We start from the raw sequence: 228,174 nt of genomic DNA, 5'->3' as shown, positions 1-228,174 counted from the left end.
AGCTATAGGTCTTTTTAGGATCTCAACTGTCATATTTTCACTTCGTAGCGCCACTTAAAAGTTTCTGTGTCCAGGCCAAAAGCGGGGGACCGAGGGAAAGGAAAGCTCTGCTGGGGCCTGAGTTCAAACACCAGGTTTGGAGAACCAACACAAGGGTTATTTTGAGATAAACAGTAAAATAAAATTCAGCTCAGTATCCAGTTTTTAAGAACCAGATAAATTCTGTGGCCAGCTGTTCAGAATTAGCATTTGATGACACTGGTGCTTTGAAACAGATCATTTCAAGTACTAGATGTGTAAGATCCAGAAGAATCTGGGAGCCTGAAACTACAGAGGGTTTCCGATCCACTCTCAGAGAGAGCTGGAATGCTAAGAACAATGTCTGCCCTTCCTGGGACCTAGCCTGTCACAGGGGCGCTCGTCTTATTTAATGACAAAACTGAGCTTGGAGGAGACTTAGAAGTGGAACGAAGGAAGCAGTTTGTGTTTTAAATACACTTTGTACTGTATCTTGACAGCCAGAGATTTTTTTAAGTTTACAATCAGTAGCTAAAACAAAAGTATTCCTTGCCTACCAGAATAAAGAGCTCCTATAAACTTGTTTCCCTTAGCATGGTTTTCATTCTGAATATTAACTAAAGAAGGATAGAGACAATCTTTTTTAAAAAATTCATTTATTTATTTTTTAAATTAAAAAAATTTTTTTTTTTTAGCGTTGGGTCTTCGTTGCTGTGCGCCGGCTTTCTCTAGTTGCAGCGAGTGGGGGCTACTCTTCGTTGTGGTGCGCGGGCTTCTCATTGTGGTGGCTTCTCTTTGTTGCGGCTTCTCTTTGTTGTGGAGCATGGGCTCTAGGCGCGTGGGCTTCAGTAGTTGTGGCACGCGGGCTCTAGAGCGCAGGCTCAGTAGTTGTGGCACACGTGCTCAGTAGTTGTGGCTTGCGGGCTCTAGAGCGCAGGCTCAGTAGCTGTGGCGCACGGGCTTAGTTGCTCTGCCGCATGTGGGATCTTCCCAGACCAGGGCTCGAACCCGTGTCCCCTGCATTGGCAGGCAGATTCTTAACCACTGAGCCACTAGGGAAGCCCCGAGACAATAATTTTAAAATACAGCACCTCTGTTGATCATTAAATGGATATCTACCCTACAGGAGTAAACTTTGACCAAAACAAATTGTGGTGCTCTAGACTCAGGACAACACCAAAAAATCAAATTGTAAGTGAAGTTCTAACCTTACACTTGATTTCCATTTAGTGTAAGGTATTTTGCTCACCTGAAAAGATATTCCCTAGAGTCTATCAAGGCCCGTCTCTGCTTTATAAAGATCTGTAGAGAGTCAAACAGAGAATCATGAAAGGCCATGATTTGACGGTTTAAATGAATAGTCCATGTGGAGTTCTTCCCTGAAACTCCTCTGATCTTAGTTTGGTGATGAGTAAGTTTTATAGGATCATAATTTTTATGGTGATCAACTAATAGGTAAACTAGTCAAAAGTAACTTCAAGATGAGTCACTTCTACGTTGGTGGTGGGTGAGGGAAACACGTAACACGCGCTGTAGCGCAGTGCTGTCCAATAGAACCTTCTATCAGGATGGAAATGCTCTATATCTGTGTCCAGTAAGGGAGGCACTAGTCAGCCGTGGCTGGTGAGCACCTGAACCGTGGCTTCTGTGAATGAAGAACTGAACGTTTTCTTTGCTGGCGCCCTGTGGTTACTGGTTACCATACTATCAGCCCAACTCAACCATCGTATTCAAGTTATTATTATTTTTTTTTTTGCAGTACGCGGGGCTCTCACTGTCGCGGCCTCTCCCATTGCGGAGCACAGGCTCCGGCCACGCAGGCTCAGCGGCCATGGCTCACAGGCCCAGCCGCTCCGCGGCATGTGGGATCTTCCCGGACCAGGGCACAAACCCGTGTCCCCTGCATCGGCAGGCGGACTCTCAACCACTGCGCCACCAGGGAAGCCCTCATTTTTTTTTTTTTTTTTTTTTTTTTTGCGGTACGCGGGCCTCTCACTGTTGTGGCCTCTCCCATCGCAGAGCACAGGCTCCGGACGCACAGGCTCAGCGGCCATGGCTCACGGGCCCAGCCGCTCCGCGGCATGTGGGATCCTCCTGGACTGGGGCACAAACCCGTGTTCCCTGCATCGGCAGGCGGGCTCTCAACCACTGCGCCACCAGTGAAGCCCCCCTCAAGTTATTTTTATAGGAATAAAGAATATCAAATTATTTCTCAATTGTATATATTTGGTTTTTTCTACAGAGGAAGAGGACAATAAAGTATTATGAACTGTTATTTGTATAAGTTTGTAAATTTTTTTAAGAAAGGACTTCAGAAAACAAGGCAGAGAATATGCAGAACAATGACTACTTCCAAATAATTGAAATAGAATCAAGCTTTGATTATAGATAGGCTTGGTCAAATCAATGCTAAACAGCTTCTCTAAGAAAAGTATTCAATGGATTTATCTACTTTGTTTTTCACTAACTTGCCAAATAAACTTTTTAATCTTTATTTTTAATTATAAAAGACAGTGCACAAACTCAGATAATCCCGAGGTGTATAATGTAAAAAGGAGACGTCCACCACACCATAACTACCAAAATTCCCATCCCCTAAGATAACTGCTGCTAAAAATTTAGAGAATCTCTCCTGACATTTTTTGAGCACACTTAGAAATCAAAAGCCTTTTCAGGTTCAAATGATGGCTTTGAATTTTCGTTAGGTATCAACAGTGTGGGAATTCACATTATTGCAGCAAATATCAGGTGTGAATTTACTGGAAATTGTTTTGAGATGTTACTTGGGGATAATAATAGCCAAAAACGTTGGAAAATGAAAAAGGGTTATTTTTGAGGGAGTATGATTAGAAGAAAAATCATGGAATGATGCTGAAAGAGATATAAAGGACCATGGAAATTAAAAGGTAGAACACTTTACAGAACAAAATCTGAGATATGGAAAGATCATTTTTAAAAATATTTAAGACTTTGTAACAAAATCCAAACTGTTCCCATGACTTCATCCTTTGACATCATGTCTATTTCTCAGGCTTTTCTCAAGCTCTAAAGCACTGGCTAAGTGAATACTTACAGCAAGAGGTCACACATGGATGGCTTGGCCTTTGTGTCTTGCTGTGTTTGCAAATTTTTTATTTACGCTGTAGCTGCCAACTAACAACCCATATGTCTGTGGACTGAACGTAATTCATGTACATGTGGATTACATATACATACACTTATGGTCCCTAAATACAAAAGTGTATTAATTTCTTTCCTTGAAAATCAGAAAACTGGCAATGCCTTGCCAAATTCCCACATGGCAACAATCCAGACAGGGCCCAGGAGTAGTTCTCCCTGTCGCCCTAATCCTTGCCAGTCTGGTCTTAGACCGATCCCTGCCTGACCCTGCAGACCCTTGCCTCAACCTCCTTGTGTGTCACTCTCTCAACATGTTAAGGACATGTTATGATGCAACTCCTACAGCATAACATGAAACCTGTTTAGTTTTAATCTGGACTAGGGATCAGGAAACCTGGGTTTCATTTGTGTCTTATTCACTTTGGATAGGTAAGGGCAGTTAAGCTGTCCCATGTCCCTTATCAAATGGGAAAAATACTGTTTTCGGTCAGAGCAATTTGAGGAAATGTAGGTTCTATGGAAAATGAAAATACTGTTTGTAAGGTAGTTTGAACATTGAAACGTGTGTGTGTTTTGGACCTTAATTTGATCTGGTTTGCATGCCCGCTGTTCATCTGATAATGGATGATTGTCATCTGTTCATAACCTGATCGTTGCCTGACTCCCATGTCCTTACGCACAACAGCAGGAACGACCCTGGCTATCCTGGCACTTCCAGCATGGACTTGACCACACTAACCAATTCATGAAACTCTGTGTTCTGGAAATGGCCACGGTCAGTGAATCTGTACAATTTGGCTTCCAACCTGTTGGCCACTTCTTGTTGTTCCTTCCAAGGAAGGAAAGGATCGTCGGTGGAGCCAAACTGCACAATGTGAGGGCAGTTGGCTTTGATCTTCTCCCACTGCCAGGGGCGGCTGAAGTATCCTATGAGAAGAACACACAACCTCTCAGTGTCATGGATACTTTCCATTCTCACCACTCTAGTGAGGACCATGGCAGAGACTCAGAGAATCAGAGCCCAAGTGTTGAGTTAGAAGCCCTTCTTCAGTTTTCAGATCCGCAGGGCTTGATACCATAGCTACTGGTGAAGGGGGAGGCTAGGGCTCAGGGGTTCAGTTCTAGACTACGGGTTAGATAGTGGCTCACTGCCCTCTCTAAGTGCCTAACTTATACCTAAAGATGGGTGGTAAGTATTCCTCATGTGCTGTTAGATTTTGTGTTAACCTGTTGGAAGACAGTGCTGTTTTACTACCTGAGCGTGCAGCCCCGTGGCTACAGGAAGGGCTCTTCCGGTTTCTGCCTTCAGACTTACCGCTTGCCCGTTCGTTGTCATCCCCCAGGTCAGACGTGTACGCAGACACTAACACGATAGCACACACCCGGTGGGTCTCTGCGTACCTGGAGCGAGAGGAATGGTGTAGCTGATGTTTAATGTTAAATCTGGTCCCAGAAAGTCAGTAAGCCATCCAAAACTCATTTGGTTTAGCTTACAGAAAGCACATGCTATAGGCTGCTGAGGTTAGTAGGAAAAAGAGCAAGGAAAATGCAGAAATATGAGCCCGGTGGTTAATCACCTCACCTGGGCTACCTGAGTTTCTACTCTGTTTCCAAGGTAGTGCAAACCTCTTCCATAATTCTTTCTGAATAAACATAAAAAGTGTAATCATTCCCTTTGATGTGTGCATTTGTCGGCATTACTTGGTTGGTTAACATGTGGATTCCCAGGCTCAGCCCAGAGCATCTGATTCAGAGGATTGTGAGTGAGGCAAAGGAATCTGCATTCTAAGGCGTGACACCTCCCCAGCCCAGGTGACAGATGCAAGTGGTCTGTGACTGTACCATCCCAGAACTGTGCCTCTCTCACACACGCTTGTTTGCGTTGTCTTACCTCTGTCCCCCAAGGGCATCCCTCAAGGGCAGGTCTGAGCCTTCTCGATTTTTGTGACCCTGTTCCCTAGAACAGTGCCCGGCAAACAGACACTCAGCTAACTGTAGACAGTTCCCTCACTGAGCAAAGGCCAGGGCTAAGGAAGGACCTAGAAAGGTAAGAGCTCTAGGAGGCCTTGGTGCCAGCCAAGGTTTAGGGTTGGTATTTTGTTCTCATGCCTAAACTTTTTCCCCAATCTTTTGCTTTGAAAAATGTCAAACTTACCGAAAAGTCAGAACAAGCACCCAGATTCGTTAATTTTGCTACAGTTCACCCCTAAATACTTTAGCACGTATCCCCTAAGAACACGGCTGTGCTCTTATGTAACGACAGTATCATTCTTACACCTAATAAATTTAGCACCAAGACAGTAACATTACCTGTATTCATTTTTCCCTAGTTGTACCAAACTGTTCTTTAAAACATCTTTTCAATCCTAGATCTGGTCAAAGATCACGCGTTTGGTTTCATGACTCTTCAATCACTTTTAAATTTGTTTTAAATGAGATTGACCACTTTTAAGAATTTTAGGCCCATTTTCTTGTACGTTATCCCCTAAACTGAACTTGTTTCCTCATGATTAGGCTGAGGTGAAACACTTGGCAAGACCATTACGTAGGCAATGTTGTGTCCTTCCCACTCCTCCACAACGATGGGCACACGATGCCAGTTTGTCCCATTACTGCTGAGACTGTCAGATTCCCTAGGGTGATACCCCTCAGATCCCTCCACTGTAAAGACACAATTCCCCCTTGTGATTAATAAGTAACTGTGGGGTAGTCCTCTGTATCCTGTTCCCCTATGATCTTAGGCCCCATGGCTTTAGCATCTGGTTTTCTCCTTGCCTACCTTAACTTTAGAAGTTAATTTTTAGAAGGTTCCTGACAATCCTACAATAAATTTCAGGAGTCTTTAAAAGAAGCCACATCGTTATTAGCCAGCGGCCTGAGAAAAATTTAGTTGGCCTTGGGTTAGCACAGATTTCAGCATAAAGGGCTTTCTTCATTTTCCGGACAACCCCTGGCAGCTTATAAACACTATGTACCACAATTCTGTAGGTCCACATAGGAAAGCATTATTCTTGTAGCTTCCACAGGTGTGGCTGAAAGGTTATGGAACTTGGCAAGATTTCTCTGACAATCGATTCACGTGACATCCTGAGGGGCTGCTGGGGACAAGAAGCCACACAAAAACCATAATCCTGGGACTTCCCTGGTGGCACAGTGGTTAAGAATCCGCTTGCCAATGCAGGGGACACAGGTTCGAGCCCTGGTCCGGGAAGATCCCACATGCCCCAGAGCAACTAAGCCTGTGTGCCACAACTACTGAGCCCAAGTGCCACAACTACTGAAGACCACGCACCACAACTACTGAAGCCCGCGCGCCCAGAGCCCGTGCTCTGCAACAAGAGAAGCCACTGCAATGAGAAGCCCGCGCACCGCTACGAAGACCCAACGCAGCAAAAAATTAATTAATTAATTAAAACAAAAAACCCCCCATAATCCTTTGTCATCTAGCCTCGCAAATACAGAGGAAACCCAACCCTAACAGGCTATTCAGCCAGCTCCATCCTTACATTCCAGGCCTTATAAGCCTGCAGGGTGACGTTCTAATGGGGAGCAGCAGGGAGGCACCCATGACCCCTGGGGGCGGGGGCTGGGGCTGGCGGGGGTGGGGAGGGGAGTGGAGGGCAGTGCGGGTAGCAGCCTCCACCCTCCAACGGGGAGTTATCAGCACCTACCATATGCCAGACACTCTGCCAGGCACCGGGGTTTCGTGTCAGAATGAACAAAGCCCCACCCTCATGGAGCTTACATTTGACTGGCAGGAGAGAGACAAGAAATGAATAGGATGTCAGGTGGTGCAAAGTGCTACAGATAATAAGGGGGGTCATAAGATATAAAGGGGGTAGGATTCGGTGGGGTGAGGCTGCTGTTTCACGTGGAGTGATTACATAAGGCCTCGCTGAAAGGGGACGTGGAGCAGAGACCTAGAGAGGAGAAGGCCATGCAGGTGTCTGGGGACAGAGAGTCCAAGTAGAACAGCGGCAAGCACAGGCCTAAGAAAGGCACAAGCTCGGCGTGTTCAAGGAACTGCACTGAGGTCTGTAAACCAGGCTGGGGACAGCGAAGGGGAGACGGCAGAGACGACATGGGAGGCGGGGGGCTTGAATGCTGAGAAGTTCTTCTGAGGGTGATGGGAGCTGCTGGGGTTCAGAGGCACTTGTGTTTTAAAAGGGTCACTGTATCCCAGTAAGAGCAAAGTATCTTTTTAATCCACTAATCAAACCAGGAAGGAATTAGGACAGATCATGTTACTACTCACTGTCTCCTCTGCAGTGTAAACTTAAGATGTGCACGAAGTATTTCCCAAGCAAGCTTGACTGGAGCTCACAGGGGTAGGGGGGATGGTGATAATTCAATAAGGACCACACCTCATGGCTGCAATGGCCCCAGAACTGTGGCCTATGATGATGGTCTCCTCGTCACAGTGCAGCTCCGTCTCCATGAAGGGCAGCCAGATGCTCTCTCGAGCTGTGACTAAGGTTCAGGGGAAAGAAAGAGTCCGTCACTCAACAGGGACAGTCTCAGTCCAGCGCTGCCCACCTTTCTAACAGAGGACCATTCAGCAAACCGCAGGACCGCAATGGGGGATGGGGCTGTTTTAATAGGGCCAAAGTTTTTTTTGTTTGTTTTCTTTTTTTGTTTTTTTTTGTGGTAAGCGGGCCTCTCACTGTTGTGGCCTCTCCCGTTGCGGAGCATAGGCTCTGGACGCGCAGTCTCAGCGGCCATGGCTCACGGGCCCAGCCGCTCTGCGGCATGTGGGATCCTCCCGGACCGGGGCACGAACCCCATGTCCCCTGCATCGGCAGGCGGACTCTCAACCACTGCGCCACCAGGGAAGCCCAGGGCCAAAGTTTTATGTGTTGCTGTCTGAAAGACTCAAATCTGTAGTTTTGGTAAATAGTTTTGTTTTTATTTTTTAGCATTTTCTTGAAAGGAAATACTAAGAAAATAAAATATAACTCTGAAGTTTAATGTAAACTTTCCAACTTAAAAACAAAAATCCTCTTGACAATATTGTTTCTCAAGTTGATGTCCACATATTTTCTTTCTTCCCAAAAAGGAAATTCCTGAGACAACTCATAGGCACTCAGAACAGAAGGGGCCACGTTACATTTTGTAATATTAGGATCTCATAGAGGTGCTGTAAGTTTTGTCATACCTCTGCCTCAAATGAAACACCCATAAATTTTGCCTGAAAAGATTTGACTTATAGAAGGGAAAATCCGTTGCTTACAAAGTTGAAAATTAAATTCTTCCGAGCCCAGGTACTCTTCTTGATCCTTACCATAATTTTCTATCATGTTTTTTGGTTTGCATCCTCCTCCCCCAAATACTTGCCATCATTCACTCTGAGGTATGTATTCCCTTAGGCTTCTCTGCTAGGATATTCCTCTTCTCTACCGGAAAATGACAAGATCAAAACCCAACAAGAGGAGGCTTTTTAAAGACACATTTAAAAAACTTACTTGGGTCAGGCATGTTTTTAGCCAAACACTGGAAACCAGGTATCTACGATATGAGACAGAGAAAAAAAGTATAATAAAGAGCTTAATTACAACTAATACTTTGCTAATAAGAAATGAGACACCTGATATGAGCTTTAACAATTCAATAAGTAGTTGTTTATATCATGAAATGAAGTGGGGTAAGTGCTACAGGATTACATATGAATATACAATCCCTCCTCATAAACTCCATCTGTCTGTAGTTCTCTATCTAGCCAGCTCCGCAGATCTCTTCATATGTGCAACTGCACATGTACATTTATCACCGCTGGCATATACATATAGAGAGGGCATAGCAGATTCTAGACAAACTGACCTGGAGCCAATCAGACTATGCTCCAGGGAGTAGGTAAAATGTGGTACATAAATGTGGTACAGGAAGTTGGAGATCCAATCCTCTTGGACAGCTGCAGCCCTGACCTTTTGGTTTGTAGCTCTAGCCATGGCTCTCAGCCACAAGCCTGGAATTTTATTCTAGAGACCCAGTCTAGAGCTCTAGAGATTGGCAACTCAGGAAACAGTCTTATTGCCTAGTTATGGAAGAACGTTTAAAAAAAAAAATCAAGATGCACAAGACAGCCCGCAGTTAGATGCCATTTTTATAAAGCTCACAAAGAGGCCAAATTTAACAATATATTGCTTAAAGGATACATACATAGGTTGAAAAGCACATTAATTAATTTTTTAAATTAAGTTTTAAAAGCGAAACAAACTTTTAAAATTTCATACGGCAGGGAAACGGGATGAAGGGACATACAGGTGGCTCTGAAGGTATTGATAATGTTCCTAGATTTCAGTTTGGTGAGGGACCCTCAAGTATTGGTTACATTATACTTCATAATGTATGTACGTGTTACATACATCCTTTGTAAATATCAATATTACATATTAAAATGTTTAAAAATGCGAGACAGGTGCTTCCCTGGTGGCTCAGTGGTTGAGAGTCCGCCTGCCGATGCAGGGGACACAGGTTCGTGCCCCGGTCTGGGAAGATCCCACACGCCGCGGAGCGTCTGGGCCCGTGAGCCATGGCCGCTGAGCCTGCGCGTCCGGGGCCTGTGCTCCGCAGCGGGAGGGGCCCCAACAGTGAGAGGCCCGCGTACTGCAAAAAAAAAAAAAAAATCCGAGACAGAGAGCAGAGAAGATTGGTGTAGAATTATCTGGGAGTCCCATATCTGAACCCGCAGCAGATACGGGGAGCAGGCTCGGTCTCCAGTTTCTAGAGGTGGAGCTTGTACTCTGAGCCCTGAGAGGAGCCCTCCTGGCTGTTTCACCAGCCGAACTTCCTCCACTACTTGTAGAGTCTAAGACGGGGTTCCCAGCAGGGCTTGAAATGTCCACGGTCGCGAGACCCCTCCACAAGACCACCAGAGTCGAGAGTCAAAGCCAAACGGCAAGGGTCATTTATTGCAGGTTCGAACCTGGACCTCTGCGCACTCGTTGCCGGTGGCGCTAAGAGGTCCCGATGGAGTTTAGTTCAGCTCTTTCATAGACAGGTACAATCAAGTTCGGGACTTTCCAGGGGTGGGGAGTACTGATTGGTTAACCTTTAAACAAAGACACTAGTCGCCGTCTGATTGGTTGGATGATTACAAGGGGGGGTCAGCAAGCGTAGTTACAGAAGCGAGAGCGGCTGGTTAAGTTTCGGTTTCCTGAGGTTTCGTTTCTCAATTGGAAATACTTAAGACGGGGCCATGGTTACAAAAAGAAATAGTGCAAACAGGAAAACGGATGCAACCCTAACAGCGCTGCGGCCTCCACCAGCCCAACGGCAGGGCGGCGGGAGGCTGTGCGCCCAACTCCAGGCGGCGCTCCCAAATGTGGCAACCCAGCGCCGCGCCCTGGAAGGGCCCTTTCTCGGCCCTTCTCCTCAGAAAAGAAACTCCAGGAAAAGCACAGACTGAATGCAGGGCGTCAATTCAGTCTTATTCCCACCAAAGTAGAACGCAGTCCCCTCATTCCCCCTTTTTTCATGAACCAGAGGAGCCAATCTTGGGTCCTTAAGGCTCAGTTTCTTCAATTTCTAAGGCCTCGTTGGGCTGATATTGTGTTCTTAATACCATTAGCTGAACTGCATTTATTTTTTCTCGGACAAAACCTATGACTCTACTGAGTATACAGGGGCCTATAGTGAAGAGGAGAAGGAGGCATAGTAGAGGGCCCAGGATGGGGAGGAGGAAGGGAAGCATTCCATGAAATCCTGACGAAAGGGGATTATCCGCTAATTCCTGCCGGCGGCGAGCTAGGTCTTCCTGGAGCTGGTGGATCTTGGTTCTTACAATGCCTGATTTATTTGCATAGAAACAACATTTTTCTTTTAGGGCGAGGCATATCCCACCCTGTTCAGCTGTCAGCAAGTCTGAGCCCCTCCTATTCTGTAGGACTACCTCGGCCAATGAATCTAATTGGTCCTGTGAGTCCTGAATGGTACCAGAGAGGGCTTCTACATCTTCTATTAATTGCCTAGACAGCTGATTATAGGAGTGAAGGGAGACCCCAAGACCTGTACTTCCTGTGGCCACAGCTCCTGTAATTCCTAATCCTACCAGGAGGGGTATGGCTGTAATGGCTCGTTTGGTTCTCCCTGCCCAAAGGTCAAAGCTGGGAATGGGCAATGGGGTGTCTCCCGAGATTAGGTCTACATTGGGGAGGAGGGTGGCTAGCTTGCAGACCCCTGTCCAATTCGGGGGTAAATAGGTGTATGCTAGGTTATTTCCACAGACAAAAACAGTGGTGTTAGGACTACAGAGGGAGGAGTTCACGGGGATATACTGACTACATCCAGTGGATGAAAGGATTCCCAAGTCAATACTGGCGTTAGAGAGGGAATCGTTCTTGACAAAGCATGAGGTATTAAAGGTGGTTGAAAATTTTGAAAATTGTATGGGGAACGGCTCGGGGAGTAAAGTAGGGTTACATCGTTCGCTGATGTTTAAATTGGCGAAGGTGGGGATGGCTATAGGGCGGGGCGGTCCTTGAGGAAGGCAGAGCCAGCAATCCTGTGCTAATTTGGGGTTGGTGGCATTCAAAAGTGTAAAAGTAGCTTCTAGTATAGTCATGATCTGGGGGTCCAATTCAGAGGGATTGACCTTAGGGAGAATTAGGGGGTGGTAGTTGAGCTGTGGGTACAGATGCCGATAGACCTCTTCTATTTGCCTTCGGGTTTCTATCTGGCGCACTGCGTCCTGGGGCCCCCCACCGTCTGACATATGTGTGGGGGCCCTGGTATTCCAGCATACCGGGGTCCCGGGGGTACCAGTGCATCCAGCCTGAAGGTATTTATTACCCTTACTAATGGTGGGGCTTTTATTATTCTGTAGTATGGCTGTGAAATAAGTCTTGTTATTGGCCCCTATACATTGTTGGTAAGAGGTATAGCACATGCTATGCATTGATTCCTGGAAGGTAGAACAGGGGCAAGTGGCTCGAGGGGGGAGTGGCTTAGGCTTATGGTAGCATTGCCAGCTTTGAGAGACCCCGGTGCCCTTATATTCCTGAACAAGGTATGCAGTTATTCCCCCGCAGTCCTGCATATGAGTATACCCTCGGGGAACAACAGGAGTCTCCATAGTACCTCCCCTGCACTCGCACGGTGCACCATATAGTTGTTGTATTAAAGTATTCTTATCGGGGGAAGGGCCGAGTCCTCCCCTCGTGGCCCGAGGGTTGAGGGTTAGGACTATTATTAGGGCTATCAGCAGTACCTTGGTCATCATGGGGGAGGGTACGGCACAAGGTCAGTTTGAAGGGATTATCCTTATTCCGGTCCACCGTCCAGGTGACGTCAGCTTTAGTGGACTTGATGAGGTCAGAAAATGGGTCCACCAGCTTGACGTGGGTGTAATGGATCCAGGCAGCTATGCTGTCCACCTTGATGGCCGTTGGCGTTGTCAGGATGATCTGGTAAGGTCCTTTCCACCTGGGTTCTATGGTCTCTTGTCGATGGCGTTTGACAAGGACCCAGTCACCTGGCCGGAGCTGGTGTGGAGTAGGCGGGGGTCCTGTTGCATATAGCTCTTTTAGTTTGGGCCAGATTGTCTCGTGTGTCCGCTGTAAGGCTTGGAGGGAAGACAGGAGATTATTTTCTGGGTCCAATTGGATAAGGTTAGTCTTTAGGTTAGGGATGATAGGAGGAGGCCTACCATGCATTATTTCGTAGGGAGTAAATCCTAGCTTATAGGGGGAATTTCGCACCCTAAACAGAGCATAGGGGAGTAGGACTACCCAGTTAGCACCAGTCTCCATGGTCAATTTAGTCAAGGTCTCTTTTAGAGTTCTATTCATTCTTTCTACCTGTCCTGAACTCTGGGGGCGGTATGCACAATGTAATTTCCAATTAGCCCCAAGTATGGAAGCCAGATCTTGACTTACCTAAGAAACGAAGGCTGGCCCGTTGTCGGACCCTATCATAACTGGAAAGCCATATCTGGGCAGGATCTCTTCTAGTAGTTTCTTAGCTACTATTTGTGCAGTCTCATTCTTGGTTGGGAATGCCTCAGTCCAACCTGAAAAGGTATCTATAAACACCAGTAAATATTTATACCCATATTTGCCAGGCTTTACCTCCGTGAAGTCCACTTCCCAGTAGGCTCCGGGCTGGTTTCCTCTTTCCCGGATGCCAGTGGTTGACGGGTGGGTACTGGCATTATGGAGTTGGCAGACTGCACAGTCAGCAACCAGTCGTTCAGTCTTCTCGGAGACATTTTTAATTTTAAGTCCAGTCTGCCTGATGAGATCCTGTAGCCGTCGGGTGCCCAAGTGGGTGCTACGGTGGATCCGTTCAAGGACCAGGGTTCCTAGTTTCTCAGGAAGGAGGATATTGTTCTTAGCGTCCTGCCACCATCCGTCTCTAACCTGGGTTAGAGGGAGCTTGCTCATCCATCTGATGTCATCCTCCGAGTAGTCGGGTTGGGGCGGTAGTTCCCGGGGCCCTGGATCCGGCAGTTGCAGGGGAAGTAATGGTATTGGAGTGTGTGCTGCCTTTCGAGCCGTCTGGTCTGCCAAATTGTTGCCTCGGGCGACTGGATTCGTGGGTTTTTGATGCCCCGGGCAGTGTACAATGGCTAGCTTTTTGGGTTCCCATATGGCCGCTAGCAAGGCCAGGATTTCCTCTTTGTTCTTGATGTCTTTGCCCTCTGCTGTGAGTAGTCCCCGCTCTCGGTATATTGCCCCATGTATATGTGCGGTAGCGAAAGCATACCGGCTGTCTGTATATATGGTGGCTTTTTGGCCTTTGCTCATCTTGAGAGCTTGGGTCAGGGCAATTAATTCAGCTTTTTGGGCTGAGGTCCCCGGGGGGAGAGTCTCTGCCCATATCACCTCAGTTTCTGATGTTACTGCTGCCCCCGCATACCTCTGACCTTGCTGGACAAAGCTGCTGCCGTCAGTGAACCACGTGACTTGTGCATCTGGTAGGGGCTGGTCACGTAGGTCTTCCCGAACCCCGTGGATCTGGGCCAGTACCTCTGCACAGTCATGGAGTGGGGAGTCCAAATCTGGGTCAGGTAATAGGGAGGCAGGGTTTAATGCCCGCGGCGGAGTGTAGCTGATTCTGAGGGGATTTAACAGTAGACCCTGGTAGTGGACCAGTCGAGCATTGCTCATCCATCGGTCGGGAGGCTGTTTTGAGAACCCTGTCGATGGCGTGGGGGGTGGTGACATGCAATTCCTGTCCCATAGTTAGTTTGTCAGCATCCTTTACCATTAGGGCCGTGGTGGCGATCATCCGGAGGCAAGGAGGCCAGCCGGCAGCCACTGGGTCCAATTTCTTTGATAGGTAAGCGACAGGCCTGGGCCAAGGACCGAGGGGCTGGGTCAACACGGCCTTAGCTATGCCTTTGCCTTCATCCACAAAGAGGTGGAAGGGTTTGGAGACATCAGGGAGACCCAGGGCGGGTGCGGATAGCAAGGCAGTTTTGATCTGCTGAAATGATTGCTCAGCCTCCTCTGTCCATTTAAAGGGCGTCTGCTCTTTGGTGGCTAAGTATAGCGGTTTGGCCATTTCAGCAAATTTGGGTATCCATAAACGGCAGAACCCCGCTGACCCCAAAAATTCCCTCACCTGTCGAGGCGTGGTGGGTCTGGGGATGCGGAGGACGGTTTCCTTCCGTGCATCTGTGAGCCATCGTTGCTCCCCTTTCAATAGGTACCCCAGGTAAGTTACCTCAGGCCTGCAGATCTGCGCTTTCTTGGCAGAGGGCCGGTATCCCAGGGTGCCGAGAGTCTGTAGGAGGTTTCTGGTTCCCTGCAGGCAGGCTTCAGCGGTCTCAGCAGCTATTAAGAGATCAACATACTGCAGGAGGGTTACATTGGGGTTTTGTCTCCGGTACTCACTGAGATCCTCGTGTAGGGCCTCATCAAACAAGGTGGGCGAAGTTTTGAATCCTTGGGGAAGTCTGGTCCAGGTGAGTTGTCCGTTTATGCCTCTCTCGGGATCCGACCATTCGAAGGCAAAGAGTTCTTGACTTTTGGGCGCCAAGGGTAAACTAAAAAAGGCATCTTTGAGGTCCAGCACAGTATACCATTGTTTTCCTGGACTAAGGGCGCTCAAAAGAGTATATGGATTGGGCACAGTAGGATGGATGTCTATGACCCGTCTGTTAACTTCTCTCAGGTCCTGCACTGGGCGGTAGTCTTTACTGTTAGGTTTGCGGACTGGCAGCAGGGGTGTATTCCAGGCCGACTGGCAGGGACGCAGTATCCCCAGGTCAAGAAGCCGGCGAATATGAGGAGTGATACCAGCCTTGGCCTCTAGGGGCATGGGATACTGTCGGACACGTGCAGGATCTGCTCCTGGTTTGATCTCTATGAATAGGGCTGGGCGATGTTTGGCTAGTCCCATCCCACCTGTTTCTGCCCACGCTTCGGGGAACTGCTGAAGCCATGACTCTATATCTTGATTTTGGGAGGGTGGTTCCTGGTGAAGTCGGTACTCATCTTCCAAGTTCAGGGTGAGCACAGATATGGGTTGGTCGTGAGGGTCTGTTACGATTGGCCCCTCTGGCCGAAAATGAATTTGTGCTCCCATTTTAGTGAGCAAGTCTCTCCCCAGTAAGGGGCAAGGGCTATCGGGAATGACCAGAAAGGAATGGGTTACCCTTCCCGTGCCCAAGTCCACAGTTCTCTGAGTGGTCCAGGGGTAATGTTTGACTCCCGTAGCTCCCTGGACCCAGGAGGATTTGTTAGAAACTTTCCCGTGGGGCTTAACCAAGACCGAATGCTGTGCCCCCGTATCCACCAGGAATTGGACTGGTTTCCCCTCCACTTGTAGGGTTACCCTGGGTTCGGGGAGGGGGTCCGAACCCCGTCCCCCCTACTCTGCATCATGTGTAAATAGGACTGGGGTGGCCTTCGGTTGCCATTGCCTCTGGTTGGGGCGCGGCTGCCTTTTCTTGGGGCATTCCCGAGCCCAGTGGCCCTTTTCCTTGCAATAGGCACATTGATCTCTGTCCAATGGTCACCTGGGAGGTCGAGTGGCTGGGGGGCCCTCTTGGTCTTTCTGAACAATGGCGGCCAGGACCTTAGTCATTTTCTCAGTGGCTTTAAGTTGTTTATCCTCTGGGGCGTCTCGGTTATTAAAGACGCGCTGGGCAATACGGAGTAGATCCTGTATCTGTTTGCCCTCCAGATCTTCTAATTTCTGGATTTCTTTTTAATATCAGGGGCTGCCTGGTTAACGAAGGACATTACAATGGCAGCCTGATTTTCGGGGGCCTCTGGATCCATAGGGGTATACTGCCTAAAGGCTTCCATTAATCTTTCTAAGTAAGAGGAGGGACTTTCTGTTTTACCTTGTATAATTGAATATACCTTGGCCAAATTAGTGGGCTTGCGCGCGGCAGCCCGGAGACCCGCCATTAGAGTCTGGCGATAAATGAGCAGTCGTCCCCTACCTTCTCCGGTGTTATAGTCCCATTCATCCTGCGGGGGGCGAGTTAAGGGAAAGGCTGCATTGATGAGGTCAGGGTTAGCGGTGGGTTGACCATCATCTCCAGGAACCAGTTTTCTCGCCTCCAGCTGGATTCGCTCTCGTTCTTCGGTAGTGAATAGGATCCGGAGGAGCTGTTGGCAGTCATCCCAGGTGGGCTGATGAGTGAACATAACGCTATCTAGAAGAGCTATCAAGTCTTTAGGATTATCAGAGAAGCGGGCATTCTGGGTTTTCCAATTATATAAGTCACTAGTAGAGAATGGCCAATACTGGAGTCGGGGGTTCCCTGTCTCATCGGGAGGGCCTATTTCTCGCAGGGGTAGGGCTATGGTGGAATCCGGATGGCGGAACCCTGGGTCGCGCTGAGTGCGTCCACGGGTGCGTCCAGCCGGCCCATGGGAGTTATTTTCATTGGGCAGGAGGACCGGTAGTGCTTCTGCCTCTCGGTTCTCCGGTTCTGACCTGGGTGGCCCCTCGGGAGGGGCCGCAGGAGGTTCTACCAAGGGGAGAGGAGCAGGGCCAGGAGCAGGAAGGGGGACCGGTTGTGGGGCCAAAAGAGGAGGTTGATATGGGGGGGGTCTAGGAGAAGGAGGTCTTGGCTATCAGAGAGTATGGGTGCAGTTGGGGTCTGAGGCTTGGGAGGTTTAGTTGGTCGGGCCGCAAGGATCTTACATGACCCTGATGACAAAAAGGGGGTCATCCAGGGAGATGGGTTTTCTGTCAGGTCCTGCCATACCAGGATGTAGGGGATCTGGTCTGGATGGCCTTCTTTTCCTGGCAAGAAAACTCTAGATTTAACTTTTAGGATTATAGGAAGACAAAAGGTACCCTCGGTGGGCCAGCCAACCCCGAAAGTTGGCCATTCAGAGCGGCAGAAGGTAATTAGTTTTCTTGTCCGGATGTCCAGACTGAGGTTGTGTCCTCGGGACTTTACATCCCCGAAATTAGCGAGAAGGAGGGAGAGGGGGGTACTCTGTGCTTGGCCCATGTCTAGGTCCTGGAAGAGATTGGTTAGAGAAGGTTACTCTGAAAACAAAAGTGATTAAGCGCAGTCCCAATAGTGGAGCCTGTAAAAGGAGGAAGGGGAGGTTATCGCGTGCGCGCTTCAGATGGGCTATCAGCCCCAGATGGGTCATGGTGGACGTCTCCAACCACACCCGACTAGGTGTCCTATAGCGCGTCCGCCAGGACTGTCCTAGTCTCCAAAACAGAAGGTACCCTGAGCCGGCTTACTTACCGATCGGTTGTCAGCGATGACCCGTTGACCTGATGTCTGGTGGGCTCGGGGGCATCCCGGACGAGCCCCCAAATGAAATGCCCACGGTCGCGAGACCCCTCCACAAGACCACCAGAGTCGAGAGTCAAAGCCAAACGGCAAGGGTCATTTATTGCAGGTTCGAACCTGGACCTCTGCGCACTCGTTGCCGGTGGCGCTAAGAGGTCCCGATAGAGTTTAGTTCAGCTCTTTCATAGACAGGTACAATCAAGTTCGGGACTTTCCAGGGGTGGGAAGTACTGATTGGTTAACCTTTAAACAAAGACACTAGTCGCCGTCTGATTGGTTGGATGATTACAAGGGGGGGTCAGCAAGCGTAGTTACAGAAGCGAGAGCGGCTGGTTAAGTTTCCTGAGGTTTCGTTTCTCGATTGGAAATACTTAAGACGGGGCCATGGTTACAAAAAGAAATAGTGCAAACAGGAAAACGGATGCAACCCTAACAGCGCTGCGGCCTCCACCTCCCAACGGCAGGGCGGCGGGAGGCTGTGCGCCCAACTCCAGGCGACGCTCCCAAATGTGGCAGCCCAGCGCCGCGCCCTGGAAGGGCCCTTTCTCGGCCCTTCTCCTCAGAAAAGAAACTCCAGGAAAAGCACAGACCGAATGCAGGGCGTCAATTCAGTCTTATTCCCACCAAAGTAGAACGCAGTCCCCTCAGGCTCTGCACAAGGGGGTGGGAGCGGGGAGCCCTCCGGCCTCTCCCGCGCCAGCCCGACCTCCCAGTGCAGCGAGGTGCGTCTCCTACCTGCGCCAGCTCCCTCTTCACCCAGCTGTACCAGCCGTGGGTGGCCACATCCTCGCCCCCGTTCCCGGGGACGATCACCGCCTTGCAGGGCGCCGCCATGAATGCAGCCGACCTGAGCCGCTCAGACCGCGTGCGCGACCGGGGAGCCTGCCCGTGGCATTCCGGGAATTGTAGTTCCGGGGCGCCAAGAGCGCACCCACTGAGCTTCTGGTTCCCTACTGCACAGGGCAGCCGCAGACAAACCTTGCGGGTTTCCAGCAGCTGTGTAAGTCACCTTTTACTTGCCTCTTGCTGGCGCTTCCATTCCCCGCCCCCCTTATTTGGGACAGACTGTGACATACCCAGAATGTGTTATCTCTTACCTAGACTAAGTGATATTTGTATAGAAAAGTATGTTTTAGTTTCAAAGAAGCAGAACACAACCCGTTTTCTTTGTTGAGGACTCCTGATTTCAAAATAGTTCTTAATAAAATAGTCAATATCAGCCAATAACAGTCAATACCAGCGCGGCATGGCAAAAAACAAAACAAAAAACCAAAAGAAAATTAGGACTCAAACACTAGTTCTTTAAAAAAAAAAAAAAAAAGCTTTGCTGAATCCCTTCGGGGCATTTCCGGGTTTTAGGGCGGCATGAGCCACCCATTACCTTGCACAGCCCTTCAATAAACCTTTCTCTGCCCTAAACTCTGACGTTTCAATATTGTTTGGCCTTGCTGTGCGTCAGGCACATGAACTTGTGTTCACTAGCATATCTAGGGGTCCGTATATCCAAAACACTGAATGGTTCATCCTGGTTTTTGTACTGAATTCCTTTCAGCGTGTGTTGTAGGTCAGCGGCTGCAGTGGCTCATGGCTTGATCCTTATAGAATTGGATGGCAAATAACATTCTTTGTTTTACACTCTATGTGTTTGTGCATCTGTATGCCTTCATGGCTGTAATCGCAAAGGTCTTCACCTGTTGTAAGAGTATGAAATGGTTTACTAACTTTAGAGTTCTAACAAATTGGAGTATTACATCTTTTAAAGAAGCTTTGTTCTCATTGCCTCTTGCCATATCAATTATTTTAAGCTGGTTATTTTCTAAGAAACAGCAGATGTGGAAAAAACTCTTAGCCAAGTAGGAATTATCCTTTTGTAAGACACATTTACATTTGTAAGGGAAATCTCCATTTGTAGGTTTTCTCCCTCTCTGTACTAGAAAGAGGATGGCCACATCTCTATAAAGTTACCAGTGGAGAAGGCAGTGACTTAAATCTGCTCAACAACCTTACCCTTGTTTACTGCGCTTTTCCTGGTGACTTCCCATAACTGACTCCCCAACCTCAATATCCTCTTTTGTCTTTAGCTGAGGATGGTTTTTAAGGTGAGGACTTGAAACATTTTAGCAAGTTACTCATTTTCCCTAGGTCTCTCCCATGTATACATGTTACTAAATTTCTATTTCATTTTCTCCTGTTAATCTGCCTCATGTCGATCTAATTCTTAGGCCAGCCAGAAGAACCTAGAAGGAGGAAATTTTCTTCCTTCTCAATGCCTATCAGGATAACTACACACATAAATAAACTATTCCTAAAATAAGGAAATTAAACTTCTAATACATTAATGTGGTAGATTTTTAAAAATCCTTCTTACAGTAATTTCTAGTACTAGGAATCCAGGTTCAAATAAGTCAAGCAAATTTTTGGCAAATGATATTTTCTTAATGTTTGGTTAAAAAAAACCCCAGCTATGTCTATCTGTGAAAGAGAAGAATAAATCTGACTCCACATTGGATCTGTTTCTTTTACTTTAACCTTTGTATTCTATTGCTTTTGCTTCAAGTTAATCACTAAAGGGATGTTGCCTACAGCTTAAAGTATACATAATGGCCAAACTGGAGGAATTCTGCCTCCCACGCCTGAGTGTTAAGCTAAAATACCTTTGTTTAGCTCACAGGAAACATCCTGACCAGGCCCCCCTGTGAATGGCTGCAGGAAAAAGAAATTAACACATCCCCTCCTGAGTCTGGCTGGAACTGAGGCAGGAGGTAGATGGGCCCCAGGCTGAACAGTTTCTCCCCTGCGGACAGAAACTCCATAGTAGCAGAAACTCCATAAAAGCAGGATGATCAAGGAGGCTGGGCCCTGCCCAGATAAGAGATAAAAGACCACGTATTCCTCATTCTCAAAGTCAAGGAGACCTCCCCGACTGCACATGTGCAGAAAGGCTCCTTGGCGGTCAAAAAGGGAGGGGGTGCCACCTCCTAGTATGTGACGTCAACTACCCATAGGCCTCTTCACTACTATCCATCTTGGCTAAGAGATGTGCACACAGGAGAGAACCCTGAGATATACCAAATCCGGACTCAGAACCAGGCGAAACAAGATGATTGGTTAGAGGAAACCATGAAGAAATGCCCCATAAAAGTGATTCAGACTGCCACGAGGGCGTGACTCTCTCTCTGAGCCCGCCCGTGTGGCTGTCCACACGTACTGCACCCTTTTCCTTCTTAATAAACACTCTACTTGCTTCACTACTTTCCCTCTCTATGTAGAAGTTCATTTCTACACAGCTGACGGGCCGTGGCCTTGTCACTGGCCACTGGTCCCTGGTGGTCTGGTGGCTGGGATTCAGCGCTCTCATTGCTGCGGCCATACCTCAATCTCTGGCTGGGAACCGAAAAAATCCTGCTTCAAGCCGCTGCAGGCCGAGGCCACCCGAGGTCAGAACCAGACTCCTGGGTCTGCGACCTTCCGAATAAAGTCGCTAGTCCTTGCCCCAACTCATCTCTCAATTGGCCTTTTGTGCGGCAAGCAGCACCAGCTTGGACTTGGTAACATTTTCTCACTGTGAAGTATGATACAAATGTGTATTGTATCTTAATTGAGTGTGTATCTTTACTGAGAGAATAATTGATTTGAACTTCCTGAACTTATACCAGTTTAAGTATTAAAAAACCCACTATTACTCTTACATAATGCTTTAGATACACGAAAAGTGTAAACTTGTTCAATAAAACTGAACGATTATTCGACAAATTTTTCTATAAACAGCAATTAATTTCGTAGCACATCGACCTAAAACTAACTTCTATGATTTGTTAGTCACTTAAAACTTTGTACTAATATTAAATTGAGCTAGTTAATTCTTGGACGCCTTGATATGCTTTAAGCATACTTTTAAGTTTATATAATTTTGCTTATTTTTATATGCTACAGACGGGCCATATCGCTGGGTCAGATTAATAAACGTGCTCGGTTTTGCCACTTATAAGAAGTGGTAAAACGGCCATGGTGGCTGTATAAAGCCGTGCTCTATGCAGTTTGGTGTTTTGTTAGTCTCTTAAAACGTTTGACTACGACAGTTCCCAATTATTCACTTTCTCGTGGAAGGATGACAGGGAACGAGAGGGATTAGCCTGTGCGCTAACGCCAGGCTCCGCAGAGAGCCGGAAGGCACCTGTGCGCGAACGAGGGGCGAACGAGGGAAGGAAACCCTGCAAGGTGAGGAAGAATAACTACACCTGTTTAACTGACAGGACTCCTGCGCGCATGCGTCCCCACGCTCAAGGCTCACGCTCCCTTAGCCTCGCCCCTTTCTGCGCGCCGACACCTCCTTCCGGCCAGCTTCGGTTTCCTCCGCGAGGAGCCTCGCCCTCTTCCGGGGCCACACGTCAACGTTCTCGCTTCCCGGTAACTAAGGCGATGAGAGGGACTTCCCACTGAAGCGAGTGGACGTCTTATTGGAGTAGGGCGAGCTCCTGAGGCGCGCTGGCTGAGCCTAGGAAACAGTTCCCTAGGCGCCGGTATTTCGTGAAGCAGAAAGGTTTAGAGGTGAACGTGGAGAAACTTGTATTCTGAGTAATTGTGATTTTTAAGAGCCAACCACGTCTGTCTTGCCCTGTTCCAAGATGGCGGCGCAGCCTTTCTAAGTGTCTTGCTTCCGCTCGCCCGCCGGGGAGGCGCTCTTTGATTGGCCAGCGGACGGCGCCGTGGCGTGACGCACAGGACGCTAACCAATCGGCTTAGGGCTGAGTTGGACTTGGCGGTGGGAACTGGAGCCCGGCTCTTGCAGCGGTGGGTGCGTACGGCTGCGGCCAGGTGAGCGGTTCCGGCCAGGTGAGTGGGGAGCACAGGTTATGAGAGGCCGAGGGCAGGGACCGGAGTCTCTGCTAGGGGCAGGTGGGTTGCTCCTGGAGCGAGGCCTTTTCCCGGCGGTCAGAGGAGCTGAAGGGCCCGAAGACCCAGGGGTCTGCTGAGAGTGACGTGGTCCCAGCCAGGTGGGGCGGCCGGCTGGCCGGATTCTGGCGCAGGATTCCCTCGGAGTCGCGGGAGACAGAAGGACCCAACGTCCAGTTTACAGTTGAGGAACTCGAGATTCTGGTTAAATGACTTATGCTTCGTGACAGAGCCGGAGCTAGAACCCAGGTCTTCGGACTCCCTTTAAAGATTAAACCTTGCTTTACCTTAGTTGTGTCCTGAAAAATCATACCTTAAGGTGGAATGAATGGTACAGATTTTTTTTTTGACAGATACGTCTACAGGATCTTTACAATTTTACTTATTCATTCATTCAGCTGTTAACCTATTCTGAAAGCCTTCCCTTTTGAAAAGATGGTTTTAATGGTAGACCTGTCTCTCTAGAAAAGTGCACCTTGGCTCATGCACACAATTTTGCATACAGTTTCAGAGGACTTATTGACCCTGTGAAGTCCCCTGTTGGCTATGTGCCCAGAGTTAAGAATCCATGCTCTTGAGGGAGTGAGCGGAAGAGGCAGTGGGAAATGGAGAGCGCAGGTTTTAATATGTGGATGCCTGGGGACATGGGATGGAGATAGTGCCTTTTAATAATGATCTGTTTTGAGAAGGAAAACAGCCACTTAATGAAGTCTGCCGAGGTGCTTGCTGAGGATTGGGATGTTAGAACTTGCTTTCATTCCCACCTGAATGACCCTTTACTAGCCAGGAAGCTGCAGAAGTGTTTTCTGTGTACACAGAACTACAGTTTCCTGCTTTGGCCAGAGATAACAAATAGATGCCTTAGAGTTTCAGTTGGAACAAACATTTGGAATTTTTGTGCTCCGCGTTGTGTGTAATAGGGTAATTCATTTGCATTTATAGCCCTATGTTGTTCCCTTAGTCCAAATTAACAGTATGGCACTTCTCAAAACAGGTTGGAGACAGTCATTATTCAGCATTGCATAAGTGAGCACTAGAGACCACTTATATAATAGAGTCTTTTTTTAAAAAAATTATTTCTTCTTGGCTGCGTTGGGTCTTTGTTGCTGCGCACTGGCTTTCTCTAGTTGCGGTGAGCGTGGGCTACTCTTCGTCGCTGTGCGTGAGCTTCTTGTTGCTTTGGCTTCTCTTATTGTGGTGGCTTCTCTTGTTGCGGAGCACGGGCTCTAGGTTCGTGAGCTTCAGCAGTTGTGGCACGCGGGCTCAGTAGTTGTGGCTCACGGGCTTAGTTGCTCTGTGGCATGTGGGATCTTCCCGGACCAGGGCTCGAACCCGTGTCCCCTGCATTGGCAGGCAGATTCTTAACCACTGAGCCACCAGGGAAGCCCTATAAGATTCTTTAATTTGTCATTTTTCCCATTGTTCTCGAGAGTTTTGTTCCGTTGAACCCTAATAGCTGAAGTGTGTGTTAGCCTAGAATTTAGTATGTAAACAGGATGAAGTTGGCATTATTTGGGTTTGAAAAACGTACTTAGTCTGAATGGCTGTTTCATTAACTGGAATCTTCCAAGGCATGAGCATAAGTGACTGTGGTGAGGGGACAGGAGCTGGTGAGGAACTCACTTAGCATAATAGCAAGTGTGCCTTTGTAATTTTGGTGATCCCAAGTAGAAGTACCTTGGCTAAGAACTGGTAGCTGTTCTTGTTGTGAATAGGATTCGCACTTCAGTATCCAGTTCTTTTCTCCATAATAACGGAAGGAGGGAAAGGGCACAAAACCAAGATCGCTTGGAATGTAAATTATAATACAGTATTTACTCGAATAGAGCAAGGAGGAAAGGGAGTCAGGGAGGAAGGTAGCTGGATGCTGAAACAGGGTTTGAGACTTAACCCTTGAGCACGGGGCTGAAATTGGCTTGGCTGAGATGATCTGTGATCTAAGAGGAGATTTAAATTACTATTATTCACCTACATGCAGCTTAGGGATGACCAAATGATGGTAAACCTTCCGCCCCTTTTATTTTTTTAAGGGCTAGAAAGGAGGGTTGAGAAAGGAATGGGAGAGGTAGCTGTGAAGTTAATTGGCTCTTGGGGGGTCAGAGAGAAGTGAGATGTTGTCATCCTCCAGTGACAGGTTCTTCCAGACTAAGTGTTTAAGAAACGTGGCGTTAGGTGGTCATCTTTTTTTGAAGTTCAGTTGAGAATTTCACATACGATTAAACTTTATCTTTAGTGTTTTTTTTTTTTTTTTAGACAATGGCAACATACCTGGAATTCATTCAGCAGAATGAAGAACGCGATGGCGTGCGTTTTAGTTGGAATGTGTGGCCTTCCAGCCGTCTCGAGGCTACAAGAATGGTTGTTCCCCTGGCTTGTATCCTTACTCCTTTGAAAGAACGTCCAGACCTGCCCCCTGTACAGTATGAACCAGTGCTTTGCAGCAGGCCAACTTGCAAAGCCATTCTCAATCCACTTTGGTATGAATTCTTTTAACAACTAGCAAAAATGATGAATACAGTAAATTATGACTTTCCCGTGATTCTCCTAAAAGTGACTCAGTTGGGCAAGATGTCATATTTGAGATGAGTAGTAAATGGTGAGAGTCTTAGGTGATGAATGCTTGTGGAAGTCTCTCTGGCCTGATATTCCACATAGAATTAGAATTTATGGGAACGAGGTGGAAGTAGAGGGAAAGGATTTGTAATTTTTTGTTTTTCTGATTTTCAGTTTGCTTTTGCCTTAACTATTGATTTTATTGGTGCCTTTCAAAGCATTTCCCAAAAAATATCCAAAAGCTTTAGAGAGTTTTGTTGTACCTACCTGGTATGGTGATGCTGTATGGCAGGAAGAGGTAATAGGCAGAAGAAATGTGAACTCTTGATGATTTTATTGTTAAGTGGAATTTTTAAATTTTTTGCGGTATGCAGGCCTCTCACTGTTGTGGCCTCTCCTGTGGCGGAGCACAGGCTCCGGACGCGCAGGCTCAGCGGCCATGGCTCACGGGCCCAGCTGCTCCGCGGCATGTGGGATTCTCCCGGACCGGGGTATGAACCCATGTCCCCTGCATCGGCAGGCGGACTCTGAACCACTGCGCCACCAGGGAAGCCCTAAGTGTAACTTTTTTGTGCCTGAAATGGTGACCTTTGATAGCTCTCTTAAATGTGGGCACTCTTTGAAAGAATTTTTAAGCAAGTGAAGAGTGTCATAAATACTCTTTAAAAGATAAAATTTTTATATGAGGGAACATTTTTTACTTCATTCTCCTTGCTCTTACTTGGTGTACCCATGTATAAGATGCTGCTGCTCTTTTAAAATAATAGCTGATCGTTAATTTTCTAAATGTAGAAAGGGGGGGAAAGGAACTATAAAGCATTATCTTGAACCAGTTCTAGGAAGTGTATCAACCCAGAAGCATTCTGCTCAACTTCTTCAAGTGAACTAAGTGTGGTTAAAGTCTGAGTTGTTTTTCCTGTGTGTTAAATGTCCTTTTAGTATTAAAATTTCATAGTTTCATATATTTGAACAATAAAGACATTAGAAAAATCATAGAGTATGTTTAGATAACAGGGCAAAAGGAAATAACCTATAATTTTTATAACTCATGAATTTCTAAATATTATCTAGGAAATCGGAAAAGAGCAAAAAGGATTTAGTAGTTGTTCATTGTTGCTGCTTGAAGGAGCCTTTCGGTGCTCTCAGCAGCCAGAACTCTAGCTGCAGAGAATGTGTTGCATACCTTCCTCCATTGAGGCACCCACACCTGAACACACATCCGTGCGATTTACTGAACAAGAAGTTTACACTTAAATGCTTTCTACCTTAAAAATGAAAACGGTATCTGGTTGTAATATTTATTTTTCTCACAGTCAGGTTGATTATCGAGCAAAGCTTTGGGCTTGTAATTTCTGTTTCCAAAGAAATCAGGTATGTGAACTGTAATTATTTTACAAGTATTTCCTGTGTTTCACTTTAGTTGTCCTACTCTGAAAAAAATTAAGTGAGGTTGAATTTGTGTCTGCTCTGGCACAGGGCACCTGTCAAGGTGATACTTCTTAAGCCTAATATTGAATGTTGAACATATGTGATTTTTGTTTTGAATGGTCATTCAGTTTCATTATATGAGTCTTTGTCTTTGCTGTGGATGGGACATAGATTTCCTTTTTTTTTTTTTTAAATAGGTTTTCTGTAAGTACTGAGTATGTTACCCTAGAAAACAGATAAGGTGTTTATATTACATTTGATTTCAGTTTATTCTAATTGGATAGTGTACATTACTGGATTTTCATTTTCGATCTTCCTGACTTTTAGGATCAAGTTGATCTTGTTTTGATTTAAACATTTTTAACTACTAAACTAGGAGCTCACAAATGATGAGAGAGACTTTTCTTTGAAATGAACTGTGCCTATGGAGGAAATGTTCAAGAAGTGGATTATGGTGATTATTGCACAATTCTGTGCATTTACTAAAAATCATTGAATTGTACATTTAAAATGGGTGAATTTTATGGTATATAAACTATACCTCAATAAAGCTGTTAGAAAATAATTATGCCCAACATAATATATAGTACTCTAGCATATCTTAAGATATTAATAACATCCACTTGTTTATTCTTATATTTGATCATAATTAACAGTCTCATTCTCAGATAGCACACACCGAGTCCAGTGGTGAAGAGACCAGTGTGCAGTTGATGACTTTTAAGTGTAGTCTTGGGAATTAGAAGCAGATACCGTACAAGATTTGTCTCCCTGGGCGATTCAGAGTAATTGCAGATCTTAAAAACATTCCTACACCCTATTATATTCAGAATTGATGTCTGTTTAATGTAATTTATTGTTGAAATTATAAGGCATCTAAAGACAATGTCAACAGAGTAAAAGTCCAACCCATAGGATGGGTGAAAATATTTGTGAATCATGGGTCTAATAAGGGATTAATATTCAGAATATATAGAGAACTCCTAATACTCAACAGCAACAGGAAAGACCAACTCAGAAATGGACAAAGGACTTGAATAGATATTTCTCCAAAGACGATAGATAGATGGCCACTAAGCACATAAAAAGATACTCATCGTCACTAATTATTAGTGATGTTTACCAAATGGTCCAGCATTCCCATTTCTGGATATATACCCAAAAGAACTGAAAGTGGGGTCTTGAAGAGATACTTAAACACTCATGTTCCTAGCAGTATTATTCATTAGTGATGTTAACCAAATAGTCCAGCATTCCCCTTCTGGATATATACCCAAAGGAACTGAAAGCAGGGTCTTGAAGAGATACTTACACACTCATGTTCATAGCAGTATTATTCACAATAGCTAAAACATAGCAACTGATCTGAGTGTCTGCTGACGGGTGAATGGATAAGCAAATGTGGTCTGTATGTTCAATGCAATATTAATAGCCTTAAAATGCAAGGTGTTCTGACTTATGCTACGTGATCGAACCTTAATGATATTACTGAGTGAAATAAGCCAGTCACAAAAGACAAATACTGTATGATCCCCCTTGTATGAGGTACTTGGAGCGGTCAAATTCATAGAAAGAGAAGGTAGAGAGGTGGTTGCCAGGGGCTGGGTGGGGGTGATGGGGAGTTACTGTTTAACAGGTTCAGAGTTTCAGTTTTGCAAGATGAAAAAAGTTCTGGAGATGGATGGTGGAAATGGGTGCACAACATTATGAGTGTATTTAAGACCACTGAACTGTACACTGAAAAAAGATGAAGATGGTAAAATTTACCACGATTTTTAAAGTTTGGGGGGAAAAGATCAATGTACAAGCTACAAATTTAAAATGTTTGTAGAGAAAAAACAACACCTATGACATTATGTTAAGCACCAAAAAGCGGGTTGCAAAATTGTGTGTATAAGGTGACCTCAGCTGTGCTTAAGGTAGAAAAAGTGTGGAAGGAAATACACCGAGATGTTGACAGTAGCTGCCTCCGGGTGATAGGAGCACGGGGGGTTTGTATCTTTTATCTTATATTTTTCTTGTACTTACCAGTTTTTCTACAATTAACATGTATTACTTTATTGATAACAACTAGAGTAGTAAACCCAAATAGAAGCTTTAGTCTTCCATGTAGATTATTGATGAGAGAGCTAAAATTTCAGCCCTTAATTTACAGGGCAACAATTTGGAAATTGTTTTTAATAGTGTGTGTTTTAATGATTTAGAAGTTACACGATAACCTAAAACTGCATTAAGAAAATGTTCCAGTGTGATATAGATATAGAACAGGGTTATGGATTTTAAATTCTGATTAAAAAATGATTGATTGATTGATTGATGCCCCAGGTCTTAGTTGCAGAATGCAGGATCTTTAGTTGCGGCATGAGAACTTTTAGTTGCGGCATGCATGCAGGATCTTGTTCCCCGATCAGGGATTGAACCTGGGCCCCCTGCATTGGGAGCACACAGTCTTACCCACTGGACCACCAGGGAAGTCTCTTAAATTCTGATTTTTGTATTGTAGTAACATGTTCTACATTTTGTGCTTTTAGAATTACTATGTGGTCATTAACTATTTTTATAAATGGAAAATAAAAGGCATAATGTATCTTTCAGCCCTCATGAAGCATTGCTTTGTTTTCTTCTCTTCAGTTTCCTCCGGCTTATGCAGGCATATCTGAGGTGAATCAGCCTGCTGAATTGATGCCCCAGTTTTCTACAGTTGAGTACGTGATACAGGTAATTGTTTGCTGCGCATTTAAGGAGCAGTGTTAAATTGAGCTTCTTTTGAAATACTTTGTCTTCTGTGTCTCTTGCTTGTCTGGACGATTTAAAGCTGTGAGGCCCACAGGATCCTGAACATTATGTCATGGTACGTGTGCATGTGATGGCATCGTTTTCCCGTCTCCATAGAAGGCTACCAAAAAGGTAGCACTGATTCAGTTCAAAACCCGCCCTCCACAGCCTTGTCCGTCTCAGTTGATGGTACCCCATCTTCTAGTTGTTCAGCTTAGAAATCTTAGATTCATCCTTGACGTCTCTCTTTTTCTCACATCCCATATCTAATCTGTTAGGAAATCCCTTGCAGTCGATATTTACAGTTGATCCAGAATCCAGCCACTTCTTTCTCCCCACAGCTCCTGTCCTGGGCCAGCCCCCGCCTCTCACTTGAATTATTGGGGCAGTCTCTTAGCTCTTCGCCCTGACTTTACCCTTGCCCACTTATATTTTATTCTTCACCCAGCAGCCAGGGTAACCCTTTAAAAACATCACATTAGGTCTGTGTTCAGAAACCTCCAGTGGCGAAAATGGCTCCCTTTCACCTGGAGTAATAGTCTTCAGAGTTTTGTGTGAGCTGGCCGTCTTACCCCTCTGACCTCAGCTTCTTTTAGGGTCCTCGTTCAGCCAAATGGGCCTCCTTGACTTTGCTCAAGCGTGCTGGGAACAGACGTGCCCCTGGGCCTTTGCTCTGGCTTTTCCTCGGGTTAGAGCTTTCTCCCCGTATCTGTATTGCTCCCTCCTTCTCCTCCAGGTTTTTGCTCAAATGTTACTTTCTTAATAAGGCTGCCCTGACCTCCCATTTAATGGTGGAGCCTCCCTGCCCCCCACCCCCCACCCCCCCATGCCCGGCCTTCACAATCCCTCCCCCTTTCTCTGTTCCGGAAAGTTAGCTCCTGAGGCAGGCAGGGATCTCTGGCCTTTTGGTTCGCTGATGTATCGCAGGACCTGGAACAATGCCTGGCGTTCAAAAATGTGGAATAAATTGTTGGATATAAAGTAGTCTTTACGTCTAGTTTGTTTTGATAAAACTTGTCGTTTAATGAAGTAAGTAGAGGTTTGTTTCGATGTTCTTATCCCTGACAGTCAGTATAAATAAAGACTTGTTACTTACATAACTTGTTTTGCTTTTTTTTTGGCTGAGCCATGTGGCTTGGAGGATCTTAGATCTCCGACCAGGGATTGAACCTGGGCCCCGATAGTGAAAGCGTGGAGTCCGAACCAGTGGATCGCCAGGGAACTCCCTTGTTTTGCTTTAAAAAGAGCTGGTTATGTCTATTTGTATACTGATCATTGTGCTGTTTTTCTTTGCATAAAGCGAGGTGCTCAGTCCCCTCTGATCTTTCTCTACGTGGTGGACACATGCCTGGAAGAAGACGACCTCCAGGCACTCAAGGAATCCCTGCAGATGTCCCTGAGTCTCCTTCCTCCAGATGCGCTGGTGGGCTTGATCACGTTTGGGAGGATGGTGCAGGTCCATGAACTCAGCTGTGAGGGGATTTCCAAGAGTTATGTCTTCCGGGGGACGAAGGATTTAACTGCAAAGCAGATACAGGTTAGTGCCTTGCCTGTCCCCAAGCAGGACCAGGGATGTTTCTTAAAAATTCCTTAGGAAAAAGGGAAAAAAATGTCATTCACTTGTAGTGTTAAGGGAAATGAGTCTTTCTGGTTTGTGTAGGACATGCTGGGCCTGACCAAGCCTGCCGTGCCCGTGCACCCAGCGCGCCCAGCACAGCCACAGGAGCACCCTTCCATTTCCAGCAGGTGAGCTTGGATGTGCACATGCACAGCGGCGGCTGTGGGCGGGAGGGAGGGACAGCGGGAGAGCTTTTGTTTTTTATTTTTAGAGGGGAAAAAAAGACTCAGGCTAACCAATATTTAATGTTTAATAACAAACATGATAAGTCAGTGTATGTTTAAAATTTATAACTAAGTTAATATATAAATATATATATACACACACATATGCATGTGGGGCAGATTTGCCTAAAATATTTTTCCTGGTTAGAGTTGTATCATCACAGAGATTTTGAGACCACTGTACGCAGTCATTCCCCTCTTATTAGATACATGGCTCTTGTCCTTTCTGATTCTTAAGTAAAGCTGGGGAAACTGAAAAGGCTTCTGTTGGGTGTCCTCTAACAAGCCTGAGATTGGCCCGCTGTGCTCCTAGGGCTGCCCAAGTCTGGGTTAACAGTTGGCAAACATGATAAGATGCTTTGCTGACATGCCTGGCACAGCCTCTTCTCTAAGAAACTGGTGTTCCTCCCTGTATGACTCCCAAGGTTCAAGAGAAACGCAAATGGAGTCTTCAGAACGATGAAGATTGTCCACGTCCATGAACCTTACATGGACTGAGTTCATGTTAGCATGTCTTTAGGGTTTTTTGCTGCTTAAAATTTAATTAAACTGATTTGCTCCTATTTGAAATTGATTTTTTTCCCATGCTACCTATGCAGATTGCTATATACTAGGCTTTCAATGACATTCTTGAATAAAATTGCTTTGAGTTTTTTGTGTTTGTAGTTAGAGACTTTTTTTTTTTTTTTTTTTTTTTTTTGCTGTACGTGGGCCTCTTAGTGTCGTGGCCTCTCCCGTTGTGGAGCACAGGTTCCGGACGCACAGGCTTAGCAGCCATGGCTCACGGGCCCAGCTGCTCCGCGGCATGTGGGATCCTCCCGGACCGGGGCATGAACCCGTGTCCCCTGCATCGGCAGGCGGACTCTTAACCACTGCGCCACCAGGGAAGCCCTGTAGTTAGAGACAACGTTGAAGGAAAAAAAAAAAAACTGCACGTTTTTTGTACTCTGATACTTATTTTGAAGAGCAGTAACTATGTGTCATGCAGGCTGAAGACCAGAGTACTTTATTAAATCAGGCTTGACATGTCCATTCAATATCATGCAGATTTCTGCAGCCCATTCACAAGATCGACATGAACCTCACTGATCTTCTTGGGGAGCTGCAGAGGGACCCATGGCCCGTACCTCAGGGGAAGAGACCGTTGCGATCCACTGGTGTTGCTTTGTCCATTGCTGTTGGCTTGTTGGAGGTAACTCAGAATTTACTGGGACCTATCGGACCACACAAGCTTTCTCACAGAAGGTGTGTTTGTTGGCCTCGTCTGAAAAATCAGCTGTGACCGCAGTCAGCTGGCAGTGTTAATTTATCAGAACGTGGTTCAGTGATTATTTTTATCCACACTGAAGGAGCCCTTGGTGTTTTGAAAATACAGAAAGTTTTCATGAGAAGCACAAGGCCATTAGGGCACCAGGATCACAGGAAATAAAAGTGTGCCAGACCCTCGGGTCGGAAGAGAGAAGCTGCTTCTCGGCAGCGTCATCTGTGTTTTGCTGCAGTATCATCAGTAGTCACGACAGCTGAGGACAACTCACATTTGGAGCATTTCTGTGAGAAACATGCTTGGGGTGGGCTGTATGTTCCTAAAATGCTGCCACTTACTGCTCTAGGGCACTTTTCCAAACACGGGAGCCAGGATTATGCTGTTTATTGGGGGTCCCCCTACCCAAGGACCTGGCATGGTGGTTGGAGATGAGCTAAAGGTTCCTATTCGTTCCTGGCACGATATTGAGAAAGATAACGCCCGCTTCATGAAAAAGGCAACCAAGGTGGGTGCTCCTGGCTCAAGGCTGTAAGTGTGGTCACCCAGGTGGGGTTTGGGTTGCCCTGGAGTGACAGCTGCTCTGCTGAGGCCATGCTTTGTGGTCAGTGAGTACCTCTTGCTGAGATGACCTTCCAGATCTCGGCTGATGTTAAGTATCTGTCCCAGTTCTGAGACCTTGATTAGAGTGGGTGGCCCTAAAACTGCTAAAAGTGTTTTGAGACTGAAAACTGCAGTTTTATTTTATTTGGATGTTATGAGAGAAACTGTCTCCACATTCCTCTCTTTGATCACATCCCTTTGGTGCGGTAAGGCACGCCTAGTGAGTGATGTTGCTGTTCCATAAAGGTAATTTTTCTCTCTTTGCAGCACTATGAGATGCTTGCTAACCGAGCTGCTGCAAACGGTCACTGCGTTGATATTTACGCTTGTGCCCTTGATCAGACTGGACTTCTGGAGATGAAGTGCTGCACAAACCTTACTGGGTATGTGGACAGTGAACCCTTGGGAAAAGTGAGAGTACTTATTCTATGGAATGAGACTTGAGTGATGGAACCGTGGGAATGGCCAAGGCTGGCTCAGATGAGCGTTCAGGTGGCTCTGGGCTGCAGTTTCGGTGCCTGGGGAGGGTTTGTGGGCCTCTTGGAGGAAGCAGCTGTGATCAGAAGGAGGTCAGGGTTCACTGTGAACTTGTCATGTCAGAGTAACTTAATTTCTTAGAGTTGTTGCAGACACCAAGGCAGGAAAGCAAGCATGGAGTATGTGGCCTTCAGCACTTCCTTGTGAGAAGGGGGGAAATAGGCTGAATGCTAGAGCAATTAGGAGCCCCCTCACCTGGCTTAGTAACTGCACCTCATGACAGCCGGTACTCGCTCAGCCTGGAGGGTGCGGTGCAGGGCGGGCTGGGAGCCCAAGTCTTCAAAGCGGGATGGTGCCCAGCCAACTGCCTTTGGGGCCCATGGGCACGCTCGAGCCTCACCCCAGACCTCCTGAATCAGAGGCTGAGGATGCAGCCTGGTGGTGGGTTTTAACAAGCTCTCCGGGGATTCTGGTGAGAACCACCTATGGCACCACTAGGCTGAAGGTGCTGCAACATCAGAATCACCCGGGAACATTCAAAACTACTTTTGGTCTGGGTCTTGTTCCTAAAGTCGGATTTAATTAGCATGGTGCCTGACCTGGGCATCAGCATATTTAAAGTTCCCGAGCATTTCTGACGTGGAACAGAGTTTGAGAAGCACTGGTGCGGCCCGTGTGTGCTCCAGGCATGCCTGAACACAGACAGCGTCTGGAGAACCTGCATTTGTGTGCAAGTCCCCTGGGGTCTTGTTCACATGCAGCTGGAAAAGCAGTGGCAGAGAGCTGTGGGTGGGCCTGGTGTTCTGCATTTATAAGGAGCTCCCAGGTGGTGCTGCGGGTCCTCACTGAGTAAAGGGGACGGGGTAGAACCCTCGTCATCTGCAGCTGTCCTGGGGACCAGCAGGCGCATGAGGTGATAGAGGACCAGTGATGCTGGCCTGGCTGTGCCGCTGAGTTCACTTAATACGCTGGACTCCCCCCAGTGCCCTGCGGGAGTTCTTGTCGTGAAACATCACAGGAAAACTTCCATGTGTTTGTGAACACCCCCGAGCTTCTTATACACCAGAGTTCACATGTATGTGTCTCTCTTCTGGAGAGGGACCAGCACTTCCCTCACACTTTCAGTGAGGCCTTTGACCCCTGAGTGACAGTATTTAGGGCACATCACCTGTTGCAGAACTATAGTATCGGGGAAATGTGTGAACAGTGACACTGAAAAAAAAGAAGACTTAGAGGTTTCAGTTGATGGCTTGAAGTGAGCCAACCATTTGTGATGACTTCCAGCAAAGGCGAGGTGACCCTGGGCTGTGTTATGGGGTCCATTATCTTCAAGGAAGATCACAGTCTTTGTTTCCTTGGGACTAGTTACACCTTATCCAGATTATACCATCCATCATTTATTTTTTTAAATTTTTAATTTTTGAAACAGTTAACAGATTCACAAGAAATTGCAAAAATAGTACAGTGAAGTCTGTCCATACTTTTCATCTAGCATCTCCCAGTGGTAGCATCTTACATAAATATAGCACCATGTCAGAACCAGGAAACTGACTTGGTATAGCACAGTTAACTATTGATACATCACGGACCGTACTTGGCTCTCACCAGTCTGTACATGCACTCATTTTTAAAAATCTGTGTGCACGTCTAGTTCTTTGAAATTGTTATCCTCTCTTATAGGTTTGTATCACCACCACAGTGATCAAGATACAGCACTGTTCTAAAGAATTCTATGTTTAATGTTTTAAAAATAGTGTCTTTCTTGAGTACAAATTGAACTGGCTGTTTTCCATTATTAGTAAGTGATCAGTAGCACCTCTGTGGACATGCTTGCTTTTTTCTTCTTCTCTAAAATAATTGTTCATAAATACCCAGGAAGCATCTGAATGGCTTTGAGTCATCCTAAAGGTTCACTTTCTTTTTCCTTTTTTTTTTCCTAGAGGCCACATGGTGATGGGAGATTCTTTCAACACTTCTCTCTTCAAGCAGACATTCCAAAGAATTTTTAGTAAAGATTTTAATGGCAATTTCCGAATGGCATTTGGTGCTACATTGGAAGTAAAGGTAGAATAGATTTCTAAAACCTTAATGAAAGAATAGTGTTCTTACTTACTTAGTAGTCATAGTTGGGGGAGCCTCACCCTCAGGACATGGGCATCTAAAGATAAGTTAAAAAGTTCCTAGCAAAATAATCCCAACAAAGTATATTCATTCTGTCCCTTTCCTTCTCAAGAATGACCTGCATATTTATCAGTGTTTTAAACCATGAGATGTCTGCTCTCCCTGCAGGGAGAGCAGGCCTTACAAACGTGGTGGGCTAAGTGCCCACCCAACCACCGGTTTGTGTTTAGCGTCTGCCTGCAGACTAGCCAGGGCGCTCTAAAATGGGGCAGCATTGTGAGTTTGGCTTTTGTTTTTCCACATAGGGACTGATCGCTCTATACGCTTGATTCTGAGTCATTGAGAAAACATTCAAAGGGGCCGTTAGAAAATATGATGGCAAATATTACTTTGCAAATTGGCAATAATCATTAAATCATCTAGGTTAAACTTTAAACAACATTGTCAAATGTTGGAGGTTTTTTAAAAAGATGAAGGATGGACTTTGCTGAAATGAACTCAGATTTAAAAGTCTGAGTATGTTGGCCTCGTCATTGTGTTGGAGTTCATAAATTAAGTATTTTTAAAGCAACACAAAACAGCATATTCCCTGATTGACATTTGTAACTAGTTACAACAGGTTTGTGGCACAGGAGGAGAATGTCGTATTGGTAGAATTGCTGTCTTCCATGTGCACGATAATTTCAGAGTTGAGAAGGCAGAACATGCTGCTGCATCTTTGGAACAAAGATAGCTCTATTTCTAAAGGAGGGTTTTATTAAAGTTTTAGTCAGTTCACAGCAGCCCTGGAGAAGCATATACAAGCTTTTGCATGCTAGAATCCCTGTAGGATTTTCCCTTGGTGGAATAATAACCCTGCCGTTTTAGTTGTGTCCTTTGTGAGGGGGTGGTTCTTGGTGATTGTTAACTGTCTGCTCTTATCTAATTCTGCCTCAGACCTCGCGGGAACTGAAGGTTGCCGGAGCCATAGGCCCTTGTGTGTCTCTGAACGTGAAAGGACCGTGTGTGTCAGAAAACGTAAGGAAAACTCCTCCATCACCCTCACCTCCTTTGCCTGGGAATTGACCCCTTAGACGTGTCGGGGCTGGATGACCTTGCATTGTGTCACCTGTTGGCTTGTGTCTGTGGTGAGGAGAGAGGGGTAACTCACTGACGCCCATAGCCCTGAGGGGTAGTGTCATTTCTGTCTTTCTATCCATTGGTCTGAATGGTCAGAGAGGAGAAAGCTGAGGCTCAGAGAGGTTAAGTGTCTTGCTTAGGGTCAGAGATGACAGCGGGGGAGCTAGGTAGGGACCATGTTCCCCACCCAACTACCCTTTCTTGGGTGGCCGCGCCAGAGAGCTACCAGGCGTTGCATTCTGTGCAGCACAGTCCTGCAGGGACAGACCCGTGTGCTTATTGCCCTTGTAAGGGCTCCCTCTGTCTCGCTTCGCAGAGACCGTTTTGAGCTGGTTGGGCAGTGGGTGACACTGTGGCGCATGTAGACAGCGGTGTTCCTTGAGTGACAGATTTGAGTACATGGAACGCAGTTCAGCTCTCACTAGGTGGGGAGATGGGCTTGCTGGTGGCCCACTTCCTCTGATGACACTTGAGCTGCCAAGTGTACACTTTTGGTCCAGTGAGGCCTGTCCAGGGTGGGTCTGGGCTGGGTTGTCACAGTCACGTCCTTCCCTCACCGTCCTCTTCAACGTGAGGCTGGATGGGAGAGTCGGTCGTGGGCTCAGGGTGCAGGTGTGGCCCTGACGAGGTGCTTCATGGCTCCGGGATCCAGCATCTCTGTCCGGGAAATGAAGGCAGTAATGGGACCTACTGTACAGCACTGTTGGGAGGACTCCACGAGCAGCCCAGGTGAGGCACTTAGAACAGTACCCAGGACGCCCACACTGGGTTTCACCTTTCCCATTGAAGTTTTCTCCTCATCAGCAATGAACACTCGTTAGTGACTACTTAGAGTAAGTTTTTATTGAAGTTAGCAGAGGCAGGCGGTTTGAGAGGATATTCCTGTAACCCTCCGGGTGAGGCAGGTTGTTGCCCAGGCCCCTGTGGCGAGTCCCTCGTTACCCCCATGTACCCAGGGACATGTACTCTTGTTTCTCGGCAGGGCTTTGGGAGGCTGCCCTGTTCCAGCATATTCTCCACAGACTTAATGTCTGCCTAAGAAGGTATTATAACTTAGTACAGCTGTTCCAGGATCCAGTAGGTTTCAGCTGTGAAATTTTTGGATGGGGGGTGGAGGAGGCAAAGGGGAGGAAAGTACAGTTTTCAGACACACAGGGAAGTTTTGAGAAGAGCGTAATGAGTCTGTATCCCCACCACATAGAGTCGGTAATCGTTGACATTTTGTCATAATTCCTCTGTCCTCGTTTTGGCCACATTTGTATTATCTACCTGATTTCATCTGTTTGCCATATTCTTTTATCATATCAATATTTTGCCTTTGAAAGCAAGTTGCAGACGTCTTGACACTTAGTCTGTCACTGTTGCGGTGTGCATCTTCTGAAGACAAGGGTCTTCTACGTTATTCTCAAACCTTAGAAAACAATGATTTCCTAATATCATCTAACATATAGTCATATTCTTTCCCTAATTTCTCTCCAGATGTCGTTTGCAGCTGTTTTTCCTCTCTAACCACTGTTGTATTTGATAATACATATCCTTAGTCTTTTAAAATGTAGGATGGTCTTCCTGTCATTTTATTTAGGCTTTTTTGCTTGTTTTGTTTTGTTTGATGATGTTGGTCTGTTGAAGAGACAGTGCCAAGTGCCAGGAGTCTTCTGTAATTCAGTGTCTCCGTATGTTCGTTTCCTCGTCTGACTTGTTTTCTGTCCTCGCTGTATTTGCTGTGAAGTGGAGGTTAGATGAATGATTAGATTCGGGTTAAACCTTTCTGTCCCCCATGCTTCCTGAGTGATCTGTGTACCTCATGCTGAGTTGTGGTGAGGTGATGACTGTCCTTCAATTACAGGGGCCCGTTTCCTTTTTGCCATTAGCAGGAGATCTGTTGAACAAGATTGTAGCACAACATGAGTATCTTGTTTGCCCGTAGCCTTTCACCTTATGGTTTTAGGTTATCCATTGATTATCCTGAATCAGTGTATTTGAATCACAATAAACTGGTGATTTCCTAATTCCATATTTACAGTTCTTCTGATCAAGGCAGGGTAGATGCTTACATAAGGAATTTGTGTATTAGTGAGAGAATACAATGCTTGTGGGACTCTGGAGGGTTTGTGGCCACGCTTGAGGGTTGGTGCTATAGGGGAGGGAAATTTTTCTTTTTCCTCTACCCATCTTAGTTTCATTGGCTGGGACCTTGCAAATTAGACTGACGAAACACAGCTTAACAGGAGAAAAACAAACAAGTTTATTAATGTGTGCATCACACACATAACACAGCACGTATATACTCAGTGATGAGTCACTCAGAGGGAGTTAGACCTTGGGATTAGTTGCATCTTAACAATAAATGTTCTTTTACAATAAATGTGTAGATAAGTGACAAGACAAAGGAAAGGGACCTTGATCTTCTAGGGGTGGCAAATTGTGGAAGAGTAGACAGATGGGGGAGACAGATGGGAAAGGAAGGTTGTTTTACCAAGAGTTGTTACATATATTCTTCTGGTGCTGCCTCTGGACTGATAAGCATCTAGCGTTGTCTTTGATGGTTAAGAAGCTCCTGACTTCCTGGTAGGAGGAGGATAGAGAGTTTTCTTATGTCTGCCTTTTTCTTTTTTTTTTTTTTTTTTTTTTTTACGGTACGCAGGCCTCTCACTGTTGTGGCCTCTCCCGTTGCGGAGCACAGGCTCCGGACGCGCAGGCTCAGCGGCCATGGCTCACGGGCCCAGCCGCTCCGTGGCATGTGGGATCTTCCCGGACCGGGGCACGAACCCGTGTCCCCTGCATCGGCAGACGGACTCCCAACCACTGCGCCACCAGGGAAGCCCCTTATGTCTTCTTTTTAATAATTACCTACAGCTTAAAATAATCTTTATGCCAGCCTGGCATATTTTGGGTGACATGCTCTGAATCCCCTTGATTTGAAATTTTAACAGGTTTCATATTAAAAATGGAGTCAAAAGGTGTGGAGAGAGATTTGAGAGAAGGGATTAGCAAGGCAAGAAAGGGGGACAGACAGGCTCCTTTTACTTCCTTGCCATTGTCTGTGGGTGCAGCCTTCGACTGTCCAGCAGATGTTCTGTGCCTCTTTTAGAAAAGGCCCTGAAAGGGAAGGTGAACACCTAGGAATCCATTCGTCTCACGATCTTGCTTGGGAAAGACTTGTGAAACGCAGGGTGTCCTCCCCAGCCTGCACTGTAGAGCTGTGACTCTTCCCTTTCCCCTCTGACCATCACCTTCCTGAGATTGCTGGTTCTGTGGCCAGGGACATGGGCTCCTGGCATGGCTTTGTAGAGAGACCGGACTGGTGTCAGCTGTACTCAGCTGACAGTGTACAGTTTGGGTGGATTCAGAGTAACAGAAGACGTATGTATCATGACTCTCTGATGCATAATTGTGTTACTTTCTAAGGATGGTATCCCATATTATAATGAGGTGTTAAAATGTATAGTATTTGCTGTCTCTAGAATGATCAAATGTATGTTTGAGAGTCTAGTGATCTTCTTGGTTAATGGTTCTAGGTATTTGACACCTGCAGACTTTTCTTCTAGATGTCATGCTTAAAAGAGTGATACCCTTCATGTTTTAGTGAACTTTTTTTTTTTTGGCGGTACGCGGGCCTCTCACTGTTGTGGCCTCTCCCGTTGGCGGAGCACAGGCTCCAGATGCGCAGGCTCAGTGGCCATGGCTCACGGGCTCAGCCGCTCCACGGCATGTGGGATCTTCCAGGACCGGGGCACGAACCCCTGTCCCCTGCATCAGCAGGCGGACTCTCAACCACTGCACCACCAGGGAAGCCCAAGTGAACTTATTTATTGCTGGGAGTCATTCAACTAGTCAACACAAAGCAGCCTTCACATGATTAAAATCTCAGTTGTCTTACCAAGAATTTATATGTAGCTTTTGCATAAAGGAATTGGGTTAAAAATTAATATTTAACAGCTAAAGTTCTGTAATTATTTCTTTTTTATTTTTTTTTTTTTTACTGGTGATCACGGTTTTATTATAAAGGATACACATCAGAATCAAGCAAATGAAGACACATAGGGCACAACTTGGGAGGGTTCTCAACAAGTTGCTTCTGTACCCTCTCTCCATGTAATCAGGATACATTCCAAAACTGAGAACTTGAGGGCAAACTGGAATTGTGGATACCCTTTTGTTTTTTTTAACTTTTTTAAAGTTTTTCTTTCATTTTTTGGCCGCACATGGCATGTGGGATCTTAATTCCCAGACCAGGGATCAAACCCATGCTCCCTGCAGTGGAAGCGCAGAGTCCTAACCACTGGACCACCAGGCAATTCCGTGGATACCCTTTCATTTTTTTTTTTTAACATCTTTATTGGGGTATAATTGCTTTACAATGGTGTGTTAGTTTCTGCTTTATAACAAAGTGAATCAGTTATACATATACATATGTTCCCATATCTCTTCCCTCTTGCGTCTCCCTCCCTCCCACCCTCCCTATCCCACCCCTCCAGGCTGTCACAAAGCACCAAGCCAATCTCCCTGTGTAATTATTTCTTGTTCTAATAATGGTGGAAGAAGTACATAAATCTTTCAAGCTAAGCAGGTAATTCTTTTTCTTTTCAAGCATTTACTTCATCCCCATCCCTGACCTGACTCTCAGTTGACATCAGTGTTATGTATTGTGTGTGTGTGTGTGTGTGTGTGTGTGTGTGTGTGTGTGTGTGTGTGTGTGTGTGTGTGTGTGTGTGTGTGTGTGTGTAAAGCTCAACGACGTAATGAAAACTGACCAGAGTGCCAGTATAAAAAGCCTAATTGTAAAGTACTGTAATAAATGTTAAACTTTATTCTGGTCTGTAATTGTACTTTTTTCAGTGAAATTAAAAAAAAAATTTTTTTTTTCTTTTTTTGGCCGCACTGCCTGACATGCGGGATCTTAGTTCCCTGACCAGGGATGGGACCCGCGCCCCCTGCAGTGAAAGTGCAGAGTCCTACCCACAGGAACACCAGGGAAGTCCCGAAATTTAAATTTTCATTTGGAATGAGATATTCTAAGGGACCTGCCCTTCTCAGAGTCAGTGCTTTTCATCAGCAGGTAATCACAGGAGCATCTTTTTTGTTTCATTTCTTCTCTCCCCTAGGAGCTTGGTGTTGGTGGCACGAGTCAGTGGAAAATCTGTGGCCTGGATCCCACGTCTACGCTCGGCATCTACTTTGAAGTAGTCAATCAGGTGGGCTGCATTTTTTCATGAATAGTTGCGTCTCAATGTTGTGTTTTCTGATTTGTTACAGACTGGTGGCCTCCGGTTTCTTTCTCCACAAAGTGATGCTACTTTGGGCTTGTGTTTAGCCTGATCTTAGTCTGACATCATCTTTTTTATTCCTTCCAGGGTATGGTCAGAGTCAGACAGCAAACTGCTTTTGTCAATTTGTTGTTGAACTGATAAGGTCATCAGAAGAGGAATGGCTTTTGCCAGCCATCATAATGTTGGTGAATTTTTGAGTGTGTCAGTTTTTCCCCAGTATTTTATTTTTTAAAATTCAAATGTATAGAATGATAAGTAGGATTTGTACAGTGAATACCCAAGTATCAACCACTCAGGTTCTCTGACTAACATTTTGCTCTGTTTGATTTGTTACACATCTAGCCATTCCCCAATTCATTGTGTTTGGATGCATTTCGAAGCAAATTGCAGTCACCAGTGTCTTTCATCCCTAAACCCTTCAACGTGTATATCAACTCACGTTCAGTATTTATTTCCATATGGTTCTCTTTTTTGAGGTAAAAGTTGCAAACAGTGAAATGCCCCGAATTTAAGTGGACCATTCAGAACGCATCAAGAATCTTGCGGTCACCGCCATGTCAGTTGTCTTAGGACGAGTGCGCAGGCTCTGTGACTGCTTGTGTCGGGTCATGTGGTGACAGTAATGGGTGCTGGCCTCTCATCCTGCAGCACAACGCCCCGATCCCGCAGGGGGGCCGCGGCGCCATCCAGTTCGTCACGCACTATCAGCACTCCAGCACCCAGCGGCGCATCCGCGTGACTACCATCGCCCGCAAGTGAGTGGCCCCGGCTTCCTCTCCGCTGAACCTCTGGCTTTTTGCTATGGAGAGAGAGTCTAACATCTAGTAGTTTATCTCTGTGATTCCGCTGAGTGAATGGTTCTCACCAGCCCTCACTGGTTCATTTGATCAGAGCAGGACGAGGAGGAGGCACTGCCGGCTTAGAAGACTCTCCTTTCAGTAGGAATAAGTTCATTAAAAGTCATTTTTCATTATTTATGAAATAAGTGACCCATAAATATACCCTCCTTATAAAAGATTCAGGCAGCACATAAGTATGTAAAGAATGGGTTTCTCCCACTCTCCCCAGAGGTAAAATGCTATCACTGTACTGACATGTGACATGTAACTTCACAATCCCATTTCTATGCAGTTATAGACCACGTGTGTATATTATATACATGATGGCTTATGTGAAGATATTCATAAGATTTTCGCAAGAATGTGTCAAGGACACCTTCCATGTCAGTGCATAAAAGCCTCTACCTCATTTTATTTTATTTTATTTTATTTTGAAAAAAAAGTTTTTTGGAAGTATAGTTGATTTACAATATTATATTAGTTTTAGGTGTATCATATAGTGGTTTGAAACTTTTATAGTTTATACTCCATTTAAAGTTATTACAAAATGTTGGCTATATTCTCTATGCTGTACAGTATATTCTTTTAACTTATTTATTTTATACGTAGTAGTTTTTACTTCTTATGCCCCTCTCCCCTTCCCTCTCCCCACTGGTAACCACTAATTTGTTCTCTATATTTGTGAGTCTGTTTCTGTTTTGTTATATTCGTTTGTTTCATTTTTTAGATTCCACATATAAGTGGTAACACAGAGTATTTAGTACTTGTCTTTCTCTGTCTGACTTATTTCACTAAGCATAATATTCTCCATGTCCATTCATGTTGTTGCAAACGGCAGAATTGCATTCTTTTTCATGGCTGAGTAATATTCCATTGTGTGTGTGTGTGTGTGTGTGTGTGTGTGTGTGTGTGTGTGTGTGTGTGTAAAAATACAGGAACAGATTATGTGCACACACACACACACACACACACACACACCTTTGTCATGTATCCATGTCTGTGTCTTATTGGAGAGCTGGCTCTCAGGCCTCTCCCGCATGCAAGCACAGCACTCACTCTGGAATGGTCAGTTGGGCAGATGCACAGAGTCAGCTCAAACACATCGAAGCAGCATTTGACCAGGAGGCTGCAGCAGTCCTGATGGCGCGGCTGGGAGTGTTCCGAGCGGAGTCGGAGGAGGGGCCGGATGTGCTCCGGTGGCTGGACCGACAGCTCATCCGACTGGTAAGCTGGGGACAGTGGCACTACATTCAATCTTGGTCTCTGGTCTACTTTTGAGAAAACTGTTGTTTAAACCTATTATTTTATACAGCCAGTAAATAAGAATTTTATCAGTGGCTTACCTCATGCCAAACACCAGGTGTTCTGAGAATGATGTAAAAGAAGTGTTAAATATGCATCTCCCCCAAGGGCTCATGTTACAGTTGGGAAGAAACACCACACACAGGCCGTTTAGGTAATGGTACAAATCTGAGTGTGTTGTGGGTTGACTTAGATGAGTCCCTGTGTATCCTGTGGTTCTCTGTTTTCCCTCTAGATCTTGGAGGGTTTGGGGGGAAGTAGGGGTCCATGGCCCAGTGAGTGTGAGGAGATGCCTGATGTGTCATTCTGGGTCTAATCAGGAGAGAGAAGCCACGCGGTAGTTTAAACGGGGGGAGTGTTATATAAAGAATTAGTGTCACAACAGGGGATTAGAATAATGAGGGATTGGCTAGGAAGAGGTAAAGAGAAGTCTGAAGGATACAGGATAGTATATCCGAGGGGTGCTACTTCCAGGCTGAGGTAGAGCACCCCAGCAAGACCCGCATCCTCCCAGGGCTGATGGAGCCCCACGTGGGGCAGGGCCATGGCTCGTTGGGTCTCTTAGAGCAGAGACGTTGCCGTGGTGCCTGCTGGAGGAACTTAGTAGAAATTCACCCTCTGTGGCACCGAGAAAACCGTTCACCAGGAGGCGTCTCAGCAGGGGCGCACGGGGCTGGGGGGCTGCAGGCGCCAGTGCTGCGTGAAGACGCTGCAACCATCCACTGACCAAGCCTAACGTAGTGCCCTGTCAGGGGAAAAATATTTAAGGGCCCCAGATCCATCTCACAGCCGGCGAAAAGGGTAAGTTTGGAGACACGAAGCAATAAATCAATAATTGAGATACCTTATGATCTTACCGTTTGTAAATTCACAGCACGTGTTAGTGATCAAAGGTCCTGAAAAGCACAGTAACAAAACTTATTTAACTTTGTTTAGCCCTATATGTGCCCTTGCTGTCCCACAGAATCATTTTTTCAGGGAATGTCAGCATTGCAAACGTAATTTGAAATTGAGCAGAGTCCAAGTGGTTGGCGAAGGCTTCTGGTGGAAGTGAGCCTTGAGTCAAGTCTTTTTAAAGGGAGTAGAAGGCAAGGCTTGCCAGGTGGAGGACCCAGCACGCACAAGCCTGTGACGTGTAGCTGGGCATTCAGTTCATGCTGGGGACCCTGGAGAGGCCGCTGTCACGGGTGACCAGCGACTACGGTGGGGGAGCAGCAGTGCAGGTGCAGGTCGCTTGAGCAGTGCCTTGACTGTAAAGTGAAGTCTCTGCCTGGTTGTTAGAGGGGAAGGGTTAAGTGTGGTTCTTAGGCGGGGACTTGAGAGCAGCATGACGCTGTGTTCACACTGCATTCACCGTCCCTGTATAAGGTAAATCGGAGGGCGAAAGGGCTGCTGTTACGGAGGCCAGCGGAGGATTTCGCCGGCTCCAGGGAGCTGAGACCAAGGTGGCGGTGGTACAGTTGGAGGGGAGAGAAGCTTTGGAATCAGGCTGTATGCTGAGAGAAGAATTGACCAAACTTGGTCGAACTATACGTGGAATCAAAAATGAAAAACATTGGGCTTCCCTGGTGGCGCAGTGGTTGAGAGTCCACCTGCCGATGCAGGGGACACGGGTTCGTGACCCGGTCTGGGAAGATCCCACATGCCGCGGAGCGGCTGGGCCCGTGAGCCATGGCCGCTGAGCCTGCGCGTCCGGAGCCTGTGTTCTGCAACGGGAGAGGCCACAACAGTGAGAGAGACCCGCGTACCGGAAAAAAAAAAAAAAGAAAAAAAGAAAAACATCAACGCTAACTCAAGTTTTAAGTGTGGGCAACTGCAAGAATGATGGAGCAGTGGGAAACAGGAAAGGAGAGCAGCTGTGAGGGGGGAGGGAGGGGAATCCCCTTTTCTAATGTACTAGTTTAATTTATTTTGAATGTGAACTTGCATGTCCAAGGAAAGCCACCCTGTAGTTAGGATAGGTCCTGACAGGAGCTCGGGTTGGAGGTCAGCACTGCACGTGGGGGAGGGATTTGGGTGACTGTGGCCTGGCCATCATGTCGTGTGTAGCCAAGGCAAGGAGGATGGGAGCAGAGGGCCAGGAACTGACCTCAGAGGAACCCACTGTCGTCAGGAGGAGGTAGGGAGATGGGCTGTCAGATGAGGCAAAGAAAATCAGTCGGAGAGGTGACAGGATGTAGGAAGGCACTGCTGCAGCGGCTGAAGGAGGGGTCAGGAGGTTCGGGGAGTCACATGGCTCATGGTGGCAGGGAGTTGAGGAAGGTGAGGTCTGTGCAAGGATGCGGTTGGAAGAGGGTCACTGCCAGAGATGAGCTCTCTTTAGATGGTGGGCATCTGCCTCCCTGGTGAAATGAAGTATGGCATGAAGAGGAAATAAAGGCAGGAAGAGAAAATGTTCAGAGATTTGCCTGTGAGAGGAGGAAGAAAATGGAGTTGTAGAATAATAGAACATTAGGCCTGTCTGTAACTGCTAGGATGTCAGAGTCCTGGAGGATTTTCTTATGGAAGAGGCGCCTGAGAAGGCTTCTCTAGCCCCTCGCTGTTGGAGCAGCCTCGGCCGGCATCGCCTGGAAGCTGCTTAGAACGTGGGGCCTTCAGCACCCCTGCCCCCAGATCTGCATTTAACATCCCCTGGGTGTTGGGGGGGGCTGGGCTGGAACTCGGGCAGGCAGGGGCGGAGCTGAGAGTGGGGCATGGCCCTCCTACTCCAGGGAGTTCTCAGGTGACACTCACTTAGGTTTTTTGTGTGTGTGTTTTTTTTTTTCTATTTTCTCTCAATAGTGTCAGAAGTTTGGACAATATACCAAAGAAGACCCCGCATCTTTTAGGTTATCAGATTCCTTCTCTCTATATCCTCAGGTAAGTAATACATGTTTTTTAAAATAACTAAAGAAGAAAGTGATAGAAATAAAACTCGCTGCTCTCAGGGTCAAGTCAGGACTCTGTGTGTTTTGAGACTCCATTTGGAGGTGATGAGGTCGTTCAGTTCAAGGCCAGACAGTGCCTGAGCCCCATGGAAGATGCAGGTGACACGCAGAGAGCAGGTGCACAGACTTTGGGGAGAAGGCAAAACAGGATTGTTGCTTTGAGGCCACAACACGACCTCTGATTTGTAGAAGTTCTGGGTGGACGGTCACCCGTGAACATGAACGCAGCAAAATGAGACCGCAGGTACCATGGTAGACGTTGTTGACGTGTCTGTAGTGGCTGTGCTGCGTCGTGACTGTGAAGACCCGTGCATGACGGGGACCAGGTGTGTGGAACCGTTCAGAGCCGGGAGGGGGTGGTGGAGCGAGGCACCACAGCCGGGGGTCTGGGTGCTGCCTTTTCTGAGCCTCTACCCTCGTCTGTAAGTGTGGCAGCTGGGGCTCAGCTCCGCTTCAGGGGTGAGGCTGGCTGACCCCGGGTCCGCCGCGGGCCAGGCACCCGTTTGGCTTGGCGGCCAGGAGCCAGCTCCGCAGCTGGGCCCGGGGTGTGCGGGTCGGGGCCCTCACAGATGCAGCTTCCCCAGAACTGGAGGCAGACTCAACCTTTTTCCCCTCCTCCCTCAAGGATGCCTTAATGAGGAATAAGTAGGAAGAAGCAAACTCTCAATCTTAAGTGAACTTGTTAGGACTTTGGTCCTCCATCAGGTATTACCTTTTTGAATACTCGATTTGGCAAGTGGTCGCAGGCCTCAGTCATGAACTTGTACAGCTTGGACTCAGGGCTAAGGGAGGGGGGCTTCAGAGGTCTCCTCACTGGACGCTCAGCCCAGAGTAGGGCTCTGCAGTCCCCGCCGTGTGCCTGTCTGTCCTGTGCCCGAGCAGTTGAGGCTGGACAGTGCTGTGGAAAGAGGCCGGGCCCGGCCAGGGTCAGGGCTGAACCGGGTTCCAGTGCTGGCTGTGTTGCTACCGGTCTTGGATGAGGTCCCGAACCTCTTCAGAAGGCTGGAGTTGGTCTGGGAAGTGGCATGCAGTCTTTCTAAAGCCGGGGAATCTTTTCTTCAAGAGGAGCCTCTCAACAGCCAGCACAGAGAGCAGACAGACGTGGTGACCCGCACCCCTGGGCCGCGAGGATCCGCTAAGGCTCGGAGGGCAGTTTGAAAACCACCAAATTTAGATGATTTCTTAGATTCTTTCTGTTGAAGCGTCTAGCATAGAGGTCCAGAGCCAGGCAGCCTGGAGCAGAGGCCGGCCCTACTGCTCAGTGGCGAGGGGTGTTGGGCAAGTTGCCAGCCCCTCGGTCTCCTTGCCTGTGAACTAGGGGTGGTAAGAGAGCTTTCCTCATGGCTTGTCAGGGGGACTCGATCATTCTTGTCCAGCGCTCTGTGCCCTGTACGTAGGATGTGCCGAGTATCAGCCTGGGTCATAATTTAGGAACCTACAATTCATTATATTTAAAAGCTTCTCAGGAAGCTTTGTTTGTTTTATTTTTGTCTGCGTTGGGTCTTCAGAGCTGTACACGGGCTTTCTCTAGTTGCGGCGAGCGGGGGTTACTCTTCGTTGCGGTGCGCGGGCTTCTCATTACAGTGGCTTCTCTTGTTGTGGAGCACAGGCTCTAGGCGCGCGGGCTCAGTAGTTGTGGAGCACGGGCTAAGTTGCTCTGCAGCATGTGGGATCTTCCTGGACCAGGGATCAACCTGTGTCCCCTGCATTGGCAGGCGGATTCTTAACCACTGTGCCACCAGGGAAGTCCCTCTCAGGAAGCTTTGTACTTCTCAAGGCAGGTCATTTTCATCTTCTGGCAGCTTTTTAGCGTGAGCTAACAGCTGCTCTCCCCCCCTGCTCCTTGGGGGCTGGAAGGAATGCATCTCTGTCTGCAGTGGTGACTCCTGGCCTTTTCTCCCTTGAGCTCCTCACTCCCAGCGCTCTGCCTCTGTCTCAGCACTCTGCCCTCTCCTGTGCCTGGCGTCCCTCCGCTGCCTCTGACTTCTTCTCGCACGTCTTTTAGGCCCCAGTGGCTTTGGGGACGCTCCTGCTGCACCTCCACCCCCACCCCATCATGCCAGGACTTTCCTGCGCTGGGGCCCTGAATGCGCCTTTTCCACACTGGACTGTGACCTCTTCAGAGCAGAAACTCTGCTCTGCGACCTGGCCCGGTGACTCCAGAAAGCAGTGCTTTGCCTTGCCTCTTTCATGCAGAAGCTTTGACATGCCCAGAGGGCCTCCTCTTTTTCTAAAAATTATGTTTATTTCTAATTGTAGTGAAAACCCGATAACATAAAATTGACCACCTTAACCGTTTAAGTGTGCAGTGTGGTGTAGTGTTACGTATGTCTGATTGTTGAGCAGGGAATCTCGAGAACTTTCTCATCTCATGAAACTGAACTCTGTACCATTAAACAGCAGCTCTCCCCTCCCTCCTCCCTGGCCCCCGGGGCTGCCATTCCACTCTGGTTCATTGAACCCAGAGGCCTTGTTCCTAAGGGCTGGGTTCTCCTGTTTCCAGGGCGGGGGCAGGTCTGCTCTCTGGGTGTCTAGGAAGGTGACAGCTGTGTGCATTTGTCTTTTTCTCTGTAAATGCAGTTCATGTTCCATCTGCGGAGGTCTCCGTTTCTTCAAGTCTTCAACAACAGCCCTGATGAGTCGTCGTATTATCGACACCACTTTGCCCGACAGGACCTAACCCAGTCCCTCATCATGATCCAGCCCATCCTCTACTCCTATTCCTTCCACGGGCCGCCTGAGGTAAGGGCCGCTGTGAGTGCTTCTCCCACAGTTGGAATCACCTAATACAGACTTTTTTCTAGCACGTTTACTCTTAGAGCCAAACTGTAAAAAAGAAAACTTTGAGTCTTTATAGTAATTTAACATTATTTCTGAGTATTAAAAAAATGTGCATAGGAAAAAGTTATAGGACATGTATAATTAGAAAACAATTTAAATGTTCGATAGCAGGAAAATTAAGTAATCTAAGAAATATTCACAAAGTTTATGTAACATAATAAAATAAATCCTTATGTTGAATAAAAAAGTAGAAACTTTTCTAAATTATGACTTTTTTAAAGCCTGTAAGAATTAAAAACTATAAGGAAATAAACCAAAATTTCAATATTTGTTGTTCTTGAGTAGAAATTTTCAAATTTTGCTTAATGAATGTAAGTTTAAGTTACTTTTCTTATTGAAATAAAAGTCATAGTCAAATGTATTTTGTAGGAAACTTTAAAATTTGTATTAAAGGATGTTCTTTTTCATGTAGGCATTGGAGTTCTCTGTCATCTACAGCAGTAGATTTGAGAGAAATGTGTCTCTGATAGAATATATTTCTAGCACAAAACTGAGAAAATTTGGAATTATTGCTGGTTCCTAGAGCGAAAGATAATAACATTCATCTCACTTCCTAGTTGATGAGGGATTATTTGGAGCCTGTGTTTTCTACAAAGTTGGAATCTAGAACTGCCTAGTCAGGGAGCAGAATGTGGGAATTTGGCAGGAAGATGAGACCCTCCTGGTTGGGTGTGGGGTTGGCGGGTGGCCGTGTGGACACCGAGGGAAGACCCATGCCATCTCTCCCTTTTGCTTCAGCCTGTGCTCTTGGACAGTAGCAGCATTCTAGCTGACAGAATTTTGCTGATGGACACATTCTTCCAAATTGTCATTTATCTTGGTGAGGTAAGATGAAGTTAATTTCTTTCTTACTATCATTTTTTACTAATTTACTAATTTTATGACATTTGAAAAAAGAATTTGGGCTTAGAAAACCCAGAGTTTATTATAATGAGTATAGTGGCTTTTATGCTAGTGAATAAAATTTCTTTTCAGGACCCGGGAAAAAGGTGGTATTTGTATATTTATTTATTTATTTATTTATTTTTGTGGTATGTGGGCCTCTCACTGCTGTGGCCTCTCCCGTTGCGGAGCACAGGCTCCGGGCACGCAGGCTCAGCGGCCATGGCTCACGGGCCCAGCCACTCCACGGCATGCGGGATCTTCCCGGACCGGGGCACGAACCCGCGTCCCCTGCATTGGCAGGCGGACTCTCAACCACTGCACCACCAGGGAAGCCCTGGTATTTGTATATTTAGTAATTTTAATATTACTTGCTATATGTAAACGTCAGGTTGTCCTTTTATTTTTTTTAATTTTTATGCAGCTTTTTTTTTTTTTTTTTTTTTTTTTTTGGCCATGCTGCAAGGCTTGCGAGATCTTAATTCCCCGATCAGGGATTGAACCTGTGCCCTCGGCAGTGAAAGCGTGGAGTCCTAACCACCAGGGAATTCCCTAATTTTTTTATACACTTTTTTTTTTTTTTTTTTTTTTTTTTTTTTTTTTTGCGGTACGTGGGCCTCTCTCTGTTGTGGCCTCTCCCGTTATGGAGCACAGGCTCTGGACGCGCAGGCTCAGCGGCCATGGATCATGGGCCCAGCCGCTCCACGGCATGTGGGATCTTCCTGGACTGGGGCACAAGCCCGTGTCCCCTGCATCAGCAGGCTGACTCTCAACCACTGCGCCACCAGGGAAGTCCTATACACTTTTTAAAGGTTACTTTTCTCATGTTGTACAACACATCCTTGAGCCAGTAGTTTGTACCTCCCACTCCCCCACCTGTATATACACTGCCCCCCACTCCACAGACCACTCGTTTGTTCTCTATACCTGTGAGTCTGCTTGTTTTTTGTTACATCACTAGTTATATTTTTCAGATTCCACATGTAAGTGATATCATACAGTATTTGTCTTTGTCTGACTTATTTCACTTAGCAGAATACCCTCTAGGTCCATCCATGTTGTTGCAGATGGCAAATTTTCATTCTTTTTTATGGCCGAGTAGTATTCCATTTATATATCTACCATATTTTCTTTATCCATTCATCTGTTGATGGACACTTAGGTTGCTTCCATATCTTGGCAATTATAAATAATGCCGCTATGAAAATTGGGGTGCATGTGTCTTTTCGATTTAGTGTTTTTGTTTTTTACGGATATATACCCAGGAGAGTAGAATTGCTGGGTCATATGGTAGTTCTGTTTTTAGTTTTTTGAGAAACCTCCATACTGTTTTTCAGGTGGTCCTTTTAAATCACTATGATTTATTGCTTTCTGAGTTGTCAGGCAAGATCAGTTTACTTTTCGTCAGTAAGCTTTTTATATTCACACTGTCCTTTCAGAGTTATGTTAGAATCACTAGTAAATACTGCTAAGTTTGCGACTAGAGTTTTTTCTCTGAGATAATGTGGCCCAGTGAACCTTACGCCAGGTCTATGGATCCCTAGGATGGCTGTGGATGGTGTTCAGGGCAGCATGCATTTCTTTCTCAAAGAGGTTCATGCCCTAAGGAAAGGAATGGCTCCTCAGGAGAAAATCCTTTAACTGAGTGTTATATTCATGGATATATTCTCTTTGTTGTCTATTGTACATTTTTTACCTTTAGTACATTGCTTTAACAACTGACTTGACTTCCTGATGTCTGTATATTAGAAGTGATTTCAAATGTCCTGAAAAGATGTAAATTGTGTTTCAGCATTCTTTAATGCCCTAGAAAGAAATGGTTTTTCTAATACCAACAGGCATTTTATAACTTTAAACTGTTTTCAGCGTATTAACAGCCACTCTGCTAGCCACTTGGCCACAGGTGCCAGGTCGTCAGTAGTGGTCCTGGACTTAAGGCTGGGTGACCGACCAGCTGCTGTTCCCACTGATGCCTTCAGGAGCTTCCTGTGTCTTCAGCTCATCCCTTATAGACATCTCTGACTACAGCCGCTATCCTGTTCCTTTACACGTTGATTGAGCACCTTCTGTGTGCAAGGGATAGGTTCTAAAGATGAAGGCAGATGACCTCGCTCTCACCCTTTAAAAGTCCTAAGCCTTCTGATTGCAGGGGTTCTTATGAACTCTTGGTCCCAAGCAAGCCGATGGGCATTCCCTCCACGCCGCCAGCCAGTCAGAAATTAAGACCTGGGAAACGGCGCTGGCGCCGCGGCGGAGGTGAGAGCAGGCTGGTCTCCTGACAGCAGTTCTGTTTCCAGAACACATTCCTCACTTCTTATGTCTTCTTACTCCATTTTCTTTCTCCATTGCTTTCTTTCTTAGTATCCCCCAAGTAACATGTGAAAGCACTTCCGTTTAGTTATAAAGATATATTAATCAGTCAGTGAGTATTTCTTCATTTCCGGCGTGATTAAGGTGTGTTTCCTAACACAGTTGCTGACGGGAATGAAAGAAGGATTGAGACACCATGTTTAGTTGGGGAGACAGTCTTTCCTTTCCACACTTTGGTGTATTGCCTTCTGCTTGTTGCCTAATTAACACACATGCTTTGATTCTTATAGTTTATCTCCACCACCAAGAGGCTTGGGGCCCAGGGGAGCAGGGGTTGGGGTGGAGTCGGTCCCACCCGCCCGTGGAACTGCCGAGCACCGGAGGAGGGCGTGAGAATTGTACCACCAGGAAAAAGAAAGGACAGTGGAGTCTGTATAGGAAACCGGCAAACCCCGTTCCCTACCAGGGGTGGTGAGGACGTGAGGGCTAGACCGAGTGATAGCGGGGGAGGTGGAAAGCAGGGGAGCCCAGGGCTCCTTGGGGCACCCGATCCGGGATGTTTGTCAGTACAGTTAGAAAGGGGAGGGGAGGTGGGGTGGGCACTGACATTTCTGGCGGGACTGTGTAGGTGGCAGTGTCGTGGACGCAGTGCTCGGCTTACTCATGCTCCTGGACAGCTCCACATGGCTCCCCTCGGACACTCATCTCTCTCGACAGAAGACTTCGTCACTGGAAACAAGTTCTGGGCGGGACGTTAGAATGTCAGGGGCGTCAGAGAAGGTTGTCATCACAGCACCTCCACAGTAGTTTTGATTTCTTTGTTTTGGTGTAGACCATAGCCCAGTGGCAGAAAGCGGGCTACCAGGACATGCCTGAGTACGAAAACTTCAAGCACCTTCTGCAGGCACCCCTGGACGATGCTCAGGAGATCCTGCACACGCGCTTCCCCATGCCGCGGTACATCAACACGGAGCACGGAGGCAGCCAGGTGAGCGAGCCGAGCCCGGCCCTGATGCTCTGTTGGCTTTATTATGCATTCTCATGGCTATAAATCCAAACTGCCTGGTTCGTATCTTATATGGTGACATAAACTGACATACAGGTCAGCTTCCAAATATGACTTCTTTTTAAATGAGTGGTCAGAATATGTTAGTGTAAGGTAGAGGATTGCCAGAATGAAATACACTTCATGTTTCAGGAACCCTAATAAATGGAGAAGCTTTGGGCTTAAACTAAAGAAATGGGTTCCTATGTGGTAAAAAGTTTCTAACTTAACAAAAAAAATGTAAAAACTTTTTTTCTATTACACTAATATTAATGCCACTTTTAATCTTTAAATCTAAATCTCTCTCTCGTTTTTTTTTTTTTAAAGGCTCGCTTCCTTTTGTCCAAAGTGAATCCATCTCAGACACACAATAACCTGTATGCTTGGGGACAGGTGAGTAATTGTCAGGTATTTGAGGAGGAGGCCAGGCTGCTTTTTTAAAAACTTGTTTTTAAATTCTACAAATTGGGGAATTCCTTGGTGGTCCAGTTGTTAGGACTCGGCGCTTTCACTGCCGGGGCCTGGGTTCGATCCCTGGTTGGGGAACTAAGATCCTGCAAGCTGCAAGGTGCGGCCAAAAGAAAAAGAAAAGATAAATAAATAAATCTACACATTTATTGAATTGAATCCCTTTTGGCCCAGAGACAGAGTAACTTGGGTATTTTGCTGGGAAGAAAACTTTGAATAATACAGTAGTCCTCATTATCCATGTTTTTGCTTTACAAGGTTTCAGTTATCTGAGGTCGGCTGTGGTCAGAAAATTCCAGAAATAATGCGTTAGTTTTGAATTACACACCATTCTGAGTAGCCTGGTGAAATCTCACACCTTCCCGCTCCCTCCTACCTGGGGAGTGCGTTATCTTTGTCCAGTGTTTCCACACTGTATATGCCAATATTAATTAGCACCTGTACAGGAAAACCTTAGTACGTGCAGGGTTCTGTTCTACCTGTGGTTTGAGGCAGCCACTGGGGTCTTGGAAGCTGCCCAACCTGGATAAGGGGGGACTAGGGACTTCTGTGTAGGCTGGGGGTGGGGACATGCCCTGTGTGGATCCCCTTCTGCAGTACACAGCAGAGTCTGACAGGTTCAGGCCAGAGGACAGAACACTGAACTGTGGCCTCCACGTGCTTCCCTCGGAGACACAGTGGCATTGCCCAGAGTCCCCACACTTCTGTCTCCCCCGGGAGTGCAAGGCAAACACATGGACTCACGCTCACCGTTCCTTCTGCCTCCTCTTCACTTTTTAGGCTCCAATTTCCTTCCTTTTTTTTTTTTTTTTTTTGCGGTACGTGTGCCTCTCACTGTTGTGGCCTCTCCCGTTGTGGAGCACAGGCTCCGGACGCGCAGGCTCAGCGGCCATGGCTCACGGGCCCAGCCCCTCCGCGGCATGTGGGATCTTCCCGGACCGGGGCACGAACCTGTGTCCCCTGCATCGGCAGGCAGACTCTCAACCACTGCGCCACCAGGGAAGCCCCCAATTTCCTTCTTTATCTAATTATTCCTAGCATTTATGTCTCCTTCAAATGAGTCTTTTCTTTCATTCTGTTTTCTTATAACATTTTCTGGGAGGTAATTGTAAATTTATATGCAGTTGTATGAAACAATACAGAGAGATCCCCTTTGCTCTTTGCCCAGTCCCCCCGCCCCCCCGTGGTAACATCTTGCAAAACTGTAATACAGTATCATAACCAGGACATTAAGATATGCATTTCCACCAGCACAAGGATCTCTCATGTTGCCCTTTTATAGTTATGCTCACTTCTCTCCTGATCTCCTGTTTTCTATTTCTATAATTTTGTCATTAAAAAGTTAACATGTGTTATATACACAGGGAACTGTATTCAATATCTTGTAATAATCCATAATGGAAAAGAATATGAAAAAGAATATATGTATGTATGTATAGCTGAATCACTTTGCTGTACACCAGAAGTTAACACAACATTGTAAATCAGCTATACTTCAATTTTTAAAAAACGGTTACATAGGGCTTCCCTGGTGGCGCAGTGGTTGGGAATCTGCCTGCCAATGCAGGGGACGCGGGTTTGAGCCCTGGTCTGGGGAGAATCCCACATGCCGCGGAGCAACTAAGCCCGTGAGCCACAACTACTGAGCCTGCGCGTCTGGAGCCTGTGCTCCGCAATGGGAGAGGCCACGACAGTGAGAGGCCTGCGCACCGCAATGAAGAGCGGCCCCTGCTCACCGCAACTGGAGAAAGCCCTCGCACAGAAATGAAGACCCAACACAGCCAAAAATAAATAAATAAATTTACTTAAAAAAAAACGGTTACATATATGAAACCACATGGTACGTAAACTTTTGGGATTGGCTTTTTTCCCTCAGCATACTTATCTAGAGATTCATTTAAGTGTCAAATTTATAGGTAATTTGTTCCTTTTTATTTGCCGAGTAGTATTCTGTGGTATAGACATACTGCATTTTATTTAATCATTCACCCATTGAAGGACAGCTGGGTTGTTTACAGTTTCTTTTTTTTTTTTGGCTGTGTTGGGTCTTTGTTGCTGTGTGCGGGCTTTCTCTAGTTGTGGCGAGCGGGGGCTACTTTTCGTTGCGGTGCGCGGGCTTCTCATTGTGGTGGCTTCTCTTGTTGCGGAGCATGGGCTCTAGACGCGCGGACCCAGTAGTTGTGGCTCACAGGCTCTAGAGCACAGGCTCAGTAGTTGTGGCGCATGGGCTTAGTTGCTCTGCAGCATGTGGGCTCTTCCCGGACCAGGGCTTGAACCCGTGTCCCCTGCATTGGCAGGCGGATTCTGAACCACTGTGCTACCAGGGAAGCCCTTGTACAGGTTTCTTATAAACTTTTTTTTTTTTTTGGCCATGCCGCACAGCTTGTGGGATCTTAGTTCCCCGACAAGGGATTGAACCTGGGCGCTTGGCAGTGAGAGCGCCAAGTCCTAACCACGGGACCACCAGGGAATTCCCTGAACATTTATTAAATCTATTTTTATTTCTTTCATCGGTGTTGTGTATTTTCACTTTCTTTTTTTTTTTGAGTGATTGTGAATGGTACTGTACTTTTAATTTCAGTGTCCAGTTGTTCATTGCTAGTACAGATCTTCTTCAGCTTGTGATGCGATTGCATCCCAATAAATCCATCATAACTTGAAAATGCATTTAATACACCTAACCGTATTTTATAATGAAGTGTTGAATATCTCATGTAACTTATTGAATGCTGTACTGAAAGTGAAAAACAGAATGGTTGTGAGTGTCTTGGTTGTTGACCCATATGATCAGTGTGGCTGGGAGCCACCCAGTATCACGGGGGAGGATCATACTGCATGTTGGTAGCCTAGGAAAAGACCACAATTCAAAATGTGTATGGTTTCTACTGAATGAGTACTGCTTTTATACCATCATAAAGTCAAAAAGTCATAAGTCAGCAACCATCTATATATAGAAATAAAGTTATTTTTGTATACTTGTCTAATATCCTGTGACCTTCCTGAGTCACTTATTACTTTTGGGAGTTTTTTGGTAGATTCCTTGGGATTTTTTACAAAAAAATAGACAGTCATGTCTTCTGCAAGTAGGGACAGTTCATTTCTTCCTTTCCAATCTGAATACTTGTTTCCTTTTGTTGTTCTGTTGTCTATTTTCAATGTCATTTATATCTGCTCTAATCCTTATTTTCTTCCTTCTGCTTGCTTTAGGTTTATTTCCTTCATTTTCTAGGTTCTTGAGATAGGAGTTTAGATTATTGACGTGAGACTTCTCTTCAGTGTATGCATTTAGTGCTCTTAATTCCCTTTGCAGTACTGCTTTTGCTGTGTCCCACAGGTTTTGATTATGTTGTATTTTCATTTTCATTCAATTTGATATATTCTTTTAAAATTTCTCTTGAGGGTTCTTCTTTGACTCTTGGATTATTTAGAAATTTTGCTTAGTTTCCACAGATTTTCTTGTTGTCTTCAGTTAATTGATTTCTGTTTTGATTACATTGTGGTTAGAGGATATACTTTGTATTATTTCAATTTTTAAAAATTTGTTGAAGTTTGTTTTATGGCCCAGGATATGGTCTGTCTTGGCATATGTTCCATGGTCACTTGAATAGGCGTTCTGCTATTGTTGGATAAATTGTCCTATAAATGTCAATTAAGTCCTGTTAGTCGATGGTGGTGTTGAGTTCTTACATATCCCTGCTGATTATCTGTATAGTTCTATCCGTTTTTGAGAGAGGATGTTGAAGTTTCCAACTCTTAATGGTGAGTTTGTTTCTCTTTTGCGTTCTGTCAGGTTTTTGTTCACATATTTTTCAGCTCTGTTGTTTGTTGCATACACACTTAGGATTGCCCTTTCTTTTTGGTGGATTGACCCTTTTATCATTATATGATGTCCCCACTATCTCTGGTAATTTTGTTTGCACTACTATCTACTTTATCTGGCCTTTATAAAGCCCACACTTATCTTTCTTTTATTCTTTTTATTTATGCAAAAAAATTAATGTTTGCATGATATACCTCTTTCCATCCTTTAACTTTCTACCTGCTTCTATCATTATATATTTTTTTAATCTACTCTGCTAAACTCATAATAAATTTGCTTATTTGGACCATTTATATTTAATGTAGTTACTGATATGTTAGGGCTTATTAAGTCTGCCATTTTATTTTTTTGTCTTCTGTGCTTTTCATTTCTCTGTTTTCTTTTTCCTTCCTTCCTGTGGGTTACTTGAACATTCCTTATAATTCCATTTTAACTTGTTCACAGTGGTTTTTTTAGTATATCTCTTTTTGTAGCATTTTTTAGTGGTTATTCTTGGTTGCTCTAGATATTAGAGCATTACATTACATTATGTGTACCTAGCTTATCATGGTCTACTGGTGTTATCTTTTTTACCAGTTCAAATGCAGTATAGAAAACCTACCCCAGTCTCACTTCATGTCCCTTTACCGTCTCCCATTTATGATATAATTGTGTTAAATGTTTCCTCTGTGTGCACCAGACAGTGTTACAGTTTTTCTTCAGCCATAATCTATAAATCTAAGAGAAGATGGAAAACCTCTTATTTTTATCTGTAGTTTTGCTTACTGTGTTCTTTATTGCTTCTTAATACTCCAGAGTTTCTTCTTTTATCTTTTCCTTTCTGTTTAGAAATCTTCCTTTAGCAGTTCTTTTCAGGGTAAGTCTTCTGGTGATAGACTCTTAGTTTTCCTTCATTTGAGAATCTCTTGATTTCCTCTTCAATCCTGAACAATATTTTCTCTGGATATAAGATTCTGTTGACAGTCCTTTTTTTAAGGCAGTTGAAAAATATTGATAAAATGTAATCTTTCTCTGGACCCTTTCAAAATGTTTTCTTTATTAGTTTCAAATGTTGAAATACCATACGTTTTTGTGTGAATTTCTCTGAATTTATCCTATTTGGAATTTGCCCAACTTCTTGATTCTGTATATTGATGCCTTTTGCCTAACTTGGATAGTTTTCAGTCATTACTTTCTACAATACTTTTTCAGCCTGCCTTGCCTGCCTTTCTCTTTGGGACCTCAGTGACGCAAATGTTAGTTCATTTGTAGTTCCACAGCTCAGTTGGGTACTTTCTATTATTTTTATCTTCCAGTTTATTGACTCTTTTCTCTGTTCCCTTTCTGCTGTTGCATTCAAACTTTTTATATGTTACTGTATTTTTTAGTTATAAAATGTTCATTTGGATTTTCTTTGTCTTATATTTCTTTTCTGATGCTTTATGTTTTCATTTGTTTCAAGTGTGTTCCTAATTGCTTCTTGAAGCATTTTTGTCATGGCTGCTTTAGTCTTTGTCAGGTAATTCTAACAGCGTCGTCAACTCATAGTGTTAACACCTGTTGACTGTCTTTTTTCTCATTCATTTTGAGATCTTGACTCTTGGTATAACAAGTGATTTTTTTAAAATATAAATGTATTTTATTTATTTATTTTTGGCTGCGTTGGGTCTTCGTTGCTGTACGCGGGCTTTCTCTAGTTGCGGCGAGCGGGCGCTACTCTTCGTTGCGGTGCGTTGGCTTCTCCTCGCGGAGGCTTCTCTTGTTGCGGAGCACGGGCTCTAGGTGCACGGGCTTCAGTAGTTGTGGCACGCGGGCTCAGTAGTTGTGGCTCGCAGGCTCTAGAGCGCAGGCTCAGTAGTTGTGGCTCATGGGCTCTAGAGCACAGGCTCAGTAGTTGTGGCGCACGGGCTTAGCTGCTCCGCGGCATGTGGGCTCTTCCTGGACCAGGGATCGAACCTATGTCCCCTGCATTGGCAGGCGGATTCTTAACCACTGAGTCACCAGGGAAGCCCCATAACAAGTGATTTTTGATTGAGACGTGGACATTTTCATATTTGTTATGAGACTCTGGATTGATTTCAACCTGTTTTGGCTGTCTTTTTGTCACACTGCTCTGGCAGGGAAGGGGGTGGTACATTGTTTCATTTCTGCCAGGTGAGACAGGGGTTCAGGTTTTCCATTGGCCTCTGTTGACACGTGAGGTGGAGGGCGACTTCTTGTTACTGTGTGTGGGGACGGGAGTTCCAGCTCCCCACCTGGTTCCCATTGATTCTCCTGTGGAGGTGGCCTTGTCACTGGTGGGTGATGGTGAAAGTGCTTTCTCTGCACTAAGCCTTCTCTGATACCACCCCAGAGGTTGGGGCGTGGACATCTTATTACTACCAGGTGTGGGGTGGAAGTCCAGGCTCCCTGTGTGGTCTCTGCGGACACCATGGGTGCAGGGAGACTTCTTACTGGCCAGCAGGGATGAAATCCCTGGCTCCATACTTGGCCTTTTCTGATACCACCCTGGTGGGATTGTTGGGTCCCTCAGTACTGCCATGTGAGGGGTGCAAGTCTACACGATCCGCTCAGCCTTTTCTGTCTTGCTAGGCTGCCCTGGTCTTTTGCTAGAGAAAGTGGGCTCTTTTTGTTGTAGTTTTTGTCCATGCTCAATAACTGTTGCCAGCTTTTTCAGCTCCAAGTCTGGCGCGCATGCGTGAGGCAAAAAGGAAGCCCTGGGAACTGGCCACTGTGTGGTTCCCTGCATCCCAGGGTCTCTAGTTAATATGCTGTCTTTTCACCACCTTTCAAGGTCTTCTTATGTTTGTTTTATATAAAACATCCAGGGGTTTTAGTTGCACTTAGTTGAAGGAATGAGGAAAAGTACATCTACTCTTTCTTCCCAGAGAAATCCTTTTATAAAACTTTAATCATGCTTATGCTTTTTTGATTATACAGTAGTACCGTTTCATTTTTAGAAGACTAGTATATGTAAAAAAAAATTTTAGAAAGAAAGTTTAAATTACATAGAATGCTACTAGCTAGAGTTAAGTACTTCTGGCTTCTTTCTAGTTAATATAAAAGGTATATATCATGTATATCTGTGTGTGTGCATATGTATATATTTTTTTAACAAATTGGAATCTTGTTAGAAATCAAGGTTTCTATTCAATACTTTTTCCCTTAACGTCAATTGAATCATAAGCATTTCTTGATAGTGCAGAGATCCATCTGTTTAGTGGATACTGATTCACACATTGTGAATACGCTGTTACCAAGCTTCTGTTGTAAGCAGATCATTTAAGAGCATCAAGCTGGTTGCAGCAGGGTGGTGGGGAAGATGAGAGATGGGGCGTGTGGGCCCCCAGGAGTTCATGCCTGCTGGGAGCCAGACCCTGGATGAGTCATCAGAACTACACAGTGGGGTAAAGTAGAAGGGCATATGCTCAAAACTGTCTGTAGTGGCAGGAATGACCTGATATGAGTGGATCAGGGAAGGGTTTTGTGAGGAAATTATGCTTTAGTTGAAAAGATTAGCTAGGCAGAGGACGGGGCTGGGTGGCAGGAGTGCTCTTGGCAGACAGACAGCACTTGCTAATTTTGTGAGGGGAAGGGTCCTTAATAACGCATGAATTCCAACCAGCTTCTAAGAAACCTGCCAGTAAACCTTTTTCATTAAACTTCAGGAAACAGGAGCGCCCATCCTGACTGATGACGTTAGCCTGCAGGTGTTCATGGACCATTTGAAGAAACTGGCTGTCTCCAGTGCCTGCTGAGCTGAGGACATGAGAAGGAAATGGAAGAAAACACGGTCACACTGTGCTCACAGTTGTTTGTAAAGGCTTAACGTTCCTTTTACTTTTCTGCTGCATTTTAATAAATAATCAAAAGAAGTGTTATGTAACTCTTTAGATTTTAATTTGCTTGTATTCCTTATCTGTGCCCTTTTCTTTACACCATAAAATTATAAGGTCATAAACGTTTTGGTACCGGTAGATGTTTATATGCTTTTTGTATTCTAACTTTTAGAGTCTGTATAAAATCAGAACTAATGTATTTTGGCAGCTTGCTTACATGAAAATCATAATGATCAGAAAGGAAATAAATCTGGATGAAGAAGCACTGGTTAAAATAATGCTAATACAAATTTGATTTCTGAGGTCTCTGTGTGTTTTAAGTAAATTCCCCAAGAGGTAATTCCTGAACTTAATCTTCATTTACTGTCAAGGATATTGTTAACATTAACAGACAAGGAAAAGTAAGAAATATGTGAAACTTTATTGAGGCAGAGTGGTCTGGAGTGGCACTGTTCCTACCTCACCTGAGATACAGAGAACAGATTGCTGGTCACCAGAGGGGAAGGGGTGGGGGAGGGTGAAATGGGTGAAGGGGGTCAACTGGATGGTGCTGGATGGTGGTGAGCACACTGTAGTGCATACAGAAGTTGAATTATAATGTACACATGAAACATATAATGTTATAAACCAATGTTACCTCAATTTTAAAAAAATTACAGCTTATTTTACTCAGTGGAGTTCATCCTTGTTTAGAGGTTATATCCCCTTTTAACATGGGCCAATTGCTAGGACAGCTGTCATCCAGGAATTTCTTTTGTTTGGACTCCTAGGTTAGTTGCAGTTTTCCTTTTATCTCATAAGTCATTTTGCTGCCTTAAGTGACTGTTCCTAAAAAGAGCATACAAGAGATAATTCACAGAACCTGTTCTGCCTTCGTACCTGACAGCTTTACTGAGTATAAAATCTAGGCCCAAAATAATTTTATCTCAAAACTTTGGAGGCATTTTTTCAATCATTCAGCAAATAATTATTCAGTATTTGCTATGTTTGGAGTAGTCTTCTAGGGCCTGGGAATGTAACCAATAAAACAATTCCTATTCTCACAGAGCTTATATTCTGGGTAGGGAAGACCAACATTAAAAAATTAGAAGTAAATTATATAATTTTTTAAGAAGCTAATGAGTGCTATGTAGAAAAGTAAAACTGGGAACTCCTATTAATTGGCTGTTGGACCATCTGGATTGATTCCAATGCTCTATCTTTTGAATTTGTACTTACTGCCATCTTAACCTCTGCTCAAAATTCTGGGTGGATTTCCTATCTTAAAATGTTTAACAATTACATTTTAAATGCCTAAGGCTTTTATTTACTGTACCTTTTCCATAGAATATTTTTCTTATATTTGGGATATAATTTTGAATTGAGGTAGATCATATAGAAGAGTACATAAGCCTGTGTATCCAGTTTAGGGTTGAAACTGTTCCTCCTTGGGCCTGTTTCCAATTGACAGGAGGAATGTGATAGACCCAGCTGGCTCTGGTGTCTCTCCAGTGACAGTGAGTGAAGATGCCGAGGGGCACCCTGAGCCATGCAGGTCCCACCTGTGGGTGCTGGTGGCTGTTTCCAAAGAACGTGGAGGTGGGTGTTAGTGTTCTTTGGAGAGCAGCCATCTCGAGAGGGAGACACTGAGCCAGTGTGCCTAGTAACTATAAACTCCATCTTGAAAGCAAGGAAACTCCTGAAATGATCAATTAGGAGAGTGGCAGCCCAGATGGAAGGAGGCTGGAATCCAGCCGAGGCCTCAACAGAGGCAGCTTTTAGACACAGGTGACAGATGAGGTGTTAGGTGAGAGGGTGAGTCAGGAAAGGTTTCTTTCCTTTTGGGGGCTGGGGCGCAGTAGGGGTAGGGATAAATTCAATCCTGGCCACTCTTTGAGTTTCAGGAGCTTGTGGGGTAGAACTGAAAATGCCCTGTAGGTTGGCAGTAATTAGTATGTATTTATCTTTCAGGAGAATGTGGCGTATATTTGAGAGTCATAAACGTATAAAGTAAATAACATGAGTAAAGTTGCTCAGTATGAGAAGAGAAGCAAGCTTGGAACAGAATACTGATTTTCCTGTTTTGTTTTTAACGACCTTATTGGGGTATAATTTATATACGATAAACTGCACCCATTTGAAGTGTACGGTTCAATGAGTTTCAGTAGATGTGCACACCCACGAAAGCACCACCATCACATCACCATCAAGACACAACATTTCCACTGTCCCCAAAGTTTCTTCAGGCCCCTTTTAGTCCTTCTGTTTCTGCACACCCTGGTCGGAGGCAACTACTTGTTGGCCTTCTCCCACTATAGATGAATTTGCTTCCAGAATTTTATGTCTGGTTTCTTTTGTGCCTGGTTTCTTTCACTTAGCATTACCCATCTGAGATTTATCCATGCAATTGCATGGATCAGTACAGTAGTTCCTTTTATTATGGAGTGATAGACTCACATTTCCTTTATTCATCCACTAGTTGATAGACATTTGGGTTGTTTCCATTTGGGGGCTCTTATGAATAAAGCTCTGTGAACACCCACATACATATGTTTGTGTGGACATAATGTTTTCATTTCTTTTGGGTGAATAGGAACCGAACGTCTGATTCATACAGTAGGGGTACTTCAATTTTTAAGAAACGGCCAGTATCGCAAAGAGGTTGTGATATTTTATGTTCCCACCAGTAAGAGGTCTGATTGCTCCAAGTCCGTACAACCCTTGGTATTCTCAACATAATTTTTAGTCATTCTAATAGGTGTGTAAGGTTGTCTCGTGGTTTTAATTTGCATTGCTGTGATGACTGACAATGCCCCTGTACTTATTGGCCATTTGTATATCTTCTTTAGTTAAGCGATTGTTGCCTGTTTTTCAGTTCGGTTGTCTTTTTATAATTGAATTGTAAGATATCCTTATAAATTCTGATACAAGTCCTTTGTCAGATCTACCTACTTTGAATATTTTATCTTGTGGCTTGTTTCATTTTCTTAACTGCCTTTCGAAGAGCAAAAGATTTAATTTTGAAAAAGTCCAATTTACCAATATTTCTTTGTGGTTTATGCTTTTTGTATTCTAAGAAATCTTTGCCTATCCCAAGATGGCAAAGATCGCCTTTTTAAAAAATTTTTATTTTATATTGGATGTAGTTGATTTCCAATCGTTGTGTTAGATCTTTTCTTCTCGGTTTGTAGTTTTAGCTTTTATATTTAAGCCTATGATCCATTTAGCGTTAATTTTTGTGTGTGGCAAAACACCAATTTTTAGAGGGTGGGAGAAATGGGAAGAGCCCTGAAGGATAAATAGATTCTGAAGAAAATTATGTTTTCGAAGCTATGAAAGGAGCAGGTGGAGTCGTATGCGCTGGAAATCGTCTGATTATGGCTGCAAAGTAGTTACTGGCTATGGAAGTTTACTGAGTATCCACTCTGTGCCCAACACATCCCTTTTGCTCTCAAGTTGTTTGGTTGCTTTGAGTGGGGGTAGATTATGCTTCGAGGAAATGTACGGATAAGAGAAAAGCTGATGGTGGATCGAGTGGAGACTTTTTGTTTTTGAGGCACGGGCTCGTTTGTATGATGGAGTAAAGAACAACAGAATGAAAAGGGCGTGAGATGGAGGTGGACAGAGTGTAGTTGCTGGGCCAGGGCCCTGAAAGGCAGAGAAGAATGGGACCCACAGCCTAGCGGAGGGGCTAATTCAGACGTGGAGGGACCCACGCGCACCAGACAGGGCTCCAGGCAGGAAGATGGGGAAGATGAGTTGCGGGTCGTAGACGGGGTATCCTCGCAAACCTGAGAGCTGGAGGAGGGAAGGAATTAAGTTTTACAAGGGCCACCTAAAGCCTATGTAAGGCAGGACTTTGCAAGTGGGAGGTTTGCCTGAGAGAAAGTGTCATTGGGGCCCGTCACGTGGGAGGCAAGATCGTCTCCGGACCCCAGGCGCCAGACCCGAGTGCGTTGCCCAGCGCGACGTCCGGACTACACGCTCCAGGATGCATCGGGGCCGGCGCAGGAAGCGGCCAACCCAGAGCGGCTCCCCATTGGAGGCGGCGGCGGCGGTGACGCGCCCACCGGAAGGCCCGCCTCCGCCCTGGGACTCCGAGGAGTGAGGTATTCCCGGCGGCGTCATGCGTCCGGAAAAGGCCCTGTCTTGGTACCGGCGCATGTCTATGCTGTACGGACTGGGCGCCTGGACCCTGCTGGGCTCCTTGTTTTTGTATAATCAGAGAAAGAGCAAGCCTCCAGGTACGGCTCTCGGGCGGGACCTCCGGGGAACGCGCGGCCTTGCGTGGGGCGTGTCCGGGGGGGTTGCAGAAGTGGCTTCGCTGTGCCGCGCGAAGAGACCGGGAGCGGTGCTTAGAGCCGCGCGTTATCGTGGAATCTGCCAGCAACGACCTTTTAGAGCCTCTTCCCCGAACCTTGCTGGTTTATTGAGCGAGGCCGCCCGTATCCTCAGAATTTGAAGAATCCGTGAGATTCCAGGTGGAATTTCAAAGACCCTGGATGGTGGTTTAAAGAGGCGATGCTTCTGTAACTTCAGCCCTGCTTTGGTCGCATGGTCGCCTTTGGCGACCAAACGATTTTGCTGACTTACACCAGCGAAGGAGTATTGAAATCTTCCCAGTTGCTGGGAGGAAAAGGAAATCCCGCAGCTTTCAAAAATGTTCTGGAAATCTGTGGCTTCGTCTAGAGTAGGGACTGCCTGGGGCTGAAGGGGAGGAGCTGGTGGGGGAGCGACTGCTACAAAATAAGGGGTTTCCTTTTGTGGATGAAAATATTCTACACTTTATTTTGGTGCTGGTTGCACAGATCTGAAGATACTAAAAACTGAATTTACATTTTAAATGAGTTAATTGTATAATAAGTATTATCTCAGTAAAGCTTTTTATGTAAAAACAGTGCTGAAGATTACATTTGGTGATGAAGATCACCAATGGCCTGAAAGTGCACATGTCAGTATTAAGCATTTTAAAACATTTATCTCTGTAGTGGTCATTTAAAAAAATTATTTACATTTTCTTTTTTACAGAAAGAAAACAGTGTCAGGAACCTGATGGGGGTGGGGGTAATTCTTACCTTAGTTTATTTTATTTCAAAGACTTTACTAATAATTCTAATGACTGCTGCCTAAGTTAAAAGTTAGTGATCAACTATACTTCAATTAAAAAATAAAGTAAGATAAAATGAAAGTTAGTGATGCAGCTGTTACTTTTTTTTTTTTAAGGTGGTGAAGTAGAACAAAAGGATGTCTCAACAAATGAACTGTCTGAACCCCCGAAAGGGTTTTATGTGGAAACGGTTGTCACATATAGAGACAATTTTGTTCCAATTACTACCAGGATCGTCAACTATTTGAAATCATGGACTGGTGGTCCTGGACCAAAATGATGGACGGCTGAATTCTGAAAACAGGACTTTGGTTCAGCATATAAATTTGAGAGATACTGTGGTTTCCACTTTCTCTTTGTGAAAAGTGTATACATTTAATTTTGCTGTAAAATAGAATCACTAATAATATGCAATAAATATTTCCTTGAAGAAAAGTAAATTTGCATATTCAGGAGGTGTCCTTCTATACTCACAGGAGTAAAAGATTGAAGTGAAATGTCGTGTTGAGCTTCCATAAGCTTGGTTTTCTGAAATTAGTTCATGTAACTTTATATTCTTTTCATGTTGCTGTCAGACATAGCTTTTGTGGTCCCTTTAAGCAAATCTCCGTGTTCAGTTTGGGACTTAGAGCAGCCCTTTGGGCACTAGTGGGTGCTTGGTAAGTGTGTTGTGAATTATAACTCCTGGATTAAATAGACTCGATCTGTTCTTTAGGAGCTGTACAGATACCCTCATTCTTTCAGCAGGAGTGGATTAAACCCCAATGGTGGCTACCAGTATTCTAGAGATAGGGGATACAAAGTGAGGACAGCGGGGTTCCTGCCCTTGAGTGCTGCAGTGTTCTCTCCACTGGTCTCCTTTGGTTGCAAGTAACAAACCTACATAAGTGCGATTAAATCAGAAAGAGATGTTTATTAAAAATGTGTGTGGACAGGGAATTACCTGGTGGTCCAATGGTTAGGACTCGGTGCTTTTGCTGCTGTGGGTGTGGGTGCAATCCCAGGTCGGGGGACTAAGATCCCACAAGCTGTGCAGCGTGGCCAAAAAAAAAAAAACCAGTATAGACAGCTCAGAATTCAAACAGAGTATGTTGAGGTCTTCGGAGGGCCTGGCAGCAGGAACTGGAATGTAGCCACTCACTGAGCCTGCCTGGGGACTGTCTGCCTTGTTGCCTTTCTCACTGCACACGTTTTGTCCCCGTTATTTCTGTAGTAACATCACTTTGCAGCTACAGTGTCAAAGTCTGATCAGCTTCTTCCCAAGCCAGAGTTTGTCTTCCACTCCTGTGAGAGTCACTTCCCTGTGTATTGGCTCCTTTCCTGTGGATCACTGAGTCCTGCCTCAGTTAGTAAGAAACTAGCATTTGTTGCCCATTTGGGTAGTGTTTCTTGTGCGCAGCTATTTGGGACCCTGTGAGGACTAGGGATTCCTGGTAGGACAGGGATGGGACATTTCTGGGTTCCTGCTATAGTACTGTCACCTTCAAACCTTTGCCTTGATTTCTCCTTGGTGTCAGTTCTACCTTGTGGGTGGCCTGAGCAGTGCTTTGGGGGCAGTCAACCTAAGTGACAGAGGCTCCAAGATGGCAAGTAGCAGCTTCAGATGTCAGCAGCAGAGGCTCCTCACTGGACATCAGAGGTCAAGAATGGCTCAGTGCCAGTGGGGTGGGCACCCTGGTGGACACCTGTGATGGGCATCAGACGTGCAAGAAGTAGCATACGATGGTGGAAGGGAATTTTTGAATGGCTTCCCAGAGCAGCCTGCTTCTCATCACTCTCCTTGGAATCTCAGTTTCATGCCTGGCCCCCGGCTGCCAGGGAGACTGGGGAAGGTGCGTTTCTGGCTTCTGTATCAGGGATGTGTTGACCCTCAAAGTGGGGCATCTCCTAGATGCCCGGGGTTGGATGCCTGGCTGTAGGAATTCTGGGAGCTGAGTGTGTGTGTGTGTGTGTGTGTGTGTGTGTGTGTGTGTGTGTGTGTGTGTGTGTGTGTGTGTGTGTGTGTGTGTGTGTGTGTGTGTGTGTGTGTGTGTATTCCTTCTTGTTTAAAACACTTCAACCCCAACTGCTTGTGCTAAGACCATGTTCTCTCTCCATAACACTTATTACTGACCGACCAGTAAAACAACTGTGGCTCCAAACAGCCTGGAGCTTCAACAATTCCCGTAGTTCTGCTGAATCTTGGCTTAAATAGGCCTTTGTGGACTAATCTAACAACCAAAATATAATTTAAAGTGTTCTTCTGGGAGAAGGTTTTCAGAATTCCAAACGTCTATCTTTCAGGTGCAGTTGGAACACGGTCTGTTCAGAAGTTGGGAATCACCCATTGAAGGAGAGTTTGTAGGATTGGAAATAAGTTTCCCGAAATTCTGAGGTCTGGTAGTATTTAGAGGGAGTGGGTTTTCTTTTTCTTTTTTTTAAGATGTATGTATCTCCGGGGCGTGCGCCCCCTTCCTGACATCCGTCCAGCTGGAGGAGCCATTGGGGACCATTCAGATGAAAAGGACTCCTGAGAGATAGTGGAGCAACAAGAGAAGAGGAATTGGGTTTTCCGGCCCTGTGGAGTACCACACAGCCCAGGGCTTTAGAGAGAAAGAATCAACTTCTACGTAGTTGAAGCCATTGTGACTTTGGGTCTCTGCTACAGTTGATGTAACTCTAACCAAATCACATCTCCCTATTCATTTCTTTTTAAAAATGGTACCTAACTTTTCATGATAGAAAAGTCCCCTGTGTTTTCTGAGCTTTGGTTTCTTTTGAAGAAGAGGTATAATATCTAGCCTGTCTACTAATAGGGTTGTGACTGTCAAATGAGAAAGTGTTTGTGCACGCATGATTATTCTTAGGAATACAATGTCTTAGCTACTCCCGGAAATGAGGCGTGAAAGGCCTTCTTTCTGGTGATAAATGCAGTCTGCTTCTGTCGTCCTCCAGCCGCTTTGCTTTCTTCCCTGTGGCTCCCCAGGGAGTTACCTCGTCACAACTGGCCTGTCTGAAAACAGGGCTTCCATGGGTAGTAACTTGCTTCTTCAGCACAGCAGGTTAGCAGCGTGTATCAACATGGAAAATGGCACATCCTTTGGTCCGGCAATCTCACTTTCAAGAATTTGGGAGATTCCTGAAAAGATTTAGGAAGATGCCTCTTCAACATCACTCGTTCAGCATGGCCTCGAGCTGAAACAACCTCTTGGTCGACCGTGCCGATTGCCTTCCCAGCACCCACTGATCCCACTCCTCTTTTATAACAGACCCTGAGCTCACCCCGTCAGGTGCTTCAGGGGGACTGGCCCAGGTCCTGATTGGTCCAAGTCAGTGTTTCTCCAGGGGGCGCTGCAGCCTCCATTGATGTGACAGTCCATTTTGTGGGCTGCCCCAGGTGTTGCAAGAGCTTTAGCATTTCAAGTTCCTTGGGCACTAAATGCCTGTAACAATCTTCACAGCTTGTGACACCTTCAGACACCCCTCCCCACACACATTTCCAGTAACCCCTGGGGGGCTCTATGCCCCAGGTGAGAACCTCTTATCTGAACCAGTCAGGAGGAGTAGGTCCCATCTTCCTTGCTAGTGACTGGGTTAAGCATGGTCATGTGATCTCACTCTGGCTAGTGAAACTCGAGGGGCTTCTGGGCAGGGTGTCCCAGCCTCAGAGGAAGCACTAGGAGGCGATAGTCTCCTGTACTTCTGAACATTGTGTCTGGATAGGATGCCCAGTACAGCCACAGCCATACTGTAAATCTATGACCCCCTGTTAGTCAAAAAATCAAGTTCACACCTGTATTCATTCAGCAATGTTATCTGAGCTTCAGGCAGTGTGCTAGAGGCTTAGGATAGAATGGTAAGCACGAGACACTAATAGAGCAAATTATCTATCGGGCACTGGAGTGATTGGAAGTTGCCAGGAAAAAAAAAAAAGCCGCCAGAAGATTATGAGGGAAAAACCATAGGATAGCGATGGAGAATAATGGGGAACCAGGACTCTTAACTTTGTGTGGTCAGAGAAGTTCTCTCCGATGAGGAGGCGTTTAAGCTGAAAATGAAAGGAAGGAGGGGAGCGAGATGGACAAAGAATGGGGGAAGAGCATTCGAGGTGGAGGACCAGCAGATGCTGAGGTCCCGAGGTAGCAACAAGTGGATTACCTGAGCAATTAAAGAAGATCAGAGTCTGGAACGTGAAGACTTTATATTCTAGAAACCACTTTTACGTCTTATGGAGAATGGATTGGGTGAAGACAGAAGTGGCAGTAAGGAGACCACTGAACAGCTGTAGTAGATGCAGGTGAGAGATGACGGGCCATGGAGCAGGATGGCACTGGGGCTGGAGAGAAGAGGGTGCGTGGGGTTCGTTTGGGGGAGTCAGGAGGTTTGTTGATGGACTAGTTACTCAGGGAGAGGGAAAGAGCAATCATGAGTCACTTATGGCTGGAGGAAACAGTGGAGCCATTGATTTGAATCAGGGTGGCCCAGCTGGTGGAGTGTGGGGGGCTTGGGGGGATTGCAATTCAGTCCTGGCACTAACCACCCAGACTTAGCACAGACCCTGCAAGTCTAAGGGCACGTCCCCAAAAGGGCAGCTCTCAGTTCAGTTGCCAGGCGCACCTTGGGGGTCGCCAAGCCACCTTTACTTCCGACCAACTGGCTACAAATTTGGGAGTTTTTTTATGAGTCCTACAGGTTAGATAACTTACTGCAATGACTCACTGAACTCAAGAAAGCCTTATACTTACAGTTTTATTATAAAGGATACAAATCAGGACTAGCCAAACGAAGGAACACATCAGGCAAGGTCTGTGAAGGTCCCCAACAGAGAGCTTCACTGCTCTCTCGGTGGAACCAGGGTGCAGGTTCCTCATCCACGTGTTCACCAGCCAGGACGCTCTGCTAAGGTTCAGTGTCCACAGCTTTTATTGGGGTTCCATCTCATATGCACAACTGATGGGCTCATCTGCTGTGTGACTGAACTCAATCTCCAGCCGCATCCCACCGCCCCTCCTCAAGGTCCCACCCTCTAGCCACATGATTGGTCTTTCTGGTGACCGGCTCCCACCCTGAAATGTTTCATTAGGAACTCCTATCCCTTGGGAAATTCCAAGGATCTTAGAAGCTCCATGCCAGAAACACAGAACAAAGACCAAACTCTTTTTCATACGGCAGGGGTGAAAAGCCTGAATCCCATTTTCAGTCTGTTAATTTGGTTCATGGAAGTGGAGAGGTCAAGAAGGCATTTGGAAGCACAAGCACAGAGGATGTGTTGGGAATGGAAATGAAAATGTGCGAGTCAATGGCACAAGGTGGAATTCAAAAACATGAGGAGAGTGGCGATTTAGAGGGCAAAGGAGAGCGTGCAGAGGGAAGGAGGCACCGCAAGAGGGGCTGCTGGGTGCTTCTGCCTCCTGATACTGACCTTTTCGAGCTCAACAAATATGTAAAAAGAATCCTGGTGTTTTGGTATATTTTTAAAACTTTTATTTTTGAAATAAGTTACCTTCACTTATAGCCCAAGTGGTCAACATTTTACTTTGCTTTATCACTCTCTTTATTTTCTCTGTATATATCATTCTTCACCAGATCTGAAAGTTGCAGATATGTTGTCCCTTTACCCCTAAGTACATGTGTGTATTTCCTAAAAACAAGGATGTTCTCTTACATAAAAATCAGGAAATTAATATTGGTTCAATGCCATTATCAAATCCAGCAGTTCTCAAAGCGTTCTCTGAGATCCTCCTTAGAGGATCTTAGATCCTTAGAGCTGAGATTTCCACCTATTTTTATAATAATATATAGACAATATTTGACTTTTTCATTCCTATTCTTTCAAGAGTGTACAATGGGGTTTTCAGAGGCTTCATGGTAAGTCATGATCTCATTGCTCTAATGTCAGTATATAATGGATTTATTATTGTCATTTAAAAAATTATCATAAGTCAATATTTAACAATTTTTCTAGGTTGTAATTTCTAGTACAAGTAAAAATCTTAAGATATAAGCTATTTGGGGTGTTCAATAATTTTTAAGAATGTAAAGGGGTCTTGAGATCAAAATGTTTTGAGATATGTTGATTTGATGCAAAATTAAACAAAAATATTTACCAATTGTCCCAATATGCACTTCTTTCTTTTTATTTTTTTCTGGCTAGGATAAAACTCAGTTCATGCATCACATTTAGTTTTCCTGTCTCTTTAAAAGTCCCCTTTAATTTGGAACAGTTCTTCAGACTTTCTTTTTCTTGACATTTTTGAAGGATCCTTCTAGTTATTTTGTAGAGTGTTCCTTAATTTAGGCTTGTCTGATGTTTCTTCATGATTGGATTCAGATTCTACATTTTTGGCAGAAATACCACAAAAGTGACATGGTGTCTTTCTTGGTGCAATATCAGAAGTATATGATGTTTGTTTATCTCATTACTGGTGATGCTATCTTTGGCAATTTAGTGTGCAGTATTTAACACTCAAGTATATTAGTATAGTCTTTTCTGGCCAAATGACTCTTCCTTGTTCTCCATTTGAAGCTTTTTCTTGTAGGAGAGGAAAAAGGTTTTCTCACTCTCTTGAGGTCCCTGGCTGGGTCTGAAAATTAAAGTGACAAAGACAGATGAACAAGAGAAAAGCATACAAATTTATTTAAGTTTTACGTGACGTGAGAGCCTTCATAAGGAGATGAAGACCCAAAGAAACAGACCTGTGTAATTTTTGTTGTTAGGTTTGACGAAGCATGAGTAGTCATGGAGGAACACGATAGGTTAAGGAATATGAGGTAGGCAGAGTAAACTGGGGGAAATTTAGCAAGGCCTGTTGGTTCAGATTCTTCTTGGTGTGCTTTTGTCTTTGGAGATAAGGCTGCTCCCTCCCTTCCAGTACAGATAGGGCACCTCTCACATTTATGACCTGTTTCAGGACAAAAGGGTGGGAACCTGGGACCCTCTACCTGAACGCTTGCACCTGGACAAACATTTCCTACAGCAACCAATACAAAGAAACTATAAGAGACTGCAGATAACTGCACCCATGCACAGTCACAGGGGCAGTTATGAACAATAAGACACAAAAAGGCCACAAACCAACTGCCATTTCTGAGTTGCCAGGAGGAAAAGCAGGGTAGAGCAGACCCAAGTTTGGTTCGGGAACATCCTCAACTCCCTCCCTCTACACCCACCAGCACTATTAGGCTGTAAGAAGAAGACACACTGAGAAGGGCTTGTTTTTATCAGTGATAATAATTTGTTAGGGTAATACTTGTACAGTCCTTTGCAGATTTCTAACACTTTTGCACAGTATATATTATTCAAATCTTCTAACAAGTCTGGGAGAGGGGCCAAGTATCAGTATTAGAGGAGGAATTACAATTACAGAATCACGTATCTGCACACTGCCAGGACGCGGCTAGGTCAAATGAATACCTAAACAGTTAAATGGCTATTTTAGGCAGCAGATACTCTCCTGTCTGGTTTCTGAGGAGTTACAGAGGCAGGAAAACAAGGGAAAAAGAATTTGGGAGAATCTGGGGGCAGAAGGGTGGAAACATGGAAGGAGGCACACGATTAGGATTAGTATTCAGGACAAAGCTGGGATTCAGGGATGACTGTCTCTCAGGCCGGGGTTTGTGAAAAGAAACTGGGGCAGAAACTACTGTCTGGGCACTAGTGAGTCGGGCTGGGGTGTGGGGACGGGGAAGGGGGTTGCGGGACTCCAGCGTCCGGGCGGGGCTCATCTAGCTGTACGGGGGACATGACCAAGAGTGGGCGGGGCCGGACCTAGAGCGGGCGGGGCCTCTCGCGGGGGCGGGGCCACACGGAGGGCTCAGATGGGCGGGACCAACCTGTGGTGGGCGTGGCCGACGTGGGCGGGCCGTCGACTCGTGGGTTCAGGGGGTCGGAGCGCGCTTCCAGGTGTCCCCGGCAGAGGGCGCGGGCAGCTGCGCAGCCCGCGGAGTCCCGAGGCCGGAAGCCGCGCGGCGCCGCCCCGCTCGCCCCAGCCGTCGCCATGAAGGCCGTGGTGCAGCGCGTCACCCGGGCCAGCGTCACAGGTCAGTCGGGCGGGGCCGGGACGGGCTGGTCGCCCCCGGGCCGCCGCCGGCCACGCGCGAGCCCGGCCCCCGCCGCCCCGAGTCCCCGCCGTCCCGGGGCGCCGTCCACGGGCTGCAGGGTCTACGCTTAGTGTCGCGGTGACCGCGCCTCGTCGTCTTCTGCAGCGTTTCCTTTAGTCCGGAGCGCAGGTGGCCTCCCGCATCCCCCGAGCGTCCCCCGAGCATCCCCCGGCCCGCCCTTACACGCGGTGTTAAACAGACGACGCGTGGGAGCGTTTCCGGGGCACACACCCCTTCCCCAGCCTTCTGCCCCGCGTCTCCCTTTCTTGCCGGTTTTCTCCGTGTCCCGGTTCACCTGGAGCTTGACTCCCCTAAGGTGCCCGCTCGTGACAGGTGCTCGTAGGGGTGGGTTCTGACCGTGTCTGCCCACGTGACCCGGGTGGGAACCCAGGGGATCCAGGATGAGATGTTTCTCTTTTCCACCAGTTTCATGTGAACCGAGCCACGCAACCATCAGTCATGGCTTGAACACTGCGGTCTAGTTTGAACATCAGGGGTCCAGATGATTAATAGGTAGAAGGAAGTCCTTTTAAAAGCTCAAGCCAAGATAAGCAGAAATAGAGACACAGAGGTAGAGAACAAACGAATGGACACCAAGGGGGAAGGGGTGGGTGGGATGGATTGGGAGATGGGGATTGACATATATACACCTACACTATTGATACTATGTAGAAAATAGATAACTAATGAGAGCCTACTGTACAGCACAGGGAACTCTACTCAGTGCTCTGTGGTGACCTAAATGGGAAGGAAATCTAAAAAAGTGGGGATATATATACACATATAGCTGATTCACTTTGCTGTACAGCAGAAACTAACACAACATTGTAAAGCAACTATACTCCAATTTAAAAAAAACCTCGAATGAATATAGTATAGATGTTAAAATTTTTTTGAATGATTAACTTTACATTGTCTTCTAGTCTTTCCTATTTTTATTGGCAGAATTCTAATATTGTTTCAGTTCAAGTAGTTCTAGATATCCTTTCCTTCAAGCCTATACCAAATGTGTGTTTCTATGTCCAGGAGAGTATAAATCTAAGAACGAAACAGCAAAATCCCCTAAAGAAACAATCAAACTCAGTAAAACCATATATTTAGATCCGAGATTCTACTTTTCAGTCCTGGCTAATGATTTCTAAGCTGTTCTGATAAGTGATTTTGGATATCGTCCTGGAGTAATAGGGAATAGTATAGCTCTGGGATTTATGAAATTTTAAAACAAAGTGGGCTTTTTTTTTTTTTAGTATTTTAGTTAATATGTAACTTCACTAAAACTGGGAAAATTCATAGATGAAAAGATTTTCTTGCTTTTTTTGAGAAGAATCTTGCAGCCTGCCCTATGTGGTCATGACGGCCAGTGAACAGACTTTGGAGAATGTAAGTTTTGATCAGAATGGAGAACTCTCCATTGTGCTGATCTGGAATATCAAAAACACATTTCTGTGAGATTAGCTGAATAGTTTGAATGATCTTACTTTACTATTTAAGTTGTATGCTTTTAGTTAAAAACAACAAATTAACTGTCTGAAGGTGTTAATAAGATGGAATTCTCCCGCGGTGCTGGAGGAAACTTTGAGTTAGCCTTGCCTTCTACTTGCATTGTAATGGGGAGAGGTTTTCTGATTCCTTTAGAATGTGACTGACAGGCTTCACTTCCATGTGGCCTTTCTCGAATGGCATTTCATTTCAAAGGTTCTAAAATGTCACTTCCAGTTTTATAGGTGGGACAGTGTTAAGAGTCACATATTACGTGGCAGCTCACTTGATGAGCTTGGTCAGGCACATTTGATGCCTTAGCGTGGCTATTGTGATAATCTGATTTTAAAAGCTTTATGACAGAACACTTCAAACATGTTCATGTGGTTACACACATGGAATAGTACAATAACCCCCATGTCCATCACTCAGCTTTATAAGCCGAAATCTGAATAGAATCATAGAATGTTGGGAAGCGATTGGTTGGGTTTGAATGCGTTAATTTGTGAGCTGGTGAATTCTTCTCAAAGAGGAAGTCTTGGGTGATGCCACTATACGTGGCGTCAAATAAACATTGACCAAATAGCTCAGGTCTCTTCTAGCCCTGTGACCTTTTGTCTAAAATGGTGATTCTCAAGTTTTTCCCCTTGGAAATCCATTTGTCTATAATAAAACATCCCTTTAACCTCCTAATTCTTCTGCCTGAAGGAGGGACAAAACTTCTCCAAAATAAGAGAGCGAATTGTGTCATCTCAAGGCTTTGGTGCATAATTCATTTCTTATTAGGATAATACCACATTATAAAAATATTGAAACTGTTCAAATAGTGATTTGAATCACTTCAAATAGTGATTCTATTTTTGAGAATCTATTCTAAGAAGATAATCCTAATTATAGAAGAAGCTTTAGAGGGGTGAACAGGTGGAGCACAGAGGATCCTTAGGGCAGTGAAACTACTCTGTACGATACTGTCATGGTGGATACGTGTCATTACATTTGTCCAAACCGATAGAATGTCCAACACCAAGAGTGAGCCCTCATGTAAACTGTGGACTTGGAGTGATAATGAGGTGTCAGTGTAAGTTCATCATTTGGAACAAATGTACCATCTGGAGGGGGACGTTGATAGTGGGGAGACTGCATGTGGGGCTGAGGGCATATGGGAAATCTCTGTGCCCTCTGTTCAGTTTTGCTGTGAACCTAAAACTACTCTATACATGAAAGTATATTTAAAAAACCCCAAAACTTTAGTGTATAAAGATTTTCACCACAGTGTTACTTATTGAAGTGAAAAATTTTAAAACAAGCCATTTATCCAGCCAAACAGGATGGTTAGTCCATCCATGGATGGAATGCAAATGTTCCACTGGATGGGCTGCAACTATTAAAAGATGCTTAGGAAAAGCTCATAATGTGGAAGAATCCTTGTGAGATGTTAAAAAAGATGAGACACAAAAATTTATACACAGTATTACTATGGTAGTTGAGAACAAATATGAAGTAAAATCTGTGAATAGAGGAAATATCAGAAGGAAATCAGTAACATATTGAAGTGCTTGTCTTCGGTTGTTCTTTTTGCTTTCCTGTTTCTTTTATTTTTGAAAGTTTTTCTATACTGCATGTGCATTACTTTTAATGGTGGACATAGTTCAACCATCATTCTTTTTTAAGTTTTTAAAATATACCCTGGGGAAAATTTTAAAAATATCTTGATATTGTAAGAAAATAATATTGACTTACTTAACAAAGCCACAGTTTTCTAGAGCACTGCAAACAGGCAAGCAACCCCAGTTGTTTACTGCTTATGTCAGGATAGCTGATTTCTGTTTCAGATTTTGAGTCAGTGGCTCAAAGGATAGTAAATCACTCATAGTCCATTATAAAAAAAGCAGCACAGAAGAAAATATTAAAATATTTGTGTTTTCTTAATCATAAAACTAAGAGAAGTTAAGCTTTAATAAGAATTATTTCAGGGACTTCCCTGGTGGTCTAGCGATAAGACTCCGTGGTCCCAATGCAGGGGGCTTGGGTTCGACCCATGGTCAGGGAACTAGATACCGCATGGCGCAACTAAGATCCTGCGTGCCGCAGCTAAGACCGGCTCAGCCAAAATAAATAAATCAGTAAATGTTCTTTAAAAAAGAGTTATTTCAGGAACAAACTGATGCTCTTGCTCGCCTCGTGTCTGTCAGATGGTCCCTTGTCAGACACCTGCAGGGAGAGGGTTTCTCACTCTTCCCTTAGCTTGCAGGATGTGGCAACATGGAACAGTCTGTGATGCCTTGTTGGGTATATTTGTAAATATTATTATCTAGCAGAAGCAAATAACAAGAAAATGGCAGAGTTGACCTTTCTCCTGATTGGAACAGTAGGTCAGTATACGATAAAATAACCACACATCAATAATCAATGAGCTTTGGCAAAAAGTTGGCCAAAAAAATTGAAAATTATGAAGATCAACATTTGAAATATGGATTTAGTTTCACCACCATAATGATGTGTCTTGACCTAAGTACTGTGCCAGCACTGAGATACCGTCTAGTGGTAGAGTTTACATTTGACGCCAAATACCTATGCAAATGTTTGGAACAGGGATCTATGTTCAAAGAATTTTTTTTATGCATGGGGTGCATCGCTCAAAATGATTTGGAGGTCATTGGCTTAGAATGCAATCTTAGTAATAAACTGGGAAATAATAGAAGTTTGCTGACTTGAAGTTTAACTTTTATTTCTTTAAAAGTTTATTCATTTATTTTTAATTAATTAATATTTTATTTTTGGCCGTGCTGGGTCTTCGTTGCTGTGTGCGGGCTTTCTCTAGTTGCCGCAAGCGGGAGCTAGTCTTCGTTGTGGTGCGCAGGCTTCTCACTGCGGTGGCTTCTCTTGTTGCCGAGCACGGGCTCTAGGCGTGCAGGCTCAGTAGCTGTGGTTCACGGGCTCTAGAGCACAGGTTCAGTAGTCGTGGCGCACAGGCTTAGTTGCTCCGTGGCATGTGGGATCTTCCCAGACTAGGGCTCAAACCCGTGTACCCTGCGTTGGCAGGCGGATTCTTAACCACTGTGCCACCAGGGAAGCCCCTGGAAGCTTAACTTTTAAACTGTGTTTTTTATGTATGATATATTTATCTTTTCTGCAGTAAGTAGAGAAATCATTTCTTTATTTTTATGACATAAATGTTTTCCATTGTGCATTGTGTATTATGTTATCAGGTTTGCTGATTTCCAAGAAAAGCAGGCATCTCCTTTTTGAGAATTACCATAGCTGAGCTGGATTCTCTGGGGAGAAAAACTTTTGTTGTTACAGACGGGCAAACTCATAGAAAGTTTCAGGGGTCTCAACCAAGGTAGCACAGATGAAAACGTGGCCTGAAAATCCCGCGTAATGGTTGTTCACTTCACAACTCATTCATTCCAAATGTAAAGTCAGAATGGACAAAGTATGATTATCATACTGCATCGACGTAACCCCTTTCATGTTTCAGTACCTACTGACTTTGGCAAAGAAGTTACGAGAAGTATGTGTGATGTTCAGACTTTCCTATGGATGCTCAGATGTGCTTCACGGCACCTGTTTGCTTTTCCCTTTTGTTTCATTTCCCTTTTGTCTCTTTTCCCTTTTGTTTCCTTTCCAGTTGGTGGAGAACAGATAAGTGCCATTGGACGGGGCATCTGTGTGTTGCTGGGTATTTCCCTGGAAGATACGCAGAAGGAACTGGAGCACATGTAAGAGGCGGATTTCCACGTCACTGCCTTTCTAGTGGGACATGTGCTGGTCATCTGGCTGGCTGGCTAGCTATTTAAATAAATTATACATATATATATATATATATATATATATATATATATATATGGAACTTCCATAGTATTTTGCTCCTATAAAGTGAGACTCTGTCAGTTTTACCCATGTCCCTTTTGATGCAGTGTGGTTATTTCTGTGTCACAGATGGGGAGAGCGAGGAAGAGCCGTCACCCAGTAAGTCAGCGACAGGGCAGGACCACAACTTAGCCTCTGTCCCTATTTGCTGCTGCAGCCTTGAACCATTCCCTTGGTGTGAAAACCAAGCCTCTTTTCATAGGAATGTGTTATGTTTTCAGTTTGAGCAGTATGATCTGGGCACTGTTTACACGTGTTAAGAATGCCCAGTTGTTCACCGTTCACAATAGGATCTGGAGCTCAGAGAGGTTACATTACCTGCCGAAGGTCATGCACACGTCCTTAGCAAAAAGCCTGACTCCAGGTTAGAACCTAGGCCACCTGGCCTGGAAGCCAGTGCTCTTTTTACTAAGGTGGGAGGTTTGTCATTGCTCTTGGCCCTTAGTACAGGCAGCCTCCCCTCCTCATGTTCACTCTCCCCCGCACCACTTCGCACACGTACTTCAGATGCTTGGATCCATTTTCTCTGCCCCTGGTGCCCAGAGCCTACATGTGACGGTTGCCCAGTTGTCCCTTTTGTATTAGGTTGAAAACCAGACTTGGAACCAAGCTCCTGCTGAGGTGTTGATGACTAGTTCAATAACACTCACGGATGTTGGTATTTTAAAAGCTGTCCCCTGGATTCGCAAAGAGGGAGCGAAGTGGTGTAGTGGTTAAAAGCCGGGGGACTGGTCTGAATCTCTCCGTGGCTCTGACAGAATGGAGAGCTAGTACCTAACTCGGTTAAGAGCAATGACTCAGCATTAGGCAGACCTGCTGTGGAGAAGGGGTGATGAATAGCGCCCACCGCAGAGGGTTCCCATGTAAGGTGTCGGCGAATGAGTATTTGTTCAGGCTTTGAACATGTCTTCAACATCATCCAGAAAGGTGGCTTCAAATGGTGGAATTGCACCTTTCACGGAGGTAGTTCTTTGTCATTCGTCTCAAGTCTGATCTTATAAATGCTACCTGGTCCTCCTCCTTGCCAGGGTGGCTGTCCTTTGTCATCCACGTGTATAGGGAAAGCCCCGCTGGGGCATAAGGAGCATGTGACATAGTTGTCAAGGTGTCTTTCCCCAGATCGTTTTGCATATCTGCAATGACCATGAGTTTTCTCCAGGGTATTTGCTGAATTGTTCATTTTGAGAAGTTCCAAGAAAGGGTATAAAAGCGGGGCATCATTTATTCCAGTGTAAAGATGGAATTCTGTAAAAAATCAGAATTGAGCCCATGTTTTGACACATCCGGTTCCCACCGGAAGCTGCTGCGAGTTGGAGGGGCTGACAAAAAAAAAAAAAGCAAATCGCCCATCAACGCTAAGAGGTAGGACTATTATTACCCCTATTACAGATGCAGAAACTGAGGCACAGAGTAGAAAGTAACTTGCCTGTGGTCACCCCTGCTGTAAGTGATGGAGCCAGCACAGTGTCCCTAGTCAGCAGGGTGCTTGTGACATTTGGGGGTGTGGGTGTGTCTGGGGGGCTTATGATTCTTCAGGTAGCGCTCACCCCTGTTTTCCCCCAGGGTCCGGAAGATCTTAAACCTGCGTGTGTTTGAGGATGAAGGTGGGAAACACTGGTCGAAGAGCGTGATGGACAAACAGTACGAGGTGCTGTGCATCAGCCAGTTCACCCTGCAGTGCGTCCTCAAGGGGAACAAGCCCGATTTCCACCTGGCGATGCCCTCAGAGCAGGCGGAGGGCTTCTACAACGGCTTCCTGGAGCAGCTACGCAAGGCATACCGGCCGGAGCTTGTCAAAGGTAGGCGGGAGCCCAGCGCCCAGGAGGGCGTCCCCTGGACACTTCCTGGCAGGGGAAAGGCAATCTGCAGATGCAACATTTCCTTTTCCAGAAAGTTCACTGTTTACGCTTATTGCTTTCTTAAAACAGCATAAGGGCCGCTGCCGCCGCCGCTCTTGTGCGTGTCCTCTGAATGCCCCTGTACCGTTTACCCTTCTTTATTCTTCTGTCCACATTTGGAATGTTTAGCAACCCAGCAGTGCGCTTGATATAGTGGTGGTTCATTTCGGTTGCTTATCCTGCCCAACAGAGAAATACACCTGCCAGACGCCAGTGGGAGCCATGTGTCATTTTAAATTTCTAGGAGCCGTATTAGAAAAAAGAAAAAGAAACAAGTGAAATTAATTTTAAAACTGTAATTCATTCAGCCCAGGATATCCACAATATTCTGACTTCACCCTGTCGTCAATGTAAAGAGTTATTAATGAGGTAACTCACGTTCCTTCTTCTTACTGAGGTCTTTCATTCTCACAGTGCATCTCGATTCAGACCAGCCACATGTCCAGCGCCTGGTGGCCGTGTGTGGCCCTCGGCTGTCATTTGGACAGTGTAGGCTTAACGGCTTGTTGTGGGGGCTGCCAGCCTAGCCTGACTGATCAAGATTAAGCCTAGAAAACGCCTGAGAAGCGTGGGCCTGGTTTGTGGGAGGATTATGAATCGGAACTTATGAATCTTCTCAAGAGGGGGTGTTTCTAGTCTGTTTTCATGTTCGTAGTGTGCTTTTCCTTCAGAGTTACTGGGAAGCGTATTGAGCCTCCTTTGGTGACGCACCTCAGGGTGTGAACTTGCTCAGCAGGATGTCTGCTTCCGAGTCTGACTGCAGCTGCTCCTGCTGCTGTCGGACTCTCGTAGCTGTTGAGTAGTTGTTAATAGTTGACTCTGTAGTGTTTCCTACACTTTAACTTTCTCTCAGTGGGTTTGACAAGCCCAGGTCCCTTTGTCATCGGGCCTGTTTTCAACCGTAAGTAATAAAAGTCACGACATGACTTTGGAACTCTGTAGCAGAGCCCCACATCTCGGAGGGTCGTCAGCTCCTCAGGTGGCTCTGTGTTCTGAGGAGTGATGTTCCAGCCCCCACTGGTATTTCCTTTCGTTTTAATTCTCCTCTTACTTGTGTCAGGTGTCCGTTTACCAGCAGGACAAATGGATTCTATGTGATCAGGACCCTCCCGCCTTAAATCAAATCCTGCTCTTTACTTGGGTCCTGGTAGAGCAGAATATATTCGCTTCTTCTGGGAGCATCGAAGTTTAGAACTCCATTGACACGTCCGATCGTGGATGTCCACTGGGGTCCTCTGTCCGTCGTGGCTTTGCTGCAAACAAGGTTCTTCCCAGAATTAGCCATTAAGTCAAGTGCTTTGAATAATAATTTTTCTTGGTTGAGACAAGGATTAATGCTGCCAGCATTGCCTTCTCTGCTTGATGTTTATAGAATCATCCCATTTCTGAGTAATCTCAGACATATTTGGGGATGCACTGAAGTCCTTTGAAGGATGAGCAGAAGGAATATCATGAAAGGCTTCCCTGGTGGTGCAGTGGTTAAGAATCCACCTGCCAGTGCAGGGGACACGGATTCGAGCCCAGGTCCGGGAAGATCCCACATGCCGCAGAGCAGCTAAGCCCATGTGCCACAACTACTGAGCCTGTGCTCTAGAGCCCACGTGCCGCAACTACTGAAGCCTGCATGCCTAGAGCCCGTGCTCTGCAACAAGAGAAGCCACCGCAATGAGAAGCCCGCACACCGCAACGGAGAGTAGCCCCCGCTCGCCGCAACTAGAGAAAGCCTGCGCGCAGCAACGAAGACCCAACACAGCCAAAAATAAATCAATTTATGTATAAAAAAAGGAATATCATGAAAGCACAGGTGAGGGCCCTTTCCATGGGAGAACAGTGATGGTCGTGAAGGAATGCTTGAGTGAAAACAAAACCACTTTCGTCTAAAGCCTTAAAGAGGAGCGTTTTATTATTCAGTGCTTTGTGTTCCTAAAAACACCTTTTACGTTTTGAAAAAAATCTGTATTCCATCCAGGTAATTATATGAAGTGCCTGAAGCAATGTACTGTAAACAGTATAATTTTATAATGGATCAGAATTTAAGCTCATGGGGTATGATACCTCTGGTCATTTTGATGAAAAATCAACATGAATTATGCCACGGGTTTTCATCAGAATTTATTTTCTGCTCCTTTGGGCTTTCAGAGGCACTGCAGTGATTTCCCAGGGCCTCACTCACTCTTCGCCTTTTATCTCCTTTATGGTCTCTAGTGGAACCAAGTGCAGGGAGCGTGTTTTATGTGCTTGCTGTCTTTTGGTAAATTTTGAGATTCTGGCTTCCAGCTCTGGTACGGAAAGGCCTCTGTGACCTGGAGGGAAGATGGAACACAAACTGCTAAATACGTTTTCTTTCTTTTAGGATTTTCAGGACCTCTTTAGTGACTTTAAGACTTAAAGGAGTTTAATTCGAAAATTAAAACATTTAACCCTAACCCTAAAAAATTTTAAAAACTTTCCAGTTTTATTGAGGTATAATTGACCTCTAACACTCCATTAGTTTTAGTTGTACAACATGGTGATTTGATATACACATATATTGTGAAATGATCACCACGACAAGTTAACAGCCATCACCTCACATGGGTTGACAGTTAAGGTAAGGATGCTGTACCTCACATCCCCAGAATTTAGTTATCTTCTAACTGGAAGTTTGTACCTTTTGTACCTGCACCCTCCAACTTTGGCAACCACGAGTCTCTTCTCTGTATTTATGGGTTTGTTTTTTTTTAGGTTTTGTAATATAAGTAAGATCAGACAGTGTCTTTCTTTGTCTAACTTTTTTCACTCAGTGTAAAGCCCTCACGGTCCATCCGTGTCGTCACGAATGGCAGGATCTCCTCCTTTTGTGGCTGACTGGTATCCCACTGTGTGGCTAGACCACATCTTCTTTATTCCTTCATCACCAGTGGACATTTAGGTTGCTTCCATGTCTTGGCTGTTAGTTTAATTAGACATTAATTTTCACTCCCTTCCTCTTTAATGACTGAAACTTTATTTCAAATGTGTATTTAATTTGCTTCTCTTACTTGTTGTTAAGGGCTGGATGGAGGGTGTAAACTCTTCCTATTTCCCCTGCTGAAAGATTCAGACTTTTCTTTTTATCCTGAGTTATTTCAAGTCTTTGGACAGTGACAACAGTGAAAGGATTTTCTTTCTGCCTATACCTGTATCTTCTTTATTATTATTATTATTTTTGTGGTACGCGGGCCTCTCACTGTTGTGGCCTCTCCCGTTGCGGAGCACAGGCTCCGGATGCGCAGGCTTAGCGGCATGGCTCACAGGCCCAGCCGCTCCACGGCATGTGGGATCTTCCCGGACCAGGGCACGAACCTGCGTCCCCTGCATCGGCAGGTGGACTCTCAACCACTGTGCCACCAGGGAAGCCCACCCCTAGCTATTCTTAATTGTTATTTTTCTATATGCATTTTAAAATCCGCTTGTCTACTTCCAGAAAATAATCTGTTATTTTTATTTGATTTGCATTAAATTTATAAATTCATAATTCCTTTGTTTCATGATAATAATTACTCTTAGCATATTTCCTTACCTCCCTTAACTGTTTTTTGGGACAAACTGCAGCCCTGGCAGGACGCCAGCCCTCAGCCTACCCTGGGCCCATGCAGCTGAATGTGGCTGGAGACAAGGTCCACATCAGCTGGCCTCACGGTCATGACCTTGACCTGCAAGGTGGCTCAGCAATTGTGATACATCGGCCTGTTCATTCACTCGACTGTTCTCTCTCCTGAAAGCTCCATCCTCACCTTAGCTATTGACCTTACTTCCCATTTTCCTGAGAAAACGGAAGCACTCAGAAGAGAACTTCCAGAATTCCGTCTGCTCCACCTGCTGGCATCTGCACCAGGAACCAGCCTGCCTTCCTTCGAGGTGGCTGACCCCATGCCCTCACCTGTGCAGGGACTGAGCAGGGACGTTCTTCTGCCCCCTCCTCTGTCTCTGAGTCAGTTTTGCTCCCCCATGCCCAGACCATCCCCACCAGCTTGCAGATCTGCTGTTGGTCCTCCCATCATGGAGACAGCCTGTCAGCCCCACCTCCAGCTCCTGCCCCAGTTCTCTGCTTCACTTGACTGCGTGGTCTGTGGAGGGCTGTCTGCCCCCATCCCACTCCAGTCCGCCTTTGCCCCTCTCACTGCTGTAGCTGCTCTTGGCAAGGCACCATGCCCTCCACTTGGCCAGGTTAGTTCTCATCCTCAGCTCAGCGGCCCATCAGCAGGTTTAGTCCTGTTGCTTCCTCCCTCCTCTGTGGGACAGTAGTCCTTCACTGGGCGTTTAGGACTCCGCACTCTCCTGCTTTTCCTCCTGCTTCACCAATTGCCCCTTCTCAGTTCTTGGTTACTTCTTCCTACTTCCTCCGCTTTGTAACATTAGAGGGCTCTGGCCTTTGAACTTTTCTCATTTACACTGGGCCCTTGGGCATCTTGTCCAATGGCTTTTAAAAGCCATCTAGGGAATTCTCTGGTGTTCCAGGACTCCACACTGCCATTGCAGGGGGCACAGGTTCGATCTCTGGTCAGGGAACTAGGATCCTTCAAGCCGCATAAAAAATAAAATAAAAAAAAAAATAAAATAAAATAAAAAAATAAAATAAAAATTAAATTCTTAAAAGCCATCCATGTGCTGGTGACTCCTGAATTTCTCTTCCAGCCTGGACCTCCCCAGCCTTTTTGTTGCTTTTCTTTTTGCCACGCTGCACGGCTTGAGGGGGTCTTGGTTCCTAGGCTGGGGATTGGGCCTGAGCTCCTATACTGGGAGCACTGAGTCCAAACCTCTGGACTAACAGAGAACCTCAGACCCCAGAGAATCTTAATCGGTGTGAGCTCTCTCAGAGGTCCTCATCTCGGCACCAAGACCTGGCTCTGCCCAACTGACTGCAAACACCACTGCTGGGTGCCTCAGGCCAAACAACCAACAACACAGGAACACAGCCCCACCCATCAAAAAAAGTGAGATGACAAAAAATATGTTACAGATGAAGGAGCAAGGTAAAAACCTACAAGATCAAATAAATGAAGAGGAAATAGGCAATCTACCTGAAAAATCAGAGTAAGGATAGTAAACAAGATCCAAAATCTCAGAAATAGAATGGGGGCATGGATCGAGAAAATACAAGAAATGTTTAACAGGGACCTAGAAGAACTAAAGAACAAACAAATAGTGATGAACAACACAATAACTGAAATGAAAAATACACTAGAAGGAATCAATAGCAGAATAACTGAGGCAGAAGGACGAATAAGTGAGCTGGAAGATAGAATGGTGGAAATAACTACTGAGGAGCAGAATAAAGAAGAAGAATGAAAAGAAATGAGGACAGTCTCAGAGACCTCTGGGACAACATTAAACGCACCAACATTCAGATTATAGGGGTCCCAGAAGGAGAAGAGAAGAGAAAGAGAAAGGGTCTGAGAAAATATTTGAAGAGATTACATTCAGAAACCTAACATGGGACAGGAAATAGTCACCCACAAGTCCAGGAAACTCAGAGAGGCCCATATTGGATAACCCCAAGGAGAAACATGCCGAGACACATATTAATCAAACTAACAAAAATTAAATTCAAAGAAAAAATATTAAAAGCAACAAAGGAGACAAGCCTCTTAGATAGCCTCATCCACCAAAGGGCAGACAGCAGAAGCAAGAAGAACTACAGTCCTGCAGCCTGTGGAAAAAAAACCACATTCACAGAAAGATAGACAAAACGAAAAGGCAGAGGACTATGTAGTAGATGAAGGAACAAGATAAAACCCCAGAAAAACAACTAAATGAAGTGGAGATAGGCAACCTTCCAGAAAAAGAATTCAGAATAATGAGAGTGAAGATGATCCAGGACCTTGGGAAAAGAATGGAGGCAAAGATCGAGAAGATACAAGAAATGTTTAACAAAGACCTAGAAGAATTAAAGAACAAACAGATGAACAATACAATAACTGAAATGAAAACTACACTAGAAGGAATCCATAGCAGAATAACTGAGGCAGAAGAACGGATAAGTGACCTGGAAGACAGAATGGTGGAACTCACTGCTGGGGAACAGAATAAAGAAAAAAGAATGAAAAGGAATGAAGACAGCCTAAGAGACCTCTGGGACAACATTAAATGCAACAACATTCGCATTATAGGGGTCCCAGAAGGAGAAGAGAGAGAGAAAGGACCCGAGAAAATATTTGAAGTGATTATAGTCGAAAACTTCCCTAACACGGGAAAGGAAATAGCCACCCAAGTCCAGGAAGTGCAGCGAGTCCCATACAGGATAAACCCAAAGAGAAACACGCCGAGACACATAGTAATCAAACTGGAAAAAATTAAAGACAAAGAAAAATTATTGAAAGCAGCAAGGGAAAAATGAAAACTTACATACAAGGGAACTCCAATAAGGTTAACAGCTGATTTCTCAGCAGAAACTCTACAAGCCAGAAGGGAGTGGCATGATATACTTAAAGTGATGAAAGGGAAGAACTTACAACCGAGATTACTCTACCTGGCAAGGATCTCATTCAGATTCTATGGAGAAATCAAAAGCTTTACAGACAAGCAAAAGCTAAGAGAATTCAGCACCACCAAACCAGCTCTACAACAAATGCTAAAGGAACTTCTCTAAGTGGGAAACACAAGAGAAGAAAAGGACCTACAAAAACAAACCCAAAACAATTAAGAAAATGGTCATAGGAACATACATATCGATAATTAACTTAAACATGAATAGATTAAATGCTCCAACCAAAAGACACAGGCTTGCTGAGTGGATACAAAAACAAGACCCATATATATGCTGTCTACAAGAGACCCACTTCAGACCTAGGGACACATACAGACTGAAAGTGAGGGAATGGAAAAAGATATTTGATTTCCATGCAAATGGAAGTCAAAAGAAAGCTGGAGTAGCATACTCATATCAGACAAAATAGACTTTGAAATAAAGAATGTTACAAGAGACAAGGAGGGACACTACATAATGATCAAGGGATCAATCCAAGAGGAAGATAAAACAATTATAAATATATATGCATCCAACACAGGAGCACCTCAATACATAAGGCAAGTGCTAACAGCTATAAAAGAGGAAATCGACAGTAACACAATAATAGTGGGGGACATTAACACCTCACTTACACCAATGGACAGATCATCCAAAATGAAAATAAATAAGGAAACAGAAGCTTTAAATGACACAATAGACCAGGTGGATTTAATTGATATTTATAGGACATTCCATCCAAAAACAGCAGATTACACTTTCTTGTCAAGTGCTCAAGGAACATTCTCCAGGATAGATCACATCCTGGGTCACAAATCAAGCCTCAGTAAATTTAAGAAAATTGAAATCATATCAAGCATCTTTTCTGACCACAACGCTATGAGATTAGAAATGAATTACAGGGAAAAAACCGTAAAAAACACGAACACATGGAGGCGAAACAATACATTACTGAATAACCAAGAGATCACTGAAGAAATCAAAGAGGAAATCAAAAAATACCTAGAGACAAATGACAATGAAAACACAATGATCCAAAACCTATGGGATGTAGCAAAAGCAGTTCTAAGAAGGAAGTTCATAGATATACAAGCCTACCTCAAGAAACAAGAAAAATCTCAAACAATCTAACCTTACTCCTAAAGGAACTAGAGAAAGAAGAACAAACAAAACCCAAGGTTAGCAGAAGGAAAAATCATAAAGATCAGAGAAGAAATAAATGAAATAGAGACAAAGAAAACAATAGCAAAGATCAATAAAACTAAAAGCTGGTTCTTTGAGAAGATAAACAAAATTGATAAACCATTAGCTAGACTCATCAAGAAAAAGAGAGAGAGGACTCAAATCAATAAAATTAGAAATGAAAAAGGAGAAGTTACAACAGACACCGTAGAAATACAAAGCATCCTAAGAGACTACTACAAGCAACTCTATGCCACTAAAATGGACAACCTGGAAGAAATGGACAAATTCTTGGAAAGGTATAACCTTCCAAGACTGAACCAGGAATAAATAGAAAATATGAACAGACCACAAGTAATGAAATTGAAACTGATTAAAAATCTTCCAACAAACAAAAGTCCAGGACCAGATGGCTTCACAGATGAATTCTATCAAACATTTAGAAAAGAGGTAACACCCATCCTTCTCAAACTCTTCCAAGAAATTGCAGAGGAAGGAACACTCCCAAACTCATTCTATGAGGCCACCAGCACCCTGATACCAAAACCAGACAAAGATACTACAAAAAAAGAAAGCTACAGACCAATATCACTGATGAATATAGACGCAAAAATCCACAACAAAAAACTAGCAAACAGAATCCAACAACACATTAAAAGGATCATACACCATGATGAAGTGGAATTTAACCCAGGGATGCAAGGATTCTTCAATATACGCAAATCAATCAATGTGATACACCACATTAACAATTTAAGGAATAAAAACAATATGATCATCTCAGTAGATGCAGAAAAAGCTGTTGACAAAATTCAACACCCATCTATGATAAAAACTCTCCAGAAAGTGGGCATAGAGGGAACCTACCTCAACATAATAAAGGCCATATATGACAAACCCACAGCAGACATCATTCTCAATGGTGAAAAACTGAAAGCATTTCCTCTAAGATTAGGAACAGGACAAGGATGTCCACTCCTACCACTGTTATTCAACATAGTTTTGGAGGTCCTAGCCACGGCAATCAGAGAAGAAAAAGAAATAAAAGGAATACAAATTGGAAAAGAAGAAATAAAACTGTCACTGTTTGCAGATGACATGATACTATACATAGAGAGAAAATGCCACCAGAAAACTACTAGACCTAATCAGTGAATTTGGTAAAGTTTCAGGGTACAAAATTAATGCACAGAAATCTCTTGCATTCCTATACACTAATGATGAAAAATCTGAAAGAGAAATTAAGGAAACACTCCCATTTACCATTGCAACAAAAAGAATAAAATACCTAGGATAAACCTACCTAGGGAGACAAAAGACCTGTATGCAGAAAACTATAAGACACTGATGAAAGAAATTAAAGATGATACCAACAGATGGAGAGATATACCATGTTCTTGGATTGGAAGAATCAATATTGTGAAAATGACTATACTACCCAAAGCAATCTAACAAATTCAATGCAATCCCTATCAAATTACCAGTGGCAGTTTTTACGGAACTAGAACAAAAAATCTTAAAATTTGTGAGACAGAAAAGATCCTGAATAGCCAAAGCAGTCTTGAGGGGAAAAAACGGAGCTGGAGGAATCAGACTCCCTGACTTCAGACTATACTACAAAGCTACAGTAATCAAGACAATATGGTACTGGCACAAAAACAGAAAGATAGATCAATGGAACAAGAGAGAAAGCCCAGAGATAAACCCATGCACCTGTGGTCAACTAATCTATGACAAAGGAGGCAAGGATATAGAATGGAGAAAAGACAGTCTCTTCAATAAGTGGTGCTGGGAAAACTGGACAGCTACACGTAAAAGAATGAAATTAGAACACTCTGTAACACCATACACAAAAATAAACTCAAAATGTATTCGAGACCTAAATGTTAAGACTGGACACTATAAAACTCTTAGAGGAAAACATAGGAAGAACACTCTTTGACATAAATCACAGCAAGATCTTTTTTGATCCACCTCCTAGAGTAATGGAAATAAAAACAAAAATAAATAAATGGGACCTAATGAAACTTAAAAGCTTTTGCACAGCAAAGGAAACCGTAAACGACGAAAAGACAACCCTCAGAATGGGAGAAAATATTTGCAAATGAAGCAACTGACAAAGGATTCATCTTCAAAATATACAAACAGCTTGGGCAGCTCAATATCAAAAAAAACCAAATTGAAAAATGGGCGGAAGACCTAAATAAACATTTCTTCAAAGAAGACATACCAATGGCCAAGAGGCACATGAAAAGATGCTCATCATCACTAATTATTAGAGAAATGCAGATCAAAACTATAATGAGGTATCACCTCACACCAGTCAGAATGGATGTCATCAGAAAATCTACAAACAATAATTTCTGGAGAGGGTGTGGAGAAAAGGGAACCCTCCTACACTTTTTGTGGGAATGTAAATTGATACAGCTGCTATGGAGAACAGTATGGAGGTTCATTACAAAACTAAAAATAGAACTACCATATGACCCAGCAGTCCCACTACTGGGCATATACCCTGAGAAAACCATAATTCAAAAAGACACATGTACCCCAGTGTTCTTTGCAGCACTATTTACAATAGCCAGGACATGGAAGCAACCTAAATGTCCATCAGCAGAGGAATGGATAAAGAAGATGTGGTGGTACATGTAATTGAGTTGGCCAAAAAGTTCATTCAGGTTTTTCCGTAAGATGTTATCAAGGCTGAACGAACTTTTTGGCCAACCCAGTACAATGGAGTATTAGCCATAAAAAGGAACGAAATTGGGTCATTTGTAGAGATGTGGATAGACCTAGAGACTCATACAGAGTGAAGTTAGTCAGAAAGAGAAAAACAAATATATTAACACATATGTGGACTCTAGAAAAATGGTACAGATGAAGCTATTTGTAGGGCAGGAATAGAGACGCAGACATAGAGAATGGAGATGTGGACACAGAGGGGGAAGGGGAGGGTGGGACAAATTGGGAGATTAGGTTTGACGTAAACACACTACCATGTGTAAAATAGCTAGTGGGAGCCTGCTGCATAGCACAGGGAACTCAGCACGGTGCTCTGTGATGACCTAGATGGGTGGGATTGGGGGTGGGGGGTGGGAGGGAGGTCCAAGAGGGAGGGGATATATGTATACATATAGCTGATTCACTTCATTGTACAGCAGAAACTAACACAACATTGTAAAGCAATTATACTCCAATTTAAAACAATAGTGTATTTCCTCCAGCTTCTGTTGATAATATTTGACATGGCCACAGTGCACTTAATAAGACCAGGAAATTAACTTTGCTGAAGCACTGTCGAATGAACTACAGACCTTGTTTGAATTCTGCCAGTGTTCCCACTGGCGTCGTTTTTCTGGTCCCAGGATCCAGTCCAGAACCCACGTTGCACTTGGTTGTTGCGTCTCTTCCTTAGTCTCTTCCGGGGGTGACGGTTGTCTTTTGTGGCCACTTCTGAAGGGTGACTTGTTTGGTCAGTTTGTCTGTCCGTGTCCCGCAGCATGTGTTTGCCTGAAGTCTTCTCGACGTTAGGTTCAGGTTGTGCGTTTTGGCAGGAACACCACGGAGGTGGTCTTGTACATTAGATCCTGGGTACCTGCTGTCGATCAGTCTGCTTATTTGGCAGATTTCTCTCTGGTCAAGTTATTCTTTTCCTCTTTGTGTAAATCTCCTGTGTGGAGATACTGTGAGACTGTGCCAATATCCTGATATCCAACACACCCCGCCCACTGATTTTATCTTCATCCCTGGTCTTTGCTGCAGTAGTTATCACTGAGGTGTTTGCCCAGTCGGTCCATCTTTTTAAGTGTCAGCTGTGCTGCCTGGGAGGCGGGGAAGGTCATCAGGGTGCCTTCGTTACCCGACTGTGAAAAAAGCAGGTCACCATATAGTCTTTCTCCAGTTCAAAGGAGCGAGCTTCCCTTGCTAACCAAGTGTTTCATTTTTAAAGGAAGGGGAGTTGATTTTTTTCCAGTGTCTTTTTCTCTAAGTTTTAACCTGGTGAATGCCCTTCCTAATCAGGAGCTGTGCCGACTCACCCTTCACTGGTTACTGCACCGTGTTCCTCTGGTGTGTGTGCCTGTGAGAAACTGCCCACACGTCCCTGTACAGTTTTTTGCCTCTGTATTCAAAGGCGAAAGTGGGCTATGCTTTTTTTTTTTTGTATATCCAGTTTTTATATTAGGGTAATACTAGCCTTGCAGGATAAATTGGAAGGCTTTTCATCGTTTTCTGTTGGTCTGGACCAATTTAATCAACAGGAAGTATCTGTTTTTTTGTTTGTTTTTTACCGGTACGTGGGCCTCTCACTCTTGTGGCCTCTCCTGTTGCGGAGCACAGGCTCCGGACGTGCAGGCTCAGTGGCCATGGCTTATGGGCCCAGCCGCTCCGCGGCATGTGGGATCTTCCCGGACCAGGGCACGAACCCGTGTCCCCCGCATCGGCAGGCGGAGTCTCAACCACTGCGCCACCAGGGAAGCCCCGGAAGTATCTATTTTAATAGATCTTGTCGGACCAGCCCTTTGGGTGGCCTTCCTTGGTCACGGCCCTGGTCAGGATTCCCAGGACCCTTGAGCCCCTGTAGGCAGTTTGCCTGTGTCTCCTATCCGTCTGGAGTTTCAAATGCATCAGGAGGCAGCGTACAGATTTTTTTGCGGGCTGATTTAGAATGATCTCTGCATCTAGAATCATACCCTTTTCTCATTGTGGTTTGTTAGATGTATTTTCCCCCTTTGCTCTCTATCAGAGTTTTTAATATTTTTTCAGAAAACTAGCTCTTAATTTATCAAGTCTGGTTATATTTTTTTGTTTGATATTTTATTATTTTCCCTTAATCTTCACTTTCGAAAATCTGTGTATCTTTTGTGTGTGTCATTTATTTGGCTTCTTTTCCTGGTTCCGTATTTCACGTACTTTCAGTCTTCTTTCCTAACAGGCGCATTTAAGGCCCCAAACTTCACTTTTGCTTGGCTCCTCTTTCCCCCATCAGCAGCTCCCGCGGGCCTGACCTTTGACATGCACACAGAATCCGGCAGCTACACATGGCGTCTGCGGCCCCTGGCCCAGCCACCGCCTCTCCTCCCACCCAAATTGTCGCGACAGCTCCCTAGTGGGTCTTCCGCCTCCACAGCAGCCCGAGTGAGTCACTTCCCCACGGATGCTGATCCTCAGGTTAGAACAAGCTTTCAGGCTTGGGAAACGTTTTGGGATTCCCTCTGTCTTCTCAACAACAGATACAAAACCATTACATATATAGGTGTCCATGGGGGTGGGGGGCTTGCCGGCCACTTGAGCCCTGGGGCTCTAGCCCAGGAGGTGGCGGGAGCTGATGGCAGGTGGTCCGGAGCAGAGGCTCCCTCTGGACGAGGGTCAGAGTTTACAGGCTCAGTCCTTTGAATCCATCTTTAAACACTGAGGCTGCTCCTGCTGTGTGTCTTTTGTCCCCAGAACCCCTGAATTGGGTCAGAACCTTGCTGTGAAGCCCCTCCAGGGCCACTCTGCTCCCAAGGTGAAAGACTTCTTCCCTAGTCTGTGTCCTAAACCGTGTCCAGCCTTGGCCCGGCCCAGCACACGAGAGGTTCTGCAGTGAGGTGAAGTGACGGTATTAATATATTCCAATAATAAATACATGAGAAACTCATAATAAAAAGCCAACGACATGGAGAGGACCTGAGCTTAACTATAAACCCTCGCCCATTATCACAGTCCCAGGGAAAAGTTACAGATCAAGTTTAAGTTCTGTGTCATATTCAAGTCTAAAGGAGTTAAAGTCTGAAATCAGACCCCGTGGCCGGACGAGCTCAGAAGCTGCCCTCCCTGGTTTCTCACTCAGCTGCTCTCGGTGGAGGGGAGTCTGCCCGGTGGAATAGGTTCTTTCAGAGCCCTGGCCTGGCTCTGTCACACACAGGTCCACTTGGGCCCTTCAGGGCCTCAGACACTGCATCGTTCTCTCGCGCCTCAGTGAGGAGACCGGGCAGCCTTGGACACGGGCATCCCAGGCAGCAGGACGCCGAGGACACCGGCAGAGCCCGGGGAAGTCTGAGCAAAGCTGGTGGTCAGGGATGACCTTGCCTTGAGCCTCCCTGTCGTGCAGGATGGGCGACTTCAGAGCTTCAGCTAGGACGAGAATTTAGCCTCCCAGCAAGGGGTTAATTTTGGTCCTAGGCATTTACCGTCTTAATGTCCGTTTGCACAGAAGCTGCCCCTGTTCTTAGGTCTGCGGTTTGGAATTGGGGACGCCCCTTTGGGGACAGGTGCCCTCACTTTCCTGTGAGGGGGCACTTTCCATCCTGGGCCACAGGGTCTGTCGCCCAGTGTCTCTTACTATGGAGTCCTGGTCCCCGGATGCCTGCTGCCTAGAGTGGGTGTCTCCCTCCAAGGCCTGAACCACCGTAGAGCCAAGCAGAGACCGGCAGTTGGGAGGGACTTGGGCCCAGGGAGAAGCCTCAAGATTCCGCTCAGGGTTGCTGTTCTGCGGCCTCTGTGACCCTGAATGTGGCATGGAGTCAGGTGGTGGTTCTGACGTGCCCACCTGGGCCTGGCCCTCAGGCTCTGAGAAATCCAAAGGGCCTGGAATGCACCCTGTTTCTGACAACTGAGTATTTCCCCAGCCAAGGTACTTAGGAGATGCCGTTCCTTGAGCCCTGGTCTCTGCTCTCCAGGCCCCCTCGAGCTAGATCCTTACCCCAGTGGTGGTGCCCCCCTGGGCTGGGCTGAGCTCTCTGGGGAGCTGGGGGCCAGGAAGCAATCGGACTCTGTAGAACGGACAGAGCTGCCCTAGCGCCATGCGTCCCCCAGGGCCACACTCCCATGGGGACCAAACTCCTCCAGCCCCATGGCCCTAGCCTCACCACCTGCTTATTTTGAGCGCCCGATTCCACACGTTTGCTTGATTTCTTGGTCCCCAGCCTGTCACTCGATGTTGGGGTCCCCATCAGTAACCCCTCTCCCCTGCGTGCCCAGGCTCAGAACAGGTTGAAAGGAGAACAGAGAGGAAGCCTGGGCGGTGAGGATGCATCCTGACGGCAGAGGGAGCCGCCTTTGGTGGAGAGCTTAGATGGGCGGGCCTGAGGCTCAGTGTCTGGTGCGGGTGTCCAGGACCATCTGCGGAGGTGGGCCGAGCCCCAGCTGGGTCCCAGCTGCGCAGGGCCGGCCCTGGAGAACAGAGAACACTTGTGTGCAGGGTCTTCTGCTCTCCCCAGTTTTCTTCAAAAGCATCTTCTTCAGTTTCGTTTTCTGCTATTCCCCCCCGCCCCCCACCTTTTGTTCATATACTCCCCCCCAGCCCCGCCCCTTGGCCCATATACCACATGGACAGTGGTAGGAGTGATAGCAGTGATAGGGACCAGGTTTCCTGCATGCTGACCGCTGGGCTCTGGGCCTGGTGCCCTGCCTGTACTAACTCACGTGCACCCTCCTTGTGGTGACCGGCCTGCTGTCATCCTGCAACAGACTGGGGCACAGAGAGGCAGCGCAGGGCTTCTCGTTGGGTGGTGGCAGGCAGTCAGCCTTTGCAGGTAAATGGGGCGCTCTGGTTTGGGGCTGGTAGAGCCCTTGGACCCTGCAGGGTTGGCCCCAGTGGGGAGTCTTCCTGCTGGAAACATGTGGGACTTATATTTAAGAGTGACTTGGTTATGTCATCACTGGAGCCTAGATGTAGTTTTGTAGATATGTTTCTGTCTTTTAAGATTATTTAAAACAATGTTTTTATTTTCCCTGGCCAATGTAATTTTTCTTGGGGGCTTTCCTCTTTGATGTGGACTGGAAAAGAATGTTACCATTTTAAGATCTCTCAAAACATGTCTTTGGATTTGTTGTCCGTACAAATGGAAATTCAGATAATAGTTCTGTTCTTAACTGAAGAAAAACAGGAAAAGAAAATAAATTTCTTGCTACTTGGAATGATAAACACGGTGAAGCATATGCCGTATATCCTGACAACAGAAATTCAAGGTCGGAAATAATTCCTTTCCTCCTGAGTCTGCCTTCAGCTTCCCTGAGGAGTGCAGGAGCTGAAATTTGCTCCTAATTGTAGCCTGCAATTAAACACATGATTTCATCCCAGCTGATGTCTTTTTAGCTCTTCTGACATGCATAACACGAAAGCCCTGTAGATTTGAGCGGCCACTTTAATCTGATGGGAGGTCACAGGAAGTCACCGTTATCTGAGCACGACTGGCTGCCCAGTGGGAACTGGATTCATCTTGCCTCTAAAAAGGGCACACAGCTCGTCTTCTCTCGGTTTCCAGGGCTACTGTCTGTGCCTGTTCTGTTGAGACCCTCTGTGAGGTCAAGGGTCATCGGAGCGAGTGCCAGCAGGTGGGGTGGAGTCGAGCTGGTGGGAGTCCCTTGCTGCTGCAGCGGGTCTGGTATCCAGAGCCCCGGAGCCGAGCTGCTCTGAGGAGGGAGCTGGAGGGGCTCCTGGTTCAGGCCCGTCCTGGGCTGCTCTTCTCCTCGGCCTGTCCGCCAGAGATTGGCCTGTCCTCCGGAGGTCGGCCTGTCTCCTTGGAGGTCGGCCTGTCTCCCCAGGGGTCAGCCTGTCTCCCAGGGGTCGGCCTGTCTCCCCAGGGGTCGGCCTGTCCCCCAGGGGTTGGCCTGTCTCCCCAGAGGTCGGCTCTCTCCCCGGAGGTGAGCCTGTCCCCCAGAGGTCGTCCACCCCATGAAGCGAGGGCTCCCTGCCCAGGGGAGCGTGGGGAGCACCAGAATGAAACAGGTTTCCCTCCTCCAGGTCCTGAGAGCCCATCCTTGCTGCGGTGCATGGTGACCCCCAGGGCCGGCATGCAGGCGTGGTCCCCGAGTGTGATGCTGAGAGCAGACCCTGATCCTGCCCAGGCACGTGCCGGCCGCGGCCCTGAGCGCTTCTGTGCTCGGCCTCCTTGAACTTTCACCATGACCCAGGGCTTCTCATTGGCCTCCCTGTGGTGCAGGTGGGATGCCGAGGCCTTGGAGCTGGTTGGGGGCTGGCTCCAAGTCTTGTTGCCCTTCACATCCTGAAGCCGGTGGAGCCTCCTCCAGGGAGCCCCTCTGATTCCCTCCTCATCCCCTAAGGGGGGGGACTCTGACCTCCAGGGTCGGGATTCCTCAGGGTTGAATGGTGCCGCATCATCACCACCCTGCACCCACCTGTCGCCTGTGAGACCCTGGGCATGAGTGCCGGGCTGTCCGCGCCCCTGAGCTGAGCAGGGTCTTCTGGTCTCCAGCAGTGAGCCTGGCGCTTCATTGCTGTGAGTTAATCGTCAGCGGGGCATGGATCTCGCCCTCTGTCTACTCCTTCATGGTGGGAGGTAGCAGAAGGGCTCACACTGTCTTTACGCTGTGGACCCGGCACCTTCTCCCTGCTGGGTTGATCAGGAACGGCGTGCAGTCACTCGAGCAGGTGTCCGCATGTGTCATCGGCTGCGTTTGGACCCAGTGCACATCAGAAGTTCTCGGGTGGATGGAGGCAGCGTTCGGATGATTGCGCGGCACCAGCTCTCAGGGCGTGTGCTGGGCTTTCTTTACAAACGTCGTTTGTGAAGAACGTCGTTCAGCATTCGGGGGTTGATTAGATACAGTTTGATTGATTGGACACAGTTGGCGTGGGTTTGGGTTAGAAGGTTCGGAATAGGACATGGAGAGGCGCTCATTTCTGGGGCGGTCCGTGGCCACTTTGAGGATGCACCCCGGGAAGCAGGATGGCTCTGCAGCCTCGCTGGGGTGTCCCCTCTGTTCTCTGGCCTGTGGGACCTTCTGTAGGTTGACCTGCCTTTTGGCCTCACGGTGAGGGACCCCCCTCCACGTCTTACACAGAGGGGCCCGCCGGCCGCTCACAGGGCCGTGTATGAGGTTGTTCTGGGGGAACCTCCTAAGCTCTTTGCCTACTGTGTTTGATTTGTTTAAAAACGTTCGTTAGGAAACATGCAGAGAGCAGACACCGGGGGCTCACTGGCCAGGCAGTCTCGTGCTTCACGTGTCTCTCAACTGCCCTGCCCCCTCGCCCGTATGGAGGTCGCTACCGCCCTGCCTTTGCTGTTCATCTTCCTGCCGTGTTTCTTCATGCATCTCTCTCCACAAGTGATAGAATTTGTTTTGGTGTTTGAACATACCATCTAAATGGTGTTGCACTGATGTGTCCTCGCCACTGTTTAAAGATCACATTGTGGGTTTGAGATTTGCTGCGTTGACAGGTGTGGCCGCCAAATGGTATTCTGTGGGAGAATTCAGGCAGAGATTCTGCATCGATTCCCCTCCAGGACAGTCACACTGGGTCCACTTTCTCTCTTATAAACATGGCCAGAGTGAACACCCTTGGCTGTCTCCTTTTGGATAAGAGATTCTAGAGCAGACGCCCCGAAGTGGAATTCCAGGCTTGTAGGGTTTGTTCAGCTTGAACTTGACCTCCACAGTGGTTGTACACTTTACCTTCTCAGTGTCTCACAGGCCTGTTAACCCACGTGTTCCCTGACCCTGCCCTCTTGCCAGGTCTGCAGAGCCTGCGGGGGCCCTCTGCCGTGTGGTTTTGTGTTTTCCTTACTCGGGGGCGCAGAGGGGGGAGTTGGGCGGTCCTGCTCCCGGGTTTCTGATTACACTGATCGAGGTTAGCTTTAATCTGAGGTCTCCAACTCTTGTGACGGTTGGAATTGCTCTTACAGACGGCAAGTTTGGTGCCTACATGCAAGTTCACATTCAGAACGATGGGCCTGTGACCATTGAACTGGAATCTCCGGCTCCTGGTGCTGCTACCTCCGACCCAAAGCAGGTAAGCCCAGAGTTAAGGGTCGGGTCTGTCTCCTGGGAGCCGGTAACATCTTTTGACCTTGATTTATTTCCCGGAGCACTTCTGAGTCTGAGGTGGAGAAAGCGCCTCATCGTAGTAACCTAGAGTTTATTCGCTACATCCCTTCCCGAGAACGCACCTGTCACCCCGCGTCTCAGTGCTGCGTCCTTGCCTCCACCTGACTCCATTCCAGAGCCCAGTCCTCCTCCAGGCTGGTCCTGGGCGAGGTGCCTGGGCGTCCACAGGCCGCTGGGTGGCAGCAGAGGAGCGGCACGGCTCCCCTCGGCCGGACCCGGTTCCCGAGTGTGGAATGGTTGCGTGGAGTGGGTTTATCCCAGGTGTGGGTAGATGTGCCACCTGAGGGTCTTTGTAAATCTTTATTTTTCTAAAGCAACGTCTGACCTGGATTTGCTGCCAACTCTGTAAGCTTTCAGAAAAAATTTAATTAAACTAGAGAAAGGAAATCTGTGCTAGTCCTTGTGAGCTGTGTGCTTCTCATAGGTGCTTAGCACTTCTGAAGGCTTTAATTAATGCAGCTGCTCTGTGGCCTTTGAGAGGCAGGAGGGCAGGAGGAGTGAGAGCTGGGGGCGGGCAGCCCTGTTCTCCCCCTGCCCCCGCCTTCTGGGACACCGAAGTGGAAGGATGCAGGGGTGGTGGGGAGTATTATGTATACGTAAAGCTCTGTGACCTGTTCAAAGTCATCATTTCCAAGGGGAACAGACCTTTTCTTTTATGTTACTGATTCTTTGGATTGATAGAGAAGCAGGAACACATCTGGCGCAGTAGTGCTGGGCTTGAAAGGTGATAATTGAGGTTCCTGGAATTACTGATAACATGAAAGAAAATCACAAGTGAAAAGTCCACATGAAAAATTAAACTTTTTATTTTGATGTAACTTGAGACTTACAGGCAAGTTGAAAAGAGTCAGAGTTTCCATACGCCCTTTACCCGGTATCCCCTAAATATCCCGTTTTATGTAATCAGTCTGCTCATCAAAATGTTGACATTAATATTGATACAATACTGTTGGCGACGCTACAACCTTACTTAAGTTTCACTAGTTTTCTCTAGCGTCCTTCATCTGTTTCAGGATAATCTGGGATCCCATGTGGTATTTATGGCCTTTCCCGGTCCTCGTGGCTTTGGTCTGCTGCTTCTGTAGAATGTTCCTCGGTTTCCTTCCCTGTGGTTACACTGAGGTTGTGCATTTGACAGGTTCATCTTTACCTTGTTTCGCAGGATACCGGCCTCTCCCGGTTTCCTCTTGCCCCCTGGCTGTTCTCCCTCTGCTTTTATTTGATCACTGTTTCGTTGTTTTGATTTATTATTCTGCATCAACTGTATTTGGAGAGAAAATTTAGTCAAGTTTTTTTCATTCTAAATATTTTTCTAGAAGTGATAGAATAATACATGAAATCTTTAGGCTCTTCAACCTTCTTGAGCAAGCACCCCCTCTTCTTTACCATAAAGAAAAAGACAACTTTTTTTTTTTTTTTTTTTTTTTTTGTGGTACGCGGGCCTCTCACTGTTGTGGCCTCTCCCGTTGCGGAGCACAGGCTCCGGATGTGCAGGCTCAGCGGCCATGGCTCACGGGCCACCTCCGCGGCATGTGGGATCCTCCCAGACCGGGGCACGAACCCGTGTCCCCTGCATCGGCAGGAGGACTCTCAAACAATGTGCCACCAGGGAAGCCCCTAGAGACAACATTTTTTAAATTTATTAACAGGCCATGCTAACTTGTTACAGTAAGAAAGTTAGTTTCGTTAGTTCTGAATCTTTTAGGAGCTTTCCCTTCAAATGCAGGAGTTGTCCTGAGTCAGTTTCAATTACTTGTTCTAGTTAATGGACTCCAGAAGCCTCAGACCCTATAAACTGCCCAGATCTCTGTCCCCGAGCTGTCAGGAGGTACTGGTAGGCAGGCACAGGGGGCTCTGGGGTGGCCTGTCTGCCTTCCCCCTTTCAGTAAGAACAGGCTTCCTCTTCGGGCTTATAGCTGAGTTGTTCACTTTTGTGTTTTAAAAATACAGGTTCTTTAAACCTGAACAAATGAACAATGCGTGTGTGAGCTTTTTTTTTTCCTAATTGAAGTATAGTTGATTAGCAGTGTTGTGTTAGTTTCTGCCATACAGAAGAGTGATTCAGTTATACATATATATATATCTATTCTTTGTCATATTCTTTTCCATTATGGTTCATTATAGGATATTGAATATAGCTCCCTGCTCTACAGTAGGTCCTTTTGTGTGTGTGTGTGGGTGTGTGTGTGTGTGTGTGTGTGTGTGTGTGTATTTAGGCATCAGGTGTCTTTTTAGTGTGTGACAGTGTGTTGGGCGGGGAGGAAGTGACGTGACCCGGTCCCTGCTCTGGGGACAGATTCAGGGCAGCATAAACCGGGAAGGTTCTTGACAGTGACGGGGGTAAAGGACAGTGTCCGACAACTTGGGACGCATCACAAGGACACCACTTCATGCTCCGCCTTAAACCCCTCAGTGCCTTCCAGAGACATCTGGGTTCCAACCTGAGCCACGTGCCTGGCTGCTGTGGCTCGTGGCCTGCTCTGCACTAGCCTCCTCAAGACCCCCACTTCCCCTGCCTCTGGACTCTGGTCTCAGCGTTTGTCTCCTCCTCGGAGGGTATCCTCTGACCCCTCAACCCCAGTGAGCCCCCGTCAGCCACTCCTCCCGTTGCTCTGAGTCTTTTTCACCGCCTGGGGCTGAGCCTGGGGTGCACTTTGTTCTGGAGTCGTGTGTCCTGGGCCGGTGAGCTGTGTGTCTGTGAATGTCCTCTGGCACTGCCGTGGGCACAGAGCTGGCCTGGACTCCCAGGGGACTGGTGGTTTTGCTGACCTTTAAGGATGTGAGGTGGGGGGAGGAGGCATTCTCAGTTGTTGTTTCCAAACTTGCACTTGAAATAGGGCTAAATTCCTGTTTTTAAGAGTCCCAGAGCTCTATTTATGGGTCATGCAGCTACTGCTGGTGAAGACTGGGCTTGTAAAGGCAGCTTGTTGTGTGCCTGCCTTAACCAGGTCTCTGCTCGGGTCTGGAAGTGGCAGCCCCTGCACATTTCCCATGGCTGCATGGGCACCACACCCAGCGCAGTAGGGGCTGCAGTGTGGGTCCCCTGATGTTCCCGACGGAGAGAAAGTGGAAGAAGATGGGTAGTGCTCGCTCTGAGGGACATCCCTCAAAGAACAGGGGGTGGAAGCAGTAGCAGAGCCACCAGACAGAAGACAGAGGCTGTCTTCCCCATTGCACTTTTGTGGAAGAACATGGTTCTGGTAGGAACATCCTGATTATAACCTAGAGAAGATCGCTAGTTCGTGAGTTCTTCTGTGGGTGGCTAGATACAGGGAAATTGCAACACCCTTGCCAGCCCCGGCCTGTGGGGAGAAACTTACTGTTGCTATTGTTTTCATCTTAATTGCTTTCCCTTGGTGGGGGGTGTTTTCCGGAGTCTCACATGGTTGGGATTGCACGTGGTGAGAGCAGGTGGGGGCTCCCACCTCCCCCGCCCAGGAGGGCATTTCAGTAGTTGGAGGGCTCTTTCCTGGGGCCCAGGGCTCACCTAGTTCACAGTTTTGCCATTAAGTATTTATATTTTCACAGATTTAGTGGGCTTGTAAACCTCACTAAATGGAAGGCTGGAATGAGCTGAAAAAAATGAACTTTCAAATACACATCCTTGAATTGGCTCATGAGTTTATTGACAGATCTCTGGGATAAGTTGACCAGTGAAGAATGGCGCCAGAGCTTTTCATTTCATGCTTCTCTGATTATCACCCTCACTTCGCCTGTAACTTTCTCTGCACTCGTCTTATCAGCAAGCACCCATCCCTTTGCCCTGAAACCTTGGGACGTCGAGATTGAGACACTGGTGGCTTCTGTAGGGTCAGGAGGAAATGTGTGGGCTAGAGAGGGGGTGCGTTGGGAGCGCCGGTCAGCCTCATTTACCCGTACTTTTCAGTAACACGTGCTGCAGAATCCAGAAGGTGAAGCAGAGGACAGGCCAGGACACAGGTGGCAGCCCCCCTGCAGGTGCACAAAGGTGGGTCTAAGTTACCGCACAGTTCAGTATGAGCAACAGTCTAACGAGAAGTGTTCTGAATATAAGAAAGAGTTATACTGATGCCCATACGTTTGCATTTCTTCATGGAAGAACGTTTATTTAAATGTACGTATTCCCTTTTTCGTCCTGTTTTAGGCTTGAACTCTGGTGCGAACTCCCCGGTCTCTGTTGGTGTCAGTGTGAGGTTTTGCGTGGCCTGAGCCAGGCCACAGAGCAAGCTTCTGGGTCTGGTTGCCACAGTGGCACTGGATCCTGTCCTTCACTCCAGTCGCTGGTTCATTGTGTCACATTGATTTATTGGACAAATGTTGACCGAGGGTCCTGCCTTGTTTATACTGAAGTGTTGCTAAGACAAAAGCGGGAACTTAGCAAGAGCTTCATCACAGAGTTTTTGTTGTTGCTCATGTTCGTGTCTGTCACCGTTTCACCGTGGGTGTGCTGGTGACCTTGGGTCCCGGGACCTCACCTAGTGCGGGAGCCTTCCCCACGAGGCAGTGCTAGCACCTGCCAGACCGCTGGGGCTGCGGGCATCACTGCTGGTTTTCTCATCCTTTCAGCGCAAACATCCACTTTCCTGCATAACCATCTGGCCAAGGGTCGGGTTTGGAGGCTGGGGGGCTTCTCTGCTCGAGCAGCCAGGGCCCCAGCTGAGTGCCATCAGTGCACGGGCGCCCATGCCCGGGGCATGTGTGTCTGGCTGGTCGGAAGGGTTGGGAGCCTCATAGAAGTTTCCACCCAGGCTGGCTTCTTCTGAGTTAGGGAGCTGCAAGGGCTTGCTTTTGTTTTAGCATTTTAATTTGTTTTTATATAGATGGTTGTCCTAACTCAGTATACACCATAGAGTTAAAAAGAAGCCTTTCCAAGAGATACATGACTGGCTCTGCCTGGAGACCCATTGATGAATTGATCAGTCGACAGAACTTCATCTTTGCTTCTTCAGTCCATAATGGGTCACCGAAATTGTGAAAACTGAAAAGAGTTTGTTTCCTGCTATTGGAATATGGCTGGTAAATTAAAAACTGCAATCTTCTCCTCTTCCACCTTTGATACATGCAACATTTCTTAATCTCCAACTAGAGAAAAACATCTGTTTTGCTTTAAATAACTCTCTCAGGGTACTAATGGGTTAGTACATTTAAGGCTTACGGCTTTTGTTTGTTCCTGTGTATGTGTTTTGGGCAGATTCTTAGTTATTTTAATCTTCTAATCTCATTTGGGGATGTGCTAGAAAGACAAAACTCCTTACGTTACTGAGTTGGCCTACTGAAGATTAACTAGCATCTTTCTTTATTCCCAAGGGAGGGAGGTAAAGTTTATCCTGCCAGGGATTATACATTGAGCACAGCAGTAATGTAATCATCCAGACTCAGAATTATCGTTGGGAATTCTTAGCTTTTTAGCTAAGTTATTAGGAGCTTCATAGTCTCGGGTAACTGTAGAAAAATGTTCGGCCAGTCAGCGGTATTTTGTAGAAAGCCTTGTTCAAACATCTGCGTTTCTAACAGAGAGAGAAGAATGATCTGGAAATGAAGGAAATAAAAAGTGAAGCTCTTCCTATAATTTTTTAAAAAGGACTGCTCAATAAATAAAACCCTTAACCACCCAGAGGTGTTTTGCCAACATCTGTCAGCCTGACTGACCAAGGGTTTATCTTTTTTTTAACCTGATTTCTCTTTAAGATAAGGTCAGGATGGGAGGGTGGGGTGTGAATTGGGTCACGTGGGCTTTTAGGGGTTCATGAACCACCCTGGGCTCACCCAGGTTTTCTTAGTGCCTGTGCACGCCAGTGCTTTTGCTGGGAGGTTCCAGGGCTTTCATCAGACCCTCCGAAGGCCCCAAGGAAGTGAAGATGCTTGGGGGGTGCTGGGAGCAGTTGGGTTCAGGGATTACTGTTCTCTGTCCACCAGAGTCACTCAGGACCACCCACTGTAAGCGCCGAGGGTTTGTATTAAAGGGAGGAGTCTTGGACACCACCCCACCCCACCCCCCGCCCCCAGGTTTTCTGAATCCGAGTTCCTGGCGTGTCTGGACGTGGAAGGCAGAAGAGTAGCAGGTTTGTGTGTTTAACCAGTTCTTCCTGTGCCCTCCAAGGACACTGATGTAGAAGAACTGCTGGGCCGGAGGCAACTGGACAGTCGGACGTTGCCATTTTAATCTGCTCCAGGCGTTGGTCTCTTCGGGACCACGCTTCATCCCCAGCTGAAATGTCTAAAAATACTTTACAACCTGTGTTACTGCAGCTGCCAGGAAGCAGGCTGGCTGGGCTTGATTATTGAGGTCACATATGAGGCCGTTGGCATTCATCACCGCCCCTCAGTACCCATCCCCCACCCGCCCAGCGGCGATGGAAATATTCCCAGGGCACGGGGCCTTCTCGACGCAATTACAGATGTGTCAGGAAAAGTCGATAGAGCGACAGCAGCTCAGCACGTTAGTGACGTATGACAGGCCCTCTGCTGAGCGGCACTGAGGCCTGAGCTAGTGGAATAACTTGTTTCTTAAGAGAGATGAACCCGAAGGGTGGGCGAGATTGTAGTGCTGTAGCCTCTTAGAGTTTTTAGTTGAAAAGCAATTTATAGTTCTCTTGGTTTTTTGGGTACCAGACATGGAATGCCTTACTTACTGGTCGGCTTATTGATTGGACTAGAATAAAAACCGGGGATGACCAGCACCTCAGTCTTTGCTTGGAGAATTGCAGTTTAGTGAAATGCATGATGTCGAGGCTTCATGGGCAGTTGACTAATCACTTTTGTTTAAACACACGTGGGACATTGTTAAACGTTCATCTTTTATGGTGCATTACTTGTTGGGTTTATGGTAAAGGCTTTTCGCATTGAGCTGTAGGACTCGTTTCCTGCAGGTTATTCACTGTTTCTTGAATATTGTGTTTCTGTTCATGCCCCTGAAATGAATTCCCTCTCTCTTTACCTGTTGCTGTCTTCCCCATCTTTAAGGTCTGTTTCAGACAGTGCTTCATCCAAGGTGCTCACCTCAGTGCCATCCAGGCAAGGCCTTCCTGCCTTTAAGCTCTCACTGCGTGGTGTGGTCCACGGACTGAATACCCGGCATGTTTCTCCTTTGTTAGTTTGTTTGTTCATTTCTCCATCTATCCTTCCACCCTTGTGTCCATCCATCTGTCCAGTCCCCTACCTACCACCCACTCATCTGTCCACCCAGCAGGTATTCACAGGGTGCGCGCTGCTGCTGGCCTTGCATCGCGAACAGCGCTGGGCAAAGTTGTGCCCTCATGGTGCTTGCATTCTAATTCTAGTGCGAAACATACACAAGCAAGTATAATTTAAAACTGTAATATTATAAAGAAATCAAAGCTGGGAGAAGTGTAGAGAGGGCTGCTGGGAGGGGCCACCTCAGGCACAGGAGCTGGGGGTGGGGATGCTGAGCTGGGGGGCTGCTACGTGGAGTTGGGGAGGAGTGTGCTGGACGGAGGGGCTGGCGGGTGCAGAGCCCCGGGGAGTGGTAGGGGGAGGTCGGGGGTGCAGGGAGAGAGTGGACACGAAGGCAGAGCCATGACCCCAGCCTCATGGCCAGGGTGAGTAGTGTGGGTTTTAGTGGCAGCGAGCTGGAGGGTTACTAGAGGGTTACGTGTGTGTGTGTGTGTGTGTGTTCACAGAGCTGGCTGACACTGGATTGTAGAGCTGGCCGGGGCAAAGGTGGCGGGGGGCACTTAGGAGGTCCTACAGCAGGTGGCCAAGAGCTGTGGACAGGATCTGGATGCCCCTGGAGGGTCTCGGCTGCCCTGGTGCTCTGCTACCCCCAGCGGAGCTTCCCTAGAAAAGACTCGTGTTGGAAATCTTTTATCCCGTGGTGTGAGCGTCAGGACACTCTGCAAAGTCCAGCCCCCACTGGTCACTACAGGAAGGACCCTATTCCTGCCTTCTGTGCAGGACGGTGAGGGGATTCCGAGCTTCTTTGAGTTTCTAGGTTAAGATCAGACATTTCGACATCAAGGGGTGTGACACTTGCCCTGGTCCTGAGTGACCCTGGGCACAGGCTGGATGCTAAACCAGAACCTCTTTTTGATGCGGTTCAAAAAGAGCAGATTTTAGGGATTCAGCTCCCTGTCTTCAGGTCAGCGTGATGCTTCTCTATGGCCCAGCTCTCCCCTTAATGCAAAAAACTTTAATTATAAGAAGAAATTGTGAAAATCCCAAGAATCAACATTTATATTGAATTTGATTTATATGTACCATTTTAGCTTATATTGTCAGGGCAGTTTCTAAGCGTTCAGAGCTTGTCAGGGAAAAGAAAGGGTTTATTTTTGGAAGAGTGTGTCCCCTGGTGTTCACCGCTCTTAGGAATTATGGGGAGTAATTGTCAGGAGGGCGCAGCAGCTCCAGGGCTGGAGGAGGCTGGCGGCAGATCCAGAACCTCACAGCGGCTGCTTTTGCCTGCCTCGTTCCCCAGCCTTCATTACTTTTGTCAGTATGAAACACAGAAGAATAGCTCTTCCATGAAGATTCTTCACACAAAATGTATTCCTTTGACGACTTTCCATAGAATGTGAAGTCAGTTTCTTTTTCCATTTTTAACTGTGAAAGTGCAGTCTGCAGCTTCAGTTTCTGTGGGACAGGAAGAGCTAATTTGTGACCTTGTTTGCATTTCCACCCTTCGTGCCCCGTGGGGTCGCGGTGCCCATGGCGGGCCGAGCCAGAGTCTGTCAGGGAGCCAAGGCGCTTTGACGGCTTGGAGGGCAGAGGCTGCTGTTAACTGTCGGTTTCGTTGCTGGCTCATGAGACCTTGGGGGATAAGGACAGTTTCTACAAGATTTCATTTCAAAGTCCAGACTTCATCTGGCCTTATGCCCTGTGGATTCCTTTTTTTTTTTTTCATTTCATGTTGTCCGTTTGCCCCCTTCATTTTTCTACAGGGAAGAGTCTCTTATTGTCATTTAAAAAATTTCATGCCAGCAGTGTATTGACTGGAAAGTACCAGGTTAGAAATGTTATCATTATTATTTTTAAAAATTTTTATTTATTTTTTATTTTTGGCTGCATTGGGTCTTCATTGCTGTGCGCAGGCTTTCTCTAGTTGTGGCGAGCGGGGGCTACTCTTCATTGTGGTGCGCGGGCTTCTCATTGCAGTGGCTTCTCTTGTTTAGTAGCTGTGGCACGCGGGCTTCAGTAGTTATGGCTCGTGGGCTCTTGAGCGCAGGCTCAGAAGTTGTGGCGCATGGGCTTAGTTGCTTCGTGGCATGTGGGATCTTCCCGAACCAGGGCTCGAACCCGTGTCCCCTGCATTAGCAGGCAGATTCTTAACCACTGAGCCACCAGGGAAGCCCAGAAATGTTATTTTTTTTATTAGTAAGTTTTTATAGTATTCCTGGGTAGAAAGATATTTTTTTGGAAACAGTTCTTTTCCTGTCTTCTGTTTTTCTCATGAGCCCATAGAATAACATCTTTATTCATTTTTTGTTATATATAATATATAAAATCAATATTTTTAAAAAAATTAGAAGTTTAACCAGAAGTTTAAGATACATTAACGTTGCTTTTGACTATAATCTTTCATTCCCAGAGGTAACACCATTAATAAGCTCCATATGTTTTCTTCTAGACTTAATAAAAATATGTTTATGCACATTTTACACATAGTCATAGAAAATACATGGTATCTGTTGGTGTGTGTATGTCATATGGTTTTTTAAAAAACTGTAGTAAAATATACATAAAACTTACCATTTTAATCATTTTACCATTTTTGGTTGTACAGTTCATTGCCATTAAGAACGTTAACATTGTTTTGCAGTCATCACCACCATCCATCTCCAGGACTTTTTCATCTTCCTGAACTATCCTCTACCGATTAAACGCTAACTCCCCGTTCTCCCCTGCCCCCGGCCCCTGGTAACCAGTATTCAACTTTCTGTCTCTGAATTTGACTACTAGAGACCCAACATAAGTAGAATTGTACAGTATTTGTCTTTGTGCCTGGCTTATTTCACTTAGCATATAATGTATTCAGAGTTCATCTATGTTGTTGCACGTATCATAATTTCATTCCTTTTTAAGGCTGAACAATACTGCATTGTATGTATAGACCACATTTTGTTTATTCATTTGTCTGTTGATGGACATTTGGGTTATTTCCACTCTTGGCTATTGTGAATAGTGCTGCTATGAACATGGGTGTACAAATACCTGTTTGAGACCCTGCTTTCAATTTTTTTTTGGTATATACTTAGAAATGGGATTGCTGAATCATATTCATAATTATTTGTTTAATTTTTTGAGGATTTGCCCTATAATTTTCCACAGTGGCTGCACCATTTAATATTCCCACCAACAGTGCCCAAGGGTTCCAGTTCCTCCACATCCTCCCTAACACTTGTTATTTCCTGTTTGTTTTTTTTTAATAATAGTCACCCTAATGGGTATGAGGTGATATCTCATTGTGGTTTTGATTTGCATTTTCCTAATGCCCAGGGATGTTGAGCATCTTATCATGTGCTTAATAACTATTTGTGTGTGTTGTTTGGGGAAATATCTACTCAAGTGCTTTGCCTGTTTTTGAATTGGGCTGTTTTTTTGTTGAGTTGTAGGAGGTTTTTTTTTAATCTATTCTAGATATTAACCCTTTATCAGATATATGATTTGAAAATATTTTCTCCCATTCTGTGAGTTGCCTTTTCACTCTTAATAGTATCCTTTGATGCACAAAAGTTTTACATTTTGATGAAGTCCAATTTATCTATTTTTTCTTTTGTGGACAGTGCTGTTGGTGTCATATCCAAGGAATTGTTGCCAAATCTAGTGTCATGAAGGTTTCCTCCTATATTTTCTTTTAAGAGATTTATAATTTAGCCTTTCATGTTTATTTTCACTTAATTTTTATATATGGTGTAAAGTGAATGTCATAAGGTTTTATTTGCAGGCAAGTTGGAAAAACAGTACCAGTGACTTTCCCTGAGCCACATGAGAGTAAGTTGCTGACCTGATACCCCATCACCCCTGAACATGTTAGTCTATATTTCTTGCAAGCAAAGACATTCTCTTATAGAACCCCCAAACATCCATTAAAACCAGAAAAACTAGGGAATTTCCTGGCAGTCCAGTGGTTAAGACTCCACACTTCCATTGCAGGGGGCACAGGTTTGATCCCTGGTTGGGGAACTGAGACCCCATGAGCTGCATGGTGTGGCCGAAAAAAAAAAATCAGAAAAACTATCATTGGCATTTTAACACCATCCAGTCCTCAAACCCCATTCATGTTTTAGCGGTTATCCCAATAGCTGGTCTTTTGCAGTTGTTCAGAATCATGTTGCATTCAATAGTCATATGTCTTTAGTTTCCTTCATTCTACGTTGGTCTCTCCTTGACTTTCATAACCTTTCATATGTCTTTAGCTTCCTTCATTCTACGTTGGTCTCTCCTTGACTTTCATAACCTTGACTCTTTGGATGAGTACAGGTCAGTTATTTTGAAAATGTCTCTCAATTTGGGTTTCCTTAGGATTACATTCTGGATGGATGTGTGTACATACATGCACATGTGTGTGTGCACGCATGTGTGTGCACATGCCCTTGACCTCCATGGTATTGTTGGTATTGTTCTACATTTACTGTCCTGAAACAGGCTGCTTTTCCCACCAGCAATGTTGTTTGTGTTGTTACATCTACAGCTAGTTCATTCATTTTAACTGCGAGACAGGATTCTGCCATGTGAATACACTGCCTTTGATTAGCTGTTCTCCTTTTGATGGACTTAGGGGTTGTTGGCAGTTTTTTGCTGTTACTAACAATGATGCAAAAATCATCCTTGTTTGCATCTCTTTTGTGGATGTAGATTTTCGAGGCAACAGACTTTTATTATCATTTTTTAAATTTGAAATATTTCAAACATGCTGAACGTATGGAGAGTAATATAACAGCACTCAACTTTAGCCATTGTGAATGTTGGGTCTAGAATCTTTAAGTTGGTAAAGTTGTCATCCCAGTCAGTAAATGGGAGTTTTACTGACACTTGCTCAACGTTACTGTCTCACTGAGTGAGAATTATTGTTAATGATGAAATTGTCTCAAAAGTGCGTAGCTTTAGGGACTTCCCTGGCGGTCCAGTGGTTAAGACTCCGAGCTTCCAATGCAGGGGGTGCGGGTTCCATCCCTGGTTGGGGAACTAAGATCCCACATGCCGTGCAGTGCGGCCGAAAAAAAAAAAAGTGTGGCTTTATTAAGAGAGAGGTATTTTGGGAAAACCAGTCAGACTTAAAAAGCAGAAAATGTGGGCCTACCACCCAGAAGTGAACTGGGAATAAACTACCACACAGGTGCAGCCAACTTTCCATTTAGTCTTTCTTCATGTGTCTCTTAGTAGAATTTATTGAAACAAGACAGGAGGAGGAATCACCGGAGGTTAAGGATAATGGACCTGAAAGACGTGCTTGGCCCCTGGGGAGACGCACCTCTCAGCTGGGCCCGTTCCTTGGCTGTGGCGTCAGGTGATGTGAAAAGTGCCTTCAGGAGTTCGTTTCGAGCCTGCTTCAGGCCCCAGCATAGACCTGTGATAAATCAGCTCTGTGCTCACGCGTGACGTTTGGCAAATCAAGGGAAGGAGAGGGAGGGAATCAGGTCAGAGCCCAGCTGGCTTCACAAGCCACGGGAAACCGAATTCTCCGAAGATAAATAAGCCCATAAATTCAGGGCTTAGAGGGACGCGGCGGTGACAGGCAGCCTCTTGAGTTTTGTTGAAGCGTCTCCTTTCACCTGTGGAAATGGAAATGGGCTGTCTCCTGATCCCCACCCACACCCCCAGGGAGAGCTCTGCGGGCCACCCTGGACTGCAGAGTCCTCGACTGCTTACAGCCTCAGCCAGAAGCAAGCGTGTGGCCGGCTGTGTCTTCCCACCAGGAGTGGAGAAGCGCGATCCACTCAAACACCAGCTCCTACAAGCTTAGGAGAGAGACATGGTCTCAGTACCTTAGAAGTGAAGTCTCTGTGTTCTGTCGGTGCGTGTTTCCTGGGTTTTGCTTTTAATGCTAAATAACATTCCTCCTGGCCTGTCTATTCATAGTGGAGTAAAGGGAACCACGGAGGTTTCCTAACATTTAAACTGCTTTGGACCCCTGTTCCTGGCTGAAGTTGTGTTTGGTGGGAATGTGGCTTTCACTTTTTAAGTTCTGATACCTGGATTGTGGGTAGAAAAAGGAGAAAAAGGCTCACATCTGAAAGACAGTGGCAGCAACGGTAACCACAGCCAGGAAGCTCATTTGGGACTCTCGGGGATTCATTTTCCGTGCTGTTTGAAGTTCTGTGTCAGCTTTGCTAAAATGCTGTCCACAGCAGAGTGGACATCACTTGTTTCAGTCATCACATGAGGATTCCGGTGTGGATAGTAATCCCGAGGGTTTTTCCTGCATCCTTTCTAGGGATGCAGAGTGTTCGGCCTTTGAAGTGATGCCGTCTGGGACCTCAGGCTGCTGCTGCGGGTCTGTAGGCCGGGAAGTGCCAGTGTAATGGGTACCTACTCACATGTGTCCCCAAGGCCCTGAAAGAGACCAGGGCGGAAGTGAGCCCTCTCTGGACAAGGGTGAGAGCAGAGTGGCCATGTCAGACCTTCACCCTAAACACCATCACCTGCTTTCTGCATTCAAAGCAAGTTCTGGTTCAGTAGGAATCGTGGCCTCTCTGGGCTGTCAGCACCCCGCTTCCTCAGTCCTGGACCTGACATGCTCACCTGACACCGTGTGCTCCAGGATGCTGTGTGTGGATGGGGCGGCAGACACACGTCGTGTGCACATCTGCCCTGCTCACGCGCATGCTCCCTTGTCCCACTGGACTCTGCTGCAAAACACAAGAGTCGAAGATAAAATTATTAAGAATTTCACGATGGCAGTGGCAGAGCAGTGGGCCAAGCGCAGGTCCTCTGAGCACGAGGCCCCGTGTGCCTGCTGTGATCACACGCCGGTGAAGTCAGCCCCACACCCTCTGTCATACTGCAGTCTGCTCTTCTTCCTCCCCGCAGCGCCCACACTCCTGGCCCCGACCCTGATCACCCAGCATCGTACTGCAGCCTGCCCCTGACCCCAGCCTGCTCTGTACTTCCAGGGCCTCCTACCTGCCCCACTTCTTTTTTTTTTTCTTTCCCGGTACGCGGGCCTCTCACTGTTGTGGCCTCTCCCATTGCGGAGCACAGGCTCCGGACGCGCAGGCTCAGCGGCCATGGCTCACGGGCCTAGCCGCTCCGCGGCATGTGGGATCTTCCCGAACCGGGGCACGAACCCGTGTCCCCTGCATCGGCAGGCGGACTCTCAACCACTGCGCCACCAGGGAAGCCCTGCCCCACTTGCTCTTTTTTTAAAGATTTATCACCTTCTAAAATATTATAACTGTAACTTTTGGTTACCTAAAAAAATTATCATTTATTTCCCCTGCTAGAATATAAGTTCCCAAAGGGCAGGGATCTTCCACCAAATAAGGGAAGGCAGTTCAGAATTGAATATTTGATATTTACTGTGCAAGAATATGACATGTTATAAAGTAGGCATTACACATTAATGGCAGAGGAAGGATTTCACAATAAGCAGTAATTGGGCAACTGGTTGGCAATTATGGAAAAATTAATCATTTTACAGCCTTACTTTTTACTATACCTTAAAAAAATTCCAGTGGAATTAAAGAGATAAATGTAATTTAAAAAAATCTCACTGAGTGTACTGGCCTTCCTAGGTATAAAATGTATTACAGCGTTATAGTTAATAAAAACAGATGGTGCTGGCTGAGCAAGAAACCTATCACCAAGGAGATGAGAGGCCTGAAAGGGAGACCGATTGTCTATGAGAAGTTTGGTTTGTGATAAAGATAGCGTTTCAGATCAGGGCAAGAGGTGGGTTTTCATCAAAGGTGTTATGACAACTGACTGGTTCGTTTTAAAAATTGAACACAGTAGCGATCTATGAACTTGTGTGAAAAACATAGCGGCTCTGTTATTGTATGAAGCTAGCACATCTCCAAAGAATACATGTAGTGTGATTCCAGTTATATAAAAGCAAAGACTATCTGTTGGTATGTAGTTCATTTATCTGCCTCCCACTCTCAGGGACCTGCCATCTCTCATACATTCTGGTAAAGAGAGGATTTATCTTTTTAAAAAAATTGAGATATAATTGTCACATAACATTATATTAGTTTCAGATGTACAACATAATGATTCAGTATTTGTATATATTGTGAAACGATCACAAGTCCAGTTAACATCCATTCCATATACAGTTACAAATTTCTTTTTTCTTGTGATAAGAACTCTTAAGATGTGTGCTCTTAGCAACTTTCAAATATGCAGTACAGTATTATTAACTATAGTCACCATGCTGTACGTTACATCCCAGGACTTACTTATTTTATTACTGAAAATGTGTACCTTTTTTTTTTTTCTTTTTGGCGGTACGCGGGCCTCTCACTGTTGTGGCCTCTCCCATTGCGGAGCACAAGCTCCGGATGCGCAGGCTCAGCGGCCATGGCTCACGGGCCCAGCCGCTCCGCGGCATGTGGGATCCTCCCGGACCGGGGCACGAACCCGCGTCCCCTGCATCAGCAGGCGGACTCCCAACCACTGTGCCACCAGGGAAGCCCCGAAAATGTGTACCTTTTGACCCCTTTTACCCACTCTGCCCATCCCCCACCCCACGTTTCTGGCAGCCGCTAGTCTGTTAAGAGAGGATTTATCTTAAACCTCTCAAGACTGGTCCCCTTGAGAGTCTCTGCATCTTCTGGCCCTCCCTGCGGGGCTCCGCTGACTGTATTCCTGGTTAGGTTGGAACTCCTGGGTCCTGGTATAGGGTGAGCCCTAGGCAGCCTGCCCCACCTGAGACAGGTCAGTGTGATGTTTCTCGGGGGTGATCTGAGCATCAGAGCTTCTCAAAGCTCCCCAGGAGATGCCAACATGCAGCTAATGCTGAAAACCACTGTTCTTGTTGGATCTGGTAAGAATTCCTCCTTTTGAGGCATAGCAAGATCGAGGCCAAGAGCCGCTCCAAAGGGTTAGGGCATGGGGCTCAGCAAATTCTTACAGTTATACAGAGACAGAGGTGCATCTGCGGTACTTCTGACCAGCCCACTTACTAAAGGGTGCAGAATGCCCTCCGGGGTTGTCTGTCCAGAGGATGGAGATGGGGCCTTTAGCTGCTGGTTCCCACCCCTGTTGGCTTTCCAGGCAGGCCAGCAGGCTCCCGTGACTTCTGAGAAGGCCCTGGGGCAAAAAGACCCTCAGTGCTTGCTTGAGGGAGGGAGTCCCGGCTGTCAGCTGAGCTGGAACTTGCATGGTACCATCAGCAGCTGTGGCCAAGGGGACGGCGTGCAGGCACTCAGATAGAGTGATTCTGTGTTTAAGTCGTTGCATATCCTTATGCACCCCATCCTTAACATTAAGTGCACTTCCAGGCATTTTGGGGGATTCTCATTAAATGTTACCTGGAAAATTATAGTTGTAAGAGTGAAATATTCTTTAAAGCGGTGAGGGAAAAGTCTCATTTCTGTTTATGTTTTCAGTCTGGTAGAGGAGCTCCTAGGAAGAATAAGTCAATCAGATCCTTAGGCAACGCTTTTTCTTTCGTTCCTGCTTGGCTCCTGTTTGGGAACCAACGGGCTGAGCCTGGAGGGGCCCATCCAGCCTTTGGACCAAGCCAGGTGCAGCCTGGAGGCCTCTGCAGGTGGTGACGGGTGAGGGGACCCTTCTGGGGATGCATGCAGTGACTTCCTGGGCCCAGCTTTGTGTCTCTGTGTGGGTACCTCATCTTAGGTGTAGTCTTGAAGGACATGGGGTCAGGGATGCCACGTACAGGGCCCCTCACAGAGTCAGCCTTCCCGGCCCCCTCGGGCACCTGGGTCTCTTTGGGGAGTGCACTGGCCCCTTCAGCTGTGGGCACCCCCAGACGGGAGGGACAGTGGCACCGGGGTTGGAGGACAGGTGCTTGGAGCAGGTGTTGGCTGACTTGCTTTAGAAACGTAATTTTTTTTAACTTTTTATTTTATATTGGAGTATAGTTGATTAACAATGGTGTGTTAGTTTCAGGTGTACAGCAAAGTGAATCAGTTATACATATACATGTATCTATTCTTTTTCAAATCCTTTTCGCATTTAGGTTGTTACAGAGTATTGAGCAGAAATGTAATTTTTGCGGATGTGGCATTTAACAGATACATTGTGCCTGAGTACCATGTCACCTAATTTTAATTGAAGAATAGTGACCAGATTCATGAATTATCTTTGCTTGAACTTAAATACTGATCTAATGTCTACAAATATTTGAAGGTAGTAGTTGAGTTTGGTGCTTTGAGTATGGAATAAAAATATGCTAAAAAATGAAAGCAGCTTATGAAATACAAGTAATTTTACTTACCAGGGCCGTATAATAATATGAGAGGTAAATCAGCTCAACAGACAGCCAGTCTGCTTGTTTACGAGTTAGTCAGACACAGATTCATCAACTTCTAAACTCTCTTCTCTCTTTGCATAGTAGCTCTGCTGTTCTTTCCAGAAGTTTCTTTTTTTAAAAAAGAAGTGTTGACCAAATGTAAAACTGATAGCCAGTGGGAAGCAGCCGCATAGCACAGGGAGATCAGCTTGGTGCTTTGTGACCACCTAGAGGGGTGGGATAGGGAGGGTAGGAGGGAGGGAGACGCAAGAAGGAAGAGATATGGGGATATATGTATATGTATAGCTGATTCACTTTGTTATAAAGCAGAAACTACCACGCCATTGTAAAGCAATTATACTCCAATAAAAATGTTAAAAAAATAAATAAAATTTAAAAAATAAAATGCTTAAAAAAAAGAAGTGTTGAACTATATCTAAAATAGATAACTAATAAGAACCTGCTGTATAGCACAGGGAACTCTACTCAATTCTCTGTAATAGCCCAATGGGAAAAGAATGTAAAAAAAAAAAAGAGTGGATATATGTATAAATGATTCACTTTGCTGTACACATGAAACTAACACAACATTGTAAATCAACTCTACTCCAATAAAAATTTTTTTAAAAAGTGTTGAGAATGTTTTTTGGGGGGAGGGGTGGAGAAATGTATAACTCTAAAAGTAAACCTTGCTTTTGAAAAATGAAGTTGTTATACATGAAGAAGGATTATAATAAATAGCAGACTGTCATTGTTAATAAAAACAAAGTTGAGAACTAACAGTTTCTAAGCTTTGCATCCATGCGTGTGATCCTCACAACCACCGTGAGAGGGGAGAAGCGCAATTCTCTCCTTGATTAACTTGTTCAAGGTCTTGGGACGCGGCCACTAAGTGAGTGAGCTGCGTTCCAACAGAAGACAGTCTTTTAGGTCATCCTGCCTCAGGCTTCTTCTGACTGAACTTCCTTAACTACCGTCTTTCTGATTTATAACATGGTCTGTTCAAACAAAGACCAGTGGGTGACGTTTGGTCCTTCAGGAGTCAGCTGTTCTAGAAGTGGATTCATGTCCTTGCCAGTGACCTTCAGTTCACTTGTAGTTGCACTGAGGTTTACAGGTCTGTGTGTTCCTTTTCTCCCCCAAAGTTGGATGGTATTGACCAGAATCCTCAGTAGCTGCTTGCAAAGCCGTCTTTCAGGGCTTACTTATTCTGTTGTATTTCTCCAGGTTCTGGGAATCACTGGCCCATCTCCAGAGCCTCTGTATCTCACAGTTAGAAGTATTGTCTCTGTTTGATAGGCTGGAAACAATTTTGTTGAGTAAAAGTTTAGGTTAATAAGGGAATCATATGCAAATAAAAGTGCCTTACAAAGTTAAAAGAACCTCCTTTTTGGAGCATTAATTGGTATTAACAGTGTTCTTTTTGGTAAGATCACCTTTATCTATCTATCTGTTTTACGGGGGATAGTTAACATGTAATGCTATGTTAGTTTCAGGTATACAACATATACCTGATTCGACGTTTAAATACATTACTAAATGATCATTGTGATAGGTCTAGTAACCATCTGTCACCATACAAAATTACTGTGGTATTATTGGCTGTATTCCTTCTGCTGTGTATTATGTTCGTGTAACTTATTTATTTTGTAAATGGAAGTTTGTACCTCAGTCTTATTCATCTTTTCCCAGCTCCCTCCCTCCTCAACTACCAGTTTGTTCTCTGTATCTGTGAGTCTGTTTCTGTTTTGCTTTGTTTGTTTGTTTTCCACATGTAAGTTAAATCATATGGTATTTGTCTTTCTCTGCCTGACTTACTTCACTTAGCATGATACCATCTAGATCCATCCATGTTGTTGCAAATGGCAAGATTTCATTCTTTTTTATGGTGGTTTAATATTCCATTGTGTGTGTGTGTGTATGTATATATATATATATATATGTATGTATACATACTGTATCTTCTTTATCCATTCATATATTGATGGGCACTTGGGTTGCTTCCATATGTTGGCTATTATAAATAGTGCTGCAATGAGTATAGGGGTGCATATATCTCTTTCAATTAGTGTTTTTGTTTTCTTTGGGTAAACACCCCGAAGTGGAATTGCTGCATCTTATGATAATTCTAGTTTTAATTTTTTGAGGACTCTCCATACTGTTTTCCATAGTGGCTGCATCAGTTTACATTCCCACCAACAGTGCAGGAGGGTTCCCTTTTCTTCACACCCTGGCCACACTTGTAAGGTCAGTTCATCTGTGACAAAGGAGGCAAGAATATACAATGGGGAAAAGACAGCCTCTTCAATAAATGGTATTAGGGAAACTGGACAGCTACATGTAAAAGAATGAAACTAGACCATTTTCTTACGCTATATACAAAAACAAGCTCAAAATGGATTAAAGACTTAATCATAAACCATAAAACTAGAAGAAAATAGGCAGAACATGCTTTGACATTGATCTTAGCAGTATATTTTTGGATATGTCTCCTCAGGCAAGGGAACAAAAGCAAAAATAAACAAATTGGACTACATCAAACTAAAAAGCTTTTGCAGGGCTTCCCTGGTGGCTCAGTGGTTGAGACTCCGCCTGCCGATGCAGGGGACACGGGTTCGTGCCCCGGTCCGGGAAGATCCCACATGCCGCGGAGCGGCTGGGCCCGTGAGCCGTAGCCATTGAGCCTGTGCGTCCGGAGCCTGTGCTCTACAACGGGAGAGGCCACAACAGTGAGAAAAACAAAAAATCTTTTGCGTAGTGAAGGAAACTATCAGCAAAATGAAAAGACCACCTACTGAATGGGAGAAGATATTTGCAAAGGATACATCTGATAATGAGTTAATATCCAGATTATATACAGAAACCATACAGCTCAGTATCAACAAAACAAACAATCCGATTAAAAAACAGGCAGAGACCCTGAATTGACATTTCTCCAAAGAAGACATATAAACGGCCAATAGACACATGAAAAGATGCTCAACATCACTAATCATCAGGGAAATGCAAATCAAAACCCCAATGAGACACCACCTCACACCTGTCAGAATGGCTGTCATCAAGAAGACAACAAATAACTAATTTTGGCACATTATTATTTTAAAAGGTAATCATGAGTTGGAAAATGAATAAATATTTATGGATCATGCTTCTGTATTTTATCTGTAAAATATAAAGTTATTTCAAAGAGTGTTTTTGGTTATTAATTTGTTTCACTATGTTTTGATATTCCATTTAAATTTAATTTCAGTAAGAACAAAACAAGAACTGAATCTTAGGGTCTACAATATAGTCTAGAAATGTGGGTCCATTGGGAATGCTTCCTATTCAATATATTTGTTTTTCAAACAAGGTCATGAACTCTCTTAAGTTAATCTAGATCTAAATAGCTTCGATTACCACTGAATTTATGTGAGTGATTTTCGTAGACTAATGAGTTAATCGGCAGCCCATTCTAACCACTGAGGTACTAGAGCAATTGCTTTATCTGCCTGGGTTAGTTTTCTTGCCTCTTTTAGTGAACATAATCATTTCTGATTACTGCAAGGGTTAGTCAGCTTTACCTATGGCAGTTTTCCTAAAATTTACATTTTTAAAACTTTGTATTATAGAAAACTTTGAACTCACATAAATAGAGAGGATGGATAGTGTAACAAATCCCCATGTACTCAGCATCCTGTATCAGTGACTATCATCCATCCCAGAAAATTCACATCTTATGGGTATCCCTGTGCGGGGCCCAGCTGGGCACTGCTGATTGGGTTTAGCAGAGCACACATCAGGGGGGTGTGTGGGGACCACAGAGAATAGGTTGTTGAATGGCTGTATTCTTTCCCTGTTTGATGGGCATTTAGTTTAATTTTTTTTTTTTTTTTGCTAACACAAATAGGCAGTGTGGCAGTAAACATGCTTGTATGTAATTTTTTTCGTACTCATGTGAGTATTTCTGTAGGATAATGGAGGAAACATCTACATATGAAGGAGGCTTGGATATTTTCATTCTTCCCTATGAAGATATTGTAACCTGCTAAATTTTAGCACTTTTGTTCTTTTCTTAGAAGTTCTAGGTTAATTATTCTCTGCATGGAATTATCTTTATTGGGACTATCTTAAGAAATGCTAGCTGCCACAGCAGACACTCAGAAATCTCCATGGCTTAACACAACAAAAGTTGGTATCACCAAAGTATCGCCTGGGTTGGTAGGAGTCTGCTCCTGACTCAGGGATCCAGGCTCCCTCCACCTCGTAACACTGGCCTCCCCAGCGGAAGGAGAGAGGGGTGGAGGTACCTTACCAGCTCTGACGCGTCATCTCTGTTCACGTTTCTGTCAGCGTCACTCACTTAATGGAGGGCTTGGGGGTGTGCTTGAATGTTGGGTAAGCACTGTGGCTGTGCCCGTCCTCAGCTGGCAAGGAAGGGGATGTTGTATACTTGACCGCCCTTGACCTCCAGCCCCATGTTTGCCTGTCCAAACACTTAAAAGTCTTTGCCCCCCAAGGGAAAGGAGGTTTGAAATCAAGCTTAGACTCCTTGTGTCTCAGTCCCCTCCTTAACTATGGCTGTGTTGGAATAGGCTTTCCAAGTGTGTTCTGGAAAACTGGCATCTGAGCCCGAGGAATGGATTTAGTGTCATTTACATTCTAATGGCAATATTCTTTTTTTTGTTGCCTTAAATGTATTTTATTTTTTAAACTTTATCATCTTGAAAAGTTGCAAAAATAGTACCCAGGGGACCTGTATACCTTCACCCAGCTTCCCCTGGATAAATTCCAATCCACAGATCTTATTTGTATTTTGTCAAAGGAGATACTTTGACAAATAAAGCCAGAGTTGCTCTCAGGTTCCTGTTTGTACATCCCCATCACCGACGGGTGGTCTCTCTTTGCTCACAGGTACTCCTTTTTTTTTAAATTTCAATTTTATTCTATTTTTTGGCCGTACTGCATGGCTTGTGGCATCTTAGTTCCCCAACCAGGGATCAAACCCATACCCCCTGCAGTGGAAGCCAGGGAGCACAGGCTCCAGACGCGCAGGCTCAGCGGCCATGGCTCACGAGTCCAGCCGCTCCGCGGCATGTGGGATCTTCCCGGACCGGGGCATGAACCCGTGTCCCCTGCGTCGGCAGGCGGACTCTGAACCACTGCGCCACCAGGGAAGCCCTTCTCAACATTTTTGATTGAGATTTTTATTGAGGTAATTATAGGTTCACATGCAGTTGTAAGAAATAATAGTGAGATACTGTGAACCTTCACCCAGTTTCCCCTAATGGCAGAGCCTTGCAAAGTATGGTACAATCAGGACATTGGGACTGATGTAATCCATCCATCTTTAGGTAGTTCTTTTTTTGCCGATGGCTGTCTAGTAGATCCAGCATCTGTTGAAAAGACTGTCCTTCCCCCATTTTTATGCTTTCGTCAAAAATCGGTTGCACTTATTTGTGTGGGTCTGTTTTTGGGGTCTCCATGTGTCTGCTGCTCCCCCATCACCACACTGTCTTCTTTGCTCTGGTGTTTATATAGTAAGCCTTGATGTTGAGCACAGCGACTCCTCCTGCTTTATTCTCCTTTGTCAGACTTGTTTTAGCTCTTCTAGACCCTGAGCTGTTCCACATTAATTTTAGAATAAACTTATTATGTCTATGAAAACCATGCTGGCATTTGGATAGGAATTGCATTAACGCTCTGAATCAATTTGCAGAGACTTCTCTTTTTTACTGTGTTGTGGCATCTAATCCATAAACATGGTATGTCTCTCCGTTTATGAAATACTTTCTTTTTTAAAAATAAAGAACTAATTCTTAGAATCTATAAAGAGCACCTACAAATTAATAACAAACAAGAGGCCAAAACACATAGGAAACTGGGAAAAGGCTATTATTAGGCAGTTCCCAGAAAAAAGACAAATGGTAACCAAGGTTTGAATAGAGGCTTAATCTCACCCATGATGCAGGAAGTGCAGATTAGAAGATCCCTTTGTTTTGTCTGGTAAAAAGTAAAAGTTGATGGCATCATTTGATGAGAGTACAAGGAAGTGGGGCTGTGATACACTGCTGGTGGCAGCAAGCGGGTGAAGCATTTTAGAAGAACTTAGCAATGTTAATCAAAACTAGTAGCAGATAGAACTTGACTGAGCAGTTCCACTGCTTTGAGCATCTCCTTCAGAAGTCTGTGCACCTGTGCACGAAGATATTGGTACAAGGATGCCCCATACAGTGTTACGGGAACAACCAAAATGCTAGTCAATAGAGGAAAGGCTGGACAAATTACCTCATTCATAGTGTAGGATACTGCGCACTAGTTAAAAGACTGAGGCCCACCTGTATGCACTGACATCTCAAATTAGATAAGAATAGAGGTCAAATTATACCCCTCCCCCTTTTTTGGTTCTGCTTTCCTTTTAAACAGATATAAAACAGCCATCTCGTCACTACTGACTTTCTTGTCACATTGTTGAACAGATACAGCTGCTTCAGATAATTCCATTGTGGCTCAGGGAGGCTAAATTACTGATAAATTAACTTCTTTTTATGGCTCTTATTTCGAAATCATTTTATTGCCTTCATTATGTACCAGGAATGGGGAATAAAGGTCCAGGGCTGGGGGGAGAGCTCGGGCCTCGGCAGGAACGATGTGTCTCTGGCTTTGCCCAGTGGTCTGGCCCTCCCAGTTCCCTGGCCCCTTGTCATCCTACTTGGGTCAGAAGGGCATTGCTAACCCCTCTGAGAAATGGCTTTTCCTTTGACAAGGTCTTAATAGGGCTGGTATCCTGAAGAACTCTTGTTTTCATGATCCAGTTTGGGAGAAAAGTTTCATGAAAAGTATTTGACAATAGTTGACTAAGTACCTTGATTTATGCTCCTTTCAAAATGGATTGTGCATTTAATTTAGTAAATCAAAATATTTATTTTTTTCAAAGAAATTTCAGAACAGAATTGCTTCTCTGAGCCGAGCTCAGTTTCTGTACATTGTTTTCCAAGTAAAAATACTTTGCTGTGAATTATTTAAGACAAATAAAAAGGAGTAAGACAGTAGACACTGGTATATCCACTCCCCAGCATAACAAAGTGTTCTTCTTACTTGTAGACTCTTTTTTTTTTTTGGCCACACCTCGTGGCATGTGGGATCTTAGTTCCCGGACCAGGGATTGAACCCGTGCCCCCTGCAGTGGAAGCATGGAGTCTTGACCACCAGGGAAGTCCTTACTTGTAGATTCTTGAAGACATTCCAGTGAATGGGGTGGTGGGGGGGCTGGCCATTTTAATGCCCCTTGTGCTAATGCCTTCTGATTGAATATTGGTGTCTGGGGCCCAGCTCCTTGCTGCTTCTTGTACTGTCCCCTGTGATGGGAAATCCTCCAGCACAGCTCAGATTCTGCAGCAATGCAACACTGGGGGAGCAGACTCAGGAAATGGCTTCTTGTGATTTCTCTGTAGATGGATTTTAGTATTTAATACAGGCTTTATAGGAAGCTGTTCCCCTGCTCTTGCCAAGGCTATTGCAATACTCGCACTCTTGGGTGAGCTGGTGAGGCAGTGCAGGAGTCCAAATCTGGTCCCTTTCCCCCTCCTGCTTCACCACCTCCCCATCTGTCCATCTATCCATCCCTCCATCCCTCCACTCCTTCATCCATCTATCCATCCATCCATCCATCCATCCATCCATCCACCCATCCTTCTTGGCAGTCCTTCATTGCTTCAGTGTTCTTTGAGCATTTCCTGTCGTAGGGCTCTGTCCAGGGCATGGCCAGGCTGTTGAAGTCCTGCTTAGAGCAATAAGGGCAGCTTAGACCACCTTTGACCAGTCCTACCCATCATTCTACATCTTCTTCTGGCCCTGCAGTGGCTTCAAGGTGGAGCCACCCTCCAAGCTGGTCCTGTACCTGGGGGTGGCTGTGACTGGGGGAGTCGATTTGATTGAGGATCTTGGGTCAAGCTCTGGACACCATTTTAAGCATTTTGTATTTTATCTTCAAAGTCTTGGGGGGTCCTGGAAGGATTTTAAGCAGGGAGGTGACATGCTCAGCTGCTTTCTGTCTTTTTTTTTTTTTTTTTTTTTTTTTTTTTTGCGGTATGCAGGCCTCTCACTGTTGTGGCCTCTCCTGTTGAGGAGCACAGGCTCCGGACGCGCAGGCTCAGCGGCCATGGCTCACGGGCCCAGCCGCTCCGCGGCATGTGGGATCTTCCCGGACCGGGGCACGAACCAGCGTCCCCTGCATCGGCAGGCGGACTCTCAACCACTGTGCCACCAGGGAAGCCCTCAGCTGCTTTCTCATTCTATCTCTGGTAGTAGTGCAGAGTGCCTTGGGTGGGAGGCAGGTGTGTGATCCAAGGCCAGCAGCTGGTCTGTTTAGAGGCCTGTGGGCCTCCCCCCGACAGGGCATCTGGAGCTGGGCTAGAGCCCCCACCAGCCTCACATCCCACCTCCTCCTTCCCCCTCCTCCAGGAGGCGGACTCGGACACACAGGCTGCAGGGACTACAGACTTAATACCCCAGTGGTCTCCAGAGTGGGCTGTGGGGAAGAAAAGCCATTTGGAGAATGGGAAGTAAATATCACCATTCCTATTTGTATGCATCTGATTTTTAGAACATTCTATTTTTAGGGCATTTATAACGTTCTTAGTGTGCGAGTTCCACAGAAGATGTATGTACGTTATACGTGAGTGAATGTGCATCACTGGGGGCACACGCCCTGTGCCTTTTACCAGTGGGGTGGATGCTTCCCAAGGGTGGAGACCATTGCTGGGGGGGTGCCAGTCCTTGGGGGGCTGGGGTAGGGGTGTTGGCAGTTGTGCCCAGAGTCCCTTCCCATGACTGGTTGCTCTACTAGGGCACTGGCGTTGTCTGCAGCACTGTCCTCAGAAGGCCTGTGCTGGCAAGGTGTCCACTCAGCCCTCTGGTGGCGGCTGGCCTGCCCACATGCCACCAGTGACTGCCCCTGGTGACCCGGGTCACGGTTGGGAAGCCATCCTCAGGCATCCTCTGTTGTGAGCTGGACACTGGCTGCAGAGTCAGACCTGCATTCCCATCAGGCCCTGGAAGTGGTGGTAGTTCTGCCTGGGGTAGGTCATTCAGATTTTCTGGGGACCTCTCCTGGTTTGTAAAACAAGACAGGCCTCCTGTGCAGGGCGTTCCAGTGGAAGGTGTCCCCACACCCTGTCACACACATGGGCCAGCACAGACCGCAGACTCCGTCCTGACGGTGTCCAAAGCCAGGACCCCAGGAGGCTACCACTGTCCCCTCATTAAGGCCCAGGGTTCCCCTAACACACTGAGTTCCAGGAAGATCCTGGCTCACCCAGCCTGGATATCCACAGTCCATTTGGATGGTGCCCCTGAGTTCAGAATGTGACAAGTGGCTTTGATAACAAAGTGAAATGTCCTTAGCATTTGACGAACTACAAACACTAAGGCTCAAACATCCTTTGCTGCCTTTGTTTGCAAGGGTTACTTTGTAGTCTGAAGTCTAAAAACGAAATGAAAGTCAATTTTCATAGTCTTTGCAGTACCCTTGGAATATCTTTACAAAAGAATGCATCTGATCTGCAGGGTTTATTTTTATAATCTCTTGCATGTTCCTTGCATAATGTATCTTTTCGAACTTTTTATTTTGAAATGATCTTAGACTTAGAGAAAAGTTGCCAAAATAGTAATAAGTTTCTTCGTCAGGCTCCTTCTGTGTTGACATCTTACATGAGCACAACACGGTTATTAAAGTAAGGAATTAACATTGGTACAATACGATTGCTAATCCTCAACCCTTACGTGAATTTCTCCAGTTCCCCACTTTTTGTTCCAGGACCCATGTTGCATTTGTCATGTCTCTTTGGTTTCCTCCAATCTGGACACTGCCCCAGTCATGTTTATATTTATATCTTCATGTTATATTTTTGAAAATGTGTAAATCTGAGTTGGTAGAAATCCTTTGACCCTAATTTTGTTTTCTTCTCGAAGCCCCTGTGCCCCCAGCTACGACCTGGCGTTTTCTGCTGGGTCCCAGCGGTGCGTGCTGGCATGTAATGACGGCTCAGTAAATGGCAGCCATGGTCGGCATGTAAACGAGGCGTGGTCACTGCTGTGCTGCATTCCTCACTCCCTCATGGAGAAGCTGGTCATCAGTCTCCTTACCTGGCCCCTGTGGGCAAATGCTTTCAGTTTTCTCCAGTTCAGGTTTCCACGTGCAGGTGTGAGGTGGGCAAGCGCCCCAGACTGTGTGCCAAGAGCGTCTGTTTCCAGTCAGGAGGGCAGAGGCCATGGCGGGGCCGGCCCGCTTCTCTGTTACAGACATCCGTGCTCAGGCCAATGCAGGCCAAGCCCGAGAAAGCCCAGATCTCACTGTTCAGGTTTGTGCTCAGTAAACCACACTTCCTCTGGGTAGCAGACTGCTTATAGGGTGGCCTTTCCCAGGACTTTGGGGTGCTCTGGAAACTTCCCCAGGGCTGTGGAAGGATGTATACAAAGGTGGCTCTGTGTTTACAGACCAGGCGTGATATTGGGCCCAAATCTGTTGTGGTGGTAGGTGGATGGCAGAGTGGAGGGAGGGCTGTTTTATTCTAGAGTTTTCTGTAAAAGTGAGTTACCTGGACTCTGGAGGTGTGCCCAGCTTTTTGTGTATTCAGTTCAAGAGTCCCTGTGTGTGTGTGTGTGTGTGTGTGTGCATGTGCACACGTGCGCACGTGTGTGCAAGTGCGTACGGGCACATGTGCGCGCACGTGTTGCATCGCATGTGCGCATGCGTGCACATGTATTCGTGCACGCTGTGTGCGTGTACGCGTGTACGATTGCGTGTGGGTACATGTATGCGTGTGTGCGTGTATGCATGTGTGTGCGTGTGTACATGTGTGCACCTGTGTGTCTGTGTGTGCCTGTGCTTACGAGACAGACACATAGTCACACACACGCAGAGAGTCAGAGATCAAGAGGCCCGGGTTTGCCCAGCACCTAGGGCTTCTTTGGGCCACGGGACTTGCAGCGTTGACTCTGGGACGGTCCCCGCAAACTGCAAAGGACCTACTTGGGGCAGAAAGTGATAGGGATGCTGAGACCTGAGAGATCTCCTGTGTGAAGTTTCTAGTCATCATCTTCTGCCATTGGCTCATGTCCCTTTTTTTTTTTTTTTTTTTTTGCGGTACGCGGGCCTCTCACTGTTGTGGCCTCTCCCGTTGCGGAGCACAGGCTCCAGAAGCGCAGGCTCAGCGGCCATGGCTCACGGACCCAGCCGCTCCGCGGCATGCGGGATCTTCCCAGACTGGGGCACGAACCCGTGTCCCCTGCATCGGCAGGCGGACTCTCAACCACTGCGCCACCAGGGAAGCCCCTCATGTCCCTTTTTAAAGAAATTCTTATTTAAAAAACTTTTTTTAAAAATTAAGATTATCAGCACTTAATTAGTCTTGTTTTATCAACTTCCTCCCTATGTTTTGCTGGAGAATTTTGAAGCAGTTCCCTGATACCCTTTCATTCCATTACATCTGATTTTTTTAAAGTAAAATTTTATTTTGGAGTAATTTTAGATTTACAGAAGTGTTGCCAGGAGCACAGAGTTCCCAGATACTTCCCACCCATGTGTATCATTGTCACCCTCTTGCATTTCCACGGCACGTCTGTAAAAATTAGAAACTGACGTTAGTGCATGACTGCTGATCAAACTCCAGGCTTTGCTTGGATCTCACTCATCTTCCATTCACGCCCTCTCTCCGTTCTAGGGTCCAGTCCAGGGCACCCCATTACCTTTCCTTGTCTGGGACAGTTTCTCCGTCTTTCTCAGTTAACAAAAGGAAAAAGCAGCATTTTTCATGACCCTGCAGAATGCCCCCACGTCTGGGTTTGTCCCACGTGTCTTGTGATTAGACTGGGGTTATGGGCTTTTAGAAGGAGCACCACTGACATGAAGTGCCCTTTTGTGTCTCATCGTATCAGGAGTGTGTGACATGAGCCTTGGTCACCTGGCTGGTGTTGTCTTGGCCGGTCTCTCGGCTGCAGGGTTGCTGTTTTTCCATTTCCCTACTCTGTTTTTGGAAGTGAATCCCTAAGCACAGCCCGCCTTGAAGGGGTTCAGGGAAGAGTGAGCTCCACCTCCTGGGGGCGGAAATATCTCCATGTATTATTTGTAGGGTTGCAGGACACCCAGATGACTTTGATTGTTAGATAAACAGTGAATAATTTTTTGGTGTTAGTATGTCCCTTGTGATATCTGAACTTCAGATTTAACTGAGCGTCTTGTATTTTGTTAAATCTGGCAACCCTAATTATTTGGAATTCTTCTGTAAGAAAAATTGGTCTCTTCCTCCCTACATTTGATTTTTAGTTTCATTGCACCATCTTCCTATTATAGTTTTCTTCCCACTTTCTGTCATTCTTTAGCAGAGTTTGATGTATTTTAGTGATTACACTTTGTCTACTTAATTTTCTTTTAAAACAACATGGAAAATAGTTTTCTTTTGTTTGCCTCACAAGATGAATTAGCGTGAGTGTGTGTGTGTGTTTAATCAAAGGATTTTTCTCATTACATGAGCCAAAAAGCACATTAGTTTCCAGCCCCTATAAATGAAACCCAGAATTGAAGGAAACAAGATTTGTGCTGAATTTGCGAGTGTGGATCGTGGGCGGGGCAGGGGAGCAGGACGTCCATGCTCCTTAAGCAGCAGCGAGCATGTGGATTCCACTGGACTTGACCGTGCGTGGCAGGTGTGGTTGCCTCAGCTCCCTGACCTCGGGCAGGTGTGGGAGAGTGCTCACTGAGAGGATGCGCAAGTGCGGAGGGCTGGGTGGGCGGGGACTTCCTGTTTCCTGGCAGTCACTTCACCCCTCAGCTGGTGCTGCGTTGCACTGAAGCTGCAGTTCTGCAGCGCCGTGGCCTTGGTGTTCTGTTCCCCGCAGCTGGTACCCATCAGATCAGGGCTGTCTTCTCCTCAGTAGCAGGTGTTCCAGGACGCAGCAGGGACTGCCTGTTCAAAGGTGCCCCAGCTCCCCCTGGACAGGAGGCTGCTGCGGTCCCAGGGCCCCAGGGGGGCCTCCCCAGAGCTGAAGTCACCGAGGGGCAGGCAGAGGGGGAGGGGGTTCAGGGCTCGGTGAACGGGACGTGGCTCCTCCCTGCCGACAGTTGCCTTCCTAGTTCATTGGAAAGGATGCACTGGACTGGTTGAATGTCCCTTGGAGGTGAGAGCTGCCTGGCACATAGGAGGAGCTTTAGTAAATATTGTCCATGGAATGAGGGCATCATTCTTTGCCTGGCCATGTTTTAGGGTCATCCTCAGTAATTGTGACAAGGATCTACCTGCCCTACCTAAACCGACTCCCTTTTCTGTGTTAACAATGCCGGTCACTTGTCTTTGCTTAACATCAGTTTTCTTGAACTATGGGGGCTGATTCCTGCCAGGTCTGCACAGAAAGCCTTCAGCGGTCCCGGGGCTCTGGTGCCCTTCAATCCGAGCACCCTCCCCTTTTCCTTGCGAGGATGTGGCTGCCTGTACCTCTGCTTCTGGAGGGTCCCTTTGCTGCCTCGTCTCTGGCACCGGCCCAGTCCTTGACCCGCCCTCATCAGGCTGGGATTGCTTGCATGGCCCGAATGAGAAACGCTTACAGGTGCAAAGATGCACAGGGCAACTTATTAAAATACCTGCACATGCGTACAGGTAATAAATTTAGTCTGAGGCTGCCAATGCTTTTTTCATAAGGAAACAAGGAGCATCGTTTTTCATATAGCTTCCCGAAGGTGTTACACGTGTCTGTGTTTGGCTCTTGTAATTCTGTTGAACAGAACAACATATGTTTGTCAATGTGTTTACGTTTTTTCAGATACCAGCTGTCTGTAGTACAAGTTTTTATTATCTATTTTTGAATTATGTTTTGAAACTAAAAAACACATTTTGGGATATTGCTGTGGAAAGGAGTGCTCCATGCTACCTGACTGTACGATTTGTTTTGGCAAGCTGTTTTGAGTTCTGAATTTTCTTGGATTTCTGTTTATGGGATGCCAGTGTGTTAAATACACAAATTGTAAAACAGTGAGGTCAGTTCCTAACCAGCTCTAAGAAAGAGCAGGCAGCTATGTTTTCGGTGAGGACTCTGGAGTGAATGCGTAAGCCCTGGAGAGTGACAGCCACATTCTGCATTATTTGGAGGTGAGGAAGCCCCGGGCTGGGCCCTGGGACAGCGGCCCCTTTGTCGGGTCAAGTCAGCTTGACCCACACCTGTCGCAGGGACCCGTCCTGAGTGTGGCCCGGCAGGGAGCGTGTGGTATGAACGTGGTCACTGTCACAGAAACGAGGCCTCTCATGATTGTTATGAGGTGTGACTCCGGGTTGCTGTCCTTCTGGGTCTGGTACCATGGTGGAATTGACGAGTGAAGTGAGCGACACAGCTCTCATTTTCACACAGACCACGACCTCTTCTGAACCGCTCACTGTCCTTTTATGAGGAAACTTAAATAGCTTTACTTGCCCTTTTCCAGATTTTTCTGCTTCTTTTTATAGCTGGAATATGAGGTCACCAGAAGGTTTTCTCTTCAGCTTTAATGTTACTGAATTGAACATTTTTGCAGCTGTGGTGCCTTGTTTTCAGATATTTGTTTCCCTTGGTTCTGGCTAACGAGCGTCTCGGACATGGGGAGAGTCTCCCTAGAAGAGGGTTCTCTGTGGGGCACAGCCCCTCAGTGTCTGGGCTCCATCCTCTTTAGCGGTTAGGGAAGGGGACACCATGGACCACTTGTTTGCAGACTGCCTTAGCGGGGACCCCTTTGTATACATATGATTGCATCCTCAAGACTGTGGGGACCGGGCGAGAGCGAGCCCGCGGGGGCTTAGCGCTGCACCTGCAGGAGGCGGTGGGGAGCGCTGTCCCTGAGGCCACCTCCCAGGAGCCTCCCAGGCTACCTGGCACAGAAGCCGCCCCTCTGGACTCGGGCGTCCGTGGGCAGGGACGCCGCACTCCTCGGGGTCTGTCCTTGGTGCTGCTACCTCCCGCGGGCCAGCGGCTCCCTCTGACCTTTGGGCCAGATGGTCCTGCTCAGAAGCACGTCAGCCCCAGTGTTTCCTTGGCTGTGTTCCTTTTCCAGGTCACATTCAGCCTCTGTTGTCGGCCGGGTCCTTGGGACCTGCCCATCTTCCTCGGCGTCCTGCTTCTCATGGATAACCAGGGCCTGTTCGTCAGCATCTCAGGTGTAACTGTAACAGCACTAGTGGTGGTGATGGGGCCCTCGCTGTGTCCTCACCCTCACCAGGGTGACCCGTCCTTCCCGTGTCCTTGCTGAACGTGCGGGCTGCTCACTGCAGGCTGGAGTGATTGTAATTGCCCCCCGAGGGTCTGCACGAACGGTTTCTGTGCCACGCCTCGCATCCCCGGCTTGCTTGGTCTTTCTCAGATCTTTGATCACAGCCATCCCGCCACATGTCTGCTGGCTCCCCTGCCCTCGGGGAAGATGGGACCTCGGCCCGTCCCCGCCTGGGTCACCGGGGCCCGTCTCCCACGGCCTCCCTGTCGGGGCCAACAGCGTCAGTGGAAGCTCACTGGTTTCCTCACCCCCAGGATGGGGCTCGAGCCCCTTCCCCCCACACGGCCGTGTGTCCGCTCTCGTTGCCCTGAGATGTACGTTATTTCCATCTGACTTCTCTAGAGCTCGTGCCCTGTTCTGCGTTAAATTACAAACTCTCTTTCACAAGAGAACCAGAGCGCCCATCACCAATCACAGAGCGGGCAGTCGACAAGCACTCACGGTCTGTTAGATCTGAAGACAGTCACTGCTCTGTGTCCCTGCATGCGGATGCGGGGTTCCTGGGCCCCCGCCTCGTTCTCCATCCGTCCACGGGAGCTTCACGCCGAGCAGAACAAAGAAGACGGTGGGGTGAAACTCGCTCAGGTTTCTGTGCGTTGGGACCTCATCTCAGTGTTGTCCGTTCACAGGCTGCTGTGGGTGTGGTGCCCTGGGGGGGCATCCACGTGCTCCTGGAGCTCAGGACTCGGCCTGGCTCCACGAGGCTCTGCTGCCCACGGTGACAACCTCTCGGAAGTGGGGACGAGAGTTGCTTTGTCCCTCCTTGGTCAGCCTTCTTCAGAACGTCTCCAAGGTGTAGATGGGCTTGAACCCGCGGAGCGTGGAGGGCCTGTGTCGTTGGCGGGAGGGACGGGCCGCCCTGCACGGCTATCCTCAGGCCGGCGGGTGGGGTTGGTTAGCGGGGCTCCTCTCTCCTGCAGTATTTATGTCATTCTGGGACTTCGGTCTGATTACAGTGTAAATTTTGTTCTCTTACTTTCGTGGCTTATTTAATTGAGAACATCTGATGAAAAAACGTTTAAAACATAGCAGTTGTAAAGGATCTGGGGTCCCACAGAGCTTTTAATTGATCCTTATGATGAATGAAAGAGTATCCTGTAAATGGCTTCCCTTCCATTATTTCCCAAGGCCTTCATCCCATCGCGATCAGCGCGGAGCAGCGTCGTGTTTTTGGCCCGTTGCACTGTGGGTTATACTCCTTTCAAAGCCTTGACTTCATAACCGAGAGGCTGCACCAGAGTAGCTGGACCCCTCGCTCCAGTGCTGTGCATTGCACCAGGCATTAAAAACGGCATCAGTGTGGTCATCTGTTCTATTTTTTATAGACTCTGTCATCACTTTAATTGGTTGTTGTTAGAACAGATGTTTTAAAAGGAAGATTTTGGCATGACTGTATTTGCTTATTTAATTTCTGATGATTTGCAGGACATTTATTTCTACATTAAAAAAAAAAAGAGCTGTGGGCCATGGGAGCAGAGCAACCCGTTGGCCCTTTCCAGAACTGGTCCTGGAGAATAATGAGGTTGCTGGGGAGGAGGTTTGCGGGGAGAAAATGTAAACTTGAAGAGCTCGGCCAGCAGGCAGAAACCTCTCCATTTACAGTCAGTAGGACTTTCCAGAGCTATCCCAGTGCCAAACCACCTTGCAGGATGGCTTTTAAGAATGCAGAAGCCAAGTTACCACTGTTTTAACATCAGCAAACTTAAAAAAGAAAATCGTCATCCTGTTTAGAGAGACCTTATTAGCCAGTTAAGGCTTTTGCAACTTTGATCCCTTTGTAAAGTACCAAGCTGACTTCAGACTTGGACCTGAGTTTGGTTTACATGCCACAGCTAAGTAATCCAGTGATTATTTTTGGTTCTTTGAATCTGGGCGCTCACAGAAAAGCTTATCAATACTAACTTGCGAAAAAAAGATTTGCTTCCGTGTTTGTGCCAAAATATACTTCCTAAATTAGTATTTCATAGCAATGTTTGTAAAATAATATTGTAACTCTGTATTTTAAAGAATTTTACATTCAGAAAAAGCCTCTAAGGATAAAAGAATTCTTTTCAAGGTTCTTTATTCTTTTATATTATTTGAATCATCTTCCCTGCCTATAAAATTTTTTGGGTAGCTGGGGGAACTTGTTGCTTAAACCTAGTAAGTCAGCATCGCGTCACCAGTGGAAGTGGTCATGGTGAGTCCTGTGGTCTGGCAGTTTCCATCTGGCTAATCGATACATTGGCTGATTTGGGGCTGTGTGGTTACGATTGTACAGAAAATGTCTCTTATAGGAAGACAGGCAGATGCTGCTCAACCCATCATCAGGCTTCCTCGGTGTAGACGGACGTCTCCTGCTTCTGAGCCACGGGGTGAGCATCTGCTGTCATCCAGCTTGGTCCTGTCTTACTCACTCAGTAACTGCTTGTCTGATGAATGAATTGCCACAGAGTGTACAAGTGACCAGATGTCATTTGTCCCTAGGGAGTAGCTTGTTGATGGAGTGCCACCTGGTCTCCATGGTGTTGTCATTATCTGTGAGTGTTAATTGATAACCACGCTGATTAATCTGCCCAGTATATTAAAGTCTTAAATTGAAATTCTGAGGTTTTCTTGGATGTTAGTCTGATTTTTGTTTTTATGTGATGTTTTAAACCATTTGAGATCAATTGATCAACTTTTTTTTTTTTGAACTCACCTAAGCACCTTATGGTTAATAAAACGTCAAACCTTTTCTGGTGTGAAAAGTGCTACAAATCAAAGCGAACATGGTAGAACATGTCTATGAGTCATATTTTATTTTGGGGTTGTTATTCATTTATTGGGGAAGGGAGTGGGAGGGACTTAACTCTTTGCATGTTCCTACTCTTATGTAATAAAAAGGGAAAGGTCTAGAGTGATGAAAATTATTCTTGTCAAGTTTATGATTCTTGCCCTTTACAGAATAATGTCCATGCCAGTTGATGAGGGAGGTGGGAGTGCAGTTTCTTTGAAATACCGTCACTCATCGTCCTCAGAAGAACTTCAACTCTTTAAAACCTGGGTCACGTCTAAATTGACACTAAAAGCCTCACTTTTACGGGGTAGGAGAAGTGGCATTTCTAGCTTATGCCTGGGGAAGCAAGCACAGGAGTCTTTGATGGCTGAGTGGGCTTGAGTGTTTTTCAGCCAAGTGTCCTGCTAGCCTGTTCTGGCAACATTTATCAGATCCTTATTCTCCAAAAAAAACAAAGTATCCAAAACGAAATAAAACCCTACATTGAGATAGTTTTCTGTTTAGAATTCACAGTTAAAACATTTTGTTACATTCTATTCTGATACCAACCATTTCAGAATCACTTTTTCAAAAATATTGGTAATAAAGGGGGGAAGATGCCTCTTTTCTTAAGTTACCAAATTAAATTTCTCAAGTTTACATTTCCCCCTGTATTTTGCATTGCTCAATTTATTTTTCCACATAGATTTATATCAGAGGTACTTCTCTCCTACTTTTTTTTTTTTTCCAATTTACTGATTTGATGATATAAATATACATGGAAACTGTTGCAATTGAACTATTCTGAGCAATAATAATTTTATTCACTTGGAAACCTGAGTTGTCTTGATTTCCAGTGTTCGTTTGCATTGCAGTGTTTAAAGTAACTGACAACCCTGAGAACCTTACCAAAAATTTGTGACAAAAAAAAAGAAAAAAAAAAAAGGAAGGGGTAGGGTGGGGAATGGAAAAAATGCTGTTTAAATTACAAACTGCTTGTAGCAGTTACATAGGGAGGGCAGTTAACCCCTGTCACTTAAAATATGTTCATAACATTGAGAATTAAAAATAATTTTGATTGTAGAAGAACTAGGAGCAGAAATCAACAAGTCCAGATGAGTTAAAGGTTCATCAGAGACACTTTTGGGCAGCGGGCACCATTTCGAGTGTTTCTTTGTAGAAGGTCATCTGTGCTGTGGGCTGGCCTGCAGTTTGGGGCCACACGTGTGATCTTATGACCCCAGGTTGATTCAGAGCGCTGTCTGTTGATAAGCTCAGGTGCTGTCTCCTCTGGGGGGGTTGGTGCCCCTCCGCTGCTGTCCCATTGAGAGTGTTCACCAAGCACTGCTGGAAGCTAGCTGGCCTCCCAGCTGTCACCGGAGGAGCCCTGGACCACAGTGACAGAAACGCATCCCCGCCCCTGTTCCCTGGGGAGCTCCCTGCAGAGCCGCCGTCTGTGCAGAGACCTCCCTGCAGCCACGTGGGTGAGGACCCCCTGCCCCTGAGAAGTGAAGCCTGCCTGGGGCATGTGGGTCGTGCTTTAAGTCAGACCATCTGTGTTAGTTAGCGAGCACTGCGTAGCCAACTACCCCAAACTGAGCGGCTCAACACAATAGTAAACGTTTTTCACACAGTTTCTGTGGGTCAGGAATTTGGACCGTGTAGCTGGGTGGTTCTAGCAGGGAGTGATCTCCTGTTAAGTTACAGTCAGCATGTTGGCAGGGCCTGTTTCCCGCATGGCCCTCGGGGCTGGCGAGCTGGTGCTGGCTGTTGGCAGGAGGCCTCAGTTTCTTGCCACAGGGACTTTGCCACAGGGCTGCTCCGGTGTCCTCCCAACATGACAGCTGGTCTTCCCTAGAGCCCTCCCTCTGAATCACACGCTGTTATCTGTGCAGTGTCCTGTGGGCACACTGGCCAGCCCTGTGCAGTGTGGCTACAGAGGGTCACAAGGTCCTGAAGAATCTTGAAGACTGGCCGCCACACCATCCCAAAGGTACCTTCCAGTCAGTAAAATCCATCCTGTCTCCCCATCATGAACTTAAAGGTGAACAGAATGCTTACTGAGTGCAGGTACCATATAGTGAATCATAACCTGGAAGCTTGCAGGGTGGCTGCCCAGACATAAGAGAGGCGAGCTTCATCCTTGCTGAGTGCGTGGCAGAAGCATTTTATTCAAACACTGTTCTTTTAAAATCAGTGATAATAGTTATTCTTGTCCTTACAAAGAAGAAAATAAAATCACCTTTTAATTCTACCCTCCGCAGCACCAAAATATACTTTTAGTCTGTTTTCTGTGTAGTGCTTTCCCACACGCCCTCTATTTTAATCCCAAATTTGCAAAATGGGATCACTCTGTACTGTTTTTTTGTTTGTTTGTTTGTTTGTTTGCGGTACGCAGGCCTCTCACTGTTGTGGCCTCTCCCGTTGCGGAGCACAGGCTCCGGACACGCAGGCTCAGCGGCCATGGCTCACGGGCCCAGCCACTCCGCGGCATGTGGGATCTTCCCAGACCAGGACACGAACCCGTGTCCCCTGCATCGGCAGGCGGACTCTCAACCACTGCGCCACCCCTGTACTGTTTTATAACCTAGTTTTTCCACTGATGATATTGTGGACATTTTTGCACATCTTCAAATAATCTTTTTAACCTCAGTTTTAATGGGTGCCTACTATCCTGCCATGAGATGAATCCTAGTCTCTTTAACTAACTCACACTTGTTGGACATTTAAGTTATGTGCTAGCCTCTCCTCTCAGGGGCGGTGCTGCGGTGAGGTGCATCATGTCCTGAGTCTTGCCCCGAACCCCGGGTTGATTCTTGGCATAGTTCCCAGACCTGCAACCACTGGCCACACACTCAGGGTGTGATGCTTCTATCAAGAGCCTCCTCCATCATGTCTTTAGCAGGCGCCCCTTCCTGAGCATTGGGCTCTTCACGTCAATGTGAATTTTTGCCAATTTGATAGGTTAAAAAGTGGAAAGAGACAGAAATTTTGTTTATTCAGAGAATGCCTCACTTAAAAAAATGTCAGTTAATTCCTAATTGCCCAAAGAAGTTGTGCTGAGGCAGCAGAGGGAGGGGAGGAGCCTGGCCGCGTGGAAGGAACAGCCACGCCGTTCAAGCAGAAACCCACGCAGCCTCCCCTGTGAGAAGCCAACTCCTCCACCAACGATGGAGCCAAGAAATTGGAAAACTGACTGTTACGTTTCATCCCTCATTTCTCTCTGCCCACCCCAACCTGCAGGTTCTGTCCAGCTGAAGAGCAGAGAGCACAGCACAGGGGGTGCCCATCCCCAGGGTGATGGGTGTAGCTTCAGAGCATGGGGGGCAGCGACATCCTGTACCCCTTTGCTGGCTCCTCGGAGGGCATTTTGGTCACACCTGCTCTCGGCTTCTGTGCTGTGTGACTTAGGGCTCAGGGATGGGCAGACCTTTGGATCCCAGCCTGGTGCCCAATGCTCGTGTGTCCTGGACAGAGACCTGCTGGTCCTTTGAAGAATTCCGGCCCAGGCCCCGAAAGAGCAGGACTCGGAAGGCGCCGGGAACTGCCATTTATTCAACTCCAGCTCCTCTTTCCCAGCGTATTTGTCTTGTTCTTATTCCTACTAACTGCCCCTCCCCTCTCCAAGAAAGGAGCAGAAACAGGCATTTCGTATACATTCTTTTATTCAAGCGACCAAGTAGTTAATCCCAGTCATAAATAATGTACAACTTAAAAATGTCTCTTGCACGTGAACTTTATGGGGGAGGAAATATTTTCTTCTTCGGGACTTTTGTTTTCTCTGCCTGGATTCAAGAACTTTACGACCCTTTCCAGCCTGTGTGCGTTTAAATGTTTGCAGCTTCAGTGTGCTGTTTCTGTCACCCGACAGAAAACACACACAGCTCTTTCCACTGAGGAGGTGAGAAGGGGCTGCATTTTTTGTGACCCGGAGCCCTGACTTTTGAACCTGATGCTGAAGAACCTGTGTTGTCTCTGCAGCACTGATGACTCAGGGAACATTTCAGTGAAGAGTCACTCCTGGTTTATTTCCCTGTTTTGTTTTGTTTTTCTCTGAGGAGCTGTTTTCTATCATCCAGGATACTGGACACAGGGGGTTGGGGCGGGAGGCTGAGACTGACTCCGTGGCCCCCAGTGTCCGCCCTGTGCTCCAGGTGTTCAGCCAGCACCGCTTAATGAAGACGTCTTACTTCCCCAAATGTCAGAACCTTCCGCAGAAACACATCCCCACAGCTCAAAGGAGACCTGCTTCAGCTTTCCTGTGGGGAGGGCAGAGAACTGTGGGGCTGAGTCTGGTGAGAACTAGACCCCAGATGCCCTATTTTCCTCCCTTTCCTTGACTTTTGCTAAACTCTTATCCAAATACATCCACAAACAAAGGCACAATTCAGGCACATCTGCTCTACCAAAGTCTTAAGCAGTGATCTGAGAAATAGAGTTGCTTCTTTTTAAAAATTAAGCCTCTACTCTCCGTACTGGACACACAAGTGTGATCTTCCTAAAACATGGGTGGTGAGAGGGCAGAGAGGGGCTTGATTCTGCAACATTGTATCCTTGATGCTCTGGTCTCTTGGGTAGTAAGTGCTAAATGCAGGTTTTCCCGAGGTTTTTGAGATGATAGGAGAGCCTTATGGGTGGAAATATAAAAGAAAGGCATAGAAAAGAATTTGAAACCAAGAGGCCGTCAAGACCCAAATGTCCGTGGCGCCGAGATAGGGCAGCAAAGGAGGCAGTAGAGAGAGATTGCTTGTGCACGGGAGGAATCTGGCGCTGACGGCCTCGGGTCGGAGGGGGTCATGGGAGGGCCAGGAGCCCCACCTCGGTCAGCATCTGCAGGTGCCCCAAGCCCAGTCACCTGATGGGAGGAACTAGAGCTGACTGTAAGAGGTTCCCAGGTGTGGGGTGGACTGTTAACACTCCCACTGGTAATTCAGCTTTACTGCCTGGAAATTGTTCTTTCTTTGGAACTGAGTCTTCCTAGTTTAACCCGCTGCCTGCCTCTCACCAACTCTCTCTGGAGATGTGGTGTCTCTGCAGTTCTGATAACTTGCTGGCCGTTTTCTGCACAATCATGGTAATACACTTCAAGGAATTTGTATTTTGAAACTTGATTACAGGTGAAGCCATATTGTAACTGTGATCTGTTGTGAAAGAAGAGATCTGAAACGTGTGTGAAACTTTCAGGATTTAAAATGAGTATTGTCTAAGTGCTTGATGTTGAGATGAACCATTTACCATCCAGGAAGATAACATTTTACCTTTTTGGTGTCATGCTCATTTTCTGTCTCGACCTCCCTCTGTCCTGCCCCTTGTCACCTCCCCAGCCTCCCCACTTGCGTCATCCCGTGCCTCCCCTGCTCACCCCGGGTCCCCATAGAGAATTGATTTCATTTCTTTTCAGTGTACTTTGGACTTAGAATCAGTAAACTCTTCCAGACACAGGTCTTCTTGCTATCCTGTCCCTTGACTTTCTAGGAGAGTGCTTTTCTCCATGTTTGGCTTTACCATCCGTAGGATGGCTCATGAGGAATGGAAGGAAATGCTGGCGAGACCCCAGGCTTTAAGTCATTTGAATATTAAATGTCAAATTTGCTGTCAGAGTTAAACTCGTAATGAGCCCCGTCCTCCTGAAGTCAATCCAAGAGTGAGCCTGGTTTTCCTGAGGCCACACTTCTGAGTTTTGAAAGCTTTCCTGATTTACATTTTCTTTGATTGCAACTGAAAAGGCCTGTTGGCCTGACAACAGTTGCTATGGCGATGATACTTGTGGTTAGTGCTGTCGGGCAGGTGCCTCTTTGTTCATGGTGTGGAACGAGGTCCTGTTACACAGTGCCTGACAGTGACTCATCCCCGCCTTGCTCTGCTCTCTGATGATACTCTGGGAGCCGTGTGACGCACATCCCATCTGTGGTAGTGATTGCCATTGGCCTCTGCTGTCTGTAATTTTCTAGGGAGTCTGAAACTTGAGGTCTGTTTTTTGAAGAACAGATATTAAAGATGAGATTTTAAAATAATTACCCTCTGATTTATATGTGACACTGACCTCTGTGATGGACAGGAGGGAAGATGGATAAACCACTGCTGGGAACTGACCTAATCATGGCAATGCTCATATTCTCTTCGGTGGGTAATAATCATTACCAGAATGTTTGAGGTGGGTGAGGGTTAGTTATTTCCCCCATAACCTCTCTGCAAGATGAGATGGAAACAGTCATCAAACCAAATTCTCCACAGGATTGATTAGAGACATGTGTTAAGCAGGTACGAAGCAGCTTCTCCCCCTGTCCTGTCAGCTTGCTGAAGCCCCCATGCACCCCACTTGCAGCTCAAGTAGGTGCTGCATCTTCTAGACTTAGAGGCAGGAAGTGTTACCTGTAGGGTCTGCGCTGGGTCCCTGGGTCTGCATTAGGATCCTGGTGCAGGACCAGAGTACGTAGCATTGCTCACGGGCGAAGGAACCTGGGCACCTTTCCCAGGCATGGAGAACTACACACCTAGGCGGATTCTTACACTCTATTTATGCAGGGTCGGGGAGTTTGCCTCAAATATTGTAGCCACTCCACATTTCATGAACACCATTTATGTCACTGGTGAGAACCTGTTATGCAGACTAACAAATCACTAATTTGCTACTGAGCACCCACTTTTTAAAATTTTTTTAATTTATATTTTATTTTTGGCTGTGTTGGGTCTTCGTTGCTGTGCACGGGCTTTCTCTAGTTGTGGCGAGGGGGGGGCTACTCTTCGTTGCAGTGCGCGGGCTTCTCATTGTAGTGGCTTCTCTCGTTGCGGAGCACGGGCTCTAGGCGGGCAGGCTTCAGTAGTTGTGACTCACGGGCTCAGTAGTTGTGGCTTGCAGGCTCTAGAGCTCAGGCTCAGCAGTTGTGATGCACAGGCTTCGTTGCTCAGCGGCATGTGGGATCTTCCCAGACCAGGGCTTGAACCTGTGCCCCCTGCATTGGCAGGCGGATTCTTAACCACTGCACCACCAGGGAGTGGTTAAGTCCCCTGAGCACCTACTTCTGACATACATTTGTGGAGCACGGCCCGTTGCCAAGGGGTGGATAACAAAGTCCCTGGCACTGCTGCCTCTGGAACTGGGTCCTGATTAGAACACAGGCCGCCCCTCCTGCTGTGTCGGTTCCTGACAGGCCATGTGGCCCAGGCCTCAGGCTTGGGGAGACAGCAGAGCAACCACGCAGCTACTTTCTGCAGCGGAGACAGTGGCCTTTCACAAGGCAGCCTGGAGCAAGTGGGAGCCCGTCCTGCAGGGGCTCAAAGTATAGAGTGAATCCCGTTCAGAGTGGATGATGGGTTAAACTTTGGCAACATCATCTTTTTTTTTTTTTGGCTGTGTGGTACAAAAGCGTGGAGTCCTAACCACTGGACGGCCAGGGAATTCCTGGCAACATCATCTTAAAATGGTTCCCCGAATTAGTGAGTTGATCACAAGGACAGTTTTCTACACTATAAAATTCTCCCAGTTGGTTCCTTATCCCTAAAACCACCATGGATAGGCTTCTGTTTTGAATGTGTATCAATAATTTATTGGGCTCATATAGTTTTATTGTTTGTTTGTTTTTTGTTTTGTGTTTTTTTTGCGGTACGCGGGCCTCTTACTGTTGTGGCCTCTCCCGTTGCGGAGCACAGGCTCTGGACGCACAGGCTCAGTGGCCATGGCTCACGGGCCCAGCCGCTCCGTGGCATGTGGGATCTTCCTGGACCGGGGCACGAACCCGTGTCCCCTGCATCGGCAGGCGGACCCTCAACCACTGCGCCACCAGGGAAGCCCCTCATATAGTTTTTAACCATTGTTTCCGTGAAGTTGACAAATAGCCTGCTGCAAGAAGTAAGCATTCTCTGCTCTTTATCCCAGTGATTTTTTTTTTTCGGTCTGGCAAGTACTTGGTGGTTAAGTGATCCTGAGTCCCGAGCCACACACCATCCCACAGGAGCCTCCTGAGGGGGATGGGAGTTTGTTATCTCTGGGTCAGGTACCAGCTGGACATACTGAGCTATGTGTCAGTTTGGGGCATCTTATCAGCAATCAGATTCATTTACAGCCTGGTTTGCTTGCAAGGCGTGGAGTTCTTTTAAGCATTACAGTGCAACAGTCAGGTGAGGCCTTTCACAGATGCTTTTATGACGGAGGTCATCTACTTGAGCCCCATTAGTTTGCCTGGATTGCACATACTGTTCAAGGTTTACCTCGCTGGGAATTTTATGGGCTCCATCAGAGGGTGTCTGTTTTTGGAGGAAGGTGTTTTACTGGAAGGTTTTCAATATGGAAACAAAACATCACTACCTAGAGAGGAATAAGAATAGGAATTAGAGGGGCTTCTTGTCAGAAACCATGCACGCAAGAAGAGAGTAGAGAAAAATATTTCAAGTGGTGAAAGAGAATCCCACCAATCTAGAATTCTACATTCAGTGAAGTTACCCTTCAAAAGTAAAGGCAGGGCTTCCCTGGTGGCACAGTGGTTGGGAGTCCGCCTGTCGATGCAGGGGACACGGGTTCGTGCCCCGGTCCGGGAAGGTCCCACATGCTGCGCGGAGCGGCTGGGCCCGGGAGCTATGGCCACTGGGCCTGCGCATCTGGAGCCTGTGCTCCGCAATGGGAGAGGCCACAACAGTGAGAGGCCCGCGTACCGCAAAAAAAAAAAGTAAAGGCAAAATAAGAACTTTCTCAGACAAACAAAAAGTGAGACTGTTCATCACCAGCAGACCTGTGTTGCAGAAAACGTTGAAAGAAGTTGTTGAGGGCAGAAGGAAAATGATACAGGTCAGAAACTTGGATCTCCATAAAGAAGAGTATCAGAGAAGGAATACAGTAAGGCGAGATAAATTTTTTTATTCTTAATTGATCCAAAAGTTAGCTGTGTATTTAAATCTGTAATAGTAATGATGCCCTGTGTGATGCTAGCATGTGGGTGGGTGAGCTGCAGGGAAGCCGTGTCCCCAGGGATGGGAAGGAGGAATTGGCATGGCCTTACATGGGACCTGCACTCCAGGCGTTAACACTGCAGTTTCATTTGAAGGTGGACTTAGATTAACTACAAAATGCATATTGTAAGCTCTAGGGTGGTCACAAAAAGTTTTAAAAAGAAGTGTAGTTGGCCCGCTGAGAGATTGAGCACACGTTCGTAGAGACGTGTTTATCTCCTCTTATGTTAGATAAGATGTTTCAGTTGCCCATTTCAATCCTTGATCAGACTCCTCCTCTGAGGGTGGTGTGTGATATGTGTGTCTGTTAGATGTGGTGTGTCTTTGCCCATTGTTGGACACTACATGCTGTAGCGTGACCATCTTTGGGGTAGTTTTACGGTTTGGAGCTAGCAGTGTCCCCAGATGTGGGATATATGTCCCCCAAACCTGAGCAACCTGACCAGGTGCTGTGCCTCCCGCTTGGTTCCCGGGGTTGGCAAGGGCGGCCGTTTACTTTAGTTGCCTGAGGAATAGCATGGGCGGCTCCTGCCCAAGTTCCTCCTAAGAACTTGACTGTTCCTTTGGGCCCTTGAGCACTTGCTGGGTTTATCAGCCAGACTCTGTGAGTCATGTGTGTCACCACTGCCTTATTCAGGCCTAGCTTGTGCTTCAATTTCTGATAATATATCATCAACGTGGAGTGTTATCACACTCAGGACCTGCATTCGGTACAGACCCTTCCTAACCAGATTACAGCAGTAGCTGGTGAATTCAAATAACTGTGGCAACACAATAAATGTGAATTGGGATTCTTTCCGTGTGAAGGCAAAGCACAGTTGACTCTTTTGGGGTAGGTATTGAGGAAAATGCAATTTACAAGATCAATGACTGAATGTCTCCTGTAGTTTGCACTTTTTCTTTGTCAGAATCCTGTCAGACTGCTGATGCTGTAAGCGTTACTACTTTATTCAAGCCTTGATCCCCTGCAGTTCATCTCCATGAGCCACCCGCGTCTTTCTCAGGCCACACAGGGCTGTCACACAGAGAACATGCTGGTACTTCTAACGTGTCGTTAATTAAGGCGGTGATTTCTTTTTGTCCACCAGGTATTCTGTGTTGTTTCACATTAATGGTACAAGGTAGGCAACGTGTCCCCGGTCAGATAGTATCCACCTCCACAGTACGTTCAGGTAAGGGGGGTGCGGCCAGTTCACATGAAGTCTGTCCAGACATTCTACTTCTCACCCAGACTGCATCCCCATATCCTCCCGGTCAGGGCCTCACCAGTGGGTCCTGGAGTCACAGGGCACTGGGCTCCATATCAGGGGGCCTCAGAAAAGCTTCTTCACTCGCGGGCCCTTTACCCACCCACGTGCGTGTGGCCTTGGGTCCTCAGCCGGGGTCAGGCTGAGAGACTGGCTCCTTCGTCAACTCTCCTCCTGACTAATCGGTCATAATATCACCCAGTGATCGGGGGTCAGCCTTCTCATCGCCATCCTTGCCTTCTGGCTTTTACAATTCCTCCAGGCTGTAGGAAGCAGAGTAGATTTGTTTGGGTCCTGTCAGTGTCAGAGGCCCAGGGGGGGCATCCGTCCGTTGAGCTGCCATCGGTAACGTCACATTGAGACCTTTGCATCGATGCCGTCAATGTCCAGCTTACTCACCTATTTCTTAATAACCATTTAGAGACTCTATGCTGTTGGGAGGGGTCTCTTGGCCACCCCCTTAGTCTTTCCCTGTTATCTTGTGAATTGCTCTAATACTTTTTAGCATCTTAACCACCCTTAAGAGGAAGCTGAGGCAGCAAATCTGATACAGTGTCTCAAACTGTTCTCGACTTTGTAGCAGTGAGGTTACACGGGCCCCAGGTTAAGGGGCCTTTTCATCACAGCAGTTTTCACAACCTCAGGAAAGGGCACGCATGTGGATGTACATCCCAGTTATCATACAGCCAGTCCAGAACGGCTTCACATGCAGTGTATCAGCCACTTCATCTGGGGTGTTCTATTTTGCGTTTAAAGGAGGGGCAGGGTAATTCTTCTTCTTGTCAGCAAACTTTACAGTGGCCCTAGTCCAGTCTGTCAGGCTGGCTGTCCCCTTGGGAGCAGGCCACTGTGTGTTTACGTCATGTCAGAGCACCACTAATTGTTCAGTCGTGAGCTGTGGGCCCAGCAGTGACCCAGACGTGCACCTCTGCTCTGCAGTATTCAGAACCAAGGGGCAACTGATTTTAGCTAAATTCTTCAGGAATCTGGCAATATTGAGCTGTAAGATGAGATAGCTCCTTCGCTGTACACCCCTTGGTTTCAGTTGCAGTAGTTTTCTTGGTTTTGCCCTGACCCCTGGCCACTTGGACTACCTTCTTGGTGACTGACCGCAAGTCACAGAGGTGCTATCTGTTATTCCGGCACAATTTTTCTATTTGGTAGTGACCATGAGGCTAGTGGCCATAGCTCAGACTGCCCGAAATCCAAGCTTGATGCAGGGCTGGGATCTGAGCCAGCACTGTCCGTTACTTTCATTTTAGTTATCCCAGCTAACAGTAATCAAAGGATTGTTCATGTAGGCTGTTTCTCATTATCTTACATTGTTTATGCGTCCAGTGAGCCAATTCCTTGGGAGTTAGATCCATCATTTCTAAATTCCAGTGGTAACTCACCCCCAGCAGTGATCACAGCACAGCTGCCGTCTGTACCGTGATGACTCATTAGCCACCAGACATCAAAGGTTCAGTGAGTCAGTTGTTCTAGGGAATCCCACTTCTGACACGTCTCACTTCTGTCTTGGGGTCTCCAGGACCACCCTCAGGCTCAGTGATTTGCTAGGTGGACCCTGAGGGCTCAGAAGTTGTTATACTTGTGGTTACGGTTTATTACAGTGAAATGATACAGAGTAAAATCAGGAAACCAGGTGCAAGCCTCCAGGTGTCCCCCACGTGCTTCGTTCCCCAGGGACGATGTGTGACCATACGTGTAAAATGCTGCCAACCGGGGAACTCTGCTCCGTCCTGAGTGGCCCGGCTTTGTCCTGCAGGTGGGTCACGTGGGCACAGGTACCTGCATGGCTGACCTCAGTTACTGAAGCTGCAGCTGTTCCCCACAATCACCTTGTTAAGTAAACTGTCTGGACAGAGTGACACAGGGCCTCAAGCTGGCAGAACTCTTCATGGTTCAGAAGGTTCCAAGGGCTCAGTTCCCCGGAGCCTCCCCAGGCTGGTCATGAAAATGGGCCTTTCTCAGATGTGTGCCGGGTTTCAGCAGCCCAGGCCTGCACACCTTGTAATTTTTTGTTGAAGACCAGGCATGTTGATGAAGGCATAGATGCTGAGGTCGAGAGACCCTGGACGTGAGGATTAATGTTCATGAGCCGGAAGTAGTCTCTGCGAAACAGTTGCTGTAGCTGGAGGCGCCATGAGGCTCCGGTCCCGAGGTGTCTTCATCTTTGTCTCCCTTCTCCTCCTTGGAGAAGGTCTGTCTCCAGCCCTTGGCTCTGTGAGCCGTCGTGGTTGCTGGAGCCCCTGCCGGGTGGTGAGGGGTGAGTGCAAGGGAGCGTCCTGCCGTCTCCCCGTGAGTGTCATCCCCTCAGCGAGCCAGTGTCTTGGGCTGTGGCACCGCTTCCCCCTCCACACACACCCCCCCCACGGCTCCCTCCCCTGCCGCCTCCTTCCTGCTCTGTTTCCCTGAAGCCCTGACCCCTGCGGCACTGTTTTTCGGCCTCACTTAGACGGGGAGCCTGGAGAGGCTGGAGTGGGAGCAGTTCCCTTTCCAGAGCTGCGGTCAGGCTCTGCAGGGCCGGCTCCCCTGGGAGGAGGAGGCTTTGCTGTGGGCGGGGTCTTCCCCGTGGAGGCCGGCGCAGCGCCTGGTGGTCGGTCACATGGAAGTGTGAGGACCCCAGCGCGCGCCGGGCTCCACGCTCCGTGCCCAGAAGCCCGTCGGCGCCCCCGGTCCCGCGTCTCCTGCTTCCGCAGGCAGGCCTCGTTGTGTCTGTCGCCGGGCGCCTGTCTCTCATGTCGCGGGTGGTGATTCACTCTGCGACCTTGGTTCAGCCAGAGTGGTTGGTTTTCAGTGCTTTCTCTCTTTTGATGGGAGTGATTCCCAGGGCCTGCACGCGTCGGAGCTGAAGCCGGAGTCTCTCAAACCCCTAAGTGATGGGTCCTGAGAACGGGTCCCCACAGAGGCTTCTGGAAGGAGGGAGGGGGTCTAGATGGAGGGCAGCTGAGGGCCAGAGCCAGTCCCCGCCTCGGGGCACGGAAGGAGCGGAAGGGGGCGGGGCGAAGGCGCTGGAAGCTGGGGGCGCTGGGGGCGGTAGGGGTCCGCGGGAGGAGCGTGGGAGAGAGACAGCGGTTCCTGCTGTGAGTCCGTGGCCTCGGGTGACAGGGGACGGTGCAGGGGCAGAGGGGCCGTCGGGGACAGGCGGCTGCCTCCTCCGGCCTCGGTGACCATGGCTCGAGGGCGCATGGCGCCTGTGGTGGCCGCACTCACCCCCGTTCACTTTAGCAAATTTAGAGGACGGAGAAACAGGGTAGTTCATACCTAGTGCTTTGCTTTGGTTTTTCTCAAAGCTACATAAGAGCTTGTGCTTTGATGCCACGTCACTGACTGATGGGGGCGCCGGGTGATGCCGCTGGGAGTGTGGGGCAGGGACACTGACACTGGGGGCAGGCGATGCAGCAGAGCCCGGCAGAGGAGCCGCCGCTTCCCCTGCTCAGATCGCCCTGGGCCCCATCCTCCCAGCAAAGCCCCGCGGCCTCTGGGGGCTCCTGGTAAGCAGGAGCCTGCTGGGCTCTTCTGGGTCTCACCTCCTCTCTCTGGGGCTGCACTTCTGCCACCTGGGCATGTACCTCCCGAGCACAGGGTCAGCATCGTGCAGGGCGCGGGGACCAAGTCTGAGACACGTAGTTACATGTATAAATTACATGTTATTTATCTGTATCAAGATAACAGAGTAGCCATAGTTTGTGTTCCGTGCACGCTCAGTTATTATATAAACATTTCCCCATTTTAACTATTCCTCTTTATCATGATTGTAAATGGCCACAGAGTAGTCCATGATGTGACTATAACAACTTAAAAAAAATCTATTGTTGGGTATTAAGTTGTTTCCTTTTTTGGGGGACAGGGGGGTGCAATGCTGTAGTGTGTGTCTGTACGTATATTTCTGCATACACCTCTGGTACTTTCTGTAGGGTAAAGTTCTAGAAGTGGAATTTCTATTATATTTCCTTATATATTTTTGTTAGATGTTACCAGTTGGCCCTCAGAAGGCTTATAATTTACATTCCTAACAGCAGGGTGTTCTTGCCAATATTAGTGTATGCTTTTAAAATCTTTGTCAATTTTGTAGGTGATAAGTGATCTAGGTATAATTTAACATATCTTTTTTATACGTGAGATTGACTCTTTTAAAATATTTACCAGGGATTTCCCTGGTGGTCCAGTGGTTAAGAATCCATCTTCCAGTGCAGGGGACGCGGGTTCAATCCCCGGCGGGGGAACTAAGATCTCACATGCCGCGGGGCAGCTAAGCCTGCGTGCCACATCTAGAGAAAAGCCTGCGTGCTGCAACGAAGAGCCCGCATGCCTCAACTAAGACCCGATGCAGCCAAATAAATAAATGGATAAACAAATATTAAAAAAATACATTTACTAGCTATCTGTATTTTGTGTGTGTGTGTGAATTGCCTGTTTCTTATTTCTTCTTTTTTTAAAATCAAGGTGTTCTTTTTCCTAGTGATTTTGTCTTGCCTTTTCTCCAGCCTGTCCTTCCTTGCAGGGGGCGGTGGCTTGGACTACTCATAGACCAGGTTGCAGCAGAGGTTCTTGTGAAAGAGATTTCATGAGAAGCTGACTCTCTCAGTTTTTCTACAGATATTTATCCAGCACCTGCTTTGTGCCAGGTGCCTCTAGCCACTGCAATATGACAGTGAGCAAAACAGGATATGCACAGAGTGTGTATCATGCATGGTGTGTTGGGGGGTGTGTGTGTAGCTCTGGGAAACTGTACACACATAGACAGGTGTGTCAGGTGGTGACGAACGTGATGGAGGAGAGTAAGGCCGGGAAGGACGGGGTAGGGGTGGGGGTCTGGTAGGCCATGTTTTGAGGGAACCGTTTGCATCAAGGCCTGAGGAAGGAGGAGCAGTGTCTTGGGAAAGGCGTTCCAGGTGGAGGGAACAGGCAGTGTGGGTCCCAGAGAGGGGCAGTGCTGGGTGGGTTTGAGAAACAGCCAAAGAAAAGTGTGTCTAGCAGGGCACGTGGGATGTGAGGGTGGTGGTGCTGGTGGGAAGGAGGTGAGGGGTGCCAGGCCGGGGACGTGAGGCCTCAAATCTGAGCTGCTTTAGAATTTAGGACTGTGGATTATTACAGAAGGAGCTTCTGATGAGGAAGCAAGCACTTCCCAATGCTGGCAACCCAGGCCGGACTCAGTGAAATAGAGAAGAAAAAGGAGGTTCATTATGTTTGTAGTAAATAAATATAGTGTTTTGAATGATGGGTTCACAGTCTTTTGACAGCAACGAAGAAGGCAGTTTTCTAGAATTTGAGAAAACTTGTTTGCAGAAGGCTGTTTAATCTTAACTCCTCCTTAATCTTTATGCAAGTCTTCCTGACCTCCTCTTCTCCTACTCCTGAGGTCGTTCAGTTAGTCGTTTCTACTTTTAGGCAGGGGCCATTTCCCAAAAGAGCAGTCTCGTGCCAGGGGCTGGTTATCTCTCTGAGTTAGTAAAACCCATACCCCCGCCATCTGTGTTTGAAGCTGAAGTTGCATCTCAGGACAAGAACACATTTCCTTGACTCTCAAAAGATATTTGTTCATTCAGTAGTTGATTTGTTCGTCTTTCAAATATTTATTGATTGATTACCTGCTGTCCCATGCATGGTACTGGGACAAAACAGAGCCGTTCCTCACTGGTGGTTCAGACTTGTGGGGGTGAGGGAGGCGTTCTCCAAATAGTCCTACAAATAAGTATGTAATTGTCAACTGCGGTAAATGCCATGAGGTGTAAATACAGGGGGTCATGTGAGTGTGGATCTGGGGTCCTGGACTCAACAGGGTGTCAGGAAAGCTTCCCTGAGGAAGTAGAGTTGAGCTAAAGAATGAGGAGCATTGAATGAGGTGAAGTGGGATGGGAAGAGCATCCCGGGGGGCAGGAGCCACGTGTGCAAAGGCCCCAAGAAAGAGAGCAGGTGACTCTGGGGTGTTCTTCTGAAATGGCAGGGAAATGCATCACAGGTTTTTTTTTTTTTTTTTTTTTTTTTTTTGCGGTATGCGGGCCTCTCAGTGTTGTGGCCTTTCCCGTTGCAGAGCACAGGCCCCAGACGCGCAGGCTCAGCGGCCATGGCTCACGGGCCCAGCAGCTTTGCGGCATGTGGGATCCTCCCGGACTGGGGCACGAACCCGTGTCCCCTGCATCGGCAGGCGGACTCTCAACCACTGCGCCACCAGGGAAGCCCCATCACAGTTTTTAGATGCATTTAAATACACTCAGGGTGTAAACAGTCACCCTTTGAGCATCTGGAAGGACCCTTTTCCGGAACAGTTTACTTTCCTAGAATAGGTAGCTGAATGCTATTTTTGTTGTCTGCTCTCATTTTATTTCCTAGTGTTTGGACTTCTAGCTACGATGCATTCACAGAAATTCCCTGAGCAAAGACTTCCTTCTTGGGGAAGCAGTGCTGGATCATGCAGAGCCCTGTGCTGGGGAGCTCGGAAGTCCTGGCCCCCTGCTCACCCACGATGGGGGTGGGGGAGGGAGATGGAGCCCCAGTGGCCAGCAGGGGAGGACTGAAGGAGAAATCAAAAATGCAGAACCCTCTGAAAGCATTACAGACCATCATGGGTTGAAATTAGAAGCAGTGTGTGCATTTTTAATATTCTGCTAGGAAAAGGCCTGTAGCCCATCAATGTTTAATGCCTGGATCATAATAGAAAGCTGAGCAGCTCTCCCTGGCCCTGTGGGTTCCAGCCTGGTCCAGAGGAAAGAAGTCGGGTTCTATTTTAGGCCTGTCTTTGGGACCTGGATCCCACCGTGTAGCGAGACCCTTGAGATCTGAGTTGCCTTTTCTCTCCCCTATGAATAGGTCCATCTGATAGAAGAAAGTAGTTTGCTCTGTGTTATCCACCCCACCCCCTTGTATATATGCTATGTGCCGTTTTCAGGGGTTATACACAATTCGGTGTTTATAACTTTTTTTTTTACCAGTTTTCTCTCCAGATTTTTGTAGAATCAGTTGTAGACTTTCTTTAGGGTAGTTCTGTTAGGGACAGAAAAAGGGGGTAGACTACACATTAGCTGTCCCCCCCCCTTTTTAGCATTCATGTGAGCAGTGATGTGCTGAGATTTTCGTTTGCTTGTGGATGAGTGACCCCCCTATCCCCAGGGAGATTTATTTGGACAGCGGCGTGTGCAGGGGCGTCGGGGGACAGGGAAGAGTCTTTCATCACTAATAGTGTTTACAGCTGCCAGTGCATGTTGACAGTAAAGACCAGGGTGACTTTTAGGCAGGGTTTTTTTTGTGTTTTTTTTTGCGGTACGCGGGCCTCTCACTGTTGTGGCCTCTCCTGTTGCAGAGCACAGGCTCCGGACGCGCAGGCTCAGTGGCCTTGGCTCACGGGCCCAGCAGCTCCGTGGCATGTGGGATCTTCCCAGACCGGGGCACGAACCCGTGTCCCCTGCATCGGCAGGCGGACTCTCAACCACTGCGCCACCAGGGAAGCCCTAGTCAGTTTTATGATTGTTTAAAGCCATCTAGACTAGCACTGTCCAGTAGAGTTTTCTGTGATGTTGGGAGTGTATCGTGTCTGCGCTGTCCAGCCCGTTAGCCGCCAGCAACTTGTTACTAGTGAGCACTTCAGATGTGGCTGGTGTGAGTGAGGAGCTCAACATTTAATTTCACTAAGTTTCGATTTAAATAGCCCTGTGTGGCTGGTGGTGACCGTCGTGGACGAGTGCAGGGAGAGGCAGTGCCCGCCTGTTGCCTGCACCCTTGGTCCTACTGCTTGGAGGACCTCATGCCTGGTGACCATCAAGCCAGCTCTCAGGCTGCCCCTCACCTTTTGGTGTCGGTGCCACGCATAGAGGCAGAAGACAAAATGTGCCCGTGACAAACATGACCACCTCGCTTGCAACTTAAGGTGCAGTGCTGAGTGTATAAAAGAGCATACTCTTATTGAGTGCCTACTGTCTTCCAAAGATGTGTGCGCCATATCGGAACCGTGCCCTTCTCTGTAGTTTATTCCTCACCCAGCGTGCCCATGGCCAGTGCAAGGGCTGAATGGAGGTTCCCCTCTTCCGTGTGTGGTTAGACAGTAATATGATGTTTGCAGATTGGAGGCTTTCTTTGTCAGAGATGGAGGTAATGAAATGGTTTCTGACTTCGCAGTGGTAAGTCTCTGGCATGTGGTGTGTTGGTATTAATATCAGCTACATGATCTCTGTATCTTTGCTTCCTCTGGCTGTTTTCCAGTGGGAATGCCATGCATCTGGGGCACTTGGGGTGTCTGGGGCTCGTGGAGGAAGAAGAGGTCATCTCCTCTGCCTTTGTCACAAAGTTGACTGATTTCGCCAGAGCAAGGACTAGCCCGACTCGTAGATAGGGTCGTTGAGGGAAGAGGACAGGTACTCTGCCAACCATTGATCTGGTTGTCTGTGAGGCCAGTGGCCTAAAGGGACGTCCTGGAGGCAGGCTCATCAGGCTGGAAGAGAGAACTGTGGCTCCAAACTGGGGTTGTAGCAGCTGACACCACCAGCCTAGGAGTTCCACTTACTTTTATAAAATCTGCCTGATGGTCTTTCTGCCAACAGGATAGAGCTGCAGATGAATTAATCAGCCCTCCTTCTTAAAATACCTCATACCTTGAACTCTTCTAATTTGATATATGCTGCTTGTACATTTGCACATTTTCTGGAAACATGACATGGATATAGATTCATCTTTTCTGCTTTGAATTGGCACCTGAGTAACCATGTCTCAAATTTTTGATAACTGGTAAATTTGGTAACAGAATTATTCTCTGCTTTTCTTCCTGACCTTCTGTGCCTCTTCCTTGTTGTAGTTGGGGGTGGGTGGGAGGGGAGGGGCTATTTGTTCTCAAGACCCACTTATATCAACGAAGAGAAAGTGGTCAGTAAATAATGTTGTTTTCTACCAGCTTTTGTCCAAAAACTGCATCTTCAGCATGAGTCATGCTTATGTCCTTTAGCTTCTCTTCTAGCTCCTTAAATAAACACTTTGAAGGTACCAACCTTCACACCCACTCTATGTTCAGTGCCAGTGTGGTGTCCACATGGGAGTGGACTTGTGCAGGGTGATGTGAGAGCAGAGGTCTGCAGCGTCATTGGGAAGGCACGGCGCTGCGTTAGAACTGGATAGGTTAGACCCGGCCAACCAGGGGACAGGCACCAGCCACACCTGGCTGTGGAAGTTTAAATTCACCAAAAGTAAATAAAATAAAAACACTTCCGTTCTTTATGGCTGAGTAGTATTCCATTGTGTGTGTGTGTGTGTGTGTGTGTGTGTGTGTGTGTGTGTGTGTACACACACACCACATCTTCCTTATCCAGTCATCTGATGATGGGCACTCAGGTTGTTTCCATATCTTGGCTATCGTAAATGATGCTGCAGTGAACAGGGGGGTGCAGTTAGTCTTTTTGTATTCTTTGGGTAAATACTCAGAAGTGGGATGGCTGTATCATATGGTAGTTCTGTTCTTAATTTTTTGAGGAATCTCCTTACTGGTTTCCATAGTGATGGTGAGTATGCTGCAGGGTGTATAGAAGTGGAAATATAATGTTGTTTACGTGAAACTTATATAATGTTATAAACCATTGTTACTTCAATTTAAAAATAAAATTAAATGAGGATGGTAGTACAACAAATGTTTTTTCCTTAGCCCCACAGGCCACATTTCAAGTGCTCAGTGGCTACATGTGTCTAGTGGCTGCCGTATTAGCGGAGACCAGGACATTTCTGTCACAGAGCAAGTACTAGCGGAAGGGCTGTGGAAGGCATTTTGGGGATGAGCTTTATTTATCCAGCCAGCAGGTACTGCTGAGCGTCTCCTTGTCAGGCCCTGTTCTGACCGCAGGGCCACCGTGAGAAACAGGGAAGGCCTGGCACTCACGGAGACCCCCGCATAATAAACATCAGGACATCTGTGCCCACTGCTGCCTGGGGCCCCGGGTGCTCCTGGGGACTGTCCCTCTCGTACAGGGACAGCATGTTTTACCAAAGGGGAGAGTGTCTAGTGCTGCAGAGAAACAGCCCAGCATCCTCGGCATCAGTTTCGTCAGTGTTCTGAGCGCCATCTTCTTCCATCTGGAGAGTGGGGCTTTCAGTACCTGTCCTGTGGGGCAGCGGTAGAGGTGCAGAGAAGAGGTATTTGTCAAACCCAGTGCTCAGCACTCAGCATTAGATAGAGACTCTTATTACTCTAATCTTTTCCATCACAGAAATGGTTTAGAAGCTTGAAAAGCAGCTTCAGCTGGAGGCAGGGGGAGGAGTGGCCTTTTCCGGGAACAGGACCTGCAGGGTCAGGTGCAGCTGCCTCGCTTCATCCCAGCATCCGCGAGGGATGCCGCTCGGCTGCGAGGACGCTCCCAGTGAATCCCTGGCGTAAAGGGGGTGCGTTGCGGACTCCTGTTCCGTCCGTGTTTTTATAGATGTTTTGCTGTTTATACCCAGGCTCCGTCGGCCTCTGTGTAAAGAGCACATCTTCACTCGTGAGCCTCTCTTAGAATTCTCCAGGGGAGCAGAATGTGGGCTTCGCTCCCAGCCCTGGTGCGTTTCCCCAGGCTCAGGACTGCAAGTGTTTGAGCGGGTCAGCTGGGACTGCTGGGACAACCCCCTCGTCGGGGCAGGGGACAACAGCCTCTTGCCAAGATTAGACTGGATGGCCAGGTGACACCTGCAGTTTCCACATCTTTCTCCCAGATCTTGTCTGGTCTCCCCAACCTTTCAGGTCATGCTGACCCCAGGTGCCTGCCCTAGATTTGAGGGTCCTGTGTGGGTGACTGAAATGCACGTTAGTGAGGAAATTCTCGGGACTGAATGGCATGTTCCAGCAGTCTAGAAAAGAGTTACTGTGCTTGTAGGTGACTGTAGTTTTTTCTTGTTTTTCATAAAAAAAAAAAACTGAGAAACTAGAGGAAAATCTTGTACTCAAGACAGAGCACATCTTTTAAAACTGATTAAACAACATTACAAAAAAGCCATTGAACCAACGTACTCTTGTTAATGCAACAATTTTAATTTCTTCTTTTTAGTCTTTTCCAAATATTCACATAATCTTTGTTTTGGTGTAATCACCACGGACTTCTTCCAGTTAAATCTTTTCTTAAGTATCTTCAGTGAGGATGACTGATTTTTATATTTAGCATTTTTGTGTTTGTATATTAGTTATTAAGTCAGTCTACTGTAACTTACTAACTTTCCTTTATGGTTGGACATCTAGATTATTTTTAATTTTTTCACAATTGTAAGTAATGCCAAAGTGAACATCTTTATTCTGATAATTGTTTTTTGATGTAAGAGAAATTCTAAGAAATGGGTATGAACACATTTATGGCTCATATATATAAGCAAGTCAGTAAAACTTTATCAGAGCACACATTGAATTTTACTGTTCGGTTAGGCTTTTCTAGAATCTGCCGGTATATTTGTTTTTCTTTCTTTCTTTTTTTTTTTTTTTTTTTGCAGTACGCGGGCCTCTCACTGTTGTGGCCTCTCGCGTTGCGGAGCACAGGCTCCGGACGCACAGGTTCAGCGGCCATGGCTCACGGGCCCAGCCGCTCCGCAGCATGTGGGATCTTCCCGGACCGGGGCATGAACCCGTGTCCCCTGCATCGGCAGGCGGACTCTCAACCACTGCGCCACCAGGGAAGCCCCCGATGTATTTGTTTTTAACAATAGCTACATAGCTCAGTTCTGTATTTTTAATGAGAAATGACCTTAACTTTTTATTGTGGAAACATCTCAACAGTTTAGACAAATATAGCATATAGAACCCAATGGACCCAGCGTCCAGGTCATCATCACCCAGTTATGGCACCTCTGATGTCATTAACCCTCCCACCTTTGGTTTTATTTTGAAGCAAATCTCAGTACTCGCTTCAGAATTGTTTCATCTCATTGAAAGCTCATTGTGGTTTTGATTTGCATGTCCCTGAGGATTAGTGATGTTGAGCATCTTTTCACGTGCCTGTTGGCCATCTGTATGTCTTTAGAAAAATGGCTCTTTAGGTCCTCTGGGGGGTATCGTATCTTCTTAACGCTTTCTGAAGATTCTGATTGGATTTTTAAATGTTCATTTCTATTTGCCGAATTATCTCTGCTCAGAGTCAGTTGTCTGTTTACTCTACGTGATCCTTCTCTTCTGAGCTGTGGATGCTCCCTCAAGTATCTGGATGTTTTTGGCTGGCTGTCCACACCTAAGAATGCTGACCGGAGTAGGTTAGGTAGTTGGTAGGTAGGTAGTTTTATAGGTTGGTCATTTTGGTCTCCAGTGTGTCTCTTCCTACCGGGGCACTCAGCCTACTTGCATATGTGGGCAGGAACCTCAGGAAAACAGTGCAGGAGCCCTGCTTCACTCAGGTTTTGAAAGGGTCTGTGCAAGAAGTGGAAAAAAGGGCACTTAACCAACGGCAAATATGAGAGACTTAACAGCAGTTCTAAGAACGGCGTTTTTGTTCTTATTTGTTTGTGTTTGTTTTTAAAAGTTATTTTTGTTTCTCAACCATTTTGCACCCCAAGGACATTTGGCAGTGTCTGGAGACATATTTGGTTGTCACAGCTGGGGGCGGGGAAGTGCCACTGGCTTCTAGTGAGTAGAGGCCAGGGATGCTGCTGAACCCCCTGAAGTCCACAGAACGGCCCTCACAGCAAAGCATTCATCTGGCTTCAAATGTCACTACTGCCGAGATCAAGAAACACTGATCACGGAGAGCGTAGCCCTTTCAAAGGGCAGTCAGGGCAGGGTGAAGGATGGACCTTCTTCACATAAGAACCTTGACAGCAGTGCCCATTTGGGGTGAAACGGGTCTTTCTCATGGTGCAGGGCAGTGCTGATGTGTTAGGAAAAGCACCTGCACTGTTCCTGGGTCTGTCTAGAAATATGTGTATTTTGAGGAAGGAGAATCTCGAAAGTAAGGTGGCTCTGAGCATTACTTCTGTTCTCTGATTTCACTGTTAGCAAACTGCCTCGCAGAAGGCGAGACTTCCTGGTGGCTTCCTGTAAAGGGACTTGTGGCTGATGACAAAGGTATCTCTGGGCGGGGTGGAGCAGCGTTTGTACAAAACTATAGTGGGCGCTTTTGTAAATGTGTTTTCTCCCACACAAATGGCATTCATAAAGAAAAGAGTATTGCTCCAGCCCTGCTCCGGGCGCCTGGAGCCAGGGTTTCAGCTGAATTCCCAGAAGCGCCGTCTTTCTCTGACAGGCTGCGCACTCGAGAAGTTTGTGCTCAGTAGTGTTTACCTTGCCTGTTCTGTTTGGAGGCCAGTCAGGTTGTTGGAGCAGCTTGGGCAGAGCAGTGGCTGAAGATGAGGTGCTGCCGCTCGTGTGTGTTCTAGAAACATTTATTGCATAATCTGTGGTCACTGAAAAAGGACGTATGTAACGTGCATGTGTACAAAGCCTACCGTTAGGGTGACTGCCCCCCACTTTCAGACGGCAGCCCCAGCCGCTGCCACCCAGGGCTGTCCCAGGCCCTCCCCTCACAACCCCTTGCCTCCCCCTGAGACACCCCGGTGCTGTGTTTTGTGCTGGTCCCCCCACCCCTTTGTCCCGAGCGGCTTCAGCCCACACGTGTGTCCCTGGCTTTCTTGTTGGGGCTTGTCTGCTGCACGTCGTTCTTTTCTGTCGGGCTCGGCCTAGTGGGGGGACCCTCGTGTTTCAACACCCTCCGCCACCAGACAGGCCCTTGGAGCTGCATTTGTACTGTTCTCAAAGAGCTGCTTTTTTTAGTTGGTGAAGAGAGGGGAATTCTAGGTTTTGATGGCTGCAGCCGTAAATTTTCCGTAGCAACACCTCAAATGGTAAATCAGTCTGTACAGAATGTCTCGTAATTTATTTAAATCCTCTTTCTGTGGGCATTTAGATTGCTCCACAGTTTTTACTGTTGTAAAAGGCAATTCAGTGAACACCCTTTTGGATGTATCTTTGTGCACGAAGCCACTTATTTTCCACGAGATAAAATCCAGGAGGTGAAATTATTGGGTCAAAATGTGCAGACACTTAGTGTTTGAGATGTGTGTTGCCAAATTGCGCCCCTAAGGTCCACATGTACTCTCCATCACCAGCATTCAGTGTTCCTTTCCTTAAACCCTTGCGAAGGCTGGTTTATCATTGCTTAATTATCATTGTTTAATCTGATTATCATTGTTTAATTATTATTATAATTAATAATATATTATTATCATTGATTATCATTGTTTAATCCTTGTCAACTTGATGACTCATAAATTATCTCATTGTTTTTATTTGCATCAATTACTAGTGAAGTGGCACTCTTTCTCATAAGCTTATTAGGCATTTGCGTTTCATCCCATTTAAGAGGTTGCTTGTGAATCTGAATTTTAGATCCCGATAAGTTTAATTTCTCATTTACATTTTATATTTTCTTCTTCACCAGTTAGTTTTGGGACTTGTCACTCAATTTTATTGGTTATATTACTTAACACAGTTTCTTTATTACTCTCTCAAGAGACTGGAGTCCTTCTGTAATTTATTTATGCATTTATTTTTTAAGGGTGGGAATGGCCATAAAACATTCTGGACACTTGCAGGTTTGGGAACGTCCTGGTTCATCCGGGAATGCTTGAGTCGCCAGCTTTTACCTTCAGATTCTACAGGTGTCGCCCCGATGGTTGGTTGGCCTCCTTCCTTCCCTCTGTCTACGCATCTGTCTGTCATCATGAAGTCATCCCTTTGTTCATCCAACAGACGTGTCACCAGTGTTTCACTGCATCTGGCTCCCTGCTGGCATTTAGTGGTGTGCCCTCCGTGTGGATTTCTCTACCTAAATTTCCCTGACTGTTGGTGCCTCCAGGATATACTGGAGCCCGTGGGATGTTCTTCTGTAATGTCTTTGCTTATTGCTTTTTTGGTATCTGCTCTGATCTCTCCTTTTCTCCCGTCCTACATATATGACTTATAAGTTTCTATTGTCTTTTCCTCTGAGTATTGGAAGGATTGCATGAATTGATTTTTCTGAGTCATTAATTTTTCTCCATAGTCTTGGATCTGTTGTTAACTATATCTACTGTATGAGTTTTCTTTCTTAAACAAATTTTAAATTGCTTATTAAAGCAATTATGTGCATAACTGAAAATCATTTAGTACATAAAGGCTTGTAATGAAAAATAACCTTTTCTGCCTGTTTTCCCTCGTCCTTGTCCTCTTCCCCGCAAGCAAGTGCCTTTAACATATTTTAAGCTATTTTTTTGGGTGCTTCCCCCTCTGTCCCTAAATTATAAACTTTTACTGTTTCTTTTTTTTTTTAACTAAATTTATTTATTTTATTTATTTATTTTTGGCTGCTTTGGTTCTTTGTTGCTGCGTGCGGCTTTCTCTAGTTGCGGCGATCAGGGGCTGCTCTTCATTGCAGTGCGTGGGCTTCCCATTGCGGTGGCTTCTATTGTTGCGGAGCAGGGGCTCTAGGCGCACGGGCTTCAGTAGATGTGGCATGTGGGCTCAGTAGTTGTGGCTCGCGGGCTCTAGAGCGCAGGCTCGGTAGTTATGGCACACAGGCTTAGTTGCTCCGCGGCATGTGGGATCTTCCCGGGCCAGGGTTCGAACCCATGTCCCCTGCATTGACAGGCGGATTCTTAACCACTGCACCACCAGTGAAGCCCAAACTCGTACTGTTTCTTGATCTATTAAGTTCTGACATCATTTATTTCATGCTACTGTAGAGGGGGAGCCAGCACTGCTCATGCCGCACACCCTCCCATCTTTCCAGCATTTTGATATCATTTTAATGGAATCCAAAAATGGTGTTTATGTTGCCATGACCCTGTGACTGTGGGTCACCACAGGGCCCAAGTCGTACCCTATCATTTTTTTCCTTGTTCAGCCCTTTGCTTTTCTGGGAGTATGTACTTGTCTTTCTTCTCTTGAAATCTTGTTTGAAGCACTGTATTTTCTGCTCCTGCTCCCAGACCTCTGAGCCCAGGCGTTCTCTTTCAAGGCCCTTCCTGCGGGAGCCCCGTCCTCCGGAGCGCTTGCCCCACTCGCCTGCCCTGTGGACAGGTGGCCACCCCCTGCCCCTCACCCCGGCCCGGCTGCCGAGCACCCTGACCTTGACTTCTCTTCAGGTTGTGGGCACTGTTTTTCTGGGTCCCACGTCTTCATTATTTTGCACAATAATTCTTCATCGTTCCAAATCTGTTCTGTTGGCATTTGTACATGTAAGACCCAGTGGGGCAGAGAAAAGGTCTCCCCTCTTTTTTAAGACTCTTGCAAATTGAAGAAACATTTTGAATCATTTAAGCAACACTACTAGTTTAAAATGCTCGTGAACAGTTTTCTGGTACCAATTATGCATTGGAATACCAAAGATGAAATTGTTTTAGTGTCTCCTGAAACTTCGCTACAGCCCGTGATTATTAACCAGACACGTGCCAAGAAAGACTCCAGCCTGAGGCAGATGGTTTTTTGGGTTTTTTTTTGAATTTTAGAATTTTATTTATTTTTTTATACAGCAGGTTCTTATTAGTTATCTGTTTTATACATATTAGTGTGTATATGTCAATCCCAATCTCCCACTTCATCCCACCACCCTCCCCCTCCGCCACTTTCCCCCCTTGGTGTCCATACGTGTGTTTTCTACATCTGTGTCTCTATTTCTGCCCTGCAAACCGGTTCATCTGTACCATTTTTCTAGGGTCCACATATATGCGTTAATAGTGTTAACGCAAATGTTGATGAAGTAGGTGCCTATTGTTTCTGCCCGCAAAGAGCAGCGGCCTAGAGAGGAGGGGGAGCTGATAGCTCAGCCGTGGGGCGCGAGAAGCCGGCCTCTGACCTCCGAGTGCCACAGCCACTGCTGCTTCCTCAGCGGCGGGGAAATAGTTAGCTTCTTGCCCATTACTCTCGAAATTTTATAATTAGCCCCCATCGAAGGAAGAGGCCAGGCCACAGGAGTGGGTTGTGTCATGTTAGAAGTGCAGTTGATACCTTGTCCCCAGTGGGGTTAGGGAATGGAGGGCAACATAATAAAAATCCTGGCTGCTAGAATATATCGTTTGCCATGTATATGGGTGACCAGTTTTCAGAGAATTCACGTATATAGTGAGATGTCACAGGACTGTACTGCATCCCTCAGCGCCTTCAGTGGGGGTGGAATCCTCATCACCCCCATGGCCCTCCTGTGTCTGGGGTGCCCACCAGTGGAGAACACTGGTTAACATGGGGCCTGTAACACATAACAAATGATCACGTTAAAATGTGGCTCATTTCAAAGCATGTAAAATGCTTCTGGTTTGGGTGCCCCCCGAAGTGAAAGGCTTGCGGTACAGGTCTTCCCGGAACAGGAAGCACGGTGAGGGGTGGAAGCGAGACGGGGAGGGGGACCTGTGTGTTGGTGACCCCTGGGCAGGGCACCCCCTGGGGGGCCGCATGGAACACATCTCAGCGTGGGTGCCGTGCGGCCTGAGGGGGCTGGAGGTGGACCCCTAGCACTCGTTTCCCCCCTGGCCGAGATCACGTCCAGGAGTGCTTGCCTCCAGACATGTCTGCTGCCCACACTCAGGCCAGGTGCCCCCCCTGGGCCCGGGGGCATCTTCAGGCTGAAGGTGCAGGTGCTCAGGCTGGAGGAGGTCAGAAGTCGTGGGCTGACACTGCAGGGACCTCTGGGCTGGGGGACATGCAGGCCCTGACAGCCTCTGCCGCGGTGATAGAGAAACCCACGCCTTTGCTGACCTCTATCCCATGATGGCCTGAAACAAGCCGCCCCGGGTCCCTGGCTGGAGCCACCCCGCGTGGACGTGGACTGGAGGAGAAGAGAGTAAGAATAATGCGAAAGACAGCCGGGCACCCCGCCCTCACTGCCACTGCGCATGCCTAAGAGGGTTTTTGTAAACAATGGGGAATTAGAAAATAAAATTAGATTGCACGATTTCAGATGGGAACGGATGCCTCCTTGCCTGACTTTTTTCCTTTTTTAATTCCCACGAAAACCTCAAGCAGAGTTAATAATGTATGAAAATTAGGTACCATGTGTGCACATTGCTTTGTAATGTTTTTATTAAGCAGCCAGTTGATTTAAAAATAACACAACATGACAGTTGACATAATGGCAGATGCTTCAGAGTGTATGGAAACATCCTCTTTCAGTGTTCTGTCAGATTTTCCATTACACAAGGACATTTTTAAAAAAGAAGCTTTCAGAATTATCACATAATATGAAATTATATCAAGTTACAATTCGATAAAACAAAGTTGCCCAAATATAAATTCCAATTGCTTTTTAAAAAATGGCTTAGTCAACTAGAGCTAATCTGTGGAAGTAGGTTTCTACAGATTGTTTAAAATTCCACAGTAGATTCACACTTCTGTCTTCTCGGAGTTTTGCGAGTCTCATAGGCTGATGGGAATTTGCCTTTTCTTCTTCCCCCTTCCCGCTCTCTGCCCTCTGGCCTGTAGGCAGCGGAAAGAAACAGGGAGAAGCAAAAGGTCATGGAGCCAGGGGTGTCCAGTAGCTCAGGAGATGTCCCGCCCATGGCACGGGGGCATCGGGCTTGGGTGGAGGCGCCCTTTCCTGGCCTTGAGCGCCGTCCTCCATCATTCCCTGAAGGGTCCACCCCTGAAGGGGTCCCCGCCTGACGTGGAGGGACTGTGGGCTGCTCTGGTCGCTGTGTGGGGCCTCTTGGACTTTCCTGCATCTCTAGGCGGTGCTGGCAGGCCGCCTCCGGTGTGTGTGGTCGAGGGGAGCCCCGGGATTCCACCTGACCCCAGGAGGCCCGTGGAGGTGGAGTATTGCTCCACTCTACAGTGCGTCTTGCTTGCTGCCTCGAACGTGTTAGTTATTCAGCAAAACAATTCTCTGGTGTCAGCGTGCTCTGCAGGGTGAGAGAATGGTCAACACGCTGGTTTCAATGACTCGGCACAGTCAGGGCATCTTTTCCTGGCGGTAGGAGTTGGTGGACACAGGAAAGACAGCGAACCTCGTGGAGTGAAGGTTCTAGCGCTGTTGAAAAGGGTTCATGGGCTGGTGGGTTTGGGGCATTTTGTCCTTTAGCTCCTGTCCTTCTAAGGGGACGCGCCAGCCATGTCCTTCTTCTGCAGCTTCCTGTGGTTGCCCGCTCGTGCCTTCTGACATCAGCGGGGCCACAGGTGTGGGCCAGCGCCCGCGGAGCCATCATACCTTGTGGTATTTTACAACGTAATTGCAGAGGGGACATTTGATCTTTATGACTTTCTTGGAATCTTTGCAAGGGGTTGGTTGGAACAGAACCTTTCCATCTACATCACGGTCTATAAAAATCCTAGTAACTGGCTTCATGGGGCTCGCGCTTTTCTTTTGTTACTTTCTTCACTCTCTAATTAGATTTTGCTCCTTCACGGGACAGAACAGTCTGGCCGGAAATGACCAGCATTAAAATACCTCAAAGGCAGGGCTGTACCTGGCATCGCCCTAGCAAGATCACAGCAGGGTTGGCTGCCCGGACCTGGGGTAACCTCAGAAGCCCCTGTCCAGGTGAGCTTCGGCCTCAAAGGAGCCAGGTCGACTGGGGGCTCGGCTGGGAGTCTGGTGGCCTGAGGCTCCTCCCAGCCTGGCCACTGCCTGGCCATGGCCTTGAACTTTCTCTCTCAACTGACTCCACTTCCCGTGCGCTCAGAAGCAATCTGGGAGTAATAATACCTGCTCTTGACTCCTCGGAATGCTCAACGTGACAAATTGGTTGTCACAATCTAAGGGGCCATTTATTTCCCTAGTGTGAAGACAGACTGTAAAGGGATGAAATTAAATTCTCAGGTTATACTCATGGGCCCTTTGAGGAAGGAGTTGCCCCTTTTAGTCAACTGTAGTCTAAAAAAGAAGAAGAGGAAGACCTGAAATAGTTTTTGTGGGACTTATGTGAACGTACAAAAGCATCTACAAGAAACTGTAATTTTTCACATTTCTCCAAATCGTGTTGGAAGCAAGTCTGAGACATCGTCTCGCTCGGAGAATTACCCTTCCATCAGGGGTTGCTGGGCACCTGTTTTGTTTGGAAACGACTTGCAAAGAAACCATCTCTCTTGAACCCCTCCAAAACCGCTTCTAGTGCCTGTCAGCTGCGTGGTTTGGACGTTCCCGAAAGAGGCAGGCGGGTGGTGGCAACTGCAGACACAGACCTCTCTGCCAGCTCCTTTGAACCCTCCCAGCCTGGATTGGTGTCCGCAGCTGCAGAGCAGAGCCCTTGGCTGGGCCTCCCCTGCACACGTGGAATCTCGGGGGCGCCCAGAGTCTGACTGTACGCAGAGCGCGTCCTGGGAGCTTGTGGTGTCCACGGCAGCCTGGAGGGGCTCCTTCATTTAATGTTCTATGTCATCGTCCACTGGATCAGCCCACAGGGTGAAGGGATCTGCCTTTGGAGATGCTTCAGCAGCGCTGTTCTATGAGAAAGACCCGGGCAGGTAGGAGTAGCTCACACGTCTCAGAGCCCGTCCTCCGGTGCCCAGGGCAGGCGACCTGGCAGTAGAGGCACAGAGGACAAACGGCCAGCCCGAGGGTCTCCGCTTCTCCCCTTCCAGTGGTCTGCGGTCCGCCCCCTGCCCCGGGAGGGGTCCCTCCTCTGGAGCGCCCACACGGCGCCCTGCTCTGTGGGTCCCACGTGTTTCCTTCTCTTGTGCTGCTGAAGAGCATTAGTTACGCCGCCGACAGGGGCTCGAGCCGGAGCCTCCCGTCCCCCAGAGGCCGTCACCTGGTCACTCCCCGCCCCCATGCTCATTTGTCCAGTGTCTCATGCGCACTGCGGACTGCCCATCACCACGGCCGTGGTCATCAATGGAGACTCAGGGCTCTCCCACACCTATCCCCCCAGCCGGCCAGCATCCCGTTTGTGCCCCAGTCCTGGGTGACAGTGACCCCACAGTGCGCTGACCCCATGCGCTCCCAGCCGGACGCCCCCCTTACCGTGGGTGCTGCGCCCCGGGCAGGACTTAACCCCCTCCCCTGCTTCTCCTGGTGGCCTTGACCTCACTCGGCCCCTCGCTCCTCAGCCTGTCTCGTGCAGCCCTTGATGTCCAGTTCAGTCACCTCTGTGTCATCACCCTGTGCCCGGGGGGCCTGCAGCGCGGCTGGTGGTGAAGCGCGAACACAGAGTCCCATGCTGGTCCTGGGAGGCCTTCTCCTCCCTCCTCCAGGGACTCCTGTCCCGCCCTCAGCCCTGCTTCCGTCAGCCCTCCCAGAACTTGGGGGCCTGCCCCCCACCCTCCGCGAGCCCTCCACATGCTGGCCGCCCTGTGTTCCCTGCTATGATGCTCTGATGCTCACTGCTTTCCGGGGCTGCCCCGTGTCAGTGGCCGGCCTGGGCCAGACTGGTCTCCGTCACCCTGGTCCTGGTCCTCCTCTCCCGCTGCCACTGACGGGCCCCACTGCAGGGCCTTTCCTTGGGTCAGGATCAGGGCCCCTGGAGAGCTCCCTCTGGGCCCTCTTGTCTTTGGGGGCTTCCCCATCCTGCTTCCTCCTCCAGCCTCGTTTCCGGCTCACTCAGCTTAGGTTTGCGCCTTCTGATTCTTCAGCCACAGGGTGGAAACACACAGTCACGTTGAGGTCCTGCGGCGGCTTGCTGCTGGACCACCGCGGAGCAGGATCCGCGTTAGGGCAGAGGAGGCTGAGGTCCCTGCGTGTTCTCCACCAGCGAGGACAAGTGCTTCAGGCAGGATGCTGGGGGCGCCGGCGCCCTCGGCTTCACTTCAGAGTGGGGATGGTGATGGTGCCCTCGTGCATGCCGAGGGCTGAGAACAGAGCCTGGCAGTGGGAGCTGCCAGTTATTTATGTGATGGGCAGTCGGCCCCAGGAAAGCCAGCGCTCTGCTTGGTTCTCCTCTGTGTCCCTGGCACCTAGGACAGGGCATGACGTGTAGCCCAGTGCTCAATAAATATCTCTGAAATGAAGTTCATAGATTAAGGAAGAGGGGCCGTGTGATGCCCTGGAAAGAATGTGGAGTTTGGCGTCTAGAGGCCTGGTCCCGTCTCTGCCTTTTGCACCCTGTGCATGACACCTGAGCAAGCCCCCCCACCCTTTTGAAGGCCCGTTTCTCCTTTACTTCAATGAGTGTGTGATGAGATGCTTTGTTTTCAGCTGCACATGCTCCAAACCTGGCCGAGTGTGGCTGAAACAGGGAGGAGCTTAGTGACCCACCCCCCAAAAGGATGGCTGATTCCTCTGGCTTGGCTTTACCCCTCCCCGGAGGTGTCTCTGTACCCCTGGACACCCCATCTTGTTCCAAGAGCTGCCACCACTCCAGAGGTCTTTGTCCGTCCCCAGGTCTCCATGCACCTCTGTTTATTTGGGAGAGAAACTTTTCTCTGAAGCTCCCTGGTGGTCCCTCAGGTCCTGGTGGCTGTGAATGCTGTCCCCTGACCATGTGACAGCAGGCTCAGACAGTGCAACTTCTGAGCAGAAGGCTGCTCATGCCAGCAGGGAGAGAGGAGGGAGCTGGAGGATGACTATAGCGTAGGCTGCCGACAGTGGCTTCTCCAGGGGACGCTGATGAGAATACAACTGTTACGGGGTTGTTCAGAGCAGTCGAGATCAGGTGGGCGGAGGTGCAAAGCGGGGTACCTATGGAGGGCTCTATCTACCCCATTTACTTTATACCTTTGTGCAGATGCTTGTTTAAAAAGAAAATGTGAATGCCCTGGTAGGGCTTGTGGGTGGGTGTGTGGGGCTTGTCCTCTGCAGTGTGGCCGCAGTCTCCATCCTGCCCTAAAGTCTTATAGTTACTTCACTCATTTTGCTTCTGCCTGGTCCCTCAGGGCATTATTACATTTGCAGGCCCCCGTGATAGAGCATTGTTCAACTAGTTTATTTGTACATTAGGCAATCAGAGCATGGTCATCTTAATTAAAAAGAAAGTTCTTTATTATCTCAGTGGATTTAGGCGTGAGTCAGGGAGGTTTGGGTCTAGATATTCCAGCCCGCCCTCACTGGCCCCCCTCTTCAGAGATCCACCGTGAGAGGCATGGGCTGGCCTTGGGACAGTTACCTGGCCCCTGGCCGTGTCTTGTGCCTGGAGTTGCCTTTGGAAGGTTTGGGTTTCTCTTTAAGGCGCTAGAGCCTGTATGGTTTGGACACTGTCTCCTTTGCAATATGGACACTCTCAGATGATTAAAAAGCAAACAAACAAAGAAACAAAAGTCCTCCATTTTGGTGTCTAGGTCCTGTGTTCACTGGCCTGTGCGGTTTTTATTCTCCTTGACGTAAGTGTGCTCGTTAACCTGAAAGCCGTGGACATGCTACAGGAGTCCGTGTGCAGCACCAATTTCTTTTCTTCTTTTTCTTTCTTTCTCATTTGTTTCCTCAAAAAAAAAAAAAATCCAATTGCTTTCTTGCCTTAAGATGTAAATTCCACATTTTGGCTGCATTGGATTCCAAGTTTTCCGAGAAAAGGCTTAAATTTATTAGGTTAGTTCACAATGTTCCCTCAGAGAACTTTTACTTTGAGGCGTGGAGCCATATGTGGTTGGGTTGTTTTAAGATAAATAGTGAACGACAATCAGCATTACATTGTTTACAGAAACTCGGGCTGCGCCTGTCCCTTCGGTAATTGTCACTCGTGATTCAGTGATTCACAAGCTTGGTCCAGGGCGGTAGGGATGGAGCTGGGGTGTAAGGCCGTGCTGATGTTTCTGCAGTTCGGCTCAACGTTGATGGCGCCTCTGGGCCAGTGCAGAGTCAGACGGTGCCGTGGGGCCCTGAGCAGCCTCTGGGAAGCCTGCTTCCATTGGGGATTATTCCCCATCACCCTGCCAGGATCTGGCTTCTCCGCAGCATTAAAGAGTAGAAAGCGAGTAACAGGTTGGATCACAAACAAGCCTTTGCATGAGATGGAATCTCAGCAGTGCGGGAGCCTTGGTTTGGTTGTGTCACTGGCGATAGTCAACATTTTTTTATATTTACCTCTGAAGAGGGGAAACAAAACTGAGAGGGCCTCTTGAAATAAAAATCATGCTGTCTCAGTGTCTAACTTGGACCATGTTCACGGTTATATATGTGCATTCGTAGATGTATCCATCCACCTACAGATATGTACACATATAACACACACGTGCAAACACACATACAGACACTGATGTGAATGTAAATGGCTGACAGCAGAAGGCGATTATCACAGTTCACTGCCGAACACTGATTCCCAGATGTTTGGATTTCATGAACTAGGGACATGAAATATAAAAAAGGAAGGGGGCCAGCACGAATTGCCAACTTCATGTTTTCTAAGGTCATTAAGAAATTGTTTTGGTGATAGACGCTAACTAGACTTACGGTGGTGGTCATTTCGCAGTATGTACAGCTATGGAATCGTTATGTTGTACACCTGTAACTAATATAATGTTATACGTCAATTATATCACTATAAAAAAATTCTTTTAGTTGTAAAATACACATAACATAAAATTTACCATCCCACCCATTTTTAATTGTACAGCTCAGTACGGTTAAGTACATTCATGTTGTGCATCCAAGATCATTTTGCGAGAAAAAGAGCAAGACAGAAGGGCACCCATTTACCATCCTAATCATTTCTTAGAAGAAAGAGCATTTAACACCAAAAGGGAAACAAGAAAGGAAGGCTGGCATCTTGATGAAGGAAATTCCTCCCACATCTGCGGTAGAATGGCACAGAGAAAAATAATCATTCATGGAAAAATAATAGTGCAGAGGGAAATATATAGCAAAGAGCTCTGTGTAGCCATTACTCAGATTTTTAAAATGCTAACCTTTTGGTTTAGCAGTGTATACAAGTGTCGAATCATTACATTGTATACCTGAAACTAATATAATGTCTGTCAATTTTATCTCAATTAAAAAGTGCTGGGGCTTCCCTGGTGGCGCAGTGGTTGCGAGTCCGCCTGCCGATGCAGGGGACACGGGTTCGTGCCCCGGTCTGGGGAGATCCCACATGCCACGGAGCAAAAAAAAAAAAAAAAGTGCTAGCCTGTTGTTATCTTTGCTCAAGATCATCCTATTCACCATGCCTGTACCTGAGCTGTTTTTTACCAGGCCATGGCCAGAGGAGCTCAGCTTTGCCACTAAGTGCACAGTTTAGTAGCAGTGATACTTTTTCACAGCAAGACTTTGTTGACGAAGGAAGCTGTGTGTTGGTTTACATCCTGGCACGAGTCTTACCGTCAGTGGTCCGAGGGCCAGTAGCAAGCAGTCCATGTCTGACAGCGGTCAGCAGCTCTGTTCTAGAGCTGGTTTTGTTGTTATAGAAGTGAAAGCTGACAGTTACAGTTGGAGCCCATGTATATTCATCCCACTATGATCCCATTCTCTTCTCTTTCTCCCCAAAATTAACTGGACTTGCTTGTATGCTCCCAGTCCATCCTCCATCTGCCCGTTAGTGGCACGTAGTGCTTTGTGAAAATGGGATCCTACTGTTCTGGCCTCTGAAGCTTACATTGGTTTGTCTAACGTGGGTTTAGAGACATATCTGGTTTTTTATTTTTTATTTTTTTTTATTTTTTTATTTTTTGCGGTACGCGGGCCTCTCACTGTTGCGGCCTCTCCCATTTGCGGAGCACAGGCTCCGGACGCACAGGCTCAGCGGCCATGGCTCACGGGCCCAGCCGCTCCGCGGCATGTGGGATCCTCCCGGACCGGGGCACGAACCTGTGTCCCCTGCATCGGCAGGCGGAGTCTCAACCACTGCACCACCAGGGAAGCCCTAGAGACGTATCTGTTTTGATACACGTCCATCTGCTCTAGATATCGCTCTGTGGGACTGTGCCACGTTCTAGTTACCTGTCCTCCTACAGTGGACTCAGGTTGTTTCTAGGTTCTTGCTAAATACAAGCAATACCACGGTGCACATTCACAGGAGCTTTTCCTGCAACACGAGAGGGAATTTATCCAGGTGAGCTTTCTGGGAAGGGAGTCCTGGGTCAAAGGGGAAGTGAAGCCTTCATTCACAAAATGGAATAGCTTGTTAACCAAGCCGGTTGTTTACTACAGCTGTTCAGGCACCTGGGGTTGGGAGGTGGGGGAGATAATATCATAAGTCCACCATTAATAAACTTGGTTTTCTGGACCAAATTGAGAGCTGCTGATTGTTGATCTACCTAAAGGTTTAATTCAGAGTCTGAGAATAATAAAGCGATGATCTGGCAGGTTGGTTACAGTAACTTTCCTTTGCGTCTTCACGGGGCAGAGACCAGCGGGGAGCGTCTGGCCCTTCCCTGTTTCCCCCTTTCCACGTGAATGGGAAAATGTTTGCAGACTTGACCTGGGAGGCCCATGAACCTGGGTGTTGCCGTGTCTCAAGCTTTGTCACAGATGGTTTTTATGGTCCAAGAAAATCCCGTGGCCATGGCTTGGCCCGTCTCCTTGGATGAGTTTCTTGGCAGGTCTTTCTGGGGTGGCTGAACCGTTGTGCAGAATGTCAGCGGATCTGTCTTTCCACTGTCCGGTCTGTGGTCTCTGAACAAGCTGGGGAGACACCCAGGGCAGAAGTGGCCCCGGGTGGCCTGTGGGACGTGTGCCCTGTGGCAGTGTCCCCGTGTAGCCACCACGCAGCCCGCCGGGAGCACCCAGGGTTTGGGCTGTGGACGAGTCAGGCTTCAGTCTCAGGACAAACCGAGGGCCCAGATGATGTCTCATGTGTCTGATGTACTTTATCACAGCCTTCTCTCACCTTCAGCAAATGGTGGAGAAAACAGTGAGTGGGAAGACAAAGTGGTGAGAAAAAAGCTATAGAGACATCAAAGAAAAAAATAACAGACTAAAAGCCTTTTCATTTAGTCTCTGCTCAGCCTGTCAAAGAAGGCTGTTAGTGGCCCCTCCCCAAAACCCCAAGACAGGCAGAGTGGTGGGGAAATCTGATGGACGTCATACGTCTGATGTGTCTGTATTAAGGATGCTGGTGTCTGACAGACAGACACTTGGTGTGGGATCTGGCATGTCGGAGCCACTGCGATGCCCCATGTTATCAGACAGAAAGCGTTTTTAGTGGTTGCTGCCTGTGAAGTAATTGGTACTTTGGACATACAGGCACGAGTTTACATTTGTAAAATAATTCTCTTTCTTTTTCATAACCAGCTGTCGAAGCTTGAAAAGCAACAGCAGAGGAAAGAAAAAACCAGAGCCAAAGGGCCTTCTGAATCAAGCAAGGAAAGAAGCGCTCCTCGCAAGGAAGACCGCAGCGCCAGCAGCGGGGCCGAGGGGGACGTGTCCTCGGAGCGGGAGCCGTAGGGGGCCGGGGCGCAGGTAGGGCTCCCCCCGGAGCTGCATCGGCGCCTCTCGTCGGGGTCACCAGTCGGGGTAGAGGACGGGGTGGCTTTGGAGGCAGAGCTTGTTTTATGGCGGTTCCTTGTGGCTTCCTGAGATCTGCTGCCTCCAGGGCAGAGAGAAGAGTTGAGACGCGCCCGCGTCAGGCAACGACTGAAGCTCCTGGCGCTTCTAGAGTGTGGCAGATGGGAGCTCCTGCCTCTGCGCTCTCCTCTCAGCAGCTGCAGGAGGCCTCCCCTCACAGCCTGCGGCCTTCACGTCCCCCGCGCAGCGCTGCCTGTTCACTTTCCCGAGAAGGGAGTGCCTCACGGTTCCCTGTAGCTTGGGTCCACCTCCCTGCCTGGAGGTCACAGGCCTCTGGAGCTTGTCCCAGCTGCCCGATGCCCCTCGGCTCAAGTTCATTCCCCGTGAACACATCACATGGCGGCGTTCACAGGAGCAGGGAGCAGCGAGGAGACAGTCCCGCCAGAGCACCGGGCAGTGCACCGGTGCCAGGACCGCGGGCCAGGTGGACAGGGACGCGGCCGTGGCTCCAGGGAAGGGACATGGGGCTCTTTTGGGGAGCTTGTCTGAAGGCAGGGGTGGAGGAGGGGCCCGGGCCATACAGGGTCCGGTTTTGGAGAAATGTGGGTTTTGTCCTGGGATCATGGCGAACCTTTTGAAAGCTGTCAAGTGCACAAGTGACACAGTCAGATCCCGAGTTTTGAAAGGTGACCCCAGCAGCCGTGGGGAGCAGGCTGGAGGCGACAGGCCAGTGACAGGCCAGTTGCAGAAACCAAAGGAGCCAGGCTGGGCGTGCAGTCTGGAGCCTTCGGGTTGTGGACTGTCGATCAAATCAAGTCAGCCTTGGGTTCGCCCTGGAGATGCCACATGGCGAGAGGGAACACTTGTGAGGTGGCTTGTGCCTTCTGAAGGGACTGGGGACCAGGAGTCTCCTGCGGAGTGTCCCCAGGATGTCCGCTGCCGGTGCTGGGAAGATTTGCCGAGCCCACGGCGGACCGGCCGGCAGACGTTAGTAGAGCAGACGGGTGGGGTGGAGATCTTGGAAAGGAGGGGTTGCTGAATCGTAGTTTTATGGGGGGCCATGTGGCATTGTCAGTCCTGTAAGGCCCTGTTGACTTTCCCCAGTCACCATGTTCTGTCCAAGTGTAACTCCGGGGAGGTGAAAACCGTGCTCGCGGGTCTGGGCTCACGCATGTCCCACACTCAGGTGAGCAAGAAGCCGGAGTCACAGGGGAGCCTTTCACACTCGGCCTCATTTGTCTCCCCACCTTGTTCTGGATCTTGACGCTGCGGCCTCAAGCCGTTGGTTTTTATTTGTGAACTGAAACAGTTGTTATAAGTTAGGGAGAGTCTTCTGAATGTGGAATTTGGTGTATAAATAATGTTAAATATTCATGAACACACAGTAACCTTTTTTTTTTTTTTTTTTTTTTGCGGTACGCGGGCCTCCCACCACTACAGCCTCCCCTGCCGCAGAGCGCAGGCTCAGCGGCCATGGCCCACGCTGCGCAGCTGCTCTGCGGCATGTGGGATCCCCCCAAACGGGGGCACGAACCCACGTCCCCTGCACCGGCAGGCAGACTCCCAACCACTGCGCCACCAGGGAAGCCCCACATGGTAACCTTTTATGTGGCATTTATGTTACATAAAACTTCCCCTCCAAGATGCTGAGGATTTGCTCATCACTGACATGGTCAGTTTTGTTGTCAGAAATACCGGCAGTGCTTCTGATTTATGGTCCATCCAGAAATCCGAAATCTGGGGGTGAAACGTGCCACATAAAGACAGTGCACAGGGCTGCTCTTTGGGTTAGTTTTCTAATTGTGCTAATTAATAAAGTGGGTCCAGCAGTGATTCAGAACCTCGTCAGGTGCTTATTTGCATCCTACCAATTTCTGTGTGACAGTGAGTAAGTTATGTAATTTCTGCTTCTTTGGTTTTTCTTCTGTGAACTTAGTGAGTGAAGCTCATCCCTTCAGCGAAGTAGGGAGATGCAGGCGGGTACGAGCCACCATGCCCAGCAGAGCACCCGGGTTTTAGCCACGCTCCCGGATTTGCAGACCTTAAAGGGGTTAGGCTAAGCGACAGCTGGTACTCCATGGATATATTGGGGGGTTTGCTGCTCGTGGACATTTGTTGCCCCTTCTGCTGGACTTTGTCATCCCAGTCGACCCCCAAAACCACCACTCAGTGTTCAGATGTCTGTAAGAGCTCAGTTACATGGTGACAGAAGGTAACCTTGGCATTGGCCCTGTTCCACTGAAAAACAGCAGCCCCCCCGCCCCCAGTGAGGGGAGCTGCAGCTTTCATTTGCTGCAGGTTTCATTTACTTTTCTTTAAAAACGGAAAGAGCCCTGGGGAGCCTCACAGGCCCGAAGGGGAGCAGCTTTGAGTTTCCGAGGCATGAGGGAGAAAAAAGAGGCGAGAGAAAATGGAATGAGAACCTGCATGATCTTGGGTGTATGTTCCTTTGAAAATGAGCTCAAACCTACTTGGTTCGGAGGACCTCCCCAGGGTGCCGCCATCTCTCTGTCACATTGCAGACATTTCTTATTTTACCAAATGGACGTGAAACTGCTAAAATTAACTTCTCTTTTGTCCTCTGTCTCATTCCTTCGGGCTCCTCCTCTTGCTGGGAGGATTCATGGTTTCCTCTGAGGCTGCAGCTCAGTTTTCCCCCCTTTGTGTCCCACAGCTAAAGGAACGAGGGCTACTTCTCATGAAAAGAGTGTGGTTTCTGCCTGTGATCACAGGCTGCAGTATCCACTCGTTTGAGTATTGACTTAACTGCCGTCATGAGTGTGTGCACGAGAGGGGCGCATTTCGAGCCAGCACCCCGTGTTTCTGTCCTCAGATGTCAGCCCTCGAAACCAAGCAAGGAAAAAGTTTGGGAAGCTGCCGTCTGTTTGCTTTTCCAACTTGACCTTTGTCTGTATAGTGAGACTTGTCCTGGCCAAGCACGTTTCTTCCTGATGAGCTAGAGCAGGTGTGTGTGTGTGTGTGTGTGTGTGTGTGTGCGCGCGCGCGCTCTGTAAAAGGCTATTCCATCACTTTTCACTGTTTTTTTCCCTGTAGAAGGTGGGATCTTTTATTCCCAGAGCTTCACTTTGCTTCCCTGTGTCAACATTCATACCACTTTTCAAGTCCCTGTGCATTTCATGGTATAAAAATACACTATGCCTCTGAGGTAGTGTTTTTAACAACCTTTTCTCAGTGGCTGCCCTAGAGTTTGCAGTATACATTTTGTTTTCTTCTTTCATAGGCATAAGCTAATACTAAAATCCCCAAAACACTTACGGTGTTACTTCATAATATTGAAGGAACATACAATAAGATTTTCAAAGAACACATTGACAAAATATTATTTAATCCAAATTCACTGTTATATGGGCCTATGCTTTTTTTTTTTTTTTTTTTTTTTTGCTGTATGCAGGCCTCTCATTGTTGTGGCCTCTCCCGTTGCGGAGCACAGGCTCCCGACGCGCAGGCTCAGCGGCCATGGCTCACGGGCCCAGCCGCTCCGCGGCATGTGTGATCCTCCTGGACCAGGGCACGAACCCGTGTCCCCTGCATCGGCAGGCAGACTCTCAACCACTGCGCCACCAGGGAAGCCCGGGCCTAAGCTTTTTAAAATCCATGATGTTTATATTTACTAAGATCTGGAATATTTGAAGAATAATATGAGGATAATGGGAAATTTTTACAGAATTCTAGGATGCCCAATAATGCCTGGATAGCATATGCAATTAGTGGAAAACAATAATCTATCTTATGTGACATATCAATCAAAGAGAAATGATACCTTCCATTGTGAGGTTAATGAGTTATTCACAATTATGTCATTTGTAGGATATAACAGAGTTTGTGGTATACACTTTTAACAAATCTGAGCCCACCTGCAAACAGCCTGGCCTCCTCACCTGTGCAGGTGCCTCATGGCAGCATCTCCCAGTCCCTCCCTTATGTTCCTCGTGACCTGTGTCACTCACGCCACTTTCATGTGTTCCACAACCCAATGCATTGTTACTGTTATCATTTCATAAGTAGTTTTTTAGATGAACTAAGAATAAGAAAAAGAACAGATCTTATTTTACCTTAATTTCATCTCTGATGCTGTCCCTTTCGTTATGTCAGTCCAAGTTTCAGAGCTGTATTGTGTTCCTTCTGCCTGAAGAACTTTGAGCATTTCTTGCAGATCAAAGAGAGTCTTTGTTTCTCCTTCACTTTTGAGGGATAGTTTTGCTGGTATAGAATTCTGGTTTGGTGGTTTCTTTGGTTGAACACCTTAAATATTTTATTCCACTCTCCCCTTGGTGGCATAGTTTCTTCTGAGATGTCCTCTGTAATCCGCAGCCATGTGCCCCCTCCTCCCACTCCGCCTTCAGCTTCTTTCAAGATTTTCTCTTTGCTTTTTTGCAATTTGCACAGGATTTGCCTAGGTGTGGTTGCTGGTTGGTGTTCTCTGCTTCATGGATCTGTGATTCAGTGTCTCCTGTCATTAAGTTTGGGCCGTTCTTGGCCTTTGTTACTTCTCTGTTCTCTCTGCCTTCTCCTTCTGGTGTGTGTATGTTACCCCTTTTGCAACTGCCCCACAGTTCTTGGATGGTCTGTTCCTTTTTCCGTTCCTTCCTCTTTGCAGTTCGGTTGGGAAGTTTGTAGGGACCTGTCTTCAGGCCCATGATTCCTCCCTTGGCTGATGAGCCTGTCGAAAGCACTCTGCATTTCCTTTTGATTCTTTCTGGAGCTTCCATGTCTCCACTTACATAACCCATCTGTTCTTGTACGTTGTCTACTTTTCCCAGTAGAGCCCTTAACATATTAATCATAGTTATTCTTCCTTGTCTGATAATTCCAGCGTCTGTGTTAAACATCTAAGTCTCATTCTGATGATTGCTTTGGGTTTTCTGAGCTTCTGGAATCTATAAATGTATGTCTTTCAATACATTTGGGGAATTTTAAGCAGTATTTCTTCCAACGTTATTTTTTGCCCTGTTTTCCCTCGTCTTACTGGGAGGAGATTACTGTTCCCAAACCGAAAGTGTTGTTCTGGCCTTTGTTATACAGGATGTTGTTTGCCTGCTCGCTGGTACGGAGCAGGCATATTATGTCACTCTACTGGCACGGAAGTTGGATTTACTTCATGCCCAGGCTTGCTCCTCAGTTGCCTTATTTATGAGAAATAAACTGGCAAGAATCTGGCCATAATAATTGATTCTGTTTATTGCTCAAGTGCAGAGCTAAGCTTGGTGATAACCTAGAGTGTGCTAATAAAGTAGGCACTACCTGTATGTGGATATTTAAATGTAAATTAATTAAAATTAAATAAAGTTTAATTTCCTTAGTCACAGTAGCCACATTTCAAGTGCCCAGTAGCCACATATGGCTGGTGGCTGCTGTGTGGCACAGAGCTGGTACAGGACAGTCAGTCACTGCAGAAAGTTTGCTTGGGCGGCACCAGCCTAGAGGGATCAAAGTAAAGTTTGAGACTGTCATCTGAACCACTGTAAGTTCGGTAAGACGGACATGGTTAAATATATACAAATATACGTTACAAATTCTACATGGGGTAGAATTTAATCCAAAAAACAAAAACTAACTGCTGTCAGAGTTTGTTCCTTCCACAATCAGGCGACATCAGTTGGTTTTTTGTTTTTTCCTGCTTGCTTTATTAGTCCACACCAAGCTTTCCTTTTGCAGTTAAAAATGGCATCACTGTCCCCATGTTCTCACCGCCAAGTAAGGACCCGCATGCAGCACTCACGCGCCAGAGGAGTGTCTGCTCTGACAGTTCAGTGGAGGCTTCACTGGGGCTCCTAACTTGCTACAAGGGCTGTGTGAGTCCTTCATTGATAACATCGAATTCCCAGCAACTCATGTTTTTCCATGGAACAGCCTGCCTTTTTTGTGTAAACGAGCTCATATTAGATTCCCAGCTATGACTGGAAGTAAATAAATAAATAAAACTTGGGTTGGGTTCTTTTGACTGTGGTTTGGAGAGCCAGTCTGTGGTGTGTGCGTATCCTGACTAGCACTCACGTCTTCTGGTTGCTCAAATGGCCTGAAGCCAGAAACAGATCAGCTGGGAGTCAGCATCTTTGAGAGACTCCGTGTTTAAACAAGCTGTTGAGGGATCCCTTGCTCCTGATCCTGGTCTATTCCCTGCTGCCTCCAACAGTTGAATGCAGTGAAAGAGAACCACCCCAGCAGCTTCTTTCATAAGGCCATGAAATGGTGGTGCCAGGCTATTAGACACTTCTTAATGCATTTATAACATTTTCTCTAAGCAGGTGATTCTATGTCTCTCTAATTTTACAAAGTTAGAGACATACTGTCTGCATAAAGGTACTTGCTTTTGTCATAGAACATACTATCATGGACATCTTCTCGATCGTTCATTCTTTTGTAGTAAACCTTACCATCTCCATCTGCATGGCAAACATTTGAAGCATAAGTTTACTACCGCAGTTCATTAAAGCATGTAGAGTATTTAACTGGTGGAAATGTAAAAGAATAATGTATTCAAGCAGGATCCCAAAGCTCATTTTAAGTTCAAACACAAAGGTTTTAATCTGTGCCAAGAAGATAGAGTTCCCCAAAGGTGGAATGTGGAAACTCATTTCAGGATTGCGGTTACTAGTATTGCAGGTGAGGAAAGAGGTATTAAAAGGCCCCAGGTTCTTAAGTTTGGGTTAACATCTTGATTAAAATATAGGAGCAAGTGGGTTGCTTTTCTTGACTTTAAAACGGGAGTATTAAGGTCTCCAGGAATTAGGTTGTGTATTCCCCTTGTGGTTTTTTTAGATATCTCCTAGGAAGTAGTGTTGTACTTTGGCAGCCAGGGTTCAGAGCACGAGGGTAGGCCTGGGGGAAATTTTGATCCCTTGTGTGGGTCCAGATAGACCTGAAGAACATGGACCAGCTGCAGTTCCAACCAGCCTTTCCTGTGTGGGCCTGTGAGCCTCGGTGTCAAGCTGGGCTCAAGAATGGAAGGCTGGTCATTCCATGGAGGCGTCTGCTCATAACGTGACCCTTTCTTGAGAACGTGACCTGTGTTGAGTACATCTGGAAGCATGTTCACAGATGTGGCATCACCGCATGCAAATGACTATAATCTTTTGAGTTTACTGGAGTTCATCCAGTTAGAGTTTAGGTCTGAGGGAATAGAAACTGCTGTGTGAAGTTTGGGATTTAGTTAAACTTGGATGACAAACGCCTGCCACACAAATCTTGGCACAACCAGCTGGCTTTTGTTGTGGGTTCAGAATTGCAAAAGGAAACACAGGACATTTGGACATTTTATACCGAAGAACCTGCCCTCCTTTGAGCAGTATTAAAGATATTCCAAGAACAAGCATTTAGTTTGTACACTGTCCCTATGCTTTCTTTAGGCTCCCCACCCCTCTGCCTCCCTCATTGTTAAAAGGATGTGGAAATGAGACTTTTGTATTTTTTTCAAGGGATTTGTCCATCTTATCCATGTCTAATTTGTGGGCATAAAGTTGTGATATACCCTTTTTATTCTTCTAATGTGTGTAAAATCTGTATTGACGTTGTCTGTTTGATTCCTGATATTCCTAACTTGTTTTTTCTCTTTTTTCTTGGTAAGTCTGACAAGAAGTCTATCAATTTTATTGACCTTTTCATTTATTTTCTCTTTTGTTTTTCTGTTTGAAACTTCATTCCTTCCTGCTCTTGTTATTCCCCTCCTCCTGCTTGTTTTGGGTTTACTTTGCTTTTATTCTTTTAATTCCTTAAGGTGGAAACTCAGATTATTGACTTAAAAGCTTTCTTATTTTCTAATGTACGCACTTAAAGCTATGAATTTTCCTCTAAGCACTGCTATAGGCGAATGTCACAAATTTTGATTGTTGTATTTCAATTTTCACTCACCTTAAAATATTTTCTAATTTGCCGTGTGACTTCTTTTTGATGCAAAGTCCATTTAGAAGTGTGTTGTTTAATTCCCAGATATTTGGTTGGTGGCTTTTTGAGCTCTAAGGGTGAAGTTCTAATAAATTGGCATCTCTTTGGTGAGAAGGTATTTGGATTTATACGTGACAACACGGCAGATTTTTCACAGTAAAGTGAAACACTGTCATTCTCTTGTCGTTGTAAGAACTGAAAGGATATCTCCAGCTATTTTGTTATGCTTGGTCATGTATTTTAATGTGAATTGAAGGCAAATTTTGGGACTCTTCTGAGTAATGTGTCTTATCTTTGTTCTTTTTAGTGCATTATCACTGGGCAGAACTGGATCCTGAAAAATTCATGAAAGATGCTAGGCACCTACTACTTTAAGGATTTGGAACTGAATCCTAAAAAGGAAGATGGAAATAAGAAACTGGGAACCTGAATAGCCCTGCAAAAACAAAAACAAAACAAAATGAACCCACCAAAGTAGTGTTACCATTTTCTGTTGCTGCTGTGATTTAGTAGAGGAGGGGGTGCTGCCAGTGTGGGGAAGGCGCCCCATGCACAGGGCAGGCAAAGAATACACCCAAGCGTCCCCCTCAGAATGGCTGTGTTGGTCCCTCTGATGTCTCAGCTTGCTCTTGGAACAGGCTGGCCCAACATCACTTGTCATCGAGTCCCCCTTTCACACTGTGGTGTATTTCCGCGTGTCCATGGTGGGTCCCAAATGCATTCCTGCTGTCTGTGTTTTTCCCATCACTGGCTAAGCCAGGGCTCCTGTTAGGGTGTAAAGAGAATAGTCATCAGTGATAATGTATTATGTGAGACCTTTGCATCTTGTCAATTTTATCTGTTTTTTCTAAACAGAAATAAACTCCAAAGCTCAACAGACTACTTTATTCTTAAACAAATCCTGCTAATCCTGCTATGTTTCTTTTTAAGGATTTTGTCTGTAGAGATACAATGTGTCTGACCCTTCTCTGTATGTATGTACTTCTTTTCAAATAATTCTTATGCAAGAGGCCTTCCCTGAGTGGTGCACACAGGCCCCTGGTTCTATGGTGGGAGCCTGTCTGTGGTGATGTATAGCTGATGCCCTTTTCCTTGGACACAAGACAGCAGGAACGGGGAGTGTATGTGGGAAGGGAGTTCTGTTTCAGAAAGGCCAGATGACTGATACCACGTGCGTGCGGCTCAATATCTGATTTATCTGCCTTTGGGACGTGGGGGAGAGGCTTCGCCATGTCAGACCACACAGCTGCCCTTTTTCCAGGAGCTGCATGGTTGTCCGTGTATCCAAGTCCCCACAGTAACATGAAGAAAGAACCACGTTCTAGCAAAGAGTTTCTCAGTTAGTTTTGATCTAGTGGTACAACGATAGTGATCATTTTTAGACTTTATGGGATGTCAATAGTAATATATCTATTGCCATACATAATATACATTTATATAACATATCTATAATATACTAATGCTTATATAGTTATCCTCTCTTGAAGTACTTCTTGTCTAACTATAGAAGAGACGTCCTTATTTGGCATTTTGGTAATGCTGGAACTTTTTTTAAAGCCTACAGCACCGGCTATTCCCAGGCAGTCTCCCATGTAAGTACTAACCAGGCCCGACCCTGCTTAGCTTCTGAGACCAGACGAGGTGGGATGTGTTCAGGGTGGCAATGCTGACACTTGATCTGTGACATTGTAATAACGTCTGAGTCCCTCTACTCTGACCCAGTTGTCTGCTTCAGATAAGAACATAGCTAGAAAATATGAGGGGAAAAAAGCTTTAATCACATCTCCAGTGTACGTTCAAGTACTTGGAACATAGAGCTGGACAGGGGTTTGCCAAATTGCCTTATTCTGACCCGATGCAGATGGTCCAGTAGAATCCTCGATGGCATAAACCTCTCGGTGTGAAATCACGCCGTCCCGGGTGCAGAGCCTGGTCAGCTCCTCCAGCTCACAGGCACTCCGGTCCGGGGAGCTCTCCCATTTCCGTGGTCTGTGTTGGCTTTTACAGAGTGAATTCAGATTCACGCTAAAGTTAACTTGAATCTCCAGTGTTGTAAACTCAGCTGTAGGGTGGTGGACTTGCTGAACAAATTTGTCAGACGTTTTCCTGCCGCAGTGTTTGATCACCAGCGGCTCATGCGCAGTGAGCAGATGGAGCCTGTCGTGGGGTGATGGGCAAGAGGACCGCACAGAGAGAAGAGCCCGCATGCTCGACGTGTGGACGGTGGTGAAACACGACCCTCATCGCTCACACCCCGGCTCGCGAATCCCACTTCAGAGGGACTCAGACATGTCGGAGTGTGAGTAGCAGCGTGTGGTCAACTTGCTGAAACGTCCGAAAAAGGTAAAGGGAGACAAGGGGAAAAAACCAGAACTCTGAAGGTCTGAAGGATGTGGAGGAGACGCTGGGTTAGAAACAAAGCTGGGAGCAATGGGTGTAAGTGTCATTAACACAGATGCTGTCTTGATAAATGAAACAACACAATTCAACAGGGGGTGACGATGTTGACAGCATTGGAGCAGAAGTTCTGAGCCTACTTATGTGTGGCGGGAGTTTTTATTTATTTTCATCGGAGTTCCACGACCCCCTGCACACACCGAAGTTCGCAGGTGCTCAAGTCCTTTATGTAAAATGATGTGGGACACTCGGCCCTCTGTATCGGCAGGTTCGCGTCTGTGGGTATGGAGGGCTGACTGTATTCTAAAAATCTTCCCTCCCTCACAGTATGCAGGGAAGATGGTAGATGTCTACTTTTGTAGCATGGGATGGAAGGAGGCTTTTGCATCATCCTGAAGGTCACTTTCAACTCCTAGCCACAGAGAAGCAGCGTGTACACACTAAAGACCGGTTGGCGAGGGTCAGATCTAACCACAAGGCAAGGTTATGAAGGAAAAAATGAAAGCTCAGGAAGAAACCCCATGACATCCACAGCTGCGTCAAAGAGGTCCTTAATTTCTCCCTTCCCCCAGCTCCCTTCACTCTCCTTCTGAAGATCATTTCCAACTCTTGCTGTGGGACAAATGGCTAAAATTAGATTTGGGGTGTAGTTCTGCTTGCAGAGTGTAGAACTCCCAGTCTTCATGTCCCTCCCAAAATCTCCAACTCCTCCTTTCTGCTTATTTATAAAGCTCGCTGTTTATTGTCCATTAAAACATCGCTTGAATGAGGATGGGAGAGAATCGTACCATGTATGGCTTTCCTGAGATGTCTTGGCAGACCTCAGGCCTGGGACTTTAAACAGAGCACTGCCGGACGACACTGGCTGGCAGGGGCTGTTTAATCTTGCGTTTCGTGGTTTACTTTAGAGGAGACCAAGCTCTTCTGGCGACACAAAACATAGACCAAATAAAGGCGCCTTCCAGGGCCGGACACTCCACAGTATCACCGCACCTTGGTGGTCCTCGCGAAGGCATCTTCTCTGCCGGGTGGCATCCCGAGTGGAGGTGGTTGCCAACTGGGAGAGAGAACAGAGAAGCCATGCCGAGGTCACGCGGAGGTCAGCAGTGCAGCCGGGACTCCACCCCAGGTCCGCTGAGACCAGCTGCCCAGAGGCCTTGTCTCCCCAGTGGGCAGAGCTGCACTCACTCTCAAGGTCACTCTCAAGGCCACATTGTGTGAGAAACTGCTGAAGAACTAGAACAGATCGTCCTGGAGAAGATGGACAGTGATGAGGCCTGAACGTGTGGCAGTGGCCGGCTCACCTGCCCCCGAGAGGTCTGTTTCCACTCAGCCTTCTTCTGCCTGTGCCCCGCCCCTCATGTCCCCTCCCCGAGTCCAGGCTGCCTACCTGCTGGCAGTGGTTTGGACCTCCCCTGCTCTCCCCCTCCCCCTGGCCAGCCCCACCTCATCCTGAGGGTCTCAGCTCCTCTGGAAGGTGGGCCAAGCCCACCTCGCTGCTGTGGAGGAGCTGTTAGCTGCAGCCCCTCCAACAGACACCCCAGTACAATGCCAGCTCCATGGTGGAGCCTCTAACCCACCGCTCCTTGGACAAGAGTCAAAAACAGAAAAGTTATTTTAAGGCCCCCTACAAGTATGGAATATATTATCAAAAGTGAGTTTAACAAATCTGAAATACCATCACTAGAAGATATTTTGCTAATGAGAATTTAAGGTTCTGTTTACCAGAACCTCTAAAAATTTAACACACTAGCCTCTATACCCCAGGAGAGAACAAGAACATGAATGGCAGCGGCCGGAGACCGACTCCCTTCAAAACTGATTTTCCGTCTTCATCTCTGATACCATCAGTGGGGGGGTCTACCTTTGATATTTAGTCCATGTCTTCTGAGATGAGGTGCTTTAACTCTATTTTTTAAAAGACCTAAATCAGCAATGAATTGCAACTTTAAGAATTCCGAAAGTGCGGGGCTGAAAAAGGGCAGAAATCTGACAAATCAGAAAGCTCACCTCTCTGGTTTTGGAGTTACACGTGATCTGTTCTCTGAGCTTCATCCCCCATCTGTTCACTTGGCGCATGGCTGTAGGGTTAAAGGAGAGAGTACGCCGGGCGCTCAGCACAGGGCCTCCCGGTGGCGCCCCCAGGCACACCATCAGGTCCCTGAGATGACTCAGCCCCACGTGATGGAAGCTGCTTTCTTACAGTGGCTGCATCCCTTCTTCGGCTCACACCAGGCCTGCAGATGACTAAAACCCCACGTGTATCCCATGTAATCACTGTCTGGCCAGTGAAAGATCCCCAGTGAAGAACTTAATTGTATTCCTGTTCGGTGCAGACCTCTTGGGCCCCAGTGTCATCCCGGCTATTCCTCCAGCTTTGCGTCATTTTCAGATGAGTTTTCTGTCCTTATCCAGGTCTCGGCTAAATGCTCTGCATAGCACGGAGTTGGCACCCTGTTCGAGATCTTCTTACAGATCAATAGATGCATCAGTTATGTTCTCACTCACCCCACACTCCTCCTCCCCATGTCGCCGCTCTTGCCGAAATCAAGCTACACTATTTTCACAGTATTTTGGTGATTAATCCAATGATCCTGTCAAAAAATAATAGTACAGCACAACCTACTTGTGAACTCATGCTGTCTTCTGATGATCGCTGTGTTCTTTTCCACTGGGTCACAGACGATCTATTTCATCATCAGTTCTAGAATATTTTCAGGAGTATACATCTAACTGGCCTGATGTGTCTGGAATCCATCTTTCTGAAACTGGGATTTTGGACATGTTTGGTTTTCTGTCCCCTCTCTTCTTCTCAGAATCTTTTTCAAAGTTATCAGTGGTAAGTCTGTTCCTTAATCGCATATTTAACTTGTTTCAGAGTTTTGAAACTTCATTTCATTCAGAGAACCTAGTCTGTGTCTCGACCTACCGCAGGGCCCCATATCCCCTTTTCCGATGTTCATTTTGCCTTTTTTGAGTTTGAAACAAATAACTAACTTAAAGTGAGCACTTAGCCATGACCAAAGCTATTCTAAGCCCTTCGTGTGTCACCCCTTGTAATCACCAGAGCCCTTTATTTTCCTATTTTACAGATGAGCAGACTGAGGCTTGGAGAGGCGAGGTAGCTGGCCAGAGCTGTGAAGGGTATAGATCTCACCCCATTTACAGTAAAAAGCGAGCAGTAGTGGCAGCTGGCGTCAGCCTCTGCCGGCCCCCGAACCCCATCCCCAGGTGACCCACCGGGCCTGGTGACGCCTCCAAGACAGACCGCCTCCCTGCCCTCTCTGCTCTGTCCACCCTGCTCTTCCTGGAGGCTGACTGCTGTTGGGTTTGGACAAAGGAGGTGTCTGTGGGTGGTCCGAGGACCCGGTGACGGGGGCAGGTGTGAGTCCCCCTCACTGTGGCTCTGGGTGCTTCTCCCCCCACCCCTGGCCCACTCCTCCTAACCTCCACAGCCTAATGGTGACCAGCAGTGCGAGGCACGAAGTCATGAGGACCGTGGCCTGCTCCCAGTTAATTTCCTTGGAAAATTATGGGGCTTCTTCTCCTATATTGTTCTTTCTGTGTCACATCCGTTGTGTCACAGCTTTCTCTGGCCCCATGCCCCCCTTTACCTTAAAGTCCCGGGTAGAGGTCCCGTGGTCCCGGCCGTGCAGTCCTAATGTTGCAGGCTGGAGCCCAGGGCTGCCTTCCTCTCCCAAAGAGTACCTTCAACTAAAGGAAGAGATAGCAATGCCAAGTCTCTTGGTGTCGCCAAGTCTCTTGGTTTCTACCCAGAGTGTCAGAACTTTAGAACTGCACTGTCCTATACGGTGGCCACCTGGCCACATGTACCGAATTAATTCAAATACGAATCCAGGCCCTCGTTCAGCAGCCACCTTTCAGTAGCCACGTGTGCCTGGTGGCAGCTATGTCGGCAGGGCCCTTAGAGGACATTTCCATCATTGCAGGAAGTTCTCAGGACAGCACTGATCTACGGATGCGTTCCAGGCTTCCTTCACAGGAAGGAACCCTGGGCCTCGGGCAGGCAGGGCAAGTGGAGGCTTGGTCGGCCTGTGTCTCGGCGGGCTCGCTCCCCCAGCTCAGCAGTGCCAGCCTTGGGAGGACAGCAGGCACTTAGCAAGCCCACCACCTCCATAGCCACATCGTCACCTCTGCTCCTTTAGCAGATGACTGTCCTCCTGGGGGCGATCGCAGCCATCGTTCCCTCTGCTGCGTCCGTTTTGTGTGTCTATGTGCGCACCGTTGTGCATGCATTGCTGTTGGGGCCCCGGGTTTGAGCTCACCGAGGCCTGGAGGAGACGTCTGCCTGTTGAGCATCACACAGTGGCGCCAGGACCTTCTCTTTCTCTTACTTCTGTTGCTTGCAACTCTGGTTCCCTTCTCCTCCACCATCTCATGTAGGTACCATCTTTTTTTTTTTTTTTTTTTTTTTTGGTAAGAATGCTTCTACTCTTAGAAAATTTCACATACGTGATACAAAATTATTAACTATAGTCACCACCCTGTACGTTAGATCCCCAGAACTTATTCATCTCATAACTGAAGGCTTGTACACTTCTTTAAAAATTGTATGTTTCAGGTGTCCAGCATTACAATTCAACATCTGCATACACTGCAAAGTGGTCACCACTGCAAGTCTAGTGACCGCCCATCACCATCCAGTTGCCCCTTCACCCATTTCACCCAACTGCCAACCTTCTTCCCCTCTAGTAACCACTGATCTGATCTCTGTACCTATGAGTTTGTTTTTGTTTTATTTTGATTGTTTTGTTTTTTTAGATTCCACATATTGTGAAATTACGTATCAAGAATATGTGCTTTCTCTGTCTGACTTACTTCACTTAGCATAATACCTTCAGGGTTCATCCATGTTGTTGCAAACGGCAGGATTTCCTTCTCTTTCATGGCCGAGTAGTGTTCCCTTGTGTGTGTGTGTGTGTGTGTGTGTGTGTGTGTGTGTGTACCACATTATGTATATATATCACATCTTCTTTTATTATTTATTTTAACATCTTTATAAGAGTGTAATTGCTTTACAATGTTGTGTTAGTTTCTGCTCTATAACAAAGTGAAGCAGCTATACATATATCCCCATATCTCCTCCCTCTTGCATCTCCCTCCCACCCTCCCTATCCCACCCCTCTAGGTCATCACAGAGCACCGAGCTGATCTCCCTGTGCTATGCGGCTGCTTCCCACTAGCTAGCTATTTTACATTTGATAGTGTATATGTCAATGCTACTCTCTCACTTCGTCCCAGCTTACCCTCCCCCGTCCCTGTGTCCTCAAGTCCATTCTGTATGGTATGTCTGTGTCTTTATTATTCCTGTCCTGCCCCTAGGTTCATGAGAACCATTTATTTTTAGATTCCATATATATGTGTTAGCATACGGTATTTGTTTTTCTCTTTCTGACTTACTTCACTCTGTATGACAGACTCTAGGTCCATCTACCTCACTACAAATAACTCAATTTCATTTCTTTTTATATATATATATATATATATATATATATATATCTCATATCTTCTTTATTCATTCATCCTTTGCTGGACACTTTGGTTGTTTCCATATGTTGGCTATTATATATAATACTGCAGTGAACATAGTGGGTGCATGCATCTTTTCTAATTAGAGTTTTTGTGTTCTTTGGGTAAATACTCAGAAATGAAATAGCTGGATCCTATGGTAGTTCTATTCTTAATTTTTTGAGGACTCTCCATACTGTTTTCCATAGTAGCTGCATCAGTTTACGGTCTCACCAATTATAGAGTTCCCGTTTCTCTACATCTTCTCCAACATTTGTTATTTCTTGTCTTTTCAATGATAATGATTCTAACAGTGTGAGTTGAAGGCTTGTAACCTTTGACCAGAGTCTTCCCATTTTCCATGCCCCCCAGCCCCTGGTAACCATCGTTCTACTTTGTGTTTCTAGGAGTTTGACTTTTTTTTTGATTCCACATCTAAGATCATACAGTGTTTGTCTTTCTCTGACTTATTTCACTCAGCATAACGCCCTCAGGTTCATTCCATGTTGTTGCAGATGACAGGATTCCCTTCTTTCTCTTGGCTGAATAATATTTCATTGTGTATATTGACCACATCTTCTTTATCCATTCAGCCATCTCTAGACGCTAATGTTGTTTCCGTATCTTGGCTATTGTGAATAAGGCTGCAATGAATGTGGGAGTGCTAGCATCTCTTTGAGATACTGATTTTGTTTCCTTCAGATATATACCCAGAAGTGGGATTGCTGGATCATGTGGTAGTTCTATTTTTAATTTTTTGAGGAACCACCATACTGTTCTCCATAGTGACTGCACCAATTTGCATTCCCATCAACAGTGTACAAGGGTTCCCATTTCTCCATACCTTCAGAAACACTTGATATCTCTTTCTTTTTAAGAAGAGTTATCCTAACAGGTATGAGGTGAAATCTCGTGGTTCTAATTTGCATTTCCTTGAAGATTAGTGATGTTGGGCACTTTTTCATGTACCTGTTGGCCATTTGTATATCTTCCTTGGAAAAATGTCTGTTCAGATCCTTTGCCCACTTTTTAATCAGGTTACTTGTTTATTGTTTGCTATTGAGTTATATAGGTTCCTTACGTATTTTGACTATTAATTCCTTATCAGATATATGGTTTGCAAATATTTCCTTTCATTAGATGGGTTTCCTTTTCATTTTGTTGATCGTTTCCTTTGCTGTGCAGAAACTTCCTAGTTTTAGTCCCTCTTGTTTATTTGTTTTTTTTTGCCTGTGCTTTTAGTGTCATATCCAAGAAATCATTGCAAAGAACAATACCATGGAGTTTCTTACCTATATTTTCATCCAGGAATTTTATGGTATCAGCTTTTATATTTAAGTCTTTAATCCATTTTGAGTTAATTTTTGTGAGTGGTGTAAAATAGGGGTCCAATTTCTTTTCTCTACATGTGGTTATCCAGTGTTCCCAGCACCATTTGTTGAAGAGACTCTCTTTTCCCCACTGAGTATTCTTGGCTCCCATGTCAAATATTAATTGAACATATTTTATAAGCATATACATAAATTAGGTTTATTTCTGGGTTCTCAGTTCTCTTCCATTGGTCTATGTGTCTGTTTTTATGCTAGTATCATACCATTCTGATTACTTTATAATATAGTTTGAAATCAGGAAGTAAGATGCTTCCAGCTTTGTTCTTTCTCAAGATTGCTATGACCGTTTGGGGTCTTTTGTGGTTCCATATGAATTTTAGGATTTTTTTTTCTATTTCTGTGAGAAATGCCAATGGAATTTTGCATTGAATGTATAGATGGCTTTGGGTAGTTGGACATTTTAAGAATATTAATTCTTCCAATCCATTAACATGTGATATTTATACAGTTATTTGTCTCTCTTAATTTCTTCCATCAGTCTCTTATAGTTTTCAATGTATAGCTCTTTTACCTACCTTGGTTAAATTTATTCCTAAGTATTTTATTGTTTTGATGCCATTATAAATGGGATTGTTTTCTTAATTTTTCTTTCCAATAGTTTGTTGTGTGTAGAAAGACAACTGATTTTTGTATATTGACTTTTTATTCTGCAACTTTATTGAATTTCTTTATTAGTTCTAACAGTTTTTTGGTGGAGTCTTTAGGGTTTTGCTGGTATGTAATTGTTGATCATAGTCTCTTATGATCCTTTGTATTTCTGTGGTATACAAAAGTATTAAAGTCTCCTCTTTCATTTCTGGTTTTATTTGAGTTTTCTTTTTTTCTTTTGTCTAGCTAAAGGTTTGTCAGTTTTATCTTTTCAAAAAAACAGCTCTGACTTTTATTGATATTTTCTGTTGATTTTCTTGTCTTTATTTCATTTATTTCTGCTCTGATCTTTGTTATTTCCTTCCTTCTGCTAACTTTGGGTTTATTTTTCCCCCTATTTCCTTGAGGTATAAAGTTGCGTTGTTGATTTGAGGTCCTTCTTTTTTCTTAAGTAGGTATTTATTGCTATGAACTTCCCTCTTAGAATTGCTTTTGCTGAATCCCATAGGTTTTGGTATGTTGTGTTTCACTTTCATTTGTTCCAAGATTTTAAAAATTTTCCTTTTGGTTTCTTCTTTGACCCATGAGCTTTTTAGAAATGTGTTGTTTCATTTCCACATATTTGTGAATTTTCTAGTTTTCCTCCTGTTATTTATTACTAGTTTCATATCATTATGGTTGGAAAATATCCCTGATATGATTTCAGTCTTCTTAAATTTGTTAAGACTTGTTTTATGACCTAACATATGATCTATCCTGGGGAATGTTTTTGCGTGCTTGGAAAGAATGTGTAGTCTGCTGCCGTTGGATGGAACGTTCTGTGTATGTCTGTTAGGTTCATTACTATCTAAAGTGTAGTTTAAGTCCAGTGTTTCCATATTGATTTTCTGTCTGGATGATCTGTCATTGTTGAAGGTGGGAGTATTGAAGACCCCTACTCTTACTGTGTTGTCTATTTCTCCCTTTGATCAATTAGTATTTTCTTAATATATTTAGGTCCTCCAGTGTTGGGTGCATATATATTTACAATTGTTATAGCCTCCTGATAATAAATTGACTGCAAGAAAGTGAGCATCACAAGAAAGCTAGTCACATGAATTTTTGGTTTCCCAGTGCATATGAAAGTTATGTTTACACTATACTGTAGTGTATTAAGTGTGTAATATCATGATGTCTAAAAAAGTATATTCCTTAGCTAAAAAATAGTTTATTGCTAAAAAAAATGCTAACCGTCATCTGAGTCTTCAGCAAGTTGTAATCTTTTTGCTCATGGAGGGTCCTGCCTCCATGCTGATGGCTGCTGACTGACCAGGGTGGTGGTTGCTGAAGGCCGGGGTGCCGTAGTTATTTTCTTAAAATAAGACAACAGTGAAGTTTGCTGCATCAGTTGACCCTGTCATGAACAATTTCTCTGTAGCATGCAATGCTAGTTGATAGCATTTTAACCACAGTAGAATTTCTTTCAGAATTGGAGTCAGTCCTCTCAGACCCTGCAGCTGCTTTATCAACTAAGTTCATGTCATATTTTAAATCCTTCATTGCCATTTCAACAATCTTTACCACATCTTCACCAAGAGTAGACTTCATCTCAAGAAACTACTTTCTTTGCTCATCCATAAGAAGCAACTCCTCATTTGTGAAAGTTTTATCCTGAGATTGTGAAAATTCAGTCCCATCTTCAGGCTCCACTTTTAATTCTAGTTCTCCTGTTCTCAGATGTTCTGTAACATCTGAAGTTACTTCCTCCACTGAAGTCTTGAACCCCTCAGTCATCCATGATGGTTGGAATCAGCTTCTTCCACACTCCTGTTAATGTTGATATTTTGATCTCTTCCCATGAATCATGAATTTCTTAATGGATCTTAAGGGGTGAATCCTTTCCAGAAGGTTTTCAGTTTACTTTGACCAGATCCATCAGAGGAATCACTATCTATGCCAGCGAAAGCCTTATGGAATGTCTGTCTTTTTTTTTTTTTTGGAATATATTTCTTAATAACACTTGAAAGTAGAAATGACTCCTTCATCCATGGGCTACAGATGGATATAGTGTTAGCAGGCATGAAAACAACATTCATCTCATTGTGCATCTCCATTAGAGGTCTTGGGTAACCAGGTGCATTGTCAATAAGCAGTAATATTTTGAAAGGAATCTTTTTTTCTGAGCAGAGGATCTCAACAGTGAGCTTAAAATATCTAGTAAACTTCTCCTCTCTAGATACGAAAGTCCTGGAAGGCATCTTCTGATATAAGGCTGTTTCATCTCATTGAAAGTCTGTTTAGTGTAACCACCTTCATTAATGACCTCAGCTAGATCTTCTGGAGAACTTGCTGCAGCTTCTAGCTCAGCACTTGCCGCTTCAGCTTGCAGTTTTATGTCATGGAGACAGCGTCTTTCCTTAAATCTCATGAACCAGCCTCTGCCAGCCTCAAACGTTTCTTCGTTTCTTCATTTCTTCTGCAGCTTCCTCACCTCACCCAGCCGTCATGGAATGAAGAGAGTTAGGGCTTTGCTCGGATGAGGCTTTGGCTTAAGGGAGTGTTGTGGCTGGTTTGATCTTCTATCCAGACTACAAAACTTTCTCCACATCAGCAACAAGGCTGTTTCTTCTTGTCTGTGGGCTCGCTGCTTCCTGGGGCCTTTTAGCAGTTGCCCAGGTGGCCCTGCAGTTTTGCCTCTGCCCTGTTTGCTGCCCCCTGTCCATCTTCACTGTCACGCTGGTCCACGGTGCTCCTACCTGGACGACCATGACCACTTTTGACAGGCTTCCTGCTTTCCCTGCCCACTCCCTCCAGTCTGTTGTCTATACACTGAATGATGTGAAACAAGCCACTTCCCGACTTAAAACCTTCCTTGGCTTCAGCTCCAGCCTCCTTATCGAGGTCTGTAAAGTTCCCATTGCCTTGTGCCCACCTGGCTTTCTGACCCTCCACCCCGCCTCCATTCACCCTCTCTGACCTCACCTCCAGCATCACCAGTGTGTTCTAGTTAGTCCAGGTTTTTCCTGGTCTTAGCACTGAAAGTCTGACATCCCAGGAAATAGGGATGGTTGGTCACCCTACATCAACTCCCTCTGCTCTCAGACCTCGCCTCCCACTCCTCCCCTTTGTTCTTTGTGCTGTTAACGTCTTTGACCTTTGTTTTCCACGTTTGAGCCAAGCTCCCTCCTACCTTCAGGGCCTTTGCACGTGCTGTTTCCCTGCTGGAATTCTACTCTGTCTCCAGCTGGGTTCTCTAAAGCTTCAGGCCCATGCTCAGTTGTAATAGTTCCAAGCGGCCTCTGTGAGCACCAGTGTTCAGGAGGATCCCTGTCCCTCCCACCAGTGCTCTAAGAGCACTCTGTTCTTTTCCGTCTGGCGCTTAGTGAAGCTGGGCAGTCCACTCCCTGGTGTGTGGCCTGGTTGCTGTCAGGTTCTTCCACTGAACTGCAGGCTCCTCAAGGGCGGGTCCATCTGTCTTGTTCACCGGGAAGCCCCAGCCCTGGGCGAGGGCCATGACTCTGTGGAGTAAATGAGTAAATGTACGTGGAGATGGTCACCTGTTCGGGAAGTCAGTTTCCATCTTAACTAGCATTTTTAGTCTTCTCACAGAGAAACAGAACAATTTTTTTTTTAAATGAAAGTTTCTTATCGTGATCCTCATTCCGTTAGGATTTCCCCAGATCTGCGGATGATTCGTGTAGATGTTTCTATCAATATTTGCTCCATCGACCTTCCAGTTAACTCTTAGTTTCCTACTAGGAGGGGAGGAGGATAATAGCATATTTTAGTGACAAAAGGATCCAACCGGATCTTTGCTCTGTCATGTGGGGGGCACGAAAGTGACCGGTTTCCAAGGTCGCATGCCAGGAGCCTGGGTCGAGTGCCGTGTTTACTCCCTGCCGTGGGCTCAGACATACTCCTGGCAGGTGCCGGCACCCCAGATGCAGGTGGCTTCCTGGAAGAACACCGGTTTGAACTGCATGGGTCCACTTCCGCAGGGATGTCTTTCAATGGTAAATACTATATATATATAAAACAGTAAATATGATCTGTGGTTGCAGAATCCATGAATGCAGAACCACGGATACGGAGGGCTGACTGTAGTTACACACGGATATTCGACTGTGCAGAGGTTGACACCCCTATCCCCTGGTTGTTCAAGGGTCACCTGTACATCACTCAGTGGTTTTCCATATGAGGCTTCAGGGCTGCCCTTTTTAAAATTAAACAGACAAGTCTGTCTTCTCAGCCTCTGCTTTCTGTGGACCAGGGCAGTGTTCCCTGCAGCCCCGGAGCAGCACAGACTAGAATCAGGCAGTGGAGAGGCTCTCAAATCCACCTGCTGGTCACGGTCACTTGTTGAGTTGGTTATAAATACAGATTCCGGCGAGGGCAGTTCAGCACCTGAGTTGGCACGTGGTGTGTTTCTGATTTGGGAACTGCTTCTCTAACCAAGTGGTTCTCAAAGTGGGGTCCCCAGACTAGCAGAATCAGCACCCCCTGGGAACTTGCTGGAGGTGCAGATTCTCGGGCTCCACCCCTGACCTGCCAAATTGGACACCGAGGGTGTGGCCTGGCAGCCTGTGTTGTAACCAGCCTCCAGCTGGTGCTGATACAGCTAAGCGTTGAGTACCACTGCCCTTACCTGTCCAGGTAGGAGGCCCGAGAGGCACGCACCAGGGTAACAAGCATCTCTGGGTCTACCAGGGGCTCTTGGCCTTAGCTTTCTAGAACAGTCACCTGGGGAGTTTTTAACAATCCCAGTACCCAAGCTGTGTCCCAAGCCCATGACGTTCCCCAGGCGACTCCAGTGAGCGGCGAGGCTGAGAACCAGCGGGGTGGTAGACCTTGCAGTGCACTTTCCGCTTACAAAGCTCCTTAACCACACCCTCCTTCCCTTAAACTATAAAGATAATGCACGGGGGATAGTATCTTACGTTTAAAAATGCTTTTGCAGACATGACCCCTGAGCTGGAATAACCTTGTGCTACAGCCAGAGATGGATCAAGAAGGAAACTGACTTGCTCTAGATCAAAGAAATAGAGACTGTCCATGGCTTGAGCCCAAGGCTTTGTTTATTCATTCGTTCAGCCGTCTATGTCAGCTACTGTACTAGTTTCCAGGCACACAAAGATGATGTAACTGAGCCCTGATCCCAGGATGCCCTGTCTGCTGAGAAGACGGGCAGACAGATAGACAGGTGTGCAGAGCAGAGTGGCGAGTCCTTCAGTCCAGGGTCTGGAGGAGGCTGAGCAAGCTTTCCAGAGCTTTCGGGGGAAGTGACCTCTGAGGGGCATTTGCCGGGCAGCTTGCTTGGTGGTCGGGGATGTGCAGGCGCTGCTCAGGCATCAGCGGACAGCTTATACAAAGGTGCGTCTGGAGCACGAACCTGGAGAAACATGGAGCACCCTGGGAACCTCAGGGAGATTTACTCTCTGTCTGGACAGAAGGCGTCATCCAAGACCTTGCAAGTCTTTCCCATCTGAGTCTTCCTGTGATCCATGAGCAGGTTATTCAATAAAATCGGGGCAGTATCTTGAGGGCAATACCAGTCCAGATTCTGGACCATTTTGGGTGGGATTCAGAGGAAATGGGCTTTGGTATCAGGGTCTTGTCTCTGTCATCTGGGCCAACCACAGAGGAGGCTTTGCCTTCTTTGTGGCATAATGAGGGGATGCCCTCCTGGGGGGCTCTGGGCAGGAGGTGACAAAAGCCGATGGTGTCCCAGAGCTCAGCATTTGTAGAAGGTGGAGCAGAGGGGCTGTAAGCGTCTGGGCAGAAGCCCCAGGTCTGGCTTCCCATGTCATAGACGTTCTTAGCGGTTGTGCCTTGGTCAGGCCGTTGGACCTCGGAGGCTCTTTCTTGTCTGTGTGGTGGCTGTGCCTCCCGCCTGGCATTGCTGTGAGGCTCAGGGCGATGATGCCCAGGACCCCGTGCAGCAGGACGGCAGCTGCTCAGCCAGGGCTGTGTCTGCAGCGAGGGGAGGAGGGGCTGGGAGTGGGGGTCGGGGACTGGGCTCCGAGGGGGCCACGAGAGGCCTGCCGGGGGCTTTAGGTTCCGGATTTCCTTCTGGCGCACGTGGACGCAAATACTGCTGCTGGAAGAAACATAAATACGACGTGGACAACTGACAGCAAAGAATGTGCTCCTGGCGTTTCTCAGTACTTCCTGCAGATGGGGCGCTTCTAAGTAAGGGCAGGGAAAGAGGAGGCCCTCCCTGCCCCGGGGGTGGTGGGTGAGTCCCAGAGAAGGACAGACCAAGCTGTGCTTCGGTTGAGAGCAAGGTCTCAGGCATAATTACAATCCTCCCAACCCCAGAAGGCTTTGGCTCTGAACAGAGCGGGATTGTTTCCCCTCACACACGGTATTCCGGACGCCCCTCCCCAAGATGGATGATAACCCCTTTCAGTAAACCCACCTCTCAGAAAAGCCGTCTATATTAACAAAAAATAAACTATGTTTTGGCATTTTGGGGCCAGTGATATGAAGACACTAGAAGTATGGAGAAAGATCCCTGGGTTTCCCTGGGATTATAACCTATCATAATAAACGGTTTAAAGGATTACATTTTAAACCGTTTTTATGGAAATAATTTCAAACTTACAGAAATGTTGTAAGAATAGTGCAAAAAAATACCCTTATATCCTTTATCCAGATTTGCCTATTGCTGACATTTTGCCCCATTTGCATTATCACTCCTCCCTGCCCCCTTTGTATATGTGCAAGTCCAGGTGTCACGTGTGCTTCTGATGGACAGGCTGTAGAGCAGAGGTCCCAATCACCACCCCTTGGGTTCAATTAACTTGCTAGAGTGGCTCACAGAACTCAGAGAAATATTTAACTTACTGCATTACCAGTTTATTATGAAAGGATGTAACTCAGGAACAGGGATGCACAGGGCAAGGGGTGGGGAAAGGCTCAGAGCTTCCGTGCTCTCTCCGAGCTCGCCACTCTCCCCAAACCTCCCTGAGGCTCTCCAGACCCTGTCCTTTTGGGGTTTATGGAGGCTTCATTACTGAGGCGCAGTTGATTAAATCACTGGCCACTGGCGATTGGTTCAACCTCCAGCCCCTCTCCCCTCCCCAAGATCCTTAAGTGAGGTCCAAAAGTCACCTCACTAACATAATAAAGAGACCTTTGTTGCTCTTATCACTTAAGAAATTCCAGCGGTTTTAGGAGCTCTGTGCTGAAGACCAAATATATACTTCTTATTATAAACCACAGTATGACACCCGGTAATGTCCTTTATTGCTACACTTTCACTCGGGATTCAGTCTAGGATCAGGCTGCCTTTCTGTAGCTTCTTTTTCCTCCAGACTAGCCCAGGAGCAGATCACTTCCCTGCTGTGGGCCGTAGTTTCCTCATCTGTAAGATGCGGGGGCCTGAGTAGCTGACATCCGAGTTCTGTGATACCTGATGGCCTTTAGATATTTAATTGAAGTCCTGCTTTCTAGAGGGTTGGGAGTAGCCTTGTATTTGAGGGAGCTTACGTCTCACTTCCCTCTCTAAAACTGGACTGCTCGCATTGGAAGCAAATCTAAAGACTCTGTCCTGGTCTCTAAGAGATCTCAAAGGTTAATGGTTTAAAGTAATAATAGTAACAATGCATTTGGTGATTATAGCATATGGATAAGTGACATGAATGACAATGTCACCAGGCATGGGAGGGGGGATTTGGGAATCCTGTTATAAGGTACCTGCACTACATGTGAAGTGGTATAGTGTTAATTGAAGGTGGACCTAGATTAGTTTCAAATGTATATTTTAAACTCTAGAGAAACTACTACATGTTTTCTGTAAGAAGCCCATTTTAAATATAGAGACTCTGATAGGTTAAAAGTAAAGGGATGGAATAAGATATACCATGCTAACACTAACCAGAAGAAAGCTGGAGTGGCTGTGTTAATTTCTTCAGAATGAGGAAAGTTATTACGGGTGAAGAAGGGTGCTACTTAGTGTTAAGTGGGTCATTTCCCCAAGAAGACATTACAATGTATGTGCCTGACACCAGATGGTGAAAATATGTGAGGCAGAAATTGATAGACCTAAAATCAGAAATAGACAGACCACCATTAGAGATGGAGATTTCAGCATCCCCCTGTCAGAAACTGACAGGTCAGGCCAGCAGAAAATCAGTGAGGATGGAGTTGCCCTGAACAGCACTATCAATCAACTTCATCTAATTGGCGTTCACAGAATACTCCATCCACCACCAGCAGAATCCACATTCTTCTCACGCTCGCATAGGACATTCATCAAGACAGATCACATTCTGGGTCATGAAACACATCTTAAATCTAAAAGACCAGCAATTGTACAAAGTTCTCAGACCACAGTGAATTAAACTAGGAATCAATAACAACAACAAAAAAATGTAGAAACTCCCCAAATATTTGAAGATTAAACAACATACTTCTAAATAATTCGTGGGTCAAGGAAGAAGTCTTGACAGAAATTTAAAAATCTTTTGAAGTAAATGAAAATGAACATACAGCTTATTAAAATTTGTAGGAGGAAGCAAAAGCAGTGCTTAGAGGGAAATTTATAGCATAAATGCGTATATATTAGAACAGAAGAAGGAACTAAAATCAATAACCTAAGCTTTCATCTTAGGAAACTAAAGAAGGAAGAGTAACTTAAATTTAAGGCAAGTAGAATAAGAGAAATTAAAAATATATTCAGTCCATCCCCCGACCCTGAAAAAAAGATGTGAGAAAGAAGTAGCTCTACTGCTTGGAGAAATCATTGTGATAGTAATCGTAGCAATGACATTAACCGTGGTGGTGGTAATGATGATGGTGATGATGGGTGATAGTTCCATAGTGCTGTTCAGGTACCAGCACTGCTCTAAGCAGATCTCATGTGCTCACACATTTAAAACTTACAGTAACCCTCTGGGGAAAATACTAGTAGAACCCCCGTTTTACAGGTAGGACACTGAGGCACAGAGCCATTATGTCACTTGTCCAAGGACACACGGCTACTCAGGACAGGAACCAGTATTTGAATGAGGCCATCTGGCTCCAGAAGAGGCAAAATCACTAGGTTCCTGTTCCATGTCCTGTCCAGAAGAACAATGACTGGTCTTCTAGAACAACGTAGGTAGATTAGGAAGATGTAAAGGGTAGAAGGTGGGGCCGAAGATGCCATCACAGGCTGTGCAAGAAAGGCAGGTGCTCTTACGACCCTAGGGAAGTTGTTACTAATGTTTGAGAAATCACACAGGATAGGAGAGCTGCCAGGAGGTTTGTGGCAGGTAAGTTCTCAGCAGAAATTTGCTGGGGGAGTGCTACGTGCTGTGCTCCAGACAGGACATTTGCCAACAAAGGAGATGAAGTCAAGTTCATCAAGAAGCCAAATTTGGGGCTTCCCTGGTGGCGCAGTGGTTGAGAGTCCGCCTGCCGATGGAGGGGACACGGGTTCGTGCCCCGCTCTGGGACGATCCCACATGCCGCGGAGCGGCTGCACCCCTGAGACATGGCCACTGAGCCTGCGCATCCAGAGCCTGTGCTCCGCAACACGAGAGGCCACAACAGTGAGAGGCCCGTGTAACGCAAAAAAAAAAAAAAAAAAAGGCAAATTTGTACCTGAAAGGAGAGCCTTGAGTGTTGCCAGAACCTAGAGCCCACTTTCAATGCGATACAGTTAAACAAGTTTATTTGAGTGAAATAAAACTTGCAAAATACAGGCCAGGCAGGATCTAGGTGAAGAGGAGTTTCTGCAGCAATGAACTTGGGGTTTAGCAAACCACAAGCTACAGATGAGTTGCAAGTATGATGTAGCTGCCGAACATCTGGTTCTGTCTCCGCCTCACTGAAAGGGATCTTGTGTTTGTGCTGGCGGCTCGCAAGCTGGACCCCACATCAGAGTGAAAGGACTGAAACACCTGAGTCCTGCCCCCAGAGATGCTGACTCAGTGAGTCTGGGTTGAGATGAGGGACCGAGAATGCTTAGAAGCTCTCGCAGTGGGATTGAGAACTACCGGTCGCACAGGCAGCTGCCCCAGAAGTGAAGTCAAGGCGGTTCTGAACATCAAAGTGGAGAGTGCGAGGAACTGGGCCATCCAGGGTCAGCCTGGTTCACAGTAGGGACCCGAAGCCAATCTCTGTCCAAAGATACCTCCCAAAGCTGTTACTTCACTTTAGTCTTGGTTCTTCAAAGAGCCCTTAACCTTGGTCAACTCCATATGCCAGAGGAGCCTTCCTCAGTTCTGGGCTTTTCCAGCTTTCATTAGAGATGCCGTGGGGATGACAGTGGTGGTTAGAAAAGTGTCTCGGAGGTAGCTGACACACAGCAGGTCCTCCTCCCCAGAGATGCTGGGTCTCTTCCTGCCTCTCCTTTGCTTGCTGTCCAGATGTGAGATGTGTACTGTAGCCATGCAGCCTTCCCGGGTGGTGTGGTACGTAGCCTCTATGATGGACCCTGAAGACTGTCACCTCCTGGTATTCAGGCCCTTGTGTAGTCCTTCTTTCACTGACCTGTGTGATCAGTAGAACAAAGCAAAACAAATGATGTAGGACTTTAGGGGTAAGTCAGAAAAGCATTGCACTTCAACCTTATTTTCTTGGGGAAGCCAAGCATCATGGTATGAGGACACTCAAACATGCAGTGCCCATGCTTGGTCCCCACAAGGAAAGGAACCAGCTATAGCACCAACCTGCCACTTGTGAATGAACCATCTTGGAAACGGATCTTCCTGCCCAGTGGAGCCTTCAGATGATGCAGAATCAGCGAACACCTTGCTGAACTGTCACCACAACCGCACACCTCCAACCTTCTTATCACATGAGAGAAACAAACCACTGATCTAAACTCTAACCCATGGCCTGGCTGCCTGTGTTTTATAAATAAAGTTTTATTGAAATGCAGCCACATTCATTTGTTTGTGTATTGTTTGTGGCTGCTTCCACTCTACAGTGGCAGAGATGAGTATTTGTGATGGAGACTGTGTGACCTGCAGCCTAAAATATTTACTATTTTATCTGGCCCTTGGAGAGAAAGTTTGCCAAGCCTTTATCTGAGCCATTGCTTTTTTGAAAAAACTTTATTGAAGTATAGTTGATTTATAATGTTGTATTAATTTCTACTGTGCAGCAAAGTGATTCAGTTTATGTATATATACTTTTTCATACTCTTTTCCATTATGGTTTATCACAGGATACTGAATATAGTTCCCCGTGCTGTACAGTAGGACCTTGTTGTTTATCCATCCATATATAATAGTTTGCATCTGCTAATCCCAAACTCCCAATCCATCCCTCCCCCACCCTCAGCAACCACAAGTCCGTTCTCTATGTGAGTCTGTTTCTGTTTTGTAGATAAGTGCACCTGTATCATGTTTTTTTTTTTTAGATTCCACATATAAGTGACATCATATGGTATTTATCTTTCTCTTTCTGACTTACTTTGCTTAGTATGATCATTTCTAGGTCCATCCATGTTGCTGCAAATGGCATTATTTCATTCTTTTTTATTAAGCCATTGCTTTCTCCCCCTTACTTGCAGCTGAACACAATACCTAAGTGATGAGTGGTCCAATCCACAGGGCATTTGCTCTTGAAAAACCAGGTGACTCAGTGATGGGGAAGCTCGTGGAGAATCTTGTCAGAAAGACCACCTGGCTTTCTAAACTCTGCACTGACCGAAGGTTTTGTTCATCTACAGCGTTAGTGAGGAAACAGAGTCCATCTTAGCTGCTTCAAGAGACTTTAATGAAAGGACTTCTTACAGAGGTGAGGGAGGGGCAGGAGAGCAAACACAGGGCACTGAGGCAGCCAAAGGCCCTTGCCTCCTTCAGGCCTGTGGGGAGAAGGGAGGGAGTGCTGCTGGAGCCCGCTGGTGCCCTGAACCCCACCGATGCATTCGGATCAATGAATAATTACGGTTCGAGCTACCTAAGAATGAAGATCCAGTTTGAACGAGCTGTGTCAGGGCAAAATTGGGTGCTGAGCAACTACCCAGAGGAGGTAGCCTCTGGAATCTCTCTTGCTGCAAGTCTACCGTCTGAGGAATTGTGCAGAGTAGCTTGTGGCGTCATCTGTCTGCACCATTACTGCCTCTTTACTTGATTTCGCATGAATAAACTGACTTTTTTCCATCTAATCGCAAATGCCCAAACCATGTTTTAGTTGTCATTTTTAACAGACTTTGAAACCACAAGTACTATCTATAATGAAAAGAGAAACGGACTTTTTGTAGCATTTTTCACCCCCAGGGAAGCCCAGAATGTTCAAACTCTCTCCAAAGTACAAAGGAGTCTCTTCTCTAGAGATTTCCCAATTTTATGTTTATTGGGTCCTTTGCTCTCATGTCTAGTGCCTGAAGCGGGAAGACTTGAAGACTGAGAGAGCTGACACTCCCCCTCTGCTTCCCCATGTGGTTGGGCTTCCTCATAACATGGCGGCTTCCACATGTTGACCTTCTTATGGGCCAGCTCAGGCTCCAAGTTCTGGTGTCCAGTGCACAGGGTGAAGCCGCATGCCTGTTTTGATCCAGCCTTGGAAGTCACACAGCATTATTTCTGACACTGTCTTTTGCTCCAAGCAGTCATAAGCCCACCCAGATGCATAGGAAGGGAAAACAGTCCCCACTCTCTCCCCGAAGGGAGCATCAAATAATTTTAGGGTCATGTTTTAAAACTGCCATACTTGCAAATGGGGGAGCAGTTTCCTGCGCCTGGTAGAAAGTGACAGAAACTTAAACATAGCATTTTCTCATCTGGAGGTTGGAGGAGCCCACCCAAATAGATGCATACAGGGCAGGCTGAGTGCATTCTGTTGTCTGCAACTAAGAACCCTGTCCGATATAAACTCTCACTAGCTCCCCCAGTGCTGTAGTGTAAATGTTGAACAGCAGACTCTTTGTCCCCCACTGAAAGCAAAAGAAAGCGAAAAGCCCTGTATCATTTTGTGCCCATCAGCAGTGTATGAGAATTCCAACTGCTTTGTCTTCTTGCCGACATCTGGTTTTGTCAGCACTTTATTGACGTTGGTAAAAGAAGGAATATAATTTAAAAAAATGATCCAATATCATAATGTGACTTTGGATGGGGACAAGACATTAACACAAACACACACACACACATTTTTATAAAGCTTGAAATGCAGTTTTTTTTTAAAAAAGCATGTTTCTTAGGTCTTTTGTGTCCAGCTCATTTTTTAAAAAAAATTTTTATTGGGGTATAGTTGACTTACACTGTTGTGTTAGTTTCAGGTGTACAGCAAAGTGAATCATTTATACATATACATACATCCACTCTTTTTTAGATTCTTTTCCCATATAGGCCATTACAGAGTATTGAGTAGAGTTCCCTGTGCTGTACAGCAGGTCCTTATTAGTTACCTCTTTTATATATAGTAGTGTGTACATGTCACTCCCAACCTCCCAATTCATCTCTCCCCAGCTCCTCATTTTTTGACCTATATGGTCACAGATGAAGAATTTAGGGAAGTCTTCAAGGTATTGTTTGATTTAAACTAGAAAACCTCTCCAAATCTGTGGACATAGCTTCCCTAATTGTTCCTGTCTTCTCCTTGAAGAAGAAGGGCTGTCTCATCACTGTCCAGGACAGTTTTCTTCCCATCCCGGATTGTCCTATGAATGTGGGAGGAGACTATGAGTAAAGCAGCTCAGGTATGAAAGTTCAAGCCCACGACCAGTCTGGAATTTAGTCGTCATTTCCATGTTGAGTCAGGAAGCACATTCAGAGAAGAGAGGCATATGGTTAGCAGCTAATTAACGGCCTTGGTGGAATTCTTATCAGTTCAGGAGACGGTGCTAATTTGAAACCATTGCCAACTCCGTCTGTTAATGAGCTGTGCTCCTTCCCTCCACACTGCCCCCCAGTGTCCCCCCTGACTCCCAGAGTCTGTTGCAGAACTGGATGAGGGTTCCCAGCTGCTGGGGTGGCGTCTGACCTCAGCTGCCCGGCTTCAGCTTTTCATCCACAGGGAATTTTTTTGTATCACCATCCAAGGCAACGTTCTCAGTACATGATCCCTGATGCCCAGAGAAATCCTTGGTTATTGGTGTCAGGGTCTTTTACAAAGGGACTAGGACCCAGTGCAGTGTTGTGTTTGCTGGTGTGTGTGCGTGTGTGTGGCAGGGACGGGGGAAATAGAAGGCAAGGTGGGTGATGAAGGAGGCAGAGGGGTGGTGAGGTCACTCATTCCAAAGGATCAAATAAATTACTTCTGGGTAGTCCATCATGTCAATATTTCCTGTTACCTTTTCTTCCCTCCTTGGTGCTGACAACCAGACCCTTTGGGATCCGGTGACTGGAGGACAGGCATGCGCTGAACCGCTCAGGTCCGAGCAGCCCATACTCTGCCTCTTTAAAAGCAGACATAGGAATTGCATTCATTATCTTGTGCTTCACCTTTGAGGCTTCCAGAAAAAGGAATTTTACTGTCAGGCCTCAGTGGAGGGAGTCCGGTCCCCTAACAGTAAGGAAAAGACTAAAACAGCACACAATGGGGCCTGTAAAGTGTGTCCTTCTTGTAAAATGTCAGACCCAGCCTGTCATCTGGTTTTAACTAACTTGCCCAACTACAGGCACAGCTATACTCACTCCTGAATTCCACGATGGCTGTTTATTCCTGTGTTTTCGCATCATTTGTGTTTGTGATTCTGAGGTGACAGAATTTGATTCCCCTTGATCCTCCTCCCCACTCAGTGTTTGACCCAGAGTATCAGTTAGCTTTTGCTGTGTAACAAGCCACCTCAAAACTTAGTGGCTTAGAATAACACATGTTATTTTTAATTGACTTTATTTTTTATGTTTTTGTGGTACGTGGGCCTCTCACTGTTGTGGCCTCTCCCGTTGCGGAGCACAGGCTCCGGACGCACAGGCTCAGCAGCCATGGCCCACAGGCCCAGCCACTTCGTGGCATGTGGGATCTTCCCGGACCGGGGCACGAACCCGTGTCCCCTGCATCGGCAGGCGGACTCTCAACTACTGCACCACCAGGGAAGCCCTAATTGACTTTATTTTTTAGAGCAGTTTTGGGTTCATAGCAAAATTGAGTAGGAAGTGCAGAGAGTTCCCATATACTCCTGCTCCAACACCTGCATAGTCTCCCCCAGCATCAATACTCCCCACCAAGATGGTACATTTGTTAAAATCAGTGAACCTGCATTGAGACATCATTGTCACCCAAAGTCTACAGTTTACATTAGGGTTCACTCTTGGTGTTGTACGTCCAATGGGTTCTGACAAATTGATGACGTGTATCCACTATTATAGTATCACACACAACAGTTTCACTGCCCTAAAATCCTCCATGCTCCAGCTGTTCAGTCCCCACTACGCCCGAGCCCTGACAACTACTGATCTTTTTCACTGTCTCCATTATTTTGCCTTTTCTAGAATGTCATATAGCTGGAACTATAAAGTATGTGGCCTTTTCAGATTGGCTTCTTTCACTTAGTAATATGCATTTAAGATTCCTCCATGTCTTTCCATGGCTTGACAGATCATTTCTTTTTAGTGCTGAGTAATATTCCATTGTTTGGATGTACCACAGTCTGTTTTTTAACCTACTGAAGGACATCTTGGTTGCTACAAGTTGTGGCAATCATGAATAAAGTTGCTATAAATATCCAAGTGCAGGTTTTTGTGTGGACGTAGTTTTCGGCTCATTTGAGTAATTACCAACAATAGCTGGATCGTACGGTAAGAGTATGTTTAGTTTTGTGAGAAACTAGCAAACTGTCTTCCAAAGTAGCTGTATCATTTCCCGTTCTCACCAGCGATGAATGAGAGTGCCTCTCTGTTTCTCCACATCCTTGCTAGCACTCGGTGTTGTCAGTGTTATGGATTTTGGCTATTCCAGTAGGTGTGGAGTGGTAACACACATTGTTCATTTCTCATGGTTCTGTGGGTTGTCTAGGCGGCTCTTCTCACATGGGCTGCTCAGCTGGGGCTGGGTAGTCTAGGCATCTCATGTGTATTTCTGGGGCCTTGGCCACCATGGCTGGGGCCTCAATCCATGCAGTCTCCTATCCTCGGGCAGGCTAGCCCAGGCTTCCTCACATGGTGGTGGAATGGTTCTAGTAACAAGAGGGCATGCCCAATCGTGCAGCACTTTTCAAGCTCCTGTTTGTCTTACAGTCGCTACATCCCACTGTCTAAAGCAAGTCACTTGGCCAGACCCAGACTGCAGGGATGGAGAGACGGACTTCACTTCTTGATGGGAGGAGCTGAAAACTACTGTGACCCCGCTTCCTCCATCTATGGCAGTTGGTGCCTGGGACATCTAACTCAGCAATGGGATAACCTCTGACACTACATTCGAAACCTCTAAATCTCCATTTCAGTAGTCACCCAGAGAAGCAGTTTCTTGTTAATACAGGGAAACATTACAGGAAGGAGATTAGATAATCTCATTCTTCTTTTCTAATTACCCAGTTGGTTTTGTTCCAAAGGGGTAGGCGTCGTCTCCTCGGATCCATTAGGAACTCACAGCCTCTGGTCTTAATGCTCCATAAAAGAAGAACAATACATTAATTCTTGTCTTTATTTCTTAACTACTGAGAAAAATGTTGTTGAGTTTAGGGGGTGATAGTAAATCATGCGTCTTCCCCTTCCATCTTTGGAATCAGTTGAGAAACTGATGCAAGCAATGGGAATTGGAGGTCAAAGTAGCACCTCTGTTGCTGGCAGCCCTGGACCAGAGAATGTGGTTTGGGCGACAGCCAGACAGGGCTTCCTGCTTCTTCCCTTCTGGACTTGGGTTGCCCATGAGCAGTGGTACCTGGGTCTGCAGAGCAGGTCCACTGGTTTGGCCAGGCAAAAGAATTGTTGCCTCTCACGTTTCAAGTCACGGCAGTCAAGACAGAGGGATCAGAGCGGCGCTTGGGATCCTGGGGAAAATGGGCCACCCAGGATCTGTGTAGCTCTGGTTCCTGCTCCCTCCTCACCGCCAGGCAGCCGTGGCCCTGCTTTTCCCACAGGTAGGAGTGGGGAGGGAGAGTGGAAGATTAGGTGGACACTTTCCTCCAATACTTTCTGTTCTGATTTTCGGGCAATTTTTCTGTGTGCATAAATATTTAAAACCTCTCATTGAAGCATAATATACCTGTAGAGAAGAGCACACATCATAAATGTATGGCTCAGTACATTTTCCCAAATGAAAGACACTCATGTAAAACGCCCAGATCAAGAATTAGAAAATTACCAGCCCTCTGGAAGCTGTATGAACTCCTTTTTGGCAGGGGGGATGTCTGGCTTCTTTTGTTCAAAATTATGATTGTGAGTTTCACTATGTTGTGTATAGATGTAGATTGTTAATCCCCATTGCTGTTTAGTATCCTACTTTGTGGATACCCTGTAATTTATCCATTCTTCTGTTGATGAGCGTATGGGTGGTTGCCAGATTTGGCAACACATTGTAATATGTGTCTTTTTTGAAAACAAAATGCAGGTATTTCTGGTTGCTATATCCCTAGAAATATCGTCTGGGGCCCAGCAATTCCACTTGTACAGATATATCCAACAAAAATACCTAACATTTTAGATACTGAAACCTCTTTTCCAGAGTGGAACCGTTTGGCGCTGCCGCTGGTGGCATTATGAGAGTTCCAGCTGCCACCTCCTTGCCTCCTAATACTTTGGAAAAGTCCAAAGTTCCTGTTCTATAAATAAGGGTTAAATACCAAGAGAGGGAGAAAATGAATCCCCCTATAATTGAAAAGGGGAAAAATTTTTTTTAATAATTTTTTAAAAATTAAAAATGCACCAACCCTTCTTATTTTTTGGTGCCTTTCAGAATAAGTTGCAGACAATTAACAGATGGGGTCTTTTTAGGGGCAACACCACCCTGCAAGCAGAAGAGTGATTTATAATCTAACGTTAGAAATGTGAGATGCTCTCAAAGTCTCACCCAGCTCTTTGGAGGAAGGGTTTTGAGGACAGGAAGTTCCCCGCACAGAAATTGTGATAAAGCACCAATGAGTGGCTGCAGCAACGAAGTGGGAGCGTTTAACCTTTCAGGCATGCCAACAACATGCTCCTTAATTTGAAAACAGGGCACAGAGTGTTAGCAAGTGAAGAAGAGTGATTGTTCATCACTCAGTTTGATGCATCCCCTTTGCAGCAGAGGCGAGAGAAGGAAGCCTCTCTGCTCCATTTATTCTGGCTTTCGTCTGACTTCTCAGAGGAAGGACCAGATGCTCTAATGAGGGGTACCAGACACTGAAAATATCCGGACATCAGGAGAGAACATGCTGACAGCTTTCCCTTCGAGAAGCCTACCTCCCCTCCGAGCTCCTCGGGGCACTTTATATGCATTACCTGGCAGCAAGGCTTATGATCTCTTTTTGCAAACAGTACAAAAGTGGTGCAGGGAGGCTAAAAAGGCTCACTGGAGGCTACAGGGTAGCCAAATGTTGAGCTCAAAATAGAAACCGAGAGCCCTGGGAAATTCAGACAGCCTGAGAGGGTCCTTTAATCTCTGGACCCTTCTGTGTCTCTTTAGACAATAAGCCTTTCCTTGAAAGCGTTCTTTCTCCCTAACGACAGGACTGCCAGCTCTCCTCCAGGATGTTGTAAAAGGGTGACATTTAACAGTGGAAATTGGAAACTCTAATTGACTTCTCCTACAGCAGAAAAACAAGTGCCCTGTATTCCTTCTCTTGGCCCAATGTTTGTAATTGTCCCCTTGGGGTTCTACTTTGAGGGAAGCTGGAGGCAAAATAGAACAGTTCACTTGAACTGGTGTAGTTACACACTCGAGATTTGTTTTTCCTTCACAGTGGAAGACGTGGAGAGGCCACTGAAGCAGACAGAGACACTGGCACCGAAGCAGCCCCAGAATCCCTTGCAGTGATAAATAAAGAGCTGGAGGTGAATCCTCCATTTCCAGATCTGGGTGAATGGGGGGGGCCTGTGATTATTTGGATTGGTTGTGTTACCTGCTTTGGCTAATGGAATTTTAGCAGAAATGTGAGCAAAGTCTTGGCGTGTACTTGTGCAGGAGGTCTTGCCTTCTTGTGTTGTGGTCTTCCTCATGAGAAGAACCTGCCCCCAGGAGCCTGCTGGTCAAGAAGAGTGAGAGACACTCAGGGCCTGCAGCCTAGCCCAGTGGAGCACCCCACCTACATTGGCCAATCCCTAGCCTCTCTGCAACCATGTAAGCAAGAAATAATTGCTTATTGCTGTGAGCCTCTGAGCTCTGTGGTGTTTGTTATGCAGCACATTATGTTAGAGCTGACTGATACGGGGCTGATGAATGGAGAATAGGTAGAGAGAGATTCTTCGTGTGCTGTGGACAAAATGTGCCAGTGTTCAGCTTGGACTCATCACATAACGAGCGCCTCCTAACTGTGAGAGGAACTGAATTCAACAGGGTGATTGTATTTCATATATTTAAAAAGGAATAGCATGAACCACACTGTGTGTTCTGAATGTCTGGCCTGCCTGTGGATATCTTCTTTTTAATTGACCGTAACTTTTATGAATCCTTTTCTAACAGTTTTTTTCCCATTTCTTCACTGGTCAGTATGTTAGCATCTATCTACAATTCAATACTGGGCTGAATCATGAACACTCATACACCCACCACCTAGATTCTACAATTAACATTTTGCCGTATTTGTTTTGTTACATGTCTATCTATCCATCCATCAGTCCATCTTATTTTTTAATGCATTTCAAAACAAGTTGCAGGTATCAGTACACTTTACTCCATAGAGAATTTTGACAGATGTATATACCTGTCATCCCTGAAAGGCTCTTCATGCCCCTTTCTAGTTAATCTCATCCTCACGCCTCAGAGGAAAGACTATTTTGATTTTTTTTCCATTATAGATTAGTTTTGCCAGTTTTAGAACTTCATATAAATGGAATTATATATACTATGTAGCCTTTTGGCATAACTTCTTTTTTTTGAGGATTTTTGCATCTATATTCATCAATGATATTGGCCCGTAATTTTCTTTTTTTGTAGTATCTGTGTCTGGTTTTGGTATCAGGGTGATGGTGACCTCGTAGAATGAGTTTGGGAGTGTTCCTTCCTCTGCAATTTTTGGGAAGAGTTTGAGAAGGATGGGTGTTAGCTTTTTTCTGAATGTTTGATAGAATTCACCTGTGAAGCCATCTGGTCCTGGACTTTTGTTTGTTGGAAGATTTTTAATCACAGTTTCAATTTCATTACTTGTGATTGGTTTGTTTATATTTTCTGTTTCTTCCTGGTTCAGTCTTGGAAGCTTATACCTTTCTAAGAATTTGTCTGTTTCTTCTAGGTTGTTCATTTTATTGGCATAGAGTTGCTTGTAGTAGTCTCTTAGGATGCTTTATATTTCTACGGTGTCCATTGTAACTTCTCCTTTTTCATTTCTAATTTTATTGATTTGAGTCCTCTCCCTCTTTTTCTTGATGAGTTTGGCTAAAGGTTTATCAATTTTGTTTATCTTCTCAAAGAACCAGCTTTTAGTTTTATTGATCTTTGCTATTGTTTTCTTTGTTTCTATTTCATTTATTTCTGCTCTGATCTTTATGATTTCTTTCCTTCTGCTAACTTTGGGTTTTGTTTGTTCTTCTTTCTCTAGTTCCTTTAGGTGTAAGGTTAGATTGTTTATTTGAAATTTTTCTTTTTTCTTGAGGTAGGATTGTATTACTATAAACTTCCCTCTTAGAACTGCTTTTGCTGCAACCCATAGATTTTGGATCGTCGTATTTTCATTGTCATTTGTTTCTAGGTATTTTTTGATTTCCTCTTTGATTTCTTCAGTGATCTCTTGGTTATTTAGTAAGATATTGTTTAGCCTCCATGTGTTTGTGTTTTGTGTGTTTTTTTCCATATAATTTATTTCTAATCTCATAGCATGTGGTCAGAAAAGAAGCTTGATATGATTTCAGTTTTCTTAAATTTACTGAGGCTTGATTTGTGACCCAAGATATGATCTATCCTAGAGAATGTTCCATGTGCACTTGAGAAGAAAGTGTAATCTGCTGTTTTCGGATGGAATGTCCTATAAACATCAATTAAATCTATCTGGTCTATTGTGTCATTTAAAGCTTGTGTTTCCTTATTAATTTTCTGTCTGGATGATCTGTCCATTAGTGTAAGTGAGGTGTTAAAGTCCCCCACTATTATTGTGTTACTGTCGATTTCCTCTTTTATAGCTGTTAGCATTTGCCTTATGTATTGAGGTGCCCCTGTGTTGGGTGCATATATATATACATATTTTAATTAATCAATTAATCAATCAATTAATTAATTTTGGGCTGTGTTGCATCTTTGTTGCTGTGTGCAGGCTTTCTCTAGTTGTGGTGAGTAGGGGCTACTCTTTTTTGCGGTGCACAGGCTTCTCATTGTGGTGGCTTCTCTTGTTGCAGAGCACGGGCTCTAGGCACGTGGGCTTCAGTAGTTGTGGCTCACGGGTTCAGTAGTTGTGGCTCACAGGCTTCAGTAGTTGTGCTACATGGGCTTAGTTGCTCTGCGGCATGTGGGATGTTCCCGGACCAGGGCTCGAACCCGTGTCCCCTGCATTGGCAGGCAGATTCTTAACCACTGCACCACCAGGGAAGCCCCGTATATATTTATAATTGTTATATCTTCTTGGATTGATCCCCTGATCATTATATAGAGTCCTTCCTTGTCTCTTGTAACATTCTTTATTTTAAAGTCTATTTTATCTATATGAGTATTGCTATTCCAGCTTTCTTTTGATTTCCATTTGCATGGAATATCTTTTTCCATCCCCTCACTTTCAGTCTGTATGTGTCCCTAGGTCTGAAGTGGGTCTCTTGTAGACAGCATATATATGGGTCTTGTTTTTGTATCCATTCAGTGAGCCTGTGTCTTTTGGTTGGAGCATATGATCCATTCACATTTAAGGTAATTATCGATATGTATGTTCCTATGACCATTTTCTTAATTGTTTTGGGTTTGTTTTTGTAGGTCCTTTTCTTCTCTCGTGTTTCCCATTTAGAGAAGTTCCTTTAGCATTTGTTGTAGAGCTGGTTTGGTGGTGCTGAATTCTCTTAGCTTTTGCTTGTCTGTAAAGCTTTTGATTTCTCCATCGAATTTGAATGAGATCCTTGCCAGGTAGAGTAAACTTGGTTGTAGGTTCCTCCCTTTTATCATTTTAGGTATATTGGGCCATTCCCTTCTGGCTTGTAGAGTTTCTGCTGAGAAATCAGTTGTTAGCCTTATTGGAGTTCCCTTGTATGTTATTTTTCATTTTTCCCTTGTTGCTTTTAATAATTTTTCTTTGTCTTTAATTTTTGTCAATTTGATTACTATGTGTCTTGGCGTGTTTCTTTTTGGGTTTATCCTGCCTGAGACTCCCTGCACTTCCTGGACTTGGGTGGCTAGTTCCTTTCCCATGTTAGGGAAGTTTTCGACTATAATCTCTTCAAATATTTTCTCGGGTCCTTTCTCTCTCTCTTCTCCTTCTGGGACCCCTATAATGCAAATGTTGGTGCGTTTAATGTTGTCCCAGAGGTCTCTTAGGCTGTCTTCATTTCTTTTCATTCTTTTTTCTTTATTCTGTTCCACGGCAGTGAATTCCACCATTCTGTCTTCCAGGTCACTTATCCGTTCTTCTGCCTCAGTTATTCTGCTATTGATTCCTTGTAGTGTATTTTTCATTTCAGTTATTGTATTGTTCATCTATGTTTGTTGGTTCTTTAATTCTCCTAGGTGTTTGTTCTTTAATTCTTCTAGGTCTTTGTTAGACATTTCTTGCATCTTCTCAATCTTTGCCTCAATTCTTTTTCCCGAGGTCCTAGATCATCCTCACTATCAGTATTCTGAATTCTTTTTCTGGAAGGTTGCCTATCTCCATTTAGTTGTTTTTCTGGGGGTTTATCTTGTTCCTTCATCTGGTACATAGTCCTCTGCCTTTTCATTTTGTCTATCTTTCTGTGAATGTGGTTTTTGTTCCACAGGCTGCAGGATTGTAGTTCTTCTTGCTTCTGCTGTCTGCCCTCTGGTGGATGAGGCTATCTAAGGGGTTTGTGCAAGCTTCCTGATGGGAGGTACTGGCATAACATCTTTTATATTCATTCCTGTTGTGTCTATCAGTAAAGGTCCTCATTTTTTTAAAAAAAATATTTATTTATTTAGGCTGCTCCGGGTCTTAGTTGAGCACGTGAGATCTTCCTTGCCATGTTTGGGATCTTTAGTTGTGGCCTGAGGACTGTTAGTTGCAGCATATGGACTTTTTAGCTGCTGCATGTGGACTTCTTAGTTGCAGCATGTGGACTCTTAGTTGCAGCACGTGAACTCTTAGTTGCAGCATGCATGTGGGATCTAGTTCCCTGACCAGGGATCGAATCTGGACCCCTGCATTGGAAGTGTGGAGTCTTACCCACTGGACCACCAGGGAAGTCCCAGGTCCTCATTTGTTTTTTAAAAATATTTATTTATTTTAGTTTTTGGCTGTGTCATGTCTTAGTTGTGGCATGTGGGATCTTCGTTGTGTTGCACAGGCTTCTCTCTAGTTGTGGTGTGGACTCCAGAGTGTATGTGCTCAGTAGTTGCAGCATGCAGGCTTAGTTGCCCCATGGCATGTGGGATCTTATTTCCCTGACAAGGGATCAAACCCATGTCTCTTGCATTGGAAGGCGGATTCCTAACCATTGGACCACCAGGGATGTCCCAATCAGGTCCTCATTTTTAAATGAATAATTACAAGATCTTTGCAGACTCTCTTTACATTTGGGCTTCTGTTACGTGTATACAGTTGTGGTAACCACTGTTAAAGACTTGTATAAAACATCCTTCCAAAACAGGCATCATTCATGCTTGTCTGTCAGAGATCTTGTTCTTTGGTTTTCACCACCCCCCCTCCCAGTTTAGCATTGATAAATCTTTCAAAACTGCCGAGAGAATTTACGAAGATTTGTCCCATAGGCACAGTGTTTTTGACTTACTGAGTTCAGGAAAACTTAGGGGCTGACCCAGCTCTTACGATTAATTGCATCTGACTTTTTTCCAGGGGGTCGTCAGCAGTTTATCCTTCACAGGTCTCACATCCAGTCCAAGCTGTGCATTAGTGGGAGTTGTCTTTTTACTTTCCTCTGCTCTGGTGGGGTGACCACAATCCATAACAGTGAGTGGGGAAACAGGAAAGAAAATAAGAATAAAGCGGCATTTCCTCCACAATAACTAAATGCCAGTGCTCAGCTTATTGGACCACTTTATCCCTTAGACTTAGCTTGAGATTTTAACTAGGCTGTTTCTAAAAATCAAAGCACACTGCACGGTTCCGGCTTTGCTCTTGGACAAATTAGCGCAGCTGGAACTACATTTCCCAGAATTCCCCTCCCTGCAGACTTCTGGGGTTAGCGTGGGCACTGACCTCGTGGGAGCCTTGGGAGGCAAAAGTGATGCAACATGTGTGTCTTTCTACTGGAAAAAGGTGGGCGCGGGTCGGGTGCCGTTGAGCTCGAGGGAGCATCCCGGGTTCGGCTGGCTTGCCTGGTGGGCAAGGGCTTCCTCTGCCGCTGACCACTTCCCCAGTGTCTGGGACGGGCTGCCGCCGCGCTGCCCTCAGACTTGGCCCCAGTGTAGCCAGCTCCCTACCCAACGTGGAGAAGGTCACATCCCTCTAACAGGTCCGTGATCTGTGCCATTCTTACGCCTGCCCTTCGGTGGTCTCCTGAGTGGAGACACCCTCCTCAGAGGATGCGCAGTGTTCACTCTTGGTTCTCCCTTTTCCTTCCCAACACGCCGATTGGGTTCCACGCTGCTCCACGCAGCCAGGAGGTTAGGGAAAGCTGATTGAGTCCTGCCTCAAAGGTGACTTGGTGAACCTGTCCACTGAAAAAAAATGCACAACCTAAAAGCGAGGATTATGTTTTATCTGGTGGACAAAACTGAGGACTTAAGCCTGGAAGATAGCCTCTCAGATGGCTCTGGGGACTGTTCTGAAGAGGTGAGGGAGCAGCCAGCATATATAGGAGTTTTGCAACAACAACAAAAAACCCCAATAAAACCAGGTAGTGGAACATCAAAAGGTTACTGTTCATTAAAGAAAACCTGACACCTCAAGTTAAGGAATTTAGTTGCTTTCCTTTGTATGGGCAGATCCTGAGATCATTCCTTTGATATGCACCTCAGCTCTCTAGGGTGGTTATCCTGCTTTTCTCCATCCTGAATCCCTTCAGGGTGCACCGTCAGAGTCGGCTGTAGTGGCTGAGGGCTTGATGGCCACGACATCCTTGGTTTACTGATCTGGCAGGTGACATTTTCTAGCCACAGACCTAAGCTGATCCTGCTAAGTGTAAGGAACACCGTCCTAGCCAGTGAGATGGGGGCAAAGTCGCCAAAGGACTTGGGGAGAATATGCCCTTCAGGTAAAGAGAGAAGTGTAGGAGAAAATGGCTCTCTTTGTTGTTCTACTGAATGTAGCCCCAAAGTGTTGCCGCCACAAGGGTCACTGGCCTTAGAAGAACGTGCAGCAGGATGATGGAAGGAAGGACCCTGGGTCCTTGAAGACTCATTGAGCTGCTCAAGGAACCAACCCTGGAGTAGCCAACGCCTCCCGCTTGCCTGGGACTTGCCGGATTTAGCACTGAAGGTCCTGTGTCCTGGGAAACCCCGGTCCTGAGCCTGCCTGGTGGTCCGTCCCTCTAGCCCTGCCTTAGGACTTCTTTAATGGGAGATAATTCCCTTTACTGTTGAAGCCCGTTGAGTTGTGGCTGTTTTTGGTGCTTGTAGCTGAAAGCATTCTAGATGGTGTAGGACAGTAAAAGAACACGCCTTTTGTTTCTGACAGTGTTTATAAAAGAGGTATTCTGAAAAATGTTCTGAATGTCAACATCATTGGAAAAGTGCACTGCTTTTCGTAGAAACTTTGTGTTTTTGTTTGTTCAAATCAGTTTTATTAATTTATGGGCAGGCAAAACTTACACATTTTATCTAATTAAAAAAAAAGTTACCACTTGGACATACATATGGCATATGGAAAGATAAGTATAACTGTTTTATTTTAAGTATTTGCCTGTCTTTGGGCCTTTAGCTGTGTCTTAAAATAAGAAGCCCTTACATTGGCCAGTGATGCCTTTTGGGAGTGTAAGAAAGGGGTGATCTCTGTTCTATATATTTAAAAGTCTAAGTTACTGGGACTTTAAAAATATATTTGTGCATGAGTTTGGTGTAGTTCAGTGACTTTTTTTCCAGAAAGAAAGGCTTCCAGGGCTTGACACTGTCTTCCTGTGGGTGTAGTTTATTAATATCATTATTGATCTTTGCCCTTTCCTCTGTCTACACCTGTCTTAGCTTGGGCTGCTATAATAAAAATACCATGGACTGGATAGCTTATAAACAACAGAAATTTACTTCTCACAGTTCTGGAGGCTGGAAGTCCCAGATCAGGTGCCAGCCTCTTGGGAGAGCCCCATTACATGTTGCAGGCTGTGGACGTCTCATTGTATCCTCATGTTAGAGAGCAGAGAGGGGAAGCAAGGTCTCCTGTGACTCAGGGCACTAATCACACTCATGAGGGCCCCACCCTCATGACCTCATCCAATCCTCCCACTTCCTAGGACCATCACATGGTGAGGTTAGGGTTTTAGCATGTGAATTTGGGGGTTGTACAAACATTTAACCCATAACATTCTGCCCCTGATCCCCCGAAATTCATGTTCTTTTTGCATGTAAAATACATTCATTCCATTCCCCGACCCCTCCAAATCTTAACTTGTTCCAGCATCAACTCTAAAGTCTAAAGTCGAAATTATATCTAAATATCATCTAAATCAGATATGAGTGATGCTTAAGATATGGTTCATCCTGAGGCAGAATCCCTCACCAGCTGTGAACCTGTCAAGCCAAACAAGTTATGTGTTTCCAAACACATAACAACAATGGAACTGGCACAGGATAGACACTTTCATTGCAAAAATGAGAAATAGGGGGAAGAAGGAAGGGGGTATGGGTCCCAAGCAAATCCCAAACCTGGCAAGGCAAACTATGGGATCTTAAGTCTGGAGTACAATGCTCTCTTTGGCTCCATGCTCTGCCCTTCAGGTTGACTGGGTAATAGTCCCACATCCGCTGGGGCAGAGGTGCTGTCTCCATAGCTCTCAGAGGCAGGGATCTCACCCCCAGGGCTGTGCTAGACGATCCCACCCCCACTACTTTGGGCAGATGCCATCTGGCCTGTTGAAAACAAGGCATTCACCCCCTTTTTGAAACCAAGGAGGCAGCCTTGGTCTCTGAATTGCCTTTAGGATCACCCTTCCCTTGCTTTTCTTAGCCAAATCTTTAAGCTCTGCTTCCTTTTTGCTTATCAATTCTGTCTTGAAGTCGTTCCTGCCTTCTCACATTTTGCTACAGTCAGTCAGGAGGAGCCAAGCCTCACCTTCCGCACTGTGCTTAGAGATCACGTCAGCTAAATATCCAATTTCATTACTGGCAAGTTCTACCTTCCATAGAACACTAGAACATGGCCACAGTTCAGCCAAGTTCTTTGCCATTTTATAACAAGGATGGTCCTTCCTCTGGTTTCCAGTAATGTGTTCCTCATTTCTGTCTGAGACCTCATTAGAACGGCCTTTACCGCCCATATTTCCACCAACATTCTGTTCACGATTATTTAGGTAGTCTCAGAGAAAGTTGATGCTTTCTCTACAGCTCTGAGCCCATCCTAAATTGCTGGTCCATTAAATCATGAGCTCAATAAATGCTTATCGTTTTAAGCCATTGAGTTTGGGGGTAGTTCTGCAGCGTTATCACAGCAGTTGATAACGAAGACACCTTTTATCCATCAGGGACAGCTGAATGGGGTGTTGGAAGGAGTTACATGTGTTGGCTTTACAGGCAGTCATACCTTATACACTTTCACTCAGAAGTTACCCAATAATCACCCACTTAGGCATGCTTGTGTCCTATTTAAAGATAAATGTTACTGGACCATTTTAAGTACGTATGTGCGTCTTTAGGCCTTTAGCCTTGTCCAAAAATGGGGTGCCCACCTGAACCAGATCCCCCCGGTGGGAGCTGGTCTCTGTTCCATATAGGTAACAGTCTCAAGTGAGTTATTGGGGGTTTTGGGAAGGGATTTTCATATGAGTTTGGTGTAATTCAGTGGTTAAAGATGGAGCAGCATCCCCTAGATGACCATGTAACTTCTTTACAATGGTTAGGATGATGCTGGGGTTGCTTCCCAGGATGCTGATGGGTCATCGCATGTGACTACCTAAATTTAAATTAATTAGAGCTAAGTAAACTTAACTCAGCTCCTCAGTCGTACTAGCCATATGTGAGTCTCAACAGCTACCGCTTTGAACAACCCAGACCCTGAACATTTTCATTATCTCAGAAAATTCTTTTGGGCGGTGCTGGTCTCAATGCTTGTGTTCAACTTTCTTATTTACAGAATCTCTTTGGTCTAAACTTCTAGTTTCTACTGACTATTTGATTCTGACAGCCTCTCACTCTGTACCCTCTGGGAAAAATGAGTTATTATTGTCTAGGTTATCAACTCAAGCTAGTCTGTTTTGACACCTGCAACGTTAAATATTCTCTTTGTTACAGGTCACAAAGCTAAGCATTAAAGTGGAGTCTTTGTTTGTTTATGTGTACTGACAGAGGGAGCACCCCTTCTGCCAGGCAGAGTGAGGCTTGCGAGGGAGAGAGGGCAGCGGAGAGAACCAGTTTGAGTTTTAAAAACCCTAACAGCACTTCCCTCGTGGTGCAGTGGTTAAGAATCCACCTGCCAATGCAGGGGACACGGGTTCGATCCCTGGGCCGGGAAGATCCCTCATGCCGCGGAGCAACTAAGCCCGTGCACCAAAACTACCGAGCCTGCCGCTCTAGAGCCCGCGAGCCACAACTACTGAGCCCACTTGCCACAACTACTGAAGCCCACGTGCCTAGAGGCCGTGCTGCACAGCAAGAGAAGCCACCGCAGTGAGAAGCCCGCGCACCTCAACAAAGAGTAGCCCCTGCTTGCTGCAACTAGAGAAAGCCCGCGTGCAGCCACGAAGACCCAATGCAGCCAAAAATATACATTAAAAAAAAATAAAGGGAGTGATGGGCATAGAAAATGACCACTTAGCACACATCACACTGATGGGCCACAGATGGATGCAAGCAGAAGTAGGCTGGAGTATGATATGAAACAGGATATGTGCAAAGTCTCAAAGTATCTTCCTGCAAAATACTTATTCATTACAAAGGGAGAAGCAGTAACTCTGCAGAGAGAGACCCAGTGGACACCACCTTAACCAAGGGATCAAGGTCAGCGTCATCAGCATCACCAGAGGTGGGACACATTGGCACCATGTACCCCCTTACATGATGCACTGAGAAGGCACAAGATCACTTCTGTGGTATTCCTGCCCACGTTCCTCAACCTAATCGTTAGAAAACATCAGGCAGACAAAAAGTGGGTTCTGCAGTCATTCTACTTCTGTTTAAACCTGGGTGCCCTACTGACTAGTTGTGTGACTTTGGAAAGTCACTTCATTTCTCCTTGCCTCCATTTCCTCATCTGTAAAAGGAGGATTAAACTTAGTACCCACCTCAGAGGATTATAAGGAGGATTAGGTGTGTTAACACATGTACAGTGCTTAGAACAGTGCCAGCTCAGTGAGGGCTGTTAGTGTGTGCGGTCATCATGTGAGACCAGCAGCTTCTTCTGCTGATCTTAGGGATATTTGTTTGTTTTTTTTTCCTTTTCACTGTGCTTCTGGAAGCTTCCTGATGCAGGCCCTGGTGCTGATTCCTCCTCCAAACAGCTGTTTTGTTCTAACAGCATTTCCCACTCCACCCCTGGGTAGGCGAAGCGTGCCTTAAGGATCATCTACTTTTGAAGGAATCAGAATAACTGCTCTCTCAGTTGAGAGAAAAGACAGAGGTGAGGACTTCCCTGGTGGTGCAGTGGTTATGAATCCGCCTGCCAATGCAGGGGACACGGGTTTGAGCCCTGGTCCAGGAAGATTCCACATGCCACAGAGCGACTAAGCCCGTGCACCACAACTACTGAGCCTGCGAGCCACAACTGCTGAGCTCGCGTGCCACAACTACTGAAGCCTGTGCGCTTAGAGCCCATGCTCCGCAACAAGAGAAGCCACCGAAGTGAGAAGCCCACGCACTGCAACAAAGAGTAGAAGCCCGTGGGCAGCAACGAAGACCCAATGAAGCCAAAAATAAATAATAAATAAATAAATAAATAAATAAAATAAATTTATTAAATTAAAAAAAAGTGTTGAAAAGACAGAGCTCATGTCACCAAAGAACCTTCTAGGGCCAGTTTCTCTTATTCCCAACATGGGGTCCAGACCTCTCTGGGCTGGGCTTGTGGGACCTTGTGGTTTGGGGGGTGGTATGGATCTGCCTCACAATGACCTGTCTGAGCCCTCACCCCATGTCACATTTTAGCATCTGTTTGGCCAATAAGACTGCGGCACACAAACCAGTCTCATTCCCCACTTGGCCGCTCCTTTTATGTCACAATATGAACTTGTGGATATTAATCTGGCTACAGCTGCTCACAAACCAGTTGGCAAGGTCAAGAGGACCAGCACAGTAAGATGTGGAAGAGAATCGACCGTCAACTCAAGATCAGAGCAGGGGATGGGCCTCCGGCAAGCCAGCTCAAGGAATTGGGTCCAGCTCAGGAACTCACTGTGCCACACCCTGTAGTGCTGTCAGAGTTCCAGAGCTTCCCTGTGTTTGAGGACATCAGTCATCACATCAAAGAAGTGGGGGCCCAACTGGTAAAGAAAGTCAATGCCATCTTTCAGCTGGACATCACCAAGGATGGGAAGACCATTCTGAAGTGGACCATTGATCTGAAGAATGGCTCTGGGAACATGTATCCAGGACCCGCCAGGCTCCCGGCAGACACTGTCTTCACAATCCCGGAGCCTGTCTTTATGGAGCTGGTTTTCGGCAAAATGAACCCTCAGAAGGCTTTCCTTGCTGGCAAGTTCAAAGTGAGCGGCAAAGTTCTGCTTGGCCAGAAGCTGGAGAGGGTTTTCAAAGACTGGGCTAAGTACTGAGCCTGCAAAAATACCAAGGAAATGACCAGCACTTCCCTCCGATTATAATGTTGAGCGGAAATCATGCTTCAGCTGAAGATTAAAACAAAAAGTATTCCATATTTTTTCTCCAATTCTTCCTATTCAAGTTTAATGAATTTTTCTGCTGATGTGTAAATTTGGAGCGAGGGTTCTAGAGCAGTAAAGAGTGTTGGAGTGTATCACCTAAAATCTTTGTCTTTTTCTTTTCTTAGGTTCATTTATGTCATAATATGCTAGGGTGAAAGCCCCGGGTAGAGAAATGGGTGGTTTTGACGGTTGGATTTAAATGCTCCAGTGATTGAGTTCCTGGGACTTTTGTTTTGTTTTGAGTCTGGTGCTTTGGGAAAGAAGTGGTAACCACCACTGTGCAGGTCTGCATTCCAGTCGGTAGCTTGGTTCTTCGAGGAGACCTTAACGCGGGTGGCAGCGTTCTAAGAGGGTGGGTTCCAGAGCTGTGTGGATGGAGTGAGGCCATCGAGAAGTTGCACTCTCGGCGTAGTGTGACTTCTGACGGATTTAATTCCAGGAGAGTCAAAGGGCTTGAACGATGTTCTGGGCTATTTGTGTTTAAGCCAGAACATGCATCAGATTGCCTGGAAGCCCACATTGCTGGACCCCCCCTCAGAGTTTCAACTCTGTAGGTCTGGACTGGGGAGATGCGCATCCCCAGGTAATGCTGGTGGGACCACCCTTGCAGACCCCTCCTGCCGTTCATGCATAGCTCTCGGTATTGATCATAACTATTCTACTCTAGACCCACAAGATGCTGCCATCATATGAAGATCTGCTGCAGGCAGATCACACGGCCCGCTTGGGGGCCACCTCTGGAGTGTCAGGAGCTTGTGTGCAGAGCATTTTTTTTTTTTTTTTTTTTTTTGCGGTACGCGGGCCTCTCACCACTGTGGCCTCTCCCGTTGCGGAGCACAGGCTCTGGACGTGCAGGCTCAGCAGCCATGGCTCACGGGCTCAGCCGCTCTGCGGCATGTGGGATCTTCCCGGACCGGGGCACGAACCCGTGTCCCCTGCATCAGCAGGAGGACTCTCAACCACTGCGCTACCAGGGAAGCCCCGCTCAGAGCATTTTACAAAATCAGAGGTCATGCTGGGAGACTTTCCCTGCTGGGAACCCTCTCCGTACACTGGGAGAACTGGAATGGAGCGGCTGCAGCCTGATGTGGCCTCCTTGTGAGTGTGTGGATCATTGGTTCCCATGTGACCAGCGTGTACCTTATCTTGTAGGTTAAATACACACAGTGTGGACCCTCTGAAACCTGCATGGGAGCTCCATGAAAATGGCCGTGATCAAACACATGCCTACCAAACGATCCAGCTGTTCCATTCCTAGACACTTTCCCAAGTACAAAAATTTGTACGTGAATGTTCACAGCAGCTGTATTTGTGATTGTCCCAACCTGTAAATAAACCAAATGTCCACTAATGGATGGACAAATCATGGTCTGTCATATCCTGGAATAGTGCTCAGCAATGAAACGGGATGAGTTTTTGACGTGGGCACAAGTACACAATGGATGTCAGAACTGTGCCGAGTGAACGAAGCCAGAGAAAACCAAGTATGTACCATATGATTCTATTTACATAACATAGTAGAAAATGCCAGCTGTAGTGGCAGAAAGAAGATCAGTGGTTGCCAGGAGACAGGGATGGATGGGGAGTGGGTAGGGCTGGGGGGTATTATAAATGGCTATGAGGAAACTTGGGGGTGATGGATATATGTCCTGATTGTGGCGGTGTTTTCACAGGTGCATATGTAGGTCAGACATCAAGCTGTGCACTTTATATACACGTAGGCAGCTTATTATGTGTCAGTATAACTCAATAACACTGTTTTAAAAGCCTCCTGCCTTCATGCAAAATGAAGTTGTTATAAGAGAATTGAAGATTTAATGCTTCTCTGGGTATGAGTCATCTGACCTCATCGTGTGTCTGTCTTCCACTTTCACTGACCTGATGCCCCCGCACAGGCTCCCTAAGTTGTCCATGTCGGAATGAGGCAGAGCGAGCGCTCACTGCTGACAAAATCTCATCCTCTCAGAGGGATGCGAAGAGACCATTTGTTGAGTTGACGCTTAGCGCTGTGGTCAGGAGTCGCTGACGGTTTGGGTGTGGGACGTGGAACACCCCCTAGTTTCTTGGCTCACCTGGGTCACTCGGCAGGTGAGGGGGGGTGAGCAGTATGATGTTGCTGCCAGCGCCCCCACCCAGGGCCATGGTGGGCATCTGAGAGGCTTCAGATGATATCAGATACCGTTGATATCCACGCTTACCTTACCTGGTCCAGGCCCCGCTGTTAAAGCTATATTAGAAGCGTCAGGCACGGCTGCGCAGGCGTTTGGGGGCTGCTTTTAGGGACATGGCTCGCCCGAGCCTGTTCCCTGAGCGGTCCTGCTCGTACCTCTGGGGATTGGCCCTAAGACGGGGTTGCTTGGAGCTGGGGAGGGGGTGGGGAGGGGAGTCAGGATGGGAGAGGTTACAGAGGGTCGTTCCTGGACTGGCATCTGACCACAGGCTGGAAGGGACCTGTGACCCATCATCACTTGGGACAGAAACATGACTCAAACCAGTTAGGTTCCTTCCTCAGGAATTCGGAGCTGGGAAGCTGAGAGACTGAGCTACAAGCGGGCCGTGGGGACAGAACCCGAACGACTGGGATGTAGGAGGGGCGCCTGCCGTGGTAGGAGCTGGACAGGAGGGCCAAGCCTTGAATGAGGAGGGGGCTGGTTTCCTAGTGAGGGGAGGAGAGTCCAGGCCTCAGGAAACGCACAGCAATCAAAAGAGAAAAATCACGTGTGCAATCAAAAGAGAAAAATCACGTGTTGCCAGGATGCCACGTGGAGCAGCCAGACGGACCCAGATTTTGGAATCAGAAGCGTAGTTTCAAGCCCGTCACCACCTCACATCCATGTAATCACAGGGGATTAATGAACCGCTCTGGCCTCAGTGGCCTCATCTGGAAATGGGCCCATAGCCCAGAAAACGTCAGGTTGTTGGGGGGCTGGGAGTGGGTCCCCCGCACGGTCACTGGGAGAGGTGGGTCTTCCACGTGTGTGGATTCTCCTTCTCTTCTGGGTGAGGGGAGGGGGGGTCCCTACTGCCTCCTGAAAAGGCTCTCGCTCGGGGCCCTTCTGCCTTTTCTCTTACACGGAAGGTCACATCTGGTTCAAGACACACGTCTCTGTGTTTCTTGTTCTGCACAAGGTTGGCCAGCACGGTGTTTTTAAAGTTTGAATGAGAATATTTTATACAAAAATCGGATTTCTGGATTCTCTTGAGGAGTTGGGTTATTTGGTCACACTGGGCCCTATTCCTGCCAAGTTTGGTGTCCGGGGGCCGGGATGGGCCCTCCAGCCGGGCCAGGCCCTGCCCTGTGCTCTGCCTCCTTGCCTCCCAGGCTGTGTTGGCAGACCCCTGCCATCGAGACTATGCTGTTGTTTTCTCCAGCGGGGCCTGCTTTCCCGGGGTGCCATGGGTACCTGCCTACGTGACCTCAGCTCCCGCGGTATGGGCCTCACTCTCACCCTGACGGAGCGACCCTGTGTTAGTGCCTAGTGCCCTCCTACAAACCACCACCAGCTCTGCAGCTCTAATCAGCACTGTTGAGGCTCTCGCAGTGTCTGCAGGGGGGCACTGGCTTCTCTGCTTCCGTCTCATCTCGCAGGCCTGAAGTGAAGGTGTTGGTGAGGCTAGGCGCTCATCTGGGGCCTGGGGGAAGGATCTGATCCAGCTCCTCTGGGTTGTGGACTCATTCAGTTCCTCGTGGTTGTCAGCCAGGGATGTTCTCTCAGCTCCTGAAAGCCACCCACGTTCCTGGTCACAGGGCCCCTCCATCTGCAAAGCCAGCAGTGGCACGAGGAGTCCATCTCAGGCTTCAAATCTCTCTGAACTCTTCTGCCTCTGGGTTAAAGGATGTGGGTGATAACACTGGGCCACCCAGGTAATCCAGGATAATCTTCTTTCTTAATGTCAACTGATCAGTAACCTTAATTACACCTGCAGAGTTCCTTTTGCCATGTAAGGTAATGCTATGTGGACCAAACGATTACGCCTCCCTTCTGCCCAAATTCACACGAGCGCTCCCTTTCTCCACCATGTGAGGACACAGCAGGAAGGTACCACCTGCAAACCGGGAAGAGAGCCCTCAGCAGAACCTGACCCTGTGGCACCTGACTTCAGACTTCCAGCCTCCAGAACTGGAGAAATAAATGCCTGTCATTTAGGACACCCTGTCCACAGGGTTTTGTTGTCGCAGCCACCGTGAGGCAGGCAGTAGTGTGTTCACGGGTGTGATGTCTCATCATATCCACAGTCTGGGGGATTGGGGTGTAGCGTCTTCCTGGGGGCCGAATTCTGCCTGTCTCCCCCTTGAACCTACCATCTAAGTTCTCCCCACCCTTCAGATCCTCCTCCAGGAAGCTGCCCTGATCCAGCTGTCACCTTCCCACCGTTCTTACGTCCCCCTTTATTCCAGCCCTGGGTTCTGGCTGTGGGTGGGCATTATCCTGTCTGGGTCAACCAGACATCTTGGCGGCCCAGGGTAGTCTCATTTCACACCGCTGTCTTTACTTGATGTTCAGTTGGTGGAACCCCCTTGGTCAGAGGGTCTCAGCCTGGATGACAGGTTACGGGGCTCGACTGCACACCCCCCAGTGCCGGTATGCCCCTGGGGGTGGGGATCAGTCAGGGCCTCGCGTGCTTTCACTTTATCTCATTCTCTTAATGCCTGATACCCACTGTACGTGCCAAAATTGCTTGTTGAATGAATAAACAAACTCCCTAAAAATTAAAAAAAAACCCACACATGTGGAAAAAATTCCAAATGGTACAAAGGAGCACACAGAAAATTCAATTCTCATACTTCTCCTGACCCCCTTTTCCTACTTTTGTACTCAAAGCCCCCTGCAGTTACCAGCTTCTTGTGTGTTCTTCCAGATGTGCACATACCCCAATGGGCATGTTCCACCTCTCACCTTTTTGTTTCTACGGGAATGGCAGCTGGTCTCAGATGTTCCTTTCCACCGTGCATTTTAACTTATTCCAAAAGGTAACACATAGATCTCTTCTTCAAAGAATGACCACCTGAAGGATCAAAGTTTAGACCTGACTTACCCAACTGAAACTTTTTTCATAGTCGCCTGTGTCCTTTAGGGAGAATTTCACGATGGGCTGCTTTACAAGTGAAGGATGCGAAATGGACTTCTCTACCCTGGAGAGGGATTTACTTCCCTTCGCTGTGTGAGCAGTCCTGCAACCCTCAGGAGCTGTGGGCCAGGCTGGGGGATG

General features: G+C 46.5%; 5 protein-coding genes across 11 annotated transcripts; 4 read left to right on the top strand and 1 right to left on the bottom strand.

Moving 5' to 3' along the window:
* Positions 1 to 1,759: 1,759 nt before the first annotated feature.
* Positions 1,760 to 18,700, bottom strand: RBBP9 (RB binding protein 9, serine hydrolase). 3 transcript variants are annotated; one of them, XM_060125286.1, is made up of 5 exons: positions 18,590 to 18,700; positions 8,601 to 8,643; positions 7,503 to 7,608; positions 4,454 to 4,539; positions 1,760 to 4,065 (listed from the first exon to the last, which is right to left on the bottom strand). In XM_060125286.1, the coding sequence occupies exons 1-5, from the start codon at positions 18,686 to 18,688 to the stop codon at positions 3,839 to 3,841; spliced, it is 561 nt and encodes a 186-aa protein (XP_059981269.1). In that variant the 5' UTR covers positions 18,689 to 18,700; the 3' UTR covers positions 1,760 to 3,838. The 3 variants fall into 3 exon arrangements, with proteins under 3 accessions (XP_059981269.1, XP_059981270.1, XP_059981268.1); XM_060125287.1 differs by lacking the exon at positions 18,590 to 18,700 and adding an exon at positions 12,344 to 12,459; XM_060125285.1 differs by lacking the exons at positions 1,760 to 4,065; positions 4,454 to 4,539; positions 18,590 to 18,700 and adding exons at positions 12,344 to 12,697; positions 16,650 to 16,700; positions 17,242 to 17,798 and having other exon boundaries at positions 7,518 to 7,608.
* Positions 18,701 to 22,234: 3,534 nt separating this feature from the next.
* SEC23B (SEC23 homolog B, COPII coat complex component) lies at positions 22,235 to 62,743 on the top strand. Of its 3 annotated transcripts, none has more exons than XM_060122307.1 (20): positions 22,235 to 22,669; positions 25,001 to 25,224; positions 26,614 to 26,671; positions 29,360 to 29,446; positions 30,804 to 31,040; positions 31,164 to 31,249; positions 32,393 to 32,537; positions 32,956 to 33,114; positions 33,477 to 33,592; positions 35,627 to 35,750; positions 36,744 to 36,824; positions 42,032 to 42,121; positions 42,845 to 42,951; positions 44,106 to 44,259; positions 47,119 to 47,196; positions 49,845 to 50,006; positions 50,844 to 50,930; positions 54,130 to 54,285; positions 54,670 to 54,735; positions 62,278 to 62,743. In XM_060122307.1, the coding sequence occupies exons 2-20, from the start codon at positions 25,004 to 25,006 to the stop codon at positions 62,365 to 62,367; spliced, it is 2,304 nt and encodes a 767-aa protein (XP_059978290.1). In that variant the 5' UTR covers positions 22,235 to 22,669; positions 25,001 to 25,003; the 3' UTR covers positions 62,368 to 62,743. The 3 variants fall into 3 exon arrangements, with proteins under 3 accessions (XP_059978290.1, XP_059978289.1, XP_059978291.1); XM_060122306.1 differs by having other exon boundaries at positions 22,235 to 22,687; XM_060122308.1 differs by lacking the exon at positions 22,235 to 22,669 and adding an exon at positions 25,519 to 25,598 and having other exon boundaries at positions 25,024 to 25,121.
* Positions 62,744 to 66,510: 3,767 nt separating this feature from the next.
* Positions 66,511 to 70,253, top strand: SMIM26 (small integral membrane protein 26). Of its 2 annotated transcripts, XR_009535324.1 has the most exons (3): positions 66,511 to 66,671; positions 67,651 to 68,883; positions 69,818 to 70,253. XR_009535324.1 is itself a non-coding variant. In XM_060123227.1 (2 exons), exons 1-2 carry the CDS (start codon positions 66,554 to 66,556, stop codon positions 67,812 to 67,814), a joined length of 282 nt encoding a protein of 93 aa, XP_059979210.1. In that variant the 5' UTR covers positions 66,511 to 66,553; the 3' UTR covers positions 67,815 to 67,974. The 2 variants fall into 2 exon arrangements, 1 of the variants encoding a protein (XP_059979210.1); XM_060123227.1 differs by lacking the exon at positions 69,818 to 70,253 and having other exon boundaries at positions 67,651 to 67,974.
* Positions 70,254 to 75,422: 5,169 nt separating this feature from the next.
* Positions 75,423 to 182,884, top strand: DTD1 (D-aminoacyl-tRNA deacylase 1). 2 transcript variants are annotated; one of them, XM_060124091.1, is made up of 6 exons: positions 75,423 to 75,553; positions 80,724 to 80,814; positions 82,529 to 82,764; positions 101,161 to 101,267; positions 173,895 to 174,062; positions 182,317 to 182,884. In XM_060124091.1, the coding sequence occupies exons 1-5, from the start codon at positions 75,511 to 75,513 to the stop codon at positions 174,045 to 174,047; spliced, it is 630 nt and encodes a 209-aa protein (XP_059980074.1). In that variant the 5' UTR covers positions 75,423 to 75,510; the 3' UTR covers positions 174,048 to 174,062; positions 182,317 to 182,884. The 2 variants fall into 2 exon arrangements, with proteins under 2 accessions (XP_059980074.1, XP_059980075.1); XM_060124092.1 differs by lacking the exon at positions 173,895 to 174,062.
* A 39,500-nt stretch (positions 182,885 to 222,384) lies between these two features.
* Positions 222,385 to 222,855, top strand: SCP2D1 (SCP2 sterol binding domain containing 1). Its single transcript, XM_060122253.1, has one exon. The coding sequence runs from the start codon at positions 222,385 to 222,387 to the stop codon at positions 222,853 to 222,855; it is 471 nt and encodes a 156-aa protein (XP_059978236.1).
* Positions 222,856 to 228,174: the final 5,319 nt, after the last annotated feature.

Source organism: Lagenorhynchus albirostris, chromosome 15 (assembly GCF_949774975.1).
Source record: "Lagenorhynchus albirostris chromosome 15, mLagAlb1.1, whole genome shotgun sequence".
Classification (NCBI taxonomy): Eukaryota; Metazoa; Chordata; class Mammalia; order Artiodactyla; family Delphinidae; genus Lagenorhynchus; species Lagenorhynchus albirostris.
This window is presented reverse-complemented; position numbering and strand designations above follow the sequence as displayed.

What these genes read in the sequence shown, in the direction of transcription:
- RBBP9 (XM_060125285.1), bottom strand. Translation starts at nt 17,557, where the DNA reads ATGGGCCAAGCACAGAGTACCCCCCTCTCCCTCCTTCTCGCTAATTTC. An exon ending in CTTTTTGTCATCAGGGTCAT is followed by an intron (nt 16,701 to 17,241) that starts GTAAGATCCTTG and finishes GACTGCCAACAG; the next exon opens with CTCCTCCGGATCCTATTCAC. An exon ending in CCTCCCCCATGATGACCAAG is followed by an intron (nt 8,644 to 12,343) that starts GTACTGCTGATA and finishes CTCATATCGTAG; the next exon opens with ATACCTGGTTTCCAGTGTTT.
- SEC23B (XM_060122307.1), top strand. Translation starts at nt 25,004, where the DNA reads ATGGCAACATACCTGGAATTCATTCAGCAGAATGAAGAACGCGATGGC. An exon ending in TTGCTGTTGGCTTGTTGGAG is followed by an intron (nt 32,538 to 32,955) that starts GTAACTCAGAAT and finishes TTACTGCTCTAG; the next exon opens with GGCACTTTTCCAAACACGGG. An exon ending in CCTTCCACGGGCCGCCTGAG is followed by an intron (nt 50,007 to 50,843) that starts GTAAGGGCCGCT and finishes CTTTTGCTTCAG; the next exon opens with CCTGTGCTCTTGGACAGTAG.
- SMIM26 (XM_060123227.1), top strand. Translation starts at nt 66,554, where the DNA reads ATGCGTCCGGAAAAGGCCCTGTCTTGGTACCGGCGCATGTCTATGCTG. An exon ending in GAGAAAGAGCAAGCCTCCAG is followed by an intron (nt 66,672 to 67,650) that starts GTACGGCTCTCG and finishes TTTTTTTTTAAG; the next exon opens with GTGGTGAAGTAGAACAAAAG.
- DTD1 (XM_060124091.1), top strand. Translation starts at nt 75,511, where the DNA reads ATGAAGGCCGTGGTGCAGCGCGTCACCCGGGCCAGCGTCACAG. An exon ending in CACCCGGGCCAGCGTCACAG is followed by an intron (nt 75,554 to 80,723) that starts GTCAGTCGGGCG and finishes TTTCCTTTCCAG; the next exon opens with TTGGTGGAGAACAGATAAGT. An exon ending in CTACCTCCGACCCAAAGCAG is followed by an intron (nt 101,268 to 173,894) that starts GTAAGCCCAGAG and finishes TTTCATAACCAG; the next exon opens with CTGTCGAAGCTTGAAAAGCA.
- SCP2D1 (XM_060122253.1), top strand. Translation starts at nt 222,385, where the DNA reads ATGTGGAAGAGAATCGACCGTCAACTCAAGATCAGAGCAGGGGATGGG.